At 38.9% G+C, this 245666-nt stretch overlaps 2 protein-coding genes across 2 annotated transcripts; both read right to left on the reverse strand.

Moving 5' to 3' along the window:
* Positions 1–96896: 96896 nt before the first annotated feature.
* On the reverse strand, positions 96897–201994 carry BCKDHB (branched chain keto acid dehydrogenase E1 subunit beta). The gene is made up of 11 exons (XM_041412376.1): positions 201841–201994; positions 199297–199374; positions 196671–196739; positions 180673–180806; positions 179836–179991; positions 175763–175871; positions 169289–169386; positions 167096–167206; positions 139860–139946; positions 102093–102245; positions 96897–97233 (listed from the first exon to the last, which is right to left on the reverse strand). The coding sequence occupies exons 1-10, from the start codon at positions 201974–201976 to the stop codon at positions 102105–102107; spliced, it is 1119 nt and encodes a 372-aa protein (XP_041268310.1). The 5' UTR covers positions 201977–201994; the 3' UTR covers positions 96897–97233; positions 102093–102104.
* A 16976-nt stretch (positions 201995–218970) lies between these two features.
* LOC121340041 (nuclear receptor subfamily 0 group B member 2-like) lies at positions 218971–224779 on the reverse strand. The gene is made up of 2 exons (XM_041412419.1): positions 224173–224779; positions 218971–219224 (listed from the first exon to the last, which is right to left on the reverse strand). Exons 1-2 carry the CDS (start codon positions 224777–224779, stop codon positions 218971–218973), a joined length of 861 nt encoding a protein of 286 aa, XP_041268353.1.
* Positions 224780–245666: the final 20887 nt, after the last annotated feature.

The raw sequence follows: 245666 nt of genomic DNA on the forward strand, positions 1-245666 counted from the left end.
GTCATTTTGGATAGTTCTTGGTGGCAAACAGGAGGCTGAATGAGTGCTGAAATGGAAATCTACCTGTCTTTGTTAGGATAGTCCTTCCATACTTCCACCGTGCACATGGACAAGGCAGATCAAACTACTAGTTCTCATTAGGGATATCATCATCACCACCATCAAATTTTAGACATGCAGTGGTGGGGTAATAAAAAGGTTCATTGCTGGTACTGTTTCCTAAGTAAGCTGAAGTCTGCTTCTAACTAGCTGTGACCTGTGACAGTCAACAAAACAAATAAAAATTAAAGCAAACAACAACAAAGAAAACAACACAAACAACACTAGAAGTCATTTTTATTGTATATGCATATATATATATATATATATATATATATATTAAACACTGCTGTAGGCAGTCAGGCCACTGCCCAGAGGTGCCAATTTAAATCTGGTTGTTGGTTTTTGCCATTGTGTGTCTGAGAGACTTTCCTATTTTTAATTTGCCTAGTGCAACAGATCTTCTATTACAGCTACACCATAAATTTCTTTGGTATAATTCGTGGGCTTGTAGCTTTGAAAGGAAAGCTGCCATTCCTTTAATGGGAAATCTCCACGGGAGAAAAAGAAACAAATCAGTAGGATTGTTCCTCTTCAGCTGAATTAGGCATTCCAAGAGCATCTGAAAATTCATCCTTATCTAAAGATGCAGAGCAGAACCTATAAAAAAAGATGGTGCAGTCTAAATATCATTTCTTCACAGGAACCATAAATGTAAGGTCTATGAAATGAAATAGATGTGTCTGAAACTGTCTCAATCTGGACCTGATGTGCTCGTAGAAGAGTTGTTGAGTAATTATTTCTAGCATTGAAAAATAGATTAAGATAGAAACTACAATAGTCAAAAGCAATTTTTTTTTTCATTTCCCCATCTCTTTGTAAACATAGATAAATTTTGCACAGTCATCCAAACTCTCTCTGGTTTACATTTTGTTATGTGATTGTGATAATTCTTCTGAGAAATTGGGATGTACACTTAGATTATAGGAACAACACCCAAAATGGGATATGGCACACCTAATCTACCAATTTAGACATCACCACCTGAACCTGAAGCCCAAGGCTCCCTTTACAGCTGATTCTGTCTCTGCTTTAGGATTACCTGTACCACCCTCTATAGTATTTATTTGATTCATTTATTTTGAAAGGATACAGAGGCTTCAGCATACTGGGAGAAGAGCTTGGCAACTGAAAAAAAGCAAATTCTATTAATTTACAGGGAAAATAATTGGAGTCACTGAAAAGGTGAATGAAAAATTTTATGTGACCAATCAGCATTCATTTCTCTGCCCCCTTTTTTTCCCTCAAAGGTTATTCACAAATTTCTTTTATTCATTTATTTAACACTTTCTCTTTTAACATTAATTTGTGCATTCCTTAATACCAATCATGACAAATTTAGACAGGATTAAAGAGAATATTGATGTTCTTTCTTTATTAAATTGCGTGGCCCTGACTCTTTCAAACAAAGCCAAATAAAAGTTAGCTATTCTAGAGGAGATGGCCAAGGACTGACTAACTCACATAATGAAGAGATGGGTTTTTTTCTCTTGTTGTTATCATGTTTCCTCCAAATGTAATTAAAAATGGATATAAGCATGTAATCCAATATGACTTAGTAGACTACTTTCTCAAACAGAGCAGCTGATAGTTTGAGGAAAGAGCATTCATATTAATTAATAAAACAAATGCTTTTAGCTTTACATAAGATGTTTTCATTTCATTAAAAATGGCCTGCCTGCTGACTAGTCAAGAAATACTGTATTTTCCCTCCACCAGAAAAGATTTGGTACTAATTGCTCAAAAGTATATTGCTGGGAGTAAAATTCATCACATTTGAACAAGAAATATACACCATTTAGCACGCAAAAAGCATAAGATTGTATTGGTTTCTAACATGAAACAGATATATATATAAGTATATACTTATTCTTACTGATACTATGAAAAAAAAATTCTCCATTGCAACAGAACATGAAATTTATAGGCTGGTAACTTGTAAAACACAGTGGTAATGTTTTCATTGAAGAAATAATTTAATTTAACCTAATGCGGATAGGTAGAAATTATATATAGAATTTTTTTTTTTTTCCCCAAAAGAGTCTGTGCTACTAGCATGTTTAAATAGCCCAGTTTCATCCTAGTACTGGAAAGTTCAAGCAACATGGGGGGAGAACTGGGACAAAATCAGACATAGAATAGACAGATCCATGAATTGGTCTTCATAGGTAAGTTATTTATATGATATTTTCTGAGGAGAATCACATAGTTCTCATATAAATACTAGTCCTTTCCTACTTTGCAAATAGCTCAGAAACACTCATAGCCACATGCAGGCTGTGACTAGACAACCTGAAGAAGAGAAAAACACATTTGGTAAATTCAGATGTTTGTTGGTATTAAAAGCAATAGTGGTTATCGCTCAGTCTGCTGACAAAGAACAGTGATTTTCAGGTATCATTATAAAAGGAGTATGTAAGGAAATATTTAAACGAGAAAAAATTAATAAATACGCACACTTTTTATTGAGAGCTCCTCCCAAACACAGCAAACAGGTGGTTTGAACACCATGACTGGTCTCCAGGTGCCCACCAAAGCTGCTCTGTCACTCCCTCCTCACCTGTGCAGGGAAGAGAGAAATACAATGTACAGCTTGTGGGTCAAGATAAGGACAGGGAGTGATCACTCAGTGGTTACATCCTCATCAAAAACAGACTGAACTTGGGCAATTAGTTAAATTTTTTACTTTGAGTTGGTTGGTAATGAGAAAAATTAAATCTTAAAACACCTTCTCCCTGCTCCTTCCTTCTTGACAGATTCAACTTCACTCCTGATTTTCAATACCACCTGCCCTCCAGTGGCTCCTGCCCAGTTAGTAAAACAAGGCAATCCTAAATTCACAACTTAATCAAATCCTCAAAAGCAAAAAGCAAAGCAAAAAACCATTATTTAGCCTTACAACATGATAATATGTTACCTGAGAGCCTGAAGTGTTCCAAGGAGTTTCTTGTCTCATGTTTTTTTTTTTTTCTTTTAAGAAAATGACTCCAAATGAATTCCATCTAATCTTCTTATTTATTAATTATTCTGCCTAGTACAATATTTCTCTGCTTCCTTTAATCTGTTATTCTTATATTAGTTCTAAGAGATTCTCAGTCAATGGGCTAAACTCTGATTTTTGTTAGTTTTGAGCATAAGTGTTTTACTTCACATGGCAGGCTTTAAAAAGAGGGGTTCTCTCCTTTATAATCCTTGTCCTTAAAATGCTCTGTGAAATGAACTTGCAAGTTTATTAACACCCATAAATTGGGTTTTTTCTATGCTAACATCAAAGCAAAAGTGGAAGATCTGGCAGTGGTGCTTCTTATGTTCATAGCTGTATAGAAGCCCAGTCTCTAAAGTTCTTCTGGGTCACACAATTCAGGATGGCTCCCAAAGTATATCTAAATCACACAGCTGAAAATGACTCTACATCCCATGCTAGATACTGACATCAGTACAAGAGCTGAGTGGACCCTCTTTCTTCAATGCATTCTGGTTCCTACCTGAAATAAAACTAGACACAAACAGTGAGGTAGATGTGTACTCAAATGGAACCCTGCCTATGTGTCCTGAAGACTGAGAGTGCTGGGTTCTTTTTTTGTTTTATAAAAAATATTCAGAAATATCAAGACTTAGTTTTACCTGGTCACATTCTGAAGTGCTTTGCAGAAAATATTTTTCCTTTACTCATTTGCTGTTAGGATAAGCATTTAGGATAATTCTCAGACAGAAAAAAAACTAAATGAGAGCTTTGAAGGAAAAGCCAGAATACCAGTATAGCTGAGGGATGATTAAATATTTTATGAGATATCCTGTCTTATTTTCTGTCCTGAAAAGCCTGTAAGAACAGCACATCCTTACCCATGATATCCTGGCATCTGTGGCTACAGTCTCTGATGTTTCCTCATTAACAATCAGTAGTCCTCTACTAAGCTCTACAAGGAATATTTCCAGTGGGACTTGAAGGAAGCCACAAGAGCTGACAGTCCTCCGTGCCTTCATGTTATTTGATAGAGCTGGCTGAGCAAACCCAACAGTGTTGTAGTGTCCAGTGTAAATAGCTCCCCAGCTGCTGTGGAGATTCAAGAATTAAAAACTGTAGAACAAACTGCCTTGGAAGAAAGCACAACAAATAAAATAATTAAGATTTTTCCATGTAAAAATCTGAAGCATGAGTAATTTTTTAGGAAATTGTGACCAGTTCTGTTTCTCAGTCAGCCTTTGATTTCAGCACTATTGTCTCAAAGACCAAAGGAGAAGCTCCACTGACTGACACCAGTACATTCTGCTCCTATTTAAGGGACCTGTATTGCCGCAAGTAAAGCGCCCATAAAATTCAGGTTCTTACATGCATTTTAAAAATATGCATTTTGGTTTTTATATCATACCGCCAAAAGCACCAGCTGAAGCAATTTTGCTTAAGATGTCTCTTTCTTAATTTTTTTTTTCCCTTAAGCAAGTCTGCAGTTTGCATGTTTGTTTTGGGAAATGGGCCTTGTCAGTGTAGGGCAGAGAAGTACAGCAGCAGCAGGTATCAGCATACCATTGCAACAGCAAGGAAACTTCTGCTAGAGCTTCTCACAAAGGGAAGAGCAGCCCATGTGAACACATCACACAAGAACACCAGCTGTATCCAAAGTTCGGAAGGAGAGGGAGTCAGGTTTGCTTTCAGTCACCCTCAAGAAACTAAGCACATTGGGCAGACTTGAGTCCTGTTACAAACTGATGCCTCCTGCAGCCAAGTTTCCTCATGCCTCATTTAGATTTCTCCCCACAAACCAGGAAAGTATAGCTCTAGAACTTGTGCCAGGCAGTCAGACCACTATATGGTATGGAAAGAGCACCACTTTTGCTTACAGCATGCTTTTCAGTAATACAAACAGCAACAGGATAAATCTGAGTCTGTTATTATGTCTCTATTTAAAGAGAAAGCTAAGGTAACCAGGATAATAGGCTGAGAAAAGAGAAATGGAAGAAGCAAAGTAATTCTGTTGTGAAAATCACAGTAAAGGCGTATCTCATGAAAGGCTGGAATTGTATCTCTACTTTAATTTAACAGTGATTTCCTGCAAAACTCTCTCTTGCTGATAAAGGAGGAAATACCTCCTTTAGGAAATTTGAAATATATATTTCATTATCAACCAAGTCTGTACTAAATTAAAAGTGAACTATCTCAAGCAGTCAAAATGAAGTAAATCAGACTTCGTGCAGATCATAATTTAGTAACAGAAGTTAAAAACGTTTTGAAAGATAGATAACAACAGTCCCCACAAAAATATGGGCAAAACCTAAGATATTTTCTAACAATGTCTGAACAGAAAAGTTTCAGTTTTAGGATCCACTAAAGCCTAGTTTATTGAAAGACAAAAACCAACTTTTATGCTAATTTCCTTTGGAGTATTTATTGCTCCAGGGAGGTTTGCAGGCCAGGAAAAGTGAAAGCCCATGCAGACAACCCCGGCTGCTGTTTACCATTGTTTACTGGTGGGCAGACAGGCAGAGACCCAGCTTGACCCCTGCCCTGCTGAGGAGCTACAGCTTCTCTGATAACCCCAGGTGGACACAGCTATTCCTATATTCTCCCTTCCTCATTGCTAGCGGCCAAATCCTGCTGAGGTTTGGAGGAGCTGGGAAAAGAGGACACTGGGAGACCTAAAATGTGCTCCTGGCTTCTGTCCTCACCCCCTCTAGCAGAGGCATGGGCTGGCCAATAGATTTGGGCTTGAGCTGCTCCTCTCATTTCGCTTTCTAAATGTCTTCCTTTTCCTAAATGTCACCATTTCTCACTAGAGTAAATAGCAAAGTCTAAATTAATGCTTCATTGAGAAAGGAAGTGTTGTTTTTCAACTAGGGAAATATTCTGGCTCCATCACTACATCACTAGTAGTTTTGCCATCTAGGTTTATTCTTCTAAAAGTGTTCAGTGGAGTACCTGTTTGCCCATTTCTTTTCCATTTTCAACAAGAAACAAAGCTTGTCTGGAAAGGCAGTATCCTCTAACAAAAAAATAACAAAAAAAAAAAAACCCAACTGGTTTGCTTCCTTATCTCACTCATGCCTGTGAGTTTCCTCATTTGCAAAGCCCAATAGTGCTACAACTTCTTGGCTTAGGCAGTCCTGTGATTCTTACATTTTTAAAAACAGCCATTTCCAGTGGAGGGAGGAGCACCCCTCTAAGATTTTTCCCCACAAGGCTACTTTGGGGGTTTGAAGTAGCCTCTTTAACAGCCAGCATAACATATCTTCCTCTGTCCCCTAACCTCCACAAAAGAAGAATAAGGCAGAGGTTGAGGAAATAAAGGAAAAGGCTATGGGTGTATTTGGCTTTATTTGAACATTATGACACTGGAAATTATAAATATGGAGGATAAAGGTTTATTTAGTCCATTTCAGCTTCCTAAAACATATTACCCTATTTGATTCTATTCTGATAGAGTTCAAACCAGTTGGGATTAACAAGGAGAAAACGTGACACCGTTGAAGAAGGTTTTGTGGGTTTTGTATCAATTTAGATGAGTGTTGTTGACTGGGCTATGGAAACAGACAATTTGTTTCCAATCTGGAGAAGTTCAGCTCTCCAAATGCTAGGGGTCTGGGATACCTCTCTTGATTTACAACACACAGGAAAAAACAATGAAATGTAATGTCAGAAGTGAGCGAAATAAAAGCACGGCAAGGGGGATCATAGTGATGCCAGCATTCTTCCCCTGGTGCCCCAGTTTCTTAACTTGTAAACTAAATTTAGTCCTGGAATGAATCAAGGTAACACCCACTGCAGTCAGCGGGACATCTGCCATTTATACCAGGACTCTGCTGACAGTTTATGCTTCTTGTCATTTGCATTTGTCACCTGCAGTAGATTAAAAGAAAAGGAAATGAAAGAAAAAGTGTAGGGGGAAGAGGGTAAAATGACAAGTATAATACAAAGCTATAAAATTTGAGTAGACAAAAACATACAATTTTGTAGAGAACAGGAGAACTTGGGAAAACACTGAAATAGGCTAGTTATATTAATGATTTAAAAATGCATGTTCTCAAAGCAACTTCTGGCAGGGCTCCATGAACTCTGCTTACCTGTGTGACTTTTTAATTACTGCTACTAAATCATCTTTCCATTTACTAAACCCCACTCAGTTTATACTGGAGTCCTACAGTGCTCAAGAATTTCCTGAGTAGCGTGATCAGATCTTATTTCCTCATTACACAAGCCTACACTCCATTTGGCTGTAGTTCTTCATCACAGATTGGTCAAATTAAAAGAAAGGAAAGCAAGCTGAAAAAATAATTAGAATTTTAATTGCAAATTTATCCCTTACCAGAAGAACAGAGGAGTTCTGTTATTTTCATTTCATTTCCACTACCAACAAATATATAATTTGTTTATTATTTTGAGAAAAAATTCTACATATCAAATTTGGGGTTTGGATGTGATTTTCTATTTTTGCCAGAAAATTGGAGGAGGGAATTCTTTAACCTTCAGAGTTTTCTTGCCACAGGAATTCTCATTTCCTTACAGTTTTGAAGTCCAATATAAAATCCCATTTAAAAAGTACACCATCAATACTAAAAACTTGAGGAAATCTAAGACTTCTAAAATTTTAGTGGTATAGTGCGTATTTATAGCCAGGCCAGAGCTTCACTTCTCAGGAAGGAATTCTGATAAGCAAAATGTGTTATCATCTCAGGAAAAAAAATCTCAAACAACAGAAAACCAGTTTGGACTGGAAAAGAAAGATTTCCTTCTTTGCTTTCTCATGGGAAAAAGCTGTACCACAAACTGCTACTTGACTCTGAATTCCTGAAAGCAATGCGCAGAACTTGTCCCTCCAACGCCCAATACAGGTTTGCAGTTGTTGTTTGCATAATTATGAACTGCAAGAAAAAAAAAATAAAGTATGGTGAAAGCAAGGATAGCTTTCTTGCCACTGTGAACTCATAGAGAGCACAGAGGCCACCCAAATATCTTTAATCCACTCCCATACTTCCAGCCAGGGTCTGTCATGAGGCCAGGGCTGTCTGTGACCACTTACAGTTCCCCTATGCAGTTCATCTGTAATACTTCTCCAGTTAGCATATTCCTGCCATACAAGGAAAAAGACAAACAACAAACAAACTAACAAAAAAACACCTCACTAAAGCCAAAACCAAACAAAAAACAAGTTTACAAAGACTAAGTTTATTGGATATTTTTTTAGTATGCCAAGACCTGCATGTAATTTTCATAAGGGAAAAACAAATACAAAAGGCAGAAAAATTAGGGGTTTTTTTATACCTGAAAATAAGTCCAAGGAAGCTTCTTTCCTTTGTTTAATAGGCACATGCTATTTACGTCTGTGATGGCATATTGACACTGTGGCAAATTTAGATCAGTGTTGGCTTTATATGAACTGGCTCCATCTCTGCTAGTTTAGATTGCTTCACTTCACAACTGCCCTGAAAATATGGCATGAAAATTGCAAAAGAAGTAAAGCAAATCTGCTAATGGGTGATCCCAAAGGCAAAACCCAAAACTTCTTTGTTCTTGCTCATTTATGGATTTATCTTTTAAGTTCTGTTGTTTTACCAGCTAGAAGATACTGTATTGCTTTGAGTTTCAGTAAAAGTAAATAGAAGTGCATAACACATAGTTCATCTTGTGATGCATTATTTTTGGACTACTCCCAGAGAGGAGGGAGAAGAGTTAGTACAGTAGCAAAGTTATTTTTTTTCTTTCTGGATAAAAATATCTTTCCACTGCCACCAGGCTTATAAAAAAATATTTTGCAAAAGAAAAGCTTTGCCAAAATAACGTACAAGAGAAAGCTTTACAATTATGGCATCAAATAAACTCCTAAACCTAAACAGAGCACAAAAATCTCCCACAGTCAATCATATTTCAGTAGAAATGCATTTTGGTCCACTCAGGACCAAATGTACTCAGGACAACTTCATTCACTGAGGGGTTAAGTGATAAACTTAAGGTCCCAGGCATGTGTTACTTTATTTTTAAAAAAAAACACCATGCTCAGCCAAGATCCTTGCTCTCCACCCAGGGTGGATCTCCCTGGGTGCAGTTGAAAGCATGCCATATAATACAGGATAATGCTATATTATTACAGTGCTTACTATATACAGCCAGACAAATCAAATTACAAACGTATTTATCCATACCACATTTTCTAGTAAGCCATGCAACCAATTCCTTATATGTCTGAAATTTGAAGGAAAACAGTGTGAGAAGTTGGTACACAACAGACAGACACTTTGTACTGCATATTGAGCCAAATTTTTAAGGAGCTCAGATCTTTTTAAGCCTGATTTTTTTTTCCACCTTTCCAAACCATTTCAGGTATGTCTGGTTACCAGATGGGTAGTAGAGATGAAACATAGGCATCCATCTGGGGGAGGTTTTCTCATAGTTTTGTTCAAAAAATCCAAATAATAAAACATCCAGATTTGAGAGTGTGTGCAATTGACTATTCCTTCCAGACTTTTTCTGGAGTGTCTCAGAGACTACTAGAGCTGAAAAGAGAAAAATGAGTCTTGAGCTTCATTGCGCAAGATATTAGACATATACAAGAAAGAAATTTGACTGGAGCATGCCTGGGAAGTAAAATGACAGAGAAGAGTGAGCCAGCACAGCACTCTGGCTGTTTTATATTCCCAAAATATATGCAATCTTAGGGAATGCATATTTCAAGCACTTTTTCCATTCCTGGCCAAATATCTTTCCCAGTAATGAACAACAGCTAGACTTCTGGACAGGTAATAATCAAGGCTTATATTCATAACTTTAAACTTCCACATTCAGAATCTCACAGTCCCAGTCTGAGGCTTTTCACAGCACTTCACCAGCCTCAGCTGTTTCCATAGGGATCTTGATTCCCTCTTAGTAGGTACTTATTTGCAGGGCTCCAATATCTAACAAGCATCCCATATTCCCAGTGAAACACTGCAAAGACCAGAAACATTCCTTCATTGGATCTTCTTCTTAGAGAGACACACCACAATAAGTGGTGTTTGTCTCATTATTATTGGGTTCTAACTGTGCTTACTCTGGTAATTTTCAGAATGGATGGGTTGTTGTGGGCTCTTTTCTTCTTTATTTTTTTCAATATATCCTGAAGTCAGTCTGTGTGAATTATCCTCTAGTTTTGTCAAATTTCTAACTGGTTTACTGTCTTTTCTTTTCTCCAGCTTTATACGTTATAAGATAACCTCAAATGGATTAAAGGCTGGCCTTTCTGATGGAAACTTTAGATTGAAGTCGTTACCCTTTTTGTGTCTTAGCACCTTCAGCTTCAAATTGTTCTGTCAAGTTAATGAAGCAGTTTTCTCTTTTTGAAAATAAAGTAGATAGTCCATCTTCAAACACTGCTTTTACAAATGTTTCTCCATTTGAGGTCCTTAAAATGCTTCCTACACTTTTTGTACATATCAGCTAGCCTCTATCACGTTTCATATGCTCCTACAATTTTGAAGGTTGTCTAGTTCTTATGACCAGTACTCAGGAATGTTCCCTAAACTGACTGAACTTTTGAAAATATCTGTGAAAACATTTGCTCTTTCTGTTTCCACTTCCCTAAGATCTCAGCAATATTTCCTTTGACAGAACACCTCATTAAATTTACAGACTTAAAACATTCATAAGGACTTTTTCTGCTGTTCTCCCCACAGTTTTGAATCCCTCATCCCACGGTGAAAAAAAAAAAAAAAAAAAAAAAAAAAAAAAAAAAAAAAAAGTATATTTTATTTAGATTTTTTTTAGTTATTTAAAAGTAAAGAATAAAACATCCAAGTCCAGCTTGCATGTGTTTTTTCATACCTTTTTTATTTTGTTTTAGGTTTCTTAATAATCTCATTCACATGCACAAAGACCTTTCCACTTTTAATTCACCTCATCATTTGTGTTTGATCCATAAAATAACGGAATGTTGCTTTTCCGTTTTCATTTTCTATTAAAAAGCATTCAACAGAAAATAGCATTTAGTGATTCCTGTGAAAGCAAAAGGGTCCTGATTTTTCAATCAAGTCCACGAACGCTGTCACTGTTCAGGACTAGAAGAAACAATACAATTATCATTTAATCTCACCTCCCAACAAAGAACTAACTCACCTATTTCTGAAAATGTTTCCTCCTTCCACTATATCATACCTTATAAAAAAAGAGAGAGGGAGATATTTCTCTATCTAGAAAGAGACAGATAACTTGATTTAAAAGCAGTGAGTACACCATATTTCAAGGTACAATTTTTTTCAGAATTTGTTCACCTTGACTTCCAAATTTACCTTCAGTCTGTAGTATGTGGATCTTGTTAAGCTGCATTTCATGGAAATCAATATTCTGTTATTATCAGAAAATACTGTCCTGTGTAGCTCTTTGTAATTTATGATCATATTATTCCATAAGGCATGTTAGAAGAAACAGGCAGCTTCTTAGGAGCTTTAATATATAGGTGTATCCACTGAATCCTGTCAACTGCCTCTGTATCTCTTGAGAAGGGTGGACACCAGAACAGAGTAGGACATTTATGCCAAAGCTCCATTTTGGCTCTCCTCCAGTTTCACTCCAGTGGAGCTCTGGTCCCTTGGAGTTTGGAACTCAACAGAGGTTTGTTCATTCCTGTGCAATGAGCTGCAGAGAACCCCAAACCGCTGTTCTGAGGGAAGCTAGAATAATGGGAAGGGCTTGGTTTTGTCCAGACTGAGTAGCCTACAAACAGCACAGCTACAGAGTGCTAAATTTCACTTCTTCTAGTCAGGACAGTCCTACAAAACTACCTAAGCAGACTCTCACACATTAGACACTGTGCTGCTGTTTGAGAACAGAGCCTCTGAAACAGAGTTTAAAAGAAAAATTAATCTGTGCTATGAAGGCTGGCCATCTGAGCTTTTCCTTATTTTCCAATAAATTCAAATGCTGAGAAAAAAAAATACCATAAAACTCTGTAGAACTGAAAGTAACAGCATAAGATACACCAGAAATTATCACTGTAGTCAATATCTGTAGGGACACCATCCCAGACCAGCATGCTGATTGCCAAAAGACACCATGAAGACAACACCAGGAAAATAAGGTCCTGAGACACTCCTTTATACAGCTGCATTTGTATCTTTAGCCTATCACATAATTCTTGAATGGGTTAATATGATATCACCACAGTCAAACTGGCACCAGATGCCCAAGGAACACACATTCACTGCACATCCACAGAAGCAATGGCTCATTTGGCCTATTTTACCTCCTGCCCTCCCTCTACCCCTTGTGTACACTTTCTCTTCACTCCTGCACTGGAGTACCACCTTCACCATCCAGTCTCAACACATGATAACAGCAAGCTGCAAAGACTCTGCACTGAAACACAGCTTTCATGGTAAACACAAGCTATTTTCTCCCCTCTCTTCAGCTGTTATGCAAACTGACAGGATTTCCTTCTTCCCATAATATCCCACAGAGATTCCCAGAATAGTAAGGATGCCACTGGGATGCCATCTCCTGTAATGTTTGGGACATTTACTGCTAGCAGGTGTGTTCTGAGCTACCTTCTGGGAATATAGTCTGCCACAGAATGAGGTTAGTCTAAGTGTCTTATATCAAACCCATGTAGCCTTGGGATACCGTCAAGAAACACTGAATATTATGTTTTCCAAAAATCACTGTGTGCTATAGCACTTGCTAAATCAGTCTCCAGACATACCCCTGAGGAGTAAGACATTTTTTAGCACCTGCCAAGACTAACACCCGCTGGTCAGCCCCGTGGCTGCAGCAAATTGTTTGGCAGAGGACACTAGAGGCAGTTCTGGACGAGCTGCCCTGCAGTCATTTACCCAAGAAAAGAACAGGGATGGTATGAAAAGGGCAGCACCACTGTGGGCTGCAGAGCAGGGACCTCTTTGCTGTTACTATATAGAGTAGTTCCTCTGCTTCCCACTGTCTGCAATTCTCCAGTGCTGCCCTGACCTTCTCTCCAAGCCATCTGCCTTTGCAGGCTTTGGCACTGGTAAAATGCATATTGTGCATAGGAGCTCATGAGACAAAAACCTGTAAGGAAGCAAATGTGCCCTTTGCCATCCTTTTTGAACAGCTTTCAATCAATTTTATGTGTTGCTAAGCCTGTGGTAGGAATACAATTGTGGTTAAATGAAACCTCTTACAGGAGTCTCGAGTTAGTTGCATATGCTTGACTGTGACTGAATATGGAAGTTTGACTTATTGTGTTGTAAGTCCTTCACATTTTCCATCTCCAGGAAGTGATATATCTTAAATTTTAAGCCAAACTTTAGCTCATATCTGGAATGAGCTAAAAGAATACAAATTATTTTCAATCAAGATGATCGTCTAAGTTAATTGAGTCAAAAAATTGAGCTTTTCTTTTAAAATCTGTTTTATATACACTGTTGTTTCAGTCTCACTTGTAATAGCCTCACAAAAAAACTTTATCTCAAAAAAATTTACAGAGATTAATTATCCATGCTGTGACCCTTTAATTTCTTTTTTTTTATTTTATTCTATAACTACTTTTCTGTAATGGCATCAAAGGCAAACATCAAGTTTTCTGTTTTATATGGACGATGTCCTTTTCCTGTCATACATAAAGACACACCATGAGCCTCCTTTTCCACAGGCTAAACACTCCCAGCTCCCTCAGCCACCCTTCACAGGACTCATTCTCCAGAACCTTCATCAGCTCCGCTGATCTTCTTTGGGAGTGCCACTGGACTTTACCTTGAAATGTTGATCTAGTGCCTCTAATTTCAATTTGATTTACAGCAGAGTCACACTACTGTAAGTGCATTGGCTCTTCTGATGTTGGCCTGATCTGAATAGACATTAAAAGAAAAATAGCTTTGAATTCCTGTTTGCTTTCACTCAGCCCATCTTATCTCTGCAGATAACAACAATTTTATCACTGTTAGTAATGCAAATCCAATACACACAGGAATAAACAATTGGTACGTTATTCTGCCTCATGTATTATTGAAAAAATTGTCAGTCAAATTTCTCATTAGAGGTTATTTATCGTAAGCAGGGGAGGTAATAAGAAGCTTATGGTTTTATTCCATTTCCTCAAGTGGACATTGTAGTTCTACTAGTAGGAAGAGTATTAAATTTCAAATTGGGAATTCAACACAAGTTATAAACTCAATCCTCCATTGTTTTTCACAGCTCAAAATGGATCAAAATTTGTCATCATGATGATTTATTTGTGTTTTATATGCTCCTTACGTGCAGATCTCTAGTTATGTAAAGACAACATACATAATTATTAGAATATATTTATATATTTATGTATTTGCATTTATTTATAAGTATCTGCATTCATGTGATTTGAGACGCATGTCAGAACAAAGGCAGCTGAAATTCTCAGCTTTGTCTCTAGATTTTCTTCTCATCTGAGGATCAATGCAGCTGTTCTACAGTAATACATAAACATATGTGTGATAATGTATTAAAATGTTAGCAATTTATAAAATTAACAAAAATTGGAGACTTTTCAGCTCTACAAAAAAAATAAAACCAGGAAAAGTTCAAACAGCCTATTTCCTTCTCACCCTGCTTCCTACTTTCAGTCTTTGGCCCAAGCCTGGGAAACCTTTAGACTGCATTCATGTTTCACGTTTTCTGCAAATATAAAGCTGTCAAACACTTTATTTTTTGATCCTATCAAAAAGGATTTTATGAGGCTTCAGGGCAGGTGTATTTCTTGTAATTGCTTCTATAAAAGAAACGATGGCTTTTAGGACAGGTTAAGGGGCTGATTTCCTCAGACCATCAAATGATTTCACATTTATACCTGTGTTAACCTAGTATGAAGTGAGTGCAAGATGTCATGAGTCATCAACAACTACTGTGGGAGACTACTGGACTAAAATTCAGAAGACATAAAACAACACTGATGGCTGGTTCTGTCACTCCGTCAACCAGAAGTATCAGGCAAATGCATCATCCTGCCTCCAAGAGGTAGCAGATAGCTTTTCCTTGTTAAAATAAAGCAGCAGTCACTCCATAACCTGGCAGCACAAAACCCAAACCATCCTCTAATACAGGACAGCTCTCATCTGCTTTTGCCCAAGAATGTTTTGATGCCATGTACTATTTGAAGGTGTCCATTTTTGTGGACTAGGAGAAAAAGATTTTCAGATAAACAAAACCTTTTCCCTTGTTTATATGTTTTTCTTTAAATTGTGATGCAGACACCTGAAGTAAATAAGACATTTGTTAATTTAAAGTCTTTATCCTTACCCTTTACTTGTGCTAGCTGATCTATGGCCAAGTCCTGCTCAAGTTGTTGCAGAGATGCCTTCAGTTAAATCCTCAGAATAAAGATTTCATGCTGTTATTTGAAGTGGCTGATATAACTATTAAACAACTTCCAGTAAGTGCAGTAAAGCATATATTACAGAGCGAGGGGTTTTTTTTTTTTTTTTTTGTTTTTATTTTGTTGGGGTTTTTTGTTTTGGGCTTGTTTTGTTTGTTTTTTTTTTCCACAAAACCTGTTGTCACTCACCTAAAATGAAAGAACTTTTTAAAAACTTCCCATAAGGTTAAAAAATGGCATATTCAAGGGGACAAGACTACCCTGCTTGCCTGGCATCCTTCTTCTTTAAAGTATCTAATGATATGGGATGTTACTACTAAGCACAATGAGGGAAAAAATAACTTTAGTTAGTTCTTTAAAGAAATGTCATCATTGATTTAGAGGGACTAATGCAGAAGAATTACCATATACTTTTTTTTCTGTATTTCACTGTTTCACACATGCTAAGAACTGTTAAAAAGAGGACACTGGACCCTTCACTCCTAATTTTTAGAGGTCGTGTGTTTTTATGTTTCTTTCTAAATTTTTAATTAAAATTTCAAGTTCATTCCTATTGTATCCTCTTATTACAGAATCTGGAAAACAACCATTTCATACACACAGTGACCCCACTTAAAGCTGAGTAAATCTGCGGATTTGAACCTAGTTCACAGGAATAGATGTAAGAAGAGAAATGGGTTTTGCTAGTACTTTTGATCTAGCTGTGATCTAACTTTCTGACTGAACCCCATTTCAGTATAAAATATGACTTTTTTAGCATGTTCAAACAGCATTGTAGTGACTGGAGAGCCATGAAGAGAAGCCACATGTTGGTTAGAGAAAGGCTATTGGTAGAGGGCAGGAGGGCAAATGATTATAATGCTTAATTAACATATACTGACACTGCATTGGAAAAGGAGAAACATGCTCTTGTCTCCAAACAAAACTGCAAGCAATAGTATACACTACAATTGCCAGAGAGCGTGCTTAGAAAACAAAGGTTAAATGCTTCAACTGACATGAATGGAAAAATCAATATTTCAGCTTAAACCTCTTTTGGGGGGTCAGATGGATGTTTCTGGCTCCAGTGGGCCCAGGTGGAGATGCCCCACAGTAAACCCCAGAGGCTGCCTACCACAGCCCAAGCTGTCCAGGGCTGCTTCCCAGACTGCTCAGGATGCTGCTGATGCTGCTGCTGCTCTGGCTCAGGTATTTCTGGTTCTGCTGCAAAGTCTCATAGCTTTGGGTTAGTGCAGGCAGGTGACAGGCAGCCTGATCACCACCTCACTTTTATAGACAGTGAGTTCCCCACTTTTTTTGAGCTCACCGGAATATGGCTGCACACCGAGTTACAGGAATGGCTAAGAAAAGACTGTGCCCTAAGGTTTTACTGATCATCAGAGGAGAAATACATCTCTACAGGATCATCAAGTTAATCTTAAAATAGGGAGAGTTAGTCACCCTGGAAAAGCTGCTTTCATTCAGCATGCTGTTAGACACTGTGCCAAAGTTCTGCCATCTACAGGAGGCCATGACCCATTTCCAGCTACAACTGGAATAAAATCAACCCTAGTAACAAGATTTTACTTTAAAGCAAAATGCAAACAACCTACATGCCTTTGTTTCCAGATTTTTTACACTCCTCATCTTTCTAAAAAGCAGCTTATTCAGTTATTTTTGTGTCACTCCAGCAGCAAAAATGCAATGTGTTCTCTAGAAAATTCTCTTTCACTTTAACACTGCAGTGCACTTTTATCATATGTTCTGAGAAATTATTAAGTCAGTAATGTTTTCTTTGCCACCTTCACTTAATTACATACAAATCAAAATGCTGTTGTCAGAGGCTGATGTATACCATTAGTTATTAATTACCTCACTATGTATTGTGCAAAAACATTGTTTAACATGTCTGCATTGAGTAATTTCAATAGATGTTCACTAGGTATAGTTGAATTTGCTACAGCTTTCACATGTAAAATTGTTATTACTCTTGCAGCAACAAAAACTGTAGAAGACAGTATCTTTAAACGTGTGTGGCAACAATTCAGGGGTTGGTTGCACACATTTTATAGCTGATAATCAACAGGTTGTTTAGCTTGAGGACTCATGAAAATCTGTAGATGAAGCGATTTTGCTAGACATATAAAAATTCAACAGTTGTTTTACTATAGCAAATTTTATTCTATAATTAAGGTAGAGTGAGATGCTGGAGTAGTAAGGTGAACATACATCAGTGTTCCAAACAGAAGAGGTTGTTTTATGGCTTTTGCAAATATTAAACATCCTTGCATCAAATAATTATTTGTTATATTTAATAAATCTTGGCTTTAGGAACTTTTCATGTCTACTTAGATTTTCTCTGCTCCTTTTGTTCTATTATTATCAGGTGAACTGAACTGCATGGAGCTGCCTGAATCAAAACAGCTAAAACAAACAAAAGTTGATAAGAGCTCATAAAGGTTATTTCAATGGAAAATTTTCATCTATTTAAAAATACTGAGCTCCCTTTCATAGCTGAATAACACTCGGAAGTATAACCAGTTGCTAACCACCCCTTGAATGGGGGGCTGTTACTGAAGGAAAAGGCAGAGAAAAGGAAAACATTTCTTTTGCTGTGTTTAGCATTTCTTGGCCCAGACCATGTTTTCATTTAGGGATGGACATTTTTTCTTCATGAAGGTAAGATCACAGAAAACAGAAGCTCCAAAACATGAATTCTAAAGTCAAGGATGAGAAAGTCTTTATTATGGTAACTTATTTATTTAATTGTTATTAGATACCACTATGCTGGGTAGAAGACAGCATAGTGGTATCTAACCAGAAGATGACCTTGCTGTTATCTGCCAAAGCAGCTTGCTTTCAGATCCAAAATTGCTGAGAACTGAATCAATCTCTACTATGGAAACTATATATCATGAAAACACTTTTTTTTTTTTTTTTTTTTTTTTTGCAATAGCATGAATAGCATGTGACAAAGTAATATGACATGGTAGTAACTGTTCAGGAAAAAGAGGCAAGTTCCTTTTGATTACAGAGCAATAAGCCAAAGGAAGAAATCTTAAGACTGAGGCAAAGCTGAAGGCAATACATGACTGAAAACAGCTTGTTCAAAGGCACTGCAATGGATGCAGTGTAATTTTCACTAGTGTAATTCTAAAAACCTTATTTTCTTACTCATCATTTAACCTTAGTATTTATTGGTTTTACTTCACCAAACACCATCTAGGACCTTCTGTCTCAGGTTTAACAAGTTAGGGACACTATCCAAAACCTGATGGAGCTCAACTAGACCTGAAAGGTGAGTTTAAAAACAGAGAGCATGAAGATGTGGGTGACTGAAACTGAAATCAGACAGCCTACAAGACAGAGATGGGCTGGGCTCTCTGCCTGCTTCTCTCCTTTGGCCCCATAAGGGAGCAGGGTCTAGCACAACTGGCAGGTGGATGGCCCGAGGCACTCATGGCTCAAACCCATTTCTGGGTGCTAAATCAGACACCTCCAGATACTTTGCATCTGGCCTACTTTTTGGCAGCTCTACCAAACCCGTTCTTTCCTTTATTTGTCACATGGCAAGTTTCTTTATGTGAGTTCAGTTCCAATTCAAACAGGAACAAGTTTCAGTGTTCAGACTCTTACATTGTCAAACTCTCAGGGACAGATGAATGAGCCAAAAAATGATCAAAAAAAGTGCAGGATATTGAAAACAGCATGAGATCCAGACAGTTTTGTAAGTGAACCCATGTGGTTAAGCATATCACATACATGTTCCTATGCTGAAAGAAAATTTCTACTTTAAAGAAAAATTTGCAGAAATGCTTTGTTCAGGACATGGATGTGATAAAACTACTTTATTTTAACACTCTCATCCAGCTCAGTAGACTTGCTTTTCATTGCAAACTATTTCTTTAACATTGAAAGTTATTTTTCTCTTTTATTTGCAGTACAGAAGAGCAGTTCTGTGGCTTTCCTGAACTATATGAATGCATTGAGTCATTTCTGACTCTGATGAAGTATGAAGGTAATATGTGAAGAAGCAGCATACTGAATAGAAATTCATCCTTGCTATGAATGATTCATGAAGATTCTCTTCTAGAATAAAAATATGAAGCTACTTTAAAGCCTCTGCTTAATACTAGAGTAAGTTTAAACATTTTTAAAGGCATCTTTCATATTTTCTTTCATTATTAGTAGTCAAGTCTCCCCCTCATAAAAGTTATTAAATGTCATTATGGATAAAGCATATTGTTTTTATTTCTCTCCAGTGTTCTCAGAGAAAGTATAATCCAAACCTAAAGAAAATCGGTTCTTTTCTTTCCAGCAGAAAATGGATAGCAACAAAAAATCACACTTATATGTGGGTCATCAGTGAAGTAATTTTCAACAAAATTATTTCCTGCCAGATAATATAAAACTCACACCCAGAAAAAGGCTAATACAAGATCCAAAGACTCTCAGTTCCTGTATTTTTTGACATGATATCCAAAAATATTTTAAGATGATCTCAGATGTCAGTACAAATAAACACTGGTCTGTTACTTTTAGCCTTTTCCACTCCCTGTCTTTGCCATGCTGATTAATTTAAAAAATCCAACAAAAATATCTGCAGCTAGCAGATGCAGAGTAACGAGGACAATTTAAAAATGTGATCAGACTTTGTGTTTCCAGACACAGAGAAGTCACCAGCATGTTTCCTAACACAGACAACATGAAGATTAATATTAGGTCAAAATAAATAGGCCGGAACAAGTAGCTTTCCAGCTCCCTGCAACGACTGAAAGTGGGGATTAGAAAAACCTCTTGAGATGTTCCGGCCATTAAGAGATGCTGTCCCTGATCTTAGGTGCACTCAGTCAACTCTTTTCCATGCAAAATCCTACCCATTCTGCTGGTCCTCAATACTCATGTTAACCATTTGCTACTTCAATTCATGATGCAGGCGAAGCCCTCTGGAAATTGCCTTTTTTAGGGTTAACAGTTGCAACAAACCCCTGCTCTAAATATTCACAATATGAAAGTATCAGTAGGATTCGCCTATCAAATGCATCCTTCCTCACACAGGTATTTCTGAATAAGTTATTCATCCTGTATTGGTAGCAAACATCTGGCTAAATGCATTCCAAATCAAAAAAAAAAGAAGGCTCAAGCAAGAAAAGTGAGGGAAGCCCTGCTGTGAACCATGTGACACATAAGGCATTGCTGCTTGACTGAACAAGTCCCACTGGCCCACTGAGGCTCCCCTGCAGCACGGAGAGCTGGAAAACCCCATGAGTTATGTCACATTAGGCTCAACCTTCTGCCAGATCTCAACAATTCCACCCCTTTTGAGACAAGGGTTGCTAGCACAACTGGGGCAAGCATATAACTACCCAGAGCGCAGTGGGTGACATCAGGTCAGAAATATTCTTCGTCTTGTTACCCTGACCCAAAAATAATTAAGCTCTCTTTTTCTGGCAGAAATAAGCCTCTATGGCCTCGAGGGTTCAGTGTCTGTCTAGGTCAGCTTCTGCCAGGGCAGCCCAGACTGTGCTGTGAGGCAGAGCGGTGATAACAGCAGGAGAGAGTGAGGGCTTTAGTCAGGGACACAGCCCTGGTAAGCCTGACATTAACATTCACATCAAATGGCAGTGGGCAAGGCAGTCCTCATCTGAGATAATAGGCTTTTTCCAGTGATTGCACCTTGTCACTTAGGAGCACATCAATCCCAGAGTTTGCTGCCACAGGCTGTCATGTTATATATTCCCTCCCTGGGCTCTATTTTGTAAGAAATAGTTAATGTCTACTTCTTCTATCATCAGGCTTCTCCAGAACCTCACCATGATGGTGAGAAAATTGCATCTGTCTTCCACTTTAAATTTATTCATGATTAGTTTATAACCATTTCCTCCTGAGCCAATATTGTCCTTTAGCTTAACCAGCTCTTTTCCCTTCCTGTTGTTTATCCTCCTAATGTGTTTACACAGGACAGACATATCTCCTGTTAGCCTTTGATGAACAAGGCAAGCTTTGGCACTCATGGGATTAACCAAAACACTTCTCCTCCCACCCAGCACTCAGCTTTCTCAAAGACTTGTCTATTTGCTCTTCTGTATCTCCTGCTCTTAAGGCAGGTAGTGCCATCCCTGTCTTGACAGAGTTATTGCAGTCTGGATACTAGATGACCTTCATCTGATTCAATCTTCTTTTAATTCTCCCAAAATACAGGTATTCTACTATGGGGATTAATTAGTTTGGGAAATCAGTGCATGGTACAGAACCCTAGAGCCCAGAAACTCATGTCCATATGTGTGGCACCTCAGGAAAAGCAGAAACCCAGAATATTTGGATAATAATTTAGTTGCCTTGAAGTTTCCTTGTTTCTCCTAATACTCTTCAGGTTTATGTGTAGCCTTTAGTATCTGAATATCTCACCAGTGTGACAAAAAGAATAAATAATCATTGGTTTTTTTATCAGGTGAAGAAATGTTGTGACAATTTGAATGCATTTTCACACTACATATTTTTTTCACTTCATCCATATTTCCCTTTGTTTTCACTCCACATACACCGAGGTTTCAAATTCAGCCTCCTTCTTTCAAACCTAAAATCACCTCTACTTACTAGGATTCTGGTTTCTGTCTGAATTGAGCCAGTAGAGTTCAACAACTGGAGTAATTTTCAGCTCTGCAAATCTCCTCCCACTCCCAGTCACAGGACATGGGACCTACCAGGATTTCAGCTCCAAACTGGCTTATTCTGTCTGGTTTTGGTAAAACAGTGAGGACATATCGGGTGAGACTGCTCCTGCTCTTGCTATCGAGACTTCTTTCTGTGTCTCCCTTGGAAAGTTTGGTTGTCAGACAGGATAGCAGCTGTGCTTTTCCTGCATTGTTTGGCATTCACCTTTGCCACAGTTTTGCTGCCACTGTTTGTCCAAAGGAAAGGTAAAGCGATGTTAACATCCTGTCTGGAAGAATAAAAATAGGCAATGAAATGCCTGGGTTTGTTGAGAGATGCTTCAGAAAGCATTTGCCTGTTACTTGTGATGCTTCACCAGAATTCCCTTATAATCTCCACAACTGAAGCATTTCAGTGTCAGAAGACCCAGAAAAGTGCCAAACTGAGGCACATCTTCCTTCTTTCCTGCTCACTGTGGTTACAGGAACTTCAGCCCTTTCATTAGCTGTTTAATTGTCCTGCAAAGGCCTTGAGTCAATATTTTTATTTCCTGATTTTACCTGCCAGTGGTGAACAATCTGCTCCTCTTTTCAGAACTTCTAGCTAAATTTAACAGGCAGGACAAGGAGGAGCACTCCCATGCCTGCTGGATTGGAAAATTGTAAGTATATTTAACAATTTTAGGTATGCATGAAGACCTTGAAAACAACCACTTTATTCTGAATAGGACTACTGTCCTGGAAAGAAATTTTATGTTGTGAAGTAAAAAGTTTTGGATTATATTGAAAAGCTGTAAAGACAAGAATGCTGCAGCTCCATGGATACACTAAAAGACTGCAATTAATTTGGTGAGGTATTAAAATGAATAGCAGGAGGGTATCTTATATTTTTTAGATTCTGTAGTGTGAAATAAAACTGGTTCTTAGCTGCTGGCCAATGACACCTGGAGTTAAGTGAGGAGGGTTTTAATTCTATCTTTCATTCTCTTTTATATAAACCACAAAAAGCTGATGTGAACTAGGGACTCATCCAAAAAATCCTGATTCATTTTAGAAGTCCCATCAACTCCCATGAGAGTGAAGCGATCTCCATTTAGGATTATCATCCCTCAAAATTTCTTAACACAAAAAGTACAATGCAGCACAGCCATATCATAACTATCATGCACTCCATGTGATGTCCAGGAAATATCCACCCATTTGCATTTAGACTTTCTGACAGGATCTATGAAAAGGCAAGCTAATACAAAGCTGACATCCTGTCTGGAACAATATATTTTAAGTAGTGTTAGTTTCATTTGATGCAAAACCAAAACAAACTTCAGAACTTTTCCTTAAACCTCGTAGTCCAAAAATTAAGTGGGGAACAATTTTTGGGGGAGGGATATTGACATTGTTATTAGTGCACAATGGGAAAGGAAAATGCTAAAATGTCCTCATTCAACACTCCTATCAAAAAAATCAGGGGTTTTTGAGTTTTGGGGGTTTTTTTTGGAAACTGAGCCTTTTAGAAATACTGCAGAAAACAGCTGGATTTATACTCAGAGGAAAAAAGAAAAGGTGATTTACTGTATCTTTGTTTTGGAGGGTTTAGAGGAATTCAATGGGCAAGATCTGTGATTCCATAAGGAGAAGCCAGTCTGACCAATTCTGAATTAAACCCAACAAAAATGGGAGCTGTACATCTTAGTAAGACAGCCATTGTACAAAAATACATGTGAGATTGGTTTCCTTTGATGTACCTCCAATGTCAGCAATCCAAATTTTTTATTGTTGCTATTTCAAAAATCCCAGCTGCACAGTGATTTCAGGAAAAGGGGAACAGACACAGCAGAAACAGGTAAGTCTGAATCCTTTGCCTCTTTAATTCTTGTCCGTGGTGTGTCAGCACCTCCTCGCTGTACTGTTACACAGATTTATATTTTCTGGAACTGCTGGAAGTTCCTTTGCATAATCCAAGAAAGACAGAAGGGATTCTGCTGACCCTCAAATATGCCAGTAGTGGACAAAATCTGGAACTTGGATGTTCAGATATGGAAATGTGTTCTAAGGAACTGAACCCTGCACTGGATTAGAGCACAAATACTGCTTGAGGAGTGCTTGTCTGACTGCTGTTTGCCACTGAGCCAGAAAAAACACTATCAGAATTTTTTTTTTTTTTTTTTTTTTTAACATATAAAAGGAAAGCTGCCTTACCCAGCCACATCTGTTTCTTTGATTTAACTCCATGCTCATTCCTGTCAGCAATGGATGAGTGGCTTGGCAAGTGCATTGCAGCCCACTTCACTGAAGAGAAGGATTTCCTAGTGAAATAAACCCCTTTATCAGACTTTGATGCTAACACATTTAGCGAATTAGTTCAAAAATCTCTCCTCCTCTTCAGTGGCTGTACTCTGGGATGGAGCACAAACCTTTCATTAAGGGACCTGTTTTTTCACAAATTCATTGAAGAGGAGACATCTCTCTCCAGCCACCCTAGCTGCACTCACAGCAGGACTGTAACTATTTATGAGGTTCTTGTAGAGGAGTAACAGATATATCCTGCTGATCTGTAATGTAATTCCAGTGCAAGAGGTAAGGCTGCAATGTAACCCAATTCATTAGTCTCCAAACTGTGAAACGCCACAAGTTGCAAAAGAATTAAAGATTCTGGAGAGGCAGGGAGAAAATGAGAGTTTCAAAACAACAGGCTATTAACTTGGAGCAGAAAACCATAGCTAAAAGTAGAATAACTGTACATAGAGTGCAGTTATGGGTTTTAAGGAGAGATTAAACAGATCACAAGAGCAGTTTATAAACTTTGCATTTATCCAGTTCTCATGACCTGGGTATATTAGTCCATCAGCTAATGGATAAAGGCATGCAGCATCTTTCACAACCTTTTGATGCTAAATTGACAGTCACCAGAAAACATCTAACATCCAAATTGCTGTCTGCATGTGAAATTTTAACAACACACACTTCAGAGAGTTACTTTTTCAACACAGGCTTCATTTTCAAGAATACACTTAGAGCATCAAGCACAGGGCAGTGGGAGGATTAAAACAAAAGTGGCTGTGATCAGTGTCTCAGCAAATGCTCAGCCAAACCCTCTCCTCACGAGCCAGCAGCCAGGCCCCACTGCACTGTGCTCAGCCACCAGAGCTGCACTGGACTGTGAGAAAATAAAGTATGCAAAGATAGGGCAAGCAATTATCATAAATTCACACTGATATAGGCTAATGAGAGTACCACCCTATCTGAACACTAGGGGAGAATTCAATTTTGGAAGCAGAAACAGGGAACCCCACAAATATACCTATAAATAGGATGTGGGTCAGGGAACTGGTTTAAACACACTTTATGGCTTGAGGTGTCACCAGTCAGACATCAAAAACAAATGGCAAATAGCAGGCCCCTGATCTTGAGAAATTTAAGATTCGTGAAGCATTGAGATCTTCAAAATGGGATTTATGCAGAATTTGAATGACATGCAGGCCTTGAGCCAGAGTTTCTGCATAAGAACATCCTATGCTCCTCAGAAGCTAACAGTAATACCCAAAACCAAACTCCTGTGGAACAATCTCTGGCAAACGAATATTCCAATAGATAGTTAAATAGCTAGATAGATAGACAGACAGAAAGCAACAGCCAACTAAACACTGGAGCTGATAATATCAAGACTTGAACTTGAAACATCCTTTCCTGGCATTCATATCCACTCCTTAGTCACCCTTTCCTTTTATTCCCTGATTACATTCTTGCTCCCCCTTCTTATCTACCACCACTCACTGATGTGGAAGATCAGACAAAATATAGGGCACCAGACCTTCAGCTTTACACAGCCCTTCAAATTTCCTTTTTTCCTTGAATCCATGGAGTTCTGTCTTCCCCTCTGTTCTGCCACTGAGGATCTAACCCTGGCATAACTCTGCTCTTTTATCTTGAGTCCAGCATTTTTTCAGTCCTTCTTTTAGAAAGTGCTTTCTCCCACTGGCAACTCATCCTCTTTGCCTGCCTTGCAGTTCATTTAAAACACCATTCCTTTTATTCAAATTCTTCTTTGCCTTCAAATTTCTCTTTAAACCCAGGAATGCTGCCTATCTCCAGCTCCTCGCTGGTGATTATCTGAAGTATACTTACAATATAAACTTTCTGACAGTAGGCAGCATGTAGATATACACAGCAGGACAAATAAATTATGTAGAAAAAACAGGTCCAATGCAAAATCTTACCTTTTTCCTGGTTCTGTAAACCAAGGGGTACTTTGAGTCTTCATTGTGGTGCTACTCTACTTTCTTTCTGGTTTAAATTATCCAAATGCATTACTGAAAATGAAGAAAATTAAGCCTTAAAAAAGGAGAAATTTTACTTTAATATATCATTTCATCAGGTCATTGCTGGAACTAGCATCCTGTTCCAAGCAACCTCATCTTCATATTCTAACAACTTACTACGCAAATTCGCTGATTTTTCAAGCTCATATTAGAATCATATTTTTCCAAGTACCCACCCACTGATACTCTCCTCCTTGGCACTTTTCTTTTCTCCCCTAATATAAAAAAATATGACAGCCAGACTCTAGGTCTCTGTGGTTGTCAAGGGATTTGGAAAGCTCTCAGTGAGGATGTTCTGAAAATCTTATTTTTATTAATGAATTGATGCTAGCAACTAGTTCTAGGATGCTGTGCCATTAAAAATTGCACAGATTCTAGTTTTCTTGAACATAGCAGGAATCCAGAAGGAGAAGGTAATCACTGTTTACAGTTACTGGTCTCCCTCCAACTTGCATGTTGCTCTGATAGTTTTCTTTCTCTCTCACAAAGATACCAGGTTTTCTGGTTGCTTCCAACTCTGTTTCCTGTCTGCCTCTGTTATTAACACATGCACACACTATTTTTCACTTCCAGACAAAGGAGATATTTAGATTAAATATTAGGCAGAAATTCTTTTTTGTGAGGGTGGTAAGGTGCTGGAACAGGTTGCCCAGACAAGGTGTGGATGCCTCATTCTGGTGAGTGTTCAAGGCCAGGTTAGACAGGGCTTTGAGCAACCTGGTCTGGTAAAAGCTGCCCCGTTCTGTGTCAGGGGTTGGAACCAGATGATCTTTAAAGTCCCTTCCAACCCAATCCATTTTATAACTCCGTCACTCTGTGACTCTCCAGCTGTGCTCCTTCTTGTCCTGTGCTCATTTTTACCTTTGCCCAGGGACATGGCTGACGCCTGAGTGAGCAGAGCAGCTCAGCAGGCAGCAGTCTGTATTTCCAGAGCTGGCAGTGACTCATGTGTGATGCTGGCTGACACCCATGCCGTCTGTGTGGATGCTGCCATGGGTCGTTACACAGCAATAAACCACAATGTCTTGTTCAAAACCTGTCTCATTTTATCTGGATCCCCCCTGACTTTGCTGGCATTGATCCATACCTGGTGTTTACTGAGTGTTTAGAGGAGCACTCTTGGCTGTAGGAATAAAAATAGTTTCTTGTGGAGGTTGTGCACAGACAATGAAGTTGTAGGGTGTGTGCTCGAGCCCATGCACAGCAGCCTCAGGCCCAGCTGTAGGCCTTGGGCCAGGACCAGAAAGACTGTCCAGCACTTTTCTCGCTGGGCTGTTGCCTTTTTTTTTGAGTGACCAGCCCACCCCAAACATCTAGGTGCTGATAATACACTTTCTTTTCCCACATGGCAATGTGCAATGTCTGCTCAGCTTTCAAGCAATAGTGCTTCCAAGCTGAGCCTGTGCTATGAGGCAGAGGCAATCCTACAGTATTCCCTGCAGTCCTGTCCTGCTGAGGGTGGCCATAGGGCCACAGTGGGCCTTCCCCTGCTGCTCTCCATCTCAGGGAAACAGTGGGACACACCAGAGGAAGCTGCTCATGGTGCTTACAGAGATAGACCAAGCCCAGGTTGCCTGAGAAGGTGCAGAAGGTGCCCCTGTGCACATACAGCCTCTGAGAATCCCCCTGGGGCCTTTGAAGACACATTGGGTGCTGCAATAAAGGAAAATTAAAACATATTTTCTGAGCCACCAGGCTGTTACAGTATTTGCTGGGTAGAATAATTTAAAAGCCAAGTAGTCAAAATCCCATAGGAAGGGAAAATGTGATCTTTCAAACCCCAAAGTTTGGGGGTTTTCATCCCTCAGGTTAGGAAGGTTTTGTTGTGCTGACAGAGGAGAAGACTTTGGCTTCACTGGGGATCTTGCTCAAGCTGGCTCAGATGAAAAGTTGAGGGATCTCAGCTCAGTCAATATATTTGCACCATTGTTATTTTTCTTTTAATGTGATTGTGGCGTGCTGTTTATGTACTCCAGCTTTCAAATAAAGCATTTTTTGAGTATTAGCAAGATTTCTATCTGGACATGGCAGGCCTGAATACCACAGTGCTTGCCAATAGTCTCTGCAGAGGCACAGGGACACTACTGAGGCACTGGCCAGGACACACACAGAGTCAGATTTAACTAAAACAAACAAAGCAAGCCCTGTGCTTCTATGTAAGAACACAGCTATTACCTTGGTAGTTTATGATGAACAGTCTATCTCAGAGAGTGAGTTGCAGTGTCTGGGCCACATTTTCTAGTTTGTGCTGAAAAACCAGGCTAACAGGGGATTAACAGGAAGATAGTTCCAGAATGGATTATCCCTGTGTGTGATGGTAAAGAAATTTCAGTGCTAGCAACACGTACTGACACCACGTTTGGAAGTCTGCCTCTGGCAGTGCACTCCTAGGGTTAGCACATTTGTATCCTTCCAGGCCTGAAAAAACTTGCATGGGATTTCATCCCAGGTGTCAAATGCCTTTTCTGACCTGCTTGTGTCCTTGCAGCCTCAGCAAAATTTCACATACTGTCTTAGTTTCAGAAGCTGGTTTTCCCTCTTGAAAATCCATAACAGCTTCAAGGGACATTTCAACTCTATTTCTGTAAAATTTGGCTGGTTCATAGTACCCCCACTCCATGCCACTTGTCAGGAACATTGACCTGATAGTGTCTGACAGAGAAACAGACAGATAGCAAGAATAAACATAGATAAATTTAATTGTTTGAGACATTTAAGACATGTGTGGTATTTAATTTGTTCATACCATGGAACATGACAAAATAAATTAGTAGCAGAAGAAAACACTACCTAGTGTCACTATAGGGTGAATGCTTTTGTGTTTTATCAAAGCCCTTCCAGACAGATATTTGAGTAGAAGGGAATGTCCATTATAGCTGTGCACTTAATTCTCTGTATTCAGTATACCAGTAAATTGAATGTCTTTCTTTAAATTCTTCTAACACTTTTATCAAAGCAACAGTTTTTGTAGATTCTTATCCTCTTTTAAAGAACATGGTATTTACTTTAGGCCCATTGCTTAGTTGGTTTTTTTTTTTCCCTTCAGAGTTACAAAATATGTTCATGTTTCTGCAATTATCAGGAAAAAGTCAAAAGACAAGACCCTAGCACTTGTATTCCTTTGTCAGTTAAATACTGTGATACAAAACAGAGAGAGTAAATTATAGAAAGAAACCAACACTATGACCACAGAATTCTGGTATTTATTCCTCCATCAAGAGACCTATACAGAGTAACTGAAATTCCTCTTTCTGATTCAAAGGGAGTTTTGCATTTTGGTTATCAAATACTGTAAAGGAAGTTACGTGTTTTTCAGCTGGTTATAAGCAAGCCACAGGAGGAATGAGATGCACTAGAAAGAGGAACTGACTGATGAGTAACCTGTTTTCACTGTAACTATGCTGCATGGAATGAATAAAGAAATGTTTCTCCATCTCTCCCTCTATGAATGAATGAAAATGTTTATTTATATTTGTGCACTGGATTCAGTGAAGACATGTTCACTTGTGTCCCACCAGACAGTTTTCTTTCAGAGGCAGTCCAATTTTGGCTGCTACAATGCCTGAAGTCTAGAGGAACTATGTTTCTTTCTCCACTCTCTTTAGTGGATGAACTTTATTTTTGCTCCCTGAGCAGCAGCATAGAAAGTGTTATCCATGACTGAGTTCCTTCCCCCAAATTGCAGGTTATTATGCTTTATTTATCTGCTGGACTTGACTGGGATATTTAAATTACAATATTTCTACATACTCAGAGAAAAGTTAACCAAGCTCTAAGAGACGTGAACAGGATGATAAATAGCACTCTTTTTCAACAGTGACATAGTTTCTGGAAGAGTTAAGCACCTTTACTGTACTAATTCCTCTTACTGTAACCTATATAAGTAGATAGAAGTATTATATGGACACTTGTCAATAGACTGTGCCACCCAGCTAGTCAGGAGTACTGTGTCAAGATTCAGATTTGTATACTTGCCACAAAATCACCACTCAAAGGTAAGTAAAACACTGTGTTCTTCTACTTCAGTGTCAAATATAACATGGTGGTGCAGGAAGATAGAATAGCTTGATAATATTCTTTAATATGTTCAAAGGAATTATAAAGTCATAGACTTTTTTCACTGACTCTGGTGGTACCTCTCCCATTCTTTCATTTTCAACAGCATCTGCTGTATTTACACAAACTGTACTGGATGACAGTTCTCCCCTCCAACCTTGATACACACCATGAGGGGGAGAAAACAGTACCACAGACATATTTTAACCTGGCCTCATAGAGCTTATTTTGCATTTTGAGCTAAACAAGAACATTTTCAAGAGCATCTCAACAGTCTGTTCAGAGAACATTACCAGTGCCAAGCAGTTTCAGGCAAGGCTGCTGTCTGCAGCACACATATTCCCTCACATTCAGACCCAAAAACTCTGCCTTGGCATTTCATTGGGTAAAATGAAAATGTGCACAGGCATTCCAGCAGGTGGTCTGAATGCTGGGGAGGGAAAACAGTCCTTAGGAGGGATATAAATATATCCCAGGATCTTCCTGTGTTAATCTTTCTTGATGGAAACTGTTCAAAGGGCACACAGTGAGCTCTGTGGGGACTACAGCTTACTGGGAGATGGTTGCACTAAAAGTGGCTGGTGTCTATTCTCCTGCACAGTGACTTCCTAATTCTACCTAAGATTGACCTCCACACAAATTGCAAACCAGTCTGAACTCATTGCCTGTCACAGAGTTACTGTGTCCTGGCTATGAAATTTTACTCATCATCACAACATAGGTTTCCAAAAATCATGTAAAAATATTTCTACAGATCAAAGAGGGATAAGTTTTGAAGAAGCTATGCATGGAAAATGTCCAGCCATTTACCATACTGGGAGATATTTAAAGAGGTTGGTCATGATAATGGCTGTGCTTGCTCCCCCAAAAGTACCTGCACCCAGAAAATAAATGGCAGAATTTCCTAGGTCTTATGCCAGTATAAGCATGAGGAGATGGCAGGACCTCTCTGCAGAACACAATGATTTCTCTCAAAATTCTAGCATGGCACAGGCAAGATGCTAATGATAATATCAGAAGAAAAGACCAAAAAAAAAAGTTTAGAAACCCAGGGGAAAGAAAAGGAAAACACCAGACAGGACAAAGAAAACTCCAGTGGCAGAGCAGCTCCATCAAGATCCTGGGCTTCAGACCATACCCAGCACAACTGCAACAAGGAAACCAAGAGAACACAAAAACAGGAAAGGATTTGCCTCTCAAGAAACAAGGAGAGGAGAAACAAGTTCCTGGGAAGCTAGGGAACCACCAAGGAAAATGGTGGTTTGATCCTGATGATAAATCAGCTTTGCCAAAATGGATGAGCCATTTGGACCCATTCCCTGTTATTTAAGAATTTGTCCTTGAAGTGATGAGCATGTGTGAAAATCCACATAAGCACTGAGAAAGGGAAGGCAGATGACATCAGGTTTGAATTCAAATGAGAAAAATGTACATGAAAGAGCAGAAAAAAAAAATCCCAAAACAACCTCATACGGCAGCATAGGAAATTCTGGTGTTCCTTTTCTGCGCCACTCCAGATGGGATTTTCAGCTCCAAAAGGCAGACACTATGTTTTGTTACAGGTCATCTGCCTCTCTGGGGATCACCATCTTACAGGGAGGTTGAAACCAGTTTGTAGGATTGGTGCTCCACAGAGTTTCATGTGGCAGCAGCAGCTGCCCTTGTGCTCAGCTGCTGCTCTGGCTCCCCCGTACAGACCATGGCAGTCATTTCCTGGGCATTCATGGGAGACGCAGAAAATCAAGGTTGCTGGTGCTGTTTCATACAGGGAAGAAAGCAGGACCTCCAAAGCATGTAAATGATTTTGACACTCTTCAAAATATTTGCTTTCAAACATAATTGCTTCCAGTTTAATTTCTTAGTGTGAGTTGCAAAGCCTGCAATCTCCAGGGCCATCTTTACCCAAAAACGAACTTGCAAAATTAACATCAAAACAGGTACAAACCATGTAATTTACCATGTTAGCCCCTGACATTTTTCAGCATCTGATGTATGCTATTTTTATTGCCACAAAAATACCTAAAATTGTATTTAAAGGTTTACATAGCCGTTTAAAAACTTACTTCAGTAATTTTAAACACTCCATCAAAATAATTGTAATATTTTCAATACAAGACCATCATATTTTTACTTTTTTGGTCTAATGTCATTGCCATATATGCCATACACATAACAGGGAATTTTTGTTTCATCTTTGTAGCATGCACAGTTTTCTTCTGATGAAATTTTCTAAAATAATCCACTTCTGATTTCGCAGCTTATTTTGGATGGTTTGATGCTTCCAGTTATTAAATGCATGAGTTGTAATGACAACACTGCATGCTTTCTAACTAGGAAGAAAGTAGAAGACAAAATGCTGAGATTATAGCCTGTATGCATCCAAATCTCCCCACTCCAAGGGAACTAAAATGTACCCATGTGCAAATACAGTCACCTCCTTGTCATAATTTTAATTTCCAAAAGTCGGTGGGGTAATGACATCAGAGTACATACAATGTAATATTCCAAACCTTGCAGTACTATCAAATAAGCAGAGTGCTCTTTTATGGTATACTGAATGTGTTCTGCTTCTCAAACAATTCATCCAAAGCTTGAACACACATGACTACTGAAAATATGGATCAGCACAGGGAGGAGAAGGTCTGAGGAGTCCTCTGTGCCTCCACAGATGCTGCACCACAGCCAGCTCCAGGTCTGCCAGGACAAGGATGCTGACAGCTGATTTAGGCTCATGAGTTTTCTGCAAAACCTGGATGCACAAAAAAACCTTTGGCCGTTTATTAAACAGAGTGATTTTTTTTTTTTTTTTATGATAGGTCTCTCAATTGGTTTGCATTTCAATGTTTAGATATCACAGATTTCTGCAGGAAATCTACCATAAAAATTAAAACCTGAAGCAGACCAGACTGCTCACTGTTGAAGGTTACAGAAATGTGAGTTGAAACTCATATAACTAAGGAAAAGAAATTCATGAGCTAGGGTTTTTTAAATTTTATTTTATTCTAAATTTTGTGCCCATATAATTTAAAACATATGCAGAGTTTTAAAAAGATATGTCTATTTAATCCTAAAATAATTATTATCCTGTAAAACTTATCTCTCCTTACAGATCCTGACCTATAAAGTTATGCTTTCATTATCTTAGACACTATGAAGACTGGCTGTCAAACAAGTGAAGAGTGGGCATGAGCAAAGATCATAATGAAATCTTGAAGATCTGTAAATTAAGGTAAATTAGTGAAGTTTTGTGAATTATTTCACTTTGCACAGCAAAGAAATCTGGACTTTTTTGCATATACTGTATTAAAAACAGATTTTTCAGTTACCCCAGAACACTGTGCAAGTAGATAGCCAGGCTTTTAAAAAGAACACATATAAAGCAAAACCTCAAACTTAGCCCCTGTGGACTCCACTGTGGTGGCCTACTACATAGATTTACATTGGCAATGACACAGAAGACAGACATGCTGGAATAATTCGTTTCTGAGTCGAATTTTTCTCTGTGGATTTTGTAATTTGATTAACATTTTTACGTTATCTTTTTACAGACTCTTTGAAGGTGGTGTAAATTACATCCAGCTCTGATTAATGGTGAGATTCATGCTAGAAAATAAAATCTTCACTCTAGCTGGAATGTAAATGCAGCCTTTCAAGCTAGCACAGAGTTTTTAATAGAAACAGAATTAATTAGTTGAACCTGGAATCTTATACATGCATGCAAAAAATCAGATACCTGTATAATTCAGTTTGTCTCTTCTACAGTTTTTGATAAAACACAAAGGTTAAATAATTTTATTGTAGTGCCAAGATAATGCTCTTGTCTAAAAGTTACTTATAAAGTAGGCAGTGTTAGCACTGTGTCAGTACTGTGCAATCCAAGGGCCAGGCAGCCAGGTAAAGGCAGTTTTCAGGTCTGTAAATGGAAATCAGATGCCCAGCCATTGCTGGCTGAGTGCTCAACAGCTCCTTGTACCTTTACTACTGTAGAGGAAAACTCATTCACTCCCTTCCTTGAGTCTCCCCTTGGAGTCACAGCAGTTACAGTGGAGCTTGCAAGCCTGAAAAGTCAATTATTAATATGATTATTTGGGGTGGCACAGTGGGAGAAGTGGATGTTGCACCTGGAAGTTGAGTCACAATCTAACAGTGCCGTTGTGCTGAGGAGTAGAAATGTTCTTTGACCACCCTAGATCTGCTCCAAGTGCTGGGTGTGCCTGCATTTGTACTCAAGGACAGGACGGGTTATTCTCTTGTCTCACACCTCTGCCTCCATGCACTGCAAAAGCCTTTCTCCCCGGTGCACACAGGAGGGTAGTGTGGAGCCAGGCACACCTGAAGGGAAAGGGGATGGCAGAGCAGGGTGCTGTACCCTCCCATCCATGGAGCTGATGTAGAAATGGTCAGGGGAATGTTTCCCAGAACACGAGCATCTCATTACACACCAAAGTTCAAGTTTATTTTGTTGTATAGAAAACAGAAAATAAATTTAGTATTGAGTGTGAAAAAATATTGTTGTTGTAATGGACCAGATTAATTTCTGGCATGAACACACAAAATTGTCACTGATTTTGATGATTTGTAACAAGAATTCCTCCTCAGTGTGCATCCACTGATTTTGCTGCAGGTACATGAGGTCTTGATTTAGCCTGCTATTTCTATCAAAGGCAGGAACACAATTAAAAGAGCACATGCCTTGATTTAGGCATTTGTTTTCTACCTTCCTGTTTTACACAAACTGCATTTCTTTAAGCTACGTATTTTCCAGCCTTCTGTTTTCTGATATTGCAATAGCCTCAGGGTGTTTTTTACCTTTACCTATTATTTGCCTTTGGGCTTATTGACAAATTGTCACCTGTGATGTGTTTGCTGTCTTACAAGATTACAGATGACTGCTGTCTTGCACTGCTTCTCTTCTCCCTACATCTCTTGCATACTGAGTGGGTTGTTTTCAGGCCAGTGAACAGTGCCAAAGAATTTATATTAAGCATTCTTTTAGGCATTCCTCAGTCTAGAACCTTTCTTCTTTTAATGACTTCACAGGTAATGTCCTTCACAGGTAGTGCCCTTTGAATAAGTGCAAAGATATTCATGTAAATTGTAAATTTCAAAATACCTGTTGTTCATACATGCAATTATCATTGAAGCCAAAACTCTCTCTTCTTTTAAAAAATTTCATTCTTCAGTCATCTGCAAAATTAATCATTAGAGTGAAGAGCAATACTCAAAATGGCAGCCATGTGCAAGGACACAAATATCTGTTCTCGCTGTTAGCCAGATTCTTGAAACCCATGTTGTTCCAAATCCAACAGCTTGACTTTTTTTATCACAGCTTCATGATTCTGGGTATCCACTGGCACAAGTGTTTGACAAACAAACAATGTTTCACAGCAATGGCACTGCTAGAGGTATCCCTGGGAAGCTCTCATTTTTGCCAGGTTGAGAATAGAGTCGTTCAAGAAGTACCCAAAGCTATCAAAAACATTGGCATGCTGTGTAGCTGAGCTGATAGAGAAAGACAAACAAGAGAAGGCCCCTGAAAGCACTTTAAAGATGCTCTGAAACTCTCCCTTCAAGCTTGTCAGAGCAATACCAGAACCTCTTAGAATGTGACTACATACCAAGGCATCTCCAGAGAATCCTGCAAGGTTTCTGCAGACCATAGAGCAAAGCACACAGACCCCCATGAGAAAGTGAGAGCAACAAGCAACAAGCAAGCTCTGAGGCACTCAGAAGTCATCAGAAATGGGTGAAATCAGTGAATTCAACCTGCATCCATAGCTGCTCCTGGGATTTGTCTGTCCCCAAACACCTGTGTGTGTGGGCACTGAGGGCAGTATGCTACAGCACCACAGTAAACTAGAGCAAGGCAGAAAACTACAGGCAGTGCTGAGGGGTAGGTGTGCATGCACACGTATCTGTGTTGGGCTGTTTGTTTTCTCTGGGTATTCATACTTCATTTCTGCCACAAAGGCCCCCTTGTAGTAATTACCTGGGGTGTGACTACATTTTGATGTCGACATACACAAACAATCCCATTCAGAAAACATAATGAATCATCTGAAATCTTCCTCAAAGCCACATGAAGAGACCTTGAGTAAAGCACGGTGAGGATTTGTATCACCCTCTCTGACAGGAGACCATCAAAAGGGTACACCATCTGTTCCTCTGGATCTGCTTACTCAGTGGAGGATTTTCAGACCTTTCTAATTATACTTGCATTTAGCAACCTTCTGCTGAGCTACTGTTCAAGAACCATCCACAACAAATAAATAAACAAACTCAGGGCTGCCAGTTCAGGCAGCCAGTGGGCTCATTCTGAGAACATCTGCCCTTTCCCTAGCATCATGAGCACAGATTGCCTGCAGTAGTCTTTCAACACAGAGTAGTGTTCCTGCATTAGGCTTGTACGTCATTGGCCCCACAGAAAAAACCTTAGAGACTTCTTTGGGATTTCTCTTTCTTCTTTTTCTTTTTTTCTTCTTTATTGGGCTTTGCATAGGCCTGGAAAAATATCTGCAATATCTTTAATAAACATCATCCTTTATTAATGTACTGCAAGTCTGAAACAGCCCAGTTGTTTGGGTGCTTGGTAACGTCTGAGGTTAGCTCATTTATAAAGAGGAGCAATACTGGGAAAGTGTTTCTCTTCAGAGAACCATGCTGATGAAAAGTTGCTTAGAGCTCATCCAAAATTCTGTCTCACACCGGATCTTTAATATAGTTTCTTTTGGATGAACTTACATTACATGTGGTTTTTTTGGTTTTGTTTTTTTTTCCCCTAATAACCACCAGTATATTTATATGCATTATTTTAATGCAGAGATTTTATTTTGATGTTATGTGAGAGATGTGGAAAGTGCACCTGGGAAATTTGGCTGGCATTTCAGTAGAAATAGTACAATAGTGTGACACCTTAACCAAGTGGGTGCTGGTATTTAGCTTGCCTTTCCTTTCATCCAGTAATTTAAAATGTAATTTGAAATATACATGAGACAGCAAGACAGTGACTCGTTAAAAGACACATCATGTTCTACAGAGCGAAATGCTGTGGAAATGAGAAGTATGTTTACAGGTTGTGCAGATCAAATACAGCAGACGCCAGAAGGGCAGGCCACACCACAAAACCGTCACCTTTCTCTTTTCTCAGTGTGTGCATATGGTGAGGATTAGGATCATCATGTAATATTCAGGAGAGTTGCATAGGAAATACATTTCCCATAGCAACAACTGGTTTAGACATTAGAGAAAGAGTAAAGAGAACCTATTTCATCTATCTATTATTTTAAATGAATGGTTATCAGCCAAACCAGCAGGTCAAAACAGGCACTTTTGTGAAGACAAATGTCTCTGCAAAAATTGTACTCTTTCTGTATTTGGTTTTCTTTTCTGATAATGGGCAATCATGTGCCATACTCCAGGTCATTGTGTAATTTCTAATTCAACATTTCAGTCCTACATGGTTAGCCAAAAAGGCTCTTAGGTAAGTAAAAAGGAATGCAAAAATGGTAATACATTCAATATGTTAAACTTTGATTTGTACCTAATTCCGTTAATACATGCAGTTCAAATTAAAATGTAACATCAGACTTTCCAGTTTTGTTGGCTTTTAAAATCCAGTAAAAGACAAGATTGTAATATAAAGATATTATAATATAGTTATGCTCTTATCTCTAGCTCTGTTAAAACTTAGAAGCAAGTAATAATTTCTACAAACAAGCCATTATCAGAGATTACTATTTTTAAGTAGCATTCCAATTTTGTCAGCATTAAAAACCAAATAGGCAAAGATTTGACTTTGATCTTTTTACGAAGACATTAGGCTGAAATCCTCAAAGAGTTTCATATTCAAGTCCTGTCAAGGCCCCAGATTTATTTCATCTAACCAAAGGATCCTAAATTAGGAATCAGTCAATACAGACTCCCCCTAAAGATAGTCAAAGAAAAATGAGGGATGTCAGGCAATGACTCAGGTTCCCTAAAAGCCACATAGTGCTCTGGAGGACGCTGCCTCTTGCTTTTGGGGTCCTTGCAGAAGACAATGCTCCTACTGAAATCTGATGAAGGCAAAATGCAATCACCTCTGGAAGTGCAGGGGTCATTAGTAGTTCAGTGGTTCAGTGCTTCTGCACAGGTGACAAGACGGACCTTTGTTGTATGGGATGTGCCAGGTGCCACCAATACACAAGGGGAGGAACAGAGGGAAACTGAATAAATCCATTTATGGCAATGGACAGTGTACTCATGAATTTTTTACACAGGCATATCCTAATGGTATTTACAAATTTATTAACTGATTTAAATTACTTACATTAGTTATATTGTGTACTGCAGGCACCATGGAAGAAAGAGTTGTTTTTGAAGTAACTTAAATAAAGAGCAGATGGTGGCTTGGTGAGCAGTGCCTAGATTTGTGCTCAGTTGCAAGTTCACAGTCACAACCTATTTGTGATATTCTAAATAAGAATGTATCATATATGAGCCAATATTCACAAAATTCTTTATGGAAAAGATTACATTGGATAGTTGGCCGTCAATGTGTTGATTAATTTTTGATAGAAGGAACCTGAATGTCCTGGCTGCTTTGGCCGTTGCATATCTGATTTATATCCCTTGGAAAAAAGCAGTTATGGGGCCACACCGAGAGAGCTTGAAGCTCTTGATTTAAGGTCTCTTAATGTTGGTGCAGGTTGTAGTCACTGACCTCTTTGGAGCACCAAGGAAATGGCATAGCTTCAGTCAGGTTCACATTGTCCAAGGAAAAGCATTTGGCACAGCACCACTTGGGTTTAGCATGTCACATCCTCCCAGAAGCTGAGCTCAGGACCAGAGGTAGTGCCAGCCTGAAACACACAGGAAACAAAGAGAATTAAAGTCCCTTTGAAAGCTCCTCCACCACAGAACATCTTCATGAACAGGTCAGAACTTCATGTCTGATTGGGTTTTAGTAGTGCAATGTTAAGTCATACGCTTGCACCAGTCCAGGGAGGGTACCTATGTATTCCCCACAAAAGCAGTTTGACTTGTTGAGGAATTCAGCAGACTGAATTATTCCATCAGAGGGAGAAGCTGTTCAGTTTGTCCCTCAAGTTTGCAAAATCTCTCCCATCTCAAGGGAGAGGCTTGTTACAGAGAGGGTTTTCCCTTCTCTCACTGAGCACTTTCAGTCATTTCAGCTTGAGGTCTCCCTTTGGATCTCATTTGTTGCTTGGAAATGTACCTTACTTGTAGCTGAAATGCAATTGTTAGGAACAAAAACATCTATGTGTGTGGGAAAGGAATTACCACGAATGGCCACATCTGCAAATGGACGCTGCTTTGCTTTTCAAGTGACTATGATCCCAGATGGTAAGACACAACTGTGTTCTGGCAGTCTTTAAAGTGCTAAAATAAAGCCCCTTTGCAAGTACATTTGCCTCTAGAAATAGAAAAGTATCATCTATATTTATGTTATAATAGTGTTTGTGTTTGGAAGTTTTGCCAAATGTTGTCCAGAAATAAAAAAAAAAAAAAAAAAAAGTTTTGCATGAATCATCTATGTTATGGTCTTCCTACATTTACATCATTACCAAAGTATGACCCAAATTGGTGTACGAATATCAGACTCAAAGTACTGGTGGGAAGAGAAGGGTATGAAATTATGTCAGAGTACAACTGAGTACAACTGGTACTAATATGATGGCAACACAATATCATCCTGTTAGTTTACAAAATTGTTGTGGTGATACTGTAAGACGTATGCCTTTGATACCACTGCAGATGTGGTAATGCTCTATTTTACATACTATGCCATGCCTCCATCAGTCTGTGGCAATGTAACCTCAAACCATAAAAGCAAAATAAGACTGAACCCATAACTATTTTCATACTTATTATACTGTGCAGCATTGCAATGGTAATACTCACTACAGATCAGACTGAGGGAGCCTCTGAAGAGAAGAAGATGCTGACTCACTGAGATTCTTATGATGACTTAAAATGAAGACTGATTTATTGAAGACAGTTGTATTTCTCTTTCAACAGCTATCTCATGGAATAGTTTATGTTGTTTTCATGATATCTGTATTATAAAGAGAAGATATATGAACATTTGCTAGTGGACACATAAATTGTCATCCACAAAATGATGATGAACCTATTCATTCCATTAACTCTTTTGTCTTTGCTTATTCACTGTTAAACATAAGAAGGTCAGAACAGCCAATCATAGGAACAGAGAGATTGTGCTGTCTCCAGCCTTGGAGGTTTTCAGAACCTGTATGGATTAAGGCCCAAACAACCGGGTCTGAGCTCATAGATGCCTTAGGTTTGAGACAGAAGTGGTCTTCCTGAAGTCCCTTTGCACCTGAATTATGCTATGATCATATGACCCTAATATTTATTATTTACAGTTTCATAGCTGAAATAATCTGCACTAGATTCTCATAATTTAGCATTGCATTTACACCATAATAGTAACTAAATTGGACAGAAAGCTCTGATTTACAAACTCTGGACCTCAAGGCAGACTTTGACTTTCCTGACAGCTGCTGGAAGGAAAATGAGGTGGGACAACTTCTTGTCTCAGGTATACAATAGGCAACTAAGGCTGATGCATGGTTGGATCTACTATTCACTAGTAAGGACAACCTGATTGGAAATGCGACAATCAGTTTTAATGTTAGCTGCAGTGAATGTGAAACAATGGACTTTGAGATCCAGAGAGGAGCAAGGAAAGAGATAGTAGAGTATAAGAGAGCAGACCTCAGAGTATTCAAGGAATGGGTGACATCACTGCATCTCTGAAGGGTCTGCCAGGGAGGGTATTTGGGTGTTCCCAGCCAAGCCTGTGTGTATATTAACCCATTGAACTTTACATTTTGAGGGCTTCCCCCAACCCTAACAGATTAAAACTGCAACCATCATACTGCAACCATACTTTGACCAGCATATACAAACAGAGGTCATTCAGTGTCATTTCACTCTAATCACCCCAAGGAATGTATTAACAAGATCCCCAGTTACCCTCACCTTCAGGGGTAGGTCACCACAACAGCAAACTGGGGGACCAGTCAATATGCTCAAAGGCAGGGCTACCAGCCAGAGGGAGCCAGATGGGCTGGAAGGATGGGCCAACCTTTTGAAATTCAAAAGACTCCCCAGAAAAGAGTGACTGCAATCCACAGCGTGGCTGAAGAGACACAGAGGCTCAGGGCTGACTCCTTCCTTCTTAGGCAGAGGAAAGACCTCTGCTTTGTGCCCTTCCACATGCATGTAGTGAGAACCAAGATCAAACTTTCCCCACCGTATAGTAATGTTGCTGAAAACCTGCCAGTGCATTCTCACTGCCTTACTACATTTCAAGTCACTCCTTAATCTTTCCACAAATTATCAGTCTGAGAGCCTGATTCCCTAACCCACTGGTGTTGATGCAAATCTTTCAGCAGACCGTAACAGACCTTGAATCAAGATCTTTGCAAACCATGACTCTCCTTTGTGTCATTACACTAATAACTTGCTTGTACCTTGCAGTATTTACACACTTACATATTTTTCTTTTTTTTTTCCTGAGATTTTGCCCTTTTATCTGAATGTCTAAGTTCAGCTCAATTATTTTGTCTTAGACCCTATTTTCATCACCCTTCAGAACTTTGTAGCTAACCCTAGAGACGATCAGGAAGTGGAGACCTACTGAGGTCCCCTCTCAACTGCATCAATCTATGAAGATATGAATTGCACTTCTCTGCTTGCTGAAGAGTTGAGGAGTTTTGTTTTCAGGCTGTTTTAAGAAACCGAATGCACCTGCAGCACTAGGTGGTCTACCTTTCTTCCACCTTCATCTTTCCCCCCACTCTTCTAATAGTTCATTAAGCATGTTTATGCTGCATTCTGTTGATGAATTGTTTATGCAATCCTTCATGACATAACTGTGGCAAATGCTTTTCAAACAAACAGACAGACAAAGAATTTGGCTGTACTAGTGAGGACTAGACTGTGGCTTTGTTCCAAGACCCATGCCCAGGGGGATAATCAGTTGTACTATGCTCAGCAGTACAAAAAAAAAAAAAAGATCATCTTTCTAAAAGATTCACATTCAGCATACTATTGTTGTGAGAGAAAGAAGAAGAAGAAGGGGAGAATGGAAGCAGGAGCACATGACAGTTGTTACTGTCCTATGCCAGCATAAACTGATGTACATGTACACACCCTCTTGGATTCCCAGCCATGACCTCTTTCAGGATTTTTTGACCTGATGAAGAAGAGTGGGGGCAAGGAGGGGGGCCACATACAAATAAATTAAATTCATCTTGCTCCTCAGACAAGATATTGCAATAGTAAATTCAGTCTTTAGTGTTCAAGCCAAATAGAGTCTAGGAGCTTTCTTAAGCACCCTCAGTCATTCACATTCTTCATACCAGGAGCTAAAAATGTTAAAGTCGTTGGCGCAGCAAACTGACATAACAGCTAAAACCTTTGGTCTGTTAAACATATTAAAATGGAGAAAAGCTATCCTACAGGCACTCTCAGTACGTTTGAACAGCTCTAGTGGAGTCTAGAGAAGGAATTTTAAAATAAGAAAGATGCAAAATGTATTTTGAGTTCCTCAGACATAAAAGTTGCTTTACCTACCAAAATAAGAGGCAGGGTGGAAGAGAAGCATGGAGGAATTTGACAGGATTCATAAAACATCTCCAAAATTTAAATATATATCTGTAGTAGGAATCTTACATTTAGGAAGTAACCATGGACGGATTTCCAAGGGTAGGAAGAAATCTGTGAGCCAGGCTTGAGATCCTTCAGAAAAAATCAACATAGAACCAGAAGAACTTCAGGAGCAGACCCATGACCCAACTTAGGCAGAGGAACTCAGGGAGCTGGAAGAAGGTGCTACCATTTCTTTCAGTTGAAGCTGTTTAAACTTTCATTAAATTAGTTTAATTTCCCCCCTCCAGCTATGACACAATTTGTGGGATATGGATCTGCCAGCTACCTGTTCTGCCTCATGGACACAGGCCCAGTTCCATAAAGAGGAGTGCTCTAGAATGGGAAATGTGAGAGCATTGTCACAGCTTCAGGTGCACCAGGGTAGTGTTGGGAACTGGCTTTTGGACTGTGGTGTTGTCTTGAGTGTGACCACACTTTGAATCCTATGGGTCTCCTACCTGCCAAGGGAGTTTTTCACTTGCAAGTCTAGACAACCTCTTCTGTCAGCCAAATTCCTAAAGTACCTCACTCATTTATGAAGTGCCCTGCACATAGGAGAACAATTTTCCAACATCTTGGTTAAGGTGGCACAGACAAGGACAGAGTACAAACATAACTTCTTTTCTTCCACGTTTCCCATTGTATTACTACTCAGCCATAACTCCGCATGGGCTCAGATCACAGCTTGGATGCCAAAATCCCCCTGAAACCACCCAGACAGGGCTGGCATACCCATTTTACATAATATTAATCCCTGCAGATGAATTGATGCCTGAACACTCACCTTGCAAATCCAGCCTGAAGAGTGATTGGACCTTGGAAACTTTTTATAACACTCTTATTTTCATGCATCACAATAAAGTGAGCCCTGAAAATAGACAGAATCATTTCCTGGTACTAAAGGCTTTAGATCACTGAAGAAAATACGTGGGTAAAACATATTTTCATGGCAAATAGAGACAAAATTCCAATCTCTGTGTAATTTAAAGAAGAAAGCTGAATTGGGTTACAGGGCAGGTCAGACAGATGTTCCACCCAAGGAGCCAAAGCATTACTAAGTATTATATTTGTGTTTTATTACAGAGCCTCAGAACCATAGTCATGGCCAGGACCCCACCGTCATGGATGATATATCAAAACAGAACTAATACCTTTCTTGACTTAAGCCTGAGAAACCCACTGGCTTTAGTGTGGTTAGTCCCACTGCAAAGAGTAGTTGATTTGTCTTAACATACAAACCATTTATGCATTTCAAGTACAAATAAAAACCCCAAACCCAAAACCAAGTACAAACAGGAAAGTATACAACATCTGGCTGTAAAACTTCGATTCACCATGAAAATGGAGAGATGTGTTTCTAACAAACAACAATGTGCCTTTCCTTCTTGTAAGCAAAGAACACGAAGACAGCCCTCTTTCTGTCTTGTTTTGGCATTGTTTTGTGTTGGTGATTTCCAAAGACTCAGGCTGGCCCCATATCTAGAGTAGCAAATGTAGTCAATGTAAAAGTTGATTATAAAACTACTCGAATGAAACTTTGCATCTCTTGTTTTCAATTATAATTAAATAGTATATAAAATTCTGCTAGCACGTAACTCTCAAAATATGATTATGATTAAACTGAAGTTTTTGAATCTGTAGACAAGTTCTATTTGCCACACACACTAATTTATTTTACTGGTGACCATGACTGGGCTTTACCTAGGCACTGGCCAACACATGCCACAAAATTGGAGATGTCTTAGAAGTTGAATGAGAAAACTACTTTCTTGCCTTCTTTCAATCTCAAATAAATAGCAGGGTACTGTGTGTGCTGAAAGGGAATCGTTTATGTTGGACTAAAACACAGAAGGAAAAAAAGATGCAAAGGCCAGAATAAAAGTAGGCTGGATGCCTGGAAATAAATATTAATATATTTGAAAAATATTTCAAGCTAAGGATGTGAAAGCCCAAACCAAAACTAGAGAAGGAACCTAATATAATTCAGTTTTAAGACTAAGAAGTGGAATATACCAATCTCAAGCAGGGCCAAGTTGCTTCTGACATCTGGGAAAATGGGAAATTTCTACTCCTTACCTGCTCTGATGTTATTCTTGAACCATTCCTTTGTTTTCTACAGGTTTGCTCTGCAAATAGTCCCTAATCCACAACTCCTGCAAAGGCAGCATTATCATAATGGTACCATCTTGTGAAAGAATAGCAATTACATGTCAATTGACCTGCAAGATTGCAGGTTTTGACTGTCTGAAGTGAAGTAGAATTTAGGCCAGCAAAAGTATGCTTTCACCTTCAGCAAGGGCTTTCACTGCCAGCAGCACAAGGTTTTTACGCTTTCACCAGAGGAATACTCTTCTCTGTCTGGGTTTGCCAGACAAACACCACCACTGTCCGTGGCAAAGGCACAGGGAGAAAGATGACAGCATGTGCCAGATGGCACTTAATAAGAACACTCTTTATTCACTTCCTACCACAAAATCTGGGTAGACCTTTTCTTCTGTACCTTTACCATTGAGAAAATGAAGAAATATCAAACTAAACCTATTAGCTGGTACATAGGCAGAAGACCATAAGAGGCTAAATGCTGCTATGAAACCATGACCAAAATGAGGATCTCTCTGTTATTCCACCTCCGTATTGCAATATATACTATAAGATAATTTTTTGCTGGTTTTGTTGTTTCATGATGAGCAGTATCTCTCTTGAGGGTGCAAAATAAAGAATTAGGTCACCGTGTTTATTATCATGCACCAGAAGAATAATGGTCTCTTAAATACTATGGAGTCCGAAAAGGTTAGTGACAGAGGAACCAATAAGCTTTGTTAAAAAATTATCAGTAAGGGCAAAAATAGAATGACTGCATAAAAAGATCAAAATCAAGAGCATGGACAAGAGGAACACAGAAAAGCCTAGGGAACATAAAATGTACTAATGTACTGTAGATACTGAACCAAGGAAAAGTTATCTACAAATTAAAAAAGTGAAGGACAGCCAACAAAAAATAATTATAGAGTATATTCAAAATATTATAATTTAAGACATCACATAATAAAGAGGGTTTTAAGAAAGCATGCATTAACAAGACCAAACGCTGAATGAGCAAGAAAATTCATCAAAAAAGAGGCCAGACAGAGACAGAGAAATAGGCAAGTCAGAAGCAATGAATGGTGAGAAAACACACCAGATAGGTTAATAGAGAGAAGGAAAACAGGCTTCTAGTCAAATACTGGAGGACTTGTACTGTATATAGGACAAATTACACGACAGGCAAAGGAGCAGTTAGTAGAAAATAAGCCTGTCATTTAATCCTAGGAGCTGGTTAGAACCCGAGCGGATGAGAAATGTGGTTTACGTGGTTTCTCTAAGATCAGCATCCCAGAAGCCCAGCTAAAGAACATAAACAGAAAAATGGTGTCAATCACGCTTGTTGGAAGCAAAATGGCAGAGGAATGGTTTAACTTAATCCCTGAGGGCTGAACATTGACTCTAACTTTATCTTCGGGTTTCAGCCTATATTTAAGAAAACCCCTCTGTTCCAATTGCTGCCCAGAGATTTTGACGTTCCAGTTCTTTACTTTCTTCCTTTCTTCATAGCTAAGAGGATCACTGATCAAACCAAATCCAACAAATGTCAAAGGCATTCTTTCAAGGCCAGTATGTGGTCTCAAAACATCTCACTTCTTGGCAATGACTAAAAGCAAGAAGATTGGCCCTGAGACCAGATGATGGTTATTATTTTTAGGGAAAGGTATTTGTGTATTCATATTTAGTCATATGTTCCATCTAAGACATCTTATTCCAAGGTTGGTTCTCATTCCAGTCGGCCACGCATCACTGACTCCCATGGGAACCTCGGAGTTTCAGTCTTGTGCTTACTCACTGGAAAACTCTCTTCCACAGAGACATCTGGTGTCCCATACAGCTAAACAGTAACATGGGGTTTTAATCTGAGGGGAGATGTTGTCCCAGCACTTCAGGCTCCAGAGCGTGGGCTCACATTGGTAGGGAGCACCATGGATAGAGGACAGAAATACCTTTCACCAGCCACTGCTCTGCATTTCACAGATCTGTGAACTGCAGCTGCGTTTCATAAAAACAATCAAAAGTATTTAGTTATAAATTAAACAGGAAGACCTTATCTGAAAAGACAGTCACAAGTAAGTGTGAATGCATGTAAGGGTACATAAAAAGCTGATGATGTAGGATCTGTCAGCACAGTTGTGTCACTATGTAGGGTTTGCCATTTTTTAGGTCTCAGCCTTTTATAAGCATTGTTAGTGTTCAAGACCAAGAAAAGCAGGAGAAAAAAAAAATCCGTCTCTTTTGGAAATACATAATTTTCAGTGGTGGGGCTAACTTAATGTAGCTGCATACTGACCTTTATGCTGATTTAGGAGCATGTGCATGACTAGACCAAAAACAATTTTAATGGGACGCAGATAAACTATTAATGTAATCTTTCTCAAAACCAAAAGAAGGGGGAGGCGTGGTCCTGCAGGCAGACTGATGTCTACATCTCAACTAATACAAAGGAGTAATTTTGAAATGTTGGTATCTTGTAAACAAGTCAGTACAATTTAAAATGAGCCACATTTTTTGACATTTTCTTATTTCCACATTTCCATCTCCCATTGCCAATATTTCAGTTGTACACAGTGACTGCTTTCCTGTACATGGTCAGTACCACAAAATCCCTTTGTCTGTGCATTTGTTTCTGTAGGCTCACAGGGCTGGGTTTTTACACATCAGTGACAAATATAATTTACAAAATGTTTCCCTTCTTTTGTCATTATTTATTTTCTAACCCATTAGTGAATTTCATCCCCATCGTCTTAGTAACAACACATCTGAAGTTGACATAGAAAGGCAGGAGAGACTGCCCTTACCACACAACTTTATTGATGTTTCTGCATCAACTGTGATTCTTGGCAATCCGGTTCATCCTTTCCCAGCCTTGGTTGATGAAGTCATACCCACGACCTCAACAAAAAGAGATTCAATTTCTGCTCACTTATGTTAGGTGGGCTTTTAAATGTTCTCCTCAGAGAGGCTGAGGCCTCCGAATGCCCTGTGGGAAACAGCTCAAATTTATTTCCCCTGTCATTGATAACATCCATGTGCCTCATACTCCCTGAAGAAAAGACATAGTACTGCTTGGAACTTGGGATCCCAAAGGTAGATGTGTTTTACATTTTTCTAGTTCACTGAATACCTCAGGACTAGGGCTGCTGGTTATGTTTCCCATGGGAAGGAGGGCTGAGTGTCTTTGACACTTCCACCTGCTTTCCCATTAAAGGTAGAAGGAAGATGGCTGGCATTTAATTTGTCTGACATTCAACTTGCTCATGCTGTGTGCATTTCTGTCTGTCTGTCTATCTGCTCAGGGACTCACCAGACAATTCTCCCCCAGTTTAGTAATTCTGAAGCCATTGGCTAATCTCAATTAAATTTGATGCAAGACTGGAGCTCTCTCTCAAGTGTTTCTACAGCCTGGTCCTTGACCATGTTGTACAGAATAACTCACATCTTCTTTCACTACAGAGCATGGTCTTTGAGGGCACTTCTGCCCTTTTCCATCTTGATTTTTCCTACCCTCTTTGTGCTAGATGGGAGGCAGGTAATGGGTACAGGATTTGTCCAGTTTTTCAAGAGATGGGTGTAGAGATGCAGATGGGGTCCCAAGGAAGAGAAAGGCTGGGCACCATCAGTTATTTCAGTGCCAGGCACTCAGCTCCCTTAGCTTCAGGCCACGTCCTTTGTAGTCTATTCTTGTTAACATCTTCCCCTTATCTTCACCTATGGTGTCTGTTACCTTAAAATATTAATATGTATTAATTTCCCCTGCCTTTCTAAGAAGCCCAGAACAAAAAGTAATCCTGCCATAATATTTTTTTAATACTGCTAGGATTGTCACAGGTCAACATAATTTTACCTGCTCTTGCAGGTAAAATCTTTCAGTGGTATACAAAAAAATGTTCACTCTTCCAACAAAACCTGCATTTTTTTTCAAGTATTAATAATTTGGGAACTGTGTTAAGTCTGACAGCTTACAATGGAAGACAACAAAAAATAATAGTCCTGAATTTCCTTCTGAGGTGTCAACAAAATTTATTTTATTATGGCAAAATTTTGCCTTTCAACCATTTTTCCATTATTTCATTTCAACTTTTAAATGATAATTTTAGCATTATATTTCTATATATATTCCATTTTTTATATTGAAGTTTTGACCTTATCCAAGTGAAATAACACAATGGCTCTAAACATAGCATTTTCTGGAACAATAAACCTAAAATTCACTTATAAACTCTCTTTATAAACTACATTCTGTAGAGCTCAGCAAATAATAGAGTTTGTAGTCTGGGGCTGAACCAAAAAGGTTAAAAAGGAAATCTTATTCAAGTCAAATCAAAACAGAAACTGACATTACAAAAATAAATTAAAAATTGGCTAGGCTATTAGAACAAAAAAGTTTTTCCTCTTATTTTAAGGATAGTAATGTCTCTGCCTTAGATATCATATTAGCCATTGATTTGCCATATTCAGCCCATCATCTTAAGTGGTTTCTGTTCATGGGAAGGCTCCTTTTTGGTGGACATAATGAGAAAAGACATTCCTGGCTCAGACTGTGTCCTACAGGAGCACTTTTCCAGTGTCTCTCTTGCCATACAAGACCTCTGGGTGTCTTGGAGACATCCAAGCACAGGCTAGAATGATGCTACTTGTTTTTTGCTGTTTTTTTGTTTTTCCTTCTCTTGTGTATGAGATCACTGAGCACTGGTTTCATATAAGCTCTTGCCTGACACTACCTTCACTACCATCACCATGCTTGGTCAGAATATCGCATCTACTTAACTTGAAATGACAGATTTTGTGAGTGGGGACACAAAGGGCAGTTATCAAGTGCCAGATCCTGTGATAAAGGAGGTTTAGAAGATTTGTGGATCCTAAAGTGACTTGCCCATCACCAGAAATCCTTCAGTCTCTATAGATAGGAAACAGCATCTTGGTCTAGTTGCTGGTGTTGCTCTGACCAGCAGAAGAGTGGGGCTTGCTTGAAAATTAAGTTCTTGGGGGAAAAATGAAAAAAAAAAAAAAAAAACCAGAGGCAAAAGTTAAAATCCAAAAGGTTTGTTTTCACAGGAAAATGTTGCCAATACAACAAATTTGAGTAATTCCCCAAGCATTGATGCTAACAAGCCCAGTTGCCCATGTTTTCTTGTCTCAGGGCCAAATTCCCTAGTGTCCCCAAATTCTAAATGTCTCATAGAATTACTTTGCAGTTTGAGAGAGTTGTAATGCCACTTTCCTGTGAGGGTTTCTTGTTTCTAAATAAATACATGTTGACAGGAATGTCAAGAGGTCTTGCTCTTTCCAGCAGGCTGCGTACCTTCAGGAAGATCACAGGAAGCTTTAGGGGTTTCCATCACATTTTGCACAACTAGCTAGGGAAGCGGGCTAAAACCAGCAGCAGATGCCAGAAGTCCTAATACTTTCCTTTCCTGTGATCCTGCTGCTGCTTAGACTGCAACATGATACTAAGCACTAAGAATAAGGTTGAACATCTGTGTGATTCAGGCAGTCCTCTTGGTGGATATGAAATCTAATCCTCTTTGTTTTGATGTTCTCCTTTTCTGGCTTTCCTGGTTGGAATTATCAGCCTTATACAAGATAGATCATCCTTCTTCTCTTGCATTGCTGCCTGAGCACCACATAACTAAAAATACAGGTTTTTGCACTTGCCACTATCTTATTGAATTGTTTTACTAAAATTAGGAAAAATTTGGTATTTTCTGGGATGCTGAAATCAAGAGTTATAGTTTGTCCTCTGCAAGACATTCAAATCCAATTCAAATTTTCTAGAATTTCCTCCTTTCTCCTCAGACCCACCTGAACACTGGTATGAATAACACCTCTGTAAATGATCCTTGAATTGGAGAAACAACTTCACCATTGTGCTCTGGTAGCTACCAGGTTCCCTTCCCACCAAAATGATTGTAGATTTTTGTTCTGCTTATTTGACAGTGCCCGGGAGGGAATAAAATGCTTCACAATACAGGTGAGAAAAGCCAAGTTACTGCCTGTAGCAGTCTGGAAGCATGGCATTGTGACACGGATGACAATAGAATAGGAGAGCACTGTCAGAAGGAAAAATCAAGTATGAACAGTGAGACCATGCTGCTGTCCCCTGAAACTTGCTGGGAAGCATGAAGGGGCAGAAAATCAAGGATTTCTAAATGATGAAACACAGAATTCCATTTTCTTGGAATCAGATTTTCTTTCATAAAATCTTGATTTTTAAAGAAGACTAAATTTAAAAAAAATTAAAATCAGGGTGGTTGTCACCAGCTCAGAAAAGTATATTGACTTCAATAGCTCCATGGTCACATGAACTCTTATTTTTTTCTGGAATGATAATAAGTATTGAATAAAATCTGAGCCAATGACTAGCGTGGAAATACTGGCATCAGAAATGTTTTATTTCTCAAATTTTTTGCCATTTTGAATGGTAAATACTGAAGTAATTACTGAAGCTTTTCTCCTCAATTTTTCTAAAATAGTTTTCAAATGGACCTGGTTTTGCTGTTTAGCAAACTGTAGACAGGACAATATAAGAAGACCTCTTTGAAGAAAAATGTCATTATTTCAATAGATTTTAATGCTATTCTTCCAAGAAAAGAATTGTTTCACTACAGAACTACTTTAGATTTGTCACATCCCTAGTCTGACTTGGGAAAACAAATCTAGGAAGCTCTTTATTTTCATCTATTTTTTCTAAGTGAAAACTGCTCCATTGACTTCATAAGATTTAAAACTTGCTGTGGTGTGAGCCACAAGACTTTCTGCAGCTAGTTATAGAGTTATTTCAGTCTGAAACACCACCAAAAATAACTAGTACAAACTCATTATTTTTAAAGAAAACAAACTTATTTTCATAGAAATTCAGAATACATACATTTTTGCATAGACTTGTAATATCAGCTGAGGGCAGTGCTAAAAATCAAATATCCTTTAAAAATATATGCTTTCTTCCAGTAAAGGATTTCATTAATCTATGCAGCAAGGCAGCTTGGATTTCTTCAAAGAATAGAATTCTAATTGTTATTATTCATAAAACAATTTCATCTAAATACTTCTGTGATTTTCAAGCCTCAGGGATGTTGAGTAATGCTCAAGGGAGACAGCTGCTGCTCCAAAGCATTACTGCTTGAGATGAACAAGCAGCATAAAGGATAGGTGATGGGGGGAAAAAAAGACACAGAGCAAGGAGTGATCTACACAAGACATGCAAATGAAACGAGGTGAAATTAAAATCTTAACTTTAACCCCCCCACTGCAATGCCTTGTCCAAGCAGATGAGTTGTCAATATGGGGAAGGCACAATGGCAAGACTGAAATTCTAGCCCAGCAAAATCAATGGCAGATTTTCCCAACAGTTTCAGACTAAGAATTAAAATATTTTTGAAGACCCCACTGTGAGTAATGTGTTCAGGTCTGGGACCCACCCAGCATGACAGACATGGATCTGCTTGAGCAGGTCCAGAGGAGGGACATACAAATGATCAGGGATCTGGAACACCTCTCCCATGAAGACAGAGAGCGGGGGTTGCTCAGCATAGAGAAGAGAAAGCTCTGGGAAAACCTTTATAGCAGCCTTCCAGTACCTCCAAGGAAGATGGAAAGGGATTCTTTATCAGGGAATATAGTGATAGGAAAAGGTGTAACAGTTTTAAACTGGAAGTTAGTTTAGATGAGATATTAGGAAGAAATTTTTTACCGTGTGGGTGGCGAGACTCTGGAACAGGTGGCTCAGAGAATATGATGATATCCCGTCCCTGCAAATGTTCAAGGCCGGGTTGGATGGTGCTTTGAGTAACCTGGTGTAGCTGAAGGTGTCCCTGCCCACGGCAGGGGGGTTGGAACTACATGATCTTCCAAATTCTTCCACTATTCTATCATTTTTAAAGGAATTTGAAGGCTATGACACTTTATCTACCAAAGTCATTGTCAAAGTTCCTACTGACTGAGTGACCAAAGTCTTGTATTTCAACTCTATGAAGCATGTGCCTGCTCCCAGAACTTAACTATATTGCAGTTTTCTTCTAGAGAGTTACTGAAGAACTTTTATTGATTCTCAGTGAGCCTGCCTATAGTTTCTCAAGTTTTCTTCATTTGGGGCTGTGGAAAAATTTCCAATAGACAGAAGGAACTCTTCTAAATATGCTTAGTCAAGCTTTCTTAAATACTAAGTTCCTGTGAATTCAGCTACTTAATATACGGCACAAGTTAACATATGTAAAAATATATTTCATTATCCTAAACTGCTGTGTTCTGAAGTCTGTAAGATATATTTTAAACACACCAACACAAATTCTTCAGTTCTATTTTAGTGATGCACTCTTTGTGAATAAAATGCACAAAATCTAAACATAGGTTTAGAATCTCCTGGTAGAAGCTGGCTTCACATTCCAGATTCAGAGAGACAGAGATTCCAGCAGAGCAAAAGCCTCATCAGAAGCATGTTAAATTTGAAAGGATTCAATTATTCACTTAAAAAACATTGATTGCGTAAGTAATTATTTCTTTTGATTGTGAGCAGCTTATGGACTAATGGACTAGTTCATTATTAACATTTTTTTACTGATAAATATTCACAGAATAATCAGGATGATCTTCAGATGCAGAATGTTTACCAGATGTTCTCTCTGACCACTTTTTGTTGTTACTTAAGCTGTGTGATTAGCCACTCGAACCATATGGCATTGTTTCTAGTCCCTGAATCAGTGACAAATGCTTAGATCTGGATAGTGATGAAAAAAATTCATTTAAATTATGAATCTTCAAATAAAAATCAAGTCCCAAAAACCTTTTATTTTTCATGAATTGTGAATATTTTCACCCATTCCATGTGGACATCCAAGCAATGATGAATAACATAACACATAAATTAATCCTACGACATTTCTTTTTCTCAAAGTTTGCACAGACCATTCTTTTCTCATTTGACAAGCTCCAGCTTTTCCAAAGGCTCTACATTTTAATGACAGCTACATTCTTTTGACTTTGGTTGCTATCATCATCTTCATCATCATCATTATCATCATCATCATCATCATTATTAGCCTTTGAACTTGTTATTTCTTCAATTAACTCAATGTATTGATTCAATCATCATATTTACTTTTCAAAACATGCTTTCAAATAAATATTTCTGGGCAAGGCAGACATATTGGCTCATTCCTTTAAGAAAACAAATACCATTTTAGGAATAGTAGGGGAAAAGCCATATAAATTGGCACTTTTCTTAAAGATTTCTGCTCATAGCAGCACATTTTTTCACAGTTATATAAAAGTTGACTTTACTTGAACATTTCTGAGAAAACTAACACTTCTTTTCAATATCTGGAAATGATTCCTACATAAAACCAATATGTCTCAAACTTCCAAATGTTAAGACTATTAAAAACATAGTCCACATGGCATATTTCATAATACTAGTCTATTCTATTCATACCTGTTACATCAGTCATCATCTTGATATCTAAATGCACAAAGCTAAAAAATTGGTTTTCCTATTAAAAAAATTCAAATTTGACTTCTCAGAGATCACAGAAATTTACTTCGCATAATGAGCAAGAATTTACTTTAGTCTCAGCACCTTTATTCTCAGTATCTTTAAAATTAACTGAGAGAAAACATAAAAATATAACTACTGTTAAAGTTTATAATTTTTCTATCTGCAAAATAACAAGGAATTTGAGGGACATAACAGTTCAATCAGTTTAGATTAAAATATTCTTTAACTCATGCAAATATAAGCTGCTATGTGTAGGAAGAGTGACACAATTCACAGTCACTGAATAAGAGCATCTCCTGTGAGAGACAGTGATAAGCAGGGTCTTAGGGCATTAGGACGTGGAAGAGCTGATCTGACTGTCATGGTTGTCCCTTCTCCATGTAAAATTCTGTGAAGCTGCAAAATACAAGAGATCCAATCTGGGCACCAAACAGCAACAGAATCTGAAATTTGACCAGCCCTTCCACAGGCAGCTGGTTTCTGACATTATTAATTCATCCAAAACTCAGCCTTTTTCTTCCATCATTCCAGTCTTTCATAACAAAAATGTCATTTCATAATGAGCAACATTTCTAAATAGAAGCAGAAGGGAGTCCTGCTCTTCAGTAGTGTTTTTCCTTCTTGAATCAGAATCTTGTTGCCATGCTGTAGTCACATATTTAGAAGGGTTGCATTAGCTACTGTAACTGAGAAGTGCTTCAGGAATTATCCGCTGTTATTGACAAATTTCAGACCATGTTTTTTGTGCATGGCCTCTAGAAAACAAAGCAAAGATTTTCACAACCTTCTGGAATGTGTTTTTCAGAATTATAGAAAACTTCATGCCGCTTTATGAGAACTCTGTTGTATCACTGAGCTGTGCATTTGTGCAACAGCTATGCAAAGCCTGATATATCCCACCAGAATTGGATCCACCATGCATAAACAATCCATGCAGATCCATACATTCATTGTGAACTTATTTATGGCTTCCACAGGTACAGAAGCCAGACTGGAGCTGCTTTTCCTGCATAGTAGAATCCAACCTGCTAGAGGCCACCAAACATATAGAGGATCGTAGAGAAAAGTAAATTATGCCCAAAATTCACTTAGATAAAACTACTGAGAGGAAAAAAGGGTTCAAGAAAAAGCAGACATATAGCACTTCTAATTTAGACTGCATATTTTACTGTAAATCTGGGTTACTCACTGACAGTCCTGAATTTGACTCCAAGGATCAGTTTCCCATGAGGCAAATCTGACAAATTTGCAAAATTTCTATTTCTATCTGGCAAATTTGCATTTATTTCTATACACATACACACACAGCAAAAATATTACAAATGTGTAGGATATGCCACTTTAATGTGCAGGAGGTACTGATTATCCTGGACATTCAGAGAACTTTCTGGTCTGCCTATGATAAGAAGAGTGAGGAAAAGAGTGGAGAGGCCAAGGAAAGAGAAACGAAAAGGAGCAAGGTGAAGAAGACAAAAACGAAGAGAAAAGAAGAGCAGAGAGAAAAGAAGAGAAAAATCCTAGTCCTTCACATAAAACAGATCTTTTCAGGATGGACAAAAATGCCTGATGACATTGCTTGTTTGGAAGAACTGTTTCTCGTTATATCCCAGAACACTTCTCCTACTGCTTCCAGTGCTGGTTCAGTTCAGTCACTTCACTCTGGAGAGAATCATATGTTTTGGATAAAAAATACACAGTGATCTCTCTGTGCTTTTCACCACTCCTGCAGTACTCCAACCATTTGTTTGTGTTCTCAATTAACTGGTTTATTCCTCTAAGCCCACTGAGTGCTGTCATATACCTTTGTTGCATTTAAAAAGAATTTTGAATACTTCAAATAGATGAAGAAACTGAGATGATGCTGTCTGAACTATCTGTCAATAGCATGAAATAAACTTCTTTGTTGCACTTCTGGCTGTCTCCTTGTCTTCCATCTCTTCCAGCATTTGAGCAGCATATTAATCACACACACCCTGACTGATCACTGTCCAAATTCAGCCCTTCTGGAGGCTCAAGTTTTTATGAAATTGCACCAAAAGATGAAGCTGGCTGGCTAAGCACAGAACATAAAACAAATTAAGCCAAGAAAAAAACTGGTAAAGAAATGCGATGTAAGAAATAAAATTCCTTAGTGTATACAGTAAAATCTATAACTTCCTCTTCTGTTGGAGTTGAGAAGGATGGTTATTCATCAATTCTATCGACAGCAGTTTTCATGCTGCTACATGTGCAGTAGCACAAGTCATGCTTAGACTGGAGAATATTCAGGCCTTGCAGTATCAGTCAGGAGGAAGAAGCAGGGAATGTGCTTACATATGAAGCTGCAAAATTAAACTAAAGGAGGAGATGGAGCAGGAGGCAATTTCCTAGATTCATATGAATACTCTGCTGAAAATGAAAGGTGGTATTTTTTCTTCCAAACATAGAAGATTCCTAAAAACACATCTCATTCTTCTGATGGAATTGGAGGGCTTCCACGTAGGGTCTGAATTTCACCCACAATGTCTACTTTGAACTGAGGGACTACAAGTGTTATATTTTTCTTATAATATGTATGTTTCTGAACTCAACTTTTTTTTCTGGAAACAGCAAATACTCATAAATAAATACCTGCACTTTATTTGCACTTGCATTGCATCATAAAATCTTTTTAGGAAGCACTATCTCATCACTATCTAGATTTCTAACACAGGAAACTTCCATGACCAACTTTCCATGTTTGGGAGGAAGTGAAGAACTGTCATTCATTAGAATATTATTTCATTTGTATAAAGAGCTCTACACCTTTTATTAAATATTGGGGGGGAAGTAATTTTTATTATTATTTTATTTTCTTCTGGGCAGCATGTCAGTGACATGACACCACAAAACACTCATCTACCAACATAGCCACACAAAGAAATTACTTACAATCATTTCAGAGGTTTGACTTCAGTGCATCCTTTGGGATTCTCAGCTACCATTGCACATTTTGAAAAAATGAGACTAGCAACTGGAACACAGCCCTTCCATCTCTGTTTACACATTTTAAAAAACATGAACAATCAAATCTGTGAAGCATGGAAAGGAAAATTGCATTAATGCAGCTGAAGAGAATGACAAAACAAAAGCAAACCCTTCAGATAAAAGAAGAGCAGAAGGCCAAGCTTATGCTTTCAGCTTTGCAAAATATTATTTCCTGATGTACAGTTTCTCATAGAAGTGATTCTGAAACATAAGAATATCCAGGGCAGTCATTCAGGTCTATAAAGTAATATTGATAAGCTATCAATTTGTTTTTATCCTTGCAAGATAAAGAATTTTCTATTTGTTGAAGCTGCAAACCAAAAAATTTGTAACTTCAGTAAGTTTTAAATAAAAATAATTGGGTTTTGTATCCTAATTTAAAACATATGCCAAACTAAAAAAAGTTCAGTTTATTTATCTCTTCTTCAGAAGTCTCACTGTTCTTCAAGGGTCTCACTGCTTTGCTGCCAGAAAACATCTTCTCATTTCTATTCTGAGGCTGGTGACAATGAAGTGTTCAACCCTAACATGCTGGATGGCACATTGTAGAAAATGTGTTTGTTACATGGTCCCTACCAACAACAGCACAACCACACCAGAACTCTTTCCTGTCTGGAAGCAACAAGGAACATGAAGATGAAATTCTGTCTCCTTCCACCCAGATGGAGTCTCAGCCAGACTCACAGAACAGCAATGAGAACTCCAAATTCCATCAGTCAGGATGCAAACCAACACTGAGCATAAAGAGGCAGGGCTGTTAGTACAGACTATACAATTTCTTGCAATCACAGAGAGCAGATACATTCCTCCCATATACTTATGTTATTCAGGTCAAAGCTGTACTAACTGCCCTGAAGTGGCTTCAGTTCAGAGTAAAACTCACGTTGTATCTAGACCAAGGCAATCCCCACAGTCTCACAATCACATCACAATACATACTTTTGTAAAAGAATGTGCTGTTAATATTTGCAACAATTAAAAATAAGTTTCTCTTCTTAAAAATGAACTCATGGAGTAGCTGTGTTCAAGAAATCTACAAATGGACCAGACATGGACCAGGCAGTTTCACATCTGCAACACTGTGTCTGGCACATCACAAGGTTTCCTGCAGGACCCTGTTATTGTTTCCACTAAATTACCAAGACACAATTAATTTTGTGACAGCTTGCTAAACTTGGTGACGTGGGATATTTAAGCAAGATTAGGAGTTTTCTGTTCAACATTTCGTTCAGTTACTGCTATTATTGGCATATTTGGTGTTTAGACACTTTTTACTGCCTTCTGTAAACCAGTAAGTCTAAATAATTTAATTTTTTCTGAAATTTTATTTCCAGCAAAACCAACCCATGTGCATGCCATCTGATTAAAAAAGAAAAAAAAAAAAAAAAAGAAAAAAAAAAAAGAAAAAGAAGAGAGACAAAGAAAACTAAGAAAATCCAAGCTTCTGGCAAAAATAAACAGCCAGGTTTAAAAGAGGGAAAAATGCTTACAATTATTCTGCTTTGAGGTTTTTTCTTTCCCATGCAAACCTGTTTTCTTCCCCACAACTTTTGCCTTCCTCATCAAGGAAAGATTTGGATTTCTTTTCCCTTTGAATTCTTATGAACTCAGCGCTTGTCCATTGGAAAACTATCATGAGAATTGCACTGCTCTACCTTATTTCCTTCTTATCTTTCACACTTTTCATGTGCTATTGCTGAGAACAGACCCAGGGTCTAACCCCAATCTGCTGCAGTCAGTGGGCTCTGAGCCAGGTTGAAACCCCACATTGCTACAGAATCTAACATCAACCACTGCATAAGCAAAAGATGGACCAGTTTTTATCACAAAGCAGCCCTCTCACATTAGCAATCCCTCTGTTGAAACACCGATTGCTAACCAGGATGTCTGGAACACAGTCTCTGATTTTAGGAAAGCTCTGGACAAAACAAAGTCATGTCTTTCCCAGAGACTGGACAACTCAGACCACAAGAATGAAGCAGTACTGTGGTTTCATGTTGCATGCTTGTAATTAGAGTGCAGATTGGTAGTTTCTTCATTATCATCCTTCAAATCCTTCCTGAAGCTGTCTTTTGTCAACAAAGAAGAAAAAAAGTAGCAATGTTATTATGATTGCTTACAAAGCTAAGTCATACCTTCTCACTCCTGCTCAATCTGCATCCATCTATTGCCTCATACTAGCTCTTTGATAATGACAGAGTCTGTGCAATAAGAGCTCTATTCCCAGGTCTGCAACACAAGTAGCCCCCCAAACCTCCAGGTTTTGGTTGGTATTTGTAAAGCACCTATTAAAATGGGATCCAGACCCACAACTGGCTGCCCTGAGCATCACAACAAGATGAAGACACGTCAGCCTCAGGCTTCCCAGGTTCAAAAGGCTGAAAATCTGAGTGCATCTTTTAAGTTTACCTTGAGAGTTAGCACAACTAATCTCATAAAATGAGTGGTTTTACGTTTCCATGGAACAAAAAAGAGTGCATGACCTACCGTACTGTTTTTGATGTATTTAGCCAACAAATGCATTATCTCAAATGCATAATGCAATGCCATCACCCATGCCATGGCTCTCTGTGTTGGCAGACTCTGATGTACACAGATTCCCCTTTTTGCTAACACTACCACACCCATGATGAAAGGAGGCAGCTAGCATGTGTCTGGTGGCTGCCAGCTGGGACAAGATAATGACAGAGTCTGTGCAATAAGAGCTCTATTCCCAGGTCTGCAACACAAGTAGCCCCCAAAACCTCCAGGTTTTGGTTGCTCCAGGCAGAGCACCACCATTTTTCCTGTCAGCAGCATTTTATCCACACTGGGAGAAGGAAGGAGAGACTGAGCTCAAGTTTTTCCCATATAATTAGGGAAAAATTAAGAACTTTCTGAAGCAAAGGATTTAGCACTCAGGCAATGCTAATGAAGCTCAAGGGATGAGTTTCCATTACTTTTGCTAAGAGCTTATCAAAAAACTTATTAGGGGTTGAAAAGCCTTCTCTACACTGCTGTTAGTCATCCTGAGTTTGTCCTTCACAGTCACTGGCGGTAGAAGACAGTGCTCTGGGTCCTGGTGCTGCTGATACATCTTTATCAGCTCTTCCCAGAGGAAAATAATGTCAGCAATGGCTGATGATGATGTGAACGCTTTGCTTTACTAAACTGTGCTTTCCTAACAAACATACTTCTCTCAGGAATTAATCTTCCTCTGCCTCCATAGATTTTTTTTTAACCTGGGAGGTGTGGATTTGTGATTAGCCACAGGAAGAGCTCTTACAGTCAGTGGAACACCATGTTCCTGAGGTCAGGACCAGCACAACCCAGTAAAAAACAACCCAACATCTGGAAGGGGTCTCTTTTCCAACACTGGCATCTCATTCCATTTGATTCTTTTCTGGAAACCACAGTCACTTGCATATTTTTAAGTACCAGAAAAAAACAGTCCAGCTGGTTCCTGAAATAACTCCAACTCTATTATGGCAAGGCAAGAAGGCAGGGATTTGTTTTTCTTTCTCTCCTGGTTTGTTATTTAGTGTTTTTTAAGAGACACGCATGTGGCAAACATCAAATTAAAATACAATCAGCCTCAACACTCTATTGACAGTGAAGACAATGCTTTCCTTCATACTCATTTGAAGATGGCTTATGTCTGTAACAATATATGTCTGTCACCTCACTACATGCAGAGCTACGTGCACTGCCTTTAAAAATGTAGAGGGAACAGAATAAAACACTTGTAATCAAGTTTAGTTTCCTCCAAAACTGAAAAATTACATTGGAACAGATATAAGTATGTGCATTCAGATGCAGATGTATACAATTAAGCACTAAAAGGATAATTAAATCTTGTGGTTGAATCCAATTTTAAAAAATTGAAAAAACACAAAGGTTGCTCATAATATGTCTTGAAAACAGTACCTAAGCCTGAATTAATCAGTGAAAATTTGTTCCTTCATTAAAAAGCTGTAGCTTTGCTTCCCATCCTTCTATCAAAGGCTTGAAATTTGGCAGAAAGACTGCACTAACACCAGATAGTAATGGCATGTCCAAGAAAAGCTGCCCAAATCTGGCTAAGGTTCTGAAGAAGAAAAAAGTCAAATGCAGACTTCTTATTGTTTGGCAGCAAAACTATCCCAAAATGTATTTCACTGAGCATGATTCACTGTGGATTGATAGGGCTTGGTCAGGACTTTACATGCAATTGCTCCTATTACCTCTTTCTGGAGCCCATCATGGGGACAGACACAGGGAATAACCAGAGGGAATGATTCCTTCCTGTTTTATCTCTGGACAATTATTTTAATCCCAATCATGCCATTCACATTTGTCAAAAAAATTTAAACCAACCAACTAAATCTGGGGCCTGTTTCATTCTGCAAAAGCCTCATCTTTCCAGCAAGTCAAAGAACCTCTTATTTGAGTATATTTTGGTGAAAACAAGGTTTCAAGTAACCTGATCCTAAATTACAATATCCTGCATATAACCTCTACAACTCATTCTTCTAACAGAAATTTAATTTCGCTAATGACTCACAGTAAAGCCCCCCTTATTTACAAAATACATTCCTGAAGTCAAGTATCATTTTGCACTCATTGAAACACAAAATATATTCCCTAGGGAGGTTTTATCCATGGCAGAAACTGTTGAAAAATGCTATATTTTTTGAAACCTTCAAAATTTGACTTAAGCACAGAAAGACTGGGAAGATAATTTGCACAAATTATGCTGGTTTTAATTTAAATACAATTTTGCTAATGGGAAGGTGGTGTTGTCAGGGTTTGGGAGTTTTTTTTTCTCTTTTTTTCTGTTTCTGATGCTACTAAATGAAAGTTTGCACTGTGCAAACAGTAAAGATACATATTTACTTTACTTCTTGAAATAGCAGGTGGGGTTCTTTTTATTTCTTGAAGGCAGCAGCCAAGCTGAGAAATGGTATCTCCCAAGGGCTGAGCTGCTGCACACTGAACATTAGACCTCCACTCTGTTCCAGTCCAACGAAATCTATTGGAATCAGAACAAGTGTATTGGAAATATTTTCAGAATTTCTTAGTGAGAATAACTACCTGGCAAGATCATTAATTTCCTTGCATTTTTTATTAGATATATTCTTTGATTTTTGAAGATTCTTTGGCAATTTCAACTTATCCAGGACAGTTGGAATATTATCAATAAAAGGCCATAAAAGGGAATGTATGCCAAGATACTTCACATAGGCTGCATTTTTGTTTTCCCAGTAAAGCTAAGTCAGTTAATTTATGCTAAAAGCAGAGCAAAAAAAGGCCCCTGTCAGAGAGCATCTGACATGCTCTGAGATTGATGTTGACATACCCAATGTAATGCACCCATGTTCCCAAAACTCATGTACAGATGTGTCTCTTGAGCTGTGTGGATTGGTGCAGTTCATGGAAAGCCCCTGGAAGATCAGTAACTGACCAGAGACAGATTTCCTTCTCTCCCTCTTTTTTCATTGTTACAGCATGCAGGAACCTTGCCCCACACACCTAAAATTCCCTGAAACCAGCTCCCCTGGATGACAGACCTTACTGGAAATGGCAAGATAGAAGAACAAGCATTCCCCTTACCAACTGATGAAAACATCTGCATAGGAACTTAATAATTAAACCAGAATAATAGCCCCTATCCTTGTATTACTTAAGACACTGACAAACACAGCTGGCTAGTATTTATTAGCTGATGAGAGATTAGCCAGAGCAGTTTTAGATCCTTTTCAAAGGGAAATTAGTTGTCATAATTATTTATTTAGCCAAATAGTACCCATCCATATTTATGAATGACAGGAAAGTAGACTTACTTTTGAATAAATTAGAGAAGGACTAATCTACGGTAGTTACATAATGCAGAAATTCCCTGCTTAACCTTTAGTTACATTTCCCAGATCACTTTCCCAGAGCGAGAAGTCTGTACAGAGAAAGGAAAATAGGCAGACCTGCAGAACAGTGTAATGCTCCATTACATGTAAGGAATATAATGTAAAATACCAGTTTAAACTGAACAAAACAATGCAGTCAGTATGAGTTCATAGTCTTTTCATATAATAAACACCAAGTTGCTGTGTCTAAGATCCCCTTTGCACACAGTGCATTTCAGCAGGAGATGTGATGCAGCAAAGGGAAAGGCTCGAACAACAGCCAAGGGGATTTCCTGCCTGCAGGCCCCCAGTCCACAGCCACACTGAGGTTCAACAACCACTGACTGTAGGCAAAATAACCAAAATCTGTCAGGTAGAAGTCATCTCAATAACTTATTGAAGTCAGAGCATTCTTAAGATGTGTTCATCCTTCTGGGAATGTTGCTGAAACCGCTATTATTACCAAAAAATTAGTAAAAGAGAAGGCTAACTCTTTTATGTTTAAACATTCACAATATTTGCTGATTATCTTTTCCCATACTTGATAATTTTTTTTTACAATTTCTTCTAGTACATGAACTGACGGGCATCAGCTGAGAGGAGAAAGGGGAGGGCTGAAGCTAGATACATGAAAATGTTTCTTTGCGCATTAGGTCTTTCAGCTGCAGGAGTCTATTCTGTGTTCAGCTAATGCACACGTGAGCTGGGTCCTGCTGGGCCAAGCCAAGGGGCTGTGTGGGGCAGCATCCTGCCTCCAGCGGTGGCTCCAGCCTGAAAAAGGAGTAACCCCCAATATGGCTTTTCTTACCTGCTTAGGTAAATCTTCCCTGCTGGCCTAAGTCCTTTTTATTTGGACACTTGCATTGAAAGTATATCCAAATGAGGCTTCAGTGTGATCTCCTGTGCACCCAAGTCATCACAAATTCTAAAGACTGTTTCACCCAAACATCTTTATTAAATCTGGAAACTTTAGCTAATTTATTTCCTTCTTCAAGAAGTTACAAGTAAAATGAATGCAGGAAGTGGGAAAGGGCTTGAAGTCTGTGAGAGACAAGACCTCTACAAAGGTAAAAAAACAGACCACAAAAAAGAACAGTTCACAACAGAAACAATGTTATACCTACGGTAGTGTGCTATGTTATACTAAACAGATAGAAAATCGCATCAAGATCCCTGACAATATACTGAAGAGATGGCCAGGAGCTGAGGTGGCCAGGAGATAAGATGGTCTCTCAGCTTTGTGCAGTGAAAAGACAAGAAATGCCTCAGTCAGGCAGCAAAGCCAATGGGATTTTCTGCACATTCATTTATCCAGCCCAGCAGCCAGACCTTGGTACTCTGGAGAAACACAAAACAGAAAACAAAAAAGAAAAAAAGTCAGCAAAGAGAGAACATATCAACATAATCAGGGCTTCTTGGTGAATAGCTTTTCCTTAACCTGTTCAAGGCCTGAGACTGCTGCTTTGCTGCTCAGCTCAGTGAAAGTTTGCCCTGTGAAACAGCCATTGCTTGATCACCTGTGAGAGACATTTGCAAATATGACCACAAGCACATAAGGTTTCTGAAGCCAAGGACAAACCCTCTCTTGCTGTAACTTACATACCCAAAACTGGTTATCATTCTACAGCAACGGCCAACGCAACAGGATTTTAATAATATTTGTCTGATTTAAACTTTACAGACATATGCTGAATCCTTCAGTCCTGAGGGAGAGGGGAGAGCAATATTCCCAATGCTATGGTTTAGCTTGTGTTGAACTGAGACAAAATCATCACTTGTTTAATTTTTGGGACTGGCTTGAGACCTCGGCTATGTTAAATCAATGAAAACACTGCTGTTGGCTTGAGAGAGCTTAGCATCTATGAATATACTATTCAAAGATGGAATAGGGAGAAAAGGCTGTAAAATGCAGACAGCAAGGAGTTCTGCAGTACAACTGGACTTGGTCCTTCTAGAAAAACACAAGTGTGTGTTCTCCAGCTTCACAGGGTCCATGAGACCAAGGTTTGCCAAGGTTCTTAGATCCATATGGCAGCCCAAAGCTGGAACTCAGCCCTCTTCCTCCTTCCAGCCTCTGTCTCTCTCTTGGCCCTTCCCTTCTGTCTCTCACTCAACCTGTACCACTGCCACCATCCCAAAAGCATGGCATTCACTCAGGAGAAAGGAAACAAGATTTCATCCCAGTAAATCAGTCTATTTTTCTCTATCCTTCTGCCTGAAAACTATTGCCCAGGAATCATAGAAAAATCTTGACATTTTGAGGTTTTCTGTCACCTTCCTATAAAAACCAAAAGAATGTGATTGAAAATCTTGAGGCTAATGTCCAGAATGGAAAATGTCAGAAAAAAATGGTTAAAATTTAACTAATTTGTTTATGTCCAAGAAAGGAACCTGGTAAGTGAGAGGAGTGAGGAGCCTCACACAGCACTGAAGTGTGTCCAGGTTTGAGCGGCACTGGAAAGTCATTTTGTATTGCCAGAACTATGCAGTGGTTTGTAAAGCAAAGGAAGAATGACCATCATTTCTACACATGAAACTGCTCAGTCAGAGTAAACTCCACTTGGGAAGGGGCAGCCATGAAGTGTCTGAGCTGGCCAGAAATTTGGTGACATAACAGAAATCATGTTCAAAGACTCTTACAAGATACAAGTGAAATGCTAGCTGCATCAGGGACCTTGGTTTGGATCAAGCTTTCATTGACCACACATTGCAATCTCCTGCTGAGGCTGGCAGATGCTACTGAATTCATTCATTGCTGGTTGACACAATTCAGGCCCACAGTCTCCTTCTGCACTCGTGACTTGTGTTCTTGGTGATATTTTGATGTGATTTGGGATGTAACTGAGATCTAGGCAAAGATCTCAGCAGTTTTCACACCAGCTAATTGTGGTGATTCATGGCTTTTCTCCATTTCTCTTTTGCCTTCACACGAAGGCAGAGAAAGAGTGCTGTCTTAGTTTTATCTGGATACCTTTTATACTGCTATTTGTAATTTAAAACCCATTAAGGTGCAACAGCAAATTCAAAGTCTACATAACAGACTGTAATGGATGTACCCAGACTACTTGAAATACCTTCTGCATCAAACCCTTTCAGCATTCTTGGAAATTTTAACAAGGCATCTGTGCAAGAAGAATAACAAATACAGGCCATTTTATTACATAGCAGAAAATAACAAACTTCTAGACACACACAGCAAGTAGGATGGTTTTTAAAAGAAGAACCATTTCACTTTAAAAATTCAAGCAGATAACATTCTTTAAAGCATAGATTAGAACATAATATCATTTGTTGATCTCAGATTAAGCAAAACATGATCTTCTCATCACTATTATTGATCAATATCTATTTTGGCATCCACTTCTGCATCTAGTCAGCTTGCCTAGGCAGCTTTACCCATTCTGGTGGTATAAACGGCTGGTTTCCACATGAAAATGTCTCTTACTTACTCCAGACCTGAGCCAGAGATTGAACTCTGCGCCAGATTGACCACCTCGACTCCTGGCAATTCAGAAAGAAGTGAGGATGTCAGGGCCTTAGAGACACACCGTGGTCCTCTGTTGGTCATGGCTTGCGCAGATCAGTCAGGTGTGAAAGCAATTCAGTGCACGAATGACTCCTCCAGTGCACCCAGTCGTGTCTTCTGCAGCCTCAGATGCCCAGAGATCCAGCTTTGCTTGCAGCACTTTGCTCTCCTGAACTGTCCTGCTCCACTTCCCTGACCCTGCAATGCCATACCTGACCTCCTCGGAAGAGGGGAGAAAGGATGGGGAGGGAGAGGAACAGTGGGGTGCCACACCAAAACCTGTGCTGGAAGGACAGGTTTGGGGAGCATCACGCCCAAAGGGAAAAGCCTGGGATGCAAGGTGCAGGGAAGTTCTGTTTGCTGCTGTTGCACCCCCTGCCCCTGCCAGAGCCAGAGCTGGGGCTGGGGAGAGGCAGAGGGCACTGCCTGAAAGCATCCTAACTTGCTGTCAGAGAGCAAGAGGCTGGCTGCTGCTGAGGACAGAACATCATCCACCGCTTGGAAAGAATGAATGCGCAGTGAGAGGCGAGCTTTGGATGCAAAGCTGCGGTGCCTGACCCCGCGCCAAGGCAGAGCCTGGGCTCCATGGGTGACAGGCATGTCTGTGTGGACACAACGATGATAGGTGAGCCGCTGGCTGCAGTCGGGGCGGCAGTCCCTGCGGCCCTGTGTTTTCCTAGCTAATATTTATTTGAGAGGCCTCCAAGGAAAACCCATGGGATGCTGGTGCTGGTGATTCAATAAGTGTCATTCTTCCCTCTGAGTCAGTGCACAACCATTTCCCATAAATGGGGTTAATAAGTCCTCGATGGCTGGAGAGAGCAGTCTTTTAGGCCAGACATAAAAAGCAGAAGTCCTGAACAGTAGTGTGAAAAACATTTGTAACTATAGCAAAGTGAAGGGATTTTCCTAGCTCCATATAAACAAATGGGTTCACTTCTGCACATTTTGTTAAAGCAGTATCAGGCCCATTTTCCATTGAGAGCAAGCCAGCTTCAGAGCAAGACTAGTCCTGGTTTGGGGTGAAAATTACTTTTTTATTATGTATGAACAAGGTGATATTTTTGTCTGGGTTTTGTCCTGCAGTGAGGGATGTGAGGTCAGGCAGTGAAGAGGAGCCATTGCATCAGCACACTAAAGAGGCGATGGTGGGGGGAAGGACCACCACAGTGGGGCTCTGGAGTGGGGTACCTTAGGCTAGGGTTTGCTAGGCAGGTATTTGAAATGATGCCACAAAAAATGCCACTGTTGCTTCCAGCCGTGCTGCAGTGAGCAGTGGTGCTGAGCCAGCATGCCGAGGTTCCCTGCAGCCAGGGACGTGCACAGTCACACCCAACTGTCCTGGGAGAGCCGTGTGGCACTGGCTGCAACATGCAGCCCTGGAGTTTCACTATTCTTAGGGATGCAGATTCTTCCTGCTGAAGAAAAAGTTAGTTATAAGGCAAGGTTTAGCAAAGAAAAAGGAATTTGGGGTGTACCTAAATCAGAAAGTTATAGTGAAAACATTTCATAAAAACCAAGTCAAAGGCAGGTACAAGACATGCTGCTCAGTGCTACCCAGGAGTCACTTACATCACCTCCACTACTCAGATAATTCAGGTGAAATAGGTACCCTCAGGGCACAGAACTACAGACCCAGAGAGGTGTGAGAGCTTCTGAAGGTGGTACAAGGTGCTGTGGGGAGGTGGGCTGTTGGCCCAAGCAGAGGAGGAAGTTTCCATTGAGGGGATCAATCACAGCAGCAGTCACTGCTGTCAGGAGGGAAGGGAGAAGGGCCCTTCCCACATCTGCCCAAACCAGGTAACTGCAGGAACTTATTGCCATAACTTCAATCCTCACCCTTCCTGCCATGTTTCTGCTCTTGCTGTGTCCTATGTACAGTTCCAATACGTGCTCTTCAGAAACACTCATCATTGTTATATGTGGCTATTGCTATTATTTGTATGCTTAAGGACCCTAAACATGCAGTGATAAAGGAAATGGACACTGAATGTGCAGCTAGCAGAAGCCAGAAATTGTCACAATTCCACATGACTGATGGACATGGTTCTCCAATAGAAGGGAGGCTGTGGAGTTACTTAACCTTCTCTGCACCACAGCATTGGTAATTCTCACTTGTAGTAATCTGCCAGAAGCCTACACAAAAGCATGACTCCACCAGAATTCACATGGCATAGAAACAACAGCCCTGGAGAGATGCAAATTCTGTCATGCTGTTCCAGTCCAAATCAGTACTGATGCCCAGTGCTTGTTGAAATCCAGGACTTTGTTTTGTCCTTGTAGCCTGAAAACTACCATTCCCTTCTTCTAACTTCATGTTTTACAGCAGCTTAGAAACCCTCACTGGCTTTTTTCAAAACGTTTAAATTCTCCTTTACTTCTGTTCTCTCTTCTTGCAAAACGAGCCTTGGACATCCACAGCGGAAAGTTTTAAAGGAACTGCTCTGCTCAGACAGGCTAAATTACTTGGTTACAGGCAGTCATTAGCAGTCATTGTTCGTGACTTTTCTCCCTGTTGGGCTTTATTTAATTGCTCTTTGATTTCACCCCTGCATGAACTCAAAAGCATTTTAAAGAGACTGGGAATAAAATCTCCCTTGCAAGAAGCCGGCATTTCTCCTACAGGGAATACTCAGGCCAGGACGCAATTCAAGGTTAAGGTACCGACATTTAAACTGCCTTCTTGTGAAGGAGGTGACTGAAATCCCGTTAGAGATGGAGCTTGAAGGGTGACTCAGCTTACGGTAAACACCCTGCAGCTGTGCGGCAAATCACCCTGTAGTCTGCACGGACAGCTAGGATGGGGCAGAGCAGATATTTTGGATGCTTTGGGGTTTCTCCTTTGCCCACTTGCTGCTTTTTGCCTGGAAATGATAGTCTGTGCTGCACACTGAGCACAGGCAAGGAGGGGGCACCTGCATCTCCACCCCAGTACCCTGGCTCCTGGGCCCTGCTGGCATAAAACTTCCTCCACTATTCAGAGGTGTTAACACATTTGGCACCAGCTTTGGGAAGGTTCAGACTGACACTGTACGAGCACTTTGCAGATGGTGCTGATTTTATAATTTTATTATTTATACACAGATAACCATGATTTATTATTTTTAGATATGCACGTTTAACCGTGTTGCCAAGAAAATGTGTCCTCTGACACATTTGGTTTCTTTCTCTTTTCTTTTTTGAGCAGTGACACAGTCAGCCCTTTGCTCTGCCATCCATTAACATCTCACTGGAGCTGTGAAGGGACTGTGTGTGTGGGACAGCACTTTTTTGATTTGCTTGCCACTTCCAAAGGGGAGCTCATTTCCTAGTTTAACAGATGCTGTACAGAGTGGGGTTGTTGATGGCAGTGCAAGGGAAGTTAAATTTTATCAGAGCACTACAGCCCTTTGCACGTGTTTCACAGATACCTCAATGCCTCTCTGTTCTCTCCCATTGCTGCCTGTGCTGACAGCCACTGCCCTTCAGATACAGCCACACGATGCACACACAGGAACAGTGCTGAAATCTCCCACAGTGTTAGGCGGCTTTTGCTGGAGGCATGAAGGCTTCACTAGGTAAGGCAGATTGCTTCTGGACAGAGTCGTACTAATGAGGAGCTGCTGAGACCCTTCTGTCCCCAGGTCTTTTTTTCCAACAAAACTATGAGAATGAGTCTGTCTCATTTTCCTGTAAAGGACCCACATGCAAATATTTGTACTAATGAGCACATTCTCAGGATTTCCTGATTAAAATGCTTTTTTCCCTAACTACATGCTCACAATGCTCCAGGCTGCAATTGGAAGTATAGCAGGGATTCAAATGAGGGAGATGGGGTGTTATGTAGATCCTTCACAAACACATCCCTTGAGACAGAGCTGTGCTGGGAGCCATTCCCTCATGTTTTGCTGAACTCCCCCTTTCCCATTACACCATGGCACAGCTCTGCTCTGAGGAGCAGTAGCAGGTCTGGGCTGAGCCCTGTGAGACTGGCTCCACTTTGGAACCACAAGGATGGATCTTGGACAGATGTCCCTGCACCCTTTGGCACTGGGCAAATGCTACACAAGCCCTTTGTCTCAGCTTGGCTTCAAACTTAGCCCTCTTCACCACCCCGAAGTGCAGCCCATGGCAACCCTAGGGACACGGATGCAGTCAACATTTCCTCAGATGAAGATTTTTAATATCAGTTGATTGTCTGGACTGTGTTCATAAAATGCACTTTTAAGGTTCATCAGACCTAGAATTAAAGCTTAGTTTTATAGGAATGTTTGGTAACTAAGCAGCAGTGGTATCTTTGAGTATATTTTCAAGCAAACACATGAAGCACTTCTATAGTTGAGGAAAAAATTGAAATTAAAGGTGCCAGTAAGAAGCATAAGCACAATAAAACTACCAGGGCAAAGAAAGGGCATTTCTGGAGTGTCACTCTGATAGCAATAAAATGCTCATAAATGTAATCAAAGATTAGATGCCTGCTGTTTCCCAAATTGCACATGAAAATACCACCAAGAGGAACATATTTACAAGCAAGAAGAACATACAACAAGTACTACAGCAGCTGAGTGTGTGTGCAGCTAAAAGAGTAACAACTGGGTAAATAGTCATGACCTCTAGCATTTGGCTCCATAAAGACCTTCCTAAATAGCCAAAAGCTCTGCTTTAAATAAAAGCAGCAAACAAGGTGTGTGCTCATGGTATCTGCCTATAAGGGAATTTTATTTTGTTCATGCCACAGAGAAATTGCACACCGTATTCTAGTAAGTACCCCAACATGGCTATGACATTTCCATTCTGCAACAATGTAGTCATTATTGTTAAATAGGAATTAATGGGATATTTTTCCTTTCAACACAATGCTGACATTGCTGATTTTATAACACACTTACTGCAGGCATTCTTGTCCTGTTTAGAGAAAGGGAAAAATTGGACTGAATTTGGCCTGAAATCTGCATTGGCTTCTTGATTTGGAAAGATGGCTTTAAGAGACTCAGCAGAGATTTCCAGTCTGATTCCATTTGTGACACTACAGCAACACATTCCTCAGTCCTGACCTGACACCCTCACAGTTATCACTGAAGCACTGACTGCCTCCCCTGGGGCCAGCCCTTCAGCCCCGGGTGGCACTGCCCATGGTAATCACAGTGATGCACACGTACAATACTTTGCCATGTCCTCTGTCTATCACTTCTTTTCATGCTGAAAAATACTCAGTCGTGCAGCAGACAGATGTTTTGATTTATCCCTCAGTGCCCAAAAACAGTGGCAACTTCACAAAACATCTACTCATGCCTACAACCTTCTTTTATTTAGAAACAGAAATGAAACAAAAATTAATTAGTTGATTATCCACACAACACGTTAGCAAAATTAAATGCAACAAATAGTCCACCACTTTCAGAAAGTTCAGTATGGTAGTAAGTCTTTGTCCTAACTTATGAAGACCATGTTTGTAGATGTGCAATGAGTTTGAATGGGATAAACACCTCCCCAAAAGCCAGTTTTGGAGGGGACACTTGCAACATCCCTTCCACTGACAGGCAGGCCCCAAATCCTGGCTCCTCCTTTGAGACCAAAAACAGGAGATAGGGGATGAAGGAATGGGGACAGGGAGCAAAACATGCCCCATTTCTATCACACTGACAGCATATAACCACAGAGAAATCTCCCACAGCAAACCTACCTTTTATTGACATTAGAGGTAGGATTAGAAAAATCAGTCAGAAAATTACTAAGATGCAATTTCTTTTTTACAAAAAAGAATTCCCTGATGGCAATGAGAGCATTAAGACATCACAGGAGCTGCTCTGACTCCGTGCAGCACATACTGAAACCCCAGTAAACTTCCCTAAACCACCAAGTACACAGGTTCTGCTGCTGTTGGGTTTCTTGTTGATGCAGAAGTTATAGATTTCTCTTGCTGCCTGTAGTAACTGTAAATTTATCTTTTAAACACACAGAAAGGAGTCACAACTCTTTTTGTGAAATCATCTAAGTTACAATGCTTACAGTGCCACTACAGCCTTTAACATAATTTATGTAACATCAAGAAGTCTGATGGAGAGATAGCAGAGAGCTTAGGAAAAGGAACACTGAGTACAAATAATGTTCAAAACATATACTTGATATTTCTTCCACAAGTCTAACATGGACTTAAAAATCATAAATGTGTCAGTATTATTTTCTGATGATATCTTTGTATGGAAGATAAAGTATCTTTTATTGCCATGTAAGTACAACATTCTAAATTGCCGCAACTCAATAATAAATTACATGAACATGTATGAATGTCAGAAAAAGTTGTTTCCAGAATAAATAGTGTTTTGCAACTCTTCATTTAGCTACACAATGTTTTCCAAATTTTTTTAATAAAAATAATTTTTAAACTATATTTTTTTAGACAATACCATTTATACACTGAATTTCTCTGGAGTTTATTATAAAATGTAGATTTCAGTGATTTGAAAAAATACACGCCTTTTTTTTAGATAAACCTGCTAGAATCTAGGCTTTTGTCCTGCCAGGGGATTTCAACCACCCCAGCATCTGCTGGATGTGTAGCACAGTGAGCTGTAAGTAAACCAGAAGAATCCTGGAACGTTCAGAGGATAACCCCTTGAACCAGGTAATAGAGTTGGTGAGGAAGGCCAAGGTGAAGCTGGAACTGAACCCGGCAAGGGAATAACAGGAGGAGCTTCAGTTAACCAGGTCTACCTGTTAACCAGAAAAGGAAGGTCAAAGAAACTGTATTTCCCCAATAAACATGGCTGGCAAACTGGCAACCATGGATGAGGAGGAGGCTGAGGTACTCAATGACTTCTTTGCATCAATGTTCATTGTCAGCCTCTCTTCCCACTCCTCTAAAGTGGGTGGAATGCAAGATGGGTACTGAGGGAGCAAAGTCCTTCCCACTGTAGCAGAAGGTCAGGTTCATGACCACATGAGGAACCTGAACATACATAAGCCTATGGGGCCTGATGAGATGCATCCCAGAGTCCCGAGGGAACAGGGAGCTGCCCCACCACTCTTCATGATATTCAAAAACTCATGGCAGTCAGATGAACCCCCTGGTGACTGGAAAAAGGGAAACATTGCACCCATCTTTCAAAAGGGTACAGAGGAAGACCTTGGGAGCTACCAACCTGTCAACCTCACGCCTGTGCCTGGGAAGGTCATGGAACAGAGAGGTCCTCCTAGGAGCTGAGATAAGGCTCACAAAAGACAAGGATATGATCTGTGACAACCAGCACAGCTTCACCAAGGGCAAGTCCTGCCTGGCCAACTCAGTAGCCTTCTACGATGGAGATGACAACATCAGTGGACAAGAGAAGAGCTATGGATGTCATCTATCTGGACTTCTTTAAGGCACAGTTCCCCACAAACATCCCTCTTGCTAAACTGGAGAAAGATGGATTGGATGGGTAGATGGTTTAGTAAATAAGAAATTGATTGGATAGTCACATCTTGAGGGTTGTGATAAGTGGCTCAATGTCCAGATGGACATCAGTGGCAGGTAGTGTCCCTCAGGTTTCTGTACTGAGAGCAGTGTTATCTAATATCTTCATTAATGATGTAGACAAAGGTATTGAGTGTACCTTTGGCACATTTGTAGATGTCACCAAGCTGAGTGGGGTGGTTAAAACACCTGAAGGATGGGATGGCATCCAGAGGGACCTAGACAAGTTGAGCAGGGGCCCACGTGAATCTCATGAGGTTCAACAAGGCTAAGTACAAAGTACTCTTCACCTGGGCCAGGGTAATACCCAGTATCAAAAATGGGGGTTGAAATTAAAGGATTGAGAGCACCTCTGCTGAGAAGAAATTTGGGGTGCTGGTGGGTTACAGCTGGACGTGACTCAACAATGTGCACTTGTGACCCCAGTTCACTAGAGAATAGAAGTGGATTGAAAAGTCCTTCCACACACAAAAGAATTTAGTAATGTGAAATACCCCTTAAATCATGAGGGTCACATGAAGTGTGGTGAGGTCATGCTTATGACCTCAGCACACCTTGCAGAACAGCATTTTTCAGCAACTCCATTTCCAGTGTAGGATAGGTACCCAGAAGAAATGTGGGTGGCCATGGAGAGGGTGAGGGCTGGGAAATGCTCTTGGTTTTTCAGCAGAGCTGTTTGGGCCTCATGGCTCACTTAAGGACTATTTTACAGCTTGATGCTCTTCCACATTTCTTAAGTGTATTCTATATTAAACATGAACTAAAATAGACAGAAGCAATTTACCATAGAAATGTTGAGGGCTGCAGGCTGAAAGTAGAAGAAAAGTATTATGTTCAAACAAGCCAAATCCTGCCTACAGCTCTGGAGTTTACCTAAGTTCAAGCTAAAATGAGGCTTACAAACCATCACTAAGAAATAAAAAGCCCTGAAGAAAAGAAGCCTTCCACATTGGTTTTTTACCTGTCCACACGGACCAGCTTCTCAGGTGTTATTTCAGGGCCTGGGAAGGGCCAGAGCCATCGCCTCCTACAAGTGGAGCAGTGGGAAGGGTTCAGCTAAGCACCAGAAGCTCTGGGGAGAGAGATGAGAAGACAGAGATAGGAACTTTAGGTAAGAAGGAGATGTCAATTGGTACAGGAATGTTTTGGGCAACCAAGAGCTGGAGAAGGTGGAGGTGCACTCAGAACTCTTCAGCTGGGCTGGTTTCATGGTGAGGGCACTCTGGGCTGCCATGTCAGGCTGAGATTAATGAGACTTAATTAACAGTTCCTTGCTGTTGAACAGAATACAGCTGCCCTACAAAGCCATAGTTTCATTCAGCTGTGCATTAAAAGGTGAGATTAATGTTTCTAATACTTGAAACTTGCTTTCCTGTTAGTTTTCCCTCCTTGTTTTCACATCTTAGGAAAAGCAAATGGTATCCAGAAATAAGATTGAGGACAGACTGTGAAGAACTAGCTCTTTAAACTTGTTTTGTCTTGTTGCATTTTTACAAATTCATTTAGCATTTCTTCACCAAGCTGATCAATGTGTTACAGTAATGTCCTTATTGGTTGTAAAAAATCATTCCCACCAATATGACAATGACACAATAACCAAGACAAGATACATAATACAGTTAGTCTTGAGACTCACAACTAATTAAAAATAATTAGTGAGGCGCTACAGACATTCTGACTTGAAAAAAATTCTTTGTTATTCTTGCCATCCAGTTCAGAGAAGCTGATGAAGGGAACAAAGTACATCTGGTTAACTCTGTCCTCCAGATATAAGCCCAAGGTCTCCTCAAATGGAAAAAAAAAAAAAAGGTTTTTGTACTGTCAAATGCCCTGTGAGGGAAAAAAGCCTGAGCAGCTTGTATCTTTTTCACCCCATTTGTTGCAGCTCCATATGACTTGCTCTCTGGGTACTGTAAACTGCTCATTTTATGGAGTTTTATTGAAATATGAACCTGCAACTCCTTTAGGAAACCCATTGTTTTGCTGTTTCTGAAGCTCTGTCAGGAATAAAATCTGTCCACAAGTCTCTGTCACTCCAGGCTGCATGTCTGTGTTATATCTGACACAATGGCAATTAAATAGTGCAGCAGAGTTAAGGCTTTAGAACTTGAGGTGTGTGTCTTGAACTTGGGGTCCAAGTTAAGGCTTTAGAAGGGGTGTGTGTGTCATTCCAGGGGGAGTGAGAGGGGCTCTTGCATTTCCCAGCAGATAACTGAGGTTCATGGGGAAAGAGAGCCACTTGCTCTTGCATTCAAAAGCCCTCAGGAGGGATTAATGACATCTGGTTGATGTCTGTGCAAATAAAGACACACTTTATGCTGCTGCTGCAATACCAGGAAATGAGGGGAAAATGAGGTTTTTGCTCATGTCCAATAAAAACTAAATGGAAATTTAATCTACAGGTACTTCTCTCAGAAGTGATTAAAGAAGTAATTGAATTAAGCAGACAAACTGCAGTGGCAAACCCTAAGCCCAAACGTGTCTTGATCAAAAAGCAAGTGCTGGTAATGCATGAGCTGCAATAAAACTGATTAGGCCACTGACTGGGAGGAAATTGGTGGTTTTGTTGTTGCTGTTGTTATATTGACCAGATCCTCTAAGTCTATTAATTCCTTAGACCTGTGCTTGGGTAACACTTAGAGCACTGCAGAACCTATTATTTGAGAAATAACCTCAGTAAAGCCACAGATGCAACATGCAGAGATAAATGAGACAGGAATCAAAGCCACACAAGCTGGCTATCTTTCTTCTATCAGAAGTGAGGTGAAAATCATTAACTAGCTCTCAGAGGGAAAATTCAGCAGAAAGCTCAAGGGGACGGGTAGGAGAAGTGGTGCTGCAGTGTAGTGCTACCTATTCCAGGTAACTGAAAATACATTTCAGCTAGTTTGCTGTGATTTTCATTCAGAAATTATTTAGCTTTGGTCCTTTGCTTTCCTTTCCTGATATATTCTAACCACCACCAAAAATGAGTTGTGATCAGTGCAATCTCCTCATAGATATTTGACAAAACATGTGATATCCTGAAAACTATCACCAGGCTGAAGTAATTGTCATTCCACTCCTGCCCGTCTGTGATTTTTTAGTAGTCCTCAGGAGTCCTGCAAACAATATCCAAACTACACAAACACCATGTCACTTTTCCTTCCTGTTTACACAAAAATATACATTTGTACAGATAAACTTAGACCAGATGATTACTGTGGAACTGACCACCAGCCAGAGGGAGGGAACATTTGAAGTATAATAATTTTATCTTCAGCTGCTTTTGCTGGGAATGGGAAGAGGCTTTTACGCACTCTCCCAAAAGGCAGAGGACAGAAACTAGAGTTTTGGGGTTTTTTTAACAGGCATCAGATTTCTGTGCAGCATGAGCCACATGTAATTCTGCAAGACCATGGGTGAATGAAGATCTGAGCAGAAGTGTCTGGATGCTAAAGGGCAGAGTGAGGGTCTGTAGTATACAACAGGAGAATACAGAAATGGGGGAGAACTCCTCGGTGCTTGCCAATCACAGGCCAGCTAGTACATCCCTACTCCCTTCTTCCCACTAAAATTTCAGAGAAGTTGCAAAAAAAGTGTTTTCCTTGCCATTAGAGTGAGGTATTATCAAAAGTTCCACAGTGATATAGGAATAAAGGTGTCGCTGGTTTTCAGCAGAGTTTTCTCCATGCTTTTGAAATCCCAGCCTGCTTGCCTCACGTACTCACATGACCTTCATGACTGCAGCATCCAAGCAACTCATCATCTTTCAGACATTAATCTTCCCAGCATTCTGCCAAACAGCTTGGCTGTACCAGCTCTGCTTCACAGCAAGTGATAAATGGCAGTACCGAAATCAAGACCTAGAGACACAAAAAGACTCAGGCATTCTGCTGCCCAGCTCAATGAAATGTGTGCTGGGGGAGGTTTAGGTTGACATTAGGAACAATTTCTTTACGTAAAGGGTGATAAGATACTGAAATAGGCTGCCTGCAGAGGTGGTGGAGTGATCATCCCTGAAGGTGTTTAAGGAGAGACTGGACATGGAACAAAGTGCCATGGTCTAGTTGACATGGTGGTGTTTGGTCATAGGCTGGACTTGATGACCTCAGAGGTCTTTTCCTACCTAGCAGATTCTGTGATTCTGTGAAATGCAACATGGATCCAGCAGCATCTACAGCCTGCTGCTTTTACAATACACAGGGAGGCTCAGGGATGTACAGCTCTCCCTCCAATGCCCCACATGGGCTGCCATCCATGGGCTGAAGGAGGCAAGTCGCTGCACCAGGAGGGCTCAAGTGCATCCGAGGGATGTGAAGGTTCATTTCCAGTGTCACACAATCATTTCCATATACATAGTACGGTCCTTCTGAAGCCATCCCAACTACTTGACACTTTCTTTTGTTAGAAAACTCCTGCCAGATGCCATTTCTTAGGTAACCAGACAATTTCTCATTTCTGACCTAATTTTCTTCATCACCATTTCTTTTTTTTTTTCTACTAATAACACTGCCATTTAACTTAAATAGTTATTTTTTCTCACTGTGATTTCAACACATGATTTTTTCATGAAGGGCCTGTTTTCTTCATATCATTAAGCCAAAGAAGTCACTCTCAGTCTCCACGTGGAAGATAGACATCCCATTGCTTTGATCACCCTTAGAGCCTTTCACCACATCTGTTTCAGTTTATCTTTTATTAAAACACAGCTGATCAGAGCTGGAACCAGTTTTCTAAACAAAATCATGCACAAAGCCTTGCACAGCAGTGCTGATGTTTCCCATCTCTAGGGGGAAGATGCTGTCTGTCTCATCCCAAAACATGAGTAGCTCTTTTTAGGTCACATTTTATCTGCAGCTGTAGCATCCCTGCGGCTGGGCTCAGTTGCTGCGACTGCTCGAGAGGCACAAGAGCCCAGCCTGCCTCACACCTCCCTGCTTGTTGCATGTTTAGCAGCTCTGGAATCAACACACTTTAACTTCATCCCTACTTCATACTTAACTCTGGGCCTTACCCACTGTGGTCTGTTGTGAAAATGCCCACGGTCACCACGGGAAGGAAAGGGGAAGCCACCCCCTCTCTTCTGGCTATCTTGCTTATCAACAGGAGCCCAAAATAGTGAAAAGGCTCAAACTTGACTCACACAAGTCTGAGGCTTTCACTTCCAGGTGCTGGTGTTTGTATATTTTGGGCAGGTTTCACTGAAGAGGACAAGACAGCCAAGAGAGTCAGCCCCCTTGCCTTTGATTTTTTTCCCAGCCAGTGTTGTCAGAGCCTCCTGACTAATTAACAAAGGAAAGTCTTGTGCTTCTGAAGTGCAAGTGGCCTGACACCCAGAGCAATTTCTAGAGCATAGAGGCAAATATTCCAAGGAATACAAATGCAATAAGAAACAGTTCCCTAAAGGTTCCCATCCCTGCTGCATCCAGCTGGCTCGGCAATTATTTTTATTCATTAATATAAATTTCTATGGCAGCCCATAGTTCAATTTTAAATACCTACCATAACCTTCTGGAATATGTACACAAGCACTTTATGAAGCCTTAAAAACAAAATTAAGAAAATATCTGTACAGCAAGAGGAATACCAAATCTTCTGGGTTGTCCAGTGGCAGCCTTCCTGTTCTTCTGGGATTAAAAGAAAACAAACATAAACCCAGCAGAGCATAAAGCAAAAAGTAATGAACATGCCGAGGTATCCTTTGATAGAGGTATCAAGCAGGAGTGCTGTAATTGTTCAGCTTAGTTCTTCATTTTAAGAAACTTCTAACACTGAGAAGTGTCTTTGATCTGCACAAGGGAACAAATGGTTTTGATATGGAAAAAAATAAAGGTGCTTAGAGAGGTACATATCCTGTGCCTCTTGTATAATTACAGAAATGTAATCAAAATGGAGTTCTTTGGTGAGCTACAGGCGTCTTTGATGGGATTTGCACAAGGAAGTGACAGGAGAGACTCTGGGAAGGTGTGGGCCGGAAGCTTACTGCACTTGTGAAGAGAAGTATTGTGGTCTCCAAACTGCCATCAGAATTCTGGAAAAAAGATGCCTACCTCTAGACAGAGGTGATTATGCAGAAAACAAATTTAGAACTTATTTTGAAGTCAGTCCAAGTTTTATGTCACAGCATTTTTTGCCTGCATTCTTAGCATTGCTCTGGAATGACAATTGAAAAGGAAACTACCTCATCTAGTGAGCAGCCGCACTTCAGATGAGCTGTTTGAAACGCTGTGTGAAGGAACCATGTGCCTTATATTTCTGAGACTGCAGTAAACAAGAACACCTCATGACTGAGGTGTGCATCAAAGTTTAATTTAGGAAAAAAACATATCCAATCTCTTTCTGTAGGTAAAAGAAGTCTTGACAAGGCTTTCTGTTCTGTCTACTGGGTGAAATCCTGAATTTGCAGCTAGGACTGTAGAAACTGAACCCAGATACATCACCAGTACTGCTTTTTCCACTGGTCTTCCCAAATGGACCGCAGGCTTACCATTATTAGAAATTTCAACCAAAAGGTGTGATATGCCACTACCTACACGAACAGGAGGAAAAAACTAGCACATCAGGGACTTTCCCCTGCAAGTCAACGAGCATCAAGAGCAAGTGGAAAACACCAGATCCATCAGTGATGCTGGCATCCCAATCCACAAGCACCACAAGGCTATTAGTGACAGAGAAATACTCGGCGTCACATATTTGAATTACTGTGTCATGGTGGCCTCCAGTAACACCCTGTAAAAGGTCCTCAGAAATGTTTCCCCATACTCTCAGGAATGTGACAGAAACAGTTTGCCCTCAGCCAGGCTCCAAGCAAACAGAGCACATCATATAAAACCACAGTCCATAACTTGCTGCATCTCATTTGGTTACAGATGCAGATGCAGCCTTGTGCACGCATCTGGCCGTGGGTGCGTGACCGCTGCCACCTCTCCAGCTATTGCTCTGGGACACTAAGTTCTGCATGCAGTAGTCAGTGGCTTCATGGGAAAGGAAAGTAGCTGGAGCTGAAAGCACTGGGATCCAGCAAAAACAACTTCATTTTGCAATGCTCATCACCGCTTCCAGTGTCCCACCATAACTGTAGTAAATAGATTAAATGAAAGCAAGGGAACAGCCCAAGGTTCCCACGTACACTAAAACTGATGGCCACCAGATTCACAGAAGCAGTGAAGCAAGTGGTACGAATTAAACTCACAAGTGTTACTCATTTTTCTGGGTGTAAAACCCCCTATTTTTTAATTCAAATATGGAGGGAATCAGCAGTACAGTACATGCAAAATAAATTAGTGGTTCATTCCCAGACCCAGCAGGCCATAACTCTGCCTGCCCTGTTCTTGTTTCTATCTGGTTTTCGTCTCTGTGACTCATAAACCCAGCAGATTATTTCTCTAAAACCGCAGACATTGGTCCTTTCATCTACTTCTTCCCAGCTGATCTTCAGCTCATTTAGGACTTTGCTAATGTTTTGTTGACACAATGCTCTTGGTCATCCCTGACTTGTCTTCCCAAACATTTTCTGGACCCTTGTTGGCCATAGGGCCCTGCCAGCTTTCCACTTCAGTATCTTCCTGATCTAATGAGCTTTCCTACCATAGTTTACTGGCTGTGGTCCAGCTCTCTCAGACATTTCCAGACCCATAACCCAGTATGTTCTCTTAACTCTTATTCCCTGCCAACATCATTAGAACATGTGAATAACCTTAACTCTTACCACCCATATTTGTTTTTCCCCAGGAAGAACAATATGTCACTGCTTTACTGTTTTCCCTGTTGAAGGGGTGTTGCCAGCTTCTCTCCTTGATCTTTCCTCTGGCGTTTCTCAGCACTACTGGCCTTTACAGTCTCTTGTGGAGCTGCGCCCGCTCTTTTTCTCCAGTGAAAAGCAAACGAGAATTCTCCAGGTTTTCCTGCCATGGCAGGTGCTGCACTTCTGTCTGCGTGCCAGGAGTAGGTGCTGCAAGATGTCTACTCACCCACACACCCAGGGCTCCTGCCAAAAGCTGGCACCACCCCAGTGCTGCTGTTAGAGGCATCCCTTTCACCCAAATAAAAAAGAAGTGATTACCATCACCTTTGCCTAATTTCTGATGTTACCTTATAACAGCTGGCTGGTTTGGAGACGGTGTTTTTCACTGTTGACATAGAGCTGCAGTTTTGTTTTTTCTGTTTCTTCTAACATCTCCCAGGTGCTACCATCTTCCCTGGGGTCTCTACAAACCACTGCTACTGTGAGGAGATCATTGCCAAGACTTTAGGGTAATGGTTGGCCCAGGCTCCCCAGTGCAGTTTCTTGAGTCTCTGTCACCATCTGTGTTTAAGCCATACACAACCTCCCATCTCTGAATCCTTCCCATCTACCCCCATTGTCAGGCACTGTCTCTTCCCATAGAGCCAAGCTTTTCTTGCTGGTTGAACACCAAATCAAATTAATCATAGAATGGTTTGGTTCAGAAGGAACCTTGTGCTACCTAGTTCTAATTTCCCTGCCACAGCCTTCAACTAGACCAGGTTGCTCAAGGCGCAAGCCAGCCTGATCTTGAACACTCCCAGAGATGGGGCATCTACCACCTCCCTGGGCAACCTCTTCTAGTGCTTCACCACCCCAATAGTAAAGAATTTCTTCTGAAGATCTAATCTAAACTCACCCTTTTTAAGTTTAAAGGCATTACCTCCTGTTCTATCACTACATGCCGTTCAAAAAAGTCCCTCTCCAGCTCTCTTGTAGGCCCCCTTTAGGTATGGGAAGACTGCTATAAAGCCTCCTCTGAGTCTTTTCTTCTCCAGGCTAAACAATCACAGGACTTTCAGACTGTTTTCATAGGAGAGGTGCTCCAGCCCTGTGAGCATCTTCACCGCCCTCTGGACTCTTCCCAACAACTCCATATCCTTATGTTGAGACCCCAGAGTAGGACACAGCACTCCCGGTGGGGAGAGGAGCAGAGGGGTGGAATCATCTCCCCCATCCTGATGGCCACATTGCTTTTGATGCAGCCCAGGATACAGCTGGCATTTAGAGTTGCAAGTGCACATTGTTGGCCCATTCTGAGCTTCAGTGTGTCTAGGTGGCCAAGAAGGCCAATGCCATCCTGCCCTGTATCAGCAGTAGCCAGCAGGACCAGGCACTGATTGTACTCAGCACTGGTGAGGCCACACCTCAAGTCTTGGGTTTAATTTTGGACCCCTCACTACAAAAAAGACATTGAGGTGCTGGAGCGTGTCCAGAGGAGGGCAGTGGAGCTGGGGAAGGGTCTGGCACACAAGTCTTGAAAGGGATGCCTGAAGGAGCTGGGGACGTTTAGTCTGGAAAACAAGAGGCTCAAGGGAAGACCTTCTCACTCTCTTCAACTCCCTGAAAGGAGGTGGTAGCCAGATGGGGGTCAGTCTCCTCTACCAAATAACAAGCAATAGGACAAGAAGAAACGGCCTCAAGCTCTGTGAGATTGAAGTTGGATATTAGGAAAAATGTATTTACCTAAAGGGTGGCCAGACATTGAAAAATGTTTCCCAGGGAAGTGGTGGATTCACTATCACAAAACATGTGCAAAAACTGCGGATGTGGCACCTGGAGACATGGTTTTGTGCTAACATGTTGGTGTTGGGCTAATGGTTGGACTTAATGATCTTAGAGATCTTTTCCAACACTAACAGTTCTATGCCTCTTGTCAAGCCACAGTCCCAAGTCTTTTTTCTAAGAGCTGTTTTCAATCCATTCTCTTCCCAGCCTGTATTTGTGGCCTTACACCTGTGCAGGATCCTGACCCTGGCCTTACTGAACTTCACAAGGCTGACAGGGGCCCACCTTTCAGGCCTGTCAAGGTCCCTCTGGATGACATCCCCTCCCTCCAGCAAGTCAGCATCACCACATAGCCTGGTCTTGTTAGGAAAATTGCTGAGGCTGTATGCAATCCCCGCGTCCATGCTGCCAACAGAGATGTCAAACAGTGCTGATCCCAATACTGATTCCTCAGTAACACCACTCATCGTTGGGCTACACACATTAAGCAGGTAACCAAGGCATTCCCAGTTGTTATTATTGCAGTCAGCACACGTGCCTCTGGCCTGGCCAAGCCACAGCCTCTCCCCTGCAGAAGATGCCCCTCTGGGACTGACCATGGTGGTGTTAACTCACACCACACTTCCACACTCACAATTTTGCCCAAAGGAGGTCTGGAGAGCAAAACCAGCGTGTTTCGTACAGAACAGCTCACCCCAGCAAGCACTTGGAGTCAAGGTCATGCCTGGAAAAGCAGTTTTACCTTTCAATTATTGGTTTTCTCAGTTTGTATCAAAACGCAAAGTGGGATTGCGAAAAATAATACTTCAAAAGATTTCAGCACGAAAAAGTTGCTACATGTTTCTGGCACAGGGGTCTGAATTAGAAAACTTCAAATATGTAAACACACCCAAAATGCAACAAAAGATCAGGCCAATCATATCTGCCACATGACTGACTTTATTATAACTGGAAGCCATACAGGTACTGAACACGGATTTTTTTAATACTTTTAGATATTTTGTGAGCTTCAGAATGGGAATTCTTGGCATGAATACTGCTTGAAAAGGGCTTTTCAGCAAAAGTATTAACCTTACAGGATATGCCAAAATGAAAAAGCCATCTATCCGTGGAATTCCTGTATCTTTTGGCATGTCCATACAATAGAAAAAAATTTGGGGGGGTTTATTTATGATTATTATTTTGGAAGCTCAGTAGTGCACTCGAGACTTTAATCCTAGTAGCTGAATTGTGCGGTCAAACCACTGACCTGTGGACTACTTGCAAAATAGAAACTTACAAAGGGCTTGACAAAGGTTATTTCTCTCTGCAAAGCCACAAAGGTGCCAGTAGGCTTGGGTCCAGGTGCCAGCCTACAGCTTTCCCCTGAGGACATGGAAAACAGGGAACCAGCTCTGGTTTTCACCCTGGAACCCTTCCTGTTCCAGGAATGGCAGCCAGGCTCCCTTGGGGTTGAGCAATGAGCAAGATCCTCTGGGTTGAGTGTCCCCATCTCATCCCATCCCATCCCATCCCATCCCATCCCATCCCATCCCCACCACTGCTTCCAGCGCTGGCATGCTGCAAACACCCCTGGCTAGGCTGGTGGCACTGCCTTCCTCTGGTGTGTGAGAGGCAATGCCCACAGTTTCATTTCTCAGCAGGCCCCACTCAGTTCAGTGGTAATAACATGTTTGCTGCAGGATGTAAAAATAGAAATGTATGGATGTGGTAATCCCTCCCTGAAAGCCTGGCCAGTGCTGCTTAGGGAATGGCTAAACAGGCAAGCTAACCCCCATCACACTTTCTTTCATGTTTTTCATCATCTCTAGCTGTACCTGCGCTGCAGACTGAAGGTGGCCAAGTCTGAGAGGTGGGGTTGAGAAAAAAATGAACCAAGGACGTTGTTTAAGCAGGTTTTTCTGTTAAAGAAATTGTGTCAATTCAGAAATCTTACATCTTCATGAAAGTATTTTTAGCTACCATTGCTACAAGCCCTGCCTTAAGTCTCTGGAGCTAAAGCCAGATCTTAGCAAACAAACTAAAGCATAATCCCTCTTTTTCAATATACTTACCTGTGTGAATTTCTGGCATACAGCACACTGGCAGAAAATCAGCACTTTTCACACAGGTGGGGGGGTTTTTTTGTTGTTTTTTTGGGGGTTTTTTGTTTGTTTGTTTGTTTTTTGTTTTGTTTTTGTTTGTTTGTTTGTTTTTTCACACAAGTAAAAGGAAGAGGAAAAAAACATTTAGAAAATAAAAAAAATAAAAAAAAAAACAAGGAAAAAAATTAGAGTGGGGAGAGGTGTTGTGTTCAGGCATATCCAACATACATTAAGAAATTCTTCTCAATTCTCCTTCTTTTAATCAGAGATCTGTTCATCAAATCCACTTTAGAGAACTGATTTAGTACATTGCTGGCCAGTTTTAGGTGTTCTCCACATGAAACACCAGAGATGCCTCTTGGTCATTTTTCCCTTTCAACAATGAAGGCAAGGAAAACAACAATAGGCAAGGATAGGGGAAGAAAAGGAATAAAGCTGAACTTTGGTAATCCATGTGTAGATTCCATCACAGCAAAAAATATAGTCAGTCTAATAGCATATACAAGGCTGAGTATATATAATAAAAGCATATAGCAGTATACAATGTTTACTGACAATACTGGGTCAGTAAACAGTTCAACTAGAAATGCAAGTGATGAGGTAGTTTTTAAGGTGATGATGCTGATGGTGCTGAAGGAGAAGCTCCTCAGCTATTCCATGGCATTCCCGTGCTTTCTCCTGAGAACACTGCTGGCTGAGGGAGTAGGTGAGGATCTCATCCTGCTCATTGCATGTGTCACAATATTCCAGTGGAATTTCACCCATACCAGCACATAATCCAGGGGCTGCAGTTTGTACTGGATAACAGCCTTTTGTTCCCACCTCTGTGGCAGAGCAGAGCTGCTCCTGCTCCTGGCACTGTGGCATGGAGTGGCCTGCCTGCTCAGTGCAAGGCCCTACCTGTTGACCACACAAACAAGAGATGCTGCAGGCACAGGCACATCTGTGTCACTGCTCATGAAAGACTTTCCTGGTGTGACAGGAATGCTCTGGCCAAACTGACAGCACTCTGGTCACAGCCTTTCAAATCCCTGAGCACAGCACCATCACCTTTGTGGAGGCTTGCATTCTTTCATGGCCTGGAAGCTCTACCCAGGTGTGGGACAGAGCTGGAGCCCCTGTACTCTCGTGTTATTTTCATTGGCCTGTTTATTTCTATGTGGGCTTGCAACCCAAAAAGCCAGCTGTATCCTGAGCTGCATCCAAAGCAGAGTGACCAGCAGGCTGAGGGAGTTGATTCTGCCCCTCTGCTCTGCTCCTGTGACACCCCACCTGGAGCACTGCATCCAGCTCTGGGGTCCCCAACACAGGAAACACATGGATCCATTGGAAGGAGTCCAGAGAAGGGCCACAAAGATGATGAAAGGGCTGGAGCACATCTGTGAAGATGGGCTGAGAGAGCTGGAGTTGCTCAGCCTGAAGATAAGATCCCAAGAAGACCTCATGGCAGCCTTCTGTGACCTAAAGCAGGCAACAAGAAAGCTGGAGAGGAGCTTTTTACAAGAGCATGTAGTTATAGGACAAAGGGGAATGGCTTTAAACTGAAAGAGGGCAAATTTAGATTTAGATGTAGGAAGAAATTCTCTGCTTTGAGGTGAGGCAATGGAACAGGTTAGTGAGAGATGGTAGATGCTCCAGTCCCGGAAGTGTTCAAGGCCAGGTTGGATGGGGTCCTAAACAACCTGACCTAGTTGAAGGTGTGCCTGCCCATGGCAGGAGGGTTGGACTAATGACATTTAAAGGTCCCTTTCAATTCTGTGATTCATACTTAACATCCCAGTCCTGTGAGATTGTGCATCAAACCCCAACAGTTTTCAGATCTTAGAGAAACCAAACCTGCTCCCATTGTCCATAAGTTCACCTCACAGCCATCATCACTGGGCTCTCAGTGGTTTGAAGACAACAGGACAAAAAGGTTTCCAGGATTTTCTCCTACTGTTTATATTGCCTGAAACAATGTTTTTCTCCAGACATCCCCAGATCTCAGCAGCCAAAAGGCAGGGCTGTATTTACCCTGGGACTAAGAGGAGCAAAACAAGGAAAACAGAGGAGTCTTGCAGACAGGAGATGGGGATGGGTGAGCCAGAGCTGGCTCAGGGCTCCGCCTGCACCCGCTATGCCGTGAACGCCTCCCTGCCTGGTGCTGGCTCTGCGGCTCTCAGATGGGCAACAGAGCAACCGTGACTGGCACTTGGCAGCCGCTGTGCCGTGAACGCCTCTCTGCCTGGTGCTGGCTCCGGCGGCTCTCAGATGGGCAACAGAGCAACCGTGACTGGCACTTGGCAGGAGGATAATTATAATCTGGGCTCTGCAAGTGTGGGTTAGCTCTCACTGAAATAAACTGCTCGAATCTATGATGAATATCAACATTGTAGGCACAAGGGGCAAGGCAGTAAATTGTAGTAGGATGAAATACCTACATTTAATTATGCGAAATTATATAGAATTTGAGAGTTTTCCTGATGCATGCTATTTAAAGCTATGCCTAAGTGCACTTCCTTGTCTGAATAAAGCAGCTTTTATTGCAAGATGTGGGCTTACTTTGCAGTTTACAATTTTTAGTCTTCACCACATTTTGTCACTTTCTTATTTCTTGACTGATGTTTCTGAACACCTTATTTCAAATAATAGAACAGAGCTCAAGTGCTGCACTATATACAGCCTCTTAAAAATTCATGAGCAGCGTTCTGTTGATTTTTTTTCCTCCAAGATATTCATACTTGAGTATGCTCTTCACTGAAGTGTGTAACACATGCATGCACAGAAAGTAGTCATTGCTCCACCAGCCTAAAATTCATGCACATGCACACCATGTGGATGGTGCCAACCCCATTGATTTTCATTGCAAATAATTTTTGATCAAACCAACCAGGAGTATTTAAATAGCCCCAGACCGGCCCAACAGAGCTCACTCTTAGTCTCCAAGGTTGAGCCCTGCTTTGGGACACTGCCTTGGGAGCTCTGTGCTGCACTCTCATCATGGTGGGGCTTGCAAATTACAAAGTAAGGAGCATCCATCTCAATGCAGAGGGACACCTAAATCGTTTCCAGTGTGGGCAGAGGAAATGACCAGCTGGGGAAGCTGAAAGGGTTGCCACCCACACAGTTCAGCAGCCCTGGAAATAAAAGAGGGTTTATGTGCAAATAAGAGCCTGGAATATTCCTGCCTGACCAGCTTGGCATGCAGGATTTTGCAGAGAGTGAGCTTACAGCCGCAGGCCAGTAAGGATGCACAGGATGTCAACAGAGAGACTGAAATTTTGTTCAGCCTCAGTGAGCACAACATTTTGCTGGTGATGGTGACCCAGACCTGAACCATTTATTCACATGCAAGGACACATGGAAATATTTCTGATCTGATGTTCCTGCCATTACCCAGCTCTGAGCACCCTCCTTGAGCTGCAGGGCTGTCCTGAGGGATGGTCAGTCCTGCACGAGCCTTGCCGCTGCATTGGCTGGTAGAGCCTGGGCCTGGTGGTGAGGCACCAAGATCTGATGTCCTCCAGGTGTACAGGACACAGGACAGTGTAGTCATGGCTTTGTTTCTCAGTGTTGTGGTTTAAACCCAGCCAGCAACTAAGAACTGCACAGCCACTCACTCCTCCCCTCTACCTCCCCAGTGGGGAGGAGAAGAGAGAAGAAAAAAGTAAACATTGCGGTTTGAGGTAAGAAGAGCTTAATAATTGAAATAAAATAAAATAAAATAAATAAAATAAAAATAAAATAAAATAAAATATTATAATAACAATACTAGTATTGGAAAGGAGAGAAAGAGATGAAACCCAAGAGAAACAAGAGGCACGACACACTTGGTGACCAGTCCATCCCCAAGCAGCAATCCTCCTGGCCAACTGCCCCCAGTTTCTCCACTGGGAATGGCATTCTATGGTATGGAATATCCCTTTGGCAAGTTTGGGTCAGCTGTTCTGGCCCTGCTTCCCACCAGCTTCTCATTTGTCTCCTCACTGGCAGAGCATGACAAACTGGAAAATCCTTGAATTCAGGTCAGCACTACTGAGCAAAACCAAAGCGTCAGGATGTTACCAACATTATTTTTGCACTCAGTTCAAAACATAGCATTGTACCAGCTACTTTGTGAAGAAAATTAACTCCATCCCAGCCAAAACCATGACACTCGGATACACTATGAGGTCTTCATATTCCCTGGTAGTGAAGGGGAGTAACCACAGACATAACTCACCTCATTGCATGGGACTGCAGCAACATTTACCAAGCAGATTTTTTCAGCATAGTATCAGAATTAATGAAAGAATGAAAGAGCTTCATAAATAATAAAAGAAGAAATCTCACTTGAATTTAACTATTTCCCCTGGCTGAAAAGCAAGCAAATAAATCCAAAGAATATGCTTTGTAGACAGGCCCATATTTAATACTTAGTTGAAGAATCTTAAGATTTCATCTATGGATATATGTTTCATGTATGGATATTTGTGGATAGTTATGTTACCAGGACAGTGGAAGGAAATGACTGTAACCTAAGGATTGCTTGTCCTTAAAAATAAAATTAATCAAATTCATTGGGAAAGATACTTTAAATTTCAATCTTATGGAGCCAGAATCATTCAAGAGCAGCCTCACTAATTTCAGTGTGTCTACAGACACCACAAACATCAGTTTTCTTTTGCAGCTGTGCTCCACCGAGATAATTTTAACTGTATTAATAACTTGAACATCCTCTTCCCAAAACATCAGGATGAATGCAGGCAGGATGAATGCTGCCACAAAACAGCTCTGCAAGAGCAAAGGCAGATGAAGCTGAGGGGAGCGAGCTGGTGCAGCAATGACAGAAACCCAGGCAAATTAGCACAGGGCATCCCTTAAACTGCAGTACTATGGAAGCCGAAGGCTCGGATAGCGATGCTGACAGCAAAATGCTCAGTGATTTCACTGCTCGTAACACAAGATGAATCACATGTTCTTCGTTGAAAGCTAATTAGATGAAGTGTCATCTCCCAAAGGCTCAAGCCGTGCATATGACAACACCCAGATCACTGCCTGAGTGGGTGTTTCACAGCCTGAGCAGTGAATTGCTGTAAGTCACCAAAACTGCCTCCAGCTGGGTGAGAAGGAACAAGAAGGGATGGGGATGGGACACGGTGGCTGCACACAACACAGGTAGGGAGAGATGCACAGTCTGTGATGTCCAGGCTGGCTCCCTCTCCCAAGGGACTGAGGCTGGCACTGGCAGTGGAGTGGGAAGTCTGGGAAGGATGGACTCACTGGTTGAGAACAGGCAGGGCTGTGACCCTGCAACAAAATGCTAATGCCTGCCTCACACTTCTCCCTCTCACTCTTCATCACCCAGCAGCAGCAACTGCCACTGCTCTGGTACTCACTCCATGACCTCCCCAGGCCCAGTCCCACAGCCTGGGGCAGCAAAACACCCAGGAAAGTTGTGGGTTGGCTGCGGCATGGGGCCAAGCCAGGAAGGGAAGGACCAAGGAGGAGGCCAGGGCTTCAGACCAGCTCTGCTTTGTAAGACCGTTCAACACGCACTTGCTTCAGTGGCCTCTAACTCAACTGCAACACAGCAAATGAGGAACAATAGTTTGGTTATATTACTAAAAAAAAGGTGTGACAAAAATTACTTCAAACATTTAAAAGTGTTGTAGTTGAAGGAGCAACTAGGTTGTTGGCAAAAAGGGAGGGAGGAAACTTTACTGAAGAGATGGGAGAGGGCACTGACAAAAAATCATTTGAGAGGACTAAGTTATGATTACACTAAGCTTGTCCTTAGTCCTTTTTTGTTCTCCATATATTAACATTTGAATGCCAACCTGCTTTTCTTCCCAAGCTAAATTCTGTTTGGTGATCAAACCACAGGATCAGTAGGTTACAACAAGAGATGCCATGAAACCATTAGAGCTGCACTTGAACGAGGCTGCACTTTGCTCCTCCACTGCCTCACCACTTTCTTGAGAGGCATCTTTGAAAATTCCTGAGGCCAAAACACTTTATTATGTGACACACACATCTCAATCATCTTATGCTTAGACTTGAGGCACTACCCTGCAGCAGGCTGGATGGTAGAGAAAAGCATACACCGCTGTTACAGCCACGGGTCCTGCTGGAGGCACCTTGCCTGCATCTCCTGCACAAACCATCCAAAAATTTTAAACATATCTGGGTTTGCCCCTTCCTGCAAACCCCTAGACTAGCAAATAACGAGTGTGAGACAGCCGAGCTGCATGTGGAACACTGTACACTGCAAATGCAGGCAGGCTTGGAGTCACACAGCGCCTGTCAGGTCCCGGGTCATCACTGAAACCCAATCTCTGCACCTCCCGTGTGCAGCTGCCGCTGAGACCCGCCTGGACCGTGCCAGAGCCCGTTCCCGGCGCACAGGGCCGAGCGGTGCCGCGCTCCCGGCTCTCCCAGGGGCTCGGCAGCCCCTGTGCCCCCGCTCCCAGCCGGACCAAAGGCTGCGGGTATCCCGGCACAGCTCCGCACACCCACAGCGCCCTTTGCCGGCCGGAGCCTGGGCAGGGGCTGCCTCGAGCCCCAGCACAGCTGAAACTGGCGGGGCAGCAGAGGGGAAGGGGTGCATCAGCTTTGGTACCCGTAAAGTCCCGCAGCAGCCCGGGCCGCTGTCCTCAGAACTGCCAGAGACTACTCAAACCTGAAACTAGCAGCGGCTCAGGCAGGGCAGAGCTCACAGAGCTGCAAGAGAGCAACCACAGGCAATTCAGACAATTTCTCTTTTCAGCAAGTACTCAGCTGCAAGCAGAGTGCAAGTAAACAGGAATGATTTAATTACCGTATAAAAGTAATTAATTACACACAGGAATCAACAGGGATGCCTTATGAGACACTGGTGGCACATTACTGTCAGCTGTAGAACAGTTAGCCACAGACCTACATGAGCAAGACCAGACACTAGTTTCTGCTCTTCGAGTAGCAGAGTCATTTTGGCAGAGAAAAATAGGGTTTAAAAACATCACCAAAGACCATAAAGCAATTTCAAAGCAAGTAACATAAAACCAAGGTTGGAGTTGCTTCAGTGTTGCCCGTGAAATATGAAAATAGGCAGCTGATCAAATTAATTGGTATTGTTCATCAGGAGGTTTAGTTCTTTCTGTTAGGGGGCTGGGGATGACTTACATGACCTTAAGTATGGATTAGGCCAATGCTGCTCGTAGCAGCTGGACTGAAGGACAGACCATCCTCTCCCAGCTCCTTCCACCACTTAGTGCACGGCCCCAGCATCCACAAAACACTTCATGTGCTTCCTCTCCATTCCATCCCTTCTGCCAAAAGCATAGAATGAGTCATTTCATCTGAAGTTAAGAATCTAATGTCTACCTTTGGACTGTGATCCCATGGCAGCCATGACAGCCACTGGGGAACTAGATCCTGCTGCCCGCACGTTGAGCAATGATGTCCCAGATGACTTCAAGCATGGTGGAAGATGTACCTTGAGTAGCAGGTGTGACCAAGGACTGACAGGAGACCTGAACCTTTCCAGACAAGCGGCTGAGGGCCAGGCAGGACACCTTAACAGCACCTAATGTGGCACCATGCAGAGACAACCAGTCAGTGGAGTCAGTTCAGCCTGCTGAATGAGTCAAGATTACCTTAAAGGAACTTAGTACCAGCTCACCTGCTCTGCTCAGCCATACACACCTAAATCCAGACATATTTAGGTGGCTTAATCCTGAGTTGAATCCCACAGAGAGTCTACAGAAAGAAAGGGGACTTATCTCCCATTAACTCACTCCTGTTGCTCATGGTTTTGCTGAAATAGAACTAGGTCCTTGCCCCATTACCTTCAGATAATCATCAGAAACCTTGTGACATATGGCAACTAACTCCAGCCAGGTATCAGTTCCAAGGCTGGGGTTTTTTATTCTCCTTGAGGAACTAACAGTCCAGTGCAGCATCAGCCCATCATCTAGGAGATTATACGTTCTTTCACACACAACATCAGGTAGCCCACCTTACGTACATGCTGTAGATTTGAGCAATATATCTGGAAAATCAAGGAATGGACCAATATCAGTGCTGGCATTTTATGCAAGCTCACAGAAAAATAGTCAGACATCAGCTATCCAAATTTCTAGAAAACAAAGAACTCCATTTAGACGCCTGAATGCCAGCATCTATGCTATTTGAGATGCCCTGAGGCACCCAAGATACACATGGGGTTGGCAGATACCACATAGGACCTATGGAAGCAGCAGCTGGAGACATGGAGACCATGGACGATACCCCAGGGTGTCTCAAATGGTACTCAATGCCAAAGCATAAGCAACTGAACCAAGTTCTAAAAATCATGTTTTATACTGAAGTCAGCCATAGCTCTCCCGTACCTAATCAACGTGTATCTTGCAAAGCAGCTAAGCTGAAAAAGAGCTACAAAAGAATTGCATCCTTATTTCAGGTCTGCTGAAATCTGGCAGAGCTTACAGACTGTGTCAGCTTATTTTGTTATGAACATATAATGCTCACTGAACCCCATGAGCTGCTGTGATAACAATCTGTGCCAGCTTGCTGAATGGATTCCTTTCAGTTGCTGCGTCTGAAGTTATGTGGCTAGAACAGAGCTTCTGCAGTATACCAGTGCACCAGAAACACCAGGTTTTAGCTAAGGGAGTAAGAAATCTGTCTGGAAAGATTAATGGGCTCAGAATTGGTTATCAGACCGTAGGAGCAGAAGGTCATTGTGTCAAGGCTCCTGGCTACTGCAGTGAGAATGTACTACTGGCTAATCCTCTTACAAACACATGCACTTCCACGAGGAAGAATACCTCTAATGATTTAAATCCAATTTTAATATAATCAGTGCACTGTTTATTATGATGAGGTTGTTATGGCACTACAGTCTTAATTGAGCTAGATGACAGAAGAGGATACAAGTCTTTCATCTGCAGTTAATAAATCTGGGGTCCCATGAAGGCTGTGTAGATCTTTCATAGAATCATCGAATAATTTAGGCTGGAAAAGACCTCTAAGATCATCCCAGTTCAACAATTAACCTGGCACAACCAAGTCCACCACTAAACCATAATCCTAATGTCAAAGCTACACATCCTTTAAAAATCTCCAGGGATGGTGACTCCCCTATTTCCCTGGATCTCTTCCAATACTTGACAGCCCTTTCGGTGAAGATGTCAGGACCCAGCAATAAACTTTGTACCGTAAGTATTTCCAGCAATTGGTGTTAAATGAGCATGACTAGATAGATTACTAATTTTCTGGACTATCAGCAAGGAGCAGTGACACAATTTTTCCTTTAGGAGTTACTTAGAGTGAAACAATCATTGCCCAGGTTAAATCTAAGAATAAAATTAGGAGACCTAAGTGGTTAAAACCCAGAAAATATGACTTGTCTTTGGATTTTATTATTAGGAAACTTAATAAGAAACAGTTATTTGTATGTACCAGCATACACCTTCCCATCCAGAACCGCACAGTAAGTCATTTTTCCCTAACACGCACTTAAACAGCCTCCCTCCTTGAGCACAGGTTATGTGAGTGAATACTGCCATCTAGGCAGGCTTTTGGAGGCAGCACCTATTTTAGAACATTAATCCATGTTTGCCAGGGAAAAATATACTATTACCCAAAACCGAGGAGAAAGGAACAACTTTTTATACTATTAAAACCAACACACCACCAGTCGCTGAAAACACAAAGCCTGCCCTCAACCAGATTGTAGCAGTCCACATTAAGAGCAAATATTTTCTACATGTTTATTAAGAAATATATTATCCCATATTTCAATACAGGCAACTTGAACTTAAGCTTTGCACTAAATCAGAAATAACTTTTTTCTGTGAAAACTGTAAATACAAAGTATATTTTATTAAGGCTATTAATTACCAAAGTACATTTTACTAAGGCAGTACTATAATTGCATCTATTGTATATGCTTTGAAATACAGTAACAGTACATTTTTAGGAGACAGTTACTAAAATATCTATTAATGTTTTACAAAGGCAGAAATAATTTTTAAAACCATTTTTCTTCATATAGCCAAAATAGCTTCCATCCAATGCAAAAAAAATATAAAGTATGTAATGCACGTATCTTATTTCAGACAATAAAGTTCTATACATGGCATTTACAGACTTACAAGATTCAACAACAATCTCATTTTGATTGGATACATTAAGAATTAGCTTCATTGTCAGGTGTGGAATTCTTTAGGGAATGCACAAACTATGAAGACAGAATCTTACACAAAATGGTAGGACCTGAAAAGATAAGTTTAGCACTTTCCATGGATCCAGTGATATTGAATGTGAAGTTATCCTCCTCAAGTTCCTCCCTGGTGTGTTTCACCTGCCACCTTGAGGATTGTCCTCAGCAGTTTTGTGTACAAAGGTATTCTTCTTCCTCTCAGAAAGACCCCCCTGAATAATCACAGAATTGTGATTATCTGGCCACCCATCTCCTCAACCCCACCCCAGTCATTCCCCTATTGGGTAAGAAGCAATGCAGCATGAGACTGATTTGTACAGAGAGCAAAGCAGGCAAAAAAGAAGAGGAACTGCTTTTTGCACAGCTGCTTAGTAGAAACACATTCCAATTCTAGAAGGAAGGATACTGCAGCAGAGATGTACCAATTAAGCCTCTCACTCACAGCAACAAAGCAAAAAAAGCTCTCCTCCCCTCTCAAGAAAAATGGACTTCCCCTTGCAGAAAAGGAAATCAGTATTAGGGACTATTTTACATGAAGCCACTCAAGTAAAACACTGATGCCACCCGTTAAAGCAGGTCTCCATCACACAAGCTAGGCTGGCTGCGTAAGGTTTATCGTGTTGAAAACAGTCACATTCAAATAATTTCTTTGGGTTCTTCCAAAACAATAGCAAAACAAAGAGACTACATGAGCATAACATGTTTTATTGAATAAAATTCTGCTTCTAATATTTACACAGTGAAGTCTAGATGTAACCTAGTGAAGCATGGCAATGTGCAATTTTCATTCAACATCTGGAATATCTTTAAATACATCTGAAACTACTTACTGTAACAATCACCTGCCCATCACTGATTTCATAATTAAGGAAAATTTGAACTTGCTGAAGAATAGCCAAGATGAACATTCAGGATAGCTGAGTTAAAAGAAAAGTGTGCTAAGTAAATTCCAAACCCAAAAGATCTGATTAAAATGTCAAGAGTTTTGAAGGCAGCTTCTGTATTTCCCTGTTGTTCTTCTCCTCTCTGCAGAAAAAGATGACAAAATAAATTATAAATCTGAACACTGAAACTAATATCTGCACATTAAACAGACAGCACACTCCAGGGTAATCTTAGTTCTTAATTCATAATGTCGTAACTTCAAGGTGTATGAACTAAAACAAATTACTACCAATTACTTACTGATTTTGTATTAAATACTATTTTACATCTTTAAATCTGCCAGGGTAGACCCACAGAAATTAGAAATGCTGCAAATGATACCTAGAGTCAACACACTACTAATTATTGCCATTCACGCAAAGAAATTTATGATGAACTACCTTCCCTCCTACTCTAGAGTGTTAAGCAAATGTTTTGTATTTGTTCTACTAGATATACTATCATTCTATTATTACAGAGAAGAGGGGTCTGCTAAAGAAACTATAGTCAATACCTTTCCTGTTTACAGGGATTTTTTTAAAGGTATTTCAGTACTGATCTTGCGTGAGTTCTCAGCAATGTCTGAATGCAAGTACAGACTTGCAGCAGCCATACTAACAGTCCAACTCATAGCTCTAGTACTCTGATATATTATATGTGGACTACTCACTTGTTGTAAGACATGATTCACTGACCACCTGTATGATTTTTTTTATCCAGAAGGAAAAGATTATAAACCAGGAATGTTGTGTCCTACTCAAGCTTCTGGAGGTTGTTTATTCTAGTGGGTTACAGATAGCACTTATTAAGCAGGCAGTCAAGCCTGCCACATTTGTGATTTATGTATTGAAAAAAAAATGGTTGTTAGTCTCAGATGAAAAAGATCTTGCACAGTCTGTCATATATTATGTATCAAACAGGGAGAGAGGAAGTACAGTTGTCCTGTTCTCAAGCTAACCTGTATGAAGCCCTTCAACAGCCAGGAGTGCAAGGAAGACACAATTACTAACTAAAGTACCTTCCAGCTCCCTTCCTGTTTCCCAGCACCAATTTCAGCAACTAGCAACCAATTTCAACTGCACGCTTGGAAAGAAAAATAAATTTAAATCAGCCCCCTAAGATCCCCTAACATCACCTTTAAGCACCAAGATTAAACTTCTCGTAAAATAGTTCTGCAATGAAGTTCAGTGTGACAACTCTGAATTTTTAGAGACTGTAACAGTAACAATGGTTCTCGATGAACACACACACTCTCATGGAGGTAAAGTGTAACCTAGTTTTAAAATTCAGAATTTGACAAGAAAACAACATATGCAAATGTGGTAGTAAAAGCTGCAAAATATAACAGAAAAGTACTTGGATACCTGCCATTTCTATGTTACAGTCAGCCCTCAATATATTTGTGAACAACAGTATATTTTATAAAACTTGTCACTATTTTCTTCGATTTCATGGCTATCTTCTGTTTCTTCTTTTAGGGTTTTTTTTCCCTCCTCAAACAAACAGCCAGACACTGTTCCATTTACCCAGGAAATGCATATACATCCTAATCTCACTGCTTTTATCTTTATATGCTTTCCAACTACAGAATTATCTGGAACACAGCTGCCTACCTGGAAGATATTTCTCATATACCTAACATAGCCACAAATTTTAATAACTGAGAAGCTGCTGAAAGATAGAGACTTTGCTCTTGCCTGTCTCGTTGGTGAGGTACACAGGACACATTAACAAACACTGTCTTTATGCAGGAAATCCATCTGCACTGGCAAACTCAAGATAAGCAACTACCTGTGTGTGAGATGCTGTCAACATAGGCTGAACAAAACTAGATGTACATTAAGATAATAAGGCTAACTTTAGAAATTATTAACCACAGTACCCCGATTTTATTACTCTTCCAGTTCTCTCTCCCCTATCCCTCTGGGGGGAAATGAGAGAGGCTGTGTGGGGCTGAGTTTCCAGCTGGGGTTAAACCACAACACCAGCTTGACTATTTCTGTAACTCAAAAGCAAACTCCACACCCCTCTTCACCACAGGGAACTCCCAGCTGCCCTGTCTCTTCAACAGTAGGACATGAAGAGGCCCAACCCCTCTAACACCAAGAAGGACTGACTGTGCTCAAATCCACACAAACTGTATAACCATTTCTTAGAACAACATAAGAGATGGTTTGGAACACATAACTTCACTCTGTACCAATGGCAAGTAATAAATGTTACCGTGAGTACAAAAACAAGCACATGTAAAGCAATCCTTCAATTTCTTAGAAACATAAGTGGGCTACCTTACAGGCAAACTCTGTGGAGTTGACAGCAGAATGGAGCTCTATTGCAACTGCTGTGTCAAGTATGTAACACCAATGTGTAGCAAACAGAAAAATAAGGGACTACTCCCCTGAAATGTGCCTTACGATAAGGCACAGTAATGTTCTCTCACAGAAAAACAAAGAAAAACTTTGAGTACTCACTCTGTAACACTAACATCTAGTCACACCAACCAAAAGATATGGTGCTATGGGTGCCAACATCTGGACGTTTTGTTAGACAAACAGGAAGCAGAATTTTCTGTGTCTTGACACTGTTTTTCAGACAACCTCTAATAAACCTGTTCCTTGATATGCTAAATCCTGGCAAATTTTTTAGACCAGGTTTAGCGTGGATTTCCAGAGTTGAAACAGGGTTGTGCACAAATTCAATGCAATTGAATTCAATGCAATTCAGAACCCATTTTTTCAGCTTATACCTCCCTCACTTTACCATCCTATAGAGGAACAGGGGGTTAACTAAGTCTCTGAACCACAAAATGCCCTCAGTTTGTCTCCCTTTTCTTACAGAGGTAACAGTATTTGGTCCTTTGGTTTCCTCTGAAAAGTAGCAAATCAGATGCTATCTAGCATGAGCCAGTACTTCACCTCAAGGAACAGATACAACCAAACCATTCTCCTTAGATAAGATACCCTGACTTTGTAACAGAGGTGCCAAACAACAAAAAGCAAATAAATCTTTAATGAGTTTACTTCAACCCAGATCAAAGGCAAGGGCAACTGTTATAAAAAGGATCGCACTGATTACATATTCTACAAAAAAGATGACAAGTCAGAAAACAGCTTTACTTTCAATTCCAAGGAAATGAGGTGCACCAAGAACTGCATCACCAGCTGGGCAAGGGAGGGGATTGTCCTGCTCTGCTCTGCACTGGGGCGGCATCACCTCCAGTGCTGGGGCAGTTCTGGGCACCACAATGTCAGAAAGACATTAAACTATTAGAGAGTGTCCAAGGAGGGCAAGAAAAATGGTGAAGGGCCTTGAGGGGAAGCTGTGAGGGGAGGCTGAGGGCACTGGGTCTGTTCAGCCTGGAGGAGACTGAGGGGAGACCTCACTGCAGTTACAGCTTCCTTGTGAGGGGACAAGAAAGGGCAGGCACTGATCTCTTCACTCTCATGATAAGGCAGGACTAAAGAAAAGAGCATGGAGCTGAGTCAGGGAAGGTTTAGGTTGGATATCAGGAAAAGGTTCTTCACCCAGAGGGTGGCTGGGCATTGGAACAGGGACCTTAGAGAAGTGATCACAGCATCAAATCTGACAAGAGTTCAAGGAGCATTTGGACGACAATCTCAGGCCCATGATGGGATTCTTGGAGTGTCTTCCACAGGGCCAGGAGTTGGACCTAATGATCCTGATGGCTCCCTTCCAATTCAGCATATTCTGTGATTCTGTGAAATGCTCTGGTACGTCAGTCACAAGCAATATTTGAGAAAAGTAGAACTACATTATTTTTTTGAGACATTGCATCACTGATAGCAATTCCATTTCTCATACAGAAACTCCACTATCTGCTATTGAGGGAAACAAACAGAGTGGAATGCCAAAAAGTTTCCTGAAAGTAACTCTGCATATACAGGAAATTAACATTATGGTATTGGTAGCCTTTTATCCACGGCTCTAAATTTAATTCACAGTTTAATGCAGAGGTAAAACAGACAGAAGATGGCACCCCTAATATAAGGCCCACCTTGGCCATCCTGTCTTTGGTGTCAACAGCTAAAAATCCCTTGCCTGTCCATTACAGTTTCTATTGTTTTCTTCTTTTCATTTCCCATATACAAGACCCATCAAGACTGTATCTCAAAAACTAGGTTACTTTGTTCAGTTAAAGGAAGCACAGAATACATTGTGTTAACACATTTTCTAAGCTCTTAAATTTTGATCATTATACACCAGAAGTTCTCCCACAGCAGAATTCTAAATCCTCATCAGCCCACCCCACAGTCAAATGTTACTTAGTATAATACTATAATGAAACAAAAGATGTTACAGACTGTAACAGACACAGGAATATGTATTACTTCACAGTCTTTGTGCTCTGCAAACAGACATCTTCAAGCATGATCAAATTACATTGAAGACCATAAGGAAAAAATATTTTTACAAGTATTAAACAGTAGTACTTTAACAGAACTATAAGACACTACAGATGCTTCATGTATTTCCAATGGTTTGTGTGTGTTTACAATACAGAGCCAATATTCAGAGTAAACTGGGTGTTATTTGTACATTGCAGGATTACAGACCACCCTGAGGAGTGAAAAATAATAAAACTTAACACTGTGGTTAGTATATTCTCTGCATAAGTATTCCTTTCACCCTTCACTTTATACTCTTTTCATTACTCAAGATTTAAGACACTTAATTTTTAAACTGATTAAGCAAGGTAATGAATTTTAAACACTGATTTCAATGGCAGTACTCAAAAATATTCCAACACCTTTAAGACTGAAGGTCCAAAGCCATAAGAGACAATTCTTACTATAAATAACTAAATAAACTAGTAAATTAAATAAATAATTTAATAATAAATAAATATTTAAATAAACAAATAGTACTATAGGCCCAAACCTTGCAGTAATCCTGTCAGAACCCTGGCAAGTAACCTGTCAGTACAAGCTGTTATTTCTCACCTGCACTACTGCTCAGTAGTTGATCATTCTTCTAAGAGCATCATAGCATTTCCATTTGTCTGGGATGTAGAAAGGCTCAAAGATGTGAGGGAAGGGAGTGTCATAGCCACATACTCTTGCAATAGGAGCTTCCAAATTCAAAAAGCATTCCTCCTGTTAATAAAAATACAGAATAAATCTTAGTGAGGACATTCTTTTCAGGAGTCTTGCATCACAAGTTGGGGTCATATGAACTTTGCCAGACAGACAGTCCTGGAAACTCAAAAGTTCTATTTATATCACTGAATAAGTAGTCATAACCAGAATAGTGCTTCCTCTTGCACAAATGTCCTTATTAAAAATACAAATTGTATTACTGTTATTTTCATTCTCTGCATGTGTGCTGCATTAAATCATAGGCAGACTGTATTTAGTACATCTGCTATACATTCAAAAAACTGCTGCCAAGAACCAAATATTTTAGGAGCAAAGGAGTAAGAGTCTCTTTCCTGTGCCACTTTAAAAATATAGAAAAATTATATAATCTAAGAGTGTATATTATTTGTTGGATAAAGGAACACCATATTCAAACTTCCTTGAACTCTTAGATTATTAAGGCTCTGTCTAAGCATTAAGCAGTTAGGAAAAGTAAGTGGATTTGCGTATCTCCAACCTTTGAGTTAAATCCATGCACTAGTCAATCCCCCACAATTTGTGTTCTACTTGGAGATCAGATTTGACAATGACTGAGAGTTTCATTACTTGACCTAGAACAGCACAAAATATTACAAATGCCACGTTGATTTGAAAGAAACCCATAAATATGTAATATTATCAGCCTTAATAACCAAATAAATAGTGAGGTTTCCATCCTCCTAGTCTCAAGTACCAGAATGATGGCATGCACCACAAAAAACTGCAAGAAGTGAGTGTAGAAATAACTTAGCCAGACTGAACTGATGTTGATGCTAATTATCAGCTCCCTTTTCTCCCCATATCTTTAGTATAGGTATTTGCTTTCCAAGGCAGACAAATGAAGTGATAAAACATGTCTCCTCCTGGTCTCTCCTTTATGGAGTGCAGCAACTGAGAAATCCTGGCCAACTTCCCCTGTACTTGGCTCAGCAAAATGGAAGATGAAGTATTATCTACCGGCCCTTTTCCACCAGGTCCACAGGGAAAACAGTTAAAAAGTTTTTCTACAAACGCTCGAACGAAAAGTTAAAATGCCTTTCTACAAATGAGTGCCAAGTATTTTCTCAGACTGATGAACTGTTTTGAATGCACGTTGCCTTGCAGTCCATGGCAGCCTAACTCTACCTACTGTACTTCCTATACATCACTATTTGGCAGTATAGAAGGTCCTGGTAACACACTGAGAACACAACCTTTCACTCCAGCATTGCGAAGTGGGTTTTCCTGGACAATGAACCAAAGCAAAAAGTCCAAGAAGTTGTGTGATTACACACAGTATAAATTACACTTAATAGTGCATTAATTCACCTAGAAAACTTCACAGTCTGAGTAGGTCTGAGGTAAAAGATAAAGGTAAACAATATAAATATTTTTGAGCTCCATTTCCAAGCACTCTTTTCTTTGCAAAGCAAAAGATTCACATTAGTACAAAACTGTGGAAAGCAGAGTGTAATAAGTCTTTTACCTGTCCATGAGATAGATAATGATGTCCTGCTCTGACCTGCTGGCAAGGTAATTTTGATGCTAAACAGACCTTGATTCCCATGTTGTAACTGACCAATAAGACAAGGCAATAGATTTTGGACCATCCCAAAACTGACTGCCCATTCCACCTGTCAGTTGCATTACATCAAAACGTGCAAGTATATTCTAGACCTGCAGCCCCCCAGCCCTGCAGTGCTGCTTTCAAGTGCCTAACACAGATCACTATCTAGAAGACAGACTGTTTAAACAAACTGGTATCTCCCCAGGAAAGACGTTAGGGAAAAACTAAAGTTAAAAGGTCTTGGAAGTAAAGTAGTAGGCATGGGATTTCTGGTTCAGTGTAAAATGTTTAGTTTTGAAAACCTGTAGGAAAAAGTCATACTCTATTAGCAGGATATCCATAACCTCCAAAATTCAATTAAAGTAAAAAATTATTATTTTGTTAGAAAATTAAGTGTTTATGAAACCAACAGCTATAGCTGTTACTTCAATCTACCTAAAATTTTCTTAATGTTAAAATATCCAACAAAACATTAAATTGCTGCTCTTCTTGCCCTGCTTCCTAACTGCAGAGGCCAAATTCTGGCCTCAGTTATTCAATATGACCTTTGCCAATTTTCCTTCATTTGCCTGATTTTCACTGAAAGCTTTCTGGAAAAAATGTTATTATATTAAGATATAAAGGCATATAATTGGTCACATAATTCTATTTCAACATTTGATGCTTAATATACTCTTACTAAGACTTTTCAAAACAACTTAAGAGCACAGGTCCCAGTAAAAATCTGTTCTTGAAATTCACAGCAATCATTCAAATGAATCACATATGCAACACTTTAGAACAATCACATGCCTTGATTTTTTAGAATAGGAGCTAAAACCAAGGACTTGCTGGATGTTGCATGATTGTATGTGAAATGGATCCTCCAGTATGTGGTACACTCAGTCTATTTGCCCAGATTACAATATCCCAGTATGCTAATATAGAAAATTTTATCCAAGTTTCTTTTAGCTTTATTTAGAAGTATATTTTACTTTTAACAGAGATGCAGGTACTCATGGCTAAATCCGGGTTCTGAGTTAAAAACTCTTAAAAATCTTTGAATGAGAACTGCAGACATTTACAGAGATATACAGTTCTACAAAAAGGATAAAATAAAAAATCAAGTCCATTATTCGGCATAACTGAAAGAAAACATTACTCATCCATCTGCAACGTATGGAAAAATAAAGCAATCTCCTCTGCCATTTGGAGGAAGTGCTTTCAGGCATCTGGGCAAGAAGAAGACAGTTAAAGGAGTTTTTTTGCTCCAGCCTGTCCCTCCTCTGAAGGGAATCTCTACAGTTCCACAGTCACAGTAAACAGACCTTCAAATGCAAACACTTTGGTAAGTAAGTATTGGTAAATGAGACTATTTAATGCATAGCTAGCAAATCAGACAAGTTCAAACTCAGTCTTTCCCCCTATTATAGTCTTAATTTCTTTATTTCTATATTTTTTGGATGTATTTAATTTTTCCCCTGTAGCTGACATGGATTAAAATCCATAAACAGGATTTTTTATTTTTCATTTCTATTGTGTGTAGAATATTTCCTAAGTGAGAAAGCGCTCCTTTAAAAATAAATTATTTCTGCAACATTTTATGTCATCAGTGTCTCTCCCACACTGTTCTTATTTTGCAACACTACAAGTACCCCAAAAATTAACAGCTACTAGAATGCTGGATGACTTCTATATGAGACCACTGATTTTACAACACCTTTTCCAGTGTAGGAATTTACTTTCTGAAGGATGATAAACAAAAAGTTTATATAAAGGCTAATATGAATACTAAGAGTTAGATAGAACTCTTGATGTTTATTTTGGTATTACAGCTATTATAATAAAAAGAAAACTAAACATAAAGTCCATTACACAAGGCAAACTGTAGGAACATTCTTCATGCAGGAATACTAATTTTTTGGCTGACAATAACAACAAAATTTAGACTCAGGAATTCATTTGCAAATGAATTGCAGGTTGCAAAGCTTTAATTAAATTGTGACCAGTTCTGTCAATTAGAACTCTGAATTTTGCCATCTCATCTACAGATTACAAAATTTAGAAACCACATATTTAATTAAAGAGCTTTTCAGAGGGAAAACTTACTGCATCAGAGTTTCACTTTCTGTTCTGGTTTTTTAATTCGGATTTATTTATGCTGTTGCCATAAACTAAAGTGTGGGGCTTAAACAATTAAGAAAATTTATTTCAGATCACTTTTCTCATGATTGTTACATCTATATTATCTATTACTTCCACATACAGATTTTCAATTGTAAATTACCTATTATTGCAAAAATAAGATGAAAGCTACTATAGGTTAATAATGAACACAGAAATCTCATTTACAATAAAATCTGTTCTTTCACTTATAGCTTCGATTTTCAAAAGAAGCTTTCCAAAGACATTGTCAATCAAGCCCTATTTTATAAAATGTGGATTTCATGCAATAAAGCTGACACTAAATAAAGACTAAATGTCTTTTTCCCTGATTTCAGCTTTAAAATAATGTCTTATTTTAAAAATCTACTTTTTATAACAGAAAAGTCAAGCGTCTCCCATTTTCATATGTTTCTCAGTTGTAGTACAGTACTTTCCTGTACAGCTGCAAGCACCAAATGCTACACATTTTAAACACAATTTGCTTTGACAACAAATATATGTCACATTCCTATGAACAGTCACTTCTATGAGCTACATAAGTACTATACAATGCACCCACGAGATATTTTCAAGTTGAGATATGAGTAGAGAGAGTGATCTATATATTCTTTCTTTAGAGGAACTTTTTTTTTTTCCGCCAGCTTAGCCATTTTTGTCTTAAAGTACTTTTATAAATCTTTTCCTGATAGTTACAACCATGACACAATTTTTCCTCAGAGAACTCTGCAGATGTAGGTTGTAAACTTTTAACTTCTATCAAATATTTTTCTCCCTTTCAAATCACTTTAAGACTAGATATTTATAACTTAGCAGAGATTAATAATGATCAATTTTATTTGTTACCAATTCTATGTAATTAATATCTTGTCAAATACAGAAAAATAGTTAGCTGCTAAAAATATTTATTTTTTAATTGCCAAAAGAGATCATACTTTTACTTACAAAATACTTCAGTAATTAGAAAACAAAGAAAAATTTAGGGGGGAAAAAGTCCATTCTGTGTAATTAATTGCCTTGCTACCATTAAAAAGCAATAACTGCAAATATTATCTTTGCAGTAATAAATCACATAAAACAGTATTTATAGAATAGGTCCCATTTATTGATAAAAAATAAAGTATCATAAAATGAACAATTCAAACACAGGCTTGAAGACTGCTTTGGAATTTCATTTCAGACAGCTTCAAAAATGAATAGAACAATCTTTAATAACCCAATACACAACTGGTATGGTCTGTTAAATTTTCCTTATCAAATTAATAACAGAACCACTCCAACAAACATAGACAGCAAGAGCATTAACTTGAGGCTGTTGGATGAGTTGTCTTGGTGGCAGAACTGCACAAAGAAATCAGCACTGCATTCCCAAGGTGTTTACAATACCAAAAAAAAACCAAAAAAACCACAAACCAAACAAGCTCAAAACTTCATTTATGTCAAATAATTATCTTTCAACAAGGAGGGAAATTAAAAATAATTATTTTTTATTTCTTTACAACCTAATCCTGTGTTTTATGCAAAAAGTCAAAGACTTTCTATGAAAATACTACACCAGCTAAATTGACTCTGGTAGAATCTAGGACTAGAATTGAAATATATTCAGCTCAGAAGAACACACAGACAGGAATTAAGGTCTTCCTGGCAAATGTACAATTTGCATTGTTTAGGGTACGTGGTACAGCCGCCAGTACAATTCTTCTCCACAAAATAAAGGGCACAAGACAGATACACTCAAGAGGATACGGAATGGCTTCCAGGTTATGGAATATGCGACTTTAAGTGAACCACAAGAACGTCTTTTGGCAAGTCAAGTTTTTGGTAATTAATTGCAATCCGCTAGATGATCACTTCCCACCTTTTTGCTACAAATACTAGAAATATTATTTTTTCCTAAGCAATATGTTAGATGTGCAGAATGTGACAAAATTATTCAAACAGAAGTTGTTCCTCTATATAGCAGCAAACCACCTTACAGCAAAGTCACTACAAATTATGTTATTCTATAGGATATTCCAAGTTTTCTGTACACTTTCTTAAGTGGCAATTACAAATATTTGCAGCGAGACCCAATATTTTCTAAAAGCATGCCCAAAGCCCAAGAGCTAGAATGATTTCCCAGGCCCATGAGTATCTAAATGTTCTTGCTTTGTTTAGCTACTTGGGATTACTAACTGATCTGTTCAGTAAATGATCCTGCAAACTGCTACACGTGCAATAACATGGCTGAATAATCCAAGGGAAATCAACAGAACTGAAGTGCCTGCATAAAATTATTCTTACATGAAAATACTGCAGATCACAGGTCATTTTTCTGCATGAATGAGCAGTTGTTCTGCACAACAAACATTTGTTAAGATTTCCAGTAATGATTAACCTACTTCTAATTATTTCCTACCTTTTAATAACAAAGGTAGAAATATGCTACCAATGTAATCAAACTTCATACTTTTCAATCATCATTTATCACCTACCATTCTAATTACTTATTTAAGTATTTTGTAAAAACATCTTCTGGTTAAGCTCAGCATGCCAAAAGTGACTGGAAGGATTTGCTGCTAAGAGTTTTAATAGTCAGTGAGTGATATTTTTATTTTTACAGCTGTTGAGGCAGCTGAGAGATTCTTGCAAAGACAGCCTTGTCAGTCTACGTATCTGGCACAGTAAAATTCTCCTAGAAGTATTTCACTCAACATGCACTAATGAACTTCAAAGGAAATGCAATTTCAGCTGCTGTTACTAAACAATTTAAACCAGCACATTTCTCTTTTTATATTGAAGCATTTGCATTTTGGGACAGCGAAATGAGAATGAAGCTGTCAGTGTGACTGTCACTAAATCCCTCCCCAGGGCAAACCTACAGCTTGGCCAGGCAGCCAGGGCACAAGTATAAAGGAACTACCCTGTTCTCCCATGAAAAGGTCAGGGCTTTCCTAATATCTTTCCAGAATTTTTTACATGATCACCTTTGCAAAACAGGCTCACAGTGGAGGGGATTATTAGATCACTTGAGACAAAGATATAAGGAATTTCATAGTGTATTATTTAAACCAAGTCATAATTTTACTTATAAATTTAATTTCTCGGAAGCTGCTTGATGGTACAAGCCCTCAGGTAGAAGAATTCTAGTGAAAAGCTTCAAGTGAATAATAAATATTCTCTCATATATAAGGGCAAAATTAACAGTTAAGAAATCTGACTGGTGAGAACAGAAATGTAATTTTTATTCTACAGAAAAAGTTTAAAAAGTTGGAGAAAAATGTAATGAGGTTTTAATATAAAAGTTTACATAAAAAAGTACTCGGAAACACTAAAATAATTATATTGAAGACTGAGCTTTTCGGTACAGACTAACCTTGAAAGCATGAAATAATTATTTCACCAAATTTCTTAGAGTAATTAGCTTTTTTTCTTTCCTAGAGAGATGCAATTTTTTATGGTTTTCATCATTCTACACTTCATTTCCTAAATTACTATTCAGAGAGGCTACATTGATATTCCAGTGTAATGAAAAATTGCCAACAAAACAAATGAAAACAAGACCTCTAAGAAAATAAGAAATGAATACTTCATTAATTTTTGCAGCTATAAATAGTCAATGCAACTCTGTTACAAAAGACCAAGAAATGGGCTGCAAATGAAACACTTTCATTTTAAAATGTTTAATAAGACCATAAACAGTTCACATTACATCTCTTAATTTAAAAAGTGATCCAAAAATGAAGACAAAGAATAACATATTTCGGAGGCTATGAAATTTTGAGTTTCTTTTATGCCAGAACAAACAGTTGAAAATTATTGCCCTGATTTCGAGGAGTCGATGTGTATAAAACCAAATGTGTGGGACCTGCAACATATTCAGCAATATTACACACAGAAAGACAGATAACAGAATTAATTATTTTTACACAAGAGAGAAACACAACATTAGATGTCAAATGTATATTTTAGGAGTCTCACTGAAGTTTAAATTGGATTAAGCCCAAGTATTTAACTTGGTCTATGTTTTAGATCATTTAAATAAATTTCTCAAAATGGGTTACGTGAACTTTACTTTTATACTAAATCATTTACACAAATTTAATTTTCACCCTACAATGAACTTACTGCTTTTAAGTTGAAAGATAAATCTCTTATATAACCTAACCTATGTCTTCCATCAATGTTATCAAATTGTACAGTGAAATTTCTTAATGAAGAAACAAAGTAAAATACCTACATAGCTGCCTTAGTTACTGTGAAGCACCTCTCATAATTTTCTTGTTTTCTGTTTCAGTCAGTACTCAACATAAAATTACCATGAATAAAATGCAAAAATAAGCTATTGGTAGTACTGCAAAAGGAAAATTGCAATGGAGTTCACACTGAGATTTTCTTTTCTGCCTATGTGTCTGCAAAATCTTAAAAAAACCAATGTTTCTCTCATGTAAGTACTTGACAGAAATTCTCAGTTTATTCACTAACTAAAATTTTTGCAGAACTCAATCCATCAGGACTCTACTGGACCAGATATCTCTAACAAATGGCTTTCAATAGCATAATACATAAAATCAGAATATCATAAATATAAAACAGAACTATAGTACAAATGGACACAAAAATCAAAGCACATTTTTAAACAACAGTTATCCAGTCATGGAAATTTCTGTGCCCACCAGCCCATATGCCTGATTTCCTCTCAACAAATGAGACCACCAGCCATGCACAGCTGAAGTTGGAGCTTTTTCCCCAAACTTCTGACAAAGTGTAAGGATACAAAACTTGGCAAGTTCGCAGAACTGAAGTCCTGTCTCTGACATCACAGAAGGCCACAGTTTCTATCACAAATCGATATTGATATATTTGACTGTATTGTACTCTATTGTGGTGATAACGCTGTAACATGGTTATTGGCTTTTTTTATTCACACTCGTTCTGTATGACATGCCATCTTGAAACTCTTTTTCTAATTTCAAGCTATTCATTTCAGATTCTTTCATGTATAGTTTTCCCCAAGTATTACTTCAGCAAACACTTTTCTGCTGGCTACCTTTGTTCATTTTCCGAGGACTTACATGCCTTTAGTCTTCTTTTTGATAGTGGAAAGAAGGCAGAGAGCAAGATCTCCACAGCTTCTGATGACCCTAACAGCTCCTGACTCATGTCACCTGGTTTCACTACTTATTTTAAAAAACTAGTTCACCACACCACTTGTCTTCTACAACGAAGTCCTTACTGTTCCTACCATAAGGGCCTCTCCAAACACACTTGTCTTTTTATCCACACCACTTGTCTTCTACAACACCACACCACTTCACCACACCACTTGTCTTCTACAACAAAGTCCTTACTGTTCCTACCATAAGGGCCTCTCCAAACACACTTGTCTTTTTAGCCAACTGCAGGATATACAACTGAGCCAAAGCCAACTGATACACCAGATACTCTTTCACCCAACAAATCATTTATGAGCTTATGCTTTTAAAAGTCAGTAGTTCCTAGCCATGTAGAAACTCTGCTTCTGAGACCCTCAATATCACCCAGGTTCATTACAGGACTCTAATTTTTACTATATCAATAATAGACTGACTTTGTGACTTCAGAATTCTGGGTTTTTAACTAAGAAACTACAAGACTGTTAAGATTTAACCGAGTGTTTAAAAATGCTACTCTTTACAACTTGGTAATATTTTTGAGAGCCCACCATACCACAGTCCCCACATCATACACCTTGGAGTTCTTGTACTGACAAGATTTTGTAAGGTCAGGATCTAATCTGTCAGGTTAATCTGCCACAATCTACACTCACTGTATAAAGCCCAGCAAATTCACCAACAAATTAAGTTTCAAAAACACGAGGCTGACAACATTTTTATCAGAGCACAGTAACACAAGAAAACTAGAACTTCATGATTTTAGAAGGGAATTATTAGCTGTCAAGACTGAAAAACAGTATTCCAAAAATCCAGCCAGTACAGAAGTTATTATGGAGCTTTTCTCATTGTATTTGGTGAGATTTTTCATTAGTCAGATGGTAGAAATACAGTCAACCAATCCTGCTAACAACTGTAAGAATGAAACATGCAGACACTGCTGATATGGGTTTAGATGGCTAAAGATCCAGTTTAAGTGTTTGACATTGTACTTTTTCTTGATCAAGACAAGAAACATGTTCTCAAATGTCTTCTTTTGTGGTTGACTTTAAAAAAAGTCATGAAATAAAGTTCACACATAACACTATTTTCCTGGTTTGTTTCTGCTATGAATTCAGGGATACTCCAGAAATTACGGGGTTTGTTGGCTTCATAGTTTCCTATCCATTGTAAAATCAATATTACTTTGAATACTCTACATACAAAAATAGAGGTTTAAACATCTTTCTCTGAATAGTATATAATTTTTCAAGGCATTTCTACTTATTTTAGTGATCACCACAAATTATATAGAGAAAGAAAATGTTAGCTTGTACTGGTTAATAAACAACTTCAGCCTAGAAAACCCAGCGACTGAACAGATCAAGGGCTGAGATTTGCTGCAGCACAGTGACCACAGCATGCTGAAATTCAAGTTGCTGCTTGCAGTTTTCTTATTGAATACAATGGTTTCCTTTATTCAAACATATTTTGAAAGTTTTCTTAATTATTTGATATAATTTCTCAAAATTATTAAAGATGTTTTCTAGACTTCTTTCTTTCTGATTTACTCCCCACAAAAAAAAAATTTAGGGGTAAAACAGGGAGTCCTGTGTAATTCATTAGGTTACCATTAAAAATCAAGTAAAGCTATTTATCTTCTTAAAAAGGAGATAATTTTAGGAGTAAGAATGTCCATCAGGAACAGTGAAAGAGACAATGATACTTGGAAAATCAATCCATATTTCCCTCTCTTTTCAGTCCTGATCCACTGTCAAAGGTGGTAAAATCTTTATGGACATAAAATACAGGACAATATATATTCTCAGTACACAGACAGTGAAAGGTCTTCACATCTTTCAAGTTCCTCAGCTACCTGGAATTCAAAGATGGTATAACATCCAGCTTTACAGGTGAATGAAGATGGCAGGTAATCAAACATATAAAAGGAAAATAAATGCCATTCATTAGGTGACTTCTGAAGTTGCTCCTATAATTTTGGCAAACCCATTGGTTTTTTGAAACTTCTAAATTCATATACAATGTTACATGTAGTATTTAGAGCCAAATGTTTCCCTCAACTAGCTCAAAACTCCATATGAAAATGGGGCAAATTCACATTTCAATCCTTAAACAACAGTAAATCTTTCTTTATAACTTGTGCAAAGATGGTAACACCCACATTTATTCATATAATCTCATCATACTTACTTATAGAAGAAATCTTTTTCTTAGTATTCTGAATATGGACAGTGATTAAATAATAAACAGTAATTAGACAATTTTGCCTCAGAGGAAAGTAGATTTTTCAATTTTGGTTCAACCAAGTGGGAGTCCACTCAGAGAAAAGCTGCTAAAATTGTCTTGGTAAGGCAACATTGATGACATAATTTGATTTTTGAGTAACAGTGGACTGCCTCCTCTGTATTACTTATCAGGTTCCTTGCACATCTGAAACATTTTCAATACATTCTGGAGACAAATTGCTTACCTGAGGCATTCTGAATAAATGGGAACAATTTTCTGACTCAACATATTGCAGTATATGGTGTTACAACTCACATTTCAGAGACATTTTGTCTCCTTTCACTTATGCCCTTTGGGACTGAATAGAAGTAAGTCCATCAATACATTTATTAGCAAATAATCACATGAATTCCATCAATATCAATATATTTTGTGATTGACTCAGACATACGCATATGCAGACCCGAACTTGACACAGAATGTGTATTGTGACACCTAAAATAGACAATATTCAATGCTAGCTTTTTATAATCAGTATTTCTTATTCTCAGCCAAACAGCATTCTTCATGTAAGGTGGTGGCCAGGTAGCAAGAATCAGATGTTTGGAACCTACTCCCCAAGTAAGGTATTTGAAGCTAATTTACAACAACCACATAAAAAATAAACAAAACAACAAAGTCTGATTTTTTAAGTACTCCCATGAATAATCAATAACCACAGAGATGGGTAAAATTTGAAAGAGGGACATTCTCTTTGTGGGACCCCAAAAGTCACGGTGCCACTGAACAGCAAAGAAGGGAACTCAAGTAGGGCACTTCTGCCCATGGCCAGGGTGCTCATCTCAGAGATAGCAGCTCCTGACCTCCTATGCTCCTCACATAAGCATTTTATCCAATGGACATGAACACAAAAAAAAACAGAAAATAGTCCAGGGAAGAAGCTCAAACTTTGAACCAGTAACACCAAGTTTGTCAGAAATTCCACCTGGAAAGACAGAACTAGTATTCTCTGAAAAACCTCCTGCTATAAAACTGGCAAAATGATTTGACATTGGCATTTTCTAACAGAACAGTATTTTGCCAGAAGGACCATGGTCAGTCTTAAAATAGAGGCACTTCATCTTTTTTTTTTTTTTTTTTTCGTGCTAAAGAATGGAAGTGTTGCATGTAATTAGCTTCCTACTTGATTGAAATAATAGATTGGCAGGGACTAAATATTAGCAGCCCCAGTGGAATTGGTTATTCCTCCTCCAGGTCCTCAGCAACTTTCATCTGTCTTTTTTCCCTATCATTAATGTCTTGGATCTAGCTATGACTTACAGAGGTATTCAAATGTAAGAGTCTGAACATCTTTTATAGTTCATCTTGAAGAAAAATATTAAAACTATATTAGGCAAAGGGACAGATACATCATATTTCTACTTGCATATTTCATAAATGAATTGCAATGCTTGTTTCTCTGGAATAACACCAGTCAATGCTAGCCACCCAAGGGGCCTTCCAGGATTTAATTACCGAAACTTAGGCCTGAAGATAACTTTTTTTCTGTGGCAATACTGAACAGTATAAGTTTGACTGTATTTAGAGCAGCAGCCAATCCTAAAATACAATTCATCCATCTCAGCTGTCCAAAAAAAGCACGAAGCTTTCACATTATAATGCAGGATTTAAGGAGTGGGGTTTTCTGCCTTTTTTTTCCCCTTCAAGTTTTTGCAGGAACACCACGTGAGTTGTCTTTGGCCTCACCAACTATTCTTGTATGCTTTTTGGATATCACTGTTACCAGTATTTCTGCCTCCCTGATGGAACATCTTAGGTCTGAGGTTTCATGATTCAGAGCAATTATATCATAAAAACTGAATGTTAAAACAATTCATTTACACATATGTTTGTACTGCTCCAAAGACTTTGTACACTGAGATCAGATTATAAAGCACATGGAACTAAACTTGTGTTTCAACTTCAGTTAACAGACTATTCAAATACAGTAAATTGTTTTAAATTAAGATGACTAGATTTAATTTTGAAATTTGTGCATTTTTATAATTATATTATACTCTAATGTATTTTGAAATGAATTAATTATATTATTTGGCAAAAATACAAATGTACTGCCTTTATGTTCCTATTGTATTATTTAAACCTGGCTTTGATTATAAAACCTATGAACAGCTGTAGAAAGAATAATTTTTCCTTTAGTCATAAGTTATATAAAAGAGATAAAATGTAAAAAATTAAATATACAGAGTTAAATATACATACCATAAAATAATTATTATCATATTTTTAAGGTATGGAGAACTGTTTTTTAAGATTCACAGTGCATCAGGCAGTGGGTTTTTTAAATCAAAAGTTATGGGTTTTTTTCTAAAGTTCAATTACTGATATGGTCAACATATTTCTGATCTTTAGAATTAAATTTAATAATTTCTAAACAGTAATAAATGATAAGCATTTAATTTAAAATAACAGTTCTGTCTTTTAAGTTCTGCATGTATGTTCCATAATTCACTGTTAAATTTCATGCTATGAAATAGGCATGAAAATGGCTTTCAGATTTTAAAGCAGTAGTGCTACTACAAACCAGAGTACATGGAAGCAATTAACTCAGATTGCAATCATCTTCTGCTCTGTTTATAGAAAATTAAGCTTTAAAAATACTTACTTAAAATTGTGATAATTCAAAAATATGCTTGGGATATGCATAAAGATAATTAGAGATAATCTATTATTTTTTAGTATCAAAGTATGCAAAGAAATATACTGTATTACTGAAATAAAAACAAACCCATACACTTTCATTAATTTCATAAATTATATATTTCATAATTGTTACTAATATTTATATAAATACAGTCACTAATTTCTTTCATTATTACTTCCACTAATCACCATTTTGAATTCTTTCTACAATGAAAACAAAATCACTGGCTCGGAATTGTCAAAAAAAAAAAAAAAATAGAAGTTGCATAGACATTAACGATTCCAGCCCTGTGACTTGTGAAATGCTTTCCCATGCTTACTTAAAACTCAGATTTCAGTCAAAGGCGACAGCAATAAATAACACAAAGGGTTAGGTCTGGATTTTTTGTGGAAAAAAAAACCAGTACAAAACATGCTAAGGCACTAAACTCTCTTACTTTTATTTATTTTACTGCTTCAACATGTTACAGCCCACTGAACTGTGGACTAAAAGCAAGAAACATTTCATTTTTAAAACAACTCCTCAGTTTGGTTTTTGCGCCCTCAAGCAAGGACTCCAGTTCAGCTCCCTGGGTGTTTTGGCTATATAGGAAAATAGGCATCCATGCCATCAAATATTCACATTTCTGCAGTATCTGGTCAAGAACTGTAAGAGCTAAAACAACCGATTTTGCTTTATACTTATTGTAATTCAATTCATTTGAAGACAGGGACCAGTCTGCTTCAGCCGCTGCTCTGGAAGTGGGCCCTGAGAAAAGCCATCTGTTCCACTCAATAAAATCAATTTTTTCTTCCACTTTTATTTCTGAATTCAAGTGCCAAACACCTGCAAATTCTCCAGGCAACTTTCAGATCCAAAATTCCCACTTCCCTCAGGACACATTTCAAGACATAAGTGCACCACTGCAGTGACTGGCAAAGCTCCCCAGGGTGGAGCCCCCCCAGTTAGGGGGCATCTCCAGGGGGGACAGAGCCATCCCCTCCACTGAGCAGGCAGGGACAGCATAATGATCACTCTTCCACCTTGGGCAGTAAAATTCAGTCCCTCAAGTCACAAAGCAAACACTGAAGACCAGGTTTGGCAGGTTTAAGACACCTAAAAGCAGGTTTTGTTCCTCAGAAGCCGCTGAATAAATTTTTGTTGCTACCCAGAGGAAAAAGGCAACAACCACAGCTGAGTATTACCTGAAAGGACTTCAAGATACACTTGGTCAGTAAAATATTTAATTTAGAACTGTTTTGTCAACAAAATGTCTGAAATTGGTCCAAGAGAGTGGGCAGTTTCTAACCTCAGCTGGCTATTTTAGAGCCAGCATCTGGTTTAAGCCAGTTGTCCAAAACCTCCTCACAGTTTAGGGAGAAGAGATGGCCCCCGTGGGGCATGGCAGACCCCAGGCATTCTGTGTGACCGAGACTTCTGCTTTGTGACTGCAGAGGGAGCTTATGGCACCAAATACCCCACGCCAGAAAATTGTCCAGTCAAGCAACAATTAAATAAAAAATTAAGTTCCCTTTGCATAAAGAGTTATCACCACTAAATGTAATGTATCTGAGCTATAAAGAACATACAAAACTGCATACAAAGAGCACGCAATTACCACAAGCCCCAGTCATCCTGACAGTTAGCTACATAGCGAGGTGAACCTTTGTTTTCCATACAGTGCAATAAATCATGCTGGTAGATGACAGCGTAGAGCAAAACTATCCAGCCAAAGAACTGCAAAGAACCGGCACTAAAATCTCCCATGTGCCAAAAAGCACTATAGGGTTAAAAGGAAAGTATAAAAATACTTTGTGGTGGGGAAATGCACAACAGCTTTTAACATTGTAACACACTTGACTATTAGTATGGTTATCTGCTTATCTGATATATTTGTCTTCTATCAAAGATCAAATCTTTTCTCTGCCTCCAGGACTTCACCATTTTATGGCATCACTCAGTGCCTAGATGAAATAAGTGCATCTATCCGGGATTAATGACTCTGGCCTCCCTCAGTTTAAAACATAGATACCCATGTTCTGCAGCTGAAAATCCTAACTTTCAACCTCTCTTGCTATAAATGCTAAGCATTTCTGAGCTGAGAAAGAATTTTCTCTCCTTAATACTCAAGGGTGAAGACTGGCAGGAGAAAAATGAGTAACGGGTCACTCACCATTTCCCAGCTACGGAAACAAAAAAAATCAGCGGTTCCAATCGGATCAAACACTGCTCTGGAAGTCTGAATCAGCTTTTCCAACCAACTGAGTAGTTAGAGGTTACAGCACATGATAAAATCAAAACACCAACAGCATTTCAGGGCAAATTATTACAAACAACAGGATTTTCAAATATTCAAATGCAGGAGATCATTCTTAAGTCTTCTGAATAGTAAAATGTGCTCACTTGTAAAATCTGGCACCCACATAGCAGTGTAGATCTTATGAACCTGAGCAAAAATCTAAGAACAGCCTTTGAAGTTTCAAATATGTGTTTTATTCACAATCTTATTTTCATTCTCTAGAAATTGTGTTCACAATGAAGAAAAAAAAAAAAGTGAAAGTCCAATAAAGCGTAAACATAATTACAACCATATGCAACAAATCTCCATAACAAATATTTGTGGAAAAGCCTGAGTGACCTGGAAGAATATCTCTCAACAACAGAATATATTTTCCTGATACAGTCCTCCTGCATTTTAAAATAACTATTTTGAATACTTTTATGATGCAATCCTCTCAGTCTGTACAATTACTAAAGATAGTAAGTCACAGGTAATGCCAGTTTTATATCAGAGCTTCAATCACATTTACTTATTTTGCTCTGCTTCAGAGGTTTGTCCTCTAGAATTAATGTCATCTGTCATTTTAAAGACTACCATCTTGATTGTGTATCCCCTCCTTTTTATGAATTCTGAACTTTGCAAACACTCCTGAAAACCCCTGAACTCAGTCCTCCTTTTGGACTCTATTCTGAACTCCAATATTATTTCTTTCCAGTACTATTAGTGAGAGAATTAGAATTTGACCAACTGCTTTGCACAAAAATCCAAATTTCTGTCACTCTTTCAGGATATTTGACAACTAAGGCATTGAGCAAACACACCACACTGATAAAGCTCATGTTGTTAAATGTATTTCTTACTAATACTTAAAAATTTGAATGAATTTCTGCTTTCTTTCACTTGATAAAGTGTCATTTTATCTATAACACTACACTAAAACAAGTCAGATTTTTGACAGACCTATTTCACTTTCTTGTATTTTAATATCTGAGACAATTATTATTTAAGTCATTTTCAAATCCTTTTAATCCTCACATTTCTCAGCTGCATTGTGGGTAACACTACTGCTTACTCTTTATGTATGTAGTAAAGTTTAAAAGGATATACTACCCCTTTTTAAAGAATAATTTAAGGTTGGGATTTGAAAATTAGTTTGATATTCCTTACAAACTTCCCATTGAATATTTGCTATTACAGGGTAAGAGGTTGTTTTTGTAGTTCTCCTCAGAAAAAAAGATATATCTTTAGTCTTTAATTCCTCCTTTTCACAAACACCATTTTTTAGGCCCTCCTACCATCTGGTGAACTTTAGGCATATAAACTAAGGCTTCTGGATACTTGGGAAACTATGTCTTGCTAGATCATACAGGATCTTTATTAAATATGCTATGGTAGCTTAAATAGTCATTTTGATTGGGTTATGATACTATAAATACTTATTAACAGATTTTCTCTCACCAAGATTTTTCAGTGTGAATTCTTATTTTATAGCAATATAGAGGTATGTAAATATATTCAAAGGTATTTCAAGAATAGCTGGCCCTTCTGCTTCACTTACATTTTATTAATAGGCTCACAGAATCACAGAATTTATAGGGTTGGAAATTACCTCTAAGATAATTGAGTCCAACCATTAACGTAGCATTGCCAGGTCTCCCTCTTAACCTTGTCCCAGTTTGTCACATGTACACCATCTTTTAAATACCTCCAGGGATGGTGATTTCACCACCTTCCTGGGCAGCCTGTTCCAATGCCTGACAATCCTTCAGTGAAAAAATGCTTCCTAATACCCAACCTAAACCTTCCCGGGTGTAGCTTGAGGTCATTTCCTCTTGTCCTACACTCCTGTCACAGGGAAGAAGAGACCAACCCTCAGGTTACAACCTCCTTACAGGCAGTTGTAGAGAGCAACAAGGTCTCAGAGAGCTCAGGGATCACTTCCATCAGCTCACTCAATACCCTTGGGTGGATCCCACCCAGACCCATAAACCTGTATGTGTCTATGTGGTGTAGGAGGTTGCTGACCACTTCCCTTGGGTTATGGGATCTTCATTCAGATCCCCCCTTCTGCCTTTCAGCTCAGAGGGCTGGGTACACAGCTATTACTGTCTTCAGAGCAAAATTCTTAGTCACCTCTGCATTTTAAAGCTAATCTCCACACCACATCTTCAGAGATCAGAATGTTAATCTCAGTTCTAAATACATTCTTTATCTTATTAGAAATGCTGCATTATCCTGAATAAACAACTGTTCTTTGAAAAAGCACAGTAGTCCTCCTTTACTTGGTAAATAATCATTTATGTGGAGATAAATTGTTTGATTCTGAATAGACAAACCAGAGTGTCTTCAAGTGCTAATCACACAAAATTTATTAACGTCTCCTTTAAACAGTAAAACTGAACAAGTACTCCTGAAAACAATGGGCTGTCTTATGAATGTTTATGAATTGTCTGAAGAAATTACATTAGCACTCCTTACTCAAAATTAGTAGTAATGTTTAAAAGGATACACTACCCCTTTTTAAAGAATAATTTAAGGCATTTTCAGCATGTAATTCTTACTAGACATGGAATTCATAAATCATCTATTGTAAATTATGCAGTCTATTGCAAATTATGCAGACAATTCAGCTGTCTGTTATTCCTCCCTCTAAGAGTGGAACCTCTCCCTAACTTCAGTTTAAGTGAGGCATCCTAACCAAGCACCAAATACAAGATACAACAGAGATTAAACACCCTCTGCATATGTTAATTGGTTTTACAGAAGGGTCAGCTCTTCTGTGTAAAATCCTGGTTTTTTATCATCTGCTATTTAAAAAATAGACAACAATCTGACCTTAATCAATAAAAACTATGTCTGACAGTTCGCATTAAGAAATTATCTATCCACAATTAAATTAAACTATTGGCTTGTATTCGATTACAAAAGCAGCAAAATTGCTTTTGGAGAACATTCTCAATCAAGTACAGATACATGCAGAATATAAAATAGTCACAAATGTAATTGATTCAACATTTTCTTTAACTGTTATTAAACAATTTTTAAGTAATGCAAAATAAACAGATACCAATCAACACATCTCAGAGTTACAAAGATCATATGTTGCTATCATTTGTAAGTGAAGCTAGCAAGCCTTATATGACAACTCAAAGTTTAAGGAACTTATTTTCAGTTGTTGACATTTTTATTGATTGCACTGATGCCAAGTGGAGGTAAATTACATGAACAGTGGAGCTCAGTTAAGCAGTAATTCAATTCAGCTACACAATATTTGTTGATGAGCACCCACCTAGAGCAGAAATCTCAGCAAGATCAATTAGCGACCTGCCAATACTGCCACGGTTTAGGGGATGTCCCCTGCATTCCAAGTCACTACACCTCTGCAACTTCTGGAAAGACTTTGTGCTGCATTCTGCAAAATCCCTTACAGAGTGCCCTTGCTTAAGATGCAATGCATCTTAAGACAGTAACAGGTTTACTTGCAACTTCAAAATGCTACTCTAATTATTTTTATGGCCTGAGTTCTAAACAACAGTTTACCATTTCAGGTTTTCCTTAGATCATTTAAATATCTTATTGTAAATGAAACCATATGATTGCTTTCCTTCCAGGAGCATTTGAAAGAGCTGCTAAAATAACTGAACAGTGCTGAATGTGACAAAAGGCAAAAATAAGAATAAGAAAGGTACACTAAAAACAGAGGGTAAGCAAAAGCAATACAAACTAAGCTTTAATTATGCAACAGGGTCATCTAACTTGACAGTGTGGAGATCTGAAGTGTTCTCCAGAACACCCAGTCCACTGCCCCATACAGAACCATTCTGTTTCACACAGACAGCTTCCAGTAATCCCAAAGATAAAATGGATCCATACACTTAAGGCTTTATGGAAACTATGTGACACCAAGAAGTGAGAGATAAAGTAGAAGCCTTTTGTCAACAGGAGTCAAGGCTTATCTAGCACCAAGGATCAGGAGAAATAAGGTCAAGCAATCCTAGATAAGAGATGGACACCCATGCCCCAGTGCTCTGCTGCTTTTCTTGCTACTTTTTCCAAACAAACACATCATGGGTTCCCAAAGTTTCCAAACTGAAGTCCCCTTTTATCTAAATCAGCCAGCAATATACAAATCAGGAGTTTAGGAGAGAAAATTTTCCAGATTTCCTTCTGAGCACTGTTCCATTTGTCTACTTTTTGAGCCCAATTCCAGCTGTTGCAAAGGAATGCAGTGCAAAAAAAAAAAAAACCTTCAGAGAAATCTGATGTTGAAAACTGTGCAACGCTGCAGGATACGAAGCCTACCAGACTTCCAAAATAAATACCCTCCTTCCTTCAAAAACAATAAAATATTAATTCAGCTTATCTTTTCCAAGTATCTCAAAGTATCACTGTTTGAACCTTAAAGTCTGTCAAGAGAATGTTCAAAGAAAACCCAAATTGACCTGTTTGATGATGACTGGGCTTGACAGACCAGATTAGAGGTAATTTAGGTAGTGAGAGATGTTAACACATAGCAAAAGCATTCCGGTCTCATATGGTCACTGCAGCTTTTCATATTGACACAATAACTGCCAGGCATTGAATTGCTATGTTTTTGGGGTTTTTTTCAGAAGTGCTATCATTAGTTTTCTTTTCTTTCCACCATAATATTCTAGATTAATTAGAAAAATTAGTTATGTAAGAATAGACTAGCCCATGCACTTCTGCCAATCCATTCTGTTCAGGCCACTGGGTACTAGATAAACAAAACCCAGCATGGCCTTCCAGCTAAATCAGGTGGTTGATACAAGGTTGAGTTTTTTGCTTAGAGACTCCCTGGTACCACAACAAGATTTATAAAAGCTGATTACTTCCTCAAATCCTGTATGATTGCAGGAATCAGACAGAGTAGGGATGTGATCTACAGAGGAATATAATTAATTCACATTTTTAGGAAGGGCAAGAAGGTTCTACAGAAATGTGAATCTACAGCTGTAAGCCAGTCAGCCTAATATCAAGTTTCTAGAAAGACAGAGCAAATCATTCTCAATTCCATGTCCAAGACCACCATGGGGCCTCAATGCCATGTCCAAGAGCAAAAGTTCTTTGGGAATGGTCAACATTAATTAAACAAGGGCAAATCTTGCCTGATCAACCTGACTGCCTTCTAACACGTGATGTCAAAGATAATGGACAACGGGAGAAGAGTAGACACTGTTCTACGAGGATCTGGATCTGTCAGGTTCAAAGGGTGGTGATCAGCAGAACAAAATCTAATAGGAGGTGATTAGTAGACATGTTCCTTGGGGTCAGTGTTCACCAACAGCTTTATCAGCAATCTTCAGGGATTGAGCATAGACAGCAAAAATACAGAGGGGACAAATATAGGAGGAAAGGATTGATAAGCAGGGACATGGAGCAGCTATTCAGAGGCACCTCATCACGCAGAAAAATGGAATGAGAAGCACGTCATGGAGCACAACAAGTACTACACTCAGTATCCAAGCACTGTGAGCACCAATGCCGGCTGGGGACAGCTGGCTGGAAAGCAGCTCTGTGGAAAAGATGCTGGAAATCCTATCAGGCAATGAGCTGCATGACAGGTAGCATCAAGCACTTTCAGCAAGGGCAGGTAATGGCATTTTGGGCTGTGCTAGCAAGTCCAAGATCAGACTGGTTTTAAAGACTTTGCTTTCAATGTCTTTTGTTTTGTGGTTTTGAAAATTGTATTCCTTACATGACACAAATGTAATCTTCCTGGGTTAATACTACAACTGGAAGTAGTTCTCAGCTAATGACTTCTTCCTCAGTTCTCACTGTCTTTTCTTTCAGGACTTTTCCTGGATTTTCATTTTAAAAATAAATTAAAAAGCTAGGAAAGGAAAGCAGATAGGCCAAAGTCTGACAGATACATTTTTGTCAGTTTTTTTTTCTTGCTTTAAATGAACACTCTTTGCTAATGAATCATAACACATAACCCCTGTTCATACTATATTAGTTCAAAAGAATAAAAGCCAAAAATAATTGGCATCGGCAAAGATTTCAGATTTAAAGAGAGTGAGCACAATACATGCCTTGTGTTATTCCTCTGTACTGTACCAGAAACTCTGTAATATCCCATAATTACAAAATGTGCTTGTGAAAGAATATAAAAATAGGCAAACAAAATAAAGACCAAAACACTCAAGCTCAGAACACACAGTGCACAAAGTACATTCCCATTGTATTTACCCAGTCATTAGCTATCTGTTTGCATTGTATATGGGGAAGTGCAAAGTAAACCAGAAAGCCTGCTTGCGTAGGCACTGACATCAGGACTGTAGGGTTATTAGACACTGGACAACCTTTCGCAAAAAGCTTTTAGGATTTAAAAACTTTCTAAAATAAGAGACATGGATTTACTGTGAGAACTGAGAAAATTCTAAGCCCTCATTGCTCTACTTTCTCTAATTAATGCTCTTTGCTATGGCAGGCACAGCCCCCAGCACTGCATGACAGAGGCATCATGCCTTCTGTTGATGTAACATTCTTGAGTTTCAACATATCACTATTTAAAATCCATAAACACAGTGCACTAGATTATGCATTTCCCTGTTAATTAAAAGCTGTTATTTCTCTCCCATGCCATTGCCAAGGCACACAAAAATGGAAGGAAGAGTGGCCACAACTGTGAAAATATCTCCAAGATCTGTTAATGATCTTCATGATCTTCTCAAGAACTGCAGCTCACATTGCCAACTACAAATGAGAAAGCAGGAAAAAGAGTCCAGAAGAACAGTAGCACAAACACATCCTTTTCAGCCCAAAAGAAACTATGGAGCAATAATTCAATACACATTCATCTTTAGGACAACACACAGACATGACTCTTTAGCAGAATGGCTATTGTAAACCTGTGGGGTTTGCAAGCACCATAGTAAGAGGAGAGTATAAAAGCAGCATGCTGGCACATATCTCCTCAAAAACTGGTTTTTACTATTATTTCTTATTATCCAGAAAAAAATGTTTTGTTAAAATGGACAGAAAAACAAAATCACCTCTATAGGAAGCTTAATATGATGAATGGTTTGATTTTTCATGATTGATGTATACCAGCAGTTCAGCATCATTCACGTAACTTAGTCCAGTTGGGAGCTTAGGAACAAAACCTTCCCCTCCCGCCCCGCGAAAAAAGAGAAAAATTTTACAGTTTAAAAAACCTAAGAGTTATTATTCCATTTTGGAAGCATCAAAACACTATTTATTTCACTATTTTCAAGCTTGAAAATTGCCAGTAAAATCTGCAGCCATACTTCTCCAATTTTTTTCCTTCTGATTTGTGTACACCTAAGGTTTCTGGAAGCACAAGCACTGCCACTTCCTTCAGGAGAGATACAAAGGCATGTTACAATATAATTACTTTTAATCACTTCAGCTGCCAGGCCAAACTTAATAGTAATTTGAAACCCTTATCTCAGCCATCTTCCTCAACTGCTTCATGTTTTAGTATATCTACTGCTAGTGAATTATGACAAAATTAAAAGCAAACACAGATTAAAGGATTTTGCAACTGACTGGAGAAAGGTATGATGAACATCTAGGACTCCTAAACAGTGAAGCTGCCTGGAATACTGTCAGAAATTTGTCTCTACGCCTTTGCAGAAACTGCCAGTTACGAGGAATAAAGCTGTTGCACAGTGCAGCTATTTCCAAGCAAATTGTTAAGGCTCCAGCAATTGGAGTGGGTGTAAATGACAATTCTCTAAGAGAAACAGGGGGTTTCCTTTCAACCCTCAATAGATATCAAGGGGCAGAGGGAGAAGATACCACCTTCAGGTTTTGTTGAAAATGATGCTGTTTGCTTTATTCAAGTTAACACATTTGTGATATCTCGTGAGACTCCATTCTAGCCAGTATCAGAGGGAACTTTTGTTATGACAGAAGGCAGCTTTGAGTGTTTTGATACTACTCAGGCTGTATTTTTCCTCTCAGGGAGAACATGTTTCATATCATTCCCTGTGGCTGAATTAAAGAGACTTTCCTCCCTCTGCTTGTGACAAAGAGGAAAGGAAAGGAAATGCATACGTGTTTAATTCAGTCACAACTGAATGGCATGTCAGATCTGTATATCCGGTAAATCATGAAGCCCAGCCTTTCCTAATGTTATCCCACATTTTTATAGCTCTTTCTTGCTGATGGTTTCAATCAGCATTGGAAGTGTTTACTTCCACTGCAATCCTGGCTGTGATATTAATGTTGTCACAGTCAGTCAAGAATAGGAGTAACCTATATATTGGCCCTTACATATCTCGTAATTTATTTCAGCCTTGTTTTGAAACACTGTAATAACTAGCTCTATTTTTATGCCTCTCAGTGCTACTGACCTTAACTATTGCAAAGCAGAACTGTATTAAGACAGATATTACACAAGGGCTGATAATTGGCCCTCATACCTCTCATAGCCAAAGTGCCAGGTAACTCGCAAGGCAGTGAGCCCTGGGCTGCTGCCTGCAGCTGGCACAGTACCTGTTAGCACAAAATAAAGGACCAAGATCTCACACTTGCGATGAATTTTAAATATTGCACAGGGCATTACATATCTCGTAATTTATTTCATTTCATGTTTTGAAACACTGTAATAACTAGCTCTATTTTTATGCCTCTCAGTGCTACTGACCTTAACTATTGCAAAGCAGAACTGTATTAAGACAGATATTACACAAGGGCTGATAATTGGCCCTCATACCTCTCATAGCCAAAGTGCCAGGTAACTCGCAAGGCAGTGAGCCCTGGGCTGCTGCCTGCAGCTGGCACAGTACCTGTTAGCACAAAATAAAGGACCAAGATCTCACACTTGCGATGAATTTTAAATATTGCACAGGGCTTTTCAAGTAAAATAAATCTTACTTCCACAGGTGTAAGTGATCTTGATCATATTTTTAGCAGCACTCCCAGCTCATGACTCAGAGTAGGACTAACTTATGTAGAAGTACATCCTATAAACCCTACAGTAAAGCATTAAAGCACTGGAACATACACTAACAACCAGCATTTTTTTCCCCAGAAAATATTTTAAAATATCAGTGAGGAGGACCTGGTTTTAATAATGTAAAATATACCTACCATAATAAATATTTTAGGGGCTGATTAAAGAAAAACTGCCCACATGATTATAAAAATGTGTAGCCTATAGAACTTCAATAACAAACCAAAATTCTATTTTATTTAACACTGTAAAACCATTTTATTTTAGATATTCAGCAATTTTATTTAACTACCAGCTGCAGTCAGATTAGGGAAGATATTTTCTTTGGCAATGCATGCTTGTATGCTTAGAAATACATTTTATTCTGGTCATAGTTTAAGTTACTAACACCGGAATGCAAGTTTCAGTAGCAGATTTTTCTTTCATCTTTAATTCCAGCAGTATCATGTACCACCACAACTCAGACCTGAAATTCACTTCTGCAATATTAAGTCACTTGGCTGCCAGCGTTTCAACAGTTCTCATAGTACAACTCTAGCATGCATCACAATAATTCTGTATTTAAAATGATATGCAGGATTTTCTCTAAAATTCATAGCAGCTAATTTTATTATGTCATCTAGAGTGTATTCAGCTGCGATGTTCACAAGAAGTGATAATGAGTTGCCTTACCATGGCATCAAGTATTATTCAATTATTTCTGCTTACTTTCTATTAGACTGTTTGCACACATTAAATACAAAATATATGATCAGTGTAACAGAAAAAAACCCTATTCTTTTACCACAGTGGATATGCCTCTGTCCAACAAATGTTGTATGTGTGGTAGAGATTATTACATTTGCATCTTTTAAATGAATCAATTCCTGGTAAAGCCATGTTTTTAACCACAGGAGGCTCAAATTATGTATTCACAACATCACAGAAGTCACACAATTTTCTAAAAGTTAAGCAATTGAAAGATTCACATCTCTGACATGAAAACTCTGAATTCAGTATGGAAAGATTTCTGAAACATAGTTTGCAATAATTCTCAGCCATTCTTTTTTGCAAGCCATCCTACCTATAAATAATGCTTGCTCAGGGGCAAGTTCAGCCCACAGGTAAGGAAATAAATCAGAGGAAAGGACATGAACAATTATTTTTATTCTAAATATTAATTTTATCTCTGTTTCAAAAAATTCTCACTATATTAACATAATAGATTTTTGTATATATTGGAATAATACATGTGAAAGCCAAGTCTCAATCTCTGTCCACAGGGAGGCAAATTTCATCATTTAAATCTGCAAACCATGAAACACAACACTGTTAAACATGAAAGTGCTGCTTCCTCAGGAAATAAGATACTCCCAAATCTACAACTCATTTTAAGAGACCCTTTCAAACCACACAACTTCACATCTTCTTATTTCTAAAGCACAGTAAACTTGAAGAAGTTCTGAAACCAGTAAATAAATGGTCAGATATGGACAGAAAACCCAACACCTTTTCAGTCACACAATTACGAGTACAAAATTGCTGTGTAAAAATCAGATCTCTCTCAAAGGTAGAAAAGATTCTTTATAATGAAGTTTTGAAATGCTAGCTATGCCAAAGTTAACTAATGATGTGTTGATCTCAGTGGTTCAATTACCTTCGAACCAAAAACTTAAATACAGACCTTTCCTTTTTCTTTCAGTACTTTCTTTTGAAAAAATATCACTGTGATTACGACATTTTCTCTCATTTCTTTCGCAGATGATCTATGGACTATCAACTTGAAAAAGAATAACTAGGAGATTAGATTACCTTAGAGTAGATTAGATTAACCTTTTGTTCCCTCAGTTTCTTGAATGAGAACCACTAAGAAAAAGAAGCCAGCAGGATTGTTTCAGTAAGCTTCATGACAGATGTGGATTTTTATTTTTTTTTTTTTAAGTCAGGCAATATATTTAGGTAAACAAATACAGACTTCTTAGTCTAACTACAGATATCTTCTAAAGGAGAAAACCAGACACCTTTAAAAAAAAAAAAACTTATATAAGAAGGACTAGAAAACAGAAGACAGAGGAGTCTCACAAATGGTTTTAAAAACAAAGGCTAAAATAATAGAATTTCCTTTTCTGATTGTCTGTGACAGACCCACCATAATTGTGGCATATTTTTCAGATGGTTGTGTGATGCCCATAAATACACTGTATTGCCTTTTAAAACTTCCAGCAAGGCAAGACACACTGGATAATGAAGATTCCTTCTTCATTGCTGCTTTTACCATTTCATGTGGCATGGGTGCAATTTTGAACGGAATCATTGTGTTGAGGAACACTGAGTTCTCTCAAAAAATGTTCTGCATTTTGACTAATAGAGCTTAAAGTAAGTATGTCCAAGCTACAAGTTTACTTTTACAGCTGGCTGCTATACAGACTCATTTAGGTCTCCTAATATACAGTAAGTACGGGATATTCATGCAATATAAAGCATCCCCTCCTACAAATACCTCCACCACAGAACTGAAATAACTTGATCTTGTGAGTGTACATAAAACATCAATAAATACACACACACTGTTTTACAGGGCTTTTATGTAATTATTAGATAAAACCTGCAAGAAAATTAAAAAGGCAAAGTTCCTTACATATTTCTTTTTATTTTTAAAATTTCACTGAGCCATGAACATAGAAGGATAGACTTTTTTCTGTTTTGCTCTATAATTTTCCCCTATACTACATAGATTTTTAGATGCCACAGGTCACTCTTCTCTAATCATGCTATTCTGAACTATGTCTGTTGCTCTAAACTAATAGTCTAGCCAGACCATTTCTAACAGCCATATCAAAATATGAAAGGCTAGGAAAAAAACCAGAATATATTTGCATGAATCAGCACTTTACAACCCCAAACCAACACACCAAAATAATTTTTTTAGTAAATAAGACAAGGTAGTGACTGTATGGTCCAAGGAAGTAAACCTGACATACAGTGCAATTAAAAAACTCCACATTTTTCTTTACTCTGGCTAGCCGGGGTGCCTTAGTACGTTCTAAGTTGCTATACCTGTGGCTAGTAAAGGATTCTAGAATCCCACTGAGGCATTTGGAAAAATTATGCCAAAGGCTGAGCAACTTTCACCACCCAAGAAGTTTTTTACAGCTCCAGGGCACTGGAAATTGAAAGAAAGGTCATTATTACACTTTTACAGGGGACTCCTGGGCTGCCTATCATAAACTGCTGTTCAAAGCACTTACTAGTAGTTCGAAAGCAACTCATAATTTACTGGGAATTAAACATAATGCCAAACAAAACAGAACAAGTTACACACGGTATTGTTCCGTTTTCAGGAGAGAGAAGTTGAATATCCTTGAATCAGTAGTTGCTTTGCAGATTGTCTTATTCTGGAGCCCCGTCACAGATCACCTGTTATCAGACTAGAGTCAGAATTTCAAGAAACTTTATTTATATTAAATTTCATTAAGCAATAGTTAGTGATTTGACAGGGTGTAATACAAAGAACTGCTGAGTAATAGGCTTATCAGGGACCCCAAATTGCTAGAGGGAAGTTCATAGTTCTGATGTTCTCCTAGATCATCATTAGCTATATTTACATATCAGTTAGAAATGCTGACATTACTGAACTACAACATGGTATTAGAGGGGAAAAAAAAAAAAAGAAAAATATCACTGGATCACAGAGCAGAAAACGTAAGATGTACAGTTCAGAAAAGGTTTTTTTGCCCTCCTCACAATTAAAACCATTTCATTTCTATCAGCTGCATAAGTTATCAGAAATGTAAATGTTAGAATCACAACATGATTCTAATCAAAACAGTTTGCATTAAAACTGTAAATGCAAACTCTATCTTAGAGTAAATAAAACCACAAAAATGTTCCTTACATTAGAAGAATTCCTGATAGCTAGAAAGATGAAAATGCAAATGAAGGGCAGTGTACAGAAAAGAGAAAATTTTAATTCTGCCTCAGTGCCCACGTTTTTGGTCTTTTTCAGAATTAGCACATGGAAGACTAAACACATTGTTCGAAGTTATAAATCACAACGAATGAACATGGGTGTATCAGCAGGACAATGATGCTGGAGCTCAGCCTCAGGCATATGAGCATTTGCATGCCAAATTAAATATTAGAACATGGAAAAAATGTCCTTATTGGATACACTAAGAGCACACTTTATACTCTACACTTGAGTGATTAGGGTGAATCAAACACTGAATTGTTCAGTAGTTAAAACTTTTGATTTCACTGAACCACAATGACTTTCAGCATATTCTGCTACTTTACCACTTCGTATTGTCCAGGGATAAACTCGTGCCTCTTCAGGAGTTTGCATTTAAAAATAAAAGTACTTGGCTGCACACTTGTGTACCCCACCGATGCAAGGAAAACCAGTACTGAGAGGAGAAGACAAACAGGGTTTGATGCAGCTGGAAAAAATGCTGCCCTCTGCCTAACGCCAAAAGCAGCTGAAAGTGGGACAGGAAAGGGTTATTTTGTTTCAATCCCAAAAGCCTTTGCTCAATACATTACTTGAAAATAAGTAACTCCATAGAAAGCATTCAAGTTAACCCTCAGTTTTAAAAATGCTCTTTTCTCAGTTGAAGGCTTTTGTTAAAAGTGCCTATCTCACAGGGCTTTGCCTACCTTAAATGGCAGCCTGGAGAAGCAGGCAGTCACAAGCTGATCACTGGCTTGAGCTTTCCCTGTTCCATCCATGGTGAGGTGTTCATGGGCACACAGCTCCCCTCCAACCCATCCTTTCCATCTGTAAGCTCAGGTCCTGCAGCAGCAAAGCCGGCATGTGCAGCACACTCCAAAAGAGCGGGCATTTACCCACATACACTGGGAACAGTCCCTCAAAACCTTACTGCTGGACTTGTTCTTTCACTTACACAAGACTTTTATTGAGGCAGAACTTATTGTACTCCTCTCCTTTCAGTGCCTATGGAAACTGCCAAGCTCCTGTCTCATTTTTCATGTAAACAAACAGCTTTAGCCCCATAGAACATGGGAAAAGCTTATCCCAACCCATATTTTTTTAGACAGAACAGATCCAAAGCCGAGTAGATGGGCACACTCACACAGTGTAGAAATCCATGTCCAAATAAGTGCCAGTGGAATTCAAACACAGTTTAATCATCTGTTATCAAGAAGGATGTGCCACAGGTGGCTGACTGAAACACCACCTGAAGGCAAAGCACTGCTTCATGTCCTCTCTCACACATGGAATGACACTGTGTCCAAAGCCAAGAGGAACAAGTGTGCATGAACAACCTCGTGGCTGGGACAACTCTTGGCCCACATGCACACTTCTTCATGAAGTGCTTCACAGAAGCTGAGAACACTTCAACCTAAGCTGCAGATTAATAACACATTTTGATATTTGTTACGTCTAGAGACTGGACTAATTGGGCATGTAAACACTTAATGTTTACACCTTTAGATAATGTATTCTGGGGCTGATTTTATGAAAATCCACCACCATTTTTGAGCACTTCATTTCCCAATGTTGAATGCTGTTTTAGGATTTGCAGGGTGAGTGTTTGTTTTAAGAAACGTATTTGGGAGGTTTGCACAATACAGAATACTGTGTCCTGACAATATTTGGCTATACTGAATTCATTAAATCCCTTTTCTCTGCTCAGTATTGAATTTATTCCAGCCTAGAGAGAACACAACAGTCCCTTGTAGCTGAACTGGTAACATATAACATATGCCACTATTACAATAATTTGCTGTTTTCATTGTAGAAAAATTTGTTCTTCCTTATGTTCACTAAAATTAAATAAGTATGCATAAAGTCTCATGGGTAAATTGGACTTTATCACATGATAACATCAAACAAAACATTCTAAAAGTCCATTTCATCCTGTGCTGAATTTCTCACATCCTCCGCTGCATTTCCTAGTTGTTAACCAAGACATCTGTATGGGTATAGGTGTCAGAATGTAAGACAAATGAAAATTAAGATACCTCCATGCAGTGAGACAAACTGTAATAAGAGACTTTTGTGCAACATCCAAAACAGTTTTGGCCTCATGGATTTATTGTGAAGAAAGTCCCAGGCACCACCCTGTGAACAGGCATTGCTTGCTAGATTTTGGTTCTCTTTTAAATGTGATATAGGTTCAGGAAAATGCCATCTCTGCCTGACAAACACAACCACCAAATCCCAACAGTTGGGCTCACAAACCCAGAACTGCGCAGGCACTACAGCAGTGAGGGGCAATGCTCCTCCACAGGGCACACAGTGGAGTACAAGGCCCAGAATTTCTTCTTTTTTACACAAGAAAGCAAAGCATAAAAAAGCTAAATGCTTACTGCTATATCCAAGCTCTTTGGAAAGCTTTTTTAAAATAAAGAATAACTCTTAGCTTGATAATTAATATAAACTATTCACATTAAATTCATACATCAAATTCCTAATCTGAAAGCAGATTTTTTTAATAGAGTTTACTGAACTTTTCAGAATCACTGTTGAATCTTACTTTTCAAATATTTTTCAAAGTGCATAAACCTTTTTTTAAACAGATCAATAACAAAGCTTCATTTCCTTTCTAACATTTTGTCTATTTACCTTTATTTTGTACATTGTGTAACAAAATATGCTGACATTCAATGCTATACAAGACTTCAAACTTAGCAAAAATTTCTTCTAGTTCATCCTGCATCGTAAATTGGAGTTTGCTGAATTGTTTAGAGTCACATTTAATAAACACAGGCCACACTTTAATGTACCTTTGTCTCCAGTCACTGAATGGCAACTTTATGGTGGTATTTCCCTTACTGCTCCCAATCCCTCACTTAAGAAATAATCTTACTGGTTTTCATCATTATGGCTTATTTCTGTGTACTTTGATTTTCTTTTCCTTCAGAACCCTGTTCTTTTTTGTATTGCTAAACAATTTATGACCACCTTGAATTTATTTGCCTGTATTTATTCTAGCTTTCCTTTACATTCTATATTAATATTTTCTAGATCACACTCCTACTGACAGAAACTGATGGTGTGAGCTATAAAACCAGACTTTTATATTGCAGTGTGTGATTGCTGCTAGATGTGCCAAGAGTGATTGTGAAAGTTAAACAGGATAACAAATGAAGGATCACATTGTGTCAATATTTAATCTCTTCCAATTTTACTGGCAATTGTAATTGTGATTTACTGTATTGTAATTGTGTCAAAGGAAGTTAAAAACCATCAATTCAGAAGTAATAATTTTCGTACATCAGCTGAACAACCATACTGCTGTACCTGCATGTTTTAGTGAGCCTTTTCCTTGGATATTTATGTTACATTTGGTCCAGAGCCTCCCTCTTTAGCCATTCCATGAAATGGTACCCAGTGAAAAGGGATCGTGTTCTACAAAAAGCTGTCCAGGCTGGCCTCAATTATTTTTCTAATCAACTCAGGGAAATATATTTGAGTCTTTTTATTATTTCTCCAGCTGAATAGAGAACAATTAAAATTTCCTTAATTTCCATAATTATGTAGTTATAACAATTTGTACCTCAAGCTCCTCCAGCTTCTTAACACATACACATTCCATTATGTCTCAAAGGTCAGTTCAAAAGGCAATTTGCTTCAATACACCTTGTGAGAATGAAAACATTTACCTATAAATGAATAACAATTAACCCAGAATCACTGCTTTCAGTAAAGTCAGACTTTTGATACCAGTTTACAGCCTGTTCATTCAAATAAGATTTCAAGTGGCACCAGCATAAAATCTGATGCTATTCACTGTAACTTCAAAATCAATCCCAGAGACAAAGTTATTCATTAGTTCCTTTGGCACAAAGTACAAACACAGGTGCATAATCTGAAACTCAAACCTAGTCCCATGGATATTTTTAAGTTCTGCACTGCATTCACTTCCTCAAAGCACCACAGAGACTCACAGAGGACTCTTACAACTTCCTTGGGAAATCCCACCCTAACTTCTACTCATGGGAAAACTGAAATAATGGGACTGTTTGGAATATCTCAACATCCCAAATTCTAAAGACAGATAAAGCAATGGTATGAAGAAGTATTTGGGACAGACATTCTGAAAGCATTTTGTTGGGAAGGTGAAATTTTTCATTAGGATTCTGCAAAATAATAGTTTCTCAACACAGTTCCTGTTCAATATCAATCAGTACCAGGTCACTTTATTTTAAATGTTCATACTGCTGAAATCATTACATTTCTTTTTCTCATTCTTTAACTTTTATAGGCACATTTTTTCCTATGGTAACCTGCATTAGGATAAAACTTCTGTGGAACTCTTATGTCTTACAAAGGTATTTCACGATACACCCACTTTTCCTTTTCCTGAAATGCTTCTCACAAAACCAGCTCATCTAATAGTTTCCCCTAATGCCACATTCTACAGGGAAATTACACCACTTACTGGAGATGAGGCCTAATTTTGCTGCAGGAGGAAGAAATCTAAAGTATCACTGTTCAAACAGTCAAATTGTTATATCCAATTTGTAGACACAGAATGCAATATTTGAAAAAAAAAAAAAGATCATGTAACTCAACTCTCAGAAACAGGTTATTTCACTGAGTTTCTGAGTCTTATCCTCTGATTGATACCAGTCCTCTGGAAGACCAATACTTCTGCGTAATTCTGAGAAACATGCTGAGTCCTCTGGAAGGGCTCCTGAGGACTGAGCTGTGCTCACCTGTACATTTCTTTGGTAGCAGACCAAACATCCCCTGGGCAGGCAGATGCCCAAGGACAAAGTACTTACCAGGCAGTAAGAAAAGAAACTGTGCTAAAGACAGGAATCACAATTAAATCAGAATTGCTCTGTTCCTGCAAGAATGATGCATCTGCGCGACTGCCTACAAAAAACATTGTGCTGACTTGTTACTTTATAGACAGCAATGACTTTTACCAGGTCAGCTAACAAATTTCTTTACTCAGACACATTTACTTTAATAACAGCATATATTTTCATGGTGTATCTAGCTATAACGGCATCAATGTACATAAAAATCAAAATTCCTAAATGAAAATTTAAATTCCTTAAATGAAAACATTAAAAATTATTAGAGTAATTTTCTATTTTTAATAATTTTAGCCATTTCTTGCAGAGAATGGGTAGAAAACCACCAAGATCATCCTGAGATGTACATTTCCTGTATTTGCAGAATCACTACCAGAAGGTATATGCTACTTCCCTGAATTTACTTCAGCCCTATCAGAAAATAGCAGCCACAATATTACTGAAGCCACAATACAAGCTTCCTTTTCATCCCTTTCTCTCTCTGTTTTCCCATATCTGTGTTTCCCCAAACCACCTTGGCCCTCACATTTCTCCAGTTTCGATTCCTTCTCTAAACATCCCACAAGGCTTGTATGATTCCAAAATTCTTCGTCCTGCATCCCATACCAAGTTCCCAGTGCTGGCAGGCAGCAACCCTGTGAAGTAATCTGAAGAGTCTCTTACTCTTTGTGCTAGCTGTCTCCATCCTGCCTGCTTCTCTTTTCTTTTTTTTTTAATTTTTGTTTTTAAACAGGACACAGTTACTGGATTTATGTTTCTGTGCATTACAAATGATTAATATACTGATGATTTCCACACACAATTCTTCATTATTTTGGAAGTGACATCTCAGTGGGCTTCTCTCCCAACACTTCTCAAACTATACTGCAAATTTAACCCTTTCTCTGCTGAACATGACAGTTTTGCAAGCCTTTATACAGAATATAAACTATTTTGACTTTTAACTATACCTATACTGAATTTGTCCTGGTATCTCTTGCTCACTTCAGAATACCCACTGAGAGCACTTATGAAATATTGTGGGCAAAGTTGTATCATGTAGAGTTTTAAGTACACCATCTTTTCTTGGGTTTAGTTTTACATCTGAGCAGAGCAAATGACCACTCAGTGCAGTAACATACCCCTTTTAAATATTCTGTACTCAACACACAACAAATCTGATTTAACATGCTCTCGAAATGCTGCTTTTAATCTCTCATATGCAAAAAGGAAAATATTCAATGTACTTTTTCCTATAGTTTGTGAGTGAAAGCCATTATTATCATTTGATCTCTTTTCCTTGAATTGTATATCACAAGAAGGGTATGTGACCACTAACTTTTAAAATAGCCTATATACTTCTATTCACCTTATTTCTGTGATGAGACCTCACAGCAAGGATGGAATAACAATATGGAAACTAGCCATCTAATCCAACTGGACATATTTTATTGAAGTCTTATTACTTCCATGTGTAAGAAGAAACTAAAGCCAATTGCAATCCCCAATTTTTGGCTTCCTCAGTATGCATCATATCCAGCAAGAGAGAATTTCACTTTTTGTTTTCATTTTTACAGTACAGTGAAATTAGACATACAGCCTTAACTTGATCATTAAGAGATCAAGATTTTTAACTAAGAAAAGCAAAGTCTTTATTACGCCTAAAGCAATAGTGTTCTTTAAAAAGTTGTAACTTTTTATTTTAATCTCTTTTGCAGTATAATCTTTCAAGTACTCATATCAAAATTTTAGTATGGATGATAAAATCTTCAAGAATGGAGATAAAGAGTAATGACAAAATGGTTATAACACAGAGTCAAGTCAAGCAATTTATATTAAAGAAACTTGTCATGGATAAATGCAATGGCAAGAATTATATTCAAATTTATTCTGAAGGAGCATATCTAATAGACCAATAATTCTTAAGATACAAAGCCTAGTTTCCTAAGAAAGATGAATATAAAATCATGAGGAACTATAATGAAACAAATATTTTCTTTCAATATTGACAGAGATAAATAGCCCTTTACTACAGCATTTTCAACTTTGTTTTCTAAACAAGTGATATTTGTCAGATAGATCTCTGATATGAAAAACAACACCTCAAGAAGGATCAATCAGGTAAGTAGCTTTTTCAGTGAAGGTCAGAGAATTAAAAACTCATATTGTAATTTTAGCAATATGTTGGGCATCCCATGCTTTTCCAACAGTATTTAGTGATAAAATTCTTTTCTCCACTCTTTTTTTTCCACCATAAATGCTTTCCTCTGTTATACGGTAGATTTTGACTTTGCTGCTCATCTTAGAATAGTTTTCTCCTCAAGTGTCAATAATAATACAAGATTCTAGAAGACAGGCTCTCTTGGTTGAGTCTATTTCACATTTTTGTGAGAATTTATAAAGAAAATTAATTTCCTGCACTCACAGCTGGCAGTACCTTATGGCTTTATTAGCCCTAGTTTAATCAGAGGCTATCTACTAAAGAAAGGAGGTCAAATGCTGATCATTTAGAAGGATGAAAAATTATGGAATCATAGAATGGTTTGGATTGGAAGGGACCTTCATCTCATTCCAACTCCCTGCCAGGGACATCTTCAACTAGACCAGGTTGCTCAGAGCTCCTCCATTCAACCTGGCCTTGAACACCTCCAGGGATGGGGCATTCACAGCTTTCTGGGAAACCTATTCCAGTGCTTCACCACCTTCACAGTAAAGAATTTCTTCCATATATTTAACACGAATTTCCCTTTGTTCAGTTTGAATCCATGACTCTTTATATCGCTAAAGTTCCTGATGAAGTGCCCTTCTCCAGCTTCCTTGTAAGCTCCCTTCAGATACTGGAGGGCTGCTATGAAGTCTCCATGAAACCAAATATTTGATTCTTAATAGAGAAAACATTTTGGTAGACAAAATGAATTTACCCTAATATAAGTATGTTAAAATTAGTACAACTACTCTTTAAAAGAAACAGTACCACAAAGATAAAGAAACATAGTATTCTGATTCCTTCTGCATATTTAATTCAGAATTACACTCCCAGAACTAATAACTCTATTCCTTCCCAGAAAAAGGCTAATTACCAAGTTTTAATTACTGCCTATATGATTTATATTTTGTGAATTTTACAGTCCCATTTCACTCTAGTCCAATAATTTAACTATTCTGAAATAATAGAGTCATCAGATAGTGATGAACACACTTTAGATATTTCTAGAAACTAGAACTACTGATGTGCACAGGAAAGAAATCAAGTTAAGGGGAAAACTCCAAAGAGATACAGGTATAAAGCACATCAGAAAGCTCAAAAGGACTTCCAAAACCTAATGCTCCAGATGTAACTGATACTGATGTACATCTCAGCCTTTCCAAGCTGTTCTGTACTTACGAGCTCAACACGCGCATGAGCATCACCACAAAACACGTGAACAACTTCTGCAGACTTTTCTCAAGAGATCTCTGAACACTGTGTGTCACAGTGTGTTATATTGTGCTGGACATGAATGCTTTTTCTGTGTCTGATTTCAACATTCCTAAAATGTATTTTTAAGAAGCTCAAGGGATAAGCACATGAGAAAAACAAAAAAGAACCAGACTACACATGAAATTAAAACCAGACTACACATGAAGATTTCCCCTTGCATCTCACAGTACACATTCTCCCTGCTTTGCAGGGGAAGTTAAATTTCTAGCTTAGCAGACACTATGCACAATGCCTAGTAGGTACATGATTTCTCATTTGTTCAGCTGAAGAAAGGCAAGCATGCACAAAACTGCAAAAGAGAATTACTTTTAAAAAATATAAAACCTCAACTTCTAATGTAAAGTATTTCTTCTACGGTGAAACATATTCATCCACACAGAGCACTTAAAAACATATAACCTGTGTACCTGAACTGTGGAACTGATTTCAGATGCAAATCCTCCTGTCAAGGGAGCCTCATGGCTAATCAGCAATCGCCCAGTCTTTGCCACCGACTGAAAAAGAAAAACAAATACCCAAAATGTCATCAAATTATAGCTCTTGTGATTTCTTACTTGTACTACTTGTGGAATATATGAAATATGTGACTTTGTTAGCACTGTTAGAACACAGCTACTTTTCCCCTCTTGCATTTCCAGTGAACAATAAATTATCCTAAAATACTCAATTGAGTCATTAATAGGATGGTTCTATACTTACTACAAAAGTATTCACATTTTCCACTCAATTTTAAGCAAGTAACAAGAATAAATTTAAACCAGTTTCATATTAATTTACCCTATCAATGCAAACTGTAACATTTCTGAAATAAAATAAGGATTTTAACAAGTAGCCAGGAAAAAATTGAGTCCTCAAAATACTAAAATATACATACACAAAGAAATTCTTCCCTGATATCGCTATACAAATAAATCCTATATAAAGTCATGAACCACTGCTATTCATAAAGTAAAATTGCTAAATAAAAATTTTAGGAAGAAACGTGTGGATTAGTGCTGCACATTCAAATTTTACATGGCAATTAGAAGTACCATTTTCTAATTTTAGATTTCAATATTTGTGCAGTTGTTATGTAATCTACTTCATAGCTAAATAAAGGGCATAATATATACAGATGATCTAATCATCTCTGATCAAAAAACCAAAACTGTGCTCATTGGAAAAGGTAACAATGTAACAAAATATTTTTAATCTTATGGGAAATATAAAGCTTCACCACACACAAATATATTGATATTTATTGCAACTATGCTAAATTGCCTGAATCAAACAGTATCAGATACCTTTAATAAGAAATACGGTAGCAAAGTCTCTGCTTCCATGACATGCATTTTATAATAAAAAGGCTCATTAAAAAGTTTCATAAACTCCTAGATATGTATACCAGAAAAAAAAATCAGATTATTGTGTATGTTAGTCTTTCAAGAACAGTTACAGTCTGACATTTAAGATAAATACATAGTGTACTCCTGATCTAATGTTATCCATCAGGTGGAAGAGCCCAAGACAGCGCTTGCTATCAGAGCAGACCTTCTGAATACTGTGATCTCTAATTTAATGTCTACACCAGCACACTCTCCAGTCAGACAGCTCCATGTTATCTACATAATAGGATACATACAGGCAATGCCCTAATTATGCAGCTTTCTCTCTGATTCGAGTATTTTACTAATTCTTTTGCTTTTCTAGCAATGACTCAATCAGTGGCTCTAACCAGCTCATGCACAGATGTACTGGCAACTCGTAGGCTATAAACATGTTCCGTATACTGTACTACAAAATGGTTTCAAAACATTCAGAGCTAAGCAAGACAGAAAAAGTAATTTCAGCAGTTGGAAAGTAATCCAGTTACATAGGCTGATTTCCTGGGGTATTTTTCCAGCACTGGAAACTCATATCTAAAGGAACAGAGGTATTAACTGCACTATAAATCTGTCTAGTACATCAGAACAACAGTTCCATGAACAAAATGTACACTCCAGTTTTAAGCTGATATGATTAAAACTGATACAATCAGTTGCTATAGTACAAGTTGCTATAGTAAAACTGATACAACTAATCAATGTTAAAGTTCAGTCCAGTTGTTCAGGGGTTTTTTTATCCTCTTTATTTCAAAGAAAGATTCTTTTGCATTACAAGCTGTCATTAAAGTTACAGATTTTGTTTCTCAGAGGATAATAGAGTATAATCCAACACTGTCAGTATATGGGAAAATTCACATGGGGTCAAACCAATAATCCATCAATCCAGTAAATTATCTCCCCAGAGATAATTTAATGTTTAGGGAAAAATAAGAAAAGGACCTTTAATGTGTTCCTTCACTATGTCTCAGTCTCCAATTATTTTCACATCTCCAGTTTCTTGAATCTAATATGGACTTTTATACTAAATAATAACTTTATTTCATCTGTTCTCAAATTGAATCCATGTAAATAAAGAAAAGATGGGGGGAAGGAAAAAATATTCTCTTCTTGGTAACCTGCTTCTACTGCGTGAGAAATCCTTGCTTTTACAAATGATTCCCACGGGCTTCAAGGAAGTCCATGTCTGTGGGAGCTTGTTAAGAGTGAACAAGCAGCTGTGATCACCAAGCATTGCATACAAACATCTCAGCCCTACTATAACACAATGTATGTATCACTCCTGCTATAAAATCATGCAGAAGTTTGGTGCTTTTAGAACCAAACCAACCCTACAGTGCATTTTTCAGGAACACATGCAATCTTAAGTATTTCTAGTGTTTGTAAATGAGTCGTACCTACTAGCAAATTGTTCCAGTTTTTACATCCCTTCCTGGTTACAATTTTGCACCCTATTTCCAAACTAATTTGGCTGATTAAACTTCAAAGCTGCTGCTTCGTGCTTTATTTCTATTTGCTAGAAGGTACTATCTATTATCACATTTCTGCTCCCAAATGAATACATTAAGACTGTGATCAAATGGTCTCTAAACCACGATTTTGCTAAATTAAGCAGACTGAGCCCTAAATCTTTCAGCAGACAGCACATTTCCAATTCCTTCATCATTCTTACAACCCTGCTCTGAATCATTTGCAGTTTTCTATGTCCTTCTTGAAGCACACCCATCTGGAGCCAGTATTCCAGATTTTTTCAGAACGCCATCAAATGCAAAGATAATGGAGCTGCAGTACTGCAGCTCTTGGATGTATGAAGCCTGTTGGCCAAAACATAACAGGAGAAGTCCAGCTTTTAGTGATAACTGCAACTCCCTGCTTGTGGGAAAGAAGGCTAAAGCACAATGGTTTCCTGGAGTAAAGATGAAAATATAGTGTGCCTTTATTACTTCAAGACACAAAATTATATTTGGACATACTGAAAAACATCTTATGTGCCTGAGCTTAGCTCAGTTAATGAGCTTATGTTGTCTTTATCAGTAACTGTCTATTTTATCTGTTTCTTACCTCTAACTTTTTACCAGTAACAGTAATAATGTTTTCCATATACTTGATAGAAATATTAAAAAAACAGGTTCAAAATCCAACTTTGCAGAACCTTGAGACTATTTCCATTCACTGTCACTGCCTTTCTATGCCACACAGTTACAAGTCAGCTCACTAATAATGTCTTACTTCTCAAACTATGATAATTCATTTTTGAGCACCTATTAAATGTTCTCAATGCTGAACTGTTGAGCATGTATTTCTAATTATTTTTGAACAGCTGCTTCTTTCTTGATAGTGTCTTCTGAACTTACAGATCATTCTCCCCAATTAATTTAGTACAGTTTTTTGGGGAGAAAAACTGATCCTTAAGGTATCAGACTAAGAAATTCCTGGTCAAGAAATAACTTTCAGTTAGCAAACATATTGCAGTCTTTGTATGCCCTCTGAATTTTAATTACGATATTGTTTTTTCTATCTTACATATGACAGCACAATACAGTAATAACAACAGACAATAACAACAGATGGGATTCATCTAGATACAATTTTCAGTATCTATTATAATGAAAAAATATTTCAGTCGACATAGCTTAGAACAAAGCCTGCTAACAGATTCATAGTGTCCTAGAAAGCTAACATTTAATTTCTATATCTTCAAATGAAAATTTAACCTTACTTCCTGGAAGCAAAATACTTACTCAGTTAAAAGTACCAATTTCAAAACTAGCTGCTCTACTATCTACAGGGCACAGCAGACATGGTTAGTGATTATTTGCACGTATCATAATTGCTCTTTTGTAAGTAATTAATTTCACTTTATAAATCTATGGCAAAACATTAGCTCCTGTTAATTTAGACGAGGTGATAATTCAACCGCCAGGATAACCAAAGCCCAATATTCAGAAGAGCATTTAGAGTACAAATAAATGCAGCTCAATAACATCAGGCAATGGGGTCCTCAACCAGACTTCCTAGGAAACACCACTGCATAAAACTGGAGAAAACAGTGGCTAAATCTGCGCAGTGTAGCAAACTGGGCAACACAGAATCCTACCATTTTACCACCTTTTCTGAAGGTGTTAAGATGGAGTGGTTTTATTGGTCTGGATTAGGTAGAGAAAAGGACGGCCTTTCAAAGAACAATGCATTTTGTCCCCTCACAACCAAACACCTGTATTTCTGTAAAGGATTGATTCACCCCATTTCCCCAACACCCACATTCTGTCTTCCAAAACCATAGTCTTTCCAGTTTATTAACTAAGTAAAAAATTAAGATTTTGAAATGCATGCACATTCTGCAGCTCATGAAGATCACTTTTGAAAATATATCTTCAAAAGTGTGGTACGGCTTAAGAGATTAGCCCTGATTAAAATGTTACTTCTTTACAACTAGAAGTTGTTGCTTGCTGATCTTTAAAGTCTACATACACTTCAGAGGGCACCAAGAGATTCTGTATGTACATCATGTCTCGAATTAAATGAAAATTGATTTTTATTTTTTTTTACCATCTTCAGTAACAGACCATAAAGGGAAGTCAGAGGCAACATCCAGGCACTTAGAGGGCATGGCTTCTCTCTGTATCATGGTCACTCTGCGCTGTCACAGCCAAGTTCATATGATACAACCCTGGGCTTCCAAAAGGGAGAGGTCCTACTCTGCCCAGAACCTCCTTTTCCCAACCCATCCCTGACATCTCCTCAACACCAACACGGCCACTGGGAAAGTCACTTGAGGGGGATAATCTGATTTATCCTGTACAGTTAGCACAGAGCAGCAAACACCACTTCAGAGACAGATTTTGAGATGGAAGGCATATCAAGATTTGCACAGAAAAAGCTTCAGCAGTTTTCTCTCCTTCTGGAAGGCAGCAGAGACCCAGGTTATGGCACACCAATGTCACCTCTGCTATATGCAGTCATTACAGAAGAGAACTCCAGGGCTTTAAACTATTCAATTAGCCCCCCAAAAAAGCCCAGAAACCAATACTGACTATACTCTTCCACCTCAACTTCATTGTTCTTTCTGTTTTACATTGGTGTCATTCACAAAAATGACAACTGATAGTGCATCAGAGAAAAAGGCTAACAGCATGATCTAATAAGGAAATGTAAAAAAAACTAATGCCTTTGCAAAACAAATGCTTTCAGGGTACACTCTGAGATGCAGCCCAGTGTTTTTATAGTGAAGCAGTTGAGCAAATTGTTTTCAACGTCTCTGACCACACTCTCTATCCAAGAGTTTCTATAATCACGTTTCTGTTCAACTCTCAATTCATTCTGTTGGATGTTTTCTCCTCTCCTACTGGCACTGATGACAGAAGAAAACAACACAAGCCTGGCACTTCCAAGCGCTTTGAAATCCAAGTGCTGACACTACCAGTAACATGTTCTGCCCTTACTTAGGAGAAAGCAGCCAATGCAAAATGAGTTTGATGCTAAACCACATGTAACACTACTGCTCTACACATATAGCAACACAACTACCAGTGTAACCAGCTGCTTCACTAACACAGACACTGCCTTTAGAGATATTATCAAAGTCAAATTTTTCTTAAAAATAGCTGTTATTTTGTCACAATGGTAAGCTAGCTATTTTCTTTAAGAAAATTCTGTTCTCAGAAAAAAAAAAATATTTTCCATCTCCCACAGAAAAGGATTTTTATTATGTTCACTTTCCCCTTTAAATTTTTGCATACCTTTGATTGTGTTCTTTAGAGACCATAAAAATTTCCTGCATAATCGAAAAACTAGCTTTCCACAATAATTTTTAAAAAGCTGGCAAGAGAACTGAAATTATATTTTTATTGTATTCCATTTTGTACTGAGCACGTATGAAGCAATTATAAAACTGAATAAAAATGAACATTAATTGATATGTGCTTTTGCTGAAAACAAATCAGAATAGGGAAACTTTAAAAAAATTACTTGGTCAAGTTTCAATAAATGTCTTGAAAAACATTTTCCTTTTTCATTCTTAGACCAGCTTTAATGAATTTGTGCTTGGAAAATGTAAAACCTGAGGGAGGCTACTCTCCCCAACCCATTAGTTCTACCTTCCCTTTAACATTACAATAACAAATTGCATAGCAGCATTCTTGGTACTGAACACAAGCATAGGGACAGAAATATGATCCCAGATTTCTATTCAGCACTACCCACACAAAAATATGTAATATAATCTGCCAGATAAATCACTGAGGATTACATTCACTTAGCACATGCAGATTCACAGGATGACACATCCCAGCTACAATGAGTTGTTTGTGCATGTGATACACTGACAGTCTAGAAAATGCTGTTACTCCATCCCCTATTTGCAGACATCACAGAGGATGAATCCCACTGCATTTTTGTGATCTCTGGAAAATCAAACAGATCCTCAAGCACCATTTTTTTCCCCACTAGGGTCCTAAGAGAAGGAATAGAAAGGAAGGAGAACAGTTTATGTCCTAGTAGCCTGGACACAAGAAAACCCTGCAGCTTCCTAACAATGATATTCTAGTTCGCAAAGCTAGGAAAAAGTATGCCCTCTTTAAAGATCCAACGAACAAAAAATAATTTTTAACATTGAAGAAATAATGAAACAGGAAAACAAAATAACATCATTTGCTGTGGGTTTCAACAGAACTAGATTTCCAGAGAAGGAAAATGAGAGATGTACTCTATCACAGTGTCTACACTACACTTCCCAAAGTTGAACAAAACTCATTGAGTCATTTTTCAATAAAACCAAGACAAGTCCCTGATAAACAAATTACATGAAGACCATTATTTCATCAGTTCAACAGCCCAAAGCATGAATGAGGTTTCTCAACTACTGGTAACAAGGCAGTCAGCCTTACCCTCCTTCTGTTAAAGATTCTCTTAAGTATAACAAATACAATTGCAATTGTATAGCAGAGAATCCTAGCCTAACACTGGCAACAATCTATGAAGATCAAAGATAAATCTACTTGGAAAGAAAAAGAAGTAATTTTTATTACATCACTTAGGAAGGCCATTGGACAAAAAAATCTTTAACCCAAACTTCTCAAACAATATAATGAAAAAAAAAAAAACACACAGGCAATTCTGTAATAAACTAGTATGCTGATTAACAGCAGGGAATGGAAAACAAGTCCATCACCTTTCTAGCTTGAGACAAACACCTAAACAGTTGCCAATTTGAACTGACCCGCATTAGCAGAGCACAAATCTTAGTCTTCCTCTTACTACTTAACCAAAACTGAGGTTTCTAATCCACTCCTGTCTGCTTTTTCAGCTGATGTAACCAAGGTCTGTGCTTTCTGACCTACAAGTCTGGAATTCATTGACTGCAGATGGCACAGCCAAAGTTGCTGGGATAGGCTCAAACCTACTGCCAGCTTTGGAAGCACAGAATGAGTTTCCCCAAAGCAAAAGGATCTGTGATAACTAATTTATGTGTCAAGAATGATGACAAGCAGATCCTTTATGGTTCCCAGACTGCAAAGAGCCAAAGATGAAGACACTGGAATTCTGGTTTCTGTCAAGGAGAAGCAAAACAAAGAAGATGACAACACTAACAGGTAACTGTGACAAGGGAAAGAACAGAGAACAGTCATCCACTAATGTAGAACAAAATGTGTGACCTTCACATATCAAGAGTGGTAAGAGAGGCCACACAACCCCCGTTCTGACACTGTCCCTATACCTCTACCTGCTTTCTCTGGAGTAAAAGATGAAAACAAACAAAACCCACAACACCCTCTCCCAAAAAAACAACCAAAAAAAAAAAAAAAAAAAAAAACCACACAAAACCTGAGAATTTTTTAGTCTCACCTCCTTTACAATTGATTTCAAATCACAATAAAAGACCAGATATTAGAGAAAATCAACATAGACCTAAAGTATGATGCATTACAACAGTAAGTATCATTGCAATGGACAAAAATACAGAAAAATTAAGGGAAGTATTAGAAATGTATTTGCTGTCCAATAAGATGTTTACCTGAAACCAAATGATTAATGCTTCACCAAATAAATTATCAAACCATGTACTCAAGTGTAGTATGTTGTAGACAGCTGCCATGCTGTCTACTCAGCTCTCTGAGAATTAATACTATGCATTTGAATATTGACTTCTAATAAGGAGAAAAGCTAAAAAAAAAAAAAAAATAAACTTAAGCTCATTTTACATAGCTAGCCCCTTTAAATCTGTTCTCTCCTAAACAATCAGTCCAACTGTGCTTCTACCTGGCTGCTTCTTTTACCAACTCCTTAGTATCAGCAACATATAGCTGGAAGAAAATCCTAATGAGAGCTCAAAGGAAGGGGAAGCAACAAGCAAACAATCTGCAGCACAGAGAGAAGCTGAGCTATGTTCTTGACAGTGCAAACGCAGAAGCAGGAGACAATGCAAACTGTAGCATGGATAAAGGAAGGGAGGGAGGACAGGCCCTGGTACAGATCCCTGCAGTCCCCGTTTGTCACCGGCTTCCAGGCAGAATACTGTGCTCTACCCACGAACCGTGACTATGCCAGCACACAAGCAGTATTTTACCTACCCACCTGTCCACTGGACCAGACCTGTTCATTGGATACAGGAGCATTCTGAGAGTATCAAAAGCTTTCTTGCAGTCAAGGTGTCATTCACTGCTCATCCCTTATCCACAGATCCAAACATTCATCACAGATTTAGCCTTAAAAAGGCCATGCTTACTTTTCCTCATCTCATTAACACATTCAGAAATCATGTGAAACTTTCAGTTTGGGTGAAGAACACTAATTTTATCAAAAACAGCTTCAAAGCATTTACTGATAACTCTTTTGTGAAATACGTAACATTTTCTTAAATTTGGTCACAAAATGCAACCAAGTGCTCACTGAAGCAGAGACATGCGCCTGTGAGCCGTCTGAGTGCTGTCAGTAAGATGACCCACAGCTGAGAGCACTCCAGCAATCTCAACACACATTTTCAAGTCTACATTCTACATCATTATTTAGAAAATATTACTGTTTTCTTCTTGGGCAAATCTGCAGTTGCATCTGAATAATGGGGTAGACTGTATACCCTTAGTAGAGTTGCAGATGACACCAAACTGAGGAGCAGCTGATGGGCCAAAGGAGATGTGCTGCCATCTCGAGAGACCCGGACAGGCTGACAGGAACCTCATGTAGTTCAAAAAAGGGAAGTGCCAAGTCCTTCCCTTGGGGAGGAACAACTCCAGGCACCTGTGCACACTGCAGGTTCCACAGCTGGAAAGCAGCCTGGTAAGAAAGGGAGATGGATGTCCTGATGGACACCACATTGACCATGAGCTAGAAATGTGCCCCTGCAGCAAAGAAGGCAAATGGTATCCTGGGCTGCATTCGGAGGCGCGCTGGCAGCCATACAAAGGATGCGATGCTGCCCCTCTGCCCAGCATTGGTGAGGCCACAGCTGGAATGCTGCATCCAGTTCTGTGCTCCTCAGTAAGACAGGCATGGACATACTGGAGAGTCCAACAGAAGGCCAGAAAGAGAATTAAGGGACTGGATGAGGGGACTGGGATGGGGAGACCTCATTGATATATCTACACACCCAAAGGGAGGGTGCAAACAAGATGGAGCCAGGCTCTTTGCAGTGGTGCCCGGAGGCAGAGCATCTGTTGTTATGCTGATGTTGCATACTGAAATCCACATCAGGACAGATTTTTTTCCCTAATTGTATGTATGGCAGAAACAGTTCATAAAGAACTAATGTGACCACAGCAGGGAAGCACATATGAAACATCTTGCAGAGAAATGTTAACACAACCATAAAATTTACTGACTCAACATACCAGGATTTTAATATTCCAGTATGTATCACTTTACACTATAAATGCCAAAAATAATTCTGAAATACTAATGTGGATTCTTCCTGCATAGCACCAAGAACAATGCTGTAGTGTAAAGATGGTGGTGCAGAGATAAAGAAAAATGAAAACAAGCACACGAATAATACAAAGTAACAAGGAAAATTTTTTAAATTACAGTCAAAACCAAATGGAGTTGCTACAGGGCTAGGTAGAACATCCTAAGAAACAATGAAGAGATGATAATAAAACAGTTATGGCTTTTATACCCTACACAACATTGTTAGCATATGACTGAGATGATCAGCATAGAAATTTATAAGCTTCCTGCAAAGCCAAGAACCAAAGACCGATTCCCCCATGTGTAGAGTAGCACATGCAGAGTAGCAGAAAATTCCTCTCCAAAGAGTAAACTTAAAAACAAAACAAAACCCATCTGGACTGATTCTTATAACTTCAGATACACTACACTGATTTTATTGCATTTTTTTCCTCCACCTCTTCACATCTCATTTACTTTCTGGCACTGGAAGCTCTCTTTAATAGTGGCAATTAATAATTTTAATATACATTTGGTGAAAGAGTATGTTTACTTCTGAGGACTTCACATACAATCTACTAACACTACTCAAATAAGTAGCATGAATGTTAAAAAAAACTTCTTTAAACTAAATACCTTTAGATTGCCCAGTCATTATGTTCTAGCAATAACTATGAACAGATCCCCTAAATAGACTTTTAAAGTATAATGGCAACTAAACTCAAGGAACATATTCATGAATCCACTGGACTGGTAACTCATGATTCCTCAGTACTGTCAGCTACATTTGCCTACTTGACCACAATTAAATACATCTATTCAAATAATCCTTCTTTGTGTATAGACTAAAACATAACATTTAATAGCAAAGGTTTCAGAAAACATGAACTTTTGCAGCAGTTTCCAACATCCACCAGCATGATTAAAACACTGTGGATAGTGCTCTGATTCTCAAGTAGAGTCACATCAAAAAGTCAGATAGTGAAGCCAAGTTATAAAACAAGAGGATGAATGGTGCCTCAGCTATTCTTTTATTCTTGAAAAACAGATGGGATCCTGGGCCATTCTTAAAGGCCCACCATGGACAATCCAGTGATGTGCAAGATCCATAAATCCTTTATTAATCCAAATACTGTACTATACTTTCTGTGAACAACACAAGAGAGAGAACTTCCCCAGCTCTTCTGGAGGATCTAAGAATGGGCCAGCTAATTCACTGCCACACTCACACCCCAACACACACACAAAAACACTGTCTTGGAACAAATCTTAGCAGTACTCATCCAGAAGTAAAACACCATCCTGCCAGATATGACCCACAAAACAAGTCTCCTCAGAGTAATTTTACTGAAGCTAACTATAGGTTTGGAGAACTTGACCGAAGCCAACAACTATTCTTAAAAGAAAAGAGAAAAACAGCATCAGGTCACCAATAAAATAAGTAAAACAGACTGAAATTTCATTGCTGAAAACAACAATACTTTCATTTTCCTCCACTGAATTGGTCAGTAACTTTTAACACAATTCAAATAACCCTGTAGGACAAACAATAGTTGTGTCCCAGCAAAAAACCTGCTTTTGTCCAAAGAGAAAGATTAAAATGAAGGTGATGTTTCTTAAGTTTGTAGATAAAGAGGAAGACTGCAAGAATATAAGAACCTGAAGGCAGAATAGACAGAAGAAAAACATTAATTCTGGAAAATGAAAAGTGCAGGAATGTCGATGAAGAACAGCAACAAAAAAGAAAAGGACATAGCAAGACAGATGCCAAGTTCTGGAAAAAAATATCTAGATTCTGAAAGGTATGGAGAAAGGAACTGAGAAAAGTACTGGCAATACCACTTGTGGCACACCCCTTGTTTTTGACTCTGGCTCATACTGGGAATTGCATGATTAGGACAGCAGCGAGACTTTGTTTCACCAAACCCCCCAAAGAAGCAGGAGCTTCAGCATCTCTGCATCCAGCATCTATTTCACTCTTATTTCATAAATTACTTTCAATTTTGATAGCACAAATTCATAAAGTTCATTACAGACATCTGAATTCATTTCACTGCAGATGTTGAACCCACTTAGGCTTTATTGGACTTAGTATCTGAATAACTAACATGGACTACATGGGAAAGCACGAGACAATATAAGGGAAAGATCTGAGCAAAGTAATCACTAAATAACTAAATAAAAACATGAAGCCGACCAGGATGATCAAGTAGAGGTCTGAAAATGAGAGCTGAGACACCTCTGCCCCTTTCAAAAACAAGCATTAGCAGTTGAAGTGATAGATATAACTATTTGAATAACAGATTGTTACAGAATTTTGTGCCAAGTATCTTGCAAACCTATGCTTTAAAAATTACTGTATCCCTTGTTTACATTTTTCTTAATATATTTTTTCTGTATTACTTCCCATTTATTTTTCTAAAGCAACAACCAATTCACTTTCTCCTTTCATTCTTTCAGCATCATTTTTTGTCCTATTCTCTCTTCTGTCTTATGTGCTCTCTTCATTCAAACTATCTCAGCAATCCTCATGTCATTTCTTCTACAATCTCCATTTTTTCTCCATCAGTTACACTCTCTCCCTATCTGACCTACTTCAACTTACAGAAGAAAGAATAGTCATTTTCAAGATATGTATTAATTTTCAGCCTGTCAGCCAAGAAAATGAAGGTCCTACAACCTGATCTCATTTTTCTGTCCATTTGTCAGTGTCCTGATAGACATTTTGCAGCCAAATGCAAGTCTTAAAAATATTAAGTTCCTGAAAGCTTGGTAAAAATCAGTCTGTATGAGGAAGATCAGAACTCCTAACTTCATAACCTCATGAAAGCCAAGCTGCACTTAACACGATCTCTCCCATGGCTCTTTATGGGTAAGCACCAATAAATTGTCCCTGTCGCTTTTTGTCTAGCCATTAATTTTAGAAAGGAGCTGGGCATCTTAATGTAGGTAAATGGGGGACATGAAATGGCGGAAGGCAGGAAATATGGGACATAAATTCATAGAAAAACAGGTTTCACTCCTCATGTAGTAATTATTTTTCATCCTTTATCAAAATGTTGTTATTCAAAGTAAAGAAATAAATTCATTTATGTGTCTTCACAGCATAGCATAGGAAACGAAAATATGGTAAGGCATCCATAAACGCAAAACCCACGGAACACATATCTGAGAGCTCTCTAGGGTTTTTTTTCTGGCTCCTGTTTCATGGAACAGTCCTACTATGCCATTTGAATTTCTAGATCATCAACACAGAGTTGATGATTTAGAAACTCAGTAATTTGCCCATAATTTCTTCATTTAAATTTCCATGAAAATACCACGAAACAATAGCTGTTTTCTATTTAAGCAATAACTCTGTTGCTTTTATAACAATTAATTTGACCTTTCTGATGTCTATCACTCAAGCCACTAATTTGGATATAACTTCTTTTTTCCCAGAAGAGGGACTACAGCTGCAGTGCTTGGGATAAAGGTAAAACAATACTTGTCAATATCAACTGAATAAGATCACGTGATGACTCAAGTCTATATAAATTTGCAGGTTTTATTATTCCCGTTTTCTGGACATACAACTGTATGTTACAAAAAGTCTGTATCATATAAAAGAAAGGTTAATATTCAGCAATCTTTTCCTTAATAGATAGACTTGAATTTTAGAAACTACAATTCTATTTTCTGGCAAATGCCACAATTACAATCTTCCAGCATGCTCCGTATGTCTTTCATATCCAAGCTAAAATTAATAAAAATATTATATTACACTAAAATAAGAACTTCTAATGCTCAAAAACATTACTGAGGTGAATCATATGCTGTTTAGTGCTACTTGTACTCAACTAAAGTCATCCTCCAATTATTTATTTCCATAGTTTAATGGTATTCTGGCAACTGAGAGCAACAGTAAGCCAATAACATTTGATTAGCACAGGACAACGAAGCATTAGCACACATAAAAACTGTCACAAAATATATGCATTTGACACTGATCTCAATGGAAGTCTCTTTAGTGACAAACACCAAATTAAGCTTCATATTTGAGACAGGTATTTCTTGACACACAACTGAGCTTCATTTAATCACTACATTGGACATTTTAACATGCTAGCCCAAGAATCACTACAGTAATTTTCAAATGTAGACAAAAGAAATTCTATCCAGAGACCAAGAAACACATTTTATTTTTAAATAGCCTCTCCTGGTGAGCTGAAAAATCTGTGAAAGCATCTGGGAACAGCCTGATATAAACTTTTTACACTGATCACTGATCACCATAGCATTACAGTGAGTCAGCAGCATGAGAAAATTATCAGAAATAAGAGTTTGCAAATATTCCTTATATATTTGGTGCATACTCCAAAAGAATTAACTATTTGGCTTCTTCTGTTCAACATGATACACAGGCATTTGCATTTTTCACTTAGATCAGCAGCTTAAAAGGTGATGAATCCTTTAAATGTTTACCAACTGAAAGACAGCAGTCATCTTTGTACATGACAGAAAAAATAATCAAAGCCTGTAATTCATTTACTGCAGAGTTCTGACTATTGCTGAATAATACTCTTTGTTCCCTCCTGTCTGCTTATTTTGTACTCCTTGCATATCTGAGACTGCTTTCCTCTAAGCAATTTGAAATGTCAGTCTTAAACTACGTGTCACATGAATATTTTTCTGCCAAATTGCTAAGGCAGTTTTCATGTTCGATGGCAGAGGGGATACAGACAGAAAAACCATGAAGTTGCTGTAAGAACTATACAAGGCACAAATGAGACCTTCCTGTCTTGAAGCTTTAATTTCCAAATGCAATACTATTGAATAACACTCATTCCCAGTCCAGAATTAATGCTGCATCATTGTAATCCCTGAAATGCCTGTAGAGATCTCCTCATTTACATCCTCTACATATGCAGGGCCAGAGAGAGAAGGCATTCAACACAGATCCATGGCAATACCGCGGAGCTTTGTACATCTCAGAGCAGGACAATGAAAGAAGCATAACTAAGCTTGTCAACAGAGCAAAACCATATTTTGACATTCGACTAGAATGGCAATTCATTTTTGGAAAGCAGTAATTAGCAGAGCTGCAGTTTTGTTAAGGATCTCTAAAAACCTTGGTTTGCTATGGGAAGGGCCAGAGGGAAGACCAATTACCCAGCACTGTAGGTAGCAAACAACATGTGGTTGTTTACTAGTTTTCCCCATTTTTTTTAACTCTGAGCAACATTTACTTACAGAAAAGCACTTGCTGCACACCACTTCTCACAGAAGCTCAGCACCTTACTGCCCCATAACAAATTCCATGTGCTCTGATATTCTTTAGAAGTCTGTTTACAAAAAGCTTTTTTTTTAGAAGCAAATTTATCAGTTTCTAGAGTTCTCAGGTAAAATTTTCTTGAGTAGAATATAAACATTTTAGAGAAAGACTTGCTTAATCTTTGTTGCCACTTCTTTTCCTTAAAGAGAAATTGGTTAAGGAAAAATTTAACAGTTAGCATGTAAAATTTAGAAAATTGGAAAAGGGAGCTAAGGGTCTGTATTGTAGTGCCTTGAAGAAAATGAGACAAAAGACCTAAAACTTTAAAAGTTTCTGGAACCTAAATGATTAATGTATTTTTCTCTGGCAACACTGGAAAAATGAAAGATTAATACAAAATTTACAAAAGGTAAGACCACAGCATAAAGAAATTAATTTCACAAATAACTTAAAGGATCTGTAAAACACTTAGCTAAAGCAAATCCCAATTTCTTCCTTAATACTTCCACATCTAATGATGTTTACTTATCAAACCATTGAGCCTAAATTACGTAATTTTAGATTGCTCAGAGTTTCTTATTTATTTAAAGATCAGCATTTCTGTATTGCCAAAAAATATTTTATTTCTTTAGAACACAGATGGTGAAAGCTCAAAACTTCATCACATCAGCAATTTCCTCTGTACTTTTCTGAATCATCAGCTGCTCAATTGTGTCAGTTCTGATATTACTTTAGGTGATAATGAAATAAATACTAAATTAATACAGAAGAGAGGGGGAATGTGAGTCTTCTACACACCTTTATTTTGACTTTTTCCTAATATTGGGAAAAAAGAAGGGATTTTATTCTAGCGTGGTACAGGTCAGAAAATTAGCACTGATGACTTGAGCAAAAACAAGTTACAATTATACTAAATATCTGAGAACTATTGAAGCCACAGAGAAAAAAATATATAGCTAAATTTATCTTCTCTATTGAGCAAATCCCACTGTGTTACTAAGTCATTTCTGAAACAAGAAAGGGTCCATATATTAGCTTTTCAATTATCCCAAGTAATTGCCCTAGAAAATCTCTACATTTTGGAACACTTCAGTATTGCATCTACACAATTAGATATAAGAGCCAAGATCTTTCAGGTTTAATTTCAACACAGATACACCAATTCTGATGATACTTAGACGTCTAGATAATCAAGATAATATAAATCTAGACACATGCATACCCAGTAACATGTGCATTAGCTACTTCAAATGTATTCTGATTGTCCAGCAGAAAGGACAATTTACAAGCGACTGTAAAGAAAAACCTGAAAGATTTATTTTCTTTCACTGGAAAATAAAACTGTACTACCACAAACTGCTGACAGTGTTTTAAGATCTAAAAATCCCATCTTCCCCTTGCCAATCTATTATTTAAAACATCACTGAGCTCTAAGCCAAAAAAATGACAGTATCAAGACAGTTTTCTAATGTCAGCAAAACACCATAACTGGTAATCAGAAATTAATTGTTTCCATGGGCTTGTTAAAGTACAACAATTTTTCCCATCATTTGGAAATAGTTCCATATCAACATGTGAAAAACTAGGTCCCACTGCTGAGCTTAACAATCCAAATTTTTTTTTCCCCTCAACACTATTTTCCCTGTAAGAAAAAGCAGATAGAAAACACATATCTTCTAAATTTAATTTAAAAATTGAAAATTTTAAGAAAAATGTTTTAAAACTTTGGAAAAGTTTTAGCAAATCAACTTTTCCCTTTAATACTAAAGTAATATACCAGTTTAGCGGCAAATGAAAAATAGATGGCACTTGCTCTTTAAACTCAAAACTGATTCCCCTTTTGCAGCAAAGCCATGTATGTCCTCCATCCTTAAGAACTCTGTAACCTTCCAACAAAACACTGCTGTAAATTTCTAAGTCCAGGTAGCATGTCAGCAAATGCACCACAAGTGCCAGATGTGGTAATATAGCATAGATCAGTACTTATTGGTAATGCGCTGACCACATGCCAAAAGAGTGATTTTACAGTTTTGTCATGTGCAGATCAAGGAACTAATTAAAACTGGCAATATGGGAATTCTCAGATGGACAGAGAAATTAGAATGCACATTTATAGCACAAGCATTATACAGTAACCAAGTGGTATTAAATTACCACTTCCTCTTTTCTCATCTGGACAGTTTGATTAGCATTCTCTGTAAACTTTTCTAAGTCTTAAGCTACAAGACACAAACCTAAGCACAGTTCCAATTTACAACACACTTCACTGCTGATCCAAGTAATGTGACTACAGTTTAAACAGAATACTGCTTAGGCAAGTGAATAAATACCTCACTTATGAATCAAATGGAAAAAATGAATCAATTGCATGATCTTAAACATATATCATGTTCATATATCATATACATTATGCTGACAGCTTCCTCAGTAGGCTGAATGAACAATTCCCATCACACCACACTATTTGAAAAAATATTTAAGATTATTCTTATGTTTAACATAGTTATTTTAGATTGCTTCAGATTAAGACCTTCCAGTACTTTATTAATTTAATTTCTGACTGCTTTTCTTGTAAGTTGTTATTCATATTCTCTCATCAATGAGATGAAAAATCAGTCTGAACTAGTTCTCCCAGAAGACTTTTTATAATTTTAATAAACTTTCCTATTTTAAATTAAATAAATTGGCAAAATAACTATATAACACCAGCTCACAAGCTACAAGGTAGTTTTTCTAATTGATTAATGGCAAAAGCATTTGCAGAATAATCACACAAGCAGAAAAGTAGGGAAGAACAGTGTCAAGATAGTACAGGAAATTTATTTTGTACTAGCATTCACAAAAAGCAGAGAATACCCTATTTCCCTGCAGATTTAGCACTGTGGTGAGATTCATTATGCAGTAAGTAAAATCACATCACTTCCAGAACTACACAGATGGGTAGTTCTTAGTCAAGTCATGGGTAGAAGAATAGGACATGAATCAAGCACATGACATTTGAGCACTGCTAATGGAATCTCCTGCTTTTTCTCTGATGTCATTGGTCCATCCTGCATTTCCTATCACTAAGGCCCGATTTTTTCCATTCTTCTCAAAGTAACGATGATGTATGCATGCCACACTCAAAGCACTTCCTTTCACTTGGCTCCTCATTTTAACTAGTTTGTACTTCAGGTACAAAGGCTGGCAACTATTGTAACACATCTCTGTGAACCTAAAGAAGAGAGCAACAAGAGCAGTAGCAAACGGTGCAACAGTCATTCCTGCTCTTCGTGTCTGGGAGAGACAAAGACAACCTCTCTAATCAGCGAGAGCAACAAGAGCAGTAGCAAATAGTGCAACAGTCATTCCTCCTGCTCTTCGTGTCTGGGAGAGACAAAGACAACCTCTCTAATCAGATACTTCTTTTCCTTCTTTTTCCCTTTGTGCCTAGAAGAATCAAGTTGAGTAATAGCAAAGCTTTTCTCTTTTTCAGCACAGGAAAGAGATAGATGCCAGTAAAGAACAGGCACAAAGATCTGCAGAGATCTTAAAGGGCTGATATTAAAGGCAAATTAGATGAGCATCTTCCAAGAGATGAAGCCACATGGTGTCATAGCACCACTAATCACTTCCTGTATCCAGCATGCAAACACCAAAAAATCCATATGTAATTTAACCGGGAGCAAAACTTCAAGCAGAAGAGATTAAAAGTTAAGATCTGTCCCTTGAAATTCTGTCATGTGTTGTCTGAAAAAGAATACTCTACACAACTGGCAGCTGCTTGGTTCTGTGGGGTCAGTTCTATATCATAACTGAACAGAAATCACAGATAAGGGGGAAAAGTTGCTAAAGTACACTGCTAAAATGTAGTACCACAGAAAAATATAATTAATTATTTTGTTTTATAATTTCCTTTTATGTTAAAGTCCTCATGGACTTTGAAATATACAAAGTCTAGGATTCTCAAAACTGCATATCAAGTGAAAATTTCTGCAGCAACAGCTTTACATATCAAAAACATATTTTGCAAACAAAAAGCTAAGAAAACAAAATTAGTCTAATTTGTTTCTGGCGAGAAAAAAATGCAGGCCTGGTTTTTTCCACATTAAACCACTATAAAACCATGTAATAATTAAATACATGCATCTAATTCAAGGACATTTTTTGTGACATTACAAAACAGCAATTTTTTGGTTTTCTATATCCACATGCAAAAGTGAAATGTCCAGCAAGCCCAAGCAAATTCTGTCCTATTCTATCATACTAATAAGTGAAATATCATCCATTTCAGGACAGTGCAAATTACATACATGGAAAAAGTAAGCAAATTGCAAGGTTTTCAGATTAGTTCAACCTCCATATGACAAAAACAATAGTATAGAACTCATTAACACATAATCAGAATTTCAAATATTTCTATACGGTAAAGGTCTTAATGTATCTCAGAGCTATCAAAAATTGTATAACAAGAAGTTATAATATGTATAACAAGACAGTAGCTGTTCTGTCATAAGGAGTCAATAAGGTAATCACATATTCAGGATTTCATGCATTAGTTCAGCCCATCAGATTGCAGGGAGCAGAGTCAAACAGCCTAAAAGAATTTCAAGAGACTTGGGGGATTTTAGGAGTACACCATAATAGCTTGACAGAAAAAGTTATTTTGGAATAGATTGAGTTTATTTAGAAGAAACCCAATCTCAAATTGATTGTGCTGAACACTGTTGTGTCACAGACAAAAAATGAAAGCAATCTTTAAGTACAGACTCTTGAACATGAAACAAAGATGAGAGCGATAGGAAATTATTTGTCCAGCTCCATATTAGTAGTATCACAGAAGGTAACAGCATAATGGAAACTAAGTAACACCAGGTGTAACTCTAAGACCTTTGGAAAATAGATATCTGAGTATATATATCTTAAAGAAAAACAAAGCCTTCCTATAAAGAAAATTTCAACAATATTTATCTTTGGAAATCTCTGTAGTCTATGCTTTTATTACAAGCACTTCAAATTGCTTTCACTGTGAACATAAAAATACTTACAAGAGGCTAAATACAATGCACTGTGCTATTAATAAATGCATATTGCAAGACAATAATTCAGTAAAAAGCAGATTAAATCTTGGCATAATGAATTTCAACATTATATTTTGAAGTACAAAATTATTGTAGAAATACTTAAAACTTCATTCTCATAGGGTAAAGGTTAATAAAGCACAAATAGGAAGAATCTACAGCATGTGAATCCTAAAAAGAAGCAGACTAAAGGAGCAGCTGGCTCAACTAAGTGATAATGGCAGGATAAATAGCTACAGACATTTAAAGAAAGGCAATACTGTAGAGAAGCAATAATTATGTCTGTGGAAGAATGATTCATATATGATTACCATCATGGAACTTCATCCCAACTTCCATTAGAATTCAATCAGCACCACTAGCAAGGAAAAAAATAAATACACATACTGGAGCCATAAAATAGCTTCTAACCATAGACTATGTACCACTACCCATTTATTTGCATAAGTGCCTTTAAAGCTGAAGGTTGTAATACATAATGTGAGCGAAAGGGAAAAGGTTTGATGAAGAACTGATAGACAGTATCATCAGCACTATATGTTAAGAGAAACTACACACAAATGCCTTTTCTCACCTATGGTTTTTTCTAATCAGATTCTTTCTCAAGTATCACTTGTCAATATATAGGCAAAAGACTGAGAACTATTTTTATATTGAGAGGGAGAAAGGAGAAAACAGAACTATATATACACAAACACCTTGGCACTGAGGTACTTCCCTTAAAAAAACAAGATGCATAGGAACAAAAAACAAGGCTTCAAAGCTTTCTTAAAACATAGAAGAACAAAGATATGAATAATTAGTTTCTAAAATAGTTATGTATATATTCTCGTAACTTTAAAATGTCTGCCTCCAAGTATGGCTCCAGCCTTCTGCTTCTGGAAGCCAAGCAACAATCCACAGCACGCTCTAGCAATCTGAAACTACAAGACTAAAAGACACAAGGTTCTTATGGAAACAGTGACAAAATTAACTGTCATCATGCAAGCAGTACAACTTTAATCATATTTTATAGATACAAGATCCATTTAATAAGAAATCCAAGGAGCAACATGTAAAATGGCAAAAGACCAAGAACAGATAGCCAAGAAACATAAATCTGATCCCAGGATACCTGTGCTACAATTGTACAGTTCAATGCCTGGTGAGTGTAGTTAATGCATAAAAAACCCACATCAGGGTTGCTGATCTTGATTTTCCTTTTATTCACAGTCCAAATAGATGAAGTAAACTCAAAGGAATGGAACAAGCTGGTAGACCTATAGGTCTGCTAGGACATGCTGCCTATTAAGTACAGGACATGAAAGATGTACTACTGAAAGTTATTCACTGATGACATCTGACAAAAATGCCACTTGTGCTTTAAGGATAATGCTTCAATACACGCTGGAAACAAAGGCCTCTGTCAAGAGCCTCAATGGAAAACAGGCACAGAGTTCACCCAATCTGTATTACCCCCTGGTTCCCTCTGTGGAACCCTCTTTTTCTTTTGCTCAGATTGGCTCTTTCCAATGAGCAGCAGATGTGTTTGCAGCCTGACAAGCATTTTGCTGACCTCCATGAGGGAGACTGCAGAATCCTTCCTGAAGAGGAGCAAAGTAACACAGAGTGCCCAGAACTACACACATGCCTTCGCTTGACATCAACATTTCTTTGCACTAAGGTAGCAACCATTCAGAGACAGTTAAGATGACTAATTAGGTATCATGGTGCATGGCAAATATTTGCCTTCTAAATAATTCAAAAGGATAAAAAGTGCACTTGCAAATTTTCACTTGCACAGTTAAAATGACAGATTGATACTAATAGGTTCAACATTTAAATTAACATTCTTGCCTCAATTCAGAGTGAAAAAACTACAGTAACTTGCACAATCCTTTAAGAGTACTTAATCTTGGGCTAGATTTCCTACTTCCAGTAACACGTATTTTTCAGTATAACAACCACTACAGCTACAGAATTTTACACTGAATGTGACCAATGAAGCACTGGGAAGTGTGCCATGGGCTTTTTAATCAATACCACACCACCCAGCAGTTCATAGACAGGAAAGTCCACACAGCCTAATCTATCCAAATTGTCCAAGCAAATCTGTTAAGTATAGTGAAGGAAATAACCATACTAAACTTCTGCTTGAAAACTTCATTTCTGAAAGGGAGAAAAAGTGCTTTTAAACAGTTTTGTGGCTTATAAATAACCAATTTTATAGACATCTCATACATGACTCATGTTTCAGTTTTCTGAGCAGTGTCCTTCATGGCAGCATAGTCTTTCAATAATAACACAGCTAATCAATCAAGTAGTGGAAAAGTGTTATCTGTCAGAATTAGGAACTGACATCTTTGCTGTGGCTGCACTAAATGCAGATGGCTGCATGCACATGAACAGCTGGGGAGTCAGCAGCGCATTCAGGGCTTCTTTATCAGCAGGATATGTTGAGAAACATATTAATTTCATGCACTTGTGTTTACAGGTGAAGGTATAATGGGAAAAAAATCACTCCTGATCCCGGTCCACTCATATATTAATAAAACAGACAGATGTAGGATGCTGATGCTAGAATAAGCACAGGGAAACCATTCTCTCCCTCAAAAAAATAAACTCTATGGACAGCTAGCTCATCTCTCCTTGAGTTATAACTGCTGTACTACTTATACTCCAGTCCTAGTGAATAAAACAAGAGCTTTAGTCAGAAATCAGTGAAGATTGTCAAGGTAAACAAGAGACCTAACAAATTTCTCACTGACCACAATGACACCGTGCTTTGAAAATGTATACATAGACAAGATGTTCAGTAATCTAAGGACAGCCTTTGCTGTTACACTTCCTAAGGAAGCAGCTAAGGCAGCACATACTCTTTAAATAAGTTTATGCCACTTTTCTGACACATAACAACAAAACTTTTTCAGTTCATTTATACAGCTACATATTGAGAGTTAATGTGGGTTTACTTTCAATCCTGCAGGGAAAAGGCACATGTTTGCTTTTGCTTCGTGTCTCATTCAGAAGCAATATACTGGGAGCCTGTGCACGTACAACCTGTACAATCTACCCCATTTTTCTTTCAAAAGACCTTAGAAAGATCACAAATCAGCATGCATTTTAATGTACAGAAACGTATATAAAACACAGATTCTTTGCTTTTATCCCAGTAAAAATGCCAGATATGTTTTTTTAAACTACTTATGTCCTTTATCTCAGCAGCAGGTATCATTTCTCAGCTACAAAATTAGAGTTCAATTTGCCTCACCTAACTTTACTCTAGGAAAATTACAGTTTCCCTTTTTTTTTAAAGACCAAATTTTTAAACCATGACATTTCCAGAGGCCAATTTATCTCATGAAAAAACCAGACTGCTGATGCAGTTGCAGAAATATCCTTTCTCTAGAATAGCTCTAGGAGCTCCTCTAACTAGGTCAACCTTCATTTTTCCTTCTTAGACATCTGAAGATCAACAAAAGAAAAATCTAGCCCCTGTTTGCATGTTGACCCATTCCAGGAATTGTACCAAAAAAAGTTTCAGTAACTGCTGGGATCCATTAGAAGTCCATGGTAGTCTGCTCCAGGCAGGTGCAACCTCATCTCCTCATGCAGATGACAAATGCTAACCTATTTCAAAACTGAGAAGAATCTCAAAATCTTAAAAATGCAAAAAAAAATCAGTAAACTTAGGCAGCAATTTCTATTTATGCTCACTGTATTTATTCTTTAAGTTTATTTACGTTTCTCTCAGAGACATTTATTTATTCACAAACACTCTCATAGGAGCAATGCAAAGTCAAAGCAGATGCTTAACTTGGCTAGAAGAGGCCTCTGCTGGCAGTTGTGAAGTACAGCTTCTCATCATTCTAGAAAATATGAATTTTGATTACATAATTTTCTGTAGTGAAAAAGCTACAGAAAGCAGACCAAGGAGTTAGATTTGCAGTGAACATTTACATATTAGTGCTCATCTCCAGAGCACTAACAATTTCAGCTCATCCCTCTTCATGGCTACATCACAGCTGTCAAACTAAAGCTGCATGTATTTCCAGCTAAGACTAAAATGACAGCCTTCACTAATCACAAAGGACACCACTCCCAACAGTGAAACTCAGGGCTCTGTTTTTACAGCAAAACCCAAAGTCCTGGTCTCCAACACCACACAGACTTCCATCAGCCATGGACCATGCATTCCAGAGTATTATGTGCACCACCATCTGCATCCAACAGGACAGACAACAGATGCAATTTAAACACACATGTAAGACAAGGAAAAACAAAAAGCTGGCCTGATGTTTATGAGTGCTGACACAAGTGATAGTCAGAGGCAAATAGTCAGACCTGTAACAGCTGATAATTTGATCATTGGTTGGACTGGAGTAAAAGTAATTCCATTAGCATTTAAGAGTCCACAGAGAGAACAAAGCAGACCAATGGACAGCTGAGGACTTTCTCTGGAATGGCCAACTTTTCTACTGATCTTTTGGACCTTGACACTGGCATCTCAGGAAGGGACTAACAAGTCACGTTACCCAAACGGATGCTGTGAGCCACTATCAACTACAACAGCTGCCACAAGCAGCTCCTCTTGGGATGAGACTAGAGCTGTAGTTCCATCCATCTGTTACATAAGCAATCACCTTAAAAACTGTCCAGGATGCAAATTAAATTTTAAAAGTTTCAGTGTTACATAATGCAACCAACTAATGCACAAACGCAAACCGCTAATTATTTTCAGCTGAGCATAACAGACAAGATCTAAAGAAGAAGAGAATTTAACATTTCTCCCATCAGACCAGCTAGCATACAGCCAAACTAACATAACAGCAATGCTAACTAAAAACATTTACTGTTTGGTATTTATTATAATAAACAGCTGAACTGCCTAGCCAACAGGCACTATACATTTTCTGAAATGATTCTCTTAATTCTTAATAGTAAACTTTTTAACAGATTTAAAGCAACAGGTCCATCTATTCCATCTTTTAGAGAGATAGAGAACCTCTCCTACAAGGAAACAATAAGAATTGGGATTGTTCAGCCTGGAAAAGAGAAGGTTTTGGGGTGACCTAATTGCAGCCTTCGTGTACCTGAAGGGAGCCTACAATAAAGATGGAAAGAGACTTTCTACAAGAGCATGTAGGGACAGAACAAGGGGGAAGAGCTTCAAACTGAGAGAAAGGTTAGATTAGATATTAGAAAAAAAAAAACACCTTCATTGCAAGGGCAGTGAGGCACTGAACAAGCTGCTCAGAGAAGCTGTGGATGCCCCAGCCCTGAAAGTATTCAAGGCTCAACTGGATGGGACTCTGAGCAACCTGATCTAATAGAAGATGTTCCTATCTATGGCAGGGGTGTTGAAACTACATGATCTTTAAAGTCCTTTAGGCCCCAAACTATTCTATGGTATTTTGACTTATGTCCGAGTTACCTTAAAAGATGTTCAGGACAGAACATGAGAATGAGAGCAAAATCTTCATGGAGTATCCAAATTTAAAGAACATATTTGCAAAATATTGTACAACTAAAGCTCTGCATTTCCTATTCACAGCTACATTTTTTCCTCATGGCATTTCAGTGCAGGTCCAACCCAACAAAACAAGATTTAACTGCTCTTTCAAAGAGATATTTTGTTTTCAAAGAATGACAGCTCAAATCTTTAAAGAAGGAAAAAGAATTACCTAAAAAAAAATCATTTTACTTGTCCAGAAGAGATTATAAAGTATTTATTATGGACAAAATTTCACTTCATATTGATGACAGTAACTCAACACATTTCATTTTTTACAGCTAGAAAGTACATCCAAGTAACAAGAAATACACTTCAAACAAAGAAATGAAAACACTTCAACAAGAACATCAAATTTATATGAGGCAACTGATAGCTACACATGTAAGTACACAATTTGTAACACATCCAGAACCAGGCAGCAGAACACTGCCAATAGCAAATGCACAACATGGGTCTTTCCTCCCATAATCTACTCCATCCCAGCCCACTGGCAGTCCCTCAAATCAATAAAACTGAGGAGAAATGCAAGCTTTGCCATAGAGTAGCAGACCAATGGCCCATCTTTCCCTTTACCATATTTAATGTGTTTTTATGTTACCTGACCAGAAGCAAGGCCCTTACTGAGCAAACACAGAATGACAAAACACTTGTTGACACAATCAAGATATTCCAAGTATATAGAGTCAGGTATGTGCCTGATCTGCCCTATTTAAACATCTGTACAATCTGAGTTAGCTGCACAAGACACCATATTGCCTTACATTAGAAACTGCAGGCAGAGGAAGTATTTGATGGAATCACACACCTTTTTCCAAGCCCGTGGCTGCTCTCATCCCTGTGGTTAACTCAGTACGCTACAGTCACTAGGCCTGAGCTAACAAAGCTGCAGACATTTCTCAATCTCCTGAATAATTTGTTCAGGACCATAAAATGAGCAAGTGAGCCCAGCATGAATTAGGACCCAAGGAGTTGTTAGCCATGGTCCTGCAGTACTGTGGATTTGCCAGATTAAGGAAACTCAGCTCTAGCAGAAGCAGCAAGTGTTCTGTCAGTGACATCAAAGACTTCCACAAAGAAGAAAAGGACTTTCTAGTACCCAGGAATTTCAAACTAGGTAGTCTGAGAAGAGTAAATGCTGCTTTTTCTCCCCAACCCAAGAATTCATATAGCTTAAATCAAAACACTGATTTCTAAAAATACAGATAAACAACACTGAGGCACATTACTGCAGATCTACAACTAGATGAAGATCTTAATGTAAAACAGCAAGAAAATAAAAAAGATAAAGGTTTTGCCAAAGACAGCAAGGATGTCAGAAAGATGAAGACTCAGAAATCATGGAAAAGCAATTTGCAGGCAGAAGTCTGATTAAATCATACCCTCTACCTGAACATAAAGAACATGTATTCTGACATTATTTTGAGCCCGGAAACATAATTCCCTTTCAATGCTAAAGCAAATGTCTGGTCCATGCAATATGCATGTACTCTGCATTTATGATACAGAACAAAAAATACAAAACAAAGCAAAAAATGTAGTTTCTTTTTTTAAACAACCTAGGTTGTTTTTAAATTAATATGTATCATTTCCTTACCTTGCAAACAGTCTCTGTATCCCATGGTAAGATGGTTCTCAGATCAATAACTTCACAGGACACACCAAGCTTTTCTTGAGCCATTGCTGCCACCTCTTTGATCACATGCACCTGAAAAAACAATGTATCATCACCAAATAATCTAAATTATGCAAACTGCTCTAAATTACACATATGGAATACAAGCAGTAATTTGACATATCACTGGCATGCTGAGCAGGGATGTTTCTATTCAATAATAACCATTTAGTATCTAGTGCATTCTTTTTATTAAGTACCTAATTATTCCCAGTATTTTAGAACCACTCCAAAAACTAAATTCACTGAAGAATCACTGAGAAAAAAATTGCTTTCTAGAGAAGTGTCTTTCAGTGAATAGTATCAGTCCTCACTATTTTTTTTTCAATCAGCTTGAATGAGTTTTGGAAGATTTTTCTTAGGACTGTAACTAAGCTAATACCCAAATATATCAGAGTAATGTATTTTAATGTAGCAGTCCCATGCAATCCAGCAAGAAGCATTAAATACATTCAGAAATGCCACACTGCAACACATCTGATCTTAGCCAAAAAGCCAAGAAACAGTTCTAGTAGTCCCAGTAACTACTCTTCCTCTAATTTAGTGAAACATAGCCAAGTGATCATCTCCAAAGCATTAACTTATGAACAGCTAGGAGAAAAAGTAATTAGTACTACCTGTAAATATCCAGCTCCTGATCACCATAATCAAAGCATACAGCAGTAGCACGACATTATAATCATTTATTGTTCTTCCAACACACAGTTTAACACCAACAATACAAATCCTGCATTACCTGATTACTATAATTAACATTCTACTAAAACAAAAGAAGTATTCCTCTCTAGCAGGAGGCTATCACTGAACTGGAATACAGATTATTCCTTATCCACCAGTCAAGGAATCTTTTTATTTAGTAGCAGTGAATCACAGTAGATACAAGTCATTCAGATCTATATCCATCCTTTACATAAAGTGTATTATGATAAGAACAGTAAAGAAAGTAATACTATACACATTCAAAACTGTATCTTGACATTCGGTTATAGTACACTTTTCAGCAAAATGTATTTCAAGCATTGGCTTCTCTAAAACAAATATTTGCAAGCAAATGCTCCAACATGGAAAATAAGAACTGTTACAACTCAGATTATCCTCCACAAATCTATCAGCAAGAAACATTTGCTCCTGAGATACAAAGGTAGAAAAAATTCTCAGTATGATGTTGCCAATAAACTCTGGTGCTCTCTTTATTGTTAGAACATTTCACAATACAGGTTTGGACTAGCAAATGACCTCCATCAAGCAACTTCTAGGCATAGTTAAGAGGTTGAAGCAAAGGACCATCCCCAATAATCAATCTGAATGAAGCCATCTTCATCTTGAAGGCAACAGAATTTAGCAACCTGGACACAGTCAGGCAGTGTCAGCTGCCCAAAGATCAGAGGGCATTAATAAATCCTACATAAATAAAATAAATAAATCCTACAATTGTCACAAAAGTTCTAAGCTCCTCTCCTCTAAAAGCTTCTCAGATACAACTAGGCCAGGAAAATAGCAACATCTGATTAGTCCAAGCTAGACTCAAATTTCTTTTCTGTAATTCTGATGTATGAAGATGTATTTTCTTAAAAGCTTTTTCAATATTTGCAGACGTTAATTTGGCTGGGGGAGAGGGGAGGCAGGGGCAGTTGCCGAACAGCTTTGAAATGTAACTGTTAGAATCAAACCTGTACCAATCCCTACTGTTCCATGCATTTTTAACTTTCTGTAGAAAGGGACCCCAAGGTTACACTTCTTTAAATCATGCAATGAAGATCTGTACTTTTCGTTCAGCATACCATTTTGAACTTTTCTTTCCCACTGCCCTCCTCAGTTACATCTCACTGCCCCATTCTTAAATCTATCATTTTCATAATCATAGAAAAATCATTAGCCTGATGCACAGGTACCTCTTCTAACTTCCAGAGTCATCTTCAACCAAAAATGGGTAAAAACTTACACAACAAAGAACAGGTTTTATAGAAATTTAAACACTGGCAAACATTCATCCCAGCATATAGTGATGGAAGATATACATTTTAATGTCTGGCACTTGAGCTTGCATGCAAATATCACCTACCCCCTAGGCCAGGCTTTGCTGGGTGACAAATAGCTTCTAAGAGAGTTACTGACCTGAGTGCCCCAAGCAACCATTGTCACATCACTGCCCGTCTGCAGCACCTCAGCTTGAGACAGTGGAATGTTGTAGGGCTCTACAGGAACTTGTTCCACTGAAAAAAGAGAGAGGGGGGAGAATAATTATTAGATACCTTTATTAGTCAATATTATCCCATAAAAACATACACTGAAATTTTTCTTCACTGTTGAAGCCATCTAAAATAATAGACTAAAATTACACTGAGTATGTTACTGGTGCCCAGTGACAGGATGAGGAGCAATGACCATAAACAAAAACAGAAAAAGCTTCACCTCAATATGAGGAAGAACTTTATGTTGAGGGTGGCAGAGCACTGAACACCCCACAACACAGGGAGGTTGTGGGGTCTCCCTGTCTGGAGAAATTCAAAACCCACCTGGATGTGTTCCTGCGTCACCTGCTCTAGGTCACCCTGCCTTGGCAGAGGGGTTGGACTGGATGATCTCCAGAAGTCCCTTCCATCCCTAACAATTGTGTGATTTTATTAGCATTAGACCAAAACAATTGAGTATTAGCATTCATTTCAAAGGTTTAGCTGCAATTCAAATTCTTTTTAATTAGACTGTTACAAATATGTTCAGTGTAGAGTTTAATTTATTATATACCACAACAAGATTATGCATATATACACATGCAAAAGATAGTAATAAGTTCTGATGTACACCAAGTCAAAATGTCAGCACCAGATTTGGTAATGGACACTGCTGCAGTTGATAAAAAAATCTCAAGTAGCAACTAATTGATCAGAAATCTTGATTATTCTAGTAATCATCAGAAGAGTCTTGAAATTATACTTTAATACTCAGACAAAAAGGATCACCTGTGCCAGCATCCTCCTGATGCTCCAAGTATGGTGCTCTGCAGTTTTATGTTTAAATTGAAGTAAAAAGTTTTCAGAACCTACATAGGGAATGTCAGAAAGAACTTCTGATTATAGCAGTTTTAAGTAAGTCTAAATATTTTTCCTTTAAAAAATGTTACCTAATCACCAAAAATACGCCACAAAAGAGAAGGCAAGAATTAGGCATCTTGTCTTCTCCTAAGACATTTAACATAGCTCCATTCAAGACTCATTTACTAGTTTTCAGCTGGAAAAATATCAGGTCAGTAGTGCTAGTTTTGAATCAGTGCTCCAATGCACTACACATTGATTGGTTTAATGGCTAAAACTATGACTAAAGACATCCATCTAACACATTTTAAAAGAAATACTGGTTGTGATCTAAAGATGAACTTGTCTATGTACCAGCAAGTCAAATAATACTTCTTGAAACATATTCTAGTGATAAGTAGAAAAAAATAAATCTTCTAAATACACAGAAACAATTTATAAGGAAAACACTCTGCCTTTTTTTGTTGACTTATTTCATAGCTCATAAAATAATTATTGAGTTCCTGCTGAACAAAAGAGCTTCTTGAAGTAACAATAAAGAATCTCCCTGAGTCATAGCAGTAGTGAAGTGGTTAGTATTATTCCTTCACTGTTATGGTAGATCCAACACAAGCAGAATGACCTAGGTTTCTTCCTGGCTCACAAGTTCCAAATGTAACTTCAAAGAACGAAGTAGCAAATAATTTTCAATCCTGGCAGACAATTTTCTTTTTTCTTGTTGATAATGATCTATACATACCAGGTATATCTCAGAATCAGAGAATGGCTGAGGTAGGAAGTGACCTCTGGAGATCACCTACTCCAAACATCTTGTTCTGCAATAATTTTTTGAATAACAAGTGGCTAGAAAAATATAGGGCTGGGAAAGCAAGGGAAAGAATTGCACATCCAGCAGTTGCTCACTGCACATTAGTGGCAGACCAAGTTTCTATGAATTTTGCACATTGTACAACCCTCAGGCAACAGAAAGAGATCCTGAAAGACAATGAAATCCACAACTATACTAACTGGCATTGCATGACTGTCTTTGTCATGAAATGGTCACCTACATGAAACCTGGAGACAAAGAAACTTAAAAAGACACCACAGGACCTTTGACTGGAAATCCAGGATATTGACATGAATTAGGTTTTGAAGGGAGTGGGATGAGCCAGAGGAAGAACTAGAAGGTGTACATGATACAGAAATAAAAGCTTTTTCTCTGTGCAATGGTTTTATCCACTTAGGGAAATGAAATATAACATACAATTACCCAAATTAATTTATTACTGTAGCTGAACCGTTTTGCACTGAAATGTCCATTAAATGAGTTCATCCATCATACCTGACAATTTTAAATGAAAAATTCAGCTTGTCAAAAATTTATAGAAAATTCCAACTTGGAAGTATTTTTCTTGATTGCTTTGCAAAAACTCCTCTCCCAAGTAATACAGATGAAAAATAGCATATGAAATTATTCTATTAATATTCTTTCATAATAATTACCTAATCCAGGATAACAATGTTTACATACAAAGCAGCCTGCTCATCTATTACTAAAGAAATAAAGTATTTTAAATCAAATGTTTCAAACACAGATTTCAAATACAGCAATTAATAAAAAGTTGTAATTATCAGTGAAAAAGGGCCAGGGCAATTTTAAGAGGTTACAACATCTGTTGCATTTTCTAAAGGAGCAGTCTGAACAGCAGAAAGAAAATACATGTTTTCTCATCTTACCTGCCTTGTCTCTATAACAACCACTGATGCAAGTTATATTTATTTCTACACCACCAATGTCATATATAGTACAATTAAATGAAACTGAAAAGGTCAAAAAACATCAGAGTAGGTTCTTCACAAGATGTCTAAACCTGATAATGTCAAGGTGACTCATCTTCTCCTTTGATTCATAACCATTATGTTCTCTTGACACTGCACAGGCTGTTAACACTTTTTATAAATCAAAGGCTCCCTTTCCTTTTTAATTCAGATATTTTCTTAGTATCTCTGACATTTAGGGGGACATCACTACGGCACTTTCAATAACATTATGATCTCGTAAGTTAAATAGCAACAGAATTCTCTCTTTGCACGTGTACTTGCATATTTAACTTTAGATTTTTACTCAGAAAGGTTTACATTTCTTTGCTCCTTCCTAATATAATTGAAGGAAAATTAACATACACAATATTTCTGATAAACACTTGTATGGCTATGTGAAAGAAGAAAGCATCTGCTCCTTGAAGGGTGTCTAGAAAAGGATCTTTACAATGTAAAAGGGGATAAAAGGAAGAGAGAAAAGCCATGAGGAAGGACACACAGGGAGACAGACCTTACCACAAAGGTTGAGAGTGGCAGAACCAAACCTGTTCAGTCACACTTATTGATAAGGGTATGGGGAATATGTGAGTGTTTCTTTCAGTAAAACTATCTGATGGGATGATAAAGAAAAAGGAGAAGCTATAAACAAAATTTGCAGACATATAAGTGAAGACAAATATGACTAAGACAAGAAAAAAACCTTGTCAGGAACACTCAGAGAAGGGTTATAAATTTTTGGTGGTTGGAATGGAGCAGGAGTGGGATTTTTGTCATTAGTTTAGTTTAATTTTTTGCTTACTTGTTTTAAACAAAGCATTATTACCTTCAGGCCTCCTGAATAAGGACAGATACCCTGTCTTTTAAAGACTATCCCACCTACAGTTTCTTTTCAACTGTAATTTCAAATATATCAACAACTCTGAACAAAATACTGAGACAAGTATTTAGAGGCCTCATAGGAAAAAATGAAAGTCCATTAGAGGAAAATGACGCGGCTCAAAAGCCTACATTAATTTTACAGATAGAAAATCTTCTTTCTCATTAACATCCTTAAGACCTTAATTTTTCAACTAAGTCCCTACACACCCACTGTAACATCAGTCACAAAGCTCTCTGAACAAACATGTCTATTCACATGAAGCTAGAGAAAAAAAAAGCTATGGTAGGGGCATATAATTTCATTATTCAATGACTGAGCCATCATCATGGAAATAAAGAAAATTATTTTCGTCTGGAACAATGAGATCCCAAATCTTAGGTGAAGTATTATACCATGCTAAAAAGGAAAAAAAAAAGATAAGTAATAGAGGACAACTGATACCATTTTGTGTTCTTGTTTTGGAAAGCCTGCATGTTCCCAGCCTTCAGAAAACCCTGTACTGTTTTGAGACACTCATGGAAAGACACAATAAATATAGACATAGTTGAAGCTTACTATCTAAGCCAATTTCTGAATGCGTATGATTTTCTTTCTCCTGCTAGAATCAACACACTCACATGGGGTATTGTAAAAATTTTCTTTAGGAAATACAACAAAGTCAGATTTTTAAAACCTTTCTTTCCACCATTTATCTTATTCTTGTTTACCAGGCTTGTGTCTCATTGCTGCTGCATCTTGATCTTATCAATCATGATAGCCCCGGTCCATTCCTGAATTCACCAGGCCACCTGGTTTTCTATGGTGGAATTACCAGAAACCCTGACTGTGGCCAGGAGAATAAGAACGAATTCTAAGAGAAATCAATTTTATAGGAGACACTCCCAGACAGCAGTCATCTTCCAGTCCAAGCTGACCCAACACACAAACGATAGTAAAGATGGCAAAGTAATGACAACACAGAGAAAGGTTTACAGCGAAAATAAACGGAACATAAAAACCATTCCATACAGTAAAATATTCCTGCTTTACATTGTAGAAATAATAAAATATCCATCTAGATGAAAGAAGTTACCCGTTACAATCATCCCTGTCAAATGTACATATAGTACATTTGTTGATGCAAATGTAGTATAAATTTCAACTTACACCACTAAACTGATGTTCTTAGAAATTTTAAGACAAAAAATATTGGTAAAGTCTCTGAAAATTAGCCATCAGAATACAGGAGGAAATCGCTGTCCTTCAGAAATTACCAACAACAGCAATGCTGTAGCTCGTTACTGACCAGCAAACACATCACATTAAATACTATTTCAGCACATCATTACTCAAGATTTCCATCACAAGCCTGATTTATGTTCAATAAATGTCCAGTAGTTGCTTTACAAGTCATTTCCTCAAATACAAAAACCTCCCTATATTCTCAAAAGCTGTGTGATATTGATGTGCAGCCTTTCATGCCAATATGAAAGCAAGTATTTTAATAACTCTACAGTCTATACTTGTGACTTGTAAATACTGGGGGCAAGGGAGAGAAATAAAGGTCTGTTTTAAAAACACTTAATTTTTTTTCTTTGTTTAACAGGACTCAGACTCAAGTTCGTTTTTCAAACTACTTCCTCTAAATGAATGGACAGAGGCTTTATAGCTCTGTTTGAGTAAGCCCTCAAATTTTAGTAAGCCCTCAAACACTGAACCTAAGCAATGCAGCACCCTAAGGATACATCACACCCACCACACTAAAAATAGCTGCACTTTTAAATTTACATTGCTAATGGGATTTCTGGGCCTTTTTCGAAAACACAAAAGCAAATAAGCAGTTTTACCAGTAAATATCCTATTTGTTCCTGAATTATATTACTAATTTTTTGTAGTTTTGATGTCTGTTTTCTAAATTTTTCCTTTCTTACTGTCTTACTAGGAAGAGGATAAATTTACTGACAAAATGGATGCACCGATGGAAAAGTGCTGTTAAAAGGTCCAAAGTAAAACAGAAATATTTTGTCTCTAACTCAAATTCAGCCAACACTGAGTCAACTTATAAACTGGACTGATGGATCAAGCATAGTTCACATATAAAGCCACAGGACAGGGAAACACTACAGGTAGGTCAGGGCTTCAGTTCTATTTTATCAGTTGCTTATTCTATTTCTCTGCCTGTCTCCACATGCAAAATTTTTCATCTGTTTTCTGTTCTGTCAAGTTTCTCTAGTCCAAAGAAGTAACAAGCTAATTTTTAGAATGAATTCAAACACCATCATTGTTAATTTCTGCTGTTCCAATACTTTACATACAAGTGAGTTGTTAAAACTACTCTGAACCAGAAAGTTCACTATGATTAAAAACGAAGTAATCACAATCACATTTCCTTTCTAATAAGGTTGAAAGCTAAATGAGCAGATTTTGAAGATTTTTAGAAATTAAGCATTTCAAAGAAATTTGAACTTTGAGAAAATGGTGATGGTGGGGCTCAGTTCTTTTGGAAAAATAAAAATTGATCTGGAAACTTATTTTAGTATTTAGTGTTACCACAAAAAAGCAGTTCAAATTCTGCTAAATTTATATTGTAATTTGATAAAGAATAATACCTCTTAGTTCTATTTCTTCTTTTAACCTTAGGCTGTAAAGCATTCCACTTTCTCAATTAATTGAGCATAAATCAGATGGCAAATGTTCATTTCTCTTTGCTGTCAAACTTTGAGAATCTACTCAGTTTTCACAATTCCTCTAAAAACCCAATCCACAACATAGCTAGAGACCAAACAAATCAACACTTCTACTGAAGTATTGTTTTAGCTGTGACTATTAGTATATATGTGCAAAAACCCCCAAACTTGTTGCTTTTATTGGCAAATACAACATACAAATCTTTACCTGCTGCTCTGTAAAGTATTTTAGGTTCAAAGAATATGCATGGATTTTTGTCCTCTATGCATGACAGTAGCAATCCTTTGGCCTGCAGAGGACTCCTTGGAATAACAATCTGTAAAAATATTTTCAAGTACTTCAGTTAAAATAGCAATTTTGCTAGAAACTTCCTCAATAATACTTAAAACTAAGAAATTATTAGCTTTAAATAAATCTACATACAGATTGAGCTGTCCTTACAAAGTGAATTGACATCAGTGCTACATTATTAAAATACACTCCAAATTTTGAATTTTATTTTGTTCACTGATGAGGTTTTAATAGTTCCCCTCTATACAGTGATTTAAATACTAAGGTACTGTGCTCAGATGAGGTAGAAGTAACATCTTAACAGTAACATTTGAGGCAAAAGAAACAGAAAAAAGTCAGATTAATATACATATATAAATGCATAACCTTGATAAAATTAAAGTAGATGTACAACAAAAAAAAAAAAAAAAATGCAGCTGAGTGATCCGCAGCTACTTGGGTAAAGATTCATCAGAACAGATCTTAAAGGTATTCAGACTTAGTCCAGTAAGTTTAGAAGGCTACAAAAGGAAATAGTTATTTAAAGCTGACTTTCTTTGCTTATTTAAAGCTGACTTTCTTTGCTTATGGTGGAAGCTTGAAATTTGGTCATTTTGGAAGTAAGTAACCAATAAATACCTTAAACCATTATCAAGCAAAAAAAAACTAAGGCCTCTAGATGTAATCCAAATACATGGAAGGAAACAGTATAATTCATTTGCCAATAGAAGAGTTAATTTTGAATGATCTAAGAGAATTTCAATTATGAAAAGAAAATTACCAAATTATCACAGTTTAAATGAAAATAGAACCCAAGAGCCAAATTCCCTCAATCAGAAGAACCAATTAATGTCCACCCCAGGGACCTCGAAGAGCTGGAACATGCAGCGTGAAGCCTACCAGCAAACACTTTCATAGCTCTGAAGTTAGAAGTCACTGAAAACATTAGCTCTAGCACTTGTTTAAAAAAAAAATATACATTTTAAACACAGCCATGGCTTCAAAATATATTTTAAGAGTAATATCATTTATTTATATAAAAAGTGAAAACACAACCTAAATCTCCTACTACATGAAATTAACTTGAGAAGTGATTTTCTAAACAAGGGAGAAGCAGTTTATTAATATTTCACCAAAGCATTTGGTAACAGACACATTAGAAATTACCCATGGATGTCACTAGCACAGGTCCTTAGGAATGAATCACTTTTAGGACAGACTTTATTTACCTTATTCATTTACAATGTTAAGTCAGAACATGGTGATGAAGACTATTCCAAAGCTGGAAGTCACTACACTACAGAGGATAATACTAAAAAGACACAGTTCACAAAAACAAACTGAAAAATACATAGAGAAAGTCACATGTTTAAGGACTAAATTTTTGTTACAGATTTAGAACTCAGGAGTAGAAATTCAGATGTGAATTTATTATCTACTCAAAAAATGACTAGCATACTATGCAGTTAAGTCCTAAAAAAAAGTAACAACATAGCCAAGGAACTGTTAATGCTATTGTAAAAATCACTACTAGAAAATCAAGTGGAATACTTAATGATTCTTTCAACCCTTTGAAAAGAAAATTAATGAAACAGATGTCAAAAGAGCTCCAGATACTGTTAACATTTCTTTGATACTTTGATTTCTTTAGTCTAACAAAACAAATACTAAAGAGAGTACAAGTGTTTTAGGATATAAATGGGACGGTGAAGGACAGGTAAGTTAAATATACAAGTTAGTCAAGAACAAATTCAGGCTGGAATTGAAAAAGAAAGCTTCTAACCATGAGAGAAGATATTCGTACAGTGGAATGCAGAGAATCAATATTAATGTCTTCCATGTACACCCTCACAACAGTGGACAGAAGATACACCCATCCAGTAGTGTTCTCAAACCCCAGTAAGCTTTGCCTAAGTACCAATGACCACAATCCTTCCCCTGAATAACCAGAGTTGAACAAACTCCCCTTGGCTTGAGCAATCCAAACTCTACCTGCCACTTAAGAAAAACATAAAATAAAAAGCCAGAAACCTTTCAGAAAGTTTAATAAGAGGGTTGTTTTGAAAGCCACTCTTTCCAAAGATCAAACCCTACCCTTCTCAGCTTGTAAGACATGGACTTGCCTCCTGTAATACAGAGAAAGTATGCTTAGATATGGGACATTTGAAAATGCAACTGAAACACCAGATCATTTTAAATTCTTGATTTCTATTTTAAGGGCCAGGGTTATTCATAAATACCTGCAATCTTGAAACATTATGAAGAGTACCAACAAACAGCATGCAAAAAAATATTAAAGTTACAACATTGTTTTCACAAAGCAATAATATTCAAAAGATAAAGTCTAAAACACTTCTCTGTGCACAAAAAACTAGTAGATTGCTCCATCAGTTCCACAGAATTAATGTGCCTTTAACTGAGATGACAGATCTTAGTGGTAGCAACCTATTTTAGCATTTTTCCCAAGGAAAAGTGAAAGACAGTGAAAAACCAACACAAAGATCAGAGGTGGGAACAAAGAAATCATATTACATGGAGTGACTAAATAAAATTCTGACTTACTAACTTGCTGATAAGACTAGCCATCAGTCTAGGTAGTTGGTATGACTCAGAAAGAGAATTAATCACCAGAGTGGACCACTAAACCTCATCCCATGGTTTAGTATATAAAAATTTTAGACTGACCTAAAAGGTCAGCAGAAATTAGCTAGACCTGGAGTCAGTATTTTAACTATCTAAGCTATGTTTTGCTTTCATACAATAATAAACTACTTTAGTTTTAAACAAGCTCTAGAAATCATTTGACTCAATAACGTGACAAAAGACTTTGTAGATTGCTTTCGTCTATAATCAGGAAATACTTCCCAGTTCAGAAGAGGACATCAACTACCAAAAAGAACACTCAAAGACAAGAATGTATCCTATTCCTCAAATATAATGAAAAAGTGTGAATAATACAGGGTTTTTTATTTAAGAGAACAAGTAGGAGAAATGCCTATGGCTTCCCTGTAGATGAGTAATATCTGAAGCTTTAGGACACCAAAATCATACAGAGACAACAGTATAAACAGAAGATAAACAATGAACATGCGTCTTTAGAACACAAATACTGGTTCTGCTTAAATCTTGCACATTAATCTGCCATGAGTCATTGCTCAATGGACTGGATGCCAACTAACCCAGAAGTACAAGCTCACAGACAAAAATTTGGGCAGGAAAAAATGGAGAGCCTGACAAACAGTGCTCTCTTGATCTGAGATGACTAGATCCTACACTTCCCTTTCTCTAGGAAAGTTATCCACCTGAGCACTAGGCATCTTCACTTCAAGGGAAGCCACCATCTCAGGCAGAAAGCTTGCCTGAAGTTCTCACTCAGAGAATCAGCAAGCAGTTGAGTTTGGCAAGGATCTCCAGAGGGTCATCTGGTCCAATGCCCTTGACCGAGCAGAGGCATCCAGATCCAGCTGCCCGGAACCACACGCAGACAAATTCTGAGTACCTACAAGGATGGAAACTCTGCAAACTCTCTGGCAATCTGTACTTCCTCATGCTCAGAAAGAGCCTCTGGTGTTCCAGTTTGTGCCTACCACCCACCACTGTCTTTCATATAAATTAATTCAATAATGCATTAAGAGAGACACACAAATGTTAAAAAAAAAATAAAAGGAAAAGTACTACATATTAAGTGTTAGTTTTTAGGTTCTAAACTATGTAAGCTGTATGGTTGTAAAACCATACAAAAAACTATGTAAAATGTATGGTTGTAGTGCAAAAAACAGACAAATATAAAATGCTATGTGTACTAAAGATTGCTTCAATAATGGCGATACATTTTCAAGCACTTAACAGAGTTTAAGTTTTCTAATAGTTTTTAATTAACATATTCAGATATTTTGTTGTGGATTGACACCTACTCTCCTTCCCCTGTCTGCACACAGACTCATTGTTAGCCAGGTCCATGATAAAACAAACAAACAAAAAAAATCTTCATAAAATAAAAGTTATTATACCTTTATTCCTGGACAGTGAGCAAAAAAGGCTTCTGGACTTTGAGAGTGATATAGTGCACCATGACCCACACAGCCCCACGGTGCTCTAATGGTCAGGTTTCCACAATTGAACAGATCTCCAGAGCGGTAACGATATTTTGCTGCTTCATTAACAATCTGGGAAGATTTATACACAAAAGTAACATTCAGTCCAATACCTCTAGTTATGCATCAAGACACTTCAATACATGCAATGTAACTACATCATCTGTTCCATGAATGGGATTCAGAGGACGAAATTAGAAGCAAAGGAATACTGTAAGTCAGCACAAAGACAAACATTTCCCAAGGCAATAAACCAATAATTTATTGTGTTCAAGTTAGATGCCTAAGCCTCAGGGGTAGCCTTATAACCCAGTTGTTTCATCATTCTATACTGTCAATCAGCCCAGTCCAGACCTGTACTTTGTCCTGTGGACACATGGCCAGCTACAGCTGTATGCAGAAAGGAGACTGTGTTCAGAAGACATAGACTGTTGACTTTATGGCTGCTAAAGCCAACACAGCCACAAAACCAAAAATGAAAACAAACAGACATCTGCCTCAAACCAGATCTTTAATTTCCATTATTTAATAAGCCTTCAAATTGGACATGGTACAGTTTACTGTTTACAGTACAGTACTAGCACTGTTTGCAGTTTGTGCCTGTTTACCTAAAGCATGCATAAATATTAGTAATACAGCTGTGGCTATATTTGCAAAAATTACATATTCAAACCAAGTACTAATGCTAACAGAAGAGTAATTTAAACAGTTGTAAGATTTATTTTAACCGCTCTCAAATTTATTAGTACTAACCTGATCAAATGCTGGAAAAATGTAATCTGCAAATTGAATTTCTGCAATGGCTGTAGCACCTGTAACAGCAATTCCAATACCAAAGCCAACAATTCCTTGTTCACATAAAGGGGTGTTGAAAACTCTGTCTTTACCTGTATAAAAAAAAAAAAACAAACAAAAAAACCACACAATTCCTTTAATATAACCAGCTTTAAGCAGAAAATATTGTCCCAGAAATATTTTATTTATAAATAAGTCACATGCAATTAAACATATGGCTGTTTAAATGGGCTTTTATAGGTGTAGCAACAATAACCATCCATTACAGGTACAGAAACTTTAACTTGTAACAACCCAGAGCAAGAAAAGGAGAAACTAAATGAAAGCTAAGAACAGTTTCTGTAACTTAAAACATTCTTAACACTTGAAGGAAAATTTGTTCTGATGTATTCACATTTAAACATGCATACCCCCCATGCTTATATGTGAGTGAACAATACTTACAAGTGTTTTTAATAGTTCACAATAAAGGTAAGTGTTGCTTCTTCCATTTTTTTCCAGGCACTGACAAGTAACTGTCCCTGCTCAAAGGCAGGCAGATGTCCAGGGGCACCTGCACAAAAGCACACTGCCTCTGGTCAGCAGTGCCCATTCTCAGCACTCTTCTCTCCCAAGGTAAGGCCACATTTACATAAGTTGCTTTGTCTCCAAGGAATTGCAGTTCCTGCTACAAATCTAAATATTTGATTTCATTTCTTCCCTATGGGAGTACAAAAGGTTACCTTAGTGCTGACACATTTCTGTGCCATAGTAATTTCAGATCCCAAATATGCATCAATCTAATAGATGGTTGCACACAAAATTGTTCAGTTCATGAAATTAAAAACAAGTAGGAGTGGGAGGGAGATGAAACACCACTACAATATCCTGTAAAAGACACACTTACAATATTTGCCAGCAGTACTTTTCTGCCAAGGGAGTACAGCAGAAAAAATCTCAGTCTGCTATTAAATCTTCCTTTTAGAACATTGGGTAGACAGTAGGTTTCTATAGGAATCCATCATGCATGAAAATGCCAAGACTTCAAATTGGATGGAAAAAATGTGCACAGTGCACACCACTGGCTATGAAATAAATTAAACAATAACAAAATAACCATGAAACAACTAACCAAAAAACCAGACCAAACTAATAAGTGGGAAAGCTGTTACTAGGAGGAATTCTAATTTCAATATTAACCATAAAAAGGAAAGCTAACAAAAGTTTTGAGAAAGGGATGATTAAGGAAAGACCATTGTCCAAGGCTGTATTTGCAATATACTAAAGGGAGGTGTGTTTTACAAAACTTTAAAGGACACATCTTTCATTTTCACAGGTCACCCAGCACACCACTCTCACCCCTTGTCTCCTGTCCATATGCAGGTATGTATGTACACATATCAGTGAATACATTTTTGGCTCTCCCTCTGCTTTCCTGTTTTTCCCTCCACCAGCAATATTCATTTAAAGCAAGTGAAAAAAAAAATCCCATCAAATGTAACTGCAGTGTTGGTGGGTCAGTGAGGCTACACAAGCCAACACCAAGTTCAAAGAGCTGCCACAATTGCAGGACACACCATGATTTCTCATACAAGACAGTGGAAACAAAGAAAATCCAAGATTAATTTTTCCCCTAGAGGGACTGTTCACTGTGTAAATTGTTTTCACCCTGAAGTAGCTGTAATTTCAGTTCCTATATTGCATTCTCTGGTGCACTCCCTCTAAACTAAAATTGTATTAACAATATGATGATATATGGTAATGTTGGTAATTTTCCTTCCTGCTTTCTACTTTCCTGCTTCTTACAAATCCATCAGCATATCACTATTTGTCACTTCACTTGTTTACAGGATATTTTGATCTAAGGCTTATAGCTTACCTAACCTTATTCTTTATTAACAGATTTTTCAGAGTACACTGCAACAGCCTAATATACAGGTTCCATAAATAAATAACCCTCACACAAAAATGGAAATGTATTTGAACAATCCTGTAAAATAAGCTTTTAACTAATAATTGATACAAAGTTGAAAATTAATTCTTTAATTTCAGTTTAGGGTGGTGAAATAATTTAAAAGCATGTTAGCCCCACCATGCTAACATGTAACACTATAATTCAAAATATAAAATACATCCTACTAAAACTGCTGAAATACTAATGAAATATTAAATGAGAGGTATCACATTGTTGTCAATGGAGTATGATGAAATAAATGAAGTGAAAATCATTAAAGCAAAAGTGAAACGTAACAAGACAGCTGTAATGTGAAGCACCTAGTTTGGAGTTTCAGGACTAAAGGTACAATTCTAAAGCACTATGACTTAAAACAGAAAAGAGTGAGCGAGGGAACTCAGTGAATGAAATTTATTACTCAGGAATGGTTTTCATTGCAGCATTAAAACAATAATACTGACCTTTTAAAAGAAAATCCTACCGCACTTTACTACATATTACATCAGAAAACAACCTCAAGCAGAGTTTCAAGGAGTAGGGCATTCTTTATAAAATCTAGCCCCTTATGACAAAAAGACATACACATTGTTAGGATAAAACAATATATTCATTTCCCCAAACATTAAAAATTGTATGGTGTTGCTTTAACCTTCTATGTTGATTGATACAGTATGAAAATCATTACTAAAAGTAACACAAAATATTTAAATATTTAGCATTTAAATGCATTAAGATTATATATTTTTTATCTATTTTATTTCATATTTTCTTATTTTTCACTTTTTTCCAATACATGAAAAGGAACTCCATTTTGATAAGCCACCATTCACACCATCCTCTGCAAACCAGCTGAGTCAGATTTCAGCTGAAATCTGACTGAAGCAGACAAACAACCCAGAGATACTTTGTGCTTCTATATTTCATTTCCTTACCAACAAAGAAACATTTCCTAAAATGTGTTCCTCTCCTATGATTTGCGTCAGCCACACAGCTCAAAACAAACACCAGCTCAAGGAGCTGACTTGTCAGCCCAGGTGAAAGCAGCACCTCTGTATTTTCTGCAGCCAGGTGCGTCAGCCCCTGCAGGAAGACATTACGCCGGTGTGCATTTCAATTAACCTGCCTGGCTTTATAAACACCCCTGGTTTCAGCCATCTCAACAGGTCCGTGCGCTTTGACAGCTACTGAGGGAAGCAATGTGAAAAAAAAAAAGGATTATTCTTCTCATTGCTCCATCCCAATAACTCAGGAGTAAGACTAGATGCATGTTCAGGAAGTAAAAAAACACTGTATAAGTCTTCCCTAACACGGAAAATCTGAAATTATGAAGAACAAACATTAAAGAAAAAAGCAATATTTGGTTCAATTTTACTTAAACAAAAAAGGACTGATCTTTGTGATTTTCAGAACAAAGATTGCTCAAATTACCACTGACCCTTTGTGTAAGAGACAAAAGCTTTAAGGCAGTCTCATAGTCATCTTCTCGTTCGCCAGGAATAAAGAGTTTCATAGCAACCTAACAGAACATGTTTACAGACATTTGTAGTCGATTATTGTGCATTAATGTTTTGGCTGCTTCATCTTTATTTGTTCCAAGTCATCAGGAAAAAAGGGATTCAGGATTCAATAACTGCAACGAGTCATGTTCCTGTCTTAATTTAACTTCAAAAATGAGATATTCAAACAATATTAAATCTTCTATAATGTTAACACACCACCCAATGCTCCAACTCTGAATAATTTCATATCACTCTGCAAGAGTCTATCCTGGACCATTTGGGTGGTTGAAGGAGTACTGCTGGTGATTTAGCCAAAGGAGAACTCTGCTTTGTTTTCAAAATACTGCTGTATCACTGGTGTTAAAAAATGCATAACACATCTTAAAAGATATCAGTACTGAGCAGTATTAACAATATATACAGATAGCATTTTATTTGTCCCAATGATCTCACTTACTTCCATTTAAAACATCCATAAGAAGCCAAATAGAAAAGTCTAAGAAGCTAAATATATTAGGAGTTCAACCAAAGCAGTCAGGTTGCACATGCAGAAAGGACTGGAAAGAAAAGATGAAGTTTTTTGGTACCCACCAGGGACTTTCTGTAGGAAATTCAAATAGGAATTACTGATTTCCAATCAGTCCTGCCTTTAAAAACCTTTTTTAACCTTAAAATATTTAGGATTTTTCACAGATGTACTTCTACATCAGTTAACTAATTTTATTTCTTAACATAATCAAAACAATCTATCCAACATTTAAGCTTTGTTGGTCCCAACCACCCCTTTTAAGCCTCATTTTACAACTGGTGACACTTGTAGTCTTCCATTTCTCTGATACTATACAAGAGGGCAAGCCAAACAGCAAGTAAATTTACTCAGCTCTTTTGGAGCTCCTGGGTTAACAAAAAGTAGTTCTACTAACTTATTCATTTTAATAATTTTTTTCTACCATTTTTTCTACTGACAACCTAGTCACAGTTCTCCAGCTTTAAAAAAAAACAGGCCCTGTTGCTCTAAAGGGAATACCAGTAAATATACATTAACTTTACAGCTGAATATAGACATTTCCAAGCTACTTGTCCAAAGCAGGGCTTCAGGCTCACTGACACAGAGATGCTTTAACTCTCAGTCTTGAAACTTTGCACACTAACATAATGTGTTGTTTTAAAAGCTGCTTTTTCCAGAACTATCCATGTTACAATACATTATTTCACCTAACTGATGAAAAGTGATTATATGAAAAGGATTTCATATGCTGAACTTCTGAAGATGACTTTTTCCTACTGTGCATAGAATAACAACTTATAGAATTTAGCTGTACTCCTCTCCTGTTCTTCCCCAACTCTGTATCGTACAAAAGCCAAGAACATTTTTGTGTGCCCAAACATTTTTAACAGGCTTCACAGACCCAGCCATACCTCTGGTTTAACTCAGCCAACCCCAGGGCTGAGTGACCAGGTCTCAGCCCTCAGTCAAGCCAGTGGAAAGCCTCCAGTCAAGTGCAGTGATTTGGTCTGTTAATAGGAGAAATGTGTGTATCCACACACACTGTGTACGCCTTCAAAACAATTTCAACATTTAGGTACCCTGAATTAAAAAGTCATTCAATTTTTGATTATTCAGCTACTAAGTACGTCATATTCCCATTACATTTGCCATAAATATTCCAAAAAGTCATATTATGGCAGTAAAATGCAAAAGTTAGTAAAAAAAACTAACTGTGAAAGCTAAAAATCTGTGAGCAACTGAGAACAGGGTCAGAAATGAGATTTGCATGCACTAAACTAAATTAGCTGCTTCCTATTTTGCTGCTGCAAAATCCACTATGCTCTATTTTGCAGCAAAGGAGCTGACTTCCTATTATGCTCTTAGACAGAAGCTTTTAGACAAAAGTTTTAAAGATCAAATGACAGATAAGTCTTTCTTACTTGGTTTCACATGTTCACAGGAGTCCTAATTATGTTTCATTTGGGGCAAAAAAAGGAAAATCCCACAAAAACAATACATTCTTCTCAACCACTTCTCACTACTGTGTTGCCCAAAGTAAAGGACACCTGGCAACTGGTAAGAACAGAATTGCCTGGCAACTGGTAAAAACAGGAATTCTTCAAAGTTTTATCACATAAGTCACTGACATATCCAACATTTTAGAAAAGCACTTCAAAGTCATTTGGAAATTAGGAACAGGTGAAAGATGTATTTTCTTTTTAAGTCTCCCCCATTTACTAAATCATACATTTGAAGAAACATGAATGTTTGAACTAGTAGTTCTAGCTCAAAGCCTTCTCAACAAGTCATTCTTTGACCTAAGATGATGCATTTTTCTTCTAAGAGTTTATTAGATCACGAGTACACTTTCACCTTCTCTCCCCCAAGATTCCCTCAGGAGAAAAGCCTGTTTACGGCATTTCCACTTAACCCTCACTCTCACAGACTACACACAGTATAAGTCAGGAGAACTGCTGAAGTACAAAGAAAAAGTTATCATGGACAGAAATTCTTATAATCTGCACAGTTACCAAATTTCAGGTTTGGAAGGAAAACTTTCTACTAAAACTTAGTAAATTCTGAAAGTTCATAGAATGAATATAACATTAATAATGTCCTTGTCAGGCTTATAGAATTTTGGATTAAAGAGGACCCAGAAAAACTCCATAGATACCTCTGCCTTCCTAAAGCAAAGAATGAAGATTTCATTTTTAGCCCTCTCTCCCAGTTCAGATTTCCTGTAATTTGTGACAAACTTAGCAGCCACTGAAAGCTACAGAAAAAAACAAAAATATTAAAATATGTTATGTAATTCTTTCCCTTTCTCAGGGAAGAAGTGGGAGGAGTTGGGGGAGGTTAATGCAAAGCTCTGGCTTTAGCTTTGAATGCTGGTAACCTTGCAAGTCATTTAATCCTCCCACAAAGAAAGAGCAGCCAAGCAGTAATATGAACAGGGGGAGGAGCAGATTCTTTTCAGGTACACAGCATCAAGTGAAAGAATGATGCAAAAAAGTAAACCAATCATAATAAAGAAAAAATTTTCACTATGACAGTAGTTACATGGTGGAATAAGCTGTTCCAAGAGGTTTTAGAAGCTCCTGCCTTGGACATGTTCAAAACTCACCTGGACAAGACCACAGGCAAACTAAACTCAACTGTGTTGAGTACTGAGCGGTTTGAAACAGATGACTTTCAAGGTCTTCTCCTTACATCCCTCTATGGTTTATCAACAGCCCCAAGCAGGGCTACATGCTGACTGCCAAAACTTTTTATGCCTGTCTTTTTTACCTGTCTTGTTCATGAAAGCAATTCATGACATCAATAAAATAATACTCATTCAGATCCACACTCTTAGGAAAACACTTTAAAAGAAGCTCACATCTCAGTGGCAGATTTCCTCACCAGAATTTCTTTTTACTTTTCTAAGGGACTCTTGGAGGAAGAGGAGGTGAAAGAGTAGTTGTGATCTAATGAGCTCTTGGAAGGAAAATACATCATCCTGAGTAAGAGAATGACTTGTTGAGAACACTTTGATCTGGAACTGCTAGTTTAAACATTCAAGCAGGCTGCCCACTCCACACTGAAATCCTCCTCATCATCTGGCTCATACACCCAGTTGCAGCCTAAATTAAAAAAAAGAGCAGTGCCTAACTGGACAAAGCATTCAAATATTCCTCCAGCTATGACTAATAACATTCTTTGTCAACTACAAAAAACTTTTGCTGCGTGAGAAGCACACTTGCAGAAAAGCATAACTGACATACAGTTTGACATGAGAAGCTACGCCAGATGACCGAGTGCTTACTTGCAAAAATATGCCCGAAAATTGACATCTATCAAATACTATATGTGGGTATAAGCAGGGGACAACACACCAGCTTAAATTACAAGGCTTAGGTCAGTTCCATGTATTTTCACATCATCTGCAACATGATATGACATGACAGAGATTCAACAGGAAACACAGAACACTTGTCAGAGCTAAGTATTGCAACCTGTCAATGAAAATTCTGCTGTAATAAGCCGCGCACACCATCTGGATGACAAATCAAGGAGCAGGCAAAAATGTCAAATACAAGTTACTCTCTCTCTCATTGCTCTGTATCAGTAGTGTAGATGTATTTAATAGTAAATGTGCAAGCATGCTGGATCTACCTGGAATTGTGAAGCAAGTATTCTCAACACAAGAGCAAGGATTTCATGCTGCTGTAGAAGTACTCAGAAGCAAAGAGTTCAATGACCAGTAACCTGCAGTAATGAAAGCCATCTTACAAATCTCACTGGTAACCATGCCTGTCCTTTTATAATGCAAAGCATGTGCAAGAGAAAAATTAATAAAGTAGTCTGTACTTGGTCCTTCCATCTAAGTGTGAAAACCCTGTGCCAAGTTTTGAGGATTTAATGTTTCTGCAAATTAAAAAGAAAAGAGATCTTTTATAATGAATGACTAGCATATTATATCAACCTGGTCACTGAAAGATGGCTCTGAATCAAGCCAAAATAAGACTAACCTGCACCTCAAAGTGCTTCTGCTTCAAATCTGGTTAAACAATTCCCAGACTTGGATACTAGTCTTGATTTTTTTCACCCTTTTAGGCTTCAAGTAAATTACTTCCAAGAAAACTCTTGATGGTTTTATTCCCTGTAATAAAGCCTGCAGAACCTTCTCAAATTGAAATTACCACCCTCTTACCACCAAACTCAGAGTAGAAAAAACAGCAGACATATTGAATTAACCCCAGTTGATGAGTGGGATAAATAAACACACAGATAAACAGAGGGAACCACAGGACTAACCAAAGAAATTGAGAATCACTTCATTCCACCTAAGAAATTGCAAAGGCTTAAAGAGAGATGTCTAAAAGAAGGTACACAAAATGCACTTGCAATCTCATATTAATACAGGCTGCAAAGACTAGTTATGCTCAACAATTCCATCTTGGGTCTTTAATACATAAAGTTTCATCCTCCTCGACACGATATTATCAAAATACTGGTTTTACATTATTCACTACAAGTATTTTCTGAAGTGGAAAATTCCATTTTTATGAAGTTCAGCAGCACATACTTTTTTGCCCAGCAATGTATCTTGAAATATTTTAAAAATGTGAGAACAGCTTTCTCCTTTTACTCTGCACTGAGTATCAAGTTCTATATTAAAAAATACATTCCTTATCTTTCCCTCAAACAGGTTTACAACACAGGACAAGAAACATTATAAGTATTAGCAAGCCCCAAATAAATAAAATACAGTTTTCACACCAGGCACATGATCAGAACAATTTAAAAAAAAAGAAAAAAACAAAACTAAAATAAAAGCTATTTAGCTCTGACAGTGACTGAGTTATATCATTATCCCACAGATAAAAAAGGTGTAGAAAGGACATACTACATTTTACCAGGTTTTTACATTTTACCAAGTTTTCAAATAACTTTCCTTCTAACTGTAAATCTTCAAAAAAGAATTGGCTATTTAAGATGAAAATGAACAAAATGTACTATTGTGTAATGAGTCCGGGACACGTTCTCCAGATGTTACTGTTCAAAGACATTTATATAAATCAGAACAAATCCAGGTCTTGCCAAACTGTTCTGGAAGAACCAGGCAAGTAAGCTGCAGAATTCTCCACTTAAATCTATGCACAAAGAAATGATGATAACCAAACCCCAGGCTATTTAGGTTTTATTCAATCTACACAAAAGTAGTCATTATGAACTCAGAACAAAATGTTCCACCCTTAGCTTATGTCCATGATGTTAAAAATTCTGAACTCCTTCCTTCCACCACATGCAAGTTTTAGGAAGGACCAGGATTTATGCAAAAGAAGCACCATATTTCTCCAGCAAGCTTGCAGTCTCCTTCTGAAGCACGGAGATAACATTTTTCTACCTGCTTATACAGTAAAGCCCTAACACTTGTGCTACTTTAGGCTGAGTTTTTCCTCTTCCTCATAATAGCCTATGGTTATATTCTAAAAGAATGTAAAAGACACCATGATTATTGATTCAAAATTCCGCATTAAAACCTCAGTGTCTTCCTATCTGTTGAATTAAGACCCAACTACTAGTAGCTTTTGGAGGCAGAACACACTGCCTTAATATACTGCATTACAGCCCATACAAATTGTGTTCTTGTACTCCTTACCTTTGCACTGTAACATTTGGGATCACAAAAACAACCAGAACAACCCAGAATCTCCATTAACAGATATCTGCTACCTTGCCAGTAACATTAAGTGTAGTCTACACAATAAAAAATGTCCTGAAATCACTACCAAAAATATTTACAATATAAACATTTTAAAGTATTTTATGTATTTTCGAGGCAAATGATCAGAATTTTTTTAAAACAACCCTATACTATATCTACTTCTATTATGTCAGCTTCAAAAGGTTCTCCCATCATTTCATGATACTAAAAGCCATCAGGACATTAAGCAGTTTTGCAAGAACATCCAAACTTCAGCCAACAACCTTCACCAAATACCGTAACAAAACATGAGGACAACTCTATCTTCTCATCCATGTTTTCCTCCATTGGCTTTCACTTAAAACACAGAACTTGCTTTCAGGAGTTTTCTACAGCTAAAGCTCATAGAATAATATTGTGTTCAAGTAAATACTTATCTTCAAAGAATGACTACTACTTTTTTGGAAAAGCTGGTGTCCCTTGGGCATGGCTAGGTACAGCCATCTCCTAGCCAAATAAACAGACTCATGAATTAGTTTACTGGACTATAAATAAACTATTCATTTACTAAGAATGAAGTGTTCCCTGAAAACTCACACACATGTTTACACCTTAGACACAAGATCTACAGAATAACAACCAGGGATTACAGTGGATCAGGTGTTGTAAATAAACATTACTGCTGAAGACAAGCTAGCATCATCATGGGATGTAACAACAGAGAGCTGTAAGCAACCAGGTTTTACTCAGTAAAACACAAGAGTAAAATAGCTGGTTTTGGATGACCTATATCATAAAGCAACAAGAGTTCAGAGAAACTGATCAATAAAGAAAAGCTTCAAATCATAACAATAATCCTGCACTGGGACCATGTGTGTAGGAAAGCCAGAGAAACTTCACCACTGAAGGCTAAAAACAGCCTTTGCCAGCTGATCTGTCCCAAAACATACCCTGTGCTTCAGAGAGAAAATTTTGTAAGGAAGACAGAAAGAAAAACAAATATGGAAGTGATAAATAAAATCATTTTTAAAGCATCCAGCTGATTGCTAATGTGGCTAGGTCATCCTGACATAAGGAACATAAGGATACTATTTTCTTTCACAGCTACAACTGTGGTTTCATATGTAGCTCAGTCACTCACTTTTCGCTGAGTTTCAAACTTGCCACAGAGGAAATTTCTGATCAACTTTCCCTACTCTCACAGGATTCAATACAAGTGTTACCTCTTCTCCTGATGTTCCTTTTTTGCCTGTGATTTATCAATTTGCAGGAAAATATCCTGAACTGACTGAATAGACAGAAATTACTGTTTACAATCTGCTCCCCATCTATTTCACACTTTCTTCAAAATATAGTTTGGAAGGAAATAATCCTAGCAACTATATTTACACTCCTAGCTGCATCAAAATAATAATAATAATAATAAAGCACAGGAGGGATTATATAAAAATAATCCTATAAGCTTGAAAACATTAGGGAAAAAAGAGAATTACATTTCAAGTAACTTGTGCATTCCCCTTCCACTATACATAACAAAACCGTAAAATGAGTAAGGAGGAAAAAAAATGAAGCTGCTTATTACATATTTACTACTACCTGCATGTAATAATGTCTCTAGCCATGTGTATACCTCAGTATTACCCAAAAGGAAATCAGCTGAGATTGATTTTGTTTTATCCTACGTACATATAGGAGTGACGCACAGTTGCTCTTACTGAGTTTCATTTTATCAAGCATCCACCCAGCAAAAAATCAGTTAGTGGCTGCACAGCAGTAGATTAGAAAAAACCTGGGGACTAAATCGGGCCACAAACTGACAGCCAACACTGCATTGCTAATAAAGGCAGCAAACATCCCTCTAGAACATTCAGCAATGTTACACAGAAACCTTGGGAAAAGCACTTTGTTCTAATTGACTGTGTTTGAGGGCACCATAAGCTGCTGTGGGCAGTACATCTCTGTGTGCACTGACGCACAAAAGGAGGGGAACAGCAATAACAGAGACCAAACAGAACAGATGAAAAATAAAAAGCCATGAGTCAGGAACTCTCCAATCAGTGATGGGACATTAATCCAGAAAGGAAGAACCCTATCTTCCTCTTGTTCACTCTGCAATCACACAGAGGATCCCAAACAGTGACACATTAACCACACAAGCAAAAGACAAATTCATTCCAAAACATTTCAAGCTAACAACTGCTGAAAAAAGCATTTTTGCTGTATCTCCACAAAGATCCGCTTTGGTATCTCAGCCAACTCTTTGTGGAGTAAGTTCAGAACTCCTGAGGAACAGCATTAGGTCAAGTCTCTTATACCCTGGGCAAGCATTTGCTTCTAGGAGGAGATACCACAGTGACATCCTCCTGGAACTGAGAGAATCTTCGAAATAAAAACTCCCATTCAAAGTATTCACATTCTACCTGTATTTGAAAACAGTTGCAAGGGAATTAAAATGGTATTATTCAGGAATTTCCTACTCAAAAAGTAAAAGACTCATTTACACTACTCTTTCAGTCAAAAATAATTTTCAATAGCTCAAAAACTTAGAAAACAATCTATTCAGGCCTGTAAATACAGTCACCTAGACTCCCTTGATGGCAAACAGAAGGACATTCCATGACAAGGAATTGCAGGCTGCTGTGCAATAGGGAATTGGGCAGAACCTCAAAGGGTTTGCAGACTTCACCTGTAAAAGTGAACATATACACCCAAAAAAAGTCAGCCCCTATTCAAGCACTACTATGGGGAAAGACCTGCCAAACTCACCTTTCTTCTGTTGGACTCTCAAGAGTTCTGAGCAAGGACTGATTCTCTTCCACATTCTCAAAATATCAAGCTCTGAAATAGTCAAAAAGCTCCTGATCCTTACCCTCATGCACATTAGATTCTCCCTTCAAGTGCAGGCCAGAATGGTATCAAAGAAAAATCACCACAGAGGCCAAATCACCACAGAGGCACTCACAGATAAGGAAGCCCCCAAGCTGTGGGTGTTTGGAGGACGGCAGAAAGAACATTCAAGGGAAGTATAATATATATATATATATGCACTTCACTACCCTGTTTATGTAATTTTCATTTCTTGGCCACAGTAGGATAGAGAGGTCTTTTTTTTTTTTTTTTTTTTTGTGTTACACAAAAAACACCTGCCCTAGCATTCTTCTGGGTTACATCCCTTGTCAATCACTATTTTTGCTATTCTTGTTTCTCAGTCTTTACTTCTGTTCACTTTCTCCATTTTTACCTTGTTTTTACCCCCAATTTCTTTACCTCCTATAATCTAATTCCTACCTCTGATCTCCTCTATATTTCTGTCATGTGGATGATACCAATCTTTAAATGTTGCCACCTTATTTTACACTTCAGGCAGAGCAACAGGACATATATTCCTATTCCAAGATCATTGTTTCAAATCCATTTGCAGACTCAAAGACAAATGGACAGCATTTTGTCTGAAGGACTGGAAAAATAATGTACTTCCCTTTATAAAAAAAAAAAATTAAAAAGTGTTTGCACACATTACCTAGGCTATCAAAACACAGCAGGCAGTTTACACCACACTGTTCTAAGGACAGGAAATACCTCCAGAGAGCAGGACTATGGAATAGCAGGCATTCCTTATTTCAATAAAGATACTCTAGAGGTTAGAAGACGTAACTTCTGCAAAACGGTGACAATCAAAAACCCATCAGAGGGCGACGGGGAAGGAGATAAAAAAACAACCATGAATATGACTTCCAGGGTACCAGACCAGAGAGAGGGGACAAAGGAAAAAAAACTGTACAACACTTAATTCCCTTATCTGAAAGGAGCACTCTGCATAAATATTTCAGAAAGTCTCCCAATTTTCAGAATTATACAGCAACAGATTTTAAACATTCAACTCAATACCAGAAAACTAGAATAATGTATTTCAGACCTTGACATAAGATGCATAGGAACAAACATACCATCTTTAGTCATGCTATCATGAAAATTAAACTTCCACACACTGACTTATTTACATACAATTCCTTAATTAAATATTTTTAAACATAATTCCTGGTAACGCATTAAAAATTCATCTGCTCAAAAGGTTGCATTTATTTCCTTAAAAAGTCACTTCACTTACTAGTACAGGCCTCTGGCTATGTTTGTAACACTCCACTGGAAAAAAAAAATAAGCAGCTTTTATATTTAATGACCAATTTATTCTAAAAGCAAATTTCTTTTCTGTCGCTCCCCAGAGACTTCAGTAACATTCTGGACACCAACCAACATCTCTATAATACTACTACTGAGTATTACTATATTAAGTTCTTCCTACTATAATATTAGATTATAGACCTTGCCCTCTATAAAAGTGCTTTAAAATGAACTATCAGTTTTTATCAAAATAACAACTTACAGGCGTAGACTGCCACCTAGTGATTTTAATTATCTACAAGGAAAAAGAAACTAAACAAATGAAACAAAAATCAGCCTCTCTTCCAGGACAGAAGAAAAAAACCCCATTCCTTCATATTTTACATCAACATATAGAAACAACCTCACATTATATTACTTGCATCACCTACTATAATTTGACAGTAAATTCAGGAGGGGTGTGGGGAAAGAGTCAGTAAGTGTATGTAATCTTCCTCATAAGATTCATCAGGTTGGTTGGCTGTCACTTCCATCTGGAATTCCTCTTTATTTTACAGGGAGTGTAGCCTTTTCATAAAACAAGCATTCCATCTAGAATTTATTTAATCTCGGAGACTGCACCAATAGGCAGACACACCCCTCAAAACACTGTATTCTTTCAATTTTTTGCACTTTCATCTTTTCTGTTTCTCCTCAGTATTATAACTATATTTTCAGTACATTTTCCAGTTCATCTTTGCCATTCCCTCCTCAGCCACTGCCTGTTTTCTACTGAATTTCACTATCAGTGAAGAAAGAAGCTGAATTACCAGTGTCCTCTTATCTGCCTTACAAAACTGAATTCCCATTCTGTAAATGAGTCCTAAATTCAGGACCTTATCTTCAGACTCTCTTCCTGTTCAAACTTGTATTTCCTCTTATTCACCCTGAGGAGGTTAGTACCCTTTCTGAGCAAATGGCAATTCTCGTTTCATTGGTCTTTGCTCAATGCCCGTATAAGTACAATTGTACTTCATATAAGTACAATTCCCATGTTCCCTCTCACATTTTAAAGGAGTTCTTTCCAAATATTCCTGAAGTCACACTATAGCTTCCTCAAAAATCTCATTAAAAATCTTTGTTATAATATGCACGAAATAAACCTGACTCTAGCTAGGCTGCTGATGTGCTGTGACTGCTGGTTATCATGCTGATGAGCAGTGTAAACAGTCCTTTGCACTCCCTCAACAGACCCCCTGTGCTCTGTCAGGGCACTCAGAGTTGTCACAGAGTCTTTGAACAGCACTGGCACATTGGAACACGCTATCAATAAAATGCTACTACAAAGATTAAATCATCTCTTTTCTTCATTCCAATATTACGTGACACCTTACATCAAAAAACGCATCAAAAGACCCTCACAGAACCACCCTAACAATACAAAGTTTGTCCCCTCTGTCTTTTAAACTGGAGATGTTCACTAAAAGCCAAGAAAGTTGCTTACACAACCATCTGCTCCTGTTACTTAGTTCCCAAACAACATCTTCTCTTGTTCATGTATCCAGCAACCGGTTGCTGTCTCAGAGGCCTGGTTTTCATATGGAGTCCAGCACACACAGTCAATGTATCACACCAGTTACAGAAATGTTACTCAGTCTCAACAAACAGCACTGAAGATCATGGCTAACAGAAGTTCAATCCAAACTATTGAAACACTAACATGTAAACTAGAGAGCAAGAGAACATCTACATAATAATTGAAGCAGAGAAGCAAGGCAACAAATATGGTTGTGTTTCTGAAACTTTTTAGAAGTATAGTCTTCATCCTCTCCCTTTTTTGGGTTTACTCTCCAAGAGTACGTTTGCTTTCCAAGATGGCTGTAACACATCTTTATTATCGTTGAGTAGATTTAATCACTTGCTGCAAAAGGTCCAAATCATCTCTGTGCCTTGAAGAAAGTAAGCTGCTGAAACTTAATATGTTATAACCTCTTCTTCTCTGTAATAGCCCATTGGGGGAGTAGCAATTGCCAAATTAAAAGCTGCATCATGTTACTGTCTCCACAACCAGCTTCCTAGACCTGTAAAATGCTATACACTAATTAGCCTGCATACATGAAACATTGATTTTACGGTTTTTTAGCATTCCAGTAACAACACTTCTCACAGCAAAATGGGTAAAAAAAAAAGAGCAGAGATGTTAATATGAAACTGATGTCAGACTTATAAATTACATAAACTTACCATACTTGTCTCGCAAGCCAACTGTACATCTGAAGACTCCACCAAAGGCCACATCTTCACCAAATACAACTGCAAATAAGAACAGTAGGGGAGGCTAACATTACTCCAACACATCTTACTTTTAAACAATCGTGTTTCAAAGGCTTTTATATGAGACACTAACAAAAGTAACTCCTAACATTTCCTTTCATTTCAAGACTTATCTAGACCTAAGCATTTCTCATGCATATAACAGACGAAGAACCAAGGTTAATGAGAAATCAGAACACTAATACAGCTGTCTCAAAACAGAATTCATGACAGTTATTCTGTTAGGCTTTCATTAGCTATCTACTTTTTTGAAATATCCTATAGTAACACAGTGTCTAAAATTAAATGAGTAAAATTCCAAAAAGCAATTACACTCAGTCACAAAATGAGTCATTGAAATTAAGCCTTCTGCTTCCAATGGGAACCATTTTCATTCTTCATCCACAGGTTTCAATAAATATAATGTTTTGAAAACCATCAAACTCAAGTTTTTTTCAAAATATCAATCCAATATGAAATGTCAAGCCTCCTCCAAACATACTTGCCAGACCCCTGAAGAGTGACTTCAAAGGAACACCTTTACAGAAAAGATGACTATTTAATAACTAGGACAGTTTTCTCAGTATTTAACACTACTATTCTTGTAGTCAATAAACTTTTATCAATAAAAGTATTTGCCTTTAAAACTTAGCTTCATATCAACTAATCTGTTTGTGTTTTTTTTCTTTTAATTTAGGGGATGGTTATGTCTAATTTTCTTAAAACAGTTTTGTTGCCTGTTTCACAGAAACAACTATTGACCATTTCAAATTTTTAAGCATGTAAGATGTGCAGCAATACCACCAATAGCTGTTTGCCTGAACCATGGTCAGTCATTATTCCACAATTCTTCAATATTCTCCATATTCTAAAGGACACAAAATAATAAGTTAACCTTCTTGCCTTTCAAATACTATTCTTAATTAAATAAAATAAATTTCTGATTGGAATCACTAAAAGGGATTAGCATACTTGTGCTAATCACATCAGTGACACCACAAAGAAAAATAAATTCTATAAAGATGTAAAAGGAATGCACTCATGGAGTGTATGATTGAACTATGTCCCTAAATCACTTCTCTAATTTTTAACAATTTGGGTGGGGTTTTATGTTCTTAAAATCTTTGCAAGTCCTTTTTGTTACCATATGGCTCCTTACTTTAGAGCCAGCTGGCATCTACAAAAAAGATTCCCGTTTAATGCTGGTATCCACAAACTTGAATGGATTTACTCATTCAGTTCAGCCACTGAAATGTATTTTCCTGGAGACATTCTAATTCTCATCAACACAAGTATGAGGATATCCACACTTAAACAACAATTGCTCAATTCCTATACAACTAAAAACATATGAAGGACATGTTTTCCATTGTGAAAAGTCCTAATTAGTTCAGTAAGTGCAGTGATTCTGAGAACTCGCATCTGGACCGTAGAACTCCAACATGGTCTTGCAAAGGGCTTTACAAAGACTAAGCCCTGCAAAGCTGAGGAGCAAGACTGGAATCCTAGAGCAACTGGCTCTCTAAAGGCTCAAGATTATATATGAGTCTAGGCTCATGATGGACTAACATTCTACTTGTTTTTATATGGCTGATTCTACATAAATGGTAATCAAATCTGTTCTTGGCCCTAATTTACCCTCAGTTGTCTAAGTTTAATCTAATTGAGGTGCATATCAAACAGCTGAGATTGAGAGGGAATGTACACAGGCATAGTACTGGACAGATAACACGGAATTTGTCCCAAAAGATAAAACAATTAACTTTAGGTTGAGCAGTGATTCAAACAGTGCCAAAAAGGGCTACTAACAAACTAAAAAGAAAACCCAAAATTACACAAGATGATGCAGCCTTAGCAGCTGTGTTCATGGCATGAAGCATCTCTTTCAGATATCTGGCCATCATCATGCCTTTGTTAGGACAACAGAAGCAAAAGACCTCCTGTTATATATAAGAATTAAAAGTGGAGTAAATAGTTTTGTGCAATAGTTTATGGTAAGCCTTTCAAATCCCACTATACTTCCAAGTCATGGGTTATCCAGACCACAAAAGCCTAGTAAATCTTACACTGCTTATGCACAACAATGAACAGAAAACAGTAAAGCTATAGATTAAATTTGGAGGGCAGGGAAGAAAGTAGAATGTACAGAGCGAGGAATATATGGTTTCTGAAAAAATACCAGTTTTAGGGAACAGAAAGTTTAAGAAATGTAAAACTAATGTTTACATTTTTAAAACTCCTACTAGTGGGACTCAAGCTGCCCTCAAAGACAATTCTCATATCAGTAATACTTTAAACATGTTAAATAATGTATCTTCTGTCCTCGCTTTCAAGTGAAATACACAGAGCTAATACAGAAGATACAACTGCATTTTAGACCATACAATCCATTAGTAATCTGTCAATGCAACAATTTTTTAAGATTTGAGATCAAAGTGTAGTAATAACTTATTAGAAAACTTTACAGGCCATGAGAAATACATTAAATATTGCACATAGATAGGCAAACCAAAACATTATTCATATAAAGCAAAATACACTAAAAAGTGCAAGGTACCTGCAGTTGGATCTTTGGCTAAAGCATTGTCCAAGGCACTTGTTATGGATTGGAAGAGATTCATCTTCTGAGTTTCCCCTGTGTGAAAATGATCATTCCACGATTTAATTTGGTTCAAAACACAAAGTACATTAGAAAACACTGGTGCAAACATGTCTAAAAGCTTAACCATCAAAAACAAGATCCCTGTTAGGAATACCCAAGATTCATTTGTTGAATAAACTTAAATTATGGGACAGATAGGATTGAGCATTGTATACTTGGCCTTCCCAAGGACTATAATTCCACTTCCAACTTTTTTTTCAAAAAACTGTTCTCTTGCCTAGAGTAGATTCAGCTTTGCAAAGCTCAGTCAAGCACTGGGAAGAATGCCTTCCTTTTCAAAGGAGGAAACCAACATATTATTGTTTTGAGGACTGGGATAACGCCCTTACTAAAATTCACTGAACCTTACTTTATCATTCTTTAATCACACTTTTTTAAGCTCCAGACTTTCCCATTTACAGACATTTATTTTTTATCAGAAATTTTCTAGACACTGGCCTGCTCTCTGCACTGCAGTTAGTAAGTGTCTGAAGCTTCAAATCCATGCTTCAAAGAAAGAAACTTTGTGCCAAAGTAAAGCAAACTGTTTAATTTAAACCAAGGCTACCAGAATGCCCTTCTCCATTCCAGCACTTTTGGGAAAAACAAGGAGATCTGAAAGCAAAGATGGACCAAAACAGTAGCCTAGCCCTCACTACTGTGACCAATCCATACTCTCCAAGCAAATACAGTAATTCTTAAAAGAAACCAAGTAAGTAAGAAATTGCTTGGCTACATTTGGTAGCTCTTTAACTGGCAAAACCTCTTCAGTCATGACTGGAAGCCACAGTCCAGGAGAATGCTACCTACCAACACACACAGTGTGTAAAACTAAATAAATAAATGAGATTATTAGATGAAGATCCCACACAAACTAACAGGTGTTAGAACTCAGAAAGGTGAACTACATTCTTTTCCCAGTAGTTATAGTACCTCTCAACAAACATTCAGCTTCCCTTTCTTCTAAATCTTTAATTGAAGTTAGTATTTTTTGTTAGACTCATGTCACGCACACCTGAGTAGCTGAATAGCTGCATTCCTACACATTCCTGTGCTTGCTAACTTCACTTGTTATACTTTACAAGGCCCTTTAAGGAGAGGAAAATCTGGAAAAGAAAATGTTACAGGAACTGTTCAAGTTATATAAAAGCCCTAAAGAACAAAATTTACAAATTCAAGAGAAGAAAAGCTCAGGAATGCAGCTGTTTCTCTCTTTCCCTAGTCATCCACATTAGTACTTAGGTTATCTTTTCTACAAGACACCATCCTTCCAGTATTTGAAATAAATAAATGGCTATTACTTAAGCTACTGTCAGAAACTTCTCACCACAATAGTTCTAACCTGCTTCTCTTGCTTATAACACAGGCCTTTGTATAAGCCCTACAGAGGAAAGGGTGAACTAATTGTCCCTTTTAGATTTGAACTGTGAAGTTGGAAAAGCAATAGCTCAACAATAGCAGGATCAATATTGCCATAATTTTATTTCACTTCCACTGCTTTTTACAGAATTTCAAAGGGTATTTTCACTCACAGGGAATTAATTTTCTACTAATTGATGGCAATAACTGGCATACCACTCCAGAGCTTCTCTACATGCTCTCAAGCAGGGACCTGCCATCCCCAAGTTTCACCATGTGGCACTTTGGTCGTCTGTACATCTTTGTCACTAATGGAAACTGTTTCTGTTGCTCATGATTGAGATGCAACACCAAGGCATCCAACCAAGTAACAAGTTTTCTAGAGGACAGTGAGTTCATGTGACAGAAACAGCTGTTCTGCAGCTGGCAGGCTCCTTCCAGGAGAACTCAGCACCAGCCATTTGCAGGGACACATCTCAAATAAAAGTCAAACGCTGCAAAAGTCAATGCGCTGCTCATTTCCAAGTTATCTGTGTTTACTCTCAATGATGTGACCACGAGGATGACCTCGAACCTTTCAGCAGACAGCATGGAGTCTTTATTCATCATAGGTTTATTATCACAGTCATGACCTAAGCATGCCATACAAAAACCAGGACAGACGTCAAGAGAAGTTACTGCTAGAAGCTTTTGGCACAGGACGGGGGCCGAGGATGGCCTTAGAGAGCACACCATGGGCCCATTTACCGCAGCTCTGGCTCTGACAGCCAGAAACACTTCGCCTCCCCACCGCCGAGGGGGCCTGTCCGCCCCGCCAGCGGCCTACAGGGGCCTTCCCACCCACAGCCCAGGAATTCTGCGGACAACCCGCGGCTGGAAGCGCCGAGGACACAGCGGGGTCACGCGGCCGTGCGGATGCCTCCGCCGCCCGGGTCCCGACTCGCAGCGCCCCACCGGGCCCTCGGCGGGTCCTGCCTGCCCCCCTCCCATCCCGGTTGTTGGCGGCCTCCGCCAAGAAGGGGGGGGCGACAGGACGGACCCGGCGGCAGAGCGAGGATGAGGCCGGCCCGCGGGGTGGACCCCGGCCAGCCGCGCTCTCACCGTACTCGCTGGGCGCCGGGTCCGGCTGGAAAGAGAAGTGCGCGGCGGTCCGGCGGGGCGCGCCCGGCAGCGGGGCCAGGCGGCCCCAGAGCCCGGCGGGGAGCGCCGCGCGCAGCGCCCGCCCCGCCGCCGCCATCGCCGCGATGCCGGCCCTCCGCCGGCAGCGCGTTCTAAAGAGGCGGGGTCCCGGACCGGCCTCCCATTGGTCAGCGCCGCCGGGACACGGACCAATCAGCAGCGGCTCCGTGGTGGGTGGAGGAGTGGGAGGGAGGGTGGTGTGCTGCGAGCGTGCGGGGGGCGTGGCCTGGGGGGCGGGGGCGCGACTACGGGCTCGGGCTCGGGCTCGGGTACGCGCGCGGCACGCGGCAGCCGTGAGCGCGCCCTGAGGGCAGGAGCCCGCTGCTCCCGTGCCCCCTCACAGCTACAGGGACCGGGAGAGCCACAAGCCACTGCCACAGCCATAGGCACAGGCACAACCATAGGCACAGCCACGGCCTCAGCCATAGGCACAGGCACGGCCATAGGCACAGCCATGGCCACAGCCATAGGCACAGGCACGGGAGGCCTCGCCTTGGTGCTGTCCCAGTCGCGGCTGAAACCAAAGGCTTCACTTCTCCCCTCAAACTCTTCTCTTTTCTTCCACTGCAGGGGTTGCCTTGTTACCACCGCAGAACTGACAAATCATAGACTAGTTTGGGTTGGAAGGGACCTTAGAGATGATCTGGTTCCAACAGACTTGCCAGTGGCAGGGACACCTTTCACTAGGCAAGGATGCTCGGAGCCCATCCGACCTGGCCTTGATCACTTCCAGGGATGGGTCATCCACAGCTTCTGTGGGCCACCTGTTCCAATGCTTCACCATTCTTTCAGTAGAGAATTATTTACCTAATATCCAATCTAAACCTATACTCTTCCAGTCTGAATCCATTCCCCCTTGTCCTGTCACTACATGTCCTTATAAAACTCTCCATCTTTCTTCTAGGCTTCCTTCACAAATATCTGAAATCCTCAAATTCTACCCCAGCAGCTGCCTCAGAAAGGTAAAAAGAATTCATAGACCTGCAGATATTACCTGTTCCACTCTGCCTCTCAAAATCCCTCTCAACTGCCCATCCAACCTGGCTCTCAGTCTGTTTATTTTAAGTTAATTTTTTCCAATATCTTTTTTTCCAAACACTCTTGCTCAGACCTTTGTTACATTATTTTATTGAAATTATGATCTTTCATATGCACATATTTTCTTTGTCAAGTTTTATAAAAACATTCTTTCTAATGTTCTCCTCATCAAAGTGTGACGACCTCACATTCCTTCCATCATCCAGATGAATCTACTTGGTCTACTTTTGCAGCCTCCATTTCTTCCTCTGTACACCCATCCTTGCTGCCTTTCAGGCGTCTCCAGATCAATCTTTTTCGACTTCCCCTTTTGTCAGTGCTTCACATCTTGTCCCTGTGCATGCCTCTTCATCAAGCCCTTTCATGCAGCCTCCAATGCATGTGACAAGCTCTGAGTTGTTCTTCCCTGTCTGTTTTGGTATTTTCTGTTAGACCGGCCATTCTGGCTAGCATTTTTACTTTGCTCTAAGAACTCTAACTCAATATTGTGCCTCAAAGAAAAAGGCTAGAAATTATAATTATATCTAAATGGCATCACGTCTTTCAAATGAGAGAGCTCATATGTAACCCTATATCAACAGGGCCTGGTTTAAACACTGGAATGTTAGATTTCATGTCTAACATAAAATATGTATAACTGTTATGATTAGATATTTTTTTCTATCTGAGTTCCAAGCCATTACTGAATATTCCTGTAAAGACCACAGTTCCATTTCATTGAAGACTTTGTTTCATTATGTATTTTGTGAAAAAAAAAAATTGTGTTGATTTAGAATTTCTTAATCATTAAGATTTGTGCAAAATAAAAGGCTTAATCCTTCTGCTAACTGGGGAGACAATCCACTGGCTCTTTAACATACCTTTTATCCTTAGAGACTGCTAAAAAAGCACTCAAATTTTCAGTGATTGATCATGGGATCAAACAAGTTTGAAGATATCCCAGTATATTCCAGGGAAACAAGGCACTATTTAAGTTTCTAAAGGGCTTGAGAATTTTAGCAAACAATAGAAAAGCCATCTTTGCTATGAACAACGAGTATAAATGTCAAATGTTGAGGTTGCTTCCAACTCCAGCTGAAGGCAAGGTTTGATGTTTGAAAAAGTTTAGGACCTTGAAAGCATCATAACCATCAAATGATATATAATCATGTAATATGTATTGCTGAGAGTGTAAGATATTAAAAATATCCAAGTTTACTATTCAAATATTTGTGTTTCAGAAAGCAATGTATCTGAGTAGGAGGAATTTAGCTGTATTTCACATCATTGTGGCAAGATCTGCAAAACTTAAAAATGGAGAGCAATAGTGTAGAAAGGAATTACTTTACATGTGAGTCTGTCGTCTATTACTAATATGTCAGTTACTGTGAATTGCTAAACTCATACTATAAACTGTAAGATTTATTCTGCTTATGTACAGTTAGTAGATACCATGCTGTGACTCTTGTCTCCTATACCTGGTGATACATGGAACTTGAAAAGGAAAAGAATGGTCATGTGACCCAATATCTTACAGAGAAAGTTGTAGCATTTATGATGGAAGGGTGGAAAGAAGAAATATCTTCAGTAAGATGTTCACCTGCAAGTCAGACCTGAAAAGAGAAAAAAGTATCTGGAGATATACTAACACCTAAATTGTTGTTGCCTTTTGAGTACAAAAGATGGCTTGTCCACATGGCCTTAGATAGTTGCTCTGGTAAAAAAAAAAAAAAAAAAAAAAAAAAAAAAAAAAGGCAATCAAAGAGGTTTATCCAAATGTACATTGGCTGAACAATATTTTAATGGAGTTTAGCCCCAGCATTTATGTCTTTCCAGCTCTGATGGGGTAATAATTATATCCATGTTGTTGCTGGTATATGTTATGATATTCCAGCAACTTTAATTACATTTTGAAGACATTTTTCTCTTTTGGAAGATGTTCAGTCACTTAGGACCACTTCTGTTAAATCTGTACAGCAGACATTAAGAGCTGAAATCCACTGCATTCCCCATCTGTGTGTATTAGTCATTTTGCACATCCTTAGTATTGTTGACAACCATTAAAAAACTCTGGCAGGGATTACTATTATTTGTGAATAATCATGCAAAGCAATTAATAAGGATCTGATGATGATTGCAGACTCTACTGACCCAGACCAGATTATGCCCGTATTTACGCCAGCATCAATCAGATGTAACTACTTTGAAGTCCATGTTGTTGCCTCTGATTGACATGGATCTAACTGGGAGCAAACTGCAATATTGGATTTGGACATAAACATATGGCTCCAAGTCTACTATTCTGTTTCAAAATCTCTCAAAATTTTTACATAGCTTGCAACTGAACCTTACACTTGTCGCGTTTCCTAGTAGGTGTTACTTTAAATTACATTTTTGTAGATGATAAAGCATCCAGGCGATTTCTGTTGCATTCCTTCAAGCATGGTTGTTTTCTTGTCACTTCTGTCTGACATTATAGTGTTGCTGTTTTCCTCCCTGCTCTGTGGTTTGTGGAAGGAATTTTGTTGCATGTTTCCACCCCAACAGCTGATTAGCTGTTTCATCCCCTCTTAGAGGAGCTGCTAGTAAGTGCTCTTGTCACGCTGATATAAGGTCGTGGTGTTACAGCTGTTTTCATGCTTTGTTTGCTGTCTTCTGTCTTCCTTCTACCCTAATTATTGTCTGCTTTGTCCTTTTTCTGTGCTGATACTTTGGAGCTGTTTTCTCCCATCCCTCTTCTCTCAGACAAATGGGGTTTTTTGTTGATTAGGGACAGTCATTTCTTTCTTGGATACGTGAAAAAGAAAAGTTGTACCATTTGGCCTGACTGGTTTTATTGTCAGTCCTGTACAGATTAAATGTGGGAACAGAAAGGGTTGTCTTACCCCTAAGTATGAGTATGAACAAGACCAGAGCAGTAATGGTTTTGATCAACAGGATTTAGAAATAAATGGAAAAGGTTGTCTTACCCCTAAGTATGAGTAAGACAAACTGAACAAGACCAGAGCAGTAATGGTTTTGATCAACAGGATTTAGAAATAAATGGTTTCATCTTAGGTAGCATAAATGCCAGAAACCCTTTTGCAGGTTAGCAGAGAAATTATTATTTTACACTTTGATAAAAAGCAGGTCAGGGCAATCTATCTGGAACCAGACAAGTTGTAGTCTGGCAAAGAGCAGGAAAATAAAAATGAAAAGAATCTTTAATGGCGTGGTTTTGCACTCATTTTCATTAAGGTCAGAAATCATCCAATTACTTCTGCCATATGACCACCTCTGTGGTAAGACAGTGCTTCCCACTCAGTCTAGAATAGTAACTGCAGGTTTCATCACCAATTGCTTTTTAGATTTTTAAATACTGCACTCTTAAGTTGAAGACAGTCCTATTTAAAATTACAGGAGAAATTCATAACATTAAGTGAATCAAGGCTAGAAACTGCAGTGTCTCTCTATAGAGACATTATTCAGCTTTCTTTATACAGCATTTCAGTGTTTCATAATTACAGGATGAGAATCCCACTCTCTTTAATTCAATCAGTTTTAATTGCCTTGAAACCGCAGAGCATATTTAACTCTATTTTCTACTAACTTAATCTAGAAATGCCTGTACAGGGAAATGATTTCTGATACTCAACAGTTCACAATTCTAATGCCAAAAAAGTAATAATTAAATCCAGTTTGTGCGAGGAATAGGGATCACGTTTTTATCCTTGGGATAGTTAAATGTAGGAACAATTTACCTGAGAACATACTGGATTCTCATCACTTCCACTCTTCAAATCATAAATCTTAATCAGATTCAGAAATATGTGGAGTGATGGATTCTTCAGGTATATTGAATGTATTTGTGTGTATGTATATATGTTTATACATATATATGTGTATATATATACATATATATATATACATATTGCTGACATTATAAGTAGTATTCAAAAAACAAATATACAGAGATGGCTTTAAGTAATGGTCATGTGATTTAAAGAAGTCACATTTGTATCCCATGAGTTCCCAACAGGTTTCCACAGTTTTCTGTCTGCTGCTGGCTGGTGCTGCTCTAGAGATAACCATGTACCAAGCAACACATTCAAGAGGTTTAAATAAGTGTTTGAGGCAATGTTCACCTTGCCACAGTCTGGCTTTCAGCTGCTATCAGAGTGGGAGCTGTGATCAGTTACAAAAGTAACAAATCTCTCCCCAGAATGTTAATAGTAATTTCTGAAATTAAACATACCAAATGTGTGTGCTACCAGCCAGTGCACAAGTCCTACTGCAGCCATATAACTGTAAAATATGCCAAACTTTTACATGTGGAGGCATCAACTTTTGTGCATCACCCGGCCATTTGTTGAACTAGTATCACTAGCCAGAGAAGCAGTATTGCATAAGTCAGTGCAGTATCCAAATCCATGTTTCATTGCTGTCAAGCATGAGAAGATTGAAGAGAACTGTATTCAGAGTGTAAATAATCAAAGGTACCCATAATTAGATCACACTTTAGGGATACCTGTGCCACTAATTTTATAACAGCCAAACACCATACTCAGCCAAACATACTCAGTTTGCCTAAATTTATTCCAAACTGCAAGGGATTTTTTCCTTCTACATGTCTCTTCCTTTTAGTTTGACCATCTGTGCAGTTACAGAATGTTCTAGGTGGTTTTTCCTAGACTAGGTTTCAGGTATTGGTTCACATTCAGATTCTAATGCTGCTTTCAGTGTGGCACTGCATTCTGCACCACTGCAGTCACCCACTTGCAACTGTCTTTAAATAAAGTAGCTGTGGTATTTATTGTGGTATTTATTATTACTTCTCTTTTCCTTTACCCAATCAATTCTCTTCATCCCAGCAAAAAATATCTAGGTGTATTTTTTAATTTTAATATAGAGTGTATTAAATATATCAATATCTATTCGAAATAGTATAAATTGAGAATTATCTTACTGGTTTGTAATTTTTTATGTATACCATTAGGTGGCAGGAAACAGTAAAGATTTACTTGATGAAATACATATGTTGAAATACAGATCTATCAGATCATTGTCTCCACCCTTTTTGAATCAGATTTCCTACTGTGAACTGTCAAGAGCTTTGTTTAGCTAATTATTAAATGACTTACCAACAGGGCTCACTGCTTTCATCAAAACTGCTTCAGATTTCATTTTTGTGCAATCCTTTTATGAAATAAGGAAAAAAAAAAAAAAAAAGAGAAAAAAACAACAAGGCAAACTCATTCCACTGGGAGTTCCTTTAAAAATTAAACATCAGCACTGTTGTGTACTTTCTGCTTCTGGTCAGGCTAAATCTTCTGCTGGAAGAAACCCCTCGGCCAGTCTAATTCAGTAAGCATTGGTGGAAGGCAAGAAAGTTTATTAATTTTTGAGAGCCTTGGTTGTAAAGGCTACGCTTTTGTCTGGGTCCAGCTATAAATAGGTACCTTTTCCATAGCATAGGCATAAAAGGATTGAACTGACAAGGCTAAGACACCCAGGCTGACAGACAGAGGGCTGCAAGTAAAAAGATAGTGAATTTATACTGCTAGCAACTTTTATGTCTCTAAATCTAGCTGGCTGCTGATTTTAGAGTTGCAATTGATGTCACTGGTGAGAGGGTAGGTGGCAGGAATCACAGGGCAAGACTTGTCTGCTTGATAACTCACTCAATGATTGATGTATGGGTAGTTAATTGCACTACTAGTGACTCTGTAGGAGATAAGGAAATCTATGCTCAGCATTTCCCAGAGATGTGGAATTAAATCCCTTGCAAGAGTATCCCCTAAAAGATTTATTCTTTTCCCTCAAACTCATCAAGTGCTATTGGTATGAACTGTGCCACTGATATTGTCACACATGCTTAACTGGAAAGACCCAAAGCATATTTTTCCATTTGTTTAAGTGATAATCTAGTGCCAAATAAATAACAATTCCAGAAAATATTATACAGCTGCAGTTTGTCATTCCCATTTGATAAGCTAACACCTGAAAGGAAGAGAAGCACAAGAGAGATATTTTGTTGATTTGTTATTGATTAGTCTGATATGCAGAGAAATTCAGCTCAATGCAGTTTTAACATGTCAGTGACTGCCAAGAGACGGAAATCCATTATTCACAAAAAAACACATGGTAGCAGCTCAGAGAACTCATAACAGTGTGTCTCTTTTGTGTCAGGCAACTGCCTCTGCAAGCAAGGAGTCCATCTTTTCCTTCTGTTCGGACCAGTACTGCCTGAGAGCACTGATAGTAACTACACAAGCTATAACCTCACTATTTGTGAAGTCCACATGTCTTCTTGAGTTAGAATTCAATATTTTTAGTCTCAGTCTCTGAGTTTAGTACTTGTATTTTATCCACACTGTTCAGACGTAGGCATTCTTGTGGGAAACTCTCTATCTCAAACAGGAATCTCCAATAGTTAAAAATGCCAAACCCAATAATGGTACCACAAGATGATTTAAGCAAAAGATTGTATTAACTTGGATTTCAAAAAATCAGATTCCTTCCAAATATAAATACTCAATGTCTGTGCACATCACAGTCCCATAGCCACCATGGCTGTCAGTATTAAAAGGTGGGTCATCTTCCACAGCAATTTCTTTCCCTCACAAATAATAGCTACAGATTTCAGAAAGCTGCCAAGCAGGATTGAATCTAATTCAACATTCTATCAGCCTTAGCATCTGACAGCAGTATTGGTACTCCCAATGGATCAGTCTAGCAGTCAATCTATAGATCACCCTACCCTGTTTCTATCGTCTAACTGTGTAGATCACAGACCACCCAGGAAAGATGCAACATAGCCCTGGAGACCATGGGAGAGGAGCTGAAGCATGTTAGGAGATTGAGCTCAAACCCTGTGTGAAATCGAAGAAGCTATATTTTTTCTGGTGCATTGTGAGTTGTTCAAGAATCAAAAATTTTTGTCTTTGAGAGACTGATGTCCCTCTAGTCACTGTCACTAAGCCAGTGTGTTTTTCAGAGGGAATTGTGTTCAGTGGGGCTGCTCAAGCTCTCCAAAGGACAGTCTGCTGGGAACATTGCAATATGCAATGCAAGTTGTGTGCACATTGCAATTGACCCTGGAGTCTGCAGCACACTGTGAGCTCTGGGGTGGATTGGGCATGAACCACTCTGGGGTGGATTGGGCATGAACTGATCTGTGTTTGCACATCCTGATGCTGCTGCTGGGCTTTCACTAGCACAGAGCCTCACAGGACATGGGTTAATGCTGATCTTCGGTCTGGGACAGTGGTGGTTTAGTTATCTTTGTGGGAAAGGGAGGAACAGTCATAACCATCAAGGTGATCACTTATTGTGCTTTATGTTTTTAAAACCACTGATAAGCAGTACCAAGTATTTGGATCTCCACAAAGGGAAGGTCTTTCCAGTCTGCATAATTCCAATGTGGGTTACCATATGCCTGAAGCTAGGAAACATTATTTATATGTTATCAGCCTGTTTTCCTTATATTGTTCTTTACAGTTTTATCAGAAATGTCAAGAGTTGCTTACTCAGCTGGGCCAAAATCCTGAATATTTCTTTTTGTACCTTTGATCCTTTCATTGCTATACAATCAGATGTGAAAGTCTACTGAAGAGGATAAATATGTTCTGAGATATTGTCATATTTTGAGAGTGTAAGGACCTAAACGAGCAGTCTCCCTGGATTCTACTTAGAATTTACAGTTGTTTGCAAGAGTGGGTACAACCACTTTTTTGATTTCTTCTAATCTGTGTCCAAGAGGACAAAGTTCAACCTCCTTTGCAGGACTTTGCATCTTCCATCTACTTTCTGACGTGGATATAATAAAAAACAAAACTTGAAAAATCATCTGCCTCAACCCCCTTATCCCTCCTCAAAAAAACCCCAGACTATCGGTGTTCTGTATGATCTCCTTTTTACAGAAAGTTTTTGTTTTGTTTTGTTTTTTTTAAATTGCCCATATAATAAACTCAAGATTTGTACTTTCCAGTTCTTTCTTTTGAAGAGACCTCAGTGAACTAAAACATATTTCAAAATGCAAAACCATTGGTCCAAACTAACTCAGATTATTGAATGAAAACAGTTTCCTTTGAAAGAGGGATCTCGGGCATCACAGTAGAAGCATGTTATCTAGAGAAGTCAAAATATTCTGGAGGTCAGCAGAACAAAGTGTATTTCCTAGGCATATGATGACTGTGTGAACACTTAAGCTATCTAACATCTTTCTCTCTCTTCCTGATAGGCTTCCCACATCACCCAGAAATGAGATTAGTGGAAAGAAAGAAGTAGGCTTTCCTAGGACACTTTCCTTAGCATGCCGAAAAGGTGATAGCAAGAAGTAGGATGAGTAGAAAACAGGAGTGGTTTTGCTCAGGTCTGAAGATACTGGAATGATTTACGTTGCGGTAGAAGAATGCCTAGGGTTGTTTTCCTTCAAATGTGCCAGGAGGTGGTACAAGACCTACTGGTGGTTTCATATGTATTGTCAAAGCTACTGCCTACGACTGCACACATTCAACTTCTTGTGAAAGATTGTTACAGGCAAGACCAAAGGAAAAATTACTCTGCAAGCAATGCTCTACCTACCCAAAACAAACAACAGCAAGGGTGGCTTGTGTAGCAATTTGTAGGAGGAGATCTGGGAATTTTCATCCTTTCTTTAAGGCTGGTATCTAGGAAACTTACCTGAAGGGTAAGAGAGGAAGAAGGATGCAGTTGCAAAATTAAAACAAAAAAAATACTCACTGATAGAGAAGAAAGAATTGAAAAATTAAATTGCAATAATGGAAAGAGGTATGAAAAATCAGGCAGAGGATGGAATAGCAAAACAGAAAATTAGGGAAGACAGTTGCAACAGAGGAGAGGGAGATATGTTTGAGACAGCTAAGAGGTGGAGTCTCAAACGGAGCAATGAGGCCTTATGTGATACTGCCATAGAACAGGAAACAAAACGACCTCCAGGTAAAGGAGAGAACAGATGGAAGCAAATCTGAGATTCCCCTCTGTATCAAAGAGTTTCATCAGGGAGGTCAAGTGAGCATAATGTTAGCTCATCAGTCAAAAACAAGAGTGAGATGTGGACCAGAAGTTGCAAACTAACAGAGTAGGGATGACAGATGGAACTGCCAGAGACAGATGGATAGGGGACACCACTGTTGTCTACAAACTTCTTGGCTATCCAATGCCTTGAGTGAGAAAAGCAATTTGAATTGATCCTGGTAGTAGAAAGAAGATGCATATAATAAAAAGTTAGTAATCTAGAACTAGAATTAGAATTTTTTCTAGAACTAGAAAATTCTGGAATAAGAAAGTTCCTAACCATTGGATCAGGAGGCTCTGTCCCATTATGTACTGTTCTATTAGGAATAGGGTAAGCAAACACATCCTAGATTATCTTCAGGTGGAGCTTGATAAGTTTGGGGATGCAATCATACACACAGTTGATATCCACGATGAGTGAGACCAGATTGGATGTTGTAGGTGGACCTTCCTAGTCCCTGCCCTTATCTTATTTTCCTAATAATGATGCTGTTGACTCATATGTATTGACCAGGACAGGTGCAGACAGACACACATTTGCCTCACTCATTTTCCAAGCCAACTGGATGCCACCCACTTCTGGAATCTGTGTAGCTGGAGTGGCCCAGGGCTGTACCCAAGTTGTTAAATCTGTGCAAATACATGACTTTCAGATCTGAACTGGCTTGCTTTCGCCTAACTTGGAGTGTGGGCGAGGGAGTCCACACCTATCCATACACTCTCAGAAGGCTGTGCAGAGCTCACATGTTCAGTGCCTCAGAGGAGTGTGAAAACTACGGAGATTAGGGATGCAGGGACTGTACAGGGTGATGTAGCAGGACTGAGGGGACTCAGGATCCCAGAAGAAGCATAGGAACAATCTGCCAGTCCAGGGTGCCACAGCAGCATGGTCAGGAGCCACGTGTAACATCTCTGTAGTCGCTTCTGTATGACAGTGTGGTGTTTTGTAGCAGACTAGTCTGACACACCACCAGTGTGTACCATGTCACCAGGAATGACATCTTGCTCTTACATCTTTGGTTGCCCTTCCAGTTGTGTTGAGTTCCTAGACAACACTGCACAGTGGATACTACTACTCTAATCCTCCAGATTAGAGTATCCCTTCCTCATCTGTCATCATACTTTGTATCTTGTTCTGAGGAGTTGCATTTCTCCTCAACAGATGTGCAACCCCCTGCTCATGCTGCAGTGGCCACAGCCATCTACTGCATCAACTTATGTTCCAAGGCAATAACAGATATTTGAGTATTTGGAAGCAAACATTTTTCTGTTACAGTGTATGGCAGATTACTTTTCATTACTAATAAGATCCTGGTAAAGAAAGAATTTTGGACCCTTCACTGTGTGGTCACCTGCACAAACAAGACCTTTATTTTTCCCACTAGATTTCCATTTTTCCCTCCTAGTAAATCTATGGTTATGAGTGTGCGTGGGTTGCACTGTTTCCGCTGTGACTGGAATGGGACCATTCCCACGCTACTTGAAGCTTCATGTTCTTGGCTCGTGAGATTACTTGCAGATAGCTGTGGCCATGTCTTCCTTTGATGAAGATGCTCTTATCTTAGGTGAGATGTGGAGTGCTTCATCTTGCAACATTTCTGCTACCCCCCCAGGCAGAGAAAGAGAAAGAGAACACAGGAAGAATGACAACTTGTACTTTCAAAATCACAATCTCATAAGGACAACAGTTGATAACAAGCCCAAGCAAAACCAAACTACTGACTCACCCTCCTCTCTCCTAGCCTACTGGGAAAGATTGAGGATTTATTCATAAATAGTAACACTGGCTTCAATGAGACCCTTTTTTGTCATTACAGGAATTGTCGCTTTTTTAGGCTATGCATTTATTGTAGAAACTTGACTCCATTTTTTCTCCTGAGCCAGGCTGCTTTTATCAGCAGAACTGTGATAGAAAAGGAGCATATATTTCCTTGTGTGCCTCTATTAATATGAAGTGAAGAACTGCACATTTCACATACCCGTGCCCTGTCTGCAAATAAAATTATGTCTGAGATTATGACTTGCACATGCTTTGTAGCAAAAGTGAAATTTTAGGTTTTGAATTAAATTCCTTTGTTTCCCCAAAAGAAGTAAGAAAGGCAATCCACAGGAAAAACAAAAAACCCAGCCAAAAAAAAAGAACTCTATAGAAATATTAATATAGATAGTATAGATAGGACATAGGTTTATAAATGTGATGTCCTGTGTGTGCCTTCTTAGTCATTTATGGGCAGGTGAATAACATCACATAATTATCTTTGTTTCCAAGCCTATATCAGGTTTTTGTTATTAGAAATACATGTTTATCTGAAAGCCTAAGTCCAAAACCTACTGTGTAACGGTCAGGACTGCAAATCCAAACATGCTTCTGACATTAATTAGAAGACATTAAAGTTAATATTGCAGGTGCAAACCAGATCCAGAGCGCTTCTGTATATGCCATAGAGGTAGGATTAATCTCATTTTTACTGTGTGAAAGTTAGGCAATGAATCTCAAATGGTCAGGTGGGCTCCTTAGCTGTACCAACAGGCAGAAGTAAAGCGCTTCTTTGTATGAGTCATCCAAAACTAAGGAAGGTGTCTGAGAGAAGGGAAGCATATCTCCCTCAGAGCATGTCCCTCCCCATGCTCTAGAGAGAGTGCAAGTGACTCTCTTGCAAGATGGATCCCACCACTGGAAACATCATGTAACTTTTACTACTACACCACTGCCTTACTTGGTGCTTACTAAAGCTTGATCTTCAATATCTTCTCTATTTATCCTTTCCCTGCAGTGTGTAGGCTTCTCCATTACTTTACTATGTACTGCTCAGTTTAGTGTAGAACACTGAATTTATTAATTTTCAGTGGAATTTCCTCATGTTCTCAACTATGGTATTTGTTACCTCTTTACAAACACTGATTAAAATCTTCAAAGATGTGAATGCATTATTACTACCACTTCTTTTTACAAAGGAGGAATGAAAACACCTAGATTAGAGCTGATGAAAGCTTCCTGCATTTCAGGTGTGCACAGACTGATTTTTCACTGCTTACAGCACTATACATCATTCTGGAAGCATGAGACATGGCCTGTTGTGACCTGGTTTGCAACTGTGAGAGCGTCTGACTTCTGCAAACTACCCTTTCCCAGGTCTTCTGTTTGCCACTGTGAAAAACTATAACCTTTTACTCCAGTTAACACTGTTAGTAGCAGCCTTTTTCTGGGACAATAGCACTCTGGAATAATGCCACTTCAATTTACGTGGCTCACCTACACTCCATAAGGTGTCATTCAACCAATTTCACTGTAAGAGCATTGTTTCTGGCACTGCAGATCCATTTTAGTTCAGGTTCTGCAATGATGGTGCTGCAACAAAAGCAGCTCAGCCTTAGCCGACAGCAGCCTTCTCCATTGCACAGTCCTAACAAATTCTCACAGCACATACAGGCTATTCTTTGCCCCACGTAAGGCAGGGAGTCCTGAGGGAAAACCACAGGAGTTTGTAATCAGGTCATGAAAAGAGTTTATGATCATATTTAGAAGGAAGCTGGAATAAGGTTTCACAAGCAATTTGAATTTACTTTTTCATTCTTGATTTTGCAAATGTAGATTTCTTCTAACAACTTAAAAATATTGCCATACATTATTTTGAACAAGTCAGGAGCGGGAGAGGAGAGGTGTCCCTGAGTGAAAGCTCTGCCTGGTAATCAGCAGCGGTAGGTGCTTTATCGGGCATGCTTCCAGCAGCTAAGCTCACACTCCAGGTGATGGCAATACTGCCGTCTCCTGGGCGCTAGAGGGGGATGGATGCACATGCTTCATTGATAGATTTCACAGCTGGAGAAGCAGCGCTTCTGTTTTCAATCCCAGAAACTAAATGAAGTGGCGACAAACCTTTATTTGTTGCTTCTCTCTCCCTGTCTCTCTCTCTCTTTTTCTTTTTTTCCTTGGAGTAGAGATTTTCTGTTGTGATCCTCTTGCCTTCTGTTCATTTCTATCTCTGATTCTTCATTCCAATGCACTATTTCCATCAACTTCTAAAGGCTGTCTGGTGCTGTGCCTTTCCACTTTCCAGGGAGAGCTCCTGGGTTTCCAGGTTTTTGCTCCTAACCTCTGCTCACAATCCCTCACCTCTCCTGTTCCTGACAGTTTATTGTACCTGCACAGCCTCCAAATTCATGTGACATTTAAATACAGTAAATACAGGCTCTTACTCTGTCCTCAGCAAGACAAGTGGTACCTCAGCCCCTTTGAACAGGATACCAAGATAAGACCTGTTGATCTTCTGAAGAATCTTGTATTAAAGCACAGTGAGGTGAGATCCATGCATATCAGATCTTGTGAAAGTTCCATTTGAAGTCTAGTATTTGCCTTCATGGTGGAAGTTGAAGTTGTCTTAAAAATCCAAGACACTGACTACAGTCTTCCCTGTGGAGCACTAGGCAGTCTTTTCAGACATGGTTACATAGACTCACACCAGGCTAAAAGAATCATCAGCAAGTACAGCATTGTCTTCCAGGTGAGCCAAGCCATGGAACTTGTTGGCATCATGCCCTCCAATTCAAGGAGAGATGATTTGAAGCTGTTGTATACATAGATAAAGTCAAAGACCTTGAACAGATTTTTTATAATAAAGCTGTGAGCAGACTGTCTGGTGTGCTCTCATTAGCCTGAAATTCAGGCTACAGAACCATGAACCATGTCCTGGGTTCAAGTTGTTGGTGAGTCATTAAGCAGGCCTTTGACTTATGAAGGTAAGCTGGATTCTACATAGAAACGAGCTCTATTAATAAGCTGCTTCTGTCCCTCTCTTCCCCTTTTTTTTTTCTGTTCGGCCTTTTTGCTCCTTTCTACAAGCCCCCATGACTGTTTTTCATTATACATTTTCTGTACATTTTACCTCTTTCTAAAATTCCTCACTCTTCCCACTGAGCTGAGGGTATTCCTTCCCCTCTCTGCGCAGCAAGTGGGAGCACTGAGATGAGAGCATAGCCCTCCTTCCCTTTTCCATTGCAGAAGATGCTGCATGTGCGAGGCCAGCTGAGCCCTGCTCCTTCCAGCCCGGCCTGTGTTGCACTGTCTGGGTGCAAGTGGAGCATCTGTAGTAGAGGTAGAAGCTTATAGGACTTGGGAGGTGTTTGAGCTTATGTCTGCTACCAAATGATGCTGTAGATACCAAATTTTACAAATGCCAGTTTTGGATCTATTCTGCTTGCTTAAATCTTGAGAAGAACAGACAAAAAGCAAATGTCTGGAACTAATGTTTTCATTCAGCATCACAAACAACTCACCATGGAATATCCTGTTACCCTGCACTGCAGCAGATCTGTGGCAGTACTATTGAACCATTTTAATGGAAGAAAAGCTACTGAAAACTTCTGCTCTGAGGGCTTTCCATGGAAAATATCAGTCAAAAAATCTGCACTTCTGAAAGGTTTAGTTAATTTAGTGACATAGGAAGGTGAGTTGTGTTTACTGTAGAGATTGTTACTTCTGTGATCACTACTACACAGGGGCTTAGTTTGTTTGTCTTGTTTGAGGTTTGCTTCTTCCCCTTGATTTTTGCAATTTACTCCTCGATTAGCAAAGTGGGAGAAAAACGTGTGTTCTTTTGTCAAAACTGATAGGTACTAAACTCTTATTATTCAAACTTCCTTTTTTCCTTAGTTGTTTGACTTCTAGAACTCCTTTCAACATCCATCTCTGTTGATGTGCATTTTTGCATATCTATATATATATATATTTACAAGTTCTCTTTCCTTTGACTTTAACTTGACATTCTAAGGAATTCTAAGCTGTCATACTCTTTGCTGTGCTGTCTGTCTATGTGTCTGTCAGCCCCCATTTGGTGAATATGAGCCCTCTTGCCAAGCAAAACTAGGCTGGATCCGCTACAGAAAAACTCAGAAATTAATTCCCTTAAGTTTCATGGAAACCATTGCGAAAGGAGTGGGATAGGAAATGGACACAAATAGCTTCCCCGTTGCAGCTGAAGTATATGCTGAATGTTTTGTTCATCCTGACAGATGGGCAGTCAGCACACACATCGTTTGGCACCCACCCCAACTCGTGCTGCCTCTTCTCCAACCAGACGGGTAGGAGACAGAGACATTTTTGGGGCATGCCATAGTGCATTTGGAGGTGGAAACACAGTGAGAGATGGAGGAACAGATTGTACACATCTGTAGGAAACCATATTTTGGCATTTCTGCTTTCCAAGGAATATCTGACATCTATTTGGAAGGAAGTGAGGGTAGTTATAGAATGGTGCAGGCAGAGCTAAAGGGAAAAGGGCTTAAATGTGGGGGAAAGTGGGCTACATTAGTTCTGCCGCTTATGGCATGACATAGTAACTTTCAGCTTTTGTTATTCCCATTCTGGAAACAATCCTGAACAACAGCTTTTGTCCAGTCAACAAATTTTTTGATTCATGTTGTTTAGTTCCTTAGTTAAGGAAGGACTTTGTAAATAATGGGAGAGGGATTTAATGCCCGCAGTTTACTGCAAGACTTAGAAAAGAACCTATAAGAAAGCTGTTAGTAAGGGGGAGCTCCATCCAGCAATTACAGCCAAGGACTAGAGTTCTCAGTGGAACAGAAAAGGATTGGGGTCAGGGACTGACAAGGAAAAGGAAGGATTTGTACTGATTTTACCATTGATCAGGCTTTTATGTATCTATCTTCAGCTGAATAAAATTTACCATTCCCCCTGTTCCTTAAAGCCAAAAGCATAAACAGCTGGAAAAATGCTCACTAGAAATAATACAGTCGAACCTAGCACAGCTGGAAAGTATGCTGGTGCTCCTAGACAATCTTTAAATACTTAGACTAAGGGTTTTTTAAAGCACAGAGTATCATGAAATGCTTAATTTTCTCTGCTTTTAATTCTAAAATGTCACAAAATTACTTCGTCATTGAAGCATATATGGCTTACAAATATTTATCCATTATTTGCTTGAAACGTGTTTATTTAGCTCATAATATTCTCTCATCTCTTCAAAATGAAATATTTTACTGCTCAGGTGTCATTTGCTTTCAAAACCAGTCTGGCTTGATATATAGGGTTTCTAGAAGTAGTGCATTTAGGGTGGCCTCTCCTAGGATGGGCCTGAAGAAGAGCTCTTCAATAGCATCTGCATCAATGTCTCGAAGAGATGTGATTAGCCGAAAAATCGAAGAAAACCTGCTGAGGCTTCCATGAAACATTGTTGAGATAAACTCCATCAGGGCTTTCTGAGCTTCCTGCTGCAGTGATTGTACATAAGGGAGACATTTCAGGACACAACAGTCTGTCAAAACAAAAAGTAAAATAACAAATCCTAAGTAAACATTTCTTTTCTGTGCCTTTTGTAATGATGGGTGTCTGGATTTCTGGCTTATAGCACTACTTTCTCCATAGGAAAAAAAAAAACCAAAACACTTCCTAAACATATTTTTTTGAAAAGAAGGTATGTGTAGCTCAATAATTTGAATGAGCATTGGGCAGCATTGTAATCACATTGGAATCTAGCCAATTACATTAAAATCCAGCTTTGAAATGGTAACAGCAGGTAATTTTGACTCAGTACAGATGGAGAAGAAGTTTTGTAGTATTGTCTAGCCACCAAATGATGCTGAGATAATAATCTGGGCAGGTGGAAATATTCCAGCTCTAATCTACCCTACCTAGGTAACAGCAGGACATGATGGTTTGGAACAGCAAGCAGGCTCACAGCCTGAAGATGTAGGTTTCCAGTACACCCAGCCCCATCTCCATCCTATTGTTGCCTCAGCTTACTAGACTAAGCTAGGGCACTGAGGTTCACCATAATATCTATGTATTTTCAATTACAGTCTAAAAAGAGCAAGAGGAGTGCCTCAGCACGAGGAGTGCCTGAAGGAGAGGTCTTTGCCCCATGGAGTCATGGTCTTGAGCCTCAATCACATACCTCCCACAGCGTGTGACCTGCTGGCTCACTGAGGGTGTTTGTGGGTGCCAGAACTCAGTGCTAAGAACACCCTGTGTTCATCCTTTGCCTCTGGAGGGATTGTCTTGCCATATAGCTCTCAGCAACCTGTTACCTCCTGTCCTCACTCTCTAAGGATGTCTTTTCTCTCCTAGAACTGTTGCAGTCTGGACAGAGGGTAGAACACACTATTTGGCAACTTTTACAGTGACTGACCCCATACCTTCCTGGAATAGGATCTGAATAGCTCACACCAGGTGTGTTTCACACAGGATCATTCATTTCAGTGTGGGAAGTTGAGCATTCTTGCCTAGTGCCCTGTACCAGGGCAAAACCAACCTGGCTGGGTTTCCTTCAGTCTGTAACTGGCTGACTGTTGTCAGCCTTCAGCAACTCTCTTCTTCCTAGACATCACTGCCAGAGGAGAAGAAGCCTCAGCCAAACCTGCAACCAGGCTAGCCAGAAATTGTTTGCAAAAGTCATCATCACCCCCAGGATTACCGGCAGTTGCAAGCTGTGAGGATGATTCCAAATGTTAGATTTTTCATGGAAAGGAAATTGTCGGGATTTTGTGGATTCAGGATGAAGTTGCAATAGTTTATATATTTTCAAATATACTTAATTTCCCCATTTGGTCTTCTTTTCTATGTAACCAAACACTGGTTTTAATTTACATATTATGAGACACTTCTTGTTCTGAGATATGTTGTAATAATATTCAGTCAAACACATGTTTCCAGCTGAACTGTGAACCTCTTAAGAGTATCCTTTTTTTTTAACAGAAGCCTTGTCACAGCCTTGATGGAATTTTTGAATACATATGTATACATAAATATGTATATGCATGGCACTGATATAATAACAGCACTGTTTTTCACTGCTCTCATCTCTTCACTGTGCAGTCCCAATTGCTCTTCAGACAACTGTCAAAAACACAAAAGTGTTTTCACCTCACTCTGTGCTGTTCCTGTGTGGCTGAACAGTCCTACCTGCTCCTTCCTTTGACTTAGTGCCTGGGTCCAAGTAGAGAAAGCCTTGCAGCTGGACCCTTCACCCACAGATACTGAGACAGCTCCAAAGCCACCCAGCCAAAGATCTCCTGGGAAGAGTGGGGATGCCAATATGTTCTGGAGAGTCTGGATTCTGTTGATGCAAGTGCTGGTTTCCCCTCAGGGGCTGGTGCACAATTTCTTCTTCGCAGGTTCTTGCTAGCCCAGATGTGGTCAACCAGTAACCCAGCCAGAGCCTCCCACACAGAGGTGCTGCACAGCTTCTGTTGTTATTTCCAGCTCTGGGGCCCTCAGCATAAGAAGGACATGGACCTGCTGGAATGACTCCAGAGGTGGGCCCTGAAGATGATCAGAGGGCTGGAGCACCTCTCCTATGAACACAGGCTGACAGAGTTGGGGTTGTTCAGCCTGGAGAAGAAAAGGCTTTGGAAAGACCTTCCAGTACCTAAAGGGGCTTTACAAGAAAGCTGGACAGGGGCTTTTTACAGGGGGCTATAATGATAGGAGAAGGGGAAATGGCCTTGAACTGAAAGAAGGTAGGTAGGCTTAGGTCAGCTGTATAAGCAGAAATCCTTAACTGTCAGAGTGGTGAGGTGTTGGAACAGCTTGCCCAGAGATGTTGTGAATGCCACAGCCCCAGGGGCTGGCCAGAAGGCCAGGCTGGATGGGGCTTGGAGGAACCCGGTCTAGTGGAAGGTGTCCTTTCCAATGGCAGGGGGGTTGGATTAGATGATCTTTAGGGTCCCTTCCAACCCAAAGCATTCTATGATTCTTATAAGAGGACCTACATTCCATCATGCTGCCTGCTGTAGCAGGCCCAGGGCCTGCAAGGCCTCCTTGGAGGTCAGAAGCCTGAGCTAGGAAATGCCAAGTCATGATGACTCGGGCCTTAGAAGCCCCTCTCTGCTGCCTTTCCGACCCTGCTTATCTCTCTGTAAGCCTATAGGTCACTTTCCCCTGACCCTTTCTATTGGACAGTTTTCAAAACCTCTGTAGGGTATAAAAACCCCTAATTCTGCCTGGTTCGGCAGAAGAGCTGTCACTGAGAACCTTCGTGGGACACCCTAATAAAGAATCCTGCGGAGCCTTATACAGCGCTTCTCCTCTCTCTCCCTGCATCTGCTGCCTTGGCCCAAGCAAGCCAAAAGAACTGATAATCACACAGAGCTGATAATCACTAAAGAGCTGAAAATCACTTGAGCTGGCTTGGCTGCCCGCAGCTGGGAATGGCTTGGGAGATCGGACCAAGTCTGAGCCTCCACTGAGACTATCCTGGCCTCGGCAGTCCACCGGGCACAGCCTGGCTGGAACCTACCGGGATAAAGCCTGCCACCCTCTTGCCAAAGGGATTTTTCTAATGATAGTAAGCACAATGTCTGTGCCACAAGAGATCACTCAGGGTACAAGCAAAGCTTTGCATAGTTGTCATGCTTCCTATCCAAGTGATGGCTGCTACAGCTGCATGCCTGGATGTTCTGTTGAACTCCAGCTCATGACCCAGCTCTGGACCACTCTGGTCCTGGCCCTTCCCCATTGCTTCAGTCAGTTTTGGTGACCCCAACAGAAGTAAAACATTGAGGGTATTAATGAGGTACTCCATAATCCAAAAGAGAGTTAGTTTACCATTGTCACTGCTGGTGACTTCCTGAAAGCCTTTTAGAACTGAGGACTGTAAAAATAGTAGCATTTTGCCAAACATCAAGCCAAACCTTGAAAAGTTTGAAAATGTGTTGCAAATATGTAGAAAACATTTTCTGAGTTTGGTGGAAAGTGTTGAAAAGCTATTAAAAGTAGTAGTTGTGAACAACAGCTGTACAGATTTGTTTGCAGCAAAGGGTGGCTTGGGCTGTGTATAAGCCCTGAGTACCTGTTTCAGCCCAGACTTAGATGGTGACTGTTTCAAACAGAGGCTTAACTGAATCTAAGCTTAACTGATGTTCTCCAGGCTGCCTTCTTCAGCTCATGAAGGAATATTCCAGGGAATAGGGTCATCCCAACTAAGAGCTGAGTGTCATTCCTGAAACTGTGGAATGTGTCTGCTGACAGCAACGGAGGGCTGCCGGCTCTCTCATACAGCACCCTGGGGAAGCAGCAGGCCTTTAGGAGGCACAAATCCAGAACATAACCCTGCTACTGCTGTTTCTCCTTAAGTGAAAATTACATTTTACCCACAGAGACAATAAAAATGCCAGCTAGTTGAACTGTGTAAGCTGCTGCAGATGAAGCCTTTCTCCTCTTATCATCCCCCTGGATATAAACAATGATTTCTTTTAGCCTGATTTTATTGTGAAAAAAGACTGCACTGAAACGAACTCTTCTGGTTTGGTGCTGCAGCATAGACACTCAAGGCCATACCAAGCATCTGGATGACATTACACCTCAAGAATCAGAATGTGAATCCCATTGGAAACAAATATAAAGTCACACAGCCTTTGAGCAGCCTATAAACCATCCACCACGAGAAATATAATGGAATAACTGAAGCATTCAAGTATCCTTCTTGGGTGCAGTCCCAAGTACAGCACACTGCTGACAGTGCAGCCAGCAGCAGCGATTGCTGTGGAAGGAGCTGGGCATCTGAGCCAGAGCAGGCTGGAGTCAATAAGTCTTTCCATTTACTTCAGTGGACTTAGAGCTCAGCTTTTAATGACTCATGCACTCCATGGTGCTGACTGAGGCAACCTTCCTTCCTAAGGAGCTGAACTTGGCATCATAAGTGAAAGGATGCAATCAGAAGTCTTAGTTTGCTGTCCCAGGCTTTGAAAGTAGAGATACTAAATTATATAAATAAAGGATATAAATACATAAAAGCTGTGCAACCTCAACACAGCAACCTTTTGCCTCACTGATGAAAATCAGATGGTTATTTTCTCCAGTGTTTTTGTTACTGAAGAAGCCTTTGCTAAAATACTTCTAAAGTTCACATCATGTGCCCTTGTACCCTCTCTCCCTTGCTGTGACATGAGGGTGAGGCTCCTGTATTACCTTTGAACTGGAAGTCAGTTTGAAGTTGCACAATTCTTTATTACTTAAAAATTGTCAGATAGATGTTGTTTTGGCTTACAGTGGGTGACGTACTGCATATATCCAAGGAACCAAAATAAACCACATCAGGGAGAAAAACTGTTAAATCATGGAATACAGGTTTTTCAGAACTTTTAACTATATTCATAGAAATTAGTAAAACAAAACGTAAATAAATATACATCTATACATAAATCAAAAATGTAAAATATCTTTCTAGGCACATAATCATTTGTGTAATTTCTGGGAGGACTTACCAGAATTAAAAAGAATAATTCCTTTAAGATAGGCATATTCTTTTGCACTTATGTCCAGGTCCCAGAATTTCCACAATAAATTCTTAATCTTCTGAACTTCTGTGAAAGATGCTCCTGCTGATGAGCTGCCCAGTTCATTCATAGCTGTTGAAGACTGATTGAGGAGGATTTTTTTCAATAAACTGGTGGCTGGAATCTCTCTGAGCTCAAAATCCACTCCTTCTTGTGCCATGCCCAGGACAAAAAGAGGGACCCAGTTCTTTTGTATGAGGACAAACTGATCCTCCCAAGGCATGTGATAAAAAGAAGGTAAGTTTCTAATAAAAGTTGAAGTCTTCAGCAGCACTTCAGAAGCTCTTCTGCATGTGGCTTCTGGTGTTCTCAGGACAACTCTTCTCCTGTCCAAACAAGGGCAGCCTTTGCTTCTTGCAGAGTAGTGGGGACTGCAATGCTGCTGGTGCCACCTGGTCTCACTTCCATGCTCTTTGTTAAGGATCTGGTACAGGATGCTTTCAGAATGATGTGTTTCACACTGACATTTCCCAAATTTCTCAGCTGGGATCTTGGTGGCCATGGAGGCAGAGTTCCCTGTGGCAGGAAGCAGCATGTCTGGAGCTGCGTCAGCAGCAAGGGAGGGCCTCTGTGCCACACAAGGAGGCATTGTGCGGTTATATAGACCTGGGCAGGTGTTGAAAAGTAATATGACCCTGATCCATAAGGTTACCTTGAACTTTACTTGCACCAGGGTGTTTCAAACAGGGTGTGGCTGCAGGCTGCTGGTGTCCCTGGGCTGCTGTAGCCCCAGGGGAGTGGGTGGCATGGACCAGTCCTGGGGATGGAAATCCTGTGTTTCAGAATTACCTCATGTTTCTGTGAGATTTGAGAGAAACTTCAGAGAAGGTCAGCTGTTGGAGTTCACGACAGTGTTCTGTCTTGCATTTCACAAATGATCATTTCAAACACAGAATGTGAGTGCTTAGGGTCATACAATTGTTTAGGTTGGAAAAGCCCTTTCAGATCATTAAGTCCAGCCATAAACCTAGAACTGCCAAGTTCACCACTAAGCCACGTCCTCAAGTGCCAGATTTACGTGCTTTTAAGTGCCTCCAGGAGTGGTGACTCTACCACTTCCCTGAGCAGCCTGGGCACCTGGGCATTGATGTAGAACAAGACAACACAAGACATCCAGTACAGCTTCCTAGGAGAATATTTCTCCCAGACGGGTTGTGTAATTACATTTTCCTCAGAAACTGATGAGGAAAAAATTGTAATTCATACTAGTGTACATGTGAAATTTATAGTAACTCAAGACCTGAATGACTGAATTGTCAGGACTCTTCAGTCAAAATCAGGGAACACTAGGTAGCAGGAATGAAAGGAAGGAACTCAGCCTTAATAAGAAGACATTAATACTTCAAGTTTTTGTTACTTCACACTCTACTCTCTTGCATGCTCTTATACAGAGGAAAAGGTGCTAACTTTTTTTCACCAAGAGTGATGTTTATGCATTCTTACCATCTGGGCTCTTAGCATGTCTCAGCAAAAACTGGGCATTAAAAACAACAGCTTGAAGGTCTCTATCTGCCAGATCTCCAAGTCTGTGGTGTGTAAAGGCTTCCCCCAACCATCAGATGCGTAACTGCAAATTTGTGTTTTGCTGCACCAGGTTTGGGTTTTTTCCATGCTGGGCTGTTTTAAGAATTACATTCTTTACTTCTTCATGATATTTATGTTGCAAAATTTTCCCCTTCTGAGGAGATGAAAAGTGGAGGAAGAGATGAGTGCTCCAAAGCTGAGAAATTTAGGAGTGTAGTGCTGCTGAGGTGCAGTGACTATTAACTGCTGTGGAGGTTCAAGGCACACACAGCACTGAACACTTGGTGGTGTTGGCATGTCCACCTCTCTGTCCATTCAACAGCTCCCTGTTGCTGTCCATTGCGGGGCTATCAAAGAGCTTTGTATGTTAAATGGCACAGCAACAGAGAAGTCCCCAGGAAGTCCCCAGAATGTCCCATCCTTCTTATTCGTTATGTAAAATTCAAGTTGGGCTGAGGTTAAATGGAATTCATTCCAGTTACAGGGCCATTGTCATCTGAGGTTCAGCATGAATTGCATTGATTGGCTAATGGCTGTACTAGAAAGACAGACTGAGCTTGCTAAAATCATTCTTGCAAAGTGTTTGCTTGTGAAAAGAAGTTCTGTCTCCTAACTGCTGAGAGCGTGGTGGTGTTTCAGTAATCTAGGCAGCAGAGTTCTGAGCATCCCAGCTCCTGTGCTCCAAGAACATCTCAAGGTTAACCATTTCTCTTGGTTCGTGTCACTATTATACAGCTCCTATTAACTGTGCTTATGAAAATTCTCCTTCAGGTTAAACTGGTTCTTTTCCTACTTTTTTCCTTCTGAGGTCCCCATCAGTCATATGTAGAGTCCTGATGTCAGCAACATATGGTATTGGATACCATTTCTATTTGTCATCATTTATTTCCTTTGGTTGTGTATAGATCTAAGAGGCAAAAGCAAATTATATTTCTATCAGAATTTCCCAGTATATATATATATATATATATATATAAATATATATATATATATATATAATAACTTTATGACTATTTACCAAAAAATAAGAGTAAAGGTCACTGCACCAGTATGACTGCCTAGGACGCATTATGCATTATCAGCTTTTCTGAGAAAATGATTACTTAGAGTTATGAGTCAACACTGAATTGCAGGTGAAACTGATCCTGGTCATCCTGATTCAAAGTTGATTGACATGAATTTCCTGTGTGACCCAATTTTCTCAGAGGTAGAAGACCAGCAGCCAAATTTAGCTCTATACTCATAAATTAGGCAACTGTTAATTTTTCTTTCTAAATTTTACCTATAGAATGGTTGCAGCCACATGCACCTAGATATAAATCATCTAAGTCTTGATGCTGCAGTAGCAATACTTCGTACTTTCAAATGTTAAGGAAGCAACACAGAATACAAAACCCAATTTTGTGATATGATAAATCCCCATGGATTTCTATCTATTTTAGCTGTCTCTAGCATGCTGGCTTGAGAACACAATCACATCAGTGTTATTTTTATTATTTTGCATTTATATACTTTTTCAACCTAGGAGACACCCATGCCCACAAATACTCACTGCCACGACATTCTCTCTGAAACAGCACAAGTGTTGCCATTTGGACAACAATAAAATGTGTCCTAAGTTCACACACAAAATTAAAAGAACTCAGAGAGAGTTGGTTTAGGTTAGACATACAAAAGGAATTCTTTACAGTGAGGCACTTGTGAGGCAGTGCTGCTCAGAGAAGCTGCGGATTCTCCATCACTGGGAGTGTTCAAGGCCAGATTAGAAAGGCTTTGAGCAACCTGGTCAGTGGAAGGTGTCCCCTGCACATGGCAGAGGGATTGGAGCTAGGTATCTTACGGTCCCTTCCAACCCAAGCCATTCTATGGTTGCTGCAGACAGCTCTTTTATATCCACACCATTGCTGGGAATTAAAATAATAAATGTCTCATTGAGTCCAAACATATAAGACATGTACTATTTTTTTGCTCATAGTCCATAGCATTAAATCACCTAATGGAATACTTGGAAGCCTGAAGAGACTTGCCAGATAGCAGAGGAGCTTACATGGCAAACTTATCCTTACCTTGGCATTAGCCAAAAATGAATTTTTCAGGGAGAGTGTATGATACATACAACTCTTCTCATGACTATTTTCTTGCCTTCAATAATTTGCATCTTGGGAAAATTCTGAACCAGAATCATTTTATGCATTTAATAACTTTCAATTAATTTCTAACCTATGTTCTTACGCAGTCTGCTCCTAAAGCCACAAGAACATCCTCATCAGCCTATCTGTCAAGAAGTTCTCTGTGGATACTTATAAGCGAGACAAAACTTGATCAAACATTACATTTAGAGGATCCGGTGCCTTCTTGCTCTTTTGTTGTGGAGGAAAAAAGGGGATCAATCAATCAGTCAATCAATCAATCAGTCCCTGTTCATCCTGTCTATTACTTGGCCTACTTTATAAATCTCAGTAAGACTCCCATGGTCACTCTTTGTCCAAACTAAAGAGATGTAGCTTATTTCTTTAGAGTGACACAAGTCTTTTGATCATCTTGTTAACCTTATTTGAATCTTTCCTAGCCCTACAGCTTTTCTAAGATATTCTTTGGGGGGAGGTGCAGGAAGTATTAGGATAGGACACAGTGTCCAGGACTTAGGAAAGTGTGGATTTATACAGAGACAGGATGAAGTTCTCTGTTTCACCTGTCTCAAAAGTCAATTCTAGCAATGAGCTGTTGTCGCCATGGAACAGTCACAGCCCCCAGGTTTTATTCCTGAATGATGGTCATCAGTTCAGAGACTCTTACCTTCCTCAGGAGTAGAGTCAGGAGTGGTTTATGTGCATCTTTTGCCATTATGCATATACACATATACGTAATCATCATTTGACACCTAGTTGATGATTTTCATAAAGCCTTTCTGCAATTCTTCTGACAGTCCTGTCTTCCTCCAAATAATTTTGTACCATCAGCAGACATTGATATTCTCAAACTTGGAAGGCACTGCTCTTCAGAATAGTTCACTCAACTCTATGAGTTGTTTAAAAGACTATAATAGTTCTAACTATGGGGCAGAAAATCTGACACTGTCCTTATACTAGAGTGTCCATATATGCAAGCACATAAATGTTGGACTATACATATGCACACCATGCATCTAGTAACTGTGTTATTTACCAAGCATTGATGTGAGCTCTCCTATTTTCCTAAAAGGTGATATTGAAGGCAGATGCATTTCTGGAGGAGAAGAATCTTCTGCTATTATTTCATATGGGCTTTAAGAAGGAAATGCTTTGTAGGAAACTGACAGCAGCCTTTCTGGCGTCACACCAGGTTGATATATGCACATATTCCTTGATTCAGTGACCTCTTATCACTCTGGTCTCACTTGCAAACATTTAATTGGCCTATAAACATCCATATGACTTCAGAGCAGGAATCTCTAGGAGTTTTATACAATGTGTTTTCTGGGAGAGGTTGGGTGAATTCCATGTCACTGGCACTTTTGAGGACAGATGACCTCTCTGACAGCCTCAAGAAAAGGAAACAGTAATGAAACCATTATCTTTCTAGAGGGGTTCCATTTCCTCCATCTTTCTTGAGCAATAAAGGCATTCATTTCTCAGCTAGAGAAACTAAAAGCTACCATTCAGACCGCCAGCTTTGGTTAGGCAGATACTGGGAAATACCAGGTCAATGCTGAAGCCTGCTTAGCTTTTAAACAAGTTTTGAAACAGCTTATGAGAATGCCATGGTAAAGTAGGATTTGACCCTAATATCTGAAGCAAGTCTACATGAATAACAAATCCAGTTAGTTTAGACATGCTTAGCCTACCTTGAAGCTCAAGTGATTGAGGGTAAGCATGTGCTTAAAATGCTTGGTTATGCCTGATAAAATCAGCATCTTTTTGATGATAGCCATTTGAATAAATTAGTAAACTAATAGAGAGGCAGCTGCCCTGCCATGAAATGTTTTCTAACACTGAAACTAGGCCTGTTTTAAATTTGCCTCTGGTGACTGTGTTAGATAGAAGGCAAATGTCTCTGAACTTCTGCCCCAAAATCTTGATGCAAAACACGACTTCTGAGAAGCCCCCTTCCTAAAAACATATCTGAGGCATCATATTTAACTCATATATGCCTGTTCTTTATTTCAAGAAACCTTGGAGTAAAGTGACTTTTAAAGTGACTTTTTGGCAGGTGCTGCTCACTAGATGAAGTAGGGAGAGAGTTTATCTTCACTTTAAACCAAGGACATTTTGTTAGAGATATTATACTGCCTGACTGTATCTCAGCTGTGGCAAATGTGAATGCAAACATGTGCCATCTGGAGCTATAACCAAATATGAGACTAAAATATTAGCACAGAAAGTAAATAACAGCTCAGCAGTTCTCCTCAGGCAGAAGATAGGATGACACAGGAACATATTTCTTAACTCTTCAGCTTCTTATAAATCTAAAGAAGCAATAGATTTCTTTGAATACATATGCATAAATAAACTCAAAAGGGCTCTTCATGTTGTTTTTAAAAGCAAACAAACAAAACAACAAACAAACAAGCAAAACCAAACAAACCCAGCTGGGTAAGTAAACTCTTTCCACAATTTTTAATAGCTCTAACCTGCCTCACAGTAACATGGGGCCAGAGCCTTCTTCACCACTTTGCACACCACAGCAGGTGTGCTGCTTCTGGGACAGGTGACAGGTAAGGGATTGGTTTAAATCCCTTTAAAAAAGGGATTGTCCATTTCCATGTGTTTGGAAATGGACATGAATCTGGAGACATGAATAGCTTTTAAGCTGCCCAACACCAATTGTTTGCTTCCTTCATACTAAAATTTTTACAAGGGTAAATTGTCAATTTTTCACAAGGGCACACCTTGGGATGTAGAGATTCTAAAATAAATCAAAAGTGACCTTGTACAAGTTTGTGCTGTTTTTCTCCAGCTCCCCCACTGAGGAGATGGTGTTTGTACAGTCACCCCTCTCAGCACTGGGACAGGCACCATCTGTCATTTTAAATACAGATAGATGTACCACTTATTATTGCTCAGCAAGTGAAAAATGATGCAAAGCACAGCTAGAAAATGTTCCCGGCTAGCAATGCCATCTCCAGAGTGGAACTGAAAAGGAGCTGCTCCTTCAGCCCCCTCCCCTGCTGAGAAGAGTGGTTTAGATGATAAACTTTTTAATGTAGTATGAAGCCCACTATCATATTAAAGTTTAGTCTGTCTAGTATCATTGAAGATAAATGTCTAATTTAGTGATTAGCACTCTGTGAAGGTTAGACAGCAGATGAGATATGTGGTGTATGTCTTCAGACTTGCCTTTTACATTTCATTTATGATCAGATTAGCAAGGCCCAAGAAACTGAATCCCAAACTCTTTCATTTTATTTTGAAAAATATAGGGAACAAAAAGATCAGAAGATGTCTTCTGTGAGAAACATAGAACTAATGTATTGAATTTTCCCTGTGACAAAATTAATGTGCCTAAACTTCCTTCCCTGTTTTCCATAGGATAATTTCTTTACTAATAATTCTTGATTTAAATATCTGTCTATTCAGATTGGAGAAAAGGAAGAAAGCAGTTCTATCTCAAAATCTGGATTTTCTAATAGCTCAGAGTACTTACAAACAGAAAATTCTCTGGTATTACAAACAATGGATACTTAATCTGTCAAACCTTTACCTGACTGGCAGCACTGAAAGCCTCAAGACTGCCTTCCTTTAGGCAATTATTTCTTTAGAAACAGGTTGGTCTGACAAAACTGGGGAGAAAGAAAAGATGTTGAGTCATACTCTAAACTGTAAATTAATTTATTTTTCTATCTCCATGTTAGAGGCTCAGCTGTCAAGATTCCTTGGGGAAAGAGACAGCTTTCTGAGAACCATGGAGTGCAGCAGGGATGAAGAAGAAAGATTGGAAACCTTTTCAGAGAGCTTGTATGGTTTTGAGCAAACAGTCAGGTGAAATTAAGGTTAAGGAAATGGATTTCAAATGCTCAAACCCAGAGAAGGATAGCCACAGTGTCTCTGTGGAAAGAACAAGGATGCTGAGAGAGTAGAAGATTCTGAAACCCAAAAATGTTAAACAGTACAGGTTAGAAATGGAAGGGAGGGAAAGGAGGGAAAGATCAATCTGAGCACATTTAAAAAGAACAGATTATGACAGGATAAATGCAAATAGTTGCATGAAGATGTGAATTGATGAGTCAAAGGTGGCCACAAGACACAGGGACTTCCATGCTATTCAGTGGCAGTTTGAAAGAAATTCAGACCATCTTCTGGACCTGTTTGTGTACATAGTTAATGGCTTCGTGTTGGAACTTCAGTGCTGCAAGGTCAACTGCTGCTTACTCTGGCATTTATGTTATTTCTGTCACCCTGAAAAACAGCTCTGAGATTTTTAGAACCATGCACATTTGCAAAATTCATATTTTTGAAAGAGAAGTCTGGCTCCATTTGTCTCATAAAAGTCTGCACTTAACCACTTTTTAAAAAAACACTATTATTCTAAGGTCAGTGGAAACTCCATTAAAGTGTTTCAGGAAATCATCAGATCATTAGAGCAATGGAAACTGAAATGTATGCAATGTGCTTATTTCAAACACATTATAAAACTGGGCAAGAAATCAAGTGTGCAACATTCTCCTTTGGGACCCACAGAGCTCCAGCATGATTTTATCATGCTACATGCCAGTGACTGCTCCTAGCTCACAGTGGCTACTGGAAGGTATTTTTCCCTCAGAGATATATCCATTGTCACCTCTCAAAGCAGCCTTTGAAACCAAGCAGAGACATACCTTTTCCTCCCTTAGCTACACAGGGAAAGATATGTAGGAGTTGTTTTGTCCTCAGGAGTGTGTCTGATACCTAAATCTCCCACCCTGAAGGTAGGACCTTAGAGTCTTGCCGTTGTGCATTGAAGATGTGCTCAGAAAGGCAGGGTTTGAAAACCACGAATCAGATCAGTTTAACTGCAAGGCTTGTGTGAACGCATTACAAGAAACAAAAGACCAAGAGAAGCACGTGTCTGCAGTGTGCTCAACAGTCCTTTCACCCTCCCCAGTTCCTGTGACAGGATGGTGAGAGCTCTGTGATGATCTTGTGAGGGGTCACATTCAAACTCAGATGGACTGAAGCATTTATACCCCCAGGACCTGTTTCCCTTTATAGCTCAGATCCAACAGTGAAGGTCCTTCTGACCCAAACCTCTCCCCTTTTAACACCTTCCTCCTGCCTCATATTCCTCTGGTTCATTGGGTCAAGCAGGAAAGGCCCTAGAATTTCCTTCCATAGTCAGTAGTCGATGCCATCTGTTGTGGAGATGAAATTCTCTTTTGGACAGGGCAGAAGGATTTCTCCATGCAATTTACAGCTATTCCAGGATTTACCAAGTTCTCAGCTCAGCGTGAAGTAGAACTGATCTGGGAATAGCCCAAATCCCATTATATAAATGTTTCATGTTAGAACTCCTACTCCAAACCCACACCAAGTACCCGGCCCATCATGTGTTATACGATTTCATAAGTGTGAACAAATGACACAGCTCATTATTGATCTCATTGGAGACTTGTGGTGACAGGACTCTGGAGGGTACCTCAACCCAGTTCCCAGCCCAGTGTTTGGAGAGGCTTTTGGGACAAGCTGTACTAAGCTGGCCCAACAGGTCCCATCCTGTGGCAGGAGGTCACCCCTTCAGAGCTCTGTCTCCCACACTTCTGCAAGCAGAGTTTGGGAAGGGCAGCACTCACCTTTGCTCTGCTGTCATGCTAACATCACTTTACTAATAAACTATAAACTGTGACAAAGAATAGATTTGTTTTTCAGAACAAGTGTTGGAATGGAACACCCAGTAGAAAACAAATCTGTGAAAATTTTAATTTCACACATGTTTTCTCTTGAGTAGCTATCCACATGGGATGTCTGGTTTATTGTGACTACTAGTGTCACCTTTAAATCCTGAAAATCTGGAGCAAAAAGGAAGTCAAAACACATAGAGGGAAAAGTAATTCTGGTTTTATTTGTAATGTCAAAACAAGACATCACTTGAAAAAAGTTCTAAAGTTAAAACAAATAATACAGAATGTATTTTAAAACAGCATGCAGAACAGCTGAAAATATTTCATTTTGGAAGAACTACTCCCAGCCCCAATTTGTGTGTCCACAGCAAGCAATATGGTTTAAAAAAAAAGCAAGCAGAGTTGTTTTATTAGCTGGCCTTCCTCACTTTCTGTTTGACTGTGTGTTTTGGGCTGCCCACAGGATTAGCAGCTTGTTAATACAGCCTCAGAAAATACACATCTTGACCCAAAATGTCTTTTTAGGTAGCAAGAGAACAGACAAAAAATTCAGTAGATGATAGAAAATCCCATTAAATAATTATAGCAGGAGAGGAAGAGGTCTCAGGAATATCAAACCTTCTGAAAAATGAACATTTTGATAAGGATAAGGGCGAGATTAAGTGGAAGGTCTTGGTGAATTCTGTTATATATTAAATCCTGACACAGAAATCTCAACAGATGGAGGCATTTAGAAGAAGTGAACAACTAAGGAAGAAAACTGGCAAGCAAATAAAATAAAATAATTGGGAAAAATATTACTACTGGCTATTTGTTTTCACTGTTACTGAAATTAGCATTTCACTGCCTGAGCCAAGAGCTTACTATGGAAGTGTTAATCTCAAAGAAGATAAAATAGAGGAAGGTGGGAAGATTTTTTCCCCCTTTAATTTTCTTTTCCAACACAGAAATAATTTATTTCCTGCAAATAAGCATTGCTACCACTGATGTCCACACAAAACCACTCAAGTGGTTGGGTTTGGATGTGCCTTAGCTGCCCATAGCTGATACTGTGGTTCAAAACTGCTAAAAGAAACAATGACATATGAAGATACATCAACATGGGCATTAATTTACTTCATAAACAAATGTTTTCTTCTAACCCTTTTTTCCCTGCCTTCTGTTTTGTTTGCTTGTTTGTCACTGGATGTTTGAGCAGGTAAAACAACTGGACCTTGACCTTCTTCGGATTTATCACAAAACAAATTAAGACAAGAAGTAAACAAGCTCCAGCAAACTACAGGTGCATCCTTGCTTATTACTCTCAAAGCCCAAAGATTTCTAAATGTGAAAGTAAAGAAGGAAGGCAGATTAGCCCTGACACAAATATCATTATTTCTAGGATAGTTGCTGGGATATGCCCTCGTGTATCTGTATCACGTAGCAGGTGCTATTTATGACAGTAGACATAACAAGAGCAGGGCTGATAGGAAAATACTTCCCTGTTTGTAGAGTATTGTGAAGCTTTGCTCTGTAATCCTATTTCCAATTCCCCATTTCCTATTTTCTTTTCTCACTCCATCATTGGACAAATCCAGGTATACTTTTGAGTCCTTAAATGCACAGCTAGATTAGCTACAAACAGGATGATGACCACACACCTGGTAATTCTCTGCAAGAACCCAGTGACTTTTGATCTGACAATTACCTCCACGAGTATGTTATTTATTTTCACTCTAACCATCTTAAAGGTAAACCAAACTACCCAGATGTAATTACAAAATCCAAGGACAGAGAATCATATTCAGGTTGACTTCACGGATAGAAAACAACTGATAAGCCACCAGTATAACAGCTGACTGCAGTTAGCCTTTAACTGGGATCCAGCAGCAGCATGTGCTTGTTAATATGCTGCTTTAAAAGCAAAAAAAATAACACAGTCCTGTCTTGTTTATGGAACAAGTAAAATTAATGGAAAATGTTAATCTCTGGTGAAGCCACAGTGCAGTGAGCATTATTCAACACTGACTCTCAAGTTGGACTGCTTTGGCTTTGCCTTTACTTTACACTGTGAAACCACTGCTTTAGTGTTCACTTATAAAAGTATTTTTTTTTAAATAATTTACACATACACTTATTTAAACACAAGCTCTAGTGTTATATAACTCTAATACTAATTTCTCCATTTATATTCACAGGAGATATAGGTACGAAAAATAAAAGGTAAACTGCTTAATCTCACTTAAATTTATTAACAGAGTCCTTTGCACCTTAATCCCTGTGTTACACTGCATGTAGATATTCCAGGCAGTTCGGATCATTAGTATAGAATTAGAAATACAGAACAAGCTTGCAATGACCTCTCCTTGGACACAGAGATGAATCTGAAATCTCACTGCACCAGAGAGAGTGGCCAAGGGGACCACCTGTGGCAAAGCAAGAACTTTAATTAAAAACATGCACTGGAGAAGATGAGGTCTTGTGCTGGTTTTGGCTGGGGTGGAGTTAGCTTTTTCCAAGTGGCTTGTAGGGGGCTGTGTTTTGGACTTGTGCTGAACACAGGGTTAATGATACAGAGATGTTTCTGCTGAGCAGGGCTTACACAGAGCCAAGCCCTTTTTACTCTTTGTGCTGCCATGCTGAGGAGACAGGGGGAGCCCAGCAGGTTTGGAGGAGACAGGTGGTCCCAATGGATCACAGGGATACTCAGGACCATATGACTTCATGCTCAGTGTATAAGATGGAGAGGGGGGGGGGGGTGTGGAATATTTGTAGTGATGGTGTTTGCCTTCCCAAGTCACCACCAGGTGTGATGGGGCCCTGCTTTCCTGGAGACTGCTGAACACCTGCCTGCCCATGGAAGCATTGAATTCATTCCTTGCTTTGCTTTGATTGTGTGAGTAGCTTTTACTTTCCCCATCAAACTGTCTTTATCTCAACCCACGAGTTTCCTACCTTTTATCCTTCCAATTCTCTTCCTTATCCCGCAGGTGGGGGAGTGAGCAAGTGGCTGCGTGGGGCTTGGCCTCTGGCTGGGGTTGAACCATGGCAGGTGTAAAGGCACTAGAAGCTGCCAAGCTAATGGATTTATAAGAAAGAAAACCAGGAGCCAGAGGGATTTGCATGCAGATACTACTTGTGGCATGGATGGAGCAATTGGGCAGGAAGAGAATGGAACTGAAGACTTTGAAGTAGAACTGAACTACCCAGCACCTCAAAGGCAGAGTAGAGTTCATAGACAACTGGAAAAGAGCCCAGGGCCTCCAAAGGTAGTAGAAATACACCACAAAAGTATAGCCAAGCCTAATTCTCAGTGCCCCTTTGAACTGTGCAGAGGTCTTTAATAGTGATCTTAGATGTCGGTGTACAGGAGTCTCTTCTGACCTTCACCAAACAGCTTAAAAAGGGTCATGGAAATGTTGCTGGATTCAATGTTCACAGCAGATAGTTCTGTTTTCTTTCCAGAAAATTGGTTGGTTAGCTCATCTGATAGAGGAAAGAGATAAGACAACTTGTGGAGCTGATCTCTGGGCTTTCAGACCACACTTTGATTCAAGAAGCAAGAGACAGTCCCCGTGCATGGGGTGGCTGGGAGAGAGGGAGACCCTCACACAGCTCACCCAGTGCAACAGCTCTGCAACAGGGAGACTTCTGGGGTCTCACTGTAGAACACAGGGATATCAATGTTTTTTTCTTCAAACAGCTCATGAAAATCAGCTGTTGTTTGATTTGCAGCCTCTGTGGGAAGGGCAGACTGCACCTCACTCCCGGCTGGCACAAGCTCAGCAGATTGACTGGCGGTCCCAAATCTCACAGCCTGATCACCAACCTCATTCAACAAAGCTGAGAGAGAGATAATAGTTGGCAAGGAAGCAGCTGACCCAGGGGCAAGAGGCATTCATTTTTCCCACCCTTTAGACCAACACCAGCCTGCCCAAAGTCTTTTTATCGGGTGAAATTTCATCTGTTGCAGAGGAGTTCTGAAAGAGATGACTCACTGAGAAAGATAAGGTTCTCAATGAGGCCATAAATAACAAATCTAGACAGCAATGTCACCCCTACGTTTTGGGCCATTGAATGTGAACATAATGAAGTGCAATGTGCAGCTACTTAAGCTCAGAGAAGACACACAGTTTTTCATACAACCTGGTAGTAGATTTGAGACCCAAACCCATTTTTCCTGTTTATTTGCCTGGCACCCTGCCAGCCAGGGCCCTTTGGAATTCTCAGCTGAGCCCCAAATTAAATAAATTCTTATTCTTTCTTGCATTGTAGGACAGATCTCTTCTACTAAAGCTTTATGCATTTGGAAGCCCATTCGTGTGCTGACAAGCCTGCAGTGGCCCAGCCTCTGAAATGCAAACAGAAACACTTTTGGGGCACAACTCCAAGGCCTGCAACACTTGCCAGAGCAGCACACACCTCCTCCTTTTTATTCCTCTCAGGTAACAAGCTTAAATTCAAAGTACCCTTCAGGAGGTTTCACCAGACAGCTCTTTACAGTGCTTTGAAGGATTCCTGACCTGTTAGCAATTGGCCTTAGCAGGAGCAGACCACTTTCTGGTTTAATCAGATCCTCAGTCAACCCTCTCTGTCAAAAGGGCTCTACAGAGGGATCTGGAAGGCCTGGATCAATGGGTCAAGGCCAACTGTAAAATTCACAAGGCCAAGTGCCAGGTCCTGCACTTGGGTGACAAAAACCCCCGGCAGCACTACAGGCTGGAGGAAGAGTTCCAGGAAAGCTGCCCAGAGGAAAAGGACCTGGTGGTGCTGGTTGACAGCAGCTGAACATGAGCCAGTGTGTGCCCAGGTGGCCAAGGCGAATGGCATTCTTGATTGTATCAGAAATGGTGTGGCCAGCAGGACCAGGGCAGTGACTTTTCCTCTGTACTTGGCCCTGGTGAGGACACACCTGGAGTGTTGTGCCAGTTCTGGGCCCCTCACCACAAGACAGACACTGGGGGGCTGGCACATGTCCAGAGAACAGCAACAAACTGGTGAAGGGTCTGAAGCACAAGTCTGACAATAAGCAGCTGAGGGAGCTGGGGGCATTTAGCCAGGAGACAAGGAGGCTTGGAGAACAACTTTTATCAGCCTACAACTCTACAGGTTCCTGAAAGGAGGTTGTAGCCAGCTGGGGATCAGTCTCTTGTCCCATGTAACAAGTGACAGGATGAAAGGAAATGCATTTAAGTCATGCTGAGGAGCTAGACGAGAGGAGAATTGCTTCAGTGAAAGCATGGTCAGACATTAGAATCAGCTGCCTAGCCAAGTGGTGGAATCACCATCCCTGGAAGTGTTCAACAGGCCTGCAGAGGTGGCATTTGGGGGCATGGACCTTGCATTGCTGGGTTACCAGTTGGATTTGAGGTATTTTCCAACTTTAATAATTCTATGAAAATTCAGAAACCTTCCTCTAAAACCAGCAAATAACCATCCCTCAGCTAGTGCCAGCATTGCTGTCCTTCAAGCAGCCAAACCAAGGGGCTGCACCTCTGAGGGGATGCGGGATGAACCATGGCTGTTTTTGTTCTGGGGCTTGTTCAGCCTCTGCTTCTCTAGGAGCTGTGCCATACTGGGGGGACCTCCTCAGCCACATGAAGGTGACCTTATTGTCAAAAGAACTCACTTGGCCGAGGGAATGCAGCTGCACCCAAGCCTGGACTGTGCCGGGCCTGCAGGGGATGCTGCAGAGGCCAGTAACAAACATGACTGCAAAGGTCAGAGCCTGAGTAAAGCCATTCTTAAAGGGAGAGAAAGCACGGGATGCAGACGTGGAATGGAAAAAGGAAGGAAGAGGCTTGGCTCCTCAGTGGCAGCAGTGGCTTTGCCTGCTGGAGGGAGGGTGCAGAGGGCTGCATGCCCAGCCCACTCCCCATGCTGGGCACAGTATCTGCATTTGGCTCACAGGCCCTTCTCAGATAAATAAGTTGTCACTGCCCTGACTCTCCAAGAAAAAAACTGGTATCTCACCAGAGCTAAGAACTAAATTACTCCTTGTTTTTTCTCCATTTAAGTCTGTTCACCCACAAAGCACATCCCTTTTGGCAGGGAAAGGGCTGGTATAACTGTGCACCACAAGAGGGTCAAAGTTTTTGTGCTGGGCCAAAGTGCCCACAATCCGAGGGAAGGTCAAACAGAGCAGAAATACACATTCTTACAATGTGGTGATGGTTTTAAATAAATTATGCAGTTGCCTTTTTTTTTTTTTTTCCTAAAGGATTCCTTTAAAGTGCAGGGCACAGTCCCCCAGGCAGTTAACAAAATCCCTGCTACCGGCAATGCTGTGGTGCCCTCAAGTGGATGCAGAACACCGAGAAATGTGCTACAGTGCAGTCCCTGCTCCCTGCCCCGCAAACCCAGCTGCAAAGCTCCTGCTCCCCACAAGAGCTCTTTGCAATGCCAGAGGAATAAATGTGCTTCAACATTAAGACTGCCAGACCAAAATTTCTCACTTGAGAAAAATTTATTTTTCAAGACATTATTTGATTTATGAAAAAAACTTCAAAAGGGGGATTAGTTACAGCATGATATTTCCAAGGAATAAGCTGAAAATAGAGATGCTTTTGGGTCCAACCACAGACCAAATGCCCTTGAGCTTGATTCCCCTCACCAGATGCAGTACTGCTGGCCTTTTTCTGGAAATTGGCAGTAGATACCAAATTGCCTGACATCAGCCCCTACCCATGTGCCATCCAACTACTTCTCAGTGCCAGCAGATGTGAAATACCCCATGTCCCACCTGCTGCTTCACTGGTGACAAGTTACCCATGCAGGCCTTCCTCCTTCTCATGATTGCTCTTCCTATATACTGTGCTTTTTGTCACATCACAAAGATGTAGGGGCAGCACAGACTCCAACAGCCAGCCTTAAAGAAGACAGGGAAGACCTTGAGAGGCTGGAAAGGTAATAAAAACATCCTGACACCCAGGTCACATCATTTTTAAAAATTCCTAACTTTTAAGACTACACAGTGAGTGTGGTTGTGCTTACTGCTCAGAGGTCACAGGGCAAATCATGCTATTGCTAGAAAGAACTTGAATCATGGGGAAATAATGCAGAACTTAACAGCAGTGTTTGGTTAATTTTCCTCAGCTAAACACTCCACGGGCAGAGATTCTGTTGGCAGAGCACTGCAGGTGCTGATCTGGGGCACACACATGCCCAGCTCACTGCCTACCATGCCCCTTTCCACAGAGCTATTCCCCAGCAGTCCCAGCTTATCCTGGTGCTCAGGGTAGGGCTTGGCATTTGCCCCTGGTAAATTTGCCCCTGCTAATTTCCTGTTTATCCATTCCTCCAGCCTACCTGGGAAAAGCATCCCTGACCTCAAGCATTAATCATCTGCAAGTTTGATGAGGGTGCATTGCATTGCCTCCTACAAGCCATTGATGATGTAGAAGAGGACACACCCAAGCAACAAGTAGAGAACTGCAAGGGGTCTGAAAGTGAAACTCATTAACCACTGCCCTGGGATCCCAGTCATCCAGCCAGCATTTCACCCATCTTCTAGCTGTCCATCCACCCTTCCACTCAATGCCTAATATCCATCCTGCCTTGTTTACAGGAGTTTTATGGGAGGCAGGGCCAAAAGTCTTGCTAAAGTCAAAGGAAACATCATCTCTTGCTCACCCCTCATTCCCAGATCCAGACATTTCACCACAGAAGGCCATCGGATTAGTCAAGCATGACTTAATCTTGTGAGCAGCTGTGGAAATAACTGGCAATATAAGACTAAAGCTACCTCAAACCATATTGATTAGAAAGAACATTCCTAGGTGCATGGAGGAATCATGGCCAACCAGAATCAAACAGAAGCAGCTGTCCAGCGGAGCAGGAATGAATACAAAACTTCTTAAAGCAGTGAACTAAGTTCAGAAATGGCTTACCTAATTTAGTTCTCTGAATCAGCTGCTTTGGAGCATTCCTATGCAAAAGTATCCAAGCCACTGTTAAAAACCTGGTAAAGATTTAAGTCTCACAGAAGTTAATTAAAGAACCTGATTACAATACCTGTGAGTCACTGCAGGAGTGCATGGGTAATGCACTCCCAAAAAACCAGCAGGACACGGGGCTTCTAGCATGTGGGCCAGGCACAGACCCCAGCAAGCAGCATGTTTGAGCAGAAACAGCAGCTTTGACCACAGCCTGTAGTCACAGAAGATTTTAGGCTCACTACTGGAAGACCAGTGTTTACTCTGGACAAGAAACATTTGCCATGCCTCTCCTCAAAAAACATGCCTTTCAGACATAGTCAAAAAGCTCTGTGTGCTTTAAGTCAACATAGGTAACACACAAATCAAATGCTAACCTGGGACATATTTGGTGAGTGCAGAAATTTTTCCCTGGGGATGCATCAGGAGTGAGTTAAACTACAGCACAGAGCCAGTGGCATGTCAGTATTGTACAGCTCAGCTGACCATTACAAGAGCTATAACTAAACACAAAACCTTACCAAAAGAAGGCAGAGCTATGAATACAAAAGATTGTTCATAATCTCTTAGTGACAGAGGAGGAAGCTGTCAGTACAGGTAGAAACATGTTTAAAGGCACCTAGACTCTGAGTAATAAAATTATTTTTTGTAGAGATTTAAGAAAGCTAAATAACATTTTATATTGCTTGAAGGTGGTCTGAGGACACTGTCAACACCTGCCAGTTGTGCCAAAAATACAGGCTCATGCAGAGAACAGGAGGGACTGCTGACATTGCTGTAGCAGCTCTTACACTAATGCCACTATCAATTTGGCATTGACTGGACAATGACGTATTGCTCTGTAGCATCATGACTGATAACAAACCCCAGGACAGCCCAAAAAGAATCCCTGCCCACTCCTGGCACCTTGTTCTGACTGTGACACTGGGACAGCTGAAAGAAGCAAACCTGCTCTCTGGCTGCCACTGGTACACACCTGGTTTGGATACAGTCACAGCTCACATTAAAAGCTTGCAATCATTAATACAAGGGCAACCAGTAAGCAGCAGTTACTTGCAACAGAAATATAATCTTAGCTTACTTGCAGAAATGGAACATGAAGGAATTAAAAGATGATGTTTTGTTCAAGGCAAATAGTTGAGTTCAGGATGTAGAAGATGCAGCAGAATGTCCTTCTGCTGAGATCTCTTCTGGCCCTTACTGTTCACCAAGCACCAGTCCTGGCCCAACCTGAAATGCACTTCCCAGGGCAGGCTTGTGGCCACACCAAACCAGAAGCATGAGCAGAGCACTCATTTATGGCTTGCCTCAGACCAAGCTCCTCAGGCTTCTGATTCCTTTCTGACCATTCTGGCCAGCAGGTGACATCCACCTCTGCCACCCTGGGCAGCCACACTGCCTACAGGAAAGAGCTGCTCTCCAGAGACATAGAGGCTAAAAAAGAGATTAATATCACCACATGCCTCTGGGAGGCTGGCAAACTCAAAAATAAAAAGTTCAAAACACAAATTAGTGAGAGACATTTCTCCTTACCAAATAGCTCCTAAATCTCTAAGTCCAAAAGCCAGGCGGTTTCATTTTGTTAAGCAAAGAGGAGAGAAGGATTGCAAGATACTCTATTAGAAACAACAAGTGATCACAGAGTCAAAGTAGCAGGACAAACAAATGCAGATCAAGGAATACAGCTTCTGATTTGTAAAAAACTCAAAAAAGCAGGAATTCCAGATACAACATTTCAGAACTTTATTTCAAAAAAGGGGGGGAATTTTAGAACTTATAAAAAAATTTCTTTTTCATCAAAGAGGTAATCAAAATGAATGGGATGTTCTCCTGGATGAAAAGAAACAGGGAAAATGAGGACAATATACACATAACTAAATTTACATATAACCCCAAAAGAAATATATTCTCTGCCTCAGTTTTCAGTGAGGATCATGATGTCTCCTTGGAGCAAAGGCATGGTAGCCATTGAAACTGAGCATGCTGTTGCACAACTCCATTGTCCTGGAACTGGAAGAGCAGCTGTATTTGCAGGGAAGAGAAGGTGCTGATCACCATCTCAGAAGCATCACTGCACACCTGCCCCAGGCCACTCTTTCCTTAGCATCCCATATTGGTCAGAGACAAACTCTGAGGCAGTGTGGACCTTAATTCTAACCCCAACAAGCTGCTTTTCAGAAACTTTGAAAGGATTGGCATATGAAACTGCAGCTTAGGTAAACTCATTTGGAAGTGAATGTAACATGGTTGAAGATGACCAAGACTACAAAAGACAATAAATGTACTGATCCATGCAAGACTAACTAGCCTGACCTCAAAAGTATGTCTTGATTAAAACCATGTAACAATAATGTAGAAATCAACATAAAATTCAGCTTGGGTATTCATGATAAATGAGACCCTACTGAATAGTTTCTTTCCTTATGACAATCAGAAGATCAGGATGCATTGCATATATCTTCCCATGCATCTTCTGGCACAACTTGTTAATGATTGAAATGAGGGAAAAGTGAACCATTAAGATAGATGGCAACATACAGTACTAACATTCATGTTCATCATGTGACTTTGGATGTTATCCTGCTGGTCAGAAAGAAATCAGAAGCCCAAGTTGCTCAGGGTAAAGCAAGACCAGTTTCAGTAAGCTGAAAAGAGGCTCTTGGAGTACCTTCAAAGTTTAAGGATCACAGATAATTAATGACACCACCAATAGTCTAATAAAATTTATTCTTACCTCTACCTTTATCATCCTCAATTCAGGATCAGTCATTTGTGTCTAGGTGATAAGGAAAAAAGCCACAGTAACCTCAATCATACATAGAGCAGGTTACGTACCTAGTGCCAAAGCCTTTCACTGTGTGCTGTAAGCTAACTGCTGGAAGTGAAAAAGGGGGACAGAAGAAAAGTTCTGCATTAGTCATTTTTTTACTAGTTATGAAGCATAACTGCTTAAGCCAATTAAAAAAAATGCTGCCTAGGGATTGTACTTAGAAAAGTATTCTCTGAAAAGATAAATATTTCCCTCTAAAAAGGCATCTGGTGAAACTTCTGAAATGTTTTCATCTTCAATGCATCGTGTCTGAATGTGGCCTACCAGGATGCACAGAAGGGCAAAGATAGTTCAGTAGGTGGATCAGGAAAACGCTCTATAGAAAATTCTGACTCACTCAGCCAAGAAGGAAGTCTGGGAGAAAGGAGAGCAGATACCATCCCAGAGAGGCTCATAACAGCTCACAAGGCAGAGCAGTAGGGATGTACACCTCCCTGTCTCTGGCTGGACTTTTTTGCTTTGTTGTGTGTTTGGGTTTTTTTAACTAGATCCATTCACACCAGCAACTACAACAGGGTTTTTCTTTAGATAAAGTAGATGCTTCATCTAGTCCTGGATTTATATCTTCATCTTTCCTTTATGCTTGGCCTGTCTTAGGGAAATTCTTCATTATTAGGCTGTGATGTTCTAAGAGATGTTAAGATGAAAATCAATTAACCCCTGTGATTCCATATGTCAATAAAGACTTCAAGTTATAATAATAATAATTGCAAAATTGAAAGAAATATACAATATCTCAGTAAATAGAATGAGTAAGCCTCCACTTGTAATGACTCCTGTTCACTGTAATCAGACACAATGAATAAGCTTTTATGGAAAATGTGCTTGGATGTAGCTTTGGATGCACAACTCATGCATTAGCAATGTTTATGGATTGACTCATACACAGCCATATCCCTTTTGAAAACTTATAGGTTTTCAGACATAAACAAAAACAGGATGTCCAACATGTAGGAAAATTTATTTTTCACTTGTCTTCCATGAAGTAGAATCCCCCTGAACTCAAAAAGATCCTTGGCCAGAGTTTGAATGGACAAGATTTAATACTCCACTATAGTGACAGGCCACAAAGTGATCAGCAAATGCTTTGGGGTCCTTATTATTCAGCAATTATTCCAGAGCCTGGAAAAACCTAAACTCCAGGACATGGAGGTCTTATGTTTCAGAATTACGGCAGGAGTTTACCCAAATGATACCAGGCCCCTGTCTAAAGTGAAACCCAGAAGAATTTGAAAGGAACACTGTGAACTCCCTGAACTAGCATTTCCCCATGAAACCACCACTGGAAAGGTTCCAGCTATTGCCTTGAAACAGGGTGTAAGGACATGCATATAGCAAAGTGTGAGGCAAGGTGCTGTGGGAA

This window comes from Onychostruthus taczanowskii, unplaced genomic scaffold (assembly GCF_017590055.1).
Source record: "Onychostruthus taczanowskii isolate IOZ18803 unplaced genomic scaffold, ASM1759005v1 scaffold39, whole genome shotgun sequence".
Taxonomy (NCBI): Eukaryota; Metazoa; Chordata; class Aves; order Passeriformes; family Passeridae; genus Onychostruthus; species Onychostruthus taczanowskii.

Coding starts and splice junctions, on each gene's coding strand:
- BCKDHB (XM_041412376.1), bottom strand. CDS start 201,976: ATGGCGGCGGCGGGGCGGGCGCTGCGCGCGGCGCTCCCCGCCGGGCTC. Junction 167,207..169,288: donor TGGTTGCTTGGGGCACTCAG/GTCAGTAACTCT, acceptor TTGTTTTTTCAG/GTGCATGTGATCAAAGAGGT. Junction 102,246..139,859: donor AAATCAGTTCCACAGTTCAG/GTACACAGGTTA, acceptor TTTTATTAACAG/GAGGAATGCTTTTTGAATTT.
- LOC121340041 (XM_041412419.1), bottom strand. CDS start 224,779: ATGCTGCTTCCTGCCACAGGGAACTCTGCCTCCATGGCCACCAAGATC. Junction 219,225..224,172: donor AATTATTCTTTTTAATTCTG/GTAAGTCCTCCC, acceptor TTGTTTTGACAG/ACTGTTGTGTCCTGAAATGT.